Source organism: Microcaecilia unicolor, chromosome 1 (assembly GCF_901765095.1).
Source record: "Microcaecilia unicolor chromosome 1, aMicUni1.1, whole genome shotgun sequence".
Classification (NCBI taxonomy): domain Eukaryota; kingdom Metazoa; phylum Chordata; class Amphibia; order Gymnophiona; family Siphonopidae; genus Microcaecilia; species Microcaecilia unicolor.
In genome coordinates this window covers 438731143-438999260 of record NC_044031.1, presented here as the reverse complement: position 1 = coordinate 438999260, position 268118 = coordinate 438731143, and the positions used below count along the sequence as shown (strand labels likewise).

At 41.0% G+C, this 268118-nt stretch overlaps 1 protein-coding gene across 1 annotated transcript; it reads left to right on the top strand.

The window, feature by feature from the left end:
- The first annotated feature begins 24842 nt into the window (after window positions 1–24842).
- On the top strand, window positions 24843–250576 carry CDH19 (cadherin 19). Its single transcript, XM_030212600.1, is given in 13 exon segments — window positions 24843–25212; window positions 32569–32863; window positions 92765–92884; window positions 107707–107871; window positions 115608–115789; window positions 131736–131989; window positions 142494–142630; window positions 173128–173147; window positions 173149–173236; window positions 183188–183201; window positions 212043–212160; window positions 226519–226770; window positions 247512–250576. Coding segments are annotated over 13 exon segments (2337 nt in total). The 5' UTR covers window positions 24843–25014; the 3' UTR covers window positions 248006–250576.
- The last annotated feature ends 17542 nt before the right edge of the window (window positions 250577–268118 follow it).

Genomic DNA, 268118 nt, shown 5'->3' with positions numbered 1-268118 from the left:
CTCTGCAATCATTTGTTCATCATTATTGCTTAAGTATACAAATCATGCAGAAAGCAGTGCTTGGTGCAGGTGTACTGCAGGCAGGAGTATCTGTTCCTTCCTCGAATTAGGTAATGCTTTTTTATTTCCTTGATGCCATCCAGTCCAGGCCAGAACCTACCCTTTCTAGATGTGCTTTTGTAAATTCCTTTTGATAGAGGGCACTTTTGTTTGATAGAAAGATTGTTTTGGCCATACATGGCTGTCTAGATTTTTAGATATTTTTTTCTTTGGTATAGGAGTTTAATTTTTGTCTCAGAGTTAAGTGTTGAACTCTAGTGCTTGTTAGGTAATACTAAGGTTAGTCTGTTAATCTGCTTTGTGTAGAAATAATGGTTGGTGGAGGGCTGCACAGGACCCTTATAGGGTGATGTAATCAAGCCAACTGATCTTAGGCTCCATTTGCTGGCAGGAGAGTGTAAACCCAGGTTAGTGAATTAGAAAGACTCAACAAATGAAAAATGACAGGTAAGCTCTAAATTCACTCTTTTTAAAAAGGCCAGAAGTGTACTTCTCAATTCAAGTACCTGTTTTCCCAGATCTATTGATACTTACAGATCAGTAAAAAATAATAATAATAAAATAAAATAAATAGCACTAAAGAATACATTCTCTGTGATTAGGTGGGTCTACTGAACAGTGTTTCCTTTGTAAGCAAGGCACATTTGGATATCAAAGTTGTCATTTGGAAATGCTGAATTCTTGCATACATAAATATTAATATGAGGCACACTATAGCAACAATGCCAGATTAATATTATGAGGAAAACCTTTCTCTACATAGAGGCACTTTTAGGGAAAATATATCCTATCACTTGATTTTCTATTAGTTACTGTACTATGTACATACATTTCTCCATAGAAGAACATACACCATGAATGAAAACATTTATATGCATATGAAGCAAATGAGAAAGCAATTAATTGACCTTTGAATGAGATATCTTGCACCATTTGCCTAGTCCTTCCATTAATCCCCACTCTTGCAGAGATATATCTTGTCTACCAGGAAGAAATATATTATTTTTGGACTGTGACAATTTCATCCTGTTAAAAAAAAAGCATGATCGTTTTTAATGACCACTGTGAAAGCATAGAAAAGCTGGTGTAGTTGCCTGGCAACCAACATGAGGCATGTCAAGAGAGCAGAAGCAAAGAAAATGAATGAACAGAAGTATCAACATTAGTCAGTTTCAGGCAGGTGAGAGGGTCACTCTTCTCAGTCAAGCTTCCTTGCTCAGATTATTTAATGATAAATTTAGCAGCAATGAAATAGTGACAGCATGGAAGACTTACTGGAAGTATGCATGATGTGGTCTCAGTTTTCATTGCTTTACAGCAGAGAAGCCTTAATTTGGTGAGAATATGTTGAGAGAGTGCCGTCAGATTCATTCAAGCTATCTTTCTGATCAGTAGTACTGCAAACTTATAGATAAAGAAATAAATATACAGGGTGAGACAAAAAAAAAAAGTAACTCCCTACGTTCTTTTGTCATTTTCTCAGCAACAGTGAGAAATAGTAGTACTTATTTAGTCATAATACTTGTGTATTACCATTAAACATTTAATTATCTTAAGCTATGTTGATGTTACTGACATTTTAGCATTACTCCATAGCGATTTTTGCACGTTAAAAATGTTTGAGCTAAAATACAGTAAAATAACATAATTAAAACGATACAATTAACAATGTGTGAGAATTTCACAGTCATTGTGAATGATCAAAGTGTCCACTCCACACCCTGCTTTAAACACAGGACTTCAGTTACTTTGGGAACTTCTTAACAGCCTTGTCAATTGGCCCTTGTGACAGGCTGTCCCAGATCATCTGCAGCACTTGAGTTTCAGCGATTGTTTGAAACTTTGGGTGGAGCTTGTGATAGGCCTCCAGCATTGCTCCCCAGACAAAAGTCTACGTCGCTGTGACATCATTAACAGTAAGCTGGTACATAAGAACATAAGAGTAGCCATACTGGGTCATACCAATGGTCCATCTAGCCCAGTATCCTGTTTCCAACATTTGTCAAGCCAGGTCACAAGTACCTGGCAAAAACCCAAATCGTGGCAAAATTCCATTCTACCAATCAAAAGACTGTAAAATTTGAAATTCCTAGCAGTTGCTAAGAAACAGCAAAACAACTCTGTGGCATTACTTTTTTATACCTTACATTATATGTTTGTTGAAAATCCATGAACACAAAGAAGAAACAAACCTTTGCACCAAGCAAACAAGGATAAAAAACAACAAAGATGACAAGAAAGTTGCAAAACAGACAATGTGGAACAAAAAACTTTATTGTTGGCAAACAGGACTCTACACAATACAATAGGAGTCTATAAATAAAACATATATTTTAACCCGAGGGGTTAATAAAATAAATAAAATTACCCAAGTTGTCCCAGAGTTCCATTGTGGCCAGCAGTGCAAGTCTTTAGAATTAGCTGAGAGCTGAGCTTCTGTTGGCTTAGCAACAGCTTTGCTGACTGTTACAGAGAGGCTCTCTTGCTGGCAGTTGGAAGAGAGAGGCTGCAATGCTGCAGGAGAAAGGTTGTGTTTTTGCATGCTCTGTGCAAGAGAGTGAGGGTATGGTGTTAAAGTTATTTTGAAAAGTTTGGGGTGAACGTAAATGAATGGGAACTAGTTTAGGGGTGATTTGAAGGTGAGTATGACTGAGGGAAGGGAAGGGTATGAAAAATAAGTGAGGGTGCCTGGGGTGAGAGAGGAATAGAGTTGTGGATGATTTTGGAAGAAAAGGTGATAGTGGGTTTTAATGGAAAAACAGCTACAAATCCTGGTTGTGAGCGGAATGAGGGGTTTATACTGGGTGAGTATCTGAAGGTTGGAATGTGGTGTGAGAGTCTGAATCTGACCGGATTGTGGGTGAATTCAGTGCAGACGCTCTCTCCAGCTCTCTAGAATAGGGACTGTTCAGTGAGAAGTAGATTTGAAAGTATAGAAGTATTCTAATTAATTTTGTTTTTGTTAGCTATATGGGCCCAGTCTAATGTAACGTCCCTAAAATCCCCAATCAGGATTGGAAGAGAAAGGAAGTCAGGGTTTTGCTCCCAATTTGGTTTAATTATTAGAGAGGTTTAGGAAGAAGTGACGTACTGTGCAGAGGAACCGAGAGGAACCGATGGAAATCCCGGACCAGCAACAAAAGGGCCCCCACGCTAGAAAGACAAGTTGCAAAACCTGCTTCCAACGGCAGAATTGTACTCAGCTAAGTGATTCTTTCTGGGTAGCTCCACAAGTGATAAAGTCTGCGTTTACCTAATTGCTCTGAAAACAAATATCAACTGAAGCAAAGTGGATAAGGAAAAAAAAACAGAAAGAGAAACATACTTACCTGAAAGTTTGATCTGAGTATTTTGACTCCTGAAAAGGGGTTAACCTGTAAGACAAGAAGTTTGAACAAAGAATCAAATTATTTATAGGAAACCTATAGCATGAAACAAATACCAAGTAGAAATAAAACAAGTGACTCATTTAGTGAAGAAATATGAGAGTGTAGAGCACGTATAGAACACTTATCTGATAGAGGTTCAGGGATGAGTTTTGTCCTGTGGGGAGAAAAAAACCAAACAAAAGTAAATGTGGGTTTTATAATTTGACTGTTCACAATATTATTCTGTATATTGTTAGGCCCTAAGTAGAAACATGGTTGTTTAGTCACTGGTACAGACTTAAAAGCTTATAAGGTATAACTGTTAGTACTTGTTATATGAAGTTACATATCTTACTATTAAACATTTTTCTATTCAACTGGAAAGAAATCTGTGTCCCTTCCAGAATCAGGGAAAATCCCTACAATTAGTTTATTTTCCTCTCGTGTCCTTTGAGGGCACGAGACGTGGTCAGTGTATTTGTTCTCCTTCCACTTCTGGGAGCTGGGTTCTGGAGCCACGACTACATTCAATGGGCGAAACAGAACCCAGAGGTTAACGCACATCTCAACCAGAAGTGAGGGGGAGTAACAATATACATTAAAAAATATATCAAACAAATATATAAAAAGTTTGCATAAATAAATGTGTTCAAGGGTTTGATGAAACATCTAAAAATGAACATCATATACATCAATAACTAAATGTGAACTTAAAAGATAAGGGGCCCTGTTTAGTAAGCCACGCGGTAGGTGCGCTAACATTTTAGTACAGATATTCCTTTGGGTGTCTCTAGGTTAGTGCACGCTAATTTTTAGTGCGCACTAAAAAGTTAGCGTGCCTACAGCGCGACTTAGTAAACAGGGCCCAAGAAGTATGTCATCAATATTTAAAAACTAAAGGAGAGAATGAAAAATGTATACCATAAAAGTACTAAAAGAACATCAGAGTAGGAAAATATAAATAATTTAAACAAATACATTTATACACACGAAAATAAAGAACTACATAAGGAGATTGCACAAGTTGTCTCTATAACACACAAAGCAGGATATATTACTACCAAAGAGCAAGATTTTCTGATAGTTCCAAATCTAGTAAATCCAACTATATATGTTCAATTCTTTCAGGTAATGGTTCTGTTCTAGATTCTCTATCACATATGTGAATTTGATGAGGACTCAATGTTATTTTGGTCATCATGGACACTTACACTCTTTATACCAACATATCCAATTGGAAACTGTGTCTAACATAGAAGATACTTTCAAAAACAGGAAAATAACACCACATAGCCTCAAATGTTTCATTATCACCTTAGCAGCCATAGCCTTGACTCAGAATTATTTCTGTTTTCAGAAGAAGTTTTATCAACAGATTACAGGCACAGCTATGGGCTCAGTGATGGTGCCTGACATTGCTAATCTCTATGTCACTGACTTTGAAGAAAAATTCCTGAAAAAAAATCCATTCATGACAGAAGCTATCTTCTACAAACAGTATATAAACAACATCTTTCTATTATGGAGAGGGAGTGAAGACAGATGATCAGAAATCCAGACTTGGTTGAATGGATGTGACCAGAATCTGAAATTCAAAATACAGTATGACTCTGCACAGATATCATTTCTAGACATTCTAATTAAGAAGAATAGATTCACCATCACTGTCTACCTGAAACCGTCAAACAAGAATACATTCCTTCACTTTAAGAGTTTCCACAATGGGAGTTTGAAGACCAACCTCCCATTCCCACAATTTCTGTGATTACGCAGACTTTGTCTAGATCTAGATGAGTTTGAAACACAAGCAGAATTGATGTCACAATGTTTTGCAAACAGAGGACATCCTATCAATTGTATACAGAAGAGTGTCAATAGAGCACGGATACAATTCAGGGAAGATCTTCTACATGGCAAGAGAAACAATCCGAACCCTGAACTTGACAATACCCTTAGATTCTCTCAGTTTTCTACAGATATCCATAAAATCTTAAAGAAAAATTGGCATATACTTGAAACATGAGTGCTTCAAAGGTTAAAATGTTTATGGTGGCATTGCACTAGTTTTGGCATGTGAAATTGTCATACGCTGGTTCATTTGTTTTACCAGAGGTGGAAAAAGGCTTTCTATGATGAACTTTTTTTGTGTGTGGATGGTTTGCCTCCTTGGTCTACACAAGCTTTGATTAATTTTTACTTCTTTTAGATTCACTGAAATGTGTTTTGGGTTTATTCTAGGTTATTAATTTCTGAGTGTCTTTGCACAATCTTTTTCACTTTCTCTATATTTTTTTTGTGTGCTGTCTAAGTTTCTTTTTTGTGCTGTTTAAGGGCCTTTTTTTACAAAGCCACGCTACCAATTCTTGGTGCGGCATATGAGAGGAAGCCCATTCAATTGCTATGGGCGTCCTCTCATTTGCTGCATGGAAATTGCTAGCATTGCTTTGTAAAAGAGGCCCTAAGTTTCTTTTTCTCTTTTTGCAGTACTTTTTTTCTGTGGTTTGTCTCTTTTAGAATGTCATTTTTAGGTTATTTCATTCATAGTGCTACATGTTTTCTCTATAGTTTGTCTTTTTTTGAATGTCCATTCAGGTTCTTCTTTTCTTTTTTTCTTTCATCTTTTAAAATGGCGCATGTTTTCTTTACTATATGCCATGTGTATTTCATTTTCCCCATAGCACTGCCCTATATGTTATTATTATCATGCCTATATTTAGGACCTTGTTAGTTGATTAAACATTTGTTGGAAACAGGTTTTTTTATGCATTTTTATATGGTTTATATGGTGCACCAATCAACTTCTTTATTTTATTATTATTATTTGTAGCATTTGTATCCCACATTTTCCCACCAATTTGCAGGCTCAATTTGGCTTACATTTGCCGTAATGGCGGATGCCATTTCAAGTAGTAGAATTGCAAAGGTTATTGTGTATGGTGCCTACATACATGATAACATACATGGAACATAACTTATATGGAACAGATCATGGTAGAGGAGAGTAAATATGGTATTGTCTGAAGGTTTCAGGGTGATACATTGCATTATAATCTACATTAGGTCATCGACCATAGAGAGATCTTGTTTTCAAAAGTGTACAAATGTGTTTGTTTTAATTATGTATATTTTCTCTACTCTGAAGTTCTTTCATTTTTATGGTATGCATTTTGTATGAGATATGTCTTATCCTTTAAGTTCACATTTGCCTTCCCCCCCCCCCCCCCCCCCATTTACTAAGCCGCATTAGTGGCTGTCATGCACTAATGTGCTACCGTAGCAGCCCGAAGGTACTTCCCATCCCCAGTGTGCCGTCATATCTGGTGCTACAAAAATATATTTATTTTTATAGTGCTGGTGTGTACCCAGCGGTAATTGGGTAGTGCTATGTGATGCCCAGTTATGACTAGGTTAGTGCAGGTGCCCTTACCGCCACCTCAATGGGTGGTAGTAAGGGCTCCCTGCTCCCTCCCTGAAATGGCCACGCGGCAATTGCTTTACTTGCCACGTGGCCATTTCCTACAGAAAAGCAAGACCTATCTTTGGCACGCATCAAAAACATACATCGATGCCAGTGCAAGACCCCTTTTGCCACAGCTTGGTAAAAGGGACCCTTATTGAATAATGTTGACTTCATGCATTTTTTTTTCATTGGCCATGTACTAATGCTAACTTAGCACATAGGCTGAAAATGATATAATTGAAAAAAGCTGAATTTATGGCTGCACTAAAAATGGGATAAGCACACAGGAAAGTCCCACCTTAGGAAGTGCTAAGTCCATTTACTAGTGCAGTTTATTAAAAGGGCCCCTTATTGCATCAGGTCATTGGATTGGGAAAGAACCAAAAGAATGAAGCACCGGGTATTCCTTAAGTTATGAATAAAGAGGAGTGGAAATTGGTCAAAGTTTAAAGGCCAGGTAGAGATTATCTTTGTGACATGAACATAAGTTTTGGCTAGGCAGAAGTCACTGGATATTTGTCAGGACGGTTTTATTGGAATTAACAGTGCAAAAGCTAGACTGGAAGAAAATAAGTACAGAGTAAGCAAGAAGGAAGGTGAAACTACAAGGACATATGGCAATTTAAAAGAATTTGTAGACAACTAGGAGGAAGGGATTGGATCAATGGGTAATTTTCAGCATGGAGCAGAATGTTTCATTTTTTAAGGTAGTTGACAAAAAGATAAGACTACAGAAATAAAGAGAGGAGGAAAGTGAAGTGGATTGAAACAACTCAAGGAGAATGAAAACATCAGTTCAGAAAACAAATTAATCCTCATGATTCACCAACCACATCTCATCTTTCCAAACTCATTTGGATTCAATATAGACAAGCTATTTTATACCCAAGATTTGCAGTAAATTTGTTCTAGAAAACAGTGGTTGGAAGACCAGAGTGGAAATTGTTATCTCTATGTACACAAGCTATATCCAAGCAACATAGGCGGTCGGTGGCCCAACTGTTTAGGGAGGCTAAAGAGGGTGGGGTACAGGGCCAGGGTGGGGCTTATATCCATAACTGTCTGACAACATGCAGAAAGAAAGGTCAGTAAGGGGGTCTTTTACTAAAGCGTAGCTGAAGTTATCTGCAGCAGGGCTTATTTTATTCCTATGCACCCTGCTGTAGATAACGCGATCTAAGCTTTAGTAAAAGACCCTCTAAAATAGGTAATACCTATTAAATTTATGTATTAGATATGTATCAAATGTCAAAGAATAAAGTGGCAAGAACATTAAACAGTGGAAATTTCAGCGCATATAATATAAATATATAGGTCCATTAGAAAACTAAATTAAAGTGGACTGAAAAAAGTGTTTGTAGATGATGCCTGCACCTCCATAGACATCTACAGCTAGTCTACCCCTCCCTCACATAAACCCCACTTGCCCACAGTCTGCCACCCCCCCTCTCTCTCTCTCCCCATCTCTCATTCAATCCAGCATATTTCCTTGTCTCTTCTCCTCCCCCAGTCCAGCATATCTTTCTCCCTTCCCATAGCAGACCCACATCTATAACTCCCCTCCCCCCCCCCAGAGTCCTGCATCTTTTCCTGTCTGACTGTTCATAGGTTCCCCACCCAAGACCATCAAAGCAGCACCTTCACCTCCCTCTCCCACCACCCGGCAGGTCTAGTATATAGAAAAGATATAAATGATAAAATTCATTCTTCTCCCAGCAAACTATCCTTGTGATCTTGGACACATCTGTTTCCTCAAGCACCCTTTAAATAGGGCTGCATTCCAGAAACAGTGAACTTAGCCTCTGAATTCAGAGTGCAGGCCAGCAGCAAATATTATCTATACTCTTCCTTCAGTCATTTCTGTGCAGCATCCTTCTCCCAACCTGAAGAAAACAGCCAAAATATGTTTTGAAGCTTTGCTCACAGATGAACAAGATTGGAATCACCAGCATGGAGGTTTAACATTTTAGAGATAAACCAAGCAAGCAGTATGTTCACCAGTGCTGCTGATTAAAGCCATTCAGCAGCTAACTACTCATTCCAGCCAGAACATCTAATCTAATCTAACCTAATCATGGCATTTATTACTCACTTAACCAGCAGTTCCAGGTGGGTTACATAAGAAGCTAAAAATATACAACTTTACATGTAAGTTTATCACAAATTACAAAAATAATATTAAAATATTAAATTAATATTATAGTAGCATTAAAATAAAATTTATATTTAAAATATTTATGACATAACCAGGTTTTTACTCATATTGGGGCTCATTTTCAAAAGAGAAACACAACTTTAAAATGGCATAAAGTGGCATTTGCCCATTTTTCTCTGACAAATGTACACATTGCGATTTTCAAAACTCAGATTTGAGATGTTTTTCTCTGTAGTCCATGCAAATCATATGGGGGCATGCTAGGGGTGGGTTTTGACGTTCCCAAAACTTGGAATTTTTTTTTTTGCCATAGTGGATCAAAGTGAAAACATCCAGGGGTAAAAGTCAGATGTTTTGGTCTAGACCTGTTTCAGTCATGACCAAGATACCCTAAATGACCAGATGACAACTGAGGGGATTAAGACATAACACTTTTACTGCCCCAGTGATCACTGACCCCTTCCCACCCCCCAACGATGTGAAAGAAACAGTACATGCCAGCATCTAAGACAACATCGAATGTAATGGCCAGTCCTATTACAGCAGCAAGCAGGTCCCTGGAGTAGACTAGGTACACATCAGCGCTACAAAACTAAATATATATTTGTAGCGCCGGATATGATGGAGGCCTGGGGTGGGAAGTACCACCGGGCTGCTGAGGTAGCCCGGACTTACTTCTTTTTTAGCAAGCGATAAGTCCACATGGGGCTTACCGCCGCTTTGAAAAAGGGGCCCTAAGTAAGGAGGAGTTGTGAACTACAGGCCAGTCAGTCTGTCCTCTGTGGTAAGTAAATTAATGGTAACACTTCTAAAACATAGAATAGAAAGGATTCTGGAATCCAAAGGATTTCAGGCCCCACAGCAGCATGGTTTTACTAGAAGCAGGTCTTGTCAGACAAATCTGATTAATTTCTTTGACAGGGTGACCAGAGAGTTGGATCAAGGTAAAGCACTAGATATGGTATGCTTAGATTTTAGTATAGCCTCTTAGTAGAAGGGCTGTCTAGTAAGATTTGCCTGTTGGCGAACGATACCACAATCTACAGTAGAGTAGACACCCTGTTGGAGTGGATAACATGAGGAGAGACCTAGCAAAGCTTGAAGAATGGTCCAGAATTTGGAAGCCAATATTTAATGCTGAAAAATGCAGGGTTATATATTTGGGCTACAAAAACCCAAAGGGACAGTACAGTATAGGGGGTGAAATACTTCTGTATACTAAAGAGGCGTGGTAATTGAACGTGATCATATGTGATGTCCCTTTAGGTGACCAAATAGGTAGAAAAGGAGACAGTAAAAACCAGAAGGATTCTTAGGTGCATAGGGAGAGAAATGGCCAGCAGGGAAAAAAGGCAGTGATTATGCCTCTGCATAAATCTCTGGTGAGACCTGATTTAGAGTTCTGTGTACAGTTCTGGAGATTGCACCTTCAGAAATATATAAGCAGGATGGAGTTGGTGCATAGGGCACAATCTTTCAGAAACAGTATGCCCTGGAGTGGAGGAGTAGCCTAGTGGTTAGTACAGTGGACTTTGATCTTAGGAAGCTGAGTTTGATTCCCACTGCAGCCCTTTGTGACTCTGGACAAGTCACTTAACCCTCCATTGCCCCTGGTACAAAATAAGTACCTGAATATATGTAAAGTGCTTTGAATGTAGTTGCAAAAACCTCAGAAAGGTGATATATCAAGTCACCTTTCCCTTTCCCTCTTTGCACATAGTACACCCTCTTTCAAAAGACAGCACACTCATCAATGCTGCTGCTCCCATGATGAAAAAAACGAGCTAATGAAAACAAATAAAATGAACACTCCTGGAAACAAAATGGGGACGATATGAAATGAAACTTTTCTGGCTGCCCACCTCTAGCCAGCACTGCAATACATGTGGTGTCTGAAAACAAGGGTGCTCACTCACTATCTGGCATTACAAGTGATGTGGTGCCTCTTTGGTAACCTTCTGCCCTGTGCAGTAAATGCAGGCTAATGTCTGCTGGCATATATTAAGTTTAGTAAAAGGACCCCTAAGTTTGCATGTGAGAAAGAGAAATGGGACTTGATATACCACCTTCCTGTGGTTTTTGCAACTACATTTGAGACACTTTACATGGCATATACAGGTACTTATTTGTACCTGGGGCAATGGAGGGTTAAGTGGCTTGCCTAGAGTTACAAGCAGCTGCAGTGGGAACTGAACCCAGTTCCCTAGTATCAAAGGCCACTGCAGTAACCACTAGTCTACTCCTCTAAGATAGCTGTTATTACTCAGCCAATACACCTTATTTCAAACTCACATCTTGTCAATATAAAATCCACTCAAAAGAGAAAATAATATGCACTTTGTGAAATGACTTGCTATAGAAAACAATATTTTGTGCTATAAATTAAATTGGTTTTGAATCTCAGAGATTTCTGTGCTATATTTTTTTTCTTTTATATGTTAAAATTCAAACAAAATGTGGCAGAGCACTCAGTTTAGCTGCTTTCTATTACTGATCTAGTTTCTGTAGCTGTTTTAAATGGAGACTGTATGTAAGAGGAAGAAGTCTCAGGGGAAAAACATTCATGCCTTAATTTCTGTCATTGATCAACAGTATGGCAAGACAATACAAGACTATCTCCTATGACCACAGCTATAGATAGCACTAAGTATACTGAAAAAAACATTGTATAAAGAAAAAAAGTGCTGTAATATTTATTTTTGGATCTTCAGTTGAATGGCACAGCCTTGGTCTGTTTATTTTCCCTGTGATTTGGGTCTTAATCAAATCCATAAACATCATCATTGTGGCTTCACACAGCCTGTCAGATGCACTTGGCTAGGTTTAACACTCTGAATTGTCCTACTTTGGGTTTAGGGGAGTAGTATCGGCCACACTCTGTGCTTGGTCCTGGCGGCCCCTTGGTAGTGCAGGTGTTAGCAATTGTAGTTATAAACCTCAACAAGACATGAGAATGGTACTGTTTAATTCCAGTCACTTATTTATTTATTTATTTATTTATTGTGTATCCCACATTTTCCCACCTATTTGCAGGCTCAATGTGGCTTACAGAGTTCTGATATGACATTGTCATTCCAGGAGACCAGGTACAATTAGTGATATACAAAGATTAAGTAAGGGGAAAAAGAAGAGAGTAGGGTGGGTAGGTAGGTATAGAAGGTAGATTTTCTTGACTGGTTGGGTTGGCGGGGTAGTTTTGTAAGGCTATGGGTTTTCTTTGTAGGCCTTGTTGAAGAGGTATGTCTTCAGGGACTTACGGAAGTTGGTTACTTCTTCAATAGATTTCAAGTCAGTAACTAATGCATTCCACAGCTGCATGCTCATGTAAGCGAAGCTAGTGGCATGTGTTAGTTTGTATTTTAGTCCTCTGCAGCTAGGGAAGTGCAGATTGAGAAATTTGTGGGATGATCTTTTGGCGTTTCTGGGAGGCAGGTCCACGAGGTTTAGCATGTAGGTTGGGGCGTCTGCGTGGATGATTTTGTGAACAATCATACATATCTTGAACGCGATACGTTCCTTAAGTGGGAGCCAGTGAAGTTTCTCTCTTAGGGGTTTTGCACTTTCATATTTGTTTTTTCTGAATATGAGTCTGGCGGCGGTATTCTGGGCTCTTTGGAGTTTTTTGATATTCTGTTCTTTGCAGCCAACGTACAGTGCGTTGCAGTAGTCCAAGTGACTTATTACCATTGATTGTACTAGGGTACGGAAGATGTATCTTGGGAAGAAAGGTTTTACTCTTTTGAGTTTCCACATGGAATAGAACATATTTTTTGTCGTATTCCTCACGTGGGTATCGAGTGTGATATTTCGATCATTGGTAACGCCAAGTATTTTCAGATTTTGTGAGACGGGAAGAGAACAATATGGTGTCGTTATAGAGGTGAAGTTATTTGTGTTGTGTTGTGAAGTGAGTACAAGACATTGTGTTTTTTTCTGCATTAAGTTTTAGCTGGAATGCATCCACCCAGGAGTGCATGATTTGGAGGCTTTGGTTGATCTTGTTGGTGATTTCTTTTAGCTCATGTTTGAATGGGATATAAAATGTGACATTGTCTGCATATATGTAGGGGTTGAGGTTTTGATTGGCTAGTAGTTTGGCTAGAGGTATCATCATTAAGTTAAAGAGGGTTGGTAAGAGGGGGGGATCCTTGGGGAACTCCACATTCGGGTGTCCATGGGGCTGATATGTCCGTGTGCGTTTTTACTTGGTATGATCTTGTGGTCAGGAATCCTCTGAACCAATTGAGAACTGCACCTCCTACTCCGAAGTATTCTAGTATATGTAATAGTATTCCATGGTTAACCATGTCGAAGGCACTGGACATGTCAAATTGTAAGAGGAGTATGTTGTTGCCAGTTGCAATTGCTTGTTTGAATGAGTTCATTGTAGACACTAGAACAGTTTCAGTGCTGTGATTCAATCAAAATCCTGATTGAGATTCGTGTAGAATTGAGTGTTTATTTAGGTATTCAGTGAGTTGTTTCGTCACTATGCCCTCCATGACTTTGGTTATGAATGGGATAGATGCTACTGAGTGATAATTGGTTAGGTCCATTGTGCTTTTCGTGTAAGCTAGTGTCCTTAGGCAGAGGGGTAAGTAAGATGTTTCTTTTATCTTTGGGGAAGAGGCCATTTTGAAGCATGTAGTTTATGCTTCCACAGCATGCAGTTTATATAATAGGTAATAGTTTTTCAGCCAGAATAAAGGCCAGAGGGGCTGACCCACCAGAAACCTCAGTTTAGCTCAGCAGCCAAAGATAGTCCTGCTGAGCTTAGATAGGCTGTCCAGTTTCAGTCCACCAAAAGAAGAAGAAAAGGAAAATCTTAATCAATCCCTGCCCCAGGGAGCTGACCTATTTTAGTTCAGTCCAGCTCAGTAATTGCATCAACTTAGTCCCAGTCTCTTTCCATCCTTTTGTGCTGGACCCTACTTCTTTTCCCTCATTGACTCTTTTACAAAGGCGTAGGATGGCTAATGTGTGGAAAGCACATGCCCAATCAGCATTACCACCGGGGTAGTGTGTGCACCTGTCGGTAATTCTGATTTTGGCACATGCGAATCCTGCAGTAGAAAATATTCTGGTGGTAACCAGCAGAATGCCCATGTTGGTGCACAATGCATGGATATTGTATGGGTAGCGCGTGAACCCTTACCATTAGGTCAATGGGTGGCAGTAAGGGCTCAGGCTGTAAATAGGTGTGCACTAGTTTTAATATTAGGGCAGACCCATTTCCCAGCCCATTAAAAAATAGCCTTTTTCCCAGCCGGGGTAAAAAAATGGCCCAGCACATGCTTAAAAGACGTGCCCACACTACCGCAGGCTACTTTCTACCGCAGCTTTGTAAAAGGACCCCTCAATATTTTTAAACACAGCTTGAAATAAAGTCTCTGTAGTGTAAAGCTGCCCCTAGGGTAAAAATAAAAGCTTCTTGTTCCTTTGGGGCCATGAAACAGGGTTGAGGTGATGGAGGTCTGTACCCTAATCCTTCAATATCAGGACCTTTACCAAGACCTCCTGGACAGACTTTAGGCTCCTTATAACTTCATGGTCATATTCTCTGGCTCAGTTTCAATTAAGGGCTCAAGGACAGGATCAGCATCTCTTTCCATCAGTTCAGGCAGCTCCCTGTTCTGCTTTTCCCTGCCTCCATTTTCAGGGCCGTGCCTAAATTTCTTTAAATCTGGAACACCACCCCTTCCCTCCCTCCTTGGCAAAAGCCTCATAGGGATTTTTCTGCCACTTTGTTCCCAGCCCTATCAGGGCCTGACTTGGCTCCCACAGCTTGCTAGGATTAGTTAACCCTTGATCATTCCTGGAAATCTTCTGACCAGTGTGCTGTGGCAGCCAAAGAATCAAGCAGAATGCTAGGAATTATTAGGAAAGGGATGGTAAATAAGACCAAGAATACTATAATGCCTCTGTATCGCTCCATGGTGCAAACTCACAATGAGCATTGTGTTCAATACTGGTTGCCGTATCTCAAAAAAATATATAGCAGAATTAGAAAGGTTCAAAGAGTGACCAAAATGATAAAGGAGATGGAACTCCTCTTATATAAGGAAGAGGTTAGGGCTTGCCAGCATGGAAAACAGACACATGAGGGGAGATATTATTGAGATCTACATAACATCATTAATGAGTAATTAATAATATGAACAAGCATCATTTTTATATTTGCCATGTGGCCCCACCAGATGAGATGCAAAGGTGAACATCTGGTAGTAAAATCTTTAATTTTATGTTGAAGCCGTTGTCTCTTATTTAAGAGAATCATGTCCAGATCCATATAAAACTTAATGCCCAAATATTTGACTCCCGAGAAGATCCATTGAATATCTGACACATCAGTATACACTCTTGCACAGTTGACATTTAGAGGCAGTAAGATGGACTTCTCCCAGTTCACCTTCTATCCAGATATCTGAAAGTGACTGAACAAAGTCCATAAATGGTGGTAATGAAATAGATATGTTGGAAAGTTATACTACCAAGTCATCTCCATACAAGAAGACTTTGCTCTCAGTATCTTGAATTGTAATACCTGCAATCTGGGTAGCATGTCTTACTGCAATTTCCACTGGTTTTAATGTTATGTCAAACAATATAGACGAGAGAGGACACCCTTGTCGAGTCCCACGGGAAGGATGAAACATTTGCAACATACCAAAGTTGATCCATAATCTCGCTGTGGGAGCCTGATGGAGGAGTGGCCTAGTGGTTAGGGTGGTGGACTTTGGTCCTGAGTAACTGAGTTCAATTCCCACTTCAGGTACAGGCAGCTCCTTGTGACTCTGGGCAAGTCACTTAACCCTCCATTGCCCCAGGTACAAATAAGTACCTGTATACAATATGTAAGCCACATTGAGCCTGCCATGAGTGGGAAAGCACGGGGTACAAATGTAACAAAAATAAATTTTAAAAAATACCCATATCATGTGAAGAAAGGATGCACCAAAAGCAAACCTTCAAGCACGTGAAATAAATAAGACCATTCCATGCAAGTGAAGGCTTTCTCAGCGTCTAAAAAGAACAATGGATGATTACGATTTCTTGGTCCCTTGTAGAATGTGTAACATGATTATAGTATTAGAGTATAAGTGTCTCCCCAGAATGAATCCAGTTTTATCAGGATAGATGATTAAAGTTAAAATGCAATTCAGTCTAGTGGCCCTTACTTTGTCGTAAATCTTTGCTTCAACATTGATAAGTCAGATAGGTCTGTAGTTCTTTGTTTCTGAGGGATTTCTGTCTGGCTTATGAAAGATGACTATCATAGCATACAAAAATGGTAGATCCAGCCGGTGAATATAATTGGTAATACTGAAAAAGTTCTACAAGTTTAGAAGAGACTGCAGAAAGTTTTATAAAAATTCAACTGGATAACCATCCATACCTGGAGCTTTGTTAGAATTTAACATCTTAATAGCTGATTCAATCTCCTGTAGCATAAATGGTTGGTCCAGATAATCTTTGTCTGATGATGAGATTGGATTACTAGGTATAAAAGTTAAAACATTTCTTGTTTCCAAATCTATGTCCATAATTTTGGAGGTATAAAGGTATAAAATGTATGGAATTGGTTAGATGTGTCTTGATCTGAAGTGACCAATGTCTCAGAGGAGGTTTTGATTCCAGGAATATTATTGTGGGAATGCTTAGCTTGGGGATAACCTGCCAGAAGTGTGCCACCTTTTTTACTACTGTCATAGTAGTGAGCAGTTGATTTAAACACTACAGATGTGGCTTTTTCTAAACATAGTTTGTTGTATTCATATTTACAAGAAGTGAGTTGCCATGAAATTGAACAGTCAGAAGCAGAGGCATGAAATAATTCAATCCTTTTAATGTCTGCCTCCAGTGAGGTTAATGATGAGAAACATAGCTGATTATCCAGCTTATTTTCGAGGAGAAGGGTGCCCATCTTTCAACACAAATCGGGAGATGGGTATCCTTCTCCCAGGGTTGGCCAAATCGGCATAATCGAAAGTCGATTTTGGGCACCCTCAACTGCAGGCCATCGCTGGGATGACCAAAGTTCCTGGGGGGCGTGTCAGAAGCTTAGCAAAGGTGGGACTGGGGCTTGCTTAACACATGGGCGTCCTCGGCCGATAATGGGAAAAAAGAAGGGCACTCCTGACGAACACTTGGCTGACTTTACTTGGTCCTTTTTTGTTTCAAAAAGGTGCTCCAACTGATGACCTCCCCTTACTCTCCCAGTGGTCACTAACCCCCCTCCCCACCCTAAAAAACAAACTTTAAAAATATTTTTTGCCAGCCTCAAATGTCATACCCAGCTCCCTGACAGCAGAATGCAGGTCCCTGGAGCAGTTGTAGTGGGTGCAGTGCACTTCAGCCAGGCGGACCTGGGGGGGGGGTTGGGGGCTCAGCATCCAAGGTAAGGGAGTTATGCACCTGGGAGCATTTTGTGAAGTCCACTGCAGTGCTCCTTAGGGTGCCCAGTTGGTGTCCTGGCATGTCAGGGGGACCAGTGCACTATGAATGCTGGCTCCTCCCATGACCAAATGGCTTGGATTTGGCTGTTTTTCAGATGGACGTCTTTGGTTTCCATTATTGGCAAAAATCGAGGTTGCCCATCTCTAAGGGCAGCCATCTCTAAGGTTGACATAAATGGCAAGATTTGGGCGTCCCCAACCATATTATTGAAACAAAAGATGGACGCCCATCTTGTTTCGATAATACAGTCAGGGACGCCCCTTTACGGGGCCGTCCTTAGAGATGGGCGCCCCCGTTCGATTATGCCCCTCCACGTTGCCATGAAGTGTAGCCTTGAAGGCATCCCATAATATGGAGATAGATATATGTGGTGAAACATTCTCCTCATAGAAGGATAGAAAAGTATTCAGAACTACTTGTTTAAAATCCTTGTCTTGAAGAAGACTGGAATTGAAGTGCCATCTAGATGTTAGGAGACCACAGAGGTTGGGACAAGTGACAGACTGATGGCAGCATGTTCAGAGATAACAATGCCATGCATGGAGACATTATTTACATCTTTAAACATACTTTTAGACATTAAAAAAATAATCAAGAATTGTGTCATGAACAGTGTCATGTATGTGTCATGAACAGCAGAACAAAAAGTATAATCCCTTTGATCTGGACTGAGCGTATACCACAGATCAATAAAATTACATTTTTGCATAATGGAATGTAAGATTAATCTAACAGAGGATTTAGAATAACTGGGAATATTTTTTAATCAAGAATTGGGTACAAACAGAGATTATAATCCCTGCAAGAACAACAGGATCTGAATCAGATTTACCCACAAATTGTTTAAAAAATGTGGGATCATCTGTCGAGGGGGCATAAAGTGATATCAGATTAAAGAATCTGCTATTAATCTCTATGTGCAGAGTAATCCATCTGCCTTCATCATCATGTGTAAAACCCAGAATATTGGCTCAAGAATGTTTAGATATGAGAACAGCAACACCATTACACTTATTTGTTGCGGCAGAGAAGTAAACATTTGTAATCCAATTTTTCTTGAGCTTTAAAGATTATATATGATTAAGATGCATTTCCTGGAAAAACATAAATGAGAGACAAAACTTGTCCAGATAAGATAATACCTTTGTATATTTGATTGGCTGATTCAGTCCATTGACATTAAGAGAGACTTTAGTCAATGAACAATATAGAATAATGTTATAATGGTAAAGGTCTGAGTAGGGGGGAAAACGTATGCAGACCTGAGCAAAGATCATCACAATCATTACTCATAATAGGATAAGCATAAATGCTCCCATAGGAAAGAATAACAGGAAACAGAACTTGAAATAAATATGAACAAAAGTAGCTCATCACCTCCCCACAAAATCAACTCTCTGGTGAACTTGGTCCTCCTAGGCGGAGATGCACTCCTCCGCCTGCTGCATGTGTCCAGCCACCGAGTCCTTTAGTTTCTCAAGGGTAGCATGGAGCTTGGCCAGCTTCTTGTCTAACAGACTAGACATATGTCATACAAAATGCTAATATTGTCATCGGGGCATGAGCCTCTGGGGATTCTCATTGTTGAGCTGCCATCTTGCGTACGTCGCTCACAGCCTGTGCTTTCACCACTCGTGTTGACCACGTTGGCTAACAAGGCACTCCCAGCACTATGGCTCCTCGCAAATCAAATTGCTGTCTCTTCAGCCTCACATATAATGTTTTAATCGATACAAATCATTCCGGGGCTTGTAGTACGAGGAGATATTTCCAACGACGTGAGCGGAGCCAAGCTTCTAGGCGTCCGTTCAAGTCTCTGCCATGATGTGCCCCCCAGCATCCCTAGTTTCTGATAACGTTTCTGCATCTGTCTGTTCATCCTGGCCAGGTTGGCGGTAGTACACTCCTATCACTATCCTTTTCCTCTTTGCACATGAAATTTCTATTCATAAGGATTCCGAGATGTGTTTTGTGTCTTGCAGAATGATTAGTCTATTTGATTAAAGGTCATCCATAATGTATAATGCTAGCCCTTCACCAATTTGATCCACCCTATCAATCTTATATAATTTGTATTTTGGTATGATAGTGTCTCATAGGTTATCTTCCTTCTACTAGGTCTCAGAGATGCCACATCTGTCTTTTCATGTTGTATACGATTTTTTAACTCTCCCATTTTTAGGCTTTTGACATTTTCATGCAGACATTTCAAACAATAACAGTTGACAGTGATACTTGCAATCTTTAAAATCTGCTTTATATTTAAAAGTTACCTGGTCTACTATGGTCTCTATTGCAACCTCGCTATCAGGATGCCTTACATTCTCTGTTTGTTGATATCTTTTGAAGATACATTATTCTGAACCATGCACTTTTGAGCGACTGTCGGCCTTCCCCCAGTTTCTAGTTTAAAATCTATGCTGCCTCCTTTTTAAATGTGGATGCCAGCAGCCTAGTTCCACCCTAGTTAAGGTGGAGCCCATTTTCTGTAATAGGCTGCCTCTTCCTCAGAATGTTGCCCAGTTCCTAGCAAATCTAAAACCCTCCTCTATGAACCATTGCCTTATTTTTTTTTGTTACATTTGTACCCCGCACTTTCCCACTCATGGCAGGCTCAATGCGGCTTACATGGGGCAATGGAGGGCTAAGTGACTTGCCCAGAGTCACAAGGAGCTGCCTGTGCCTGAAGTAGGAATCAAACTCAGTTCCTCAGTTCCCCAGGGCCAAAGTCCACCACCCTAACCACTAGGCCACTCCCCCTTGGTGTGTCTATTATTTCTCGGGGTCCATATCCCTTTCTCTTTCTTGTCTTCTTCCCTCCCTCTTTCCCATTGCACAGCTCCTCTCCCTCCCTTCTTTCCACCTCCATCAGCAGCAACACAAACTTGGTGATGAGGAACACCAAACTCTTATTGTGGCTGCTGGAGCTCACTGCCTCAGCCATAGCTTGCATCAGTTGCCCCTCCAGTTCTGCTTGCAAGTCTGCATCTCATTTCTTTCCCTCTCCCTGGGTTTAGCATCTGTCCCCCTCAATCCCCCCCTCCACTGGTGTACCTTAAAAGTGGTCTTCTGTTGGTCCACGGCAGTGGCAGCATTGCACATAGGCTTCTTGTGCCGGAACTTTCCCTCTGGACTGCTCCACCTCCGATGGCACCACTTTATATTTCTACATAGGTGGAGCAAGTCAAAGGTAAAGTTTCAGACCAGGCCACAAGCAGCCTATGTGCAATGTGCTGCTGACAGGGATAAAAAAAGACCATCTTTAAGGTAGTCTAGCAGGGGGAGGGGCGGTGATGCTGAATTACAGATGGGAGAAGGATGTTAGATTGTGTGGAGTACAGGGGTTGAAATTCAAAAATAGAAGATATGTTTGGAGGAGTCAGTAAAACACTGCAGTGTGATTATATTTTTAAATCAAAATTAATCATTAAAGCATTAATCATAGAGGAAGTCTTTTACTAAGGCACACTAGCTTTTTTTAGCACACATTAAAGATTAGGATGCGCTAAACACTAGAGACACTGATAGGAATATATGGGCATCTCTCTCATATAGCATGTGCTAAAAACTCTAGCACTCCTTAAGGACCCCCAGAATTAACTGCGATTATAATGCAGCCGTACTTTTAATAGGTTGATTTTGGCTGCTGAAATACTTAAGGCTTATTTTATTGATGTGTTCCATTTGAGTGGCATTGATTTGCCAATTTATCAAAAGTTTATTCTGTTCTAGTTCAATGAAAGGAGAGTAGAAGGAAATGAGGACAGTGATATTTTGAGCCCTTCTAGAGATCTAAATTTAACTCCTATATTGGAGATATCTGTAGAAGACTCAATAAAGTCACTTTGGTGGCTACTTTTCTCCACTCTTCTAAAATGATTTTTTTTCTTTATAACTTAAATTACAACATTTTTTTTTCACAGGCATGAGGTTAATATCTGTTCTGATTTATCTTCTGCTACTCTTCAAATTAGGAAATAGTTTTTATCTATGAGACAGAGGTTATTGTTCCTTAATTGGGCTGAGTTAAGGAACAGTCTCTTTTGTTTTCTTTTAGCCATCACTATTGAAAGATTTGTTGGACATTAAAGAGCAGAATGTTTAATTATTAGGAACAGTCCTACTTCTCCATGTCTACAAGTTTGTCAAGAGAATTTAATGCAGGTCTATGTGCATCTTTTTATGTATTTTTACTTTTCTTTTCTATCTTTAAACAACTCATACTTGTCCCATTGGTGAATTTGGGGGTTTGCTTTCTTTATTCTATTTTCTGGGTTCAGGAATTTATACTCGTAAAACTTTAAGGTTATCATGATATTTAGAATTTGTGGTCAAAACATACTTTTCCCTGTTCATTTTCTTATTAAGCAGCTATACATTGGAATATTTTGGGACTCATTTTCAAAAGAGAAAAACATCCATACAGTGTCATAAAGCAATATTTGGATGGAATTCTTTTCAAAACGTCCAAATCTGTATTTTTGAAACCTGTTTTGCAGATGTCTTTCTATGCATTTCATCAGCAGTGTGTCCAGAACACAAACGGGCATGTTAGGGGCATTTTGGAGAAACTTTGTTTAAAAGGGAATTCAGTAGAGGCTGTAACCACAGCCAAACTCGATCTCAGTGAGTTTAGCCAAAAATTTGTCTCACTTTAAAAAGCTCTATATATCATTAATACTCCTAATTGTTGTTTCCCTTCATTTTATTTATTTTTTTAGTATCAAACATTTATTTTATATTTTTTTATCAAACCAAGGGCCCTGTTTACTAAGGCACATTAGCGTTTTTAACGTGCCTACAATTAGCACATGCACTAACCTTGTAGGTGCCTATAGGGATATTGTATGTGCATACATGGTTAATGTGTATATATAATTAACGCCCATTAAAGACTCTAATGTGCCAATAACGCGGCTTAGTAAACAGGGCCCCAAGATAGTAAAAAAGTTAACTAGGAATCTGTATAAACAAAATAGCATGATATCCATTGACTGAAAAAAGTTGTCAAAAAAATCTAAATATATGTCCATACACTAAACAAAATAACAGCACCAGTATTTCCAAAAACAGATAGGAGCAAACTTATCTCAGCGCTATGTTCCGTCTCTGGTTAACTAACTGTTAAAGATGTCCAACATTGATCCCCTTTTCAAAAACCCTTCGTCAGGGACGCCAGTGCTACATTAACAAGAGTTCCTAAATTCAGCCACTTTGCTATGCAGGTGCTGGCACTGAATATTGGCTGTCACCTGTGTAACTTAAAAATCCCTCTCAGGCCCTCTGATCCCCCTTCTAACCCCTCCCCAAACAGCAGGCCCTTCCTATCTCTCTTCCCCTAGAAATAACCCCAATTTCAATGCCAATATCCCCACTCCGGTCCAGCATCACCATAAGCCCTACCTGGAACTATCTGGTATCCTTGGTGGTCCAGTGGGAATATTAATGGCAGAAGCAAAGCTCACTCACTCCTGCCCCTAGTGATAGCTTCCAGAAAATAGCTGCCACAAACTCTCATAGCAGCCTTGCAGTACTACCTTAGTCATTAGGCTACTTCTTTTTTCTGGATCATTCTTCCACTCCAGGTAGGGTAAGGTGCTTGGTGGGGGCTTTGAAAGGGGGGGGGGGGGGTCATTCATTTCATAAACTTGACTGGTGCACATGACAGGGGGACTCAAATGAGGGTAGAAACTAGACTAGGGGCTCATAAGGGGGGTATGCTTGAGGGGATGATGCTATGGTCATTCACATTACATCTGAATGGCTGGCCCCGTCAAGATGCAGTGTGGCAGCATCGGGCCACAACTTTACGACTCAATAATGCTAGGTCAGTAACCCTGAATTTTACCTGGTTTTTTTTTTTTTAACTGGATACACCATGGCTTGCAGTGTGCACAACACGAGCCACACAAGCCAAAGTATGCAATTTACATAGTAATGTGCTGCTTTACATGCATTTACATTTTTTGCATTTCATTACTATGTTTCCCACAGTGACTTAAATAAAGGGATCCTTTTTCTAAGGTGAACTAACAGATTTATCACACACTTATGAGTTAGAGTTTGTTGTGTCATGCAGCCCATAGATATACAATGGGATGTGCAGCACTTAGCGCTTAGCACTAAGTCCATTAGAGCACTATAGTAAAATGACCCCAATGCTGTGTTAAGGCAAGATAATCTGCATTAATGCCCTTTAAGTCACATTGAGGGGCAAATAAAGAGTTATTGCCCTAAGGCAGTTTGAAAACTTCCCTCTTTAGTGTTTTATATATAGACATATCTTTGTTTCCTTTCTTTATAATTATTTGCTCTTTAATTTTTTTTTGTATTTTTATCTATTTGATTTTATTTAATTTTATGATGTTTGCAAGTTGATGATTTTTTTAATATTCCATGTATATGTATTTAGTTATTTATTCCACATATATTTTTAAGTTGGTCATTTGCCTATTCTGTACATGTATCAAAGCTGATTGCTATCATAACCATACTATTTACTCTTGTTCCCCTTCTGCTACACTGATGATATTCATATCTGCCATTTATCTGACTCTTCCTCTATCTCACACCTTATGAATTGTTTCACACACGTTTCATCCTGGCTGAAATCCAGTCTCCTCTTCCTGAACACTGCAAAGTGTGAATCTATCTTTTTTTGTCCCCCACCCTTACACCTCCCTGCTTGCTCCACTGATGCTCACACACTCTCATACAAAGATTTCACTGCTGCATGGCAATGCCAACACAGCCCATTCAAAGCTCACCTTGATGCTGCAAATTGACTCTGTTATTCAGTCCTCTGTCTTTACACTACATTGTATTTGTTCTGTTCATTCAAAGGGCATACTATTGAGAAAGGAGGAGACACTGTTCTTATCCTGCTGCTAGCTGCTGAACTGTTTTCATTGCTACATCTACTAACTATTAGATGTTCATGCCCTTTGGGAACCTAATAGTTGCTAATCCCTGTCGCAGCCCCTAGAGAGGCAAAACGTGGCCACGTCGGGTTGCATTTTAATGTGGCCCTAATCAATTAGCTCATAGCAATGTAGGTGCACTAACTGATTAGCGTGGAACACACTCACTCTCAACCCCCAGACATGCCCACAGCATGTACACATGATAAAATTACTGTGAGACGCCTGATTGTGCCCCATGGCAAAACCATTTTTGCTGTGGTAAGCACATGTCAGTACTTAAAGCAGCTTAGTAAAAGGACCCCTTTAAGTGATAGCAAGAAATGACTTCAATAAAATGAATGACCTGTTTTGTTTTTTTAAAACAAGACTATGTATGTATTGCTGATTCTGTTTTTTTACATTTTTTTTTCTAGGAACATGGAAATATTGTGATGTTATATTGCCTGGGAGTGAAAAGGGGAACTACCTGACCATCTGTTAGGATTTTGTTGCTCAAAAGTTGAATTATAGACTGAACTAGTTCCATCTATTTCCTTGGGTTTTTTTTTTTTTTTTTTTTTACTGGACACCCATAGAAACAAAACCAGAATCATGATCTACTCATACTGGCTGCCAGTTTTGCTAGAACTGGTTTGGCATTGGTCTTTCCTCCTCAGCATGGAGAGCCGAAAGCAACACAGTACGAACCAACAACTTCTGAGCCCTCAGAGAGTGAAGCGAAGCTGGGTTTGGAATCAATTTTTTGTCTTGGAGGAACAAACGTTGACAAAGCCTTTGTCAGTTGGACAGGTAAATTGCCATTTTGTTTTGTTTTTTTTCAACAGATTAAGAGTAGTGGTCTCAAAATTCAGTAATAGCCAAGTTATGGGTAAACGTTTCTGATTAGAAATGCAAATGTCAAATTGAAGAGTTCATAGTAATTAATTCTGGGCTTGAGTTTAAAAAAAAAAGGAAAAGAACTAAAATGGAATGAAACATCACTTATCAACATCTGGCTGCTCTACTGGTGCTATTTTTGACACTGCAGTAAATCAGCACTACCAAGCCTAGTGATGTTTACAAATAGCACTTAGCATGATTTTCTCTCACCCTTAAATAGCAGCTGATTCACCCCTCATTAATTTTTAATGAAGCAGATTACTACCAAATCCCCCTCTTTTTTTTTTTTTTTTTGCATTAAAATTCTGCAAGAACCAGCATACTTCATTAGATCTGTGTCATTTTATTACAAGGGGCAATTAGCTTTCCCTGCCTTTGAGAAGCAAAATCATGGATTTTAAGATAATTTTCTTAATGAGACTCAACATCCCCCTGTATGTTGTGGGTTATTTTTTTCATGGTGGTAATTGTTATCAGTAGATCTTGTGCCCTTACTTGCTCTGCCCTTTTTTGCATGAACAAACTAAAATAAGCACAAACTCTAATTGACTAGCACTAAAATTTAATTGGACTCAGGGGGTGAACTGTTCAAAATTCATTAATTGCATTTTCATGATCCTCACTAAAGATCCAGTTGCATCATTCTTGACTTTAAAAAGTTGCTCAAATGTAAGTATTTCTGGGCTCATATCCAGCTTAATAACAATAGTTTCACAAATGCTATGTATGTATTTTGCTTACAGCTATGCTAAAGAGAGTACTGGAACCAATACCAGTTTCTAATAAAAGTCCAAAAATCAAATGCAGACGGATGTGTAATAGTGGATTCACTTGACTTCATTTAGCATTAGCAATTGCTTCTGATATACATATTTGCAAACTGGCTGACTGCAAAGTAAGACATAGGAACAACAGGAAAAAAAATTCACTAAGGGCCCCCAGAGCTGGGATAGCAAATATGAGAACCGGTACAAGCCGTGTTTTGGCATCTACGCCTGTGTCAGGGGTCATGAAGCTCACTAGGTGAAAAGATATCTGAACAACAGGTCCAGAAAATCACTGCATGAAATTAAAAAAAAAAGGAAATTAGCATGACTGCATCAAGATACTGGCCCTTGGTTACATTGCTGCAGTGGCGTTCATAGGGGGGCTGACTCCCGGGGCGGATCGCTGATGCGCCCCGCCCCCCGGGTGCAGCGTGCCCCCCCCAGCGAAAGGACACCCCCCCAGCGAAGGAACCCCCTGGTGCACGTCACTGGGGGGGGGGGGTGCCTAGCGCTTGTCTGCTTTGTTCGTTTCCATGCTCCCTCTGTTCCGGGGCAGAGGGAGCACAGAATGAACGTAGCGGACAGACACACGACACCCCCCCAGCGGCGTGCACCCGGGGCGGACCGCCCCACCCCCCCCCTTTGGTACGCCACTGCATTTCTGCTGAGGCTAACTAGCAAACCATGCCAAAAACAGAGGAAGTTCCCGTGCATGGTATATATAAAAGTAAGACATGCCTATCTTAAAGAGAGGAGACAATCTAAAACTAGTGCACTTTTGCAAGATAACAAATTCTTGTACAACTTATTGTCACTAGAGTGTTTGCAGAGATGGGGATAGGCTTGGGGTTTATCTATTGCAGTGTCACCACTGTAAGCTTTCATTTTCACAAAAGCACATCTGTGACACTTCCAATGCCTCAATAAATTCTTATATGGCAGTCTGACCCCTAGTTGTAAATAAGTACATAAGTATTGTCATACTGGGACAAACCAAAGGTTCATCAAGCCCGTCATCCTGTTTCCAACAGTGGCCAATCCAGGTTACAAGTACCTGGCAAGATCCCAAAACAGTACAATACATTGTATGCTGCTTATTGTAGAAATAAGCAATGGATTTTCCCCAAGTCCATTTCAATAATGGCTTATGGACTTTTCTTTTAGGAAGCTATCCAAACCTTTTTTAAACCTCGCTAAGCTACCTGATATTACCACATTCTCTTGCAATGAATTCCAAAACTTTATTACAAGTTGAATGAAGAAATATTTTCTCTGATTCGTTTTAAATTTACTACTTTGCAGCTTCATTGCGTGCCCCCTAGTCCTTTCATTTTTAGAAAGAGTAAACAAGTTTTTCACATCTACCTGTTCCACTCCACTCAGTATTTCATATATCTCTATAATACCTCTATAATATCTCCTTTCAGCTGTCTTTTTTCTGAGCTGAAGAGCCCTAGCCTTTTTAGCCTTTCCTCATGGGAAGTTGTCCCATCCTCTTTATCATTTTCATCGCCCTTCTCTGTATCTTTTCTGTTTCCACTATATCTTTTTTGAGATGCAGTGACCAGAATTGAACACAATATTCGAGGTGTGGTCACACTATGGAGTGATATAAGACATTATAATGTCCTCATTTTTGTTTTCCATTCCTTTCCTAATAATACCTAACATTCTATTTGTTTTCTTAGCCGCCGCCGCACATTGAGCAGAGGGTTTCAACATATTATCAACAATGAGACCTAGATCCCTTTCCTGGTTGGTCACTTCTAATGTGGAACCTTACATTGTATAGCTGTAGTTCAGGTTCCTCTTTCCCACATGCTTCACTTTGCATTTGCAGTCTCCCAGTCTCGTAAGATCATCTTGTAATTTTTCACAATTGTCTTGCGAATTAACAACTTTGAATAACTTTGTGCCATCAGCAAATTTAATTACCTCACTAGTTAATACCATCCATTTATAAATATGTTAAAAAGCAGCAGTCCCTGGAGAACCCCACTATTTACCCTTCTCTATTGAGAATACTGACCATTTAACCCTACTCTCTGTTTTCTATCTTTTAACCAATATTTAATCCACAATAGAACACTACATCCTATCCCATGACTCTCATGAGGTACTTTGTCAGCTGCCTTTTGAAAATCCAGATACACAATATTGACCGGCTTACCTTTATCCACATGTTTGTTCACTCCTTCAAGGAAATGTAATAGATTGGTGAGGCAAGATTTCCCTTCATTAAATCCATGTTGGCTTTGTTTCATTAATCCAAGCTTTTGAATATGTTCTGTAATTTTGTTCTATATAATAGTCTCATTTTGCCCAGCACCAACATCAGGTTCACCGGGCTGTAATTTTCCGGATCACCTCTGGAACATTTTTTTAAAAATCGGTGTTACATTGGCCACCCTCCAATGTTCCGGTACCATGCTTGATTTTAAAGATAAATTATGTATTACTACTACTACTTATCACTGCAAGTTCATTTTTCAATTCTATCAGTACTTTGGAATGAATACCATCTGGTCTAGGCAATTCGTTATTCTTCAATTTGTCATATTGCACTAATACATCCTGCAGGTTTATCGAGATTTCACTCAGTTTTTCCAACTCGTCAGCTTTGAATACCATTTCTGGCACTGTTACTTCTCCCAAATCTTCCTTGGTGAAGACCAAAGCAAAGAATTAATTTAATCTCTCCGCAATGGCTTTGTCTTTCCTGATTGCCCCTTTTACCCCTCGGTCATCTAGCGGTCCAACTGATTCTTTTGCCAGTTTCCTGCTGCTCTTGTAACTAGCAGATCACAGGAGTGACCAGACAAATTGCATATTTTGTGCAAGTGTACTCAGTACATAGCAGTGAAGGGTAGGGAGGGTTATGAGTGGGGAGGAAAAGTTAAATTGTTGATGATATGATTGTTCTTATGTTCATATTTGGACAATTTGGCTCTGTAACATGCAATTTGTAGAGCTTGTTGCTTATTCACTTTCAATTTCATCAATAAAAAATGTTGAAACATAATATGCCTAAAAATAATTTTACGATTTGTTTTTGCTTCCAACGCAATCTTTTTTCCAAAGTCCCTTTGCCTTCCTTATCAGCGCTTTGCATTTGACTTGCCATTCCTTATGCTGTTTCTTATTATTTTCAGTCAGATCCATTTTCTGAAGGATTTTCTTTTAGCTCTAATAGCTTCCTTCACCTCACTTTTAAACCATGCCAGCTGTCATTTGGTCCTCTTTCCTCCTTTTTAAATACACGGCATATATTAGCCCTGGGCTTACAGGATGGTATTTTTGAACAGCATCCACGCCTGATGTAAAATATTGACCTTCGTAACTGCTCCTCTAAGATTATTTTTCACCATTCTTCTCATTTTATTATAGTCTCCTTTTTGAAATTTAAATACTAACATATTGTATTTCCTGTGTGTACTTACTCAAAAGCTGATATCAAATCTGATCATATTATAATCACTGTTATGAAGTGGCCCCAGCACCATTACCTCCTGCACCAGTTCATGCGCTTAACTAAGGACTAGGTGTAGAATGTTTCCTCCTCTTATTGGCTCTTGTACCAGCTGATCCATGAAGCAGTCCCTGATTATGTCAAGGAATTTTATCTCCGTAGCATGTCTAAACATAAAGGTATCCTGTTCAGAAGGAATGGATCCTAAGGAGCTTAGTCGAGATTGGGTGGCAGTGCCAGCCGGTGGTGGGAGGCGAGGATAGTGCTGGGCAGACTTATACGGTCTGTGCCCTGAAGAGGACAGGTACAAATCAAAGTAGGGTATACACAAAAAGTAGCACATATGAGTTTGTCTTGTTGGGCAGACTGGATGGACCATGCAGGTCTTTTTCTGCCGTCATTTACTATGTTGATGTTACATTTACCCAGTCAATATCAGGGTTATTGAAGTCATCCACTATTATTGTGTTGCACAGTTTGTTAACCTCCCTAATTTCTTATAACATTTCTACATCTCTCTGTTCATCCCGGCCAGGCAAACAGTAGTACATTCCTATCACTATCCTTTTTCCCTTTACACAAGGAATTCCAATCCATACAGATTCCAAGATGTGTTTTGTTTCCTGCAGAGTTTTCAATCTATTTGATTCAAGGAAAGCTTTAACATACAATGCTACCCCTCCACCAATTCGATCCACCCTGTCACTATGATATAATTTGTACCCTGGTATCAGTGGCGTAGCCAGGGGGGGTGCCAGGGGAGCAGCCACTCCCCTAAACGGAGTTCTGCCAGCTCCGGCGCCTATTTTTTCTCAATATGTTGCATTGAAAATGCGCGCCAGTGCCGGCGGAAGTTTGCTCTCACGCCACTCTCGCTCCCCCCACACCGTCAACCTGGCTCCGCTTCTGCCTGGTATGACAGTGTCCCACTGGTTGTCCTCGTTCCACTAGGTCTCAGAGATGCCTATTATATCTAATTTTTCATTTAGTGCAATATATTCTAACTCTCCCATCTTATTTATCAGGCTTCTGTCATTTGCATATAGACATTTCAAACTGTTGTTCCTATTTATATCTTGCTCAGCACTTGACAGTGTTAAGTTGCAATCTTTTGTCTGATTTTTATTTAAAGACACCTGGAGGGGCATAATCGAACGAAAACGTCTATCTCCATGGGCGTTTATCTCCGAGAACGGGTCCGTGAAGGGGCGGACCGAACCGTATTTTCGAAAAAAATAGACGTCCATGTTTTATTCGACAATTTGTGAGCTGGGCGTTTTTGCTTTTCAGCGATAATGGAAAATGAAAGCGCCCAGCTCAAAAACGAATAAATCCAAGGCATTTGTTTGTGGGAGGGGCCAGGATTTGTAATGCACTGGTCCCCCTCACATGCCAGGACACCAACCGGGCACCCTAGGGGGCACTTTTAAAAAAACAAAAAAAAAGGTAAAAGAGCTCCCAGATGCATAGCACCTTTCCCTTGTGTGTTGAGCCCCCCAAATCCCCCTCAAAACCCACTGTCCACAAGTCTACACCATTATTATAGTTCTAAGGGATGAAGGGGGGCACCTACATATGGGTACAGTGGGTTTGGGGGGGGGGGGTTGGACGACTAAGCATTAAGCAGCACAATTGTAACAGGTAGGGGGGATGGGCCTGGGTCCACCTGCCTGAAGTCCACTGCACCCCCTAACAACTGCTCCAGGGACCTGCATACTGCTGCCAGGGAGGTGGGTATGACATTTGAGGGTGAAAATAAAAAGTTGTGAAACATCATTTTTTTGTGGTGGGAGGGGGTTAGTGACCACTGGGGGAGTCAGGGGAGATCATCCCCGATTCCCTCTGGTGGTAATCTGGTCATTTAGGTCACTTTTTGGGGCCTTATTTGTGAAAAAACAGGGTCCATGAAAAGTGCCCTAAATTCTAGCTACAAACGCATACTTGTTTTCCATTATCGGCGAAAGGCACCCATCTCTGTTCGGGTGATAACCATGCCCCAGTCCCGCCTTCACCAAGCCTCCGACACGCCCCCGTCAACTTTGTACGCTTCCTCGATGGAGTGCAGTTGAAAACGTCCAAGTTCGGCTTTCGATTATACCGTGTTATTCGTTTTTGTGAGATAAACGTCCATCTCCCAATTTAGGTCGGAACTTGGGCGTTTTTCTCATTCGATTATAAGCAGGCTGGTCTAAAATGGTCTCTATTGCAACCTCACTATCTGGATACCCTATCTTCTCTGTTTTGGTGATATCTTTGAGAGATACCTTGAGCCGAACCATGTGTTTTTGAACAACTGCCATACTATGAGACTATCACTAGGGGTCACAGTGACCATTTTGAACCATAATCAGCAAAGACAGGCATGGCTCTCCTAAATTCCTACTGCATTGGTAAGCTACAAGAGGAAAATCTGAGAAAATGTGATGGTTAGATACTACTGGACAAAACTTCAATATTTTAACAACTCTAGAGGCACCAATCATATAAGGTAAGATGCAAGCCAAACAATCACACTGCTCTTCATATGATACTATAAAAGCCAATCTCTGTGTACATGTTTAGCATGTTTATCAGACTGCTTCAATACCAGAATTCTATCTGAGAATTTTCCAGTTAATTGCCCAGCTTGCACAATACCAGAAATGGGATGGTTAAATGATTTTCAGTCCCAACTAAAATAAACAAAATACTCAGCAACACAATGTTCATAGCAGCAAGGACACAGACTGTTTTCAGTGAAAATGCTTTAACCTTCCTATTTCTGATATTGTACCCCTGAAGCATCCCATGAGTGAGCAAAACGTGGACCACATCGGGTGATTGTGTTAAGAAAGAGATTTTGTTTTGGAGCAGTACGTCTGGAATCTGTTTTCTTTTGCATCACTTCTGGTACAGATCTGAAGAGCCTCTCCATTGCATAGTTACCAGTCTCGAAACTGAAGCATTAAAAATTCTTTGTAGTCTGTTTTCGCTCTCTACACATTCCTTGGTATTATCCTAAAAATGAATATTTACTGTTTATCTCTACAGCTGAGGTCTGATTCAGACAAACAGGATGGGTCTTACCAATACAGACTGTCAGGTGAAGGAGCTGGAAACATTTTTACAATTGATGAAAATACGGGTACAATTTATGTTGTGAAGAAACTTGATCGAGAAAAGAAATCATCCTATACTCTGAGAGCTCAGGCAATAAACAAGTATACTGGACTTCCCGTGGAGCCTGAATCAGAATTCATCATCAAAGTACAGGATATTAATGACAATAGACCACAGTTCCTTAATGAACCTTATGTAGCCAGCATACCTGAGATGTCTCCAGAAGGTATGTGAAAATATTTGCCATTATAGATACTGTATATGTTGTCATGTGAGTGCTGAAGAGCAAGACATTGGGGTTCTTGTTCCCCTTGGATAACCAGTTAATTTCTTTCCAGAGCTTAGTCCACCTTTTGGATTTTGCTTTCAGAGCATTATGTTTGAGTACTGAATAACTTTCACATTTCTATTCCACAACATTAAATTTAATCAAACTCAAAATAAACATAAATAATATGCAGCCTTCAATTTCAGGGCAACGCTTGGATATCTTTCTTTTGTCACATTATCAGGCATTGGACAACTTCTCAAACCAGACTGGCTTGGCGCTTGAGGCATTTATATACATTCCCAAGAATTCCCATAGTAAACCCCTCAATTAAACAAATCTTTAAACACTATCACCATTCTAGTGGGAAAACAAATTTCCTTCCACTCGGGGATTTGCTGTTGTTCAAGATTGCAGGTAGCAAACATAAGCTTTCAGTTAAAATGTAGCATAAGTCTTACAAAACTACAACAGTTTCCCCAGACCCCTTGCACACAGCTGAGTCAATTATCTCTGGCTGTGAGGTCCATGGCTGCAAGGAAAACCTGGCAATTATTACAGTTTGCTTTCTTCAGAATCTCTGATTTCAGATCTTCAGTTTAAAGAGCAACTTCATCATGATAGCCTCCTAGTATCCAGGCTAAACAAACACCAGGTACCTTTTCCTTTGTCCAATCCACACATGACAACAAAAATCCCGCTCCTGTGCCTGGCGCCTGAACCCTGTGTAGTGTCATGATTGTAACTTTTAGCATTTTTTCCACAAGGTCTGTCAGAAATGTTTGGAGGACAACAGTGGGATGGAAGGGGTGGGGGAAGGGGAGGCCAGTTTTAGGTTACAACCCTGTTGGAGGTGGACAAGCCCATCAAACAGGGTCAATTTATTTCTTACCTCATTCTGTTCAGAAGTGGAGGAATGCTCAATTGTTTGCTCTGACATGTTCGTCATCATGTTTTATGGTGACAGTATATCACTATTTTAACTTTGGTGGAGTGGGAGGGGATGCTGGCTGTGTGGAAGGAGCTAGACTCCCTGCTGGTCCAGAAAGTGAAGTACAGTATTTTGCTTTACAAGTACAAGTTGTACAAATGAGTTAATCGTACTAGAAAGACTGTTGGCTAATTTGGTCTGCCCAAATAGAGTGTGAAAATATATTACCAAACTTAAAGTTGGCTGCACGGTTCTGACGCGGATTTTTACCAGCAGCTTTACACTTGGGAAGCCCCCAACTCATCAGATAGGTAGGATTTCTTTGAGGAGCAGGCTCTCATGCAGCTTTCCTTGGCAGAGAGGGCCCAGAAAGAGGGCCCACCTTGACCGTCCCATTACGGTCATGGAAATCAGGTAAGTCATTGGCAATCTGAAGATGGCTAAGTCCCAGGGCCCACATGGGTTCGGTTGGGGTATTATATGATGATGGTGGAATTGTTGGTGGACCCTCTGCGAGCATTGTTTCAAGAGTTTGTTGATTGGGGTTCTTTAGGCCTGCATCAGAATCATACCCATATGGTCTTGCTTCCTAAGCTGGGCAGGGACCATTAGCAGGTAAGGTTGTACCATCCCATTGCTCTTATTATTCAAGATCTTAAGATGTTGGCATATGTGTTGGCATCCAGGCTGAATGAGACCCTTCACCACCTGATCCATGAGGATTACACTGGGTTTGTTCTGGTCCATTATGCCTTCACTAATGTTCTTCATGCCCTGTTGGCGCTGCTGAGTATGACTGGTGAGGGGGTTGGGGAGCTGTAATCAGCCTGGAAGCTGAAAACACCTTTGATCAAATTTCCTGGGATTTTATGTACTGGGTGCTGGACTGGTATAGGATTGGGGAAACTTTTTGCAGTGGATCCAGGTGCTATGTACCACCCTGGAGGCACGTTTATTGGTAAATGAAGCCCTTATAGAACCATTCTCATGTGTCAGGGCACCCAACAGGGTTGCCCTTTGTCTCCCTTCTGTTCATCTTGACCATAGAACTTCTGTCAATTAAATTACGAGCATATGTTTCCCTTTCTGGCATCCAACTTGGAGATGCAGTACAAGAATTGCATCTTCTTGCTGATGATATGTTTCTTTTTTTGGGTGACCCAGTTCAGGACCTGCAGTGAGTAATGTGCACTATAGATTGTTTTGATAGTTTATCTGGCTTGAAAATCAACTATGATGAAACTAAAATTTTGTGCAAGCTGTTATTTGACAGAAGATGATTGCTGTTTGCCGACTATGCTCCAGTCAGCCCCAGGGGTTATTAAATATCTAGGGATTTTTCTCTGTGCTGATACAAAGTCACTTTATTCAAGATGGTGACCTTGCCCAATCTTCTTGGCTTACTTATAAGGAAGAAGGTTGGTTTAAAAATATTTTACGTCAGTTCTTGTGGCATAGTAAGACAGCAAGGATCAGCCTTTTTAAACATGCACTTCCTCGGGATAAGGGGTTTTGGGTACCCCTGATAGTCACTTGTATAATCTGGCTGTACTCATGTGGTGGGTTCATTTTGGCCATCAGAAATTGTTCCCCTCTAATATACACAGCATTTTAACCGATGGGTGCGATCCATTGACTCTTCTTTACGGGAGGGGTTGGTACTCCCTGATGTTTCTTTTGTTATTGCTTCTCTCCATAAGGAGTAACCTAATGGTTAGTGAAGTGGGCTTTGATCCCGCCAACCTGTGTTCAATACCCACTGCTAGCTGCTTGTGACCTTGGGCAAGCCACTTAGTCCTCCATTGCACCAGGTACAAAAAATTTAGATAGTGAGCCCCCTAGGGACAGAGAAAGTACCTGTATATAATATGTACAATGCTGCATAGTCTAGTAGTGCTATAGAAATGATTAGTAGTAAGGCATGGCTTTGGTGGTTGCACTTTCTGTAGTGCTCTCCTAAACTATCCCCTTTTTTGGCCCTTTCTGGGAACCCTGGCTTTGAGCCGGGCCTTGGTCCAGGTGGTTTTCAAAGTTGGAAATCACGGGGGGGTATGTCCACTTGGGAGACATTCTTAGGTTGGAGTCAGAGACCTCACCCTCTTTTGCTCAATTGGACAATAAAAGGAACCTCCCTAAAACCCATTTTTTCTTATATTTGTAAGTATGTCATTATTTTCATACTCTGAGGAGTAAGCAGGAAAGGGTGGATGACCTTAGAACTGAGAAGGAGGATGAGGACTTTCAGCTTTTGTTCTGCTAGTTTAATACACTTCCAAGGTAGTATGGAGAGGTCAGTTTAATAAGGTGGATACTTTATTGGATGGGGTGGTTCTGGAGTGGTCTGATGATTTGGCCTTGAATATCACTGGGACTGAGTTGGTGAAAGTGTGAGTGACGGGTTCAGTGGTGTGCTGAGAAATTTTTAACAACAGGCTCTGTCTCTCCAGGCATAGCCAGCTCTTCAATTTGGGGTGTCCTAAGGTGGACTAGGGAGCAAAACATTCCTTTTTCTCCTCCCTCCCTGCTCCCCCCATGCGGGCACACTAGGCATACCATTGCTGGCAGGGATTCCGAGCCCTACTAGTCAAATGAATGGATTACCACCACTCTCCACTGCTTGTTTCTGGCTCTGAGCAGCATGCCAGGAATTCTCATACATACTTGCTTGAGAAGTCGTGTCGTGCTGCTCAAAGCCTAAAACATGCTGCGAGAAGCAGCAGCAGTCAATTTATTGACTGGTGGGGCTTTGATATCCCTGCCAGCAAAGGTAAAGGAGTTCAGAGACGCCAAGGGTGGCCCACCTCAAAGCTAGAGATCTACCACTGCTATTCTGAAGATTGAAGGCCAATGAGTGAAGTTTTTATTGTGAGCATTCATACATATATTGCAAAAGTAAACAACAGCTTCTACAGAGTACATCCAAAACTTAATTTTCTCATTTCCATCTTCCAAAATTCCAGACATCAGATGTACAGACCAGAAGGACTCAAAGCAGTCCAAAACAAGCAATGTCAGAAACACAGTTTATACCTAATTATTCAGCCATCCTTAGAATTCACTTTTGATTTCAAAAGGCAAAATCATGTGCATGTAAGAGGACTGGATAAAAGTTTAAACCAAATGCCCTAATATGTAATTATTGGTAGCAATAATGAAATAGTGATGGAATATTTATATAGCCAGCAGCCTGAGCAAACAGATATTTCCATTGAACATAATTATTTTGTATGAACTTGGCAGTTAATAGTGTACTGAACTGGACAATGTTGGCGCATTTAGACTGATTGACTCTATACAGCAAGTCTGCATGAAAGAAGCCCCTTCTCTCAATATGCAATACCTTTCTGTGAAATGGAAGCAATAAAAAAGGCAAGTGCATGTTTATAATATACCACTGCAATCCACAAAACAAAAGGAGCAAGTTCCCACATGCCATATTTTTCTTTTAATGTAGGCACAGGGAAAAAATATGTTAAATGCTCCCAGGTTTCAACCTAATTAATGTGGGTTTTGGAGGGTTTTTTTAATAGTAAGTAGATCTGAATGTTAAGCAACTGATTCTCATAACATTTTTGGTGGCCATCTATTAGGTGAATACTGCAACTTATCAGCACCTCCTTGCCTCTTCATGTTCTGCTGGCCGCCTGCTGCACGATTAATTTTTTTAAAGCAGTGCTGTTATATGTCGGCAGAAACAGGCTGCTTCAGCCAAGTCCCAGGGCCTTCCTTCAGCCTGTCCTACCCCCAAGGGGCTGACGAAGGCCCAGGGATTGGCTGAAGCAGCCTGTTCCTGTCAACGTATACCAGCACTGCTTAAAAAAAAATTAATCGTACTGCGGCTGGAGAACAAGAAGAGGAAAGGAGGTGTGGGGTGGGGGGAAGACAAAAACTGAATGCAGAGAGGTGCTTGGGGGAGGGCAGTGGAGACAGAAGATGCCTGCCTAAGCCACACAGGGAAGGAGGACGCTGACGCTGATGCCAGGAGGGTATCCAAATCCAAATTTTGGGAAGCCGGTTGTTAAAGTAGGTACTTTAACAGCTGGCTCCCCAAATTCTTAAAAATCTAACAAACGGCTCTTGCAAGCCAGTATGAGCCGGCTCCAGTACACCACTGGTCTAACTTTCCAACCTCAGAAATTATCATTAAACTCACTCCAGTTATGAGGTCACTTGTTTAGCTTTAATTAAATTCCATCCTTTTTCTATAGAGTGATCCTCTGTTTTTATCATACACATTCTTGAATTCCACGACTGTTTTCATCTTCACAACCTCCTGTAATAGTGCATTCCATTCATCCACCACCCTTTCTGTGAAAAAGTATTTCCTGACATTGCTCCTAATTCTCCCACTCTGCAACCTCAACTTGTGGCCTCTAGCTCTACCACTTCCCCATCTCTGAAAAAAACGTAGTCTGCATATTAATACTTTAAGTATGTAAACCTATACATCATATCTCCCCTATCCCTCCTTTCCTCTAGGACTATATATTGAGGTCTTGAAGTCTCTTCTCATAGAAGTCTCTAAAATCTTAAGGAGGGGAATAGATAAATATGAATTGATTGTTTACTCTTTCAAAAGTGTACATAGACTAGAGGACATGTCATGAAGTTCTAACAACTTAAACACAAATCAAGGATTTTTTTGTCTCACTCAACACATAGTTAAGGTCTGGAATTAATTTCTGGAGAAAGGAGTAAAATCAGTTAGCATAGCTGGGTTTAAAAAAAAAGTTTAGGCAGGTTCCTGAAGGAACAGGTTGATGTGGGGAAAGTCACTGCTTATCCTGAGGGCAAGCCTTGTAGAATTCAGCTACTTAATGATATCTATCCAGGTAATTGTGAACCGCATTGGCAACTGTTGGAAACAGAATACAGTCTTGTTCTTATCCAGTATGATGTACATAACACACATACCCTTGTGACAATTCAATAGGATTCAGTCCAGAAGTATATATTCATTTTCACATTAAAATTGATGCTAAACTCACTGGTTTTCCATTCATATTTTTCAGTTTACTGAAAAAAGAAAAGGTATTGTATTAATTAAAATCTAAAATATATACTGTAAGCTGATTAGCAGCAACTCAGTTTGGCCCTGAGTGAAAAATAAACTGATATATCGTCTAGCATTAGCCATGTCCTATTAGTCTGTGTAAGGTGAAGTTCAGAATCAGTTATCAAGAGATAGGGCTGTCAACCAATAACTATTTCCAGTTCCTAATTCACAGTCATTCCAGCACTGCTGTGCTAAGATAAGCAGGCCTGTTTATCTACCATGTGCACAAATCTTAAATGAACAAATATTGACCTCATTTAAATAACATATTTCCCATCACATTTGAATAATTTGAGTATTAGTTATGTACTTAAATAAGAGGCTAAGAACAAGTGTACGAACAGCGGCAAACAGAGAGAAAGCAAATTATCCATATTTGCTTGACACTGTTCCAGAAGAATAAAAATTATTATAAGAGAAAAGTGCCAGTAGTTAATTTCTTGTGTTAGCATGCTTAAATAATCTAAATTTATATTCACTCTACATAATAAATATTAATATGCTTTCCAAATGGATAAAATAGAAGTTATCTTGATTAAAATGATATAATCTATAGCAGAATTCCTGTTACTATAAAGGACAATCTCCTTATATGGAAGGATGTCCCTACTGTAGTACAGCAATACTACCACTAGGATTCATGGTGGCCATTTTGTTTTCTGGAGCTGTACAATGTGGGAGAGTACGGGAGACACTCATATTCTAACCAACTAGACTATCAGGGATTATTCTGGTTAAGTTACCGGGGGGTGGTTGATGGGCCTGAGGGGACAAGCTGAGGAAAGGGTATCCTTGATATATTATGGTGGGGCATTGGTTCAAAAGATGGGGTTTATTTGTTAGATCATTTGGGAAGAGTCAGGGGAATTGCAGGAAAATAGGGAGCAGCCCAATAATTAGGTGAACTGAAGGGGGCAGTCTCAGGCAGCAATTTTGAGGGAGCAGCATTTTAGAAAGAGTAAACAAGTGATTAATGTCTACTCGTTCCACTCCACTCATTATTTTATAGACCTCTATCATATCTCCCTTCATCCATCTTTTCCAAGCTGAAGAGCGCTAACCGTTTTAGCCTTTCCTTATAGGGAAGTCATCCCATCCCCTTTATCATTTTTGTCGCCCTTCTCTGTACTTTTTCTAATTCCACTATATCTTTTTTGAGATGCAGAGACCAGAATTGCACACAGTATTCAAAGTGTGGTCGCACTATGAAGCAATACAAAAGCATTATAACATCCTTATTTATGTTTTTCATTCCTTTCCTAATAATACCTAACATTCTATTTGCTTTCATAGCCTCTGTCTCACATTGGGCAGAGGGTATCAACGTACCAACAAGGATGACACCTAGATCCCTTTCCTGATCAGTGACTCCTAATGTTGAATCTTGCATTACATAGCTATATCTTGGGTTCCTCTTGTCCACATGCATCACTTTGCACTTGCTCACGTTAAACATCATCTGTCATTAGATGCCCAGTCTCCCAGTCTTGTAAGGCCCTCTTGTAATTATTGCACAATCTTTTTGTGATTAACAACTTGAATAACTTGTTTTTAGTAAATGTAATTATCTCAATAGTTAATCCCATCTTTAGATAATTTATAAATATGTTAAAAAGCAACTGTCCCACACAGACCCCTGGGGAACCCCACTCTCTACCCTTCTCAATTGAGAATACTAACCATTTAACCCTACTCTTATTTTGCCTGACACCAACATCAGGCCCACTGGTCTATAATTTCCTGGATCACCTCTGGAACCTTTTTTTTGTTTTTTTAAATTGGTGTTACATTGGCACCCTCCAATCATCTGGTACCATGCTTGATGTTAAAGGTAAGTTACATATTACTAACAATAATTCTGCAACTTCATTTTTCAATTCTATCAGTACTGTGGGATGAATACTATCTGGTCCAGGCGGTTTGCTAATTTTCAGTTTATCAAGTTGTGCCATTATATATTCCGGGTTTATAGAGATTTCACTCAATTTCTCTGACTCATCAGCTTTGAATAACATTTCTGGCACCGGTATCTCTCCCAAATCTTCCTTGGTGAAAACCCGAAACAAATAATTCATTTAATCTCTCTGCTAGGCTTTGTCTTCCTTGGGTGCCCTTTTTTACCCCTCGGTCATCTAGTGGTTCAACTGATTCTTTTGTCGACTTCTTGCTTTTAATATACCTAAAGGGAGGGGCATGAGTATGAGAGTTAAAAATGGATGGTAAGGATGAATGAGAGGGAGAGATGGACCAAGAGAGTGAAGAGGGGGTGGAAGGGGGGACACAGAGACAGGCAGGGCAGAGGGGGTAGAAGAGGAAGAAAAAGAGGTGGATTCATTGGAGAACAGATGGGAGCAGAAGGGGGAAGATAGAGATGGGAAAGGGAGAGGGAAACCTAGATAGGGGGGCAAGGGGACCAGAGGAGAAATAGACTCAAGGAGGGTGGATGGGGACAAAAGGTGGAGAGGTAGAGATGTCAGCCTCATGGGGGGCAGAAAGGGGGATAGGGAGAGACAGAATGAGGGGGAGGGAGAGATGGACATGGAGGGAAGAGGAACAGATAGACTTAGGGACAGAAGGAGGAAGAAAAAGATACAATAGTTGTGATACAGATGGGATAACGGGATAGATGTCATACTCATGAGCAGAAGGAAGGGAGGAGAGATGTTGGACTTGGGGAGTGGAAGGGTGGGAAGGAGGAGAATGTTATACTCAGGAGGTGGTAGGAAGGACTGAGATACGTTGGACTCAAGAGAGAGGTGAAACAGAAGGGAGGGAGGAAGTGATTAGGTTTCAAGCATGTCAGTAGGGAAGAAAGAGAGTGAGAGGGAGGAGGATGCTTGGTTATAAGGTTGGGTGAAGGGATAGGATGGATCTATTTAAGAGAGGTTGTCAAGCAGATTAATGAGAAGAGGATAATAAGTGCAGAAGGTAAAAATGTGTAATGGGAAGCGAATGAAAGATAAAAAAGGGGAAATGAGGCTGGGAAATGAACAAGATGGAAATGTGTGAGCTAAGCAGGGCTTTTTTTGAGGGGGTACTTGGGGGTACTGACACCTTTTCCATTGTCTGCTAAAATAGACCCATGGGACCCAAGTTTTAATGATAGACCACAGGGTCTACACACCAATCCTGTCTCATCATAGATTCTGTGACTGGTTGCAGGGGGCCTGGCTATATTGGGGTGGGTCCCTCAGTGATCACCCTACTCTTGAAGGGCGGCCTATCATTTGAGCACCTGCACCTTTTTTGCTAGAAAATACACATTGGAGCTAAGTGACAAGAGAAGGAGATAGAAAGTTGATTCACAAATGAAAAGTTAAAAGGAGAACATCAAGAGGGTGAAATCTGAGTAGAAAGAGAGGCATAAAAGAAAAAAAAAACAGAGGAGAGAGCTTTAAGAGAAAGATCAATATGTCAGAGAGAATGGAACAAGATAGGATGAGAGAGTAAAAATAACAAAAGGACAGTGGCCACTGGAAACAGAATTAGCAGAAGACAGGAAAGAAGAAGATAAACTGGGATCAATGTGATGGAAAAATAAAATGCCCAGACACACAAATATAGAAAATGTGATTATTTCTTTTTTGACATATGGTGACCAGAACTTAATGCAATATATAAGAATATAAGAATAACCATACTGGGTCAGACCAGTGGTCCATCTAGCCCAGTATCCTGTTTCCATTAGTGGTCAATCCATGTCACAAGTACCTGGCAGAACCCCAAATTGTCTCAATAGCAGACTCAAGGTGAGGTTGCACCATGGAATGATACAGAGGCTTTATAATATTCTTGGTCTTATTTTGCATCCCTTTACTAATAATTCATAGCATTCTGTTTTAGCATATTGTCTACAATGACACCTAGACTTTTTTCTTGAGTGCTGACTACCAAGGTGGACCCTAGGATTTGGATTGTTTAATGGTAGATTGTTCCTATTTCTTAGCTGTGTGTTGTTCGCAGGACAGGCGGGTGACAGTATGCACATGTTAGTGCTTACTGCAGCTTTGTAAAAGGGCCACATTGATTGTAAACTGACTTGACTTACTTTGCAAATAAGACAGAATAGCAAGTTTGTTAGGGGCCCTTTAACCAAACAGAAGTGAAAGATGGCCTGCGGTAGGATTGGCACATGGGACTGCCATATACCGAGACTACGTTTTACCACCACAAGTAAATATGTACTTTTTTTTAAAGAGGGAAGTAAATGGCCATGTGGTAATTTAAATATTGCCATGTGGCCATTTACTGTTAGGGCCCTTATTGACTCCTATTTAGGAGGTGGTGAAGGTTCTGGTGGTAATTGGGCAGACTGTAGCACTGCCTGACAACCGCCAGGCATGCCCACTCCCCACCCACTCGTGCTAGAAAATAAAAAAATATATTTTCTAGTGCTGGACATGGTGTGTGGCAGACCCGGAACTATCGCTGGGCTCCTGGGCAAGACTGGCGGTAGGAACGATTTGACATATGTAAACCTGGCAGTAGCCCTACCACCAAATGATAAAAGGGTCCCTTAATAAACCATAAGCATGTTTTTATTTTTGTTCAAATTGTAACCAACTGTTACAATATTCACAAGTATTGAAAGTAATATTTCAAATGTTACCATATGAATTTGGAGTATGTTATATTGCATGTTTGGTATTATATTATTATGCATCTACTTTGTTATCCATGTTGGGAAATTTTGTTTTGGGATTTGCAGAATATAATTATTTTGGAATGAATAAGTAGATAAAATAAATGCACTATTCTGTAATCTGGCATTGTTCAGAATGCTCAAGTGCTGGGTTAATGTTCAAGATAACTTTACAATTAGGTCAGAGAAATGGAACTGTGTTGTTGAGTGGAGTGAAGGAGGAGGAGGTGGGGAAAAAAATGTGAGCTTTTTCCAGCCATAGAGGGAAAACAAAATGCTGTGAAGATAATGATTGAGCAGTACATTAAGAAGTTCCATCAGGATGGGGAAAGCAAGCATGTTTTCCCTTTTATAATTCTTGATATCAATACATAGAGGGTCCCAAGAAAAAAGTGATGCACTGATCATATTGTAGACAATTTTCATGGGATGGAGCAGCAGGGGTGTGACATCCCTGAGTGATTAATGCAATTGGCCTCTTTCCCTTGGCATTCATTACAAGATCACACAATAAATCCATTCTTCCTGAAATAAATAGTGCAGTATGTACAGATCTACATAATAGAGTATAGCTAAAAAAAGAAGAAGGAGTTGAACTAGTTGTACTGCATACTTGCTGTTTGTTGACCCTTACTTACCACCAATATTATGTGGTTACAAGAAGCAATGAAAATACACCATTAAAATAAAAATGCTGTAGGTGAATTCTTGAGTTTTAAGTATTAATAGGCACTCATTTAAAAAAAGCATCAAAACCCTTTGTACACTACGAATGGCTTGTGGACTAAGGTTTTCTATGGAAGTGTTATAGAAAAGAAAAATAACAGTAAACAAAGGGATCCTTTTACAACGCCATGGTAAAGCTACTGCAGCATTGGCATGTGCCAATAGAGCATTACTGCCATCCCACCATGAGTGCTGGTGGTAGTGTCATCCCCACTGTGCACTATTTCCAGTGCGACCAGAAAATATATTTTTTATTTTTACCACTGGGGGCTTACCAGAGGTGCAGCCCAATTATCGTTGAGTTAGTGCAGGAGTTGTTACTGCCTCCTAAATAGGAGGCGATTAGGGCTCCCCCAGGAAATAGCCACATGGCACATTTGTACTTAACTCACATCCATTTCCTTTCAAAAAAACCCTGCTGTGTTAAAGGGCCCTCGGTGGATGGCAAATCCACACGCCAGTGCCACTGGTTTCTGGATAGTGAGGTTGCACAACAGACCGTGGTAGACCAGGTGCCCTTAAATACAACTAAAGATCAGACAAAAGATGTCAAATCAATAGTGTCAGGTACTAAGCATCATGCAAATAAGAACAACAAACATACTCTGAAATGTCTATATGCAAATGCTAGGAGTCTAAGAAATAAGATGGGAGAGTTGGAATATATTGCACTAAACGAAAAATTGGATATAATAGGCATTACTGAGACCTGGTGGAAGGAGGATAACCAGTGGGACACTGTCATACCGGGGTACAAAGTATATGTAGTGATAGGGTGGACCGGACTGGTGGAGGGGTAGCATTGTATATTAACAAGAGCCTTGACTCAGATAGATTACAAATTCAGCAGGACACAAATCACACCTTTGAATCATTGTGGTTTGAAATTCCATGTATAAAAGGGAAAAAAAACGGTGATAGGAGTGTACTACCGTCCGCCTCGCCAGGATGAACAGGTAGACACAGAAATGATAAAAGAAATCAGAGACGTGAACAAAATGGGCAATGTGATAATAATGGGTGACTTCAATTATCCAAATATAGACTGGGTAAATGTAACATCGGGACACGTTACAGAGATACAATTCCTTGATGAAATCAAGAACAGCTTTATGGAGCAACTGGTGCAAGAGCCGATGAGAGAAGGAAAAATTCTAGACTTGGTCCTTAGTGGAGCGCATGATCTGGTGAGGGACGTTATGGTACTGGGGCCGCTTGATAACAGTGACCATAATATGATCAGTTTTGATATCGACCTTGAAGTAACTGTACACAGAAAGTCAAATACGTTAGCGTTTAACTTTAAAAAAGGAGACTATGATAAAATGAGAAGAACGGTAAAAAAAAACTTAGGGGGGCAACTGAGAGAGTAAAAATTGTACAACAGGCGTGGATGCTGTTCAAAAATACCATCCTGGAGGCCCAGGCCATACATATTCCGCGAATTAGGAAAGAAAGACGGAACTCCAAAAGACAGCCGGCCTGGTTGAAAAGTGAGGTGAAGGAAGCTATTAGGGCTAAAAGAAACGCCTTCAGGAAATGGAAGAAGGAACCGTCTGAAAATAACAAGAAGCAGCATAAGGAGTGTCAAAGCAAATGCAAGGCGCAGATAAAGAAGGCCAAGAGGGATTACGAAAAAAAGATAGCATTAGAGGCAAAAAAACATAGTAAAAATCTTTTTCGGTATATTAAAAGCAGGAAGCCGGCAAAAGAATCGGTTGGGCCGCTGGATGACCGAGGGGTAAAAGGGGCAATCAAGGAAGACAAAGACGTAGCGGAGAGACTGAATGAATTCTTTGCTTCGGTCTTCACCGAGGAGGATTTGGGTGGGATACCGGTGTCAGAAATGGTATTTCAAGCGGACAAGTCGAAGAAACTTACTGACTTCACGGTAAACCTGGAGGACGTAATGGGGCAGTTTGGCAAACTGAAGAGTAGCAAATCTCCTGGACCGGATGGTATTCATCCTAGAGTACTGATAGAACTGAAAAATGAGCTTGCAGAGCTACTGCTAGTGATATGCAACTTATCTTTAAAATCGAGCGTGGTACCGGAAGATTGGAGGGTGGCCAATATAACACCCATTTTTAAAAAAGGCTCCAGGGGAGATCCTGGAAATTATAGACCGGTGAGTCTGACGTCGGTGCTGGGGAAAATGGTAGAGGCTATTATTAAAAACAAAATTACAGAGCACATCCGAGGACATGGATTACTGAGACCGAGTCAGCACGGCTTTTGTGTGGGGAAATCTTGCCTGACCAATTTACTTCAATTCTTTGAAGGAGTAAACAAACATGTGGACAAAGGGGAGCCGGTTGATATTGTGTATCTGGATTTCCAAAAGGCGTTTGACAAGGTACCTCATGAAAGGCTACAGAGGAAATTGGAGGGTCATGGGATAGGAGGAAATGTCCTATTGTGGATTAAAAACTGGTTGAAGGATTGGAAACAGAGAGTGGGGTTAAATGGTCAGTTTTCTTAATGGAGAAGGGTAGTTAGTGGGGTTCCTCAGGGGTCTGTGCTAGGACCGCTGCTTTTTAATATATTTATAAATGATTTAGAGATGGGAGTAACTAGCGAGGTAATTAAATTTGCTGATGACACAAAGTTATTCAAAGTCGTTAACTCGCGACAGGATTGTGAAAAATTACAAGAGGACCTTACGAGACTGGGAGACTGGGCGGCTAAATGGCAGATGACGTTTAATGTGAGCAAGTGCAAGGTGATGCATGAGGGAAAAAAGAACCCGAATTATAGCTATGTCATGCAAGGTTCCACGTTAGGAGTTACGGACCAAGAAAGGGATCTGGGTGTCGTCGTCGATAACACGCTGAAACCTTCTGCTCAGTGTGCTGCTGCGGCTAGGAAAGCAAATAGAATGTTGGGTATTATTAGGAATGGTATGGAAAACAGGTGTGAGGATGTTATAATGCCGTTGTATCGCTCCATGGTGCGACCGCACCTTGAGTATTGTGTTCAATTCTGGTCGCCGCATCTCAAGAAAGATATAGTAGAATTGGAAAAGGTGCAGCGAAGGGCGACTAAAATGATAGCGGGGATGGGACGACTTCCCTATGAAGAAAGACTAAGGAGGCTAGGGCTATTCAGCTTGGAGAAGAGACGGCTGAGGGGAGACATGATAGAGGTATATAAAATAATGAGTGGAGTGGAACAGGTGGATGTGAAGCGTCTGTTCACGCTTTCCAAAAATACTAGGACTAGGGGACATGCGATTAAACTACAGTGTAGTACATTTAAAACAAATCGGAGAAAATGTTTCTTCACCCAACGTGTAATTAAACTCTGGAATTCATTGCCGGAAAATGTGGTGAAGGTGGTTAGCTTAGCAGAGTTTAAAAAGGGGTTAGACGGTTTCCTAAAGGACAAGTCCATAAACCGTTACTAAACGGACTTGGAAAAATCCAAAATCCCAGGAATAACATGCATAGAATGTTTGTACGTTTCGGAAGCTTGCCAGGTGCCCTTGGCCTGGATTGGCCGCTGTGGTGGACAAGATGCTGGGCTCGATGGACCCTTGGTCTTTTCCCAGTATGGCATTACTTATATACTTATGTACTTATGTACTGCTGCAGCTTGGTAAAAGGGCCCCTAACTCTTTAGGACAAGCAAATAAAAAGTCTATTTCTAGTCATGTAACATTAGAAGGAAGAAGAACTAGAAAAATAGTCATACAAGGGAATAATAGTCATACCAAGGGGCTCCTTTTGTAAACTGTAGTAAAATTTGCAGTTACCATGGCTTAACACTATTTATTATTTCAGGTCATACATTAACATTTAGATTAATGTGCGGTATCTACTCATGGTTAAGACAGAAGCACTTAGCACCTCCCGCTGAACGCTGGGTTGGCAGTTAGCACGTGCCAGCGCATTAACTGCCAAACACATTCCATGCCTACTCTCCACCCATGCCAAGCTCCTGACACAAAAAGCAAGCTAGATCTGTGCTAACAATGCAGGGTAAACTGGATATTAACCCTCTCATTCTAAAATCTTTCACGCACTTTTCTGCTCTTTGCATACGAAATTGTGCACACACTTTATAAAATAGTGTCCGCTACCCATGTAAGTTAATTGTCTTAGTGTGAATTGACACTACCAATAGTGAGCAATTATTAGTGCTAATTGGCCCTAATTTGCAGTTTCATGTGTAAGTGACCTTTGGCTTGCTTTATAATGTTAGCACTTAAATTCTATAGCATTTATCTGTAAAAGGAGCATGGCCATGGAGGGTCATGGCAACAATTACACACTAAGGCCCTGATACTCAAAAGTAAATGTGGGTGCTAGAGGCCATTAGTGCTCTACTAGTGGCCACATTTACCTGCACATAATATTCAGAGGTCCGAACTGTGACAAGAAATGAGCACGCAGATGAACAGCGCAAGTAGTACTACTATTACTACTACTACTTATCATTTCTATAGCTACAAGGCATACACAGCGCTGTACACCATACACAAAAAGACAGTCCCTGCTCAAAGAGCTTACAATCTAGATAAGACAGGTAAACAGACAGAACAATTAAGGGTAAGGGAATAAAGAGATGAGGACAGGGCAAGTGAGTTAGGAGTCAAAAGCAGTGGTAAAGAGGTGGGCTTTGAGTTTGGACTTGAAAACAGCCAAAGACAGGGCTAGACGTATAGGCTTGAGAAATCTATTCCAGGCTTGAGGTGCAGCAAGATAAAAGGAATGTAGTCTTGAATTAGCAGTACAGGAGAAAGGGACACATAAGAGAGATTTATCTACAGACTGAGTACTCGAGGGGAGGCGTAGGGAGAGACAAGAGTGGAGAGGTACTGGGTAGCAGCAGAGTGAATGCACTTATAGGTCAATAGGAGAAGTTTGAATTGAATACGGAAATGGATAGGGAGCCAGTGAAGTGACTTAAGGAGGGCTGCATGGTTCGGTATGGTGTATCCATGAAGTATACTATTGAATCAGGACATTTAGGGAATCCCAAAAGAGAGGTTTTAAATGTCTGTATACAAATGCAAGAAGCCTAAAACATGACGGGAGAGTTAGAGTATATAGCACTAATTGATGAGGTAGATGTAATAGGGATCTCAGAGACCTGGTGGAAGGAGGACCATCAATGGGACACTATGTTAATATGGTACAAAGTATATCTCAGTGATGGAGTGGATCAAATCAAAGGGGGTTGTGCAATATGTTAAAGAGGAATTGAGTCAAACAAAATAAACATTCTACATGAAACATACAGCAGTGTGGAATCATTATGGATAGAAATTCCATATGTAAAAGGAAGGAGTATTCTAGGGCTGTAATACCATCCACCAGGAAAGAATGAACAGACAGATGAAGAAATGTTTATAAGAGTTAGGAAAGCTGGTAAATTGGGCAACAATAAAATAATGGTTGATTTCAATTACCCCATTGTTAACTGGATAAATGTTATACCAGTGAGCTCTAGGAAGGTAACATTCCTAGACATAGTAAATGAATGCTTCTTGGAACAACTGGTCCAGGAATGACAAGAGGGGGTGCCACTTTAGATCTAGTCCTTCATGGAATGCAGGCAGTGGTGTGCTGGAGCAGGCTCTCACAGGCTCTCAAGAGCCGTTTGTTAAGTTTTTAAGAATTTTGGGAGCCGATTCTCCATGGCTACTTTAACAAATGGATCCCAAAATGTGGGCTTGGGCCCCTCCTGAATTCTCTTTTACTTTGCTGGTGAGAGAGAGCCCCCTGTTAACAATTTACCAGCACACCCCTGAATGCAGGGCATAGTATAAGAGGTAGCAGTGTTGGATCTGTTGGGAAACAATGATCATAACATGATCAAGTCTGAGCTAATATCTGGAGTGAAGCCACAAAGGAAATCTACTGTAAGGATGACTATGATAAAACCCTGCCTGATCACCTAAACCGTGACTTGTTTTATAGACCACCAGGTAACTGGAACAAAAGCCAGTCAAACTTCATGGACTTCATCTCAAACACTTGTATAACCGACTCCAATATACTAGTATTAAGAGACATTAACCTCCACCTAGAAGACCCAAACTCTACCAACGCACGAGAATGCAAGGAATTTCTCCACTTATGGGATCTTAAATGGCCACAAATGCAAGCAACACATATCAAAGGGCACACACTCGACCTCATCTCACACAAACTGTCCACAGAGCACAACCTAATAATAACAGAAATTAAATGGACAGAAACATCATGGACCGACCACTACAATCTGAGGAAAAGGGGAGTAGGAGGAGTAGGCTCTTGAACAACACTAGTAGGCGACGTAGATTAGGAACAATCTCTTTATTTAATTATACACTCGACTCAACACAGCAGTGTTTCGGCGCTACAGACGCCTTCTTCAGGAGTCTTGTGATATATAAATATACGAATATTAAGCTCAAAGAGAATGAAAGCAAGGCTTCTGCTACAATTGTAATCCACTGCCGATGCAGGAAAAAAGCTCAGCGTATTCAATTGCACTTCTGTGAAGTCAAAAGGGGCGTGTTCACAGTAAGTCCGTTTTATAAGAGAAAAAGCCCGCCAAAAGGAGCAATCAGCTGTGCAGGCTTAAAGTATAATGAGTAGCACTCAGTATGACGTATCTTGTGATATATAAATATACAAATATTAAGCTCAAAGAGAATGAAAGCAAGGCTTCTGCTACAATTGTAATCCACTGCTGATGCAGGAAAAAAGCTCAGCGTATTCAATTGCACTTCTGTGAAGTCAAAAAGAGATTGTTCCTAATCTACGTCGCCTACTAGTGTTGCTCAAGAGCCTACTCCTCCTACTCCCTCTTTCCTCAGATTCTACTTTTCGTAGGAATTTGTGTACCTCCACCCTTGTGGTGGTTTGGCTTGCCGACCACTACAATGGCAGAAAAAGGGTTCACACCGTATACAAGAACACACAACCTACAGCACAAGAGGCAAAATAGACTTGGAAACTTTCTGACAACAGATATATAATAACGATTGGACAGCACAAATGGACTCCATATACTACCTCTCAGAATGTGATAAAAGATACAGAAGCATATTGGACAAAATAGCACCCTTTCAAACAAGAACCTCACGTAGGCATAACTCGATACCGTGGTTCAACGAAGAACTGAAAAAAATAAAACACAATCCAGAAAACTCGAACGAGCTTGGACAAAAATAAAGGACGAACACACACTCAACACATGGAAACAATTATAAAGAAAATACAAATAGACAATAAGACAGACCAAAAGGTCATACTACAAAACTAAAATAGGACCAGAGTACAAAGACATGAAGAAATTATATCAATTCATGAACAAACTACTAGACATTACCTTGGTAACCACAACCAATACAGACATCCCTTCTGCAGACAACCTTGCTAAATACTTCAATGAAAAAATTGCAAACCTACGTAACCCGCTACATCAGGACAACACCGATATTAAAAATTTCATCACTGGCTTGGACCCAACCCCTGGTGAATACCCAGTGGACTGAACCTGGTCAAACTTCACTCTCCTCACCGCCGAAACAGTCACCCAGGCGATTAATAAGTTCTCCAACTCTCACTGCAAACTGGATACCTGCCCCAGCTACCTATTAAAATCCGCCCCCCACCACTTCATAGCAGACCTCACATCCCACTTAAACTACATGCTTCAACAAGGTCTCTTCCCTAAGGAAAATGGCAACACCCTACTCACCCCAATACCAAAAGATCCTAAGAAAAAAAAACCAAAATGAAATCACTAACTACTGCCCAGTAGCATCAATCCCACTGGTGGTTAAACTGATGGAAAGCATGGTAACCAAACAACTTACTGATTATATAAACAAATTCACAATACTACATGAATCACAATCAGGATTCCGCCCCCTCCATAGCACTGAAACAATACTAATTACCCTCCTAGTCAAATTCAAGCAGGAAATAGCAACAGGTAAAAGCATACTTCTCCTCCAATTCGACATGTCTAGCATGTTTGACATGGTAAACCATAAGATACAACTAAGACTCCTAGATTACTTCGGGATTGGCGGACACATACTTAATCAGATCAAGGGTTTCCTAACTACTAGAACATATCAAGTGAAATCAAGCTCAAACATATCATCACCGTGGAAAGCAGAATGCGGAGTACCTAAAGGATCACCACTATGGCCGATCCTTTTCAACCTAATGATAACCCCACTAGCCAAGTCTTTATCCAACCAAGGCCTTAACCCTTTCATCTATGCAGATGTTACAATATACATTCCTTACAAACATGATCTGACAGAAATCACCAACGAAATCAAGCTCAGCTTGAATATAATGAACTCATGGGCAAATGTATTTCAGCTAAAACTCAACACAGAAAAAACACATTGTCTCATCCTCTCATCCCAATACAATATGAACAAACCCACAAATATAAACACCCCAGACCATACCCTCCCTATCTCAGACAGCCTGAAAATTCTTGGCGTTACAATCAACCATAAACTCACACTAGAGAACCAAGTGAAATCTACAACAAAGAAAATGTTCCACTCAATGTGGAAACTCAAACGCGTGAAACCATTCTTCCCGAGGGAAACATTTCGCAACTTGATACAATGAATGGTATTAAGCCATGTAGACTACTGCAATGGAATTTATGCAGGATGCAAAGAACAAATTATAAAGAAACTTCAGACTGCTCAAAACACGGCAGCCAGGCTTATAAAATGGAGGAGTAGCCTAGTGGTTAGAGTGGTGGTTAGAGGGGTGGACTTTGGTCCTGGGGAACTGGGTTCAATTCCCACTGCAGGCACAAGCAGCTCCTTGTGACTCTGGGCAAGTCACTTAACCCTCCATTGCCCCAGGTACAAATAAGTACCTGTATATAATATGTAAGCCGCATTGAGCCTGCCATGAGTGGGAAAGCGCGGGGTACAAATGTACTAAAAATAAATAAAAATATTTGGAAAAACACGATTCGAAAGCTCCAAACCCCTCCGTGAAAAACTGCACTGGCATCCAATCAAAGAACATACTGCTTTCAAAATCTGCACCCTGGTTCATAAAATCATCTACGACGAAGCCCCGGGATACAAGACAAACTTCATAGACCTACCAACCAGAAACGCAACAGGATTAACACGAACATACCTAAATCTCCACTACCCAAGCTGCAAAGGACTCAAATACAAATCAAGTTATGCATCCAGCTTTTCCTACATAAGCACACAACTATGGAACGCATTACCAAAAGCCGTGAAAACAACATATGATCACCTAAACTTCCGGAAATCATTAAAAACCAACCTGTTCAAAAAGGCATACCCCACCGACCCAACTTAAATGCCTGTACCTTGCAACACAACGAAACCAAAGCTTGTAATGGACATATAAGAACTCTTCCTCTCTACGATTCTCTTCCTCTCTACGATACCCTAATGTGTCTGTTACACATGAACCTTATTCTACCATAACATTACTGTATTTGTTCATACCGGAATTGGCGAACACCTTTACGGTACTATGTAAGCCACATTGAACCTGCAAATAGGTGGGAAAATGTGGGATACAAATGTAACAAATAAATACATAAATACAGAGGAAATAAAAAAAATGAACCTGGAAGATGTTCTGAGCCAAATTGATAAATTGAAGAGTAGTAAATCACTTGGACAGGATGACATGCATCCGAGGGTACTGAAAGAACTCAAACAAGAAATTGTTGATCTGCAGTTAGTTATGTGTAACCTGTTATTAAAATTGTGGAGGGTGGCCAATATAAGGGCTACTGTAAAGGTGGCCAATTTTTAAAAAGGATTGCAGGGGTGATCCATGAAATTACAGACCAGTAAGCCTAACGTCAGTGCCAGGAAAAAGTGGAAACTATTATAAAGAATAAAATTAAGGAAAACAGATACACATGGTTTAATGGGACAGAGTCAGCATGAATTCAGCCAAGGGAGGTCTTGTCTCAACAATTTTATTTATTTATTAGGATTTATTTACTTCCTTTTTGAAAGAATTCACTCAAGGTGGTATACAGCAAGAATAACTCAAACATAGGCAATAGACAATTACAGCAGTAAAAATATTCAAACAACAATACAAAGTATAACATAGTATGCTACATTACAATGCCAACACAATACAAAATAAAACATTTTAATAGATAGCATTAATAATTTAATTAAATTCATAATTTAATAGACAGCTTCATTTCTTTGAAGGCATGAATAAACATAGCCAGTCGATTAAGTGTATCTAGATTTTCAGAAAGCTTTTTACAAAGTTACTCATGAGAGACTCCTGAGAAAATTGAAGAGTCATGGGATAGGAGGCAAAGTTATGTTCTAGATTAGGAATTGGTTATTGGACAGAAAACAGAAGGTAGGGTTAAATGGCCATTTGTCTCAATGGAGGAGGGTGAATAGTGGAGTGCTACAGGGATCTGTACTGCAACCAGTGTTTTCTAGCATATTTATACATAATGTGGAAATGGGAATGACAAGTAAGATTAAATTTGCAGATTACACAAAATTATTAAAAGTTGTTAAAATATATGCAGACTGTGAAAATTTGCAGGACAACCTTAGGAAACTGGAAGACTGGACATCCAAATGGCAGAAGAAATTTAATGTGGCCATAGCAAAGTGATGCACATTGGGAAGAATAATCTGAATCATAGTTACCTCATGCTATGGTCCACCTGGGGTCAGCACCCAAGAACAAGATCTAGATATCATTGTAGAGAATACACTGAAATCTTCTGCCCAGTGCAGCAGTGGCCAAAAAAGCAAACAGGATGCTTGGAATTATTAGGAAAGGGATGATAATTAAGATAAATAATACTATAATGCCATGTATTGCTCCATGGTGCAACCTCACCTTGAATATTACGTTCAGTTCTGGTCACTGAATCTCAAAAAAGATACAGCGGAATTAGAAAAGGTTCAAAGAAGAACAACCAAAATGATAAAGGGGATTGAACTCCTCTCATGTGAGGAAAGGCTAAAGAGGATAGGGCTCTTCAGCTTGGAAAGGAGGTGGCTGAGGGAAGACATGATTGAGGTCTACAAAATCCTGTGTGGTGTAGAAAGAGTAGAATTTAATCGATATTTACTTTTTCAAAAAGTACAAAGACTAGAGGATACTCAATTAAATTGCATGGAAATACTTTTAAAACAAATAGGAGGACATATTTTTTCACTCAAAATATAGTTAACCTCTGGAACTTATTGCTGTAGGATGTGGAAACAGTGGTTAGAGTATTTGGGTTTAAAAAAGTTTTGGACAAGTGGAGGAAAAGTTCATATTATGTTATTGAGACAGACATGGGAAAGTCACTGCTTTCCCTTGGATTGATAGCCTGGAATTTTGCTATTTGGGTTTCTTCCAGGTGATTATGACCTTGATTAGCCACTGCTAGAAAAAGGACACTGGGCTAGATGGACCATTGCTATGACCCAATATGGCTATTCTTTTGTTCTTATGGAAAACCAAGTATTAGTCAATACAAAATACTTACTTGCACTCTGGTTACAATTATTGAACCCACCAAACAACAAACGCAGACTTTACCTATCTTCCCTTAAATTCTATAAATGGCTCTTAAAATCAGGCATGCAAATTTGGGCACAAATTGTGCAATGAACTGATTACAGCCAACAATTGGGCACTAAATATCAATTATTGTTGCTAATTAGCAATAATTTGGATTTACGTATGTATCTTGCTATGTGATAGTCTATAAAGATGTGTGCATATTTTTTAAATGGTCCTGAAAAGGGGGCATGATCATGGTGGCAGTATGCAGGTCCCTGGGGGGGAGGTATGTGTGTGTCAGCGGAGGCATAATGAGGGCGTGGTCGTCCTTTCAAACATTTTGGATGTCCTCAACTCCGCCCCCCAGAGATGGCTAAATTTCAAGGGAGTGGAGCAGAGTGGAGTGGAGGAGTGGCCTAGTGGTTAAAACACTGGTTTTGCAATCCAGAGGTGGCTGATTCAGATCCCACTGTTGCTACTTGTGATCCAAAATCCAAATAAATAAAGGGGGTGTTGGAGGCATAGTAGGCATGGACGTCCTTCTCACAGAAACATCCAGGCATGGACATCCTTCTCACAACCATCCAACTTCAACTGCAGCCACGGGGACAGAGGCATATCAAAGGACGGAGGCCGTCGCGAAGGACATCCTTCACTCATATTCTTAAAAAAAAAGACTAAAGTTGTTTTTTTTTCGGGGTGGGAGGTGGTTAGTGACCACTGCATGCCTTTTTCCATTGAGTTAGTGATTCAGTTAGTCTACTGCAGTGCCCCCTAGAGTGCCCGGTTGGTGTTCTGGCATGTCAGGGGGACCAGTGCACTATGAATGCTGGCTCTTCCCATGACCAAATGACTTGGATTTGGTCGTTTCTGAGATGGGCATCCTCGGTTTCCATTATCGCTGAAAACCGGGGATGATCATCTTTAAGATCGACCTAAATGTTAAGATTTGGGTGTCCCCAACCATATTATCGAAACAAAAGATGGACGCCCATCTTGTTTAGATAATATGGGTTTCCCTGCCCCTTCACCGGGATGTCCTTAGAGATGGGCGCCCTTAGAGATGGTCGTCCCCATTCGATTATGCCCCTCCACGTCATTCAGAAAAGTGAAACATATTTAATTGCTGTGATTTCCAACTAGGCTTTGGACCAGAAATCTTTGTGGTTCAGAAATAAAACATATTAAGGCTGAAGGACTACAGTGTTTATCACCTCTGCAAAATAGTTTATGGGTTCCATCACTGCTCAAGGGATCCTAGTCAGAGAGGGACCATTTGAAGCTCACTCTCCCTGTCAAGAGTGCCAGCCAACTGTAAATGATAATTAACTGACAACAGCATTGTTAATCAAATTAAGGGAATTGTGCATCTTATCTGCACTGTGAAATGGGAGAAAGAACTTGGAGAACTGTGTTTGACCCTTGCTACCCTCAATAGTAAAATATAGAGTTTATATGCATTAAATACTATTGAAATACGGAAACAAAATACAGAACAGACTTGTATATAATTTTGCTGGTTACTGTTCTGCTTGCCACATGTTGTTTGCTATGCCATTATTATAATTATAAGTTACTTCAAAATACATTTGTATATCTTGGTATCCTGGTTCAGAACAAGTTTTCTGATTTATTTTAAGTGGAAAGTTATAAAAAATCTGAACTACTTACTTGGCTTCTGCCAAATGCCAGCCCCAGCATTGGTCTCAAAATCAATAAAGTTGGTTTTGTACTCAGATCCCTCTCCATGGGGGCAAGTATTAGACACCTGCCTATGCAATTATTCTAACCCAGGGTTACATAATCTGGTGCCTGAACAGGGATTTGAAATAAACAAAAAATTATATATATTTCACTTTCTGAACCAAGAAGCAAAAGGCAAATATTTTGAATCAAGGCATTTGGAGTTTAGAGCACAGCTGTTTAAAGTGGCTACCTGAAATGTTGATTCTGGCAAAGAACAGGTGGACAAACAATTAGCCTGCCTGCAAAATTAATGCCAGTCATCAAGCTGCAATCTTCATATCATCCCAAACACTAATAAATCAAATCATTTTTAGTACTCTCACAGTGTACCCATTAATAACTCCTTCATATTTAAGTAGTCATCAAGCTGCAGCATTTGGAGGAGCTGCTGTGTTTTGGAAGTGTTTCAGATATTTTTCCAGATCTGGAGGGAATCTCCATTCATATTCAAATGCAGAGTAGTTTCACATCAGTGGATGAACAAGGCATGCCTGCTTGGGGACATTGAAGACATACAGGAGAATTTGTGCCTATGCTGTCTGATGCCAGCTTAACATCAAGACATTCAACCTACATTAGATCACTGGAGCATGAGGAGAGGACGGCATATATGAACCATTCCCTAGAGGACCATTAATATTGTGAAGAGGACTCTGAGCAGCCCATGAAGGAGAACCTGAGCAATCTTTGAGGTAAAATAGGCCTCAGTTCACCCTGAGGTCTACTAAACTGAGCCATTTCAGTGCCAGCAGCTATTTATGATCATGCATATCAGGAGGAGTCAGCACCAACAGAGGACCCTGTTCCATACCAAGGTCCACTGAACTATAGCATGGTAATACAGACTTCTGAAGGAGAGATGGAGGATATTGGTGTCTACCAACTGAAAGTTAAACTGGTGTTCATTACAGTGAAAAACCCTTTGCTGCTGTACAGTATTGGAATAATCTTCCTTTGGAATGATGTTATATGAAAGTTATTTTTTTATTTTGAAAAGCTTTGAAAACTTATTCATTTACTAATTTATTTACTATGATTTTGCATTGTATGCTATTCCTTTTGTAATTTCTGATGATTGTGTCAGCCTCTAATATTAATTGATGTAACTCACCTTGAATCTCATTTTGGGACAGTTGGAGAGAGATATGTCACCGATAATATAACATAACACAATATGACACGACAACTGCAAACAGCCTGGGAAACCTAAAGGCCAAGGTTGAGGAGTCAACTGACTGCCAGGGAGTAGAGGTGACCCATCCAGCCCTGTATTGGAGAGTGGCTTCTATTGTCGGGGAGCCTCAGTGCTCACTGCCTTGAAGCATATATAGATGCTGCAATATAACAAATTCTGAATAAATTAATACATGAAATAAATACATTCCACTATATATGATGGCCATGGTAGAAGCCAAAACAGATGCAAGTGTTCATGAGAAAATATTCAGGAAATTGATTCATGACCCTGATTATCAAGCTATCAATTTATGAAGCTATGAAGTGTTGCAACAGATTATGAACTGGAAATTCAGAGAATTATAAAAAGGGATAGTCTCTTATGAAAAATTCTGTCCGTCCAATATTTAAAAGCATTTAACCAGCCAAGAATGGCTCCTGCTATCCAGCAAAATTCAGCGGGAGATTGAAGGTTAGCAGATACCCAGTTATGCCATGCAGTACAACTGGCTATCTGTTAATATTTAGCACATTGCTAGTTACGTTTGGTGGCCAAATTTGGCTACTGAAATAGCAGGCCTATCTTTGGCTAGTTTCAACTTAACTGGTCAGCGCTGAATATCAGCTTGGATAGTCAATGCTGGTCACTGGAAATGGCCAGGCATTGAATGTCCAGGTTCAGCGCTGACAGCGAGAGTCAGCCTGGCTAACCCCTGTGGTTTGAATATTGTGCCCTGTGAGAACAGTAGATTATATGGATGGAGCAACATATTGCTTGGCCTCCGGACTTATAACTGATAGAACCACCATTAAAAAAAAAACACACACCCACAAATCACAAAAACAAAAACCCCAAAACCGTATCCAGTTGTACTGCATCTGAAGATACTGATTGTTATAACAAAATGTACCAGAGACTGTTTCCAGAAGCTGCTACATTTATTAGTATTCTATGCTGAAGTTTTGTATCTTTTCAAATGTTCTACTATGGCACGTGGTTTCTCTGTGCTTGATTTCAGATCCAGAGAGTTTCCGCATGAAGCAAATGAGGCCATCAGAGAGTAATGCTGTTTAAAAATCAAGAGATCCTTTTACTAAACTGCAATGATCACTAGAATGTGATTGCCACAGCTTAAAAGGGCTTACCACAGGACACTAACTGATTAGTGCAGGATTACTACAAAAATCCTTACCACCTTCAAAATAGATGTCATAGTGCAACTGCAGTAATTATTTTAATGACCACTTGCTAATGGCAAGATTAGTGTATGGGCATTAGTGGAACAAACTGGAAATTGTATATGTCACAACAAAGGTTAGAGGGTATTAATACTGTATAACACCACAATTTATCTCATATAATGGCAATCAGTAATTTCATAGGACTAAAGTTCTGTGCAGTGCATTCAAATGTTTAATTTTTACAAGTTTTTTTAAGAAAAAGGGGGAAAAGCTTCTGAAAGAAGCCCAACCACCAACCCAAAAGATTGTTAGTAAAAATGAGGGTTGAGGAAAATCAATGGGCTGTTTTATCTTCACTGGCACCAAAAAAAAACCCCTTACTTCTTTACATATAGATATAAAAATGCTTCACAGAGCTGACTTAGTATGTATCCCCCCAAAAAGTGAAAAATTACTTAGCTTAATTTTCAAATGTAATGAACAACATCACACTTGCACGGACCAACCACTTGCACTTCACAGAGTCCTATGAAAGTACTCATTGCCATTATATGAGAGAAATTGTGGTGTTATACAAATTGAAAATTGGCCATTTTTCAACTGCTGTAAAAATGGCCTTAGTGTGTAGGAAAAAACCATGTAAGGGCACGCTAATGCTAAATTTTAATGCAGCTTGAAAAAGGGATCTCTCTAAAAGACAAACTTATGTGGTGTGCCTGGCTTAACCTGGTCACCTGTTGATAAAAACAAATATATATATATATATATTTCTTTAATTGGTATTTGGATTTTGCACATGGCCATTACAAGTTGAATGCTGTGTTTGTTGCCAATAAAATTACAAAAATAAGAAAAAAGATACAAAATCTTTATAAAAGTATTCTGAATCAACAGTTTATTTACTAATCATTATCAATTTGTTCTTAAGCTCTAATGAGCCTTTGGTATACATGCTTATGATTATTACATCTGGATTTTTGAAAGGGGTTTACCTTTTAATTATTCAAGTTTTCTAGCTTAACCCTCACAGAATAAAGGAGCCCTTTTACAAAGCTGCTCTAAAAAGTGGCCTTCACTATTTGTAGCACCTGGGTTTCCCACCTACTGAGGCCATTTATAGCGTGGTTCCAAAATTGTCACAATTTATTCTTTTTTTTTCTATTAATGGACATGCTCTAATTGGAAAATTAGCTTGTGAACCCATACTACCAGGCAGCATGCAGTGATTTGCCTGCTCTAACCAATTAGCGTACAGCATGTCTACTCTCTGCCCCTACACATGCCCCATGCTAAAAAATACTTAATATTTAATATTATGCCAATCTCAGAACTACCACGGAACACATGAATGCGTCCCATGTTATTGCCTTTTAGCACGCGTTAAGCATGTGTTAGTGCTTACCACCTCTTAGTAAAAGGGCCTCAAAATCTTTCTACTTTTATAACACACCAACTGGTAGTACCAGCTTCCAGATAAATTCAGGAAGTTTATAGCAATGAAGTGAGGGATACAAGAAGGAGGATCATTTTAAGTGCCTTCATGATAAAAGTGGTGGCGTGAAAAAAAAATGTAGACTTTAAATAGTGTGATCTATATTTATTTGAATTGTGAGAATAAAATAGTGGCAAGTAGCCCAGTTTCCAGCCTATATAATGATGTATTGCTTCTTTACACTGGGCCTTTAAGTTAAAAGGAAGACCCACAACATTGTAAATAATGTTAAATGGTAGCTCTAGAAATTATAGGGTAGATGTTAATAATTATTGATAGGGAAGGTCTCTGTCCAGGAGACCAATGTATAGCACATATACTATAAGTGGAGCTCCACTCAGGAAACAATTCTGTATTGAGTCTAAATGTTCAGGTAGAATTTCCAACAAGGAGATAACATAGAAAGATATATTTATGAGGTGTATACTTAAATATGGATTTACCATTTCTATTAGGGTAGATAAAAGTGTTTTACAATGTATATAAAAACATTAAAAAAAAGAGGACCAAGGGACTCTATTAACAAATAGGAAACCTGTATATATTCATACCAGAGAAGGAAATGGAGCAACAGAAAGGACAAAGAAGAGGACAGAGTGGTATGATTCAGTTATAAGTACATAAGTCTTGCCATACTGAGACAGACCAAAGCTCCATCAAGCTCAGCATCCTGTTTCCAGCAGTGGCCAATCCAGGACACAAATACCTGGCAAGATCCTGAAAAAGGTCAATACATTTTATGCTGCTTATCCCAGAAATAAGCAGTGGATTTCCCCCAAGTCAATTTAATAATGGTCCATGGACTTTTCCTTTAGGAAGCCTTCCAGAACTTTTTTTTTTAACCCCACTAAGCTAATTGCCTTTACCATATTCTCTGGTAACAAATTCCGGAGTTTAATTACATGTTTAGTGAAGAAATATTTTCCACTATCCCATGATCACTGCCCTCCAAATTCTTTAGGCTGATGATGTTGGCTTCAAAAGCCTGAACGAAAACATACAATTTCAGCACAACTTTAAATCTAGTATAAGAGATTTTGGATGAATGAATAACAAATTGCTGACTCTGCAACCCTGCCCAACAGAGTAACGGTACCACAAAATCAAATGATACTTCCTGTCCCACTACATGAGATGCCATACATAAGTACATAAGTAGTGCCATACTGGGAAAGACCAAAGGTCCATCTAGCCCAGCATCCTGTCACCGACAGTGGCCAATCCAGGTCAAGGGCACCTGGCACGCTCCCCAAACGTAAAAACATTCCAGACAAGTTATACCTAAAAATGCGGAATTTTTCCAAGTCCATTTAATAGCGGTCTATGGACTTGTCCTTTAGGAATCTATCTAACCCCTTTTTAAACTCCGTCAAGCTAACCGCCCGTACCACGTTCTCCGGCAACGAATTCCAGAGTCTAATTACACGTTGGGTGAAGAAAAATTTTCTCTGATTCGTTTTAAATTTACCACACTGTAGCTTCAACTCATGCCCTCTAGTCCTAGTATTTTTGGATAGCGTGAACAGTCGCTTCACATCCACCCGATCCATTCCACTCATTATTTTATACACTTCTATCATATCTCCCCTCAGCCGTCTCTTCTCCAAGCTGAAAAGCCCTAGCCTTCTCAGCCTCTCTTCATAGGAAAGTCATCCCATCCCCACTATCATTTTCGTCGCCCTTCGCTGTACCTTTTCCAATTCTACTATATCTTTTTTGAGATACGGAGACCAGTACTGAACACAATACTCCAGGTGCGGTCGCACCATGGAGCGATACAACGGCATTATAACATCCGCACACCTGGACTCCATACCCTTCCTAATAACACCCAACATTCTATTCGCTTTCCTAGCCGCAGCAGCACACTGAGCAGAAGGTTTCAGCGTATCATCGACGACGACACCCAGATCCCTTTCTTGATCCGTAACTCCTAACGTGGAACCTTGCAAGACTTAGCTATAATTCGGGTTCCTCTTACCCACATGCATCACTTTGCACTTGTCAACATTGAACTTCATCTGCCACTTGCACGCCCATTCTCCCAGTCTCGCAAGGTCCTCCTGTAATCGTTCACATTCCTCCTGCGACTTGACGACCCTGAATAATTTTGTGTCATCGGCGAATTTAATTACCTCACTAGTTATTCCCATCTCTAGGTCATTTATAAATACATTAAAAAGCAACAGACCCAGCACAGACCCCTGCGGGACCCCACTAACTACCCTCACTCCTTATTTTTCTCCCCCTGCAATCTGTAACTTGCTCATCTTCTCCCACTTCTGACTCTGAATCCAAGGATGACAAAGACTCTGATGAATCAGAAGACTACCAGACTAACTCCAAGGCTAATCCTTTCTGTCTATACTTGTACTTAATTTCATCCACTTCATCACCCCCTTAAACATTTCAAAAATGTCTTATCAAGGGCTTATCATGTTTGTTACTCTGAAAAGATCCTTTCCCACCCAATGAATGGCCACCCAGCCCAATGACCCTTTAATTTGAATGCAGACCTTGCTCCCTAACTTCCTACATCACCTAATCCAGGAGACTAGTAACATCACACCGGACACTAGTAACATCACACCAGCTTCTGAAAGGCCCAATACCAAATGAAGCAGGCATTGCAGCATATTCTTCCATACCAAATCTTCATGCCACCCTCTCTGAACTCATAGAAACTCTTCCTTTTCTCCTATCCCTTGCTCCATGGCTGGCCTGTATACTTTCCCCTGCCAATCTTTGTCCTGTCTCTCTGTCTCTGATTTACTGCTTGCCACTTGATGACTCTCCAGCCATAGCCTATTCAATAAAACATTCTATCCTTATAGGAATCTGGCTCCCAGGGACCCTCCCCTGCCCCACATCATTCTCCCCTCCTCCCAAGCCTCATGTATGGAACTATATCCCTTCCTCCCTCTGTTCTTCAATAATCACCACTATCCCTATCTACACCCTTTGTTTACCCTCCCAAACCTCAGAGAAGTCAATTCCCCTGTATCCCAAAACTAGGGTTACCATATGGCTCCAGAAAAAGGAGGGCGGATTGAGCCAGTCTAAATTTTACTTCCATTGCTTTCAATGAAAGCAAAACCCAAACTGGATCAATGTGGCCTCCTTTTTCTGCAGCCATATGGTAACCCTACCCAAAACCAATTGAGTTATATACTTTAAACCAACTGTAACATTCCTATAAGCAATACCTCCCCTTTATTCCTCATGTAGTTCCTCTCCCCTTCCCCAAAGAACCAACCCCAACTCACAATGTGGTTACTTTCCCTTTAAATCAACCACATCTCATAAAAATAGAGCCATGCACATCCCCTGAGCTGGCCTACCCTTCTCTCACTGACACACACAATTACCACTCCTGAATGGCCTGTGACTTCAGCAGAGCATTGTTCTCACTTCTGAGTCCTAAATTTCTCAGCCTCAACTCCACAAGCTGACCCATTCCCGAAGCTGCTGCCACTACACAACCGACTTTGCCTCAACAAGGCTCACCATGTCCCAGGGGAAACAGTCTCAGCTTTATTATCATCACCACTGAACTACCTATGCTGCCTTGCAACAGACTGAACCCAGGATAAACTAAGCAACACAGCAACAATTCAGAACAAATTTTCCCAAACCTGTCAAAGTAAGCAGCCAAATACCCTCTTAGTAATCACCCTAATGACCTCACCTGAACTACTGCCCTGCCTCCACCTGCACCTATGCCCTCTCTTCTGCTCAGCAAATGCACTGCTCCTTTCACTTTTCCTGCACTCTCATCCTTCCTATTCAAACCCTCCCTTCCCTTATGATCCATCAGCCCCTCATTGCCCCCATGTAGCCTTGGGCTTAGCTATTCTATGGGCCCATATGACTATCTGTTCAGTGGCATAGGGTTTTCATTCTGTTGTCTCCAACTGAGTTCATTTGTGTGTGCATGACATGGTTAATTCACTAAATCCTGTTATGCATCCATGTTGAGACCAGTGACAACAGGAGCCATCTAGGTTATCCCACCTATGACCATTGCAGTGTTCAAGATAGCACGATTTTTGCAGGACTGAAATGTATGAAAGAATCCTTCTTATACTACCTGAGTTCTGGGAATGAATGACAGGTGATATTCTAATTCAGCACTTGTGTGTGATAGATGAGGATGCAATATTCAGTTCTGCCAGTCTTATTAGATTCTGCTTATGTATCTAAGAGGCTGTGAGTTTGTGAGTCGATGCCTTCAGTACAGAGACAGAGGTATATGTGTGTGAAGTAAAGTTGTGAAAAATATCCCTTCATGAAAAAGACAGTTGTGAAAAACATATTATGTAGAATAAAAAAAATAGGTAGATAAGAAACCATGAATATTACATTAGGGCACATACTGGTCTTGCATGCTAAAATTCTTCATCCACGCTGGCTTGCTAGGCATTAATAATTTTTGTTTGACTTAAAAGTGATGTGCCTATAGTGTGTGTGTGTGTGTGTATGTGTGTGCGTGCGTGCATGTGATGGGATTTTCCCCTTCACTTCTTATGGAACCAAGATGAATAAATCTTTCAGCGTATGCAAATGAGCCTATATGAGATTGAAGTTTTGATAGGTGATTTTTTACTTCTTTGACCTTGGTTTGCTTCATCATCATTCCCACTCATACTCAGTGCAGTTTCTTTGACTTTATCTGTAGGAGACTGAGGTCACCCCAATAGCTGTCGGTCTCTGAAAAGAGATAATTAGGACTATAAATAGTGTAATGAAGCTGCAAATGTATTCTAAGGTCAAGAGCTGAGTAGGCCCAAATACTTCATTATCCATTCATTATTGTCCAATTTGCTATTAGCTGGTCTCATGTGCAGTTTCTCTTCCAGCTTTGAATAGTGAGTTTTTATCATCCTCTTCCTGCATAGTTTCTACTAAAGTTTTTTTTTCCCTTAGCCAAGAGCTGAATATATCCTTAGCAAGAACTCCTTTACTCTAGAGTCCAATAGCAGCTTGAGACTAGGGGCATTCATATATTTTTGTTTGTTTGTTTCATTCTTAATTCATTTTTATTGATGGGGGGATTGTGCTTAATTTCTTAAAATGTTTATGTTTCCTTATCAATTACTCAATTTGATATACAGAAAGAAAATATGAATATCTCAAAAAAGTCTGAAACCCAGAAACATTGGTTTAAAACAGCAGAGACCCAAACTGCAAAAAAAAAAACCCTCCTCATTGCTTTCTATAGGAAAATGCTAGATCCATTAGAACTGTTAAATTTTGATCACTGCTTTTTTCTAAAGTCCCTCTCCCTATTCTTCTAGTAATTTGACACAGTAATATCTGCAGGCAGAAATAGGGACAAATTACTGAAGCATTTTCCAAAAGCACAACACCAAAGAGGTAAAGTCATTGCCCAAAATGCACTCTTTCTTAAACACACACACACACACACTCATTCTCAAAATTCCAAAACCACACATACATATAATTCTCTCAAAACTACACATCCATATAATTCTACAACCCACACACTCCTAGTTATACCTGTAAATACCCCACACGTGCCCACACACATATCTCTACATAGAAACCCACAACCCAGATGCTTATCCAGTCACCTCCTCCCACACTTATATCCAGTGCGTTTTTTCTAGCAAAAAAGGTGCCGGTACTCAAATGCAAGGTCACCCTTCAGGGGTGGGGTGATCATTGAGGAACCCACCCCACACCAGCCAGGCCCCCTGCAACCAGTCACAGAATCTATAATAAGGCAGAATTGGTGTGTAGAGCCTTAGTTCTTTCATTAAAAATTGGGGTCTCTGGGTCAATTCTAGCAGACAATGGAAAAGGAGTCAGTACTCAGTACCCCCTCAAAAAAAGCCCTGCTTATTTTATTTTTGTTACATTTGTACCCCATGCTTTCCCACTCATGGCAGGCTCAATGTGGCTTACATATTGTATACAGGTACTTATTTGTACCTGGGGCAATGGAGGGTTAAGTGACTTGCCCAGAGTCACAAGGAGCTGCCTGTGCCTGAAGTGGGAATTGAACTCAGTTCCTCAGGACCAAAGTCCACCACCTTAACCACTAGGCCACTCCTCCACTCCTCATATACACTACGCACAAAATCACACATGCACTTATCCCTACATGTATGCACACACATTGCTCTATAAACAACTTTACTCATCAACACACATAATACACATTCCCCCACTACCAACTTATACTGTCCATAAGCATTCACATTCTTACATCTTCCAAACATACTTTTTGTCTGTAAAACAAAATTATCAACATTCACACCCTACACCCAAACATACCCTTTCTACAAATCTTATGTTGTAAAGAATTCCCAAAGTCATGCCTTTGTATTCTTTTCTTTGCTTATCTTTTATATCATTTTATTTTGCACGATTTTGCAATAGTGCACATAAAAACATTTTAGTTTATATTATTGCCAGTGTACACTACAACTAAAACCAGCACAGATACTGCTTATAGTAGACTGTGATGCCTCTTATACAAGTTAACCTTACCACATATAGCTTTGGAGTTGTTAAATACTAGACAATGAAGGCATCCATCGCTGAAAAGTGATTGTACAGGCCTCTATCTGCCATCATCTACTATGTTAATTTGGGGGTCTTTTACAAAAGCACACTAGCGTTTTTAGTGCTCACTAAGTTTTAGCATGCACTAAACGTTAGAGACACCCATATAGTCCTATGACAGGCTTATTTTCGAAAGAGAAGGGCGCCCATCTTTCAACTCAAATCGGGAGATGGGCGTCCTTCTCTGAAGGTCACCCAAATCGGCATAATCGAAAGCCGATTTTGGGCGTCCCCAACTGCTTTCCATCGCGGGGGCGTGTTGGAGGCGTAGCGAAGGCAGGACTGGGGCATGCCTAACAGATGGGTGTCCTCGAGCAGTAATGGAAAAAAAGAAGGGTGTCCCTGATGAGCACTTGGGTGACATTACTTTGTCCATTTTTTCCTTACAACCAAGCCTCAAAAAGGTGCCCGAACTGACCAGATGACCACCGGAGGGAATCGGGGATGACTTCCTTTGACTTCCCCAGTGGTCACTAACCACCTCCCACCCCAAAAAAAGCAACTTTAAAAACTTTTTTTTGCCAGCCTGAAATGTCATACTCAGGTTCACCGCAGCAGTAGGCAGGTCCCTGGGGGGGGGAGGTATGTGTGTATCAGCGGAGGCATAGCAAAGGCATGGACGTCCTTCATTCAAACATTTTGGACGTCCTGAACTGTCCCCCCCCCCCCCCACAGGGATGGCCAAATTTCAAGGGAGTGGAGTGGCGTCGAGAAGAGAAGTGGCCTCGTGGTTAGAGCACTGGGCTTGCAATCCAGAGGTGGCCAGTTTAAATCCCACTGTTGCTACTTGTGATCCAAAATTCAAATAAATAAAGGGAATGTCAGAGGCATAGCAAAGGCATGGACATTCTTCTCACAAAAACATCCAGGCGTAGACATCCTTCTCACAGAAACATCCACATTTTGGACCTCACACGGAGGCATAGCAAAGGATGTCCTTCACCCATACTCTAAAAAAAAAACCCGTCCCTGACAAGCACTTGGACATTTTCACCTGGACTTGTATTTTTCTAAGGTTGTAGATGGCAATTTATTTAAGGTTGTAGACGGCTATTATACACGCAGCACCATGCATAATGCTTGACTGCTCTGCAATAGCTTTCCCTCCTTATGAAGGAAATCATGTGCAAATGAACTAAGAGTGAGCAGCTCATTTGCATGCAATTTCCTTCATGCATGCCCGTTCCTTTCCCAATCGCTAAGGGATCGGTAAGGGAAGGGCTTTTTCCGTTCAGTTAGTGCATCAGTTAGTTCACTGCAGTGCCCCCTAGGTTGCCCGATTGGTATCCTGGCATGTCAGGGGGACCAGTGCACTACTAATGCTGGTTCCTCCCACGACCAAACGAGTTGTATTTGGTCATTTTTGAGTTGGGCATCCTTGGTTTCCATTATCGCCGAAAACTGGGGACGACCATCTCTAAGGTCGACCATCTCAACATTTATGTCGACCATCTCTAAGGTCGACATAGATGTTAAGATTTGGGCGTCCCCGACCGTATTATCGAAACAAAAGATGGCCGTCCATCTTGTTTCGATAATAAGGGTTTCCCCACCCCTTCGTGGGGACCTGCTGTTAGGACGCCCTCAGGAAAACTTGGGCACCCCGTTTGATTGTGCCCCTCTGAGTGTCTCTAGCGGTTAGCGCATACAAATTTTAGCGTGCACTAAAAACGCTAGCACACTTTTGTAAAAGGACCCAGTGTTACTATGTATTTGTGAGGCTATTTTAGAGGATTTAGATGCATAAAAATGTCATTTATATGTGTAAATTGGCATACACATATAAATACTAATTTTAGAAAATGCATTACTTATATGCTTATGACCACAGCATGCACAGATTCAAAGGGAGAATAGACTGCACCTGGTTTGGGCAAACATTAATGTTATATATGAATTTATTTGTATTGTTAACACATGTATATCGCAAGGCAGACAAAACTGTCATCTATTTGGTTTGACCTGGAACTAGAAGGACTAATTGGGGGAGAGAATTGTGCTTATCTATGTGGTGTAAGCAAAGCAAAACAAAAAGCACCTCAAACATCAAAACAGTTCCATTTTAAGGGTCAAGTCCTTAATTGCCTCCCCCTGCATGTACAATTTTGCAAATTTTCTACTACCTGCACATATAAATGATGGTGTTTACACGTTCAAAGCCCTGAGGAATGTCACTCAGGGCTTTCAACATGTTGGCTGCTTCATCTGTATGTGATACGAACATAACACATTTACTACAACTTTATATGTATTTTATAAAAGGCTATGACAATCATTTTATAAGCACTACTCATGCTTTAAACATTCCAATCCCGACACATTATATGGTTTTGCAGCCAAAATGAATAAGACAGTATTTAAAAAAAGAGCAGGACAAAACATGCAAGCCACTAAAACAAGGGCACAGAGGTATAGATTATAGAGAATACTGCACTGTCATGGACAGTGCAGTATTCTCTATAATCTATCCCCAATTCCACTTCTGTGGGGTGCAAAATGTTTTGCACCTCAAAGCAGTGCTAAACGTTTTATAGTGCTAACTGTTTTGCACACATTATGGAGCCTTTTACTAAACTAACTCATGCCTACCATATGCCAGAAAGCACTGTTGCAGGACATGATGAGGCATCCTGCTGTAAAGTGCCAATCAGCACACGTTAATCCCACACTAAAAACTAGTTTTATTTCTGGCATGGAAAACATGGTTATGGGCGGAGAGTAGCACCGGAGCCCTTACTGCCTAGTAAATAGGTGGTGGTAAGGGCTCCCACTCAAAGTGGCCACAGTGTGTAGAAAACCTGTGTGCTACAAACAGCAGCAGACACTTTTGAGCACAGCTTAGTAAAATGGCACCTATATGTTTTTAAAGATATAAGCTTTGTTAAAATGGCAAATACTATGTTCTCATTTTCGGCAGTGTCCTTCTGGAATTCTCTTCCTCTTGTTTTGAGGAAATATCTAATGTTTAAAAAAAAAACCTTAAAACATGCTTGATAGATTATGATTTTATGGCATGTCTTTGGATCACTTGAATATTTATTTTGACAGATTTATATGTTATTTAATGTTTTGGAGACTGCATTGCACCGTAAGTGGCATAAGCTAAAAACTGCCCAATCAAAGGAAAACTAGAAGAAAAGTATTCACCAATAAATCAGCTTTAAAAATGGCTAGGACACTTCTTACTCTAATCGGTAAAGAACATTCTAATACAAGACAATCATTTCAGATAATTAATTCTCTTATTAAGGTACCTTCTCAAAATAATGATTTATTACCATATCCAAACCAATTAGCTGACTATTTTCAAAATAAGGTCAAAAATCTACAAATAGGATTTTCCAGTCATAAATTTGAATTACAGGATGATCTCTTATTGTTTATTTCTGAAGGGATTCCAGGTGATAGAATTTAGAACGATTTTCTCCCCATCAATTGTAACACTTTTATTAGTCTGTTTCATAAATATAATGCTTCCTATTGTCCTTTGGATAGTTGTCATCCTTACTCAATAAAAGCATCACCACCTTTCTTTCAATTAGCACTATACGATTGGATTCAAGAACAATTGTCCCTAGGCATTTTCCCCAAAACATTAAGTCAAATAATCATTACTCCACTCCTGAAACACTCAAAATCGCCTGCTAACAATAGCTCGAATTATAGACCTGTAGCCTCAATTCCTTTCTTTGCTAAACTGATGGAGGGTCTTGTTGCTCAACAACTTAACACATTACCTAGAAAATAATTCAATTTATGTTTTTCTTAATCGGGATTTTGATCTTTTCATAGTACAGAAATGGTAGTGGGTTCAATGACTGATAAAGTCAGAGGTCTACTGAGTGAAGGAAAGTGTGCAGTATTGCTGCAGTTTGATCTTTCGGCGGCATATGACCTGGTGGACCATGAAATTCCACTGCAGTTACTTGAAAATATTGGAATTGTTGGAAAAGTGCAGATGTGGTTTAGGATTTTTCAATTCGCTCTTATACAGTAAAAACAAAGAATGGACTATCTTTTTCCTGGAGTAATAACTGTGGAGTCCCTCATTTTTCTCCACTGTCTCTGCTGCTTTTCAATATTTTCTTATGATCTTTAGGTTTGTTGTTATATAACAAGAAAACACTGAGAAAACACAATTTATTTGTTTTGACATACATCCAGAAAATATTCCAAAATCTATCACTATTATCCAAATTACCTTTGAATTTTCTGCAGTCAATAAATTGTTAGGAGTGTTTATTGATAGTGCATTAATCATGGAAAAACAGGTCTCCTCATTAACAAAGAAATGTTTTTCTTTCTGATGAAAAAATTGAGATGCGTTCAAAATTATTTTCAACAAGATCAGAATACTAGTTCAGTCTCTCTTAGTTTCTCAATTGGATTATTGTAATCTGGTATATTTAGGATGTAGTAAAAGTTTGTTGAGGAGACTGCAAACAATACAGCAGTTGGAATGATTTTTGGACTGTCTAAATTTGAAAAGATCACTCCAAGTTATTTATCATTACACTGGCTGCCCATCGAGGCTAGAATTTATTTCAGACTGGAGTGTTTTCTCTTTAAACTTTTACATGGCTTGGCACCAGACTAGCTATATCCACATTTTATATTCATTTATGCTTTGAGAACAAGACGTACTGGTACTGTAGGTTATTCTTTTTCATCATCAAAAGATAAACAGAGATTGCATTTCTTTGAATTAGGGTTGGCATTTCAAGCAGCAAGATTATGGACTATGATTTCACCTATATTTAAATCTTCTCTGTCCTATAGTCTTTTTAGGAAAAATTTGAAAACCCTTTTGTTCCAGAAATATGTATCCCACGCTAACCACTGATTTACTATTTTTCTTTTTAATTACTAAATTTATTATTATGTCTCTTCTTCCCAGTTAAATGAAACTAGCTTCTTAAATGTTGTAACCCGCTTAGATCTGCGAGGTAATAGAGGGATAGAAAACCAGTTTAGCATTACCATTACCATTACCTGCCTGCTGATCTAACAAGAATGGGCATCTTATCTGCAGCTGTCATAGACCCTGGTATGTACTGTCACTGTCACATCTTAGGGGGGTGGTAGGGGGCTTGTGACCACTGAGGGAGTAAAGGAGTTATGTCTTAATACCTCTAGTGGTCATTTGATCATTTAAGGCACCTTTTGGCCACTTATTCGTGATTGAAACAGGTCAAGCCAACAAGTCTTAATTTTGGCCCTAGAACTTTTGTTTCATTATTGCAGAAAATATCCATCTTTTGGTGATGGCAATATCCTGCCCATGTCCCCAACATTGCACCTTGAAATTTAGATGAACTGTGGAGAAAAACTTCTAAAACTGAAGTGTTGAAAATCACAATTTAGACATTTTCGAGAGAAAAATGTCAATCTACCAACGTAGGAAGTTTTTTTGGACTTTTTGTTTGGAAATGAGTCCCACAAGCTTCTAAAAATTGTGTGAAGTATTATACTCATTCTACAGAGAAAATACATTGTAGGGGACCATATGCTAAAGACAAGCTTCTTCAGATTATGAGTAAATAATTTCTAGATTTTTTTAAAATTAACTTTCCAATGAGCTAGAGGTAAACATTTTTCTTATTTTCCACATGTATTTTAAATCCATACTGTATCAAACCAAAATAATTTATTAAATCAATTACTCTCCTGTTTATTAAGCCATGCTAGCAGCTGCTGTGAGACAATGCCGACACAGCCCATTCAAAGTGAGTGGGCTGTGCATAAATGCACAGCAGTCACTAATGCAGTTTAGTAAACAGGGGGGTTAGTTTCTTAAAGGCACCAGATCATAAATTCATGTTGGATGGGAAGAGGGTATGAGGTACTCATATACACCAAATAGGGCAGCATTCTCAGGATGATCATATCTGATGATCTGAAGCCTGCAATATAAAGACTCAAAGCAAGAGAAAGAAGAATTATTGGGTATATAAGAGAAATTATGACTATCAGAATACACAAAATGATGGTTCCACTGCACTGATTAATAGTGAAACCTCTTAAAGGATACAGAGAAAGCAGAAACAATTGGAAGAATGGTTACCTCATGAGACATTACCGTTAGGTCAATAGGTCAATGGCTTGCGGTAAGGTCTCAGACCCAAAATGGACGCGCTGCAATTTTCATTTTGCCGCATGTCCATTTTTGGCAAAAAAGACATTTTTGTAGGTGCACTAAAAAATAATTCTGCGCACACCCAAAACACACGTCTACACTACCGCAGGTCATTTTTCAGCCGGCTTAGTAAAAGTGCCCCTTAGAAAGGTGCAATTCCTTAATCAATATGTTACAGTGAATCAGTGTCTGTATGCAGTTACTCAAAACTGAACACTTGAAAAAAAATATATATATATATGAATAGCAGAACTCGAACAGTGACCTCAGCAATGACTCTTTTCACACTGAGACACAACCCAGTGGCCCACTTTATCGTCATTGGTCATCAATCCACTTTTTAAATATTTTTAATATTTTGAACACCTTTAAACTCAAATTAAATTACTTTCTCATAACTATAAAAACACTACTTAACTTTATAGCTGCTTGAACTTTTAAAGAATCAGGTGTGGGTCTGTTGCCGAAAATGGACGGTCGGCAAAATGAAAATTGCCGTGTGTCCATTTTGGGTCTGAGACCTTACTGCCAGCCATAGACCTAGTAGTAAAGAATCTGGGCAGTAATGACCTATGCATGTCAAATGCCACTTGGTGTGCGTCTTTTACACGTGCCAGAAAATAAAAAGTGCATGCCAAAATTGAACTTACCTCAAGGGCCCATATGGTAACCAGGCGGTATCTCCAATTTGGCGCATGTTCGGCACGTGTAGGTGCCTACGTGACCTAGTAAAAGGGGCCCATTGTTTCTATGTTACAGAGGCTGGAACCTTTTGGTTAAGATTTCTGTGCAACAGACGCTAAAACTCCTTCTCTCATAGAATTGCATTTTGGTCTGTTTTGTTGGAAGGAGGTATTGTTTCCAGCTTTCATTGGATTGGAAATTATAAAAGGAAGATCTCAAACAGGAGCTTATAATTTGAGACTTAATGATAGACTGAAGAGTAACTATAAAATATATATATATATTTATTCATAAAATTTTGGTAGGTCAATAAAGTGGAGAGCCATTTTTGATATGATGTCTAAGTCTGTCTTTGGATATCTTACGCTAAACATCCCAAATCCGAATAAAAAATATGAACATTTTTGAAACATCAAAACAACTATCCTTTTTTTATTTTTTTACGAAGATGGCCACATGCAAGATGTTTTCATACTCTGTTCATTTATCTTTTTGGGCTATTAAAAAAAAAAATCCAAGTGAAAAAAATAGAAAATCAAACCATTGGGATGTAGGAGGAGCCAGCAGCATTCTTAGTAGACTGGCCACACAAACATCCCAGGCAAGCAGTGGAGCACCCTAGGCGGCACTGCAGTGGGCTTAATATAAAAACTCCCAGGTACATATCTCACTGTTATCCCCTTATACTGTATGCTGAGCCCTTCAAATCCCATCAAAAACCTACAGTTCTCAACTGTACACCACTACAACAGCCCTTATGGATGATGGTGTCACCTATATGTGGGTATAATAGGTTTTGGAGGAGTGTGGAAGGGCTCATACTTTTCACCACAAGTGTAACAGGTAGAGTGAAATATGGGCCTGGGTCCTCCTCTCTATCGTGCACTCTGTTGACTACTACATTACTTCAGGAACCTACTTGCTGCTCTAATAGACCTGTCTAATCTGAAGCTGTCATAGAGGCTGGTAAGTAACATTTTTAATCACATCTTTGGGGTGGAAGGGGGGGGGGGGTCAGTGACCACTGAGGGAGTAATGAGTGGTCATCCCTAATTTCCTCCAGTGGTCAGCTGTCATTTAGGGCACCTTTTTGTGCCTTATTTGTTCTAAAAACAGGTCTAGACCACAACGTTGAAGTTGTAACCCCAGACATTTTCATTTTGCTCCGTTATGGTTGTAAAATGTTCAAGTGTTAGGAACACTCTATGTCCACTTCTGAAATGCCCCAATATGCCCCCTTGTGATTTGAACACACTGCAGATGAATTGCACAGATAAATGTCTACAAAATAGGTTTTGAAAATAACGATTTGGACGTTTTGAGAAGAAATTCATCCAAATGCTACTTTATGATACTTTTTGAATGATTTTCTCTTTCGAAAATGACTCCCATTGTCTCTCAGCAGAGGCATGAATAAGAGAATCCCTGGTACTGAAGAAATAAAGGGAACGCAGGGATCAATTAGGGTCTATAGAATTGAAGCAGTAAGGAAATTTGGCATACTAGATGGGGCTTGCTGTGCTTATCTGCTGTCATGTTCTATGCTTTTTATTTTTCTATAAGTCAAGGAATGAAAACACAACACACAATAAAGAAAGTAGGATCACAGTGACCTGTATGGAAAGCAGAAGATTAAGGTCATGTTTGCTGCAAACAGTGGAAATAAAACATCAAAGAAACTGAGGAATAGTAGAAGCTGACAAAACATATTTTAGTTCAGAAGTTGAAATACTTATTGCCATGCAGAAATATGAAGTGAAAAAAAAATCAAAGCTTGTAAAATAGAGTGCTGTTTTAATCAACGAAGGTACCTTTTACTAAGCCGTGTAGGTGTCTACTTGCGCCCAACACATGCCAAATTGGAGTTACCCGGTTACACTGTGGCCCTTGCGGTAATTTCAGTTTTGGCATGTGTCCAGTACACACATCTGAAAAATATTTTTATTTTCTAGCACGCGTAGCAGACGCACGCCAAGTGGCATCTGATGCGCGTAGGTCATTATTGCCCAAATTCTTTACTCTTAGGTCTATGGGAGGTGGTAAAGCCTCAGATCCAAAATGGACACGCTCAAGTTTGATTTTGCTGCATGTCCATTTTCTGGGAGAAAAAAGAGGCCTTTTTTACAGGTGTGCTGAAAAATGATTCTGCCCGCGCCTACACTATTGCTGGCCATTTTTCAGCATTCCTTTGTAAAAGAACCCCTGAGTTTCCAAACCAATTATTCAAATTTGAGTGAAATTTGAAAGTGTCCAAGAATTAATACCACATAAAATATCAAGGAAATCTATGGTTGGTGAGGGCATTCTGGAATATTTATGTTCCATTCATTTCGCGGTCCATTTACTAAGGCATGGTAGGCCTTATGTGGGCCTACCACACAGTAAAAGGGTACTACTATGGGGCACGCTGAGGCATCCTGCGGTACTTTGGCTATCAATTCACACTACTCCCGTGGGAAAGATATGTTTTTAATATTTTACCAATGGAGGCATGTCTGGGGTCAGAGAGTATATGTGCCTTCACTAAGCGGATAGATACATTATCTTTCACTATCCAATTAGTGCAGGAGCAGCATAGGAGGCGGTAAGGGCTCCCGGCGGTAATTGTCATGCACTAATGGGGAAGTTAGCAGGTGGCCAAAACAAACATGGCAATTTTACTGCCATGCTAAAAGTGGCCACAGCATACTGCTACTACTTAACATTTCTAAAGCGCTACTAGGGTTACGCAGTGCTGTACAATTTAACATAGAAGGACAGTCCCTGCTCAAAGAGCTTACAATCTGGAAACCCATGCTGATAGCAGCGCTGGCTGTTTTTACAGTGGCTTAGTAAAAGGACCTTTAAATGTTTATTTGTGATAATAGTATTTCTTATAGGGAGGGGAAGATGACCAATGTGAGCAGAGACTTTCCCCAGATGCTATCCAGAGGAGAATTTCTTATCAGATCAGTGGTGAAGAGGCAGGAAGAAAATTTGAACTTGGTGTGATTTGGGAAGGGGAATGATACATTAGGGAGGGGATAAGGAAGCCACAAGGGTGTGCTGTCAAGGTACCTCTCAGGTCTACAACTATGCAACTGGACTGCCAGTAGCTCAGCTTTATCTACCACTTCCTCTTGAGGTGGCAGTAAGTGCAATTACAGTTTCAGCAGTTGTGACAGCTACCGTGCGGTATCACACGCCAGCTGTCACCAATAGCAATTGCTCTGCCTCGTCCCTGTCAAGCCAATTCATTGCATTAAGCAGCTATTATGAATTTTTGATGCACTGTCTGTTTTAATTATGTGTTAGAAGTTAGCAAAGGTGCACGCTAATAACTTATGTAAAGTAAAACCCATGCTGGCTGCTTAATTCAGCTTCATAAAAGGGCTCTTGGGTCTGAGCTTCAAGAACAGATTAAATCTAGTCAAAGAACAGGTAGCAGAAGTAAGAGAATGTTTTAAAGTCTTGAAGTCTACCAAGTGGCTCAAATTAATAATTTATTTGCAACAAGCTGGGGGAGACATTCCAATTTGAGGATTTTGAATATTTCCAAGTATAGAATATTTTCCTTTCAGGAATTATTTGCTAGGCATCTATGATAGATATTAAAGGTCCTATCCAAGGCAGTGACTTAGGACATGTATAATTTGCACAATTATGATCATTAGCCCCCTGATTCTATAAAGGATACCAAAAATTGTGCATGCAAATTTAGGCATAACCCTGATTTGTGTGTGCAATTGAATAGAATAATGAGCCAATTGTTTTTTAACAACAATTATTGGCACTAATTAGATTATATAGGGACTTACACACAAAACGTTAGGTATGGGATCTGCGCCTAAAATATATGCATGGCCAAAAAAAGGGGGTTTGGAAATGGGAGGGTCATGGGTGTTTTGGGATAGGTCATGGGCATGGTTTTGAGTTACATGCCTAATTGTAGAATAATGGTGCTCCACACATAAATTTAGGCATAGGAATTTGCACCACACTTTCATTGGCGCAAATGGCGGTGTCTAAATTTACACATGACCTGTCCGCTTAAGCTTTAATTCTATAAACTGTGTTGAATTTTAGGCATGGCTTATAGAATACAACCTCCTTTTTAACTCTGGGCAAATCACTTAACCCTCCATTGCCCCAGGTACAAAACAAGTACCAGTATATAATATGTCACCTGCTTTGGTTGTAACCATAGAAAGGCAGTATATCAAAATCCCATTCTCTTTATCTCACATCCAGTACTTATTAGAATTTCATATGACAGTAGTATTGTGCAGAATATCTCTCTGAGCCTGATACACATTAAGTAGTACCAAATAACACTGACTGACACTATAGCGTTTGAAAACCTCAAATTCTTTGTGGCTTCAAGCCCTGTGCTGCACTCTTGCTATTTTCATCGACCCATAATGATGATTCATGTGCTTATTTTTACATATAAATACCTTGTTTCTGCAAATGCATACTACTGCAGAATTGCTGAGAAATTCAAAACTATATTTTGTATCCGAAACATTGCAGTGTATTATATTACAACTACAATGAAAGTGAATTTATCTCATTGATGCTACATATTCAATATTATAATTCTTACTATTGTGCCCCTTCATGATAAGAGTATACATAACCAAATCAAAAGGAAAACAATACTATTTTATCTAAATAAACACTCTCCGAACATAATATTGCAACAAGAGACCTACTTAAATAGGACTGAAACTTGTAAACATAACTAATTGGCCCCTTCCTCCAATTTTCCAGCAGAAGGGAAGAAAAACGGTGTTACAACCATTATTAGTAAAAGACAAGACATATTTTTAGTATCATACTCAAATGATACACATGGTAGATGGGTTCAGGTCACCTTAAGCATTAACCAACAAAATCTGACTATCGTTAACACATATGTACCTAGTCAGGACTGCCCTAAATTCTTTCTTGACATAGCTAATCAGTTGACATCTGTTGTTAATTTGCCTTGTATAATTGGAGGCAATTTTAATTTTATATTGAATCCTGACATAGATAGATGATCCAATGTTGCTTATAGGAAAACTAAAGCATGTGATTTCCCAGTTTAATTTGGCTGTCTTCTGGAGAAAGGCTCACACAAAATGATTGTGAATATACTTTTTTCTCTCCACCTCATTTACCATATTCAAGAATTGACTTTTTTTCTAGCAAGCAACTCCATTCATAAGCATGTAACACAGTCTGACATCAGTGACATTTCTATATCAGATTATGCTACTATTGTTCTGAAATTAAGCGGTATCATTAATACCACTAAAAGGAATTCAATTCTGCTCTATTCAAATGTCTATATGTGAATGACAGAAGCCTAAGAAATAAGATGGGAGAGTTAGAATATATTGCACTAAATGAAAAATTAGATATAATAGGCATCTTTGAGACCTGGTTGAAGGAGGATAACCAGTGGGACACTGTCATATAAGGGTACAAATTATATCATAATGATAGGGTGGATCAAATTGGTAGAGGGGTAGCATTGTATGTTAAGGAGGGCCTTGAATCAAATAGATTGAAAATTCTGCAGGAAACAAAACATATCTTGGAATCACTATGGATTGAAATTCCATGTGCAAAGGGGAAAAAGATAGTGATCAGAGTGTACTACTGTCCATAGGCGGTCGGTGGCCCAACTGTTTGGGGAGGCTAAAGGGGGCGGGGTTAGGGGTGGGGCCAGGGGCAGGGCTTACATCCATAATTGTCTGACAACATAGAAAAAAAATAAGTAAAAAATAAGTCACAATTAATACCCTTTATTAAATTTAGATATTAAATATGTATCATATGTCAAAGAATAAAGTGGTTGCTCAAAGCATATACTAACCACAGTCGCTCAACTGCAAAACACTATGCACAAATTTGTGCAAAAACACACTCATAAACCTTACTGTACCATAACACTGGGCAGACCCTAATAAACCAATATACCACCCATACGGAAAATGCAGACCGTCAACAATATGAAACAAGGGATCATAATATCACAATTCTCATGTAGAGCCACAAAACACCCTTTTAGGGTGGAAAGTGTTCACAATTAGCTCATTTTATGAATGACTACACATGTAGATCCTTCAAGAGGTAGTGTGTCATGTTTTAGGCTCTAAAACCCTTTCTGATGATTTGGTGCCACCTCAGTAAGGCCAATACACAAACTCTCCACTGCAAAACACTATACACAAACTTGTGCAAAAGCACACTCATAACCTTACCAAACCATAACAGTACTAATTCCAAGGACAAGACAAGCTACAACCTTATGCATGGAAAGGCAGCACTGTAATTACACCGGGCTCTAAAACGCCAGTGCACAACCTAGTGAAACAAAGAAACCCCAAAAAGGGCTGAAAATACTACACGCTAGCAGAATACTGCACCTTGATCACATGAAAAACACATGACACAACAGATATGAAGGCAAAATACTGAACTGGGAAGTTACCTCAAGAAGCCAGACTCAGCATGCAGCAATACTAGAAAAATTGAAACTTACATGCAAAACATCACAGATGCACATTTCCAAAAGCTGACATATTCCAGTTAATAAATTCTGAATAAAATACTTTTTTCTACCTTTGTTGTCTGATCATTTAGTTTTTCTATTTGCTTTGGTCCCAGTGTCTTCTGTTTTAAGCAGCATCTTCTTTCCATTTGATATTTTTTCTCTCACCATGTCCACCATCCTCCTGTGTCCTTATGCGTCCTGTCTACCATCTGTAGCCCTGTCCCTATCCTTCAGTATCCCGATCCAGCTCTTAAATTAAACAGTTTACCCTCCATCCATATCCAGCATTTCTTCTCACTCGCCTCCATCCATGTCCTGCACCTTCCTTCCTTCTTTCTCTCCTACCCTTCCATCCAGTGTCATCCCTCTTTCTCTCTCTATCCTTCCACCCATTACCCTCTCCCAATCCTTCCGTCCATTGTCTCCCTCTATCTCCCCTTCCTTCTAGACAGTTCTCTCTCTTGACCCTTTTCCACTCAGCATGTCCTCTCTCACCCCATCCTTCCAGTGTCTTTCCTCTTTTCCTCCCAACCAGCATCTTCCCTCATTTGCCCCCTCCTTCCAGCATTTTCCCTCTTTCTCCCTCCTTTTATCCAGCCAGCATTTCTCAGTCTGACAGCTAGGGTCTCCCCCAGTTTCTCCCCAGTAGCTTCTCTCTCTCTCCTGCCCATGTCCCCTCTTTCTCTCCCCATCTCTCTATGGCTCTTCCCTGCTCTTTTCCATGTCCCTGGCTCTCCCCTGTTCTTTTCCATGGCCCCTCTTTCTCTCCCTATCTCTTTCTGGCTCTCCCCTGCTCTTTTCCATGTCCCTGGCTCTCCCCTGCTCTTTTCCATGGCCCCTCTTTCTCTCCCTATCTCTTTCTGGCTCTCCCCTGCTCTTTTCCATGTCCCTGACTCTCCCCTGCTCTTTTCCATGGCCCCTCTTTCTCTCCCCATCTCTTTCTGGCTCTCCCCTGCTTTTTTCCATGTCCCTGGCTCTCCCCTGCTCTTTTCCATAGCCCCTCTTTCTCTCCCCATCTCTTTCTGGCTCTCCCCTGCTTTTTTCCATGTCCCTGGCTCTCCCCTGCTCTTTTCCATGGCCCCTCTTTCTCTCCCCATCTCTTTCTGGCTGTCCCCTGCTTTTTTCCATGTCCCTGGCTCTCCCCTGCTCTTTTCCATAGCCCCTCTTTCTCTCCCCATTTCTTTCTGGCTCTCCCCTGCTTTTTCCATGTCCCTGGCTCTCCCCTACTCTTTTCCATGGCCCCTGTTTCTCTCCCTATCACTCTCTGGCTCTCCACTGCTCTCCCTCTCTCTCCTCCTACGGTTTCCAGCCAGTGGCCATGTTCTCTTCTCTCCCTCCGGCCCGGGACTCTTTGCTGCAGCGCTGACAGAAGAAGAAAAAGAAGCGCGGGGCCGCAGCAGCCTTCAGACATGCTTTGTTGGCCCTGCCGGTCCTCTGCCCCTGGAACGGGAAATTGACGTCACGGGGCAGAGACTGGCAGAGCCGACAGCGCATGTCTGAAGGTTGCTGCGGCCCCGCGCTTCTTTTTCTTCTTATCTTATGCTGGCTGTGGAGAGTAGCGACGGCAGTGGATCGTACGTTTCGTTCCTGGCTGCCGTTGCGCTGCTCAACAGAAGCGACGGCAGCAGAAGATTTCGTCCGGAGTCTTGCCTCGGGCTGCTTTTAGAGAAGGAGGTAGGCGGGGCTGCGGGGAAGGTCACAGCTGGGCTGGGGAGGCTTAGCCTCCCCAAGCCTCTTATACAGGGCGCCTATGCTACTGTCTACCTGGCCAGGATAAACAGACGGATGTAAAAATGTTATCAAAAATTATGGAGGCTAGCAAACTAACCTGCTTATTTTCGAAGGAGAAGGCCGGCCATCTTCTGACACAAATCGGGAGATGGCCGGCCTTTTCCTAAAGTCAGCCAAATCGGTATAATCGAAAGCCGATTTTGGCTGGCTTCAATTGCTTTCCGTCGCAGGGCCGGCCAAAGTTAAAGGGGGCGTTTCGGCAGAGTATGGAAGGTGGGACCGGGGCGTGGTTAGGACATGGCCGGCTTCGGCTGATAATGGAAAAAAGAAGGCTGGCTCTGACGAGAACTTGGCCGGCTTCACTTGGTCCATTTACTTTTAGGACCAAATCTCAAAAAAGTGTCGCAACTGACCAAATGACCACCAGAGGGAATCGGGGATCACCTCCCCTTACTCCCTTAGTGGTCACCAACCCCCTCCCACCCCAATTTTTTTTTAAACATTTTTGTACCAGCTTCTATGCCAGCCTCAAATGTCATACCCAGCTCCATCACAGCACTACGTAGGTGCCTGGAGCAGTTTTTAGTGGGTACTGCAGTGGACTTCAGGCAGGTGGACCCAGGCCCATACCCTCCTACCTGTTACACTTGTGGTGATAAATGTGAGCCCTCCAAAACCCACCACAAACCCACTGTACCCACATGTAGGTGCCCCCCTTCACCCATAAGGGCTATGGTAGCTATGGTAGTGTTGTACAGTTGTGGGTAGTGGGTTTGGGGTTTTTTTTTTGGGGGGGGGGCTCAGCACACAAGATAAGGGAGCTATGCACCTGGCAGCAATTTGTGAAGTCCACTGCAGTGCCCCTTAGGGTGCCTGTTTGGTGTCCTGGCATGTGAGGGGGACCACTGCACTATAAATGCTGGCTCCTCCCACGACCAAATGGCTTGGATTTGGCCGGGTTTGAGATGGCCGCCATTAGTTTCCATTATCGGTGGGAAACCAATGGTGGCGATCTCTAACGCCAGCCATCTCTAACGCCGGCCCAAATGTTGAGATTTGGCTGACCCCGACCATATTATTGAAACGAAAGATGGCTGGCCATCTTATTTCGATAATACGGTCAGGTATGCCGCTTTACAGAGCCAGCCTTAGAGATGGCCGCCCATATAGATGGCCGTCTCCCGTCCGATAATGCCCCTCAGAGTCTCATTGGTTATCCTCCTTCCACCAGGTCTCAGAGATGCCTATTATATCTAATTTTTCATTCTAGTTTAATATATTATAACTCTCCCATCTTATTTCTTAGACTTCTGGCATTTGCATATAGACATTTTGTTTGTTGTTCCTATTTACATCTTGCTCAGCAGTTGACAGTGATAATTTGTAATCTTGAAAATCTATCTGCTTTTTATTTAAAGACACCTGGTCTACTATGTTCTCTATTGCATTCTCACTATCAAGATTCCCTTTCTTCCCTGTTCTGTTTTGAATGACTGTCACCATTTTCCCAGTTTCTAGTTTAAAGCTGCTCTGTCTCCTTTTTTAAATGCCAATGCCAGCAGCCTGGTCCCACCTTGGTTAAGGTGGAACCCATCATTCCCAAATAGGCTCCTATGTCCCCAGAATGTAGCCCAGTTCCTTACAAATCTAAAACCCTCCTCCCTGCTTCATGCATCATCACCTCATCCATGCATTGAGACTATGTTTCTTGGGCCCTGTGTGGGGAATGGGGAGCACTTCTGAAAATGCTACCCTAGATGTTCTGGATTTGTGCTTTCTACCTATGAGCATAAATTTGGCTTCAAGAACCTCCCTCTCACATTTTCCTATGTCATTGGTACCCACATGTACCAAGACAGCCAGCTTCTCCCCAGCACTATCTAAAATTCTATCAAGGTGATGCATGAGGTCCGCCACCTTTGCACCAGGCAGGCAGGTGACCAGGCTATCCTCATGTCCAGCAGCCACCCAGCTATGTACATGCCTAATAATTGAATCACCAAATAAAACAGCCATTCTATGCCTTTCCTCCTGGGCAGAAGCTCTTGAAGGCACATCCTCAGTGTGAGAGGATATTGCATTTCCTGGTGGGCTTGTTCTGGCTACAGGATTTCTTCTAGCTTCTCCAGGGTGATGCTTTCCTTTATAGGAGACCTCACTACTCCAAGGCAGCACAGAGGCTGCCAGACTAGAGGTAGTGTTTCTCTACAATATCCCTGTAAGCCTCCTTTAGGTACCTCTTTGTCTCCCTCAGCTCCTTCAAGTCTGCTAATCTAGCCTCAAGAGAATGGGCTTGTTCTCTGAGAGCTTGGAGCACTTTGCATAGAGCACACACATATAATCTCTCACCAACTGGGAGATAATCATACATATGACACTCAATGGAAAAGACTAGATAGCACCCCTCTTGCTGCTGGACTGCTCTCTGCATCTTAGCATTATAGAGTTGTCTAATTAAAACGTCTTAAGGTACTAGGGATATCAGATAAATGTAAAGAGTCTTAAGATTATATGGTATAATATATAATTTATTTAGTTTGTTTCTCAGAAACTAATTAAATGCCACTAAAGAAATAAAACCATCGGCTCTTTTTCCAAAACCTTGTCACTACTTGTAGGACTATTATAGCTCAAATCCATAATATTTCTATTTTATTATACAATTCACTAAAATTCTACTTAGTATAATTATTGCATGATTACTGGAAATTATGCATCTGGGAAAGGTTTCATCTCCTTATTGTTATTCTATTAATTTAGGGCAGTGGTTCCCAAACCTGATCCTGGAGGCACCCCAGTCAGTCAAGTTTTCAGGATATCCACAATGAATATTCATGAGAGATATTACATGCAGTGGAGGCAGTGCATGCAAATCTCTCTCATGAATATTCATTGTGGATATCCTAGTTTGGTAACCACTGCTTTAGGGATTGTTACCTTGTTCTACTATTCAGACTAATGCACATTATATGAGTCCTTTTACTAAGGTGCGCTAATGGATTTAGCGTGCACTAAATAAGAAGCCCATTAAATTCCTATGGGCATCTTACCATTTAGCACATGCTAATCATTAGCATGTACAAAACCTGTTAGCACACCTTAATAAAAAGGACCATATAGTATGTTGTTTGATATTGATGTACTTTTGTAGTTCTCATTTGAAAGATTTGATAAAATTTGCTGAACCCCCCCAAAACCAGTACTGCACAGCTAATGCTTATCACCCAGGTTCAGAGACTAATGGTCATGAGGTGTATTACCTCAACTGCTCAAATACACAAAAAAGTAGTGTGGACACCAAAAAGGAAGATATCCACAAAAAAGGGAGCTCTACAAAACTGAAATATGTATATATAAAGGTTTGTTGGACATCCTGCCTGTAACCAATGATGCTTTCAAATTCAAAATCAAGAACTGTTCCAATAGAGCAGTGGGCTTTGAACCAAGGGATCCTGTTTCAAAACCCACAGCAGTTCCATGTGATCTTGGGCAAGTCACTAAATCCTCCATTGCCTCAAGTACAAATCTAGATTGTGGCCTGCCAAACAACAGAAAAATGCCTACTATACCTGAATATGCACTACATGTATAGCTTTCAGTAGCAGTTGGTATAGGAGAAATAAAATAAATGAGGTGACCAACCTGCTTATTTTCGAAGATAAGGCCGGCCATCTTCCGACACAAATTGGGAGCAGGGGCGTATCTGCGTGGGGCCTCAGGGGCCTGGGCCCCCGCAGATTTTGCCCTAGACCCCCCCTACCGCCATCAACCCTCCCCCGCTGCCGTTGCTTACTTTTGCTGGCGGGGGACCCCAACCCCCACCAGCCAAGGTCCGCTTCCACCTGCCGCTGCCTTAAAAACTACTTCTTCAGCCGGCGGGGGACCCCAAACCCCCGCCAGCCGCCCCGAGGTGTTTAAAGTTCATCTTCGGCCTCCGTGGCCGTGCTGCTGTTGAATCCACTTCGGAGTCTGACGTCGTTGTACGTTGTAAGCAACGGCAGCGGGGGAGGGTTGGCAGCGGGAGTGGGGTGGAGAGAGTCATTGGTGGCGGTGGGGGCTCTGACAATGGCGGGGGGGGGGCTAAAATGTGCCCCCTCCCTCTGGCTCTGGCCCCCCCTACCACCGGAGTCCAGCTACGCCCCTGATTGGGAGATGGCTGGCTTTCTCCTAATGCCGGCCAAATCGGTATAATCGAAAGCCGATTTTAGCCAGCTTCAACTGGTTTCCGTCGCAGGGCCGGCCAAAGTTCAAAGGGGCGTGTCAGCAGTGTACTGAAGGTGGGATGGGGGCATGGTGAACAGATGGCCGGCCTCGGCCGATAATGGGAAAAAGACGGCTGGCCCTGATGAGCATTTGGCCAACTTTACTTGGTCCCTTTTTGTTCCCGACCAAGCCTCAAAAAGGTGCCTGAACTGACCAGATGACCACCGGAGGGAATCACCAACCCCCTCCCACCCCCCCCCCCAAAACAGTTAAATACATTTTTTCTAGCCTCTATGCCAGCCTCAAATGTCATACCCAGCTCCATGACAGTAGTATGCAGGTCCCTGGAATAGTTTTTAGTGGGTGCAGTGCACTTTAGGCAGGCGAACCCAGGCCTATCCCCGCCCTACCTGTTACACTTGTGTTGGTAAATGGGAGCCCTCCAACCTCCCCCCCCCCAAAACCCACTGTACCCACATGTAGGTGCCACCCTTCACCCCTTAGGGTTATGGTAGTGGTGTACAGTTGTGGGGAGTGGGGTTGGGGGGGGGTTGGGGGCTCAGCACCCAAGGTAATGGAGCTATGCACCTGGGATCATTTTGTGAAGTCCACTGCAGTGCCCCCTAGGGTGCCCGGTTGGCAGGGCCGTGCCAACACGGTAAGCGAGGTAAGCACGGCAGTGGGCGCCACCCGCTGCGGGGCGCCGCCGCACCATGCTCACCTCACTCGCCCTCCCGCTCCCATTGTTCAACTACTGCCCGCCCTCTTCTCCCCCCCCCCCAACATCCCTTTTCTTTTTTTTTCTTTTAAATTTACCTCCGTGGCGGTCCAGCAGCGCAGCGTCAGTGAAGGAGGCGGCGCTCCCGACGTCTCTAGCCTTCCCTTCGCTGTGTTCCGCCTTCTTCTGACATCAAGGAAATGACATCAGAAGAAGGCGGAACACAGCGAAGGGAAGGCTAGAGACGTCGGGAGGCGAGCGCCGCCTCCTTCACTGACGCTGCGCTGCTGGACCGCCACGGAGGTAAATTTAAAAAGAAAAAACAAGAAAAGGGATGTTGGTGGGAGAGAAGAGGGCGGGCAGTAGTTGAATGCGAGGTGGGGGGGTCATGGAAAGGGAGAGAGGGGAATTGCTGGATAGGGATTAATGGAGGGTGACAGAGGAGCATGGATGGGAGGGGCAGGGCTCAGGGAGAGAGGGGAATTGCTGGATAGGGAATTAGGGATGAATGGAGAGCACAGAGGAGCATGGATGGAAGGGCAGGGCTCAGGGAGAGAGGGGAATTGCTGGAAAGGGATGAATGGAGGGGGCAGGGGACAGAGGAGCATGGATGGGCATGGATTGGGAGGGCAGGGCTCAGGGAGAGAGGGGAATTGCTGGATAGGGATGAATGGAGGGGACAGATGGGCATGGATGGATATGGATTGCAGGGCAGGGCTCAGGGAGAGAGGGGAATTGCTGGATAGGGATGAATGGAGGGGGCAGGGGACAGATGGGCATGGATGAATATGGATTGCAGGGCAGGGCTCAGGGAGAGAGGGGAATTGCTAGATAGGGATGAATGGAGGGGCAGGGGACAGAGGAGCATGGATGGGCATGGATGGGAGGGCAGGGCTCAGGGAGAGAGGAGAAATTGCTGGACATAGAGGGGAGGGAAGAGAGATGAAATGAGGGAAAAGGAAGAGAGGAGAAAAACTGCACATGGATGAAGAAAATAGGCAGAAGCTGAGGACCAGAAATGAAGAAGAAAGGAGGAAAGGAAAGAAATAAATGGAAGGGAAGCCCTGGAAACGGAGTTAAGAGGACAGATAGCAGCAGAATCAGATACTGGGCCAGCATGATCAGAAAAAGAAAGTCACCAGACAACAAAGGTAGAAAAAAATCATTTTATTTTCATTTTAGTGTTTGGAATATGTCCACTTTGAGAATTTACATCTGCTATCTTATTTTTTCAATGTATAGCAGTTTGTTTCTAAGAATATTGCTGACAAGTCCTGTCAATGTGGCAAGTGGTGAGCGATCATTTTCACGGGGGGGGGGGGGGGCGCCGCCGCCAACTGATAGTCTGCAGGGGGGGGGGCGCCAACTGATAGTCTGCAGGGGGGCGCCAAAGACCCTAGGCACAGCCCTGCTGGTTGGTGTCCTGGCATGTGAGGGGGACCAGTGCACTACAAATGCTGGCTCCTCCCATGACCAAATGACTTGGATTTGGCTGGGTTTGAGATGGCCACCATTAGTTTTCATTATCAGCGAAAACCAATGGCGGCCATCTCTAACGCCGGTGATCTAATGTTGAGATTTGGCCGGCCCTGACCATATTATCAAAATGAAAGATGGACAGCTATCTTGTTTCGATAATACAGTTGGGTATGCCGCTTAATGGGGGCGTCATTGGAGATGGCCACCCTTATAGATGGCTGGCCCCGTTCGATTATGCCCCTTCACCTGACTGATACCTGCTGTTGTCCCAAGGGATATCAGAAAGATTCTAGTAGCCAAAAGTGCTAGGGCTGTGGTGACCTTCTAGTGCACTGGCAGGGCTTGTCCTCTGAATGCTTTAGGCTCTAGGTCCTCTTCTAGTTGATTGTGCAGGTATGCTATAGTCTACTTATCAAACCTGAACCTCCACATGCACTGCTCCCCTGCCATGTCTAGAAACTGTGTTCAGGGTCTGTATACCCTGTATATGGGGGTTCTCCTTTTACTCTGTTGTCTCTCTCTGCTGCGATCTAGTGCCCACCTTGTTTCTAGCCAGGCTCAAACTCACCTCCAGTTACAACCAGTACACACCACCAGTTTTGACCAACAGTGGCAGATGGACAACACCCAAACTGTTGCACAGAGGGAAGTACTGGAGGGGCTGAGGATGGGCAGGCATTTAGAAAATTTTAGAAAATGATATAAAGAGAAATATGAAACAGAGTGAGTGTTAATGGGGTGACCTAGATTAGTACTGGCCTTGTGCGTACCATGGTAATGAAATATTTAGCACATATGCTAAGTTTGGAAGATAGCATTCCCCATATATAATGACTTACTGTCTAAGCAATTAACAGTATCCTCAAAATGAACCTCATCCATAACCAAACAATGGAAATTACAGTGGATCAATCAGTATGGAATTGCTGTTTTGCAACAATAAATACGAATATAAGAAAAATAAACCTGTCTGAAATGGTACTAGATAGGTATACAGATTTCATTAAAGCAAACAACCAAAGTGTTTTCATCCTTGTACAAAAAATGAAAATAGTTTCTTAAATATATACATAAAAACATATTAGAAATTCTGAAGAGGGCTGAGGCCTTACTTTTAAATGGGGATTAGTTCAAGGTTTAGGGAATAAAGGAAAATCGATGAAGTGGAGGATAGCAGTAGCAATAGAAGCCCCACACAGAATCAAGGAGGAGAAAAAAGGTACACTTACCCCTGCTTGCTCAGCAAGCAAGTGGTATAGGTAACTGTGGGTCTAGATAGGGGATAATATTATACAATTAGGGACTCAATAGAGCTGCTGGAGCACTCGTATTATCAATCACCAAATAGCTCCAGTCTTATTGAATACAAAATATCTTTATTAAACACGTGTGCTTCAAAACCTGCTCACGTGTGTTTAAAACCTTTGTTCACAAACAATGTTCTCTTATATCTTTCATACTCATTCACACCTTATAGTACCTGCATAGAAAATCTATAACAAGGAGGATTTATATATACATGACTTTCTTGAATATCATTACACACTGTGTCAGAGTTCATAACTTCTTGTCTCTCAAAGAGACTTCACAGAGTTAGAAATATGGGACCTTTGCATGTGTCCATTCACTCTGCTCTTCCGGTTTCCGGTTTCACATAAAGTTTCATGAAAGTTCAAGACAAACCCCAACACACTTCTCTGGGGATGAACACCTCCACTTGCAATAGATTTCAGGCACTACATAAGCAGAATGAGACTTTCAATCTCATAACTGCTGTTACTCCAGTCCTTAAGCAAGCATCGGCTCCTCCTCTATTTCTAGATAGGGGAACCAACTTTTTCCTTTTCTGAAAGAAAGGAGGAAGAGGGATGTCTGGTTAGAGCATATGGTACAGAGAGAGGAGAACAGGGAAGGGACGCAGACATTTTGTGTTGGTGGGGTGAAACTTATATTTGTAGTTTGAGAGAAAGGAAGCAAAGATAACGGTGGCTGGGAGGGAGGGAGATTGGGGGTGAGGGAACAGTTTATATAATTTTGGGGGTGGTTGTCAGGAAGGAGGCATATGTGAACCACTGCATATGCAAATACTGTTAGAAAAAAAGTGCACACTCTTCTGAAGGAGTGCACATATAAAGAATTCAATAAATGGTGCCAAAATGTAGGCACTGTAAAAACTTAGCGCTAAATGGTATTCTTGTTCACGTCTTATATAATAGAGTGTTTAGCTCAGATCCCACGCCTAACTTTTGGGCACTGGACTTACACCTGCTGAAACTTGGTCTAAATGCTGGCACCCAAGTTAGGCACGGTTAGACAATATTCTGTAATTCTGAGTGCAACGTTTTGGACCCCCCCTACGAACACACCCGTGGCCATGCCCACTTTTGAGATATGTGTCATGGGAGTTCGGTGCCATGCCTTATAGAATTGCATGCATCCAGATACATATGCAAATTTTAATGAGTGCCAATTAACATCAACAATTGGATGTTAGCACCCAATTATTGATGGTTCAGAGCTCATCATCCAATGTATTTGCATGCACATCTCAGAAGTGGACCTAAAGTTGGGCATGGAACTATGAGTGCCATATATAGAATCTAGGCTGCCATGATGAAAATAAATGGCCAAATGAAAATGATAGAAACAAACATTCCTGGAAATGACATAAAAAGAAAATATTCTGGTTGCCAGCCCCTAATAGCTAATCACTAGTCCCTTTTCAAGAGTGGAGGATTAACCTAACGGATAGGTTAGGAACTGGGAGGCCCAAGTTCAGATCCCTAGGCAACTACTTGTGACCTTGAGCAAGACACCTAACCCTCTGTGCCTCTGAAGATGGCAATGGCAAACATCTCCTGCAGCATTCCTAGAAACTGCAAGGGGGGAACTCTTTCTGTGTCCTCACCAGGAGTCAACCCTGACTCTAAGTGCTGTAACTGTGCCTTGAGAAGTAGCCTAAAGGTTAGAACAGCAGATTAAGAATAAGGATATGAGGGGTTAAATCTTGATGTTCAGTGTTACCTTGTCAAAGTCACTTTACTCTCTACTGCCTTAGATACAACTAAGCTTTTAAGTCCGCTTGGATGGGGATATAACTTGTGATCCTGCTTGTAACTTGCCTTGAACTTGTGCTTTCTATTCTGTACCTGTTTAGTGAAGAAATGGTAGATTTCAGTTGCCAGTGCAATCAAATACATAAATAAATCAATCAAACATTTATGTTTAACATATTTCTAAAATGTAATTGCCGCAATGACAAATACATTTGAAAAATGAAAAATAAAAACATCTGTTCACATTATGTATGTTATCTCTCTTCAGGGACTTCAGTAATACAAGTGACAGCCACAGATTTAGATGATCCTACATATGGAAACAATGCCAGATTAATATACAGTATTCTGCAAGGACAGCCCTACTTTTCTGTGGAGCCAAAGACAGGTACTGCATAGCTATTTTACATAAGTAATATTTTTCTGTGTTTTTGTTTGAATCACTTTGGGGAAAATTTTCAGCTACCAAGTTCTAGGCACATTAACAGGTTCAACCTGCATAATTTGCTCTGAATTTTTCAAATTTGATTGATGCTTATATTAGTACCAAAGTGTCCATAAGCTTTGGTTATTTGTGCAGGCAGTTCAGCATGGGGTAAAAAAGTACAGGCATTTTTGAAACTCTAATGTAGGCATGCTGATTTACTTCCCTGATCTAAAAATGCCCTTGAGAACACTTCTTTTAACCTGGCTAGAAGTATATGAAATAGGAAAGTCTGCATCTACTTTTAGCCAAATGTAGAAAGATAATTTTTGGACCAATTTACTCAAGTAAATGGCTTTGAAAATTGTCTGTTCTATTTCTAAGTACGCTTGTACATTTAGTGGTTGGAACTATAAAGACCTTAGCAGCCACTGTTAGCTGCTGGCCTAAGTGCTTTTGTTTAAATTTTGCAGTCTGTTATTTTGGCCGTATAGGTCACTAGGCAAGTGTATGTTTATGTTTATTAACTCGATCGACTGCCTATCATTAGCAGTACAGAAAAGTTGTATACAGACAAAATAGTGAGTAAGTAAATAAATAAATATCCACATGATTTCAGCTGCTTTGCCCCAAGTATTTTTTAAAGACAGATAGGTATCTAAGTGTTTTTATAAAATAGGCTTCAAATGGTGCTTACTTGGCCTGCACACATGGGCAGCCAGCAATAATATTACCCTCCAGGACAATAACTTTAGGTTAATTGAACAGGAAGTCACCTATTTTTTTTTTTTTTTTTGCTTGTGTTTCAGTGGCATGACCAGAAGGCAATTTCTGGGTGCGCCTAGGATTAGCATGGGTGGACTCATAAATGTAAGGGGTTGGCACATGTATTTTTTTCTGTCACCACTCTCCTTGCCCCTCTTCCTACCAGATATTAAGTATGCCATGTTCCACCATGACTGGCAGGGATCCCAAGACCCACCAGCAGAAGACATCCTCCTTCAGAATCCATGGACAGTCAGAACACTGAGGCTGTCAGCGACTGCCTCCACCAGCACCCCATGCATGCTCAATTCCCACCACCAGCTGCCACAATGTTCTGATGGACCTGGGGTTCTGGTGGAGGATGCCATCAGCTGAAAGGTCTTGGGGATCCCCACCAGCTACACCAATGATGCACCCTGCTGCTGAACCAAATGTCAGTGGCCTACTTGTATCAACACCCCTGCTATGCTGTAAACACATATAGGTTCTCATGCGTCTTTATAATATACTAGCACAAATTCTGCAGAAATCATGTCTAAATTGAAGGCATAGACTTATGTCTGCTCAAGATCAGGTATAAATGTCCATGTGTACAAAGTGCATATAGAGATTGTGATTCTTCCCAGAAAGAGACATGGTTACGTGAATAGAGCAATGGCTTGAAAATCAGCAAAGTTAGGGCCGATGTTGTTGGAATGTAATTGTATTTTACATGCATTGCCTGTCACCTATTATTTCTCTGTGATTACTCTGTGACCTCTGATGTGAATTACTTAGAGAGGTCACACAGCTATGCAACTTCCTGTGGGGGTTAGACACAGCAGATGCAGCAGATGCAGCACATGGAGCACATGGAGCTCATGATCTCTCCTAACCTGAGAGGATCTATGGTGGTGTGAGCATCCATTACCATCTAAGCACATGGAAGGAGCTGATAAGACAAATGTATAGTAATATGTAAATATAAGCCTGTCTGATTATAATCTAACTACAAACTGTGAGTAAACAGATGTTTTGTTACTTCAACTTTAAAGTGACTCAGCAGTGAATTATTCAGGGGTGAATGAGAGAGAGATGAAGAAAGAAATTAACATTTCTAAAGCTGAAGCTGTGTGTACTAAAATCTGCTAATTATTTACTACAAATAATCCAACAAAAGGGTTATGGGCCCAGGGCTCAGGAATTGAAAAAGAAGAGAAATATTACCAGGCAGAAAAAAAGGCCACATTTTTCTCTTAAGTTTTAAAGGAAAGATTCAGTCTGTCTCTCTCTCCCCCCACACAGCAGACAGAAGGCTAAGAAAATGGCTGAGGGAGGAAATTCACCATTGTTCTATTCTCTCAAGGTGCCTAGATTAACTGAGTTTAATTATCAGCAGTGGGAACTAAGATTCATATGTCTCCTTCGAGCAAAAGGATTAAATATATGCTTAGACCAAGACAGAACAGCTGAAAATATGGCTGAATGGGACAATGCAAATTATTATGTGAAGTGCATGCTTTTGGAAGCTCTCTCAGAGAAACAAGCCATATTAGTGGAGGGAAAAGATACACCAAAGGACATTTTATATAAACTGAGAACTATGTATGCAACTACATATGCAAAGCAGCAACCAATTTGGTTGGCAGAGTTGAATGAAACCAAGTTAAGGGATAAAAGTAAATGTAATGATCACATTATGCATCTTATGTCTTCATTTCAAAAGTTAGAACTTTCTGGAATTCCCATGTGTGATGCATTGAAAAGAGCATTTCTTTTTACCTCACTATCAAAGAAGTTTGATGTTTTTAGGTCTGTAAATGAGGCCATTGAAGGGCAATCTTTTGAACAGGCAACATCAAAACTAAGGCAGGAATGCATAATAAATGATTCTGAGGAGATGTGTTCTCAAAGCAAGTCAGAGAGAAATGAAACAAATTTCTTGGCAAAGAACAGAGGAAGGCGGAGCTATGGGAAAACTCCACCCAAGGGCAAGCTGATTTGCTACTCATGTGGAAAGGAGGGACATGTATCTAAATGGTGTAAGGAAACACAAAACACTCCCTCTAGCTCACCTAAGCCAATGGAACTAAAGAATTTTCAAACCAGGAAATGTATGAAGGACAAAGATAAACACAAGGGCTTTCTAATGGCAGAAAAATCTTTGACTATGGTAAATAATAATTCAAATGAAAGTACTTGGATTTTGGATTCAGGGAGCACATGCCATTTAACCAATTGTAAGGATTTCTTTCAGGAAATGTGTCCAGAGGAAGGTATTCTTAAAACTGCAAACGCAGGGACTGCTAAGATCCAAGCAAAAGGTATTGGATTCTTAAAATGCAAAGTGTCTAATGAAGTTAAAGAAATTCCTGTAAGTGATGTCTTGTATATTCCCCAAGCAGTTTGCAATATGCTTAGTGTATCTACATTAGATAAGAAGGGATTTGTGATTCATTTTGAAAACAGTAAGTGCACAATCTCTAAAAATGATGAAGTGTATGCTGAAGCTTTTATGCATAATGATGTTTATAAACTGAGCATTTCAGGTGAAGCCTCACATATGGCGCAAGTAAGGAAGAATGATGGTAAATGTAGTCTGGAAATCTGGCACCGCCGCCTGGGACATCGTAATTCTAAGGTGATCCAGGATCTTTACAGTAAGCAACTGGCCACTGGCATTCAGATAAGTGCAGATGCTGGTAAAATGGAGAAATGCATAGACTGTGTTACTCAAAAAGGTGTGAGACCCTCATTTCCTGCATACACAGGAAATAGGAGTAATAAAGTGCTGGACTTAATACACAGTGACTTATGTGGACCGTTTAATATCCCATCATTGGGAAATAACAGATTTGTGCTGATATTCTTGGATGATTTCTCTAGATATTGTGTGGCCTATTTGCTGAAAGAAAAAAGTCAAGTCACAGACATGCTGAAGAAATACGTAGCCATGGTGAGCAATAAATTTGAAAGAAAACCAAAGGTTCTTCAGACCGACAATGGTGGTGAGTTCACTTCACAAAGCATGCGCACATTTCTAGAACAAGAAGGCATTCAACATATCACAACAGTAGCTTATACACCAGAACAAAATTCTGTTGCAGAGAGAAAATTTAGGTCACTTGTGGAAATGACCAGATGTATGTTGTCAGATAGCAATCTCCCTAAAAGACTATGGGGGGAAGCCATTCTCACAGCAGTGTACCTACAAAACAGAATGCCAACTAAAGGCGCTGAGCGCACACCACATGAGACATGGCATGGTAGGAAGCCAAACCTGTCACACATAAGAACATTTGGAAGTACAGCATATGCTCATGTACCAAAGCAAAGAAGGCATAAGCTGGATTCCACAACAGAAAGGGGCATTTTAGTTGGCTATGCTCCAGGACACAAAGGATATAGAATTTTGAATCTGAAAACTGGCATTGTTGGCATAAGACATGTTACATATTTTGATGAAAACAAAAGGGTTGATAAAGGCTGGATTATCCCAGATGAGCCTTATCATCCAGAATATGAAACTAGAACCATAATAGACATGCCAGTGTATATAAATGCCATACCAAGGCAGATGTCTGAAAGCAACTCACCTGTATCTAACGAGGAACAGGCAGAGGAAGCAGACACAGAAAGGATCATTGAAGAAGACAGTACAGTTGGAGAAGGGGAATCAATTGGAGAAGAACTCTCAGATTTAGAGGATGCGGAAAGGTCAGACCAACCTGTTGTCAGACGCTCATCCAGGGAAAACAAAGGTGTTCCACCCCCAAGACTGTCTTACCTAACAAAGTCAGCAGAAGCTCAAGAGCCCTTAACATGGGATGAGATTGAGAAAATGCCAGCAGAAGAAGCTGCTGAATGGCATAAAGCTGCACAAGAAGAAATTGATGCATTGGATAAAAATAATACTTGGATTCTTACAAAATTACCTCCTGGCAAGAAAGCTATAGGATGCAAATGGGTATTCAAGTTAAAAAGGAATGCACAAGGAAAAGTGGAAAGGTATAAAGCCAGATTAGTGGCAAAGGGATATCTTCAAAAATATGGAGAAGATTTTGATGAAGTGTTTGCACCTGTAGTGAAACACACGACAATCAGAACACTTCTGAGCATTGCAGTCTCAAAAGGCATGCAAGTCAACCACATTGATGTGAAAACAGCGTTTCTTCACGGAGATATAACTGAAGACTTGTACATGGAACAGCCAACAGGTTTCATAAATACAAAACAAAGACAGCTAGTGTGTAAATTAAACAAAGGTCTTTATGGATTAAAGCAAAGTGAAAAATGTTGGAATGAAAAATTGCATGAAATATTGACAAATTTAGGATTTAAGCAAGGTGAAGCAGATAAATGCTTGTACACTAGGTGCACAAATGGACAATATGCATACATTTTAGCTTTTGTTGATGATCTGCTCATTGCAAGCAAAAGTGAGCAAGAGTACAAGGACATTGTAAAATATTTAAACCTCAATGTTGAGATAAAAGAACTTGGAAATGTGTCATACTATCTTGGTATAGAAATTGAGAAACAAAATGATGGTTCTTATCTTCTAAGCCAGAAGCAGAAAATAAATGAGCTTATTGAAAGTTTAGGTATGCAAGATGCCCAAGTTGTAAGCACTCCCATGATCACTGATTTTCTGAAGGATGAAACAGTAAGAGAACCTTTACCAGATAACATCCAATATAGATCAGCCATAGGTAAGCTTTTATATCTAGCTACCACATACAGGGCTGATATAGCAAATGCAGTAGGAATTTTGAGCAGAAGGGTCAGCTCACCTACCAAATCAGATTGGACTGCAGTTAAAAGGATGGTAAGGTATTTAAAAGGTACCATTGATTGTAAATTAAAGGTTTCAGCCAATAGTAATCCAAAACTAATATGTTACTGTGATTCAGATTGGGCAGGGGATCATTCTGATTATAAATCCACAAGTGGATACGTGTTTATGTATGGAAATGTACAAATTTCATGGGCCAGTCATAAACAAAGTATTGTGAGTTTGTCTTCTACAGAAGCTGAATATGTGGCCGTATCGGAAGCGTGCAGAGAACTGATGTGGATTGAAAAACTTTTGCTGGATTTTGGAATAGCTGAAAAGAGACCAATCCAGATAATGGAAGATAATCAGAGCTGCATCCGACTGTCACAGAATGACAAGGTTCAGTCACGCACCAAGCACATCGCAACGAAATACCACAACGTGCGAGAGTTGGCGAAAGAAGGGGTCATCAGTCTACACTATTGTCACACCAGTGAGATGACAGCTGACATCATGACCAAACCGTTACCCAGAGAACATTTTGTGAATCTGCGTATAAAGCTTGGACTTTGTATGAATAAATAATTGCATGACAGTTATGCATGAGAAGGGGTTTGTTGGAATGTAATTGTATTTTACATGCATTGCCTGTCACCTATTATTTCTCTGTGATTACTCTGTGACCTCTGATGTGAATTACTTAGAGAGGTCACACAGCTATGCAACTTCCTGTGGGGGTTAGACACAGCAGATGCAGCAGATGCAGCACATGGAGCACATGGAGCTCATGATCTCTCCTAACCTGAGAGGATCTATGGTGGTGTGAGCATCCATTACCATCTAAGCACATGGAAGGAGCTGATAAGACAAATGTATAGTAATATGTAAATATAAGCCTGTCTGATTATAATCTAACTACAAACTGTGAGTAAACAGATGTTTTGTTACTTCAACTTTAAAGTGACTCAGCAGTGAATTATTCAGGGGTGAATGAGAGAGAGATGAAGAAAGAAATTAACATTTCTAAAGCTGAAGCTGTGTGTACTAAAATCTGCTAATTATTTACTACAAATAATCCAACAGATGTTTCTCAAAATTCAATCGTACGATCCAAGATGGCGGAATGAACCTGACGCTGATCTCCGCGCTCCTCAACTAGTTCTGAGTTGCTTGCTCTCTTTCTTCTTTATGCCGAAACGCAGAGGGAAATTGGCTGCCACTGTTCCCCCAAGCCGATCTACTACTCAGCTTTCGGGTACATTAGATACCTTTTTGCGGAGATCCGGAGTTCAACAGCGGTCAGAGAACAGCACGCTTGCGACGCCTGGAATAGGTGGAAGCTCCGAGACGCCGCTAGTGCATGACATCTCTCTAAGCCCCGACCAGCGTGCTCGCCCCCCGCAACCCCTGGGCGTCTCTCCCCCGGCGTCGGCGTCGTCTCCTCTGCAATCCAGAAGTGTTTTAGCAGCGGAGCAACCAGAGAATACAATAATCTCGCCGGAGGATAAAAGTGTGGAAGGGAGTTTTACCCCTTCTTTAGCCCAGGAGTCTATATCCTTGTTTGTGAGAGTTCCTCTGAGACCAACAGGAATGCAACCTGTAAGTACTTCTGCTGAAGGACAACAGACTTTAAACACTTTTGCGTTTTTAGAAGTTAAACCACCAGAAGTGACCCTGGACAATTTATGGCTTTTGATAGTTAATTTAGGAAAAGCTATATGTCCTCAAGTTCAAGTATTAGAATCTCGAGTAAAAAAACTAGAAGAAACAGTTGTATCCGCGGAAATTGAAAGGAAAGATATATTAAAAAACAAAAAAAATCAACTGGAACTTACAGGAAAAATACAAGAGACACAAACAACTTTAATTAAAGACTGTGTTAATATGAGAAGGAAGATTGAGTCTCTGGAGAACTCCCAAAGGGCTAACAACTTGAGATTTTTAAAAAAATATTTCAAAGACTCTTTGGGGATGCCGGAGGACTCTCTTCCTCCCTTAATTCAAGTATATTATTTACCAACTAAAATGCCTGGAAATACTTCGGATCAATTATTAGATGTTTCCGCAGCATTAGAGGCTCCAACTACTGAATTAGTGTCTCCAGCAACATTATTGGTAACAGTTGCCTTTCCTCCAGACAAAGCTTGGATTATGAGACAATTCTTTAAAGATAAAGAATTTATGGGATTAAAAATACGTATATTTCCTGATGTTTCTAAGGAAACACAAAGAAGACGTAGACAATTTTTGCTTTTAAAACCAGGTGTCCTTCAGCTGGGTGCTACCTTTTACCTACGTTACCCTTGTAAGTGCGTAATCTGTTTCCAGTCAGTGAAGTATGTTTTTTATGAATCCTCACAACTTACAGAATTTCTTGTTGCTAGAAGAGTTTGAGAACTTTATGGAATATAGAGCTATGATTGAAATAGGAACTCTTTGTTTAGCCAGGTTTAATAATTCTTAATATTATATTTCTTTACATTCCACATGTGTAATTCTTGGATCGTAAAATTGAGGACTTGAGTGTACTTAAATCTGGTAATTTTCAATTGTGAATTAAGGATGTATTTGTTTTTTGTTTTCTTTTTTCTTGATGAAGTACCTTTTCTGTTCAAGATGTAAAGCTTGATGAATAATGTAAAATAATTATAAATAAAAAAAAAAAAAAGCAAAGTTAGGGCCCTGTTTACTAAGGTACACTAGAGGTGCGCTAACGTTTTTAGTGTGCGCTAAATATTAGAGTGCGCTAACCATGTAGATGTTCATAATACTCCTATGGGCATCTACACCATTACCCCAGATTCTATATAGCACACCTAAAGTTATGTGCAATTCTGCATGTAAATCTAGGCGTATTCTATAACTATGCATGTAGATTATTTGTTTTCGCAAGCTGTTAAGAACTGTAAATAGCTCTTAACAAGCAATAGCGAGCACCAATTGGCAAAAAAGAGAATGCTGGCTTCGGCCTAACCCCTGATAAGCCTTTCCTCAGCTGAGAGGTGCCAAGCTCTACCACCGGCTGCCTTTCAGGTGCTGTGGAGGACTTGCAGCTCATCTGCATATCCTTACAGCCTTCTCCGGGGTGACACCCAGGTCCACTCTGATCCACTCAGGGCCACCGCTCTAGGTGCCCAGTGCTCCCACCAGGTGCTGTGGAGGACTTGCAGCCCTTCTGCATTTCCTCACAGCTGTATCCGGGGTGACTCTAGTTCCACCCCGATCTTCCAAGGGCCCTCGCTCCAAGTGCACAGAGTTTCCAGGTGCTTTTTGGCTAGGATCAGGCGTCCCTCAGGGGGAGGAATGCTGGCTTCGGCTAACCCCTGGTAAGCCTTTCCTCAGCTGAGAGGTGCCCAGCTCTACCACCGGCTGCCTTTCAGGTGCTGTGGAGGACTTGCAGCTCATCTGCATATTCTTACAGCCTTCTCCAGGGTGACACCCAGGTCCACTCCGATCCACTCAGGGCCTCCGCTCTAGGTGCCGCCCGCCTAACAGTGTGGGGCATTTTTCTCTTTACATCTAATCTTCTTCCCAGTTGCTAAAGTACCTGAGTCATTTATGGCCCCTATTCACATTCTCTTCTTAGCCCTGTCCCTTCCTAATCTTTTCCCTCACCCCCCACCTCTCTCCGTTACAGGAACTCACTGCCCATCCATCGACCTCATCACCTCACCTCACCTTCTCTCCTACCCTCTTCCTCCCTCTTGGCTTTTAATCTCCGCCTCTTTCTTCCCTCCATTTTGCCTTCCCCAATCCACCTAAATACCTCTCGCCTTCGACACCTTCATGGCCACACCTCTCCTACTCTCCTCCGTTCTCTTTTACTCCTTCTCTTACTCTCAGCCAGCGACATCAATCCCAATCCTGGCCCTCCTCACCAACTATTATTCCAGCTGTACAGATCTCACCGCAACCTCTCTAACCTCATCTCTATTCCTCTACTCCCCTCCTCTTCTCTGCCCTTCTCTTGCGCCCTATGGAATGCCCACTCTATCTGTAACAAACTCCCCTATATCCAGGACCTCTTTATCTCGCGTCACCTCCATCTGCTCGCCATAACAGAAACCTGGCTCTGCCCTGATGACTCTGCTTCAGTTGCAGCCCTCTGCCACGGCGGTTATCTTATTTTACATACTCCTCACCCTGCTGGTCGCGGGGGCGGTGTTGGACTACTTCTCTCTCCCTCCTCCAGATTTCAACCCCTTCTTCCACCTCAATCTCACTGTTTTTCCTCCTTTGAAGTCCACTCTATCCGCCTTTTCTCTCCTCTGCTTCTTCGAATAGTGGTCATTTATCGTCCCCCTGATAAGTCCCTTTCATCCTTTCTCAGTGACTTTGATGCCTGGCTTGCCTTCTTCCATGATCCTTCCTCCCCCTCTCTCATCCTTGGTGACTTTAATATTCCTGCTAATGATCCTTCCAACTCTTATATTTCCAAGTTACTCACTTTAACATCCTCCTTTAATCTCCAACTATGCTCAACCTCCCCTACTCATCAAAATGGTCACTGTCTTGATCTCATCTTCTCCTCTTCTACTACTACTACTACTACTACTACTACTACTACTAATTGACATTTCTAAAGTGCTACTAGGGTTACGCAGCGCTGTACAATTTAAACATGAAAGGACAGTCCCTGCTCAAGGAGCTTACAAGCTAAAAGACAGGTGTACAATCTAGAAGACAGGTGTACAATCTAAAGACAAGTGTACAGTCAAAAGACAAGTGAAGAGTCTGTCTGATAGGGCATACTATATTACACAAAAGGTTAGGTGCCGAAAGCAGCATTGAAGAGGTGAGTTTTAAGCAGAGATTTGAAGATGTTCACCCTGTAGTTTCCTTGCTCTGATCTTCCCCTCTCTGATCACCATCTTATAACTTTCACACTTAAATCTCCTCCCTCCCAGTCCCGTCCTAGCTTATCAAATTTATCTAGGAATCTTCAGGTTATTGACCTTTCATCTCTATCCTCCCATGTTTCAAACCTCCTCTCTACTGTGGCACCATCCACGTCTGTCAAAGAGGCTGTTTCTAATTACAACAATACTCTATCCTCTGCCTTAGACACACTTGCACCTTTGATGACCCGCCCTATAAGGCGTACAAAACCCCAACCTTGGCTGACTTCTAATATCCACTACCTACGTTCCTGTACCCGCTCCGCCGAATGCCTCTGGCGGAAATCTCGAGCCCTTGCTGATTTCTTACACTAAGTTCATGCTGACCTCCTTCCAATCTGCTTTTTTACACGCCAAACAGGACTATTATATCCAACTGACCAACTCTCTTGGCTCTAACCTCTCACTTTCCACTGCAACTGTCCCTACTGCCTTTAAACATGCTATGGTCACACCTCTCCTTAAGAAGCCTTCACTTGACCCTACTTGTCCCTCTAATTACCGACCCATCTCCCTCCTCCCTTTTCTCTCCAAATTACTTGAGTGTGCTGTTCACCACCGCTGCCTTGATTTTCTCTCCTCACATGCTATTCTTGACCCACTACAATCTTGTGCTCATCATTTGATATATGGTATATCAAGCAGCTGTAATGAATACAACATATTTCACAATTTATCAAGTTTCCACAATGTTTAAATAGTATCAGAAACAAGGTATTTCCCATTTAGGTTTGTCATTATGTTTCGTAATGCCAGTAGTTACAACCAATGATGTCACTTGCACTCCATTCATTTATAGATCATCAGTTTGTAGCTACAGAGAAATGTGTTTAATGAACATATATTTGTAATCAATGTATAGAACAGAGGAATGATGACTATGGAGTTACTAACTGTAGTGACTTGATAGCTTGGAACACTTGACAGGAAAACATAACAAGATATAGCAACACGTATTCATTAATTTCATAGAATTTGTTTCTCAAAAAAGAAAAAATATTCAACGTAAGGCAGCATACTAAGAAATTTGTATGTGGCATACTCTGCAATCATTGTTAAAATTTTATGAAATGGGAGAAGATCAGCTATCATAAAAACCTATTCATGTTTGTGGCTGTTTATAAGACTTTAAAGGCCCCTTTTACAAAGCAATGGTATGCCCCAAACTAAAAGGAAGTACCACCGGACTACCGCAGCAGCCCAGCAGTAGTTCCCATCCCCAGTGCGCCATCATATCTGGCACTACAAAAATATTTTTACTTTTGCAGAGCCAGTGTGTACCCGGCGGTAATCGGGTAGTGCCACACGCTCCACGGTTACTGCCAGGTTAGTGCGGGAGCCCTTACCACCACCTCAATGGGTGGTGGTAAGGGCTTCCCCCTGAAATGACCGCGTGGCAAGTGCTGCTCTTGCCGCATGGCCATTTCCTAAAAAAAAAAGAAAGACCTACCTTTTACCTGCTGTGGTAAAAGAGGGTCTCGGCTCGCATCAAAAACACATGCCAATGCCAGAGCAGGCCCCCTTTTGCCACAGCTTTTGCTGGGCTCGATGGACCTTTGGTCTTTCCCAGTATGGCAATACTTATGTACTTATGTACTTATTAAATGAGGCATCATCCTCATCTGGAGCTAAGCAGGACATCACTTTGAAAGATGTTTTTGAGTTGGTTTCTAGAATGGACAAGAACTGCCAAGACAATTTATCTTTGTTTAGTCAATTTAAGTCTGCAACTATATTTGGTAAAATTGACTCTAGAATGATGACTTCAGAGTCTAAAATTCAGACGGTGGAATCTCAGATGGAAGCTTGTCAAATGCATCTAGCTACATTTAGTAAAGACAGTTTATCCTTACTTTACAAATGGAGGTGATTGAAAATAATTCCAGGATGTGTAATCTGAGATTATTGAATTTTCTAGTAACTCATTATTTATCAGCAACACATGACCTTCCAAGTTCACAGAATGACATTGTAATAGTTCTTCATCCTTCTCAAGTAACATCAATTCAGTTTTACTATAATTCAGAACTTATTTTCACATATCCATCTCTTTACCTCTATCATACATTTTAGTCAACTCTTCAATCACATGTCCATGCACTGGAAAGAAAAATTGCACATCATCAACATATATCCTGTATTCCACTTGCAAATCCTGAAAAATACATCCCAATGAAGCCATATTGATGTTAAATAATAGAGCAGAAAGGGCAGAACCTTGAGGTGCCCCCCTTAAAAATTGGCTGAACCGTAGAAACTTTTCCCTTACAAACCTGCATTTCAAGTCCCTTCAAAAAAGAAGCAAACCATCTCAACACTGCTCCTGCAAGACCCCAAAGCTTGTTCAATAACTGTGTCAATGCTGAGGACACTTCCAGAGAGACTAAACAAAAAGTGATGCCTCTATCAATACCCTGCTTCATCCAGGGACGATGTTATATTTTCTTTGACCCTTTACAATTAGAACGTTTTCTTTGTAATAAGGTTAGATCTCCAATTTAGTTTATAATTTCAGAATGGTTATTTGTTAGGGTTATAATTTACATTGTCCAAGTCCAGTGGTTATTACCTCTTGGTTATTGCTTTTGAGTTCTCCATGATGTGGACTTGTATGCTATTGATTTATATATATTTTTTTTCTTTTTCCTTGTTAATAGTTTTCTTGCATATTACCTTTATTCTCTATGTATGATAGTTAAACAAATTTCTCAATTAAAAAAATGAAAACCTATTCACTATGACAAAATATTTTATAGTGCTGTATTACAGTTCACTGGTATGTAGCTGTACTAAAACAAGCATTCGAAAGTATAATAAACAACTTTCCTGGAAGAGGATGCAGTTAAGTAATTACAGCAATGGCTTGAGGACCTACAAAGTAAGAGTTCAAGTCCCACTTCTGCTAGTCCTATAGTTTTGAGCAAGTCACAAACTTTTATTGCCTCAGAGACCTACTTAAATACAAACTCTTAGGGATAGGTATATATTACACCTGCATATTTATCATTGTTATACAGCACTGCATACCTCATGTAGTATCATAAAATGACTAATGAAGTTATGTTAATAAGACCCCTTAAGTCCAGATCTAAGGCCATGTATAATAAACAAAAAAAAACATAATAAATGGTTGGAGCTGAATCATGTTTAAATAATTAATACATATCAAATTGTAACACATTAATCACGCTATGACTAAAATTATCCATCTAAGAAAGGAAGGGTGATACTTTTGAGACAGTTCTGTCAGGTGAAGTGGTGTGTCATGGACAGTAGAGACCCTTTCCTTCTCCTATATACCTCCTTTCTCTGTCCTTTGATTTATTGGAGTTCCTTTCTGTTTTCCTTGTGTCTTTGTTTTGTGAACTGCATTGGTTGTCCAAGTGAAAGCCGGTATATCAAGTATAAATAAATGATAAACGATAAAATGTGCTAACCTAATTCTATAAAAGTCACTAAAAATTGCATGCACAAATTTGGGTGTGCACCCAATTTGTGTGTACAATTTAATTGAATAACAATGTAATTAGCATCAATAATTGGCTTTTTAACAAGCAGTTATTGGCACTAAATAAATTTAATTGGGATCTACATATGTAAATCTAGGTGTGGGATCTGCACCTACATTTTACACATTAGTTCAAAAAGGAGGCACAGAAATGGGAGGGTCAGGGGCAGAATGGGTGTAGAGGGAGTGGAGGAACAGCCTAGTGGTTAGTGCAGTGGACCTTGATCCTGGGGAAATGAGTTCAACTCCCACTGCAACTCCCTTCCCCTTCCTAACATTGTAGTTGCAAAAACCTCAGAAAGGCAGTTTATCAAGTCCCATTTCCCTTCTCCTTCCTAACATTGTTATAGAATGAGGGAAAATACATGCATAATGTAGGTGCACACATTTGTACCACATTTCAGTTGGTACAAATGGCCATGCCTAAAGTTAGATGTGATTCCTGGGCATAAGCACAATTCTTTAAACCGTGAGTAACTTTAAGTGCAGATTATAGAACAGCACTTTTTCTGGTGCCATATAGAGAATTCACCCCTAAATGTGCAGCCCTTGAATAAAGTTATTTAGGGCATGCATTGATGCTCCAGGAAGACTCTCTGTTCTGTTCTAGGAAACATGAATGTTTTTTAAAGGCAGGAATTAATTATGTTTACTGGTAGAGAGAATAGTCTATCAAGATGCCAGATTTAGGTAACACAAGTTCCTTATATTTCTGCAGATATCAAAAAGATCTCTAGCGGAACATTGTCTTCACTCTCTCCCTCATCACATAACTAGCATTTTAAATCAAGCTAGGAAGTCTTTTTAATTAAACCTCTTAATTGTTGGAATAGTGCAATTAAACTATTATGTCTTTCAGGAATCATTAGAATGGCTTCCCAAATGGACAGAGAAACTAATGACCAACATCTTGTGGTTGTGCAAGTAAGAGATATGGTTGGACTGACTGGTGAATTTTCAACAACAACGACTGTAACCATTAATTTGTTAGATGTTAATGACAATGTGCCCAAATTTCAATTAAGTAAGTAGAATTCCATGAATCATGTCCCTCATTTCTAAAATAAATTTAAAAAAATAATTAGAAAGCATGTACTATTGATGCATACTCTATGTTATCATAAAGTGAATTAAAAATACTGTCTGAGTCTTGAAGTAAACCTTAAAGTTATAAGGATAGAGAAAAAAGTGTTTTGGTGTTCTTTTTTCTGTTACATATCTTTGTCTATTGGCTTATTTAAAAGTGTAAAAGAATTAGGGAGACATAAGAAAAGCGGAGGAGAGAAGCAGTAAACACTAGAGAGTGACACAGGGACAAAAAATTAATCCCCTTTCCCTCCCTGCAACTAATTTTTTCCCCATCTCCACCTCATCCCTCAGTCAAGCAGATTTTGGTAACTACATCCCCTCACTGCCCCCTCATTCTCCATTTCCGTCCCCTCATCATCCCCACAGTCTTAATTTTCTTCCCCACATCTCCCTGCCTAAAGCAGAAAGGAAGATTTTAATGCAATTTTATGGGCCTAACAAGGATTGTGAATAAACAACTTAGTCCTATAGTTTAAAGGACATATAATATTTAATACTGATAATGAAATACTTGCTGGGTTGGCAGGGCTGGCTTGGCTTGCTGACTAGCTTGCTAGGCAGGCTTGGCTTTGCTGGCTTGACTTGCTGGCAGGCTGGGCTGGCTGAGCTGGCTTTGCTTGTTGGATGGATTACCTGGCTAGCTGACTGGCTTGGCTTGACTTGGATTGGCTGAGCTGGCTTGACTTGCTGGTTGGCTTACTTGCTTGGCTGGCTGGCTGGCTGGCTTGGCTGACTATGCTTGGCTGGCCTCTTCAGGGCAAGAAAGAAGCCCACTCTTCCCTGTCCGCTGCCGCTGCTCTGCCCAGTACTGCCTTGGTGGTCTAGTGGCCTCTTCAACACTCATTTTGAAGAGGCGGCCATATCAGGCACAGCATCAGCAGGGGGCTTATTTCCTGCCCCAAAGAGGTCACTAGACTACTAAGGTGAATTTAGATAGGCTGGGGAGGAAAATGCCGGGACGAGGTGGCCAGACCTTTATCCCCATTACTGCAGGGATAAAGTAATGGTGGTTCCCCCTCCTGTGCATTACTACATAACATATTGCAGATAGCTCAAGCTAAGCTTTAGTAAAAGACTCCCTATGAGAGGTAAAAAAATAAATTTAAGAGAGACAAACAAGATTATAACCAAGGTATGATAATCCTTTGCTAAAGCAAGAACTTACAATAAAGTTAAGAAGTATAGACTAAGATCTACTACATCATTGGTTAGATAAGAACAGGCATCATCTATAGATGTACATGAATTGGTAATTATTTATGTATTATTTAAATCTGTGCTGCCCCTTGAGTTCTTCACCTGCTTCATCTTTATCAAATATGTCTTAAATTCATCATATGCAATAAGTCTACTTCAAGACATTATCTCACACTAGTCTAAAAATATTTTTCCTGTTATTCTGTTATGATTCTGCCAGTTTGGCTGAGGGGGAGGGGGGACGTCTCTTCAGATTGGCTGCCAGGGTTGGGCTGACGTCAGGGGATAGTACTTTAGCCTGCAGCTGACGAGTCCCTCTGCTTTGGCGTTACTTACACTTGGTGGTAACTGGAAAGCTGGATAGTTTTCTCTTAGAACGTGCTCTGGGTTCTGACAGGGATCTGTGTTTGTGTTTTTCTTTTCCTTCCCTCTGGGTTAGCTGCTGCTGCGTGTGTGTGCATAGCTCTGTAATCAGGGCCAGCTGCTCCTTTGCTAGTGGGGGCTGGGCATTGTTCAGCCTCTGGGGCTCTGGGCTGAGTGAGAGCGTTATCTCCATTGTTTGTTTGTTTAAAGGATTTCTGTCCCCCTGTGCAGTGAGTAACCCTTTGTGTTCTGTGTGGGCTGTGTCCCTGTCTCTTTCGATGTGTTGTTTAGTAGGGCTGTGCTTCCCCTCTGCCAGATGACCACTGGAGGGACTTGGGGATCCCCTCCCCTTACTCCACCAAATCACAAAAAAAAATTCCAAATAGCACTTTTAAAAGGAAAAGATAGACTTTTTTGTAGAAAATGACCTTTCCTGTTCTGATTTTGGACGTTTTACAAAAAAAGTCCAAATTCAGACTTAGATGTTGTATCCAAAAATGTCCCTTGTGCATTTGACTTGCCCAAAGTCACAAGGAGCAGCAGTGGGAATTGAAGCCATTTTGCCAGGATCAAAGCCCACTGCACTAATCATTAATCCACTCCTCCTCTGTTTTGGACAGCTTGCATTTGGATATCTTCTGTTTGAAAATGGACCCAAAAAAGGATGTCCAAATCACAGGATGTCCATAGTATTTTCGAACACAAAAGGTAGACATCCATCCATCTTTTTTGAAAATGACCTTCTTAGACGTTTCTTTTGAAAATGCCCCTCCATATGATTCTTTTCAGATGTGTGTTGATCTTTTAAAATTTGTACAGAAAATACAAATTATTCATTCTTTTTCCGGTCAAATTTCTAGACTGATAGAATCAGTTGTAGTAAGGAATCCTTCCAAGTGGATACCCCCTGGTATTACAACTTAACTAAAAAGAACAAAGAAGCTATTGACTCATTAAATACAAACCATAACATTATAAGGCCTGGCAACAAGGGCAGGGGGATTGTCATCATGAATAGGATAGATTATGTCAAAGAAATTGAGTGGCATTTGAGGGATAGGACATATTATTATCCCTTGCCATCTGACCCTACTGAAGATTTAAAGAAAGTAATTGAAGAGATTGTTAGGATTGTCACCACTGATGGTTTCCTTTTACCAAAGGAAAGGGAATTACTTTTAGTCAAATCACCAATAATACCTATCATATATGTATTACCTAAGCTACATAAATCTCTCGAACATCTACCAGGATGCCTCATTTGTTTTGGGCATAGGGTCAGTTTGAGAGACACTTTTGATTTTTGTTGACTTCTTTTTGCATCTATTCATACCGTATATTGACTCCTATGTTAGGGATTCTGGGATTCTACACATTTAGGGCCAAATGAGGCATGTGTTTTGTGTGTGTGTATATATATATATATGTTTTATTATATATTTTTCATTGACATGAAGTGGCATTTTTAGTACCATGTCTAAATCTGATTTTGGATGTTTTGCACAAAGGGCCAGATGCTATAATATGGTGCCTAAAAAATCTGTGTGGAACTCAGTTTTGCCTAAGTGTATTCTGTAAGATTTACACATGGTATACTGAATATGCTTAGTCAACATCATCATGCCTAAATCTGTGCGCGCCCATTTACACAAATTAAAACCTGCTGTAAATCCCTTTTAAACTGCCTCATTTATTCTGAACTGTGTGCTTCACCATTTAGGCACAGTTCATTATAGAATGTGCTTACTGAGTTGTGCACGTAACTTGCAAATGTCCAAAATCCAAATAGGAAAGAAGGTCATTTTTGAAAAATGAAAACATCTATCTTTTTTTTGAAAATACTGTGCTTTGGATGGGTTTTTTTTTTGGTCCATTTTTGAAAAAAATAAACACATGCAAAACGTACAGATTCATGCCATTGGGATGTAGGAGGAACCAGCATTTGTAGTAGACTGGTCTCCCAGGCATCCCAGGAGAGCAATGGGGTACCCTAGAGGGCACTTCCGTGCACTTCATAAAAATTCTCCTAGGTACACATATCACCTTTGCTCCCTTATCTTGTCCCCTGAGCCCTCCAAACCCACCTAAAATCCACTGTCTCCCACCATACACCACTACAATAGCCCTTATGGGTGAAAGGGGCACCTATATGTGGGCACAGTAGAGTTTTGGTGACATTGGGAAACATCCAAGTGTTAGGCATGCCCTAATCCCACCTTCAGAACTCTCCCAACATGCCCTCTTGTGATCTGAATGCACTACTGATGAATTGCATTGATAAATGTCTGCAAAATGGGTTTTGAAAATACTGATTTGGACATTTTGAGAAGAAAATACTGATTTGTATGTGTTTCTCTTTCGAAAATGAGCCCCATGGTATCTTATATTTGCCACACTTCTGCCTCAAGTCTTTTTTATTTACCAAGCCTCGGTTTTTAATTTTAGTTTTCTTTTGTTAGATTTCAAGATAAGTGATGTTTTTAAGCTTTGTTTTAGTAAATGCGTGTGGTAAAAGATGACGTCAATCCTTATAATTATTTTTTTTAATCCATTACGTGTTCTTTCCTTTTTCCACACTTTGAGAGCAACATCTTGGTGTGTTATGTAGTGTTTTGGATCAACTTTTAGTATGCTCATTCAAGATGTTGGTCTCTTATAAATATGCCTTCTTTGTTAGTTTTATTCCGTTCTGCTGAATTACCATCCTATCCAATCTCATTAGTTTGTCTACTCATTATTTTAGCTAGCTTCCTATTAACACAATCTTCTGAAAACTGATCTAGGTCCACCATACATCCATTTCTTATTACTGTATGTCTTCTACAGTCCAGCTCTTGGCTCTTCATCTGTGAACACAGAATAAAAATATTTGTTAAGCAATTCAACTTTATCATCATAAGTTTCTATATATTCCTCCTCTTCACCACTGAGCCTCTAAACACCACTTTTGCAATTTCTCCTATCACTAGCATATCTAAAAAATATTTTGTAACACCCTCCCACTGACATACAGATTATGCTATAATGACTGGTTTTTATTCCTTTTATATCTTTGATTTCCTGACTACTTCATGTGTCTCTTTGCTTTTCCAGATATTACGGATTCTCGTGCTGTTTCTGCAATCTCTTGTAGTATAAGAAAGCTAACTTATTATTCTTTCCTTTTAAGCTACTATTTTTGAGAATCAAAACAGATTTCTTTTCCTCTTAGATTTATCTACTTTCCTAAAAAAAAAAGTGCCTTTAAAATTGCTCCTTTCGGTTTTGCTAAGAATTCAATGAGATGATCCCTTATCTTGCGACAGGGTTGCTTTTTTTTTTTTTCTTACTCTAGAGCAGTGGTTCTCAAACCTGGTCCTGGAGGCACCGCAGCCAGTCAGGTTTTCAGGATATCCATAATGAATATTCATGAGAGAGATTTACATGCATTGTCACCACTGCATGTAAGTCTCTATCATGAAGGTTCATTGTGGATATACTGAAAACCTGACTGACTGGGGTGCCTCCATGACCAGGGTTGGGAACCACTGGTCTAGAGCCTTCACTTTTGAATTAACTCCTTTCATCTGTGTCTTAAGATTGAACTACATCATCTGGTGATCACTGGATGCCAGATGATCACCCATTGTAGCATCAGACACACTCTCCCCGTTTGTATGCACTTGGGACCAGTATGCCTTTTTGTTGTTGGTTGTTGTGTTGGTTTCTGGTTTGTTGTGATGTTGTAGTTAGGTTGTTCCAGTTGATAGTGGGAACTTCGTCTGGCAGAAATACATACCCTGCTATTCATATTGTTATTCTGTAGTAGAGGGACCCATATCTTTATGTTGGCCATTTTGAGGCATCATCTGGACAACTATATATTCATCTAAAGGTTGCAAGGTTCTCTGCTTTGGCCTTTACCCTCAACATGGAAGATTGATGAGGACACCATATATACACCTATCTGTTTCATCCTCTCTCCCAAAGCCATGATGTACCTTTTGATACAATTAGTGGAAAATCTAACAGTAACATTCATGCCAACATTTGGTAATAGCCAGTAGGCTTGATTAATCTTGGTAAAAACTCCTTGATGTCTCCTTGAATTTGGCGCTGGGCAAAAAGTACATTTCCTAGGACATTATGTTTGATTGGCAGATGAACATCTCTGTACCCCTTCAAAGGGAAGCAACACTGCTATCCTTCACTTTCCTAGGGGTCACTAATCCAGCAACGTCAGGGTTTTTGAGTTTTGGTTCCTCCTTTTCCTTGGATATTCTCACTTTCAAAGCTATTTCCAAAGCTATGGAAACCAATTATTGGTATCATTACTGTAGAGAAACACCATCATAAGAAGCATAATTAAATTTTCCACACAAACATTATAGGAAATGATTTACACACACAAGGAGGCTATAATCAAAGCCTCTTTCCTAGGAGGCCAATTCACTAACCTGCAATAATATCATAAGTTAACAGCCAGAGTTTTGCAAATGTTTGTTATGGATGCAAATAAGCTTCTATCTCATCTGCATCTATAGTAAAACTTTCAAAGAAATATTACTGAATGTTGCCACACCTGAGCACAAAATGTGTTCACAATTTTGCCCCCTTGAACAGTTGTGAACATGCTTTAAAGAGACCTCAGAGAGGTAGAAATTCCTTCCCTCCCTCTCCTCTAATGCAAGGTAAAATGAGGGCAGAAGAGTGTTTGCGCACTAACCCCCCCCCCCCCCCATATTCTATGAGCTGCACGTGCAAATCTAGTCATATTCTGAATGTGTGCATGTAACTTACTTAGTTAACAAGCCAATCAGCACTGATAATTGCCACTTAACAAGCAATTATTGACACTAATTGGAATTAATTAGAATTTACATGCAGAACTAAGTGTATTCTATAATGTGATATACGTAAATTCTAAGTTGATTAGTTGAAAAGGGGGCATGGCCACGGGGGTGGAATGGGTGGGTCATTGGCATTTCTCAAATCTATGTGTGTTGTTACAGAACACACCTGGTCTTTACCTAATTTAGGCATCAGGATTTACACCAAGTTTTACTTGGCGTAACTGTCCACGACTAAATTTAGTCATATGGTCAGATGCTCTGTGTATTATATAATCTGTGTGGAAAAGTAGGCTTTTTCTATAAAGTACGCCTAAATTTAGGTATACTTTATAGAATACACCTAGACGTATCTTTTTCAGCATGGATTTTTTAGGCGTGATATATAGCATCTAGTCCTAAACCCCCACACACTTAATATCTCACCCACTTAAAAAAAGAAATCCCAAAAGTTGATGGACCCCCCTGCCCTCCTTCTCTCCCCACAGTCTTACTTCCCAAATGTGTGGATCCTTAAGGAGGCAGAGTCAATACCTTATTGCTCTGGGACCACAAGCTCCATCTTGGAAAATAACACTGGCTATCCCTAGTGGTATGTTGAAAGTAGGGATTATCTGGCAACATTTTCTAAAGTGATGCTGCTGAGGTTGGTGTGACTAAGAATCAAGCCTGCCTCCTCCAGCACTGTAAGTTTATGTTAACATTTCTTGGGGTCAGGGTATGAGAACACTCAACCAGGGTTTTGTACTGCTTTTTCTTGAAGGTGAACATGGCTTTTTATTCTAAAGCAAGGTAGGAGGAGGGAAGGGGCCTGGTTGGTGGCTGTGATCATTTAGCTGTAGGACAGTATACCAAATCAGCTGCAGGGATACAAGAAAAAAAGGATTCTTTTACTGGCTTCTTACTTTTAATATACCTTACTGTACACCGCCGTGAGTGAATTCTTTCAAAAAGACGGTAAATAAATCCTAATAAATAAATAATAATGTGAATTGTTGGCATATGTGCTTACTTATATGCACGCATGTATAAGACAGGTAAAAATCAAAAATTCTATTTTAATTGCAAAAGCCATGGTTTATTGCAAAGTTTGACATAATAATCTTTCTCATATATGAATGCATAATTTTTAAAAACTAGAATGAAGAATTTGAAGACACATTTAAGACAAAAACATGCAATAATATGTTTATAACATACAACAAATGGAATTGGCTATATTGCACAGTTTAGTAGACAGTAGAGAGTATATTTATTTATCTGTTTATTTATTTTCTTGAAGAGCTGTATCATTTGTCTTTTTGGGAAAATACACCAGTAGGTGCTTATATAGGCACTATAATGGCTGATGACAGTGACATAGGAGAAAATGCAGAAATGGACTATATCATTGAAGGAAATCCATCGACATTTGGCATAATTACCAACAACCTCACCCAGGAAGGACTTATTATTTTAAAGCAGGTGAGTATGGAAAGATGCACTCAACAGAATTATAAAATACATAACATATTACACCAGAATTCAAAACTAATTGCTAATTAGGAAGATGTTATTAGTCAAATACAAATGGCATGTTTCTCTAACTTTACTTTTTTGAATGAGTTATACTACACCATTCTCATATTATCAATTGTCAAACAAATTGAGCCACATGTCCTATCTTTCTATACTTCCTGTACAATAACTTTCTTTTCTTTCAAGCACAGCAGTATTGATAGTGGTTATTATTCTACATGTGAGAGCCAGACAAAATAGCACGTCTGTGCCTCTGACATCAAGCTAATAAAAAATACATAAATTTAGGGCTCCTTTTACAAAGCGGCACTGCCAATTAGCGTCCATTGAATGGGAGGAAGCCCATGGGAATTGAATGGACTTCTTCGCATTCAGCATGCCACTAATTGGGAGCTCTACTTTGTAAAAGGAGCCCCTAGTTTGTTACAGCAATAATATATGTTAGGTAGAGCTTTTACTCATCTCTTCAGACTTTCTGCTGCTCCAGATAAGGCATTTTTTTTTTACCAGCAAAGTCTTTGTCCTCTAAAGGATGTTCTTAAGTAGCATTATGCTATCCCAGTATACCTTCAATTCAAAAAAGAAAACATTGACATATTCAGAAGAAACAGTAAGATCTGATTCATTATAAAGGGAATTGTGAAAACAGTCTGTGCTGCTGTAAACCTGCTGGTATTTTAGCTTTGATTTTTGCTTCTGGAAAATTACCCACAAGCATTGGGTCTGCTTCTTCAACTCATAACTTTTCCATCTTCAAAGAACAAGAGTTGTTCAGAGATATCTCTGCTGTTAGTGTAACCCAGTCCTGCTATCCCCGGTTAGAGGGGGCTCCAGAGTCACAGCATGTTATTATCACTTACTCACTCTGGTTCCGTCAGCTCATCCACTCAGGAACCACACAATACTCAGAGGATTAAAAGAACTGGAACGTTTATTAACTCTTAACTGATGGTTTCCACTGAATTGGTCTTCATACAGTTCAATCATAGTTCATAATGCTTTCATAAGCAATACACAATTTCTGGGTTAACACAAGTGCTTAACTCTCATACCTGTCCTGCAGCTCAATTAGAACACAGAGTGGATTTCACACTCCTAATGTACTTCAATACCATTCGGGCCAGGCTTCCAGTAAGTGCATATTCCCTTCAGGCTGCCAGCCCAAAGGTCTCGCTATCATCCAAGGGCTGCCCCTATCGGACCGACCGTTCACTTGTCTATTAGCAGGGCCGGTCTTAGCAAGTGCGGGACCCTATGCAGACCAATTTGATGGGGCCCCACCCTAGCCCCGCCCCCTAGCTCTGCCCCCTCCATAGCTCCAGGGCCGGCCACCCTTCCCTCCAAGCTCCCAGGCCGCTCCCTCCGAGCTCCAAGGCCCCCAGCTCCAGGGCCTCCCTCCCTCCCAGCTCCAAGGCCCCCCTCCCTCCCTCCCAGTCATTTTTTAACATCCCCCTCCAAAATCCAGTACTAGGTATGCCGAGAATACAAAACACTCAGGACCTATAGAGCAATTCTACCATACCATAAGCAGTCATTTCTACTAAATCACACAAAGAAATGAAAAACATCTTACAACACTACAGTGAGCACTAGAGCATCAATTCACCTATTGTAAAATGAAACCAGACAGAATAGTACAGATCGTCGTCGATCCTGCACAGTCAATGCCAAGTGAAAGCCATGTCTTTTTCACAAACACAGATACACCCTAATCCACGATAGAATAAGTAGTAATATTAAAACTTTCTATTTAGACAAAAATTAAACTGAACCCCCAAGATGCCAGACTCTGCATACAATGCAACACCACAGAAACAGAAAATGTCCCCTAGTACTGTGCAAAATATAAAGACAGCAGATGTAAATTTGAAAAAAAAACCTAACAAATACCAATCACCACTTTACAAATTAACAAATAGAAATAAAACAAATATAAAAAATAAAATAATACCATTTTATTGGACTAATAGATTTAGCTTTCAGAGGCCAAAACATCCTTCCTCAGGTCAATATAGTATAGTACTGTTACAGTATCCTATCCTGACCTGAGGAAGGGGGTTTTGTTCTCCGAAAGTTAGACAAAATGTACTAAAATGTATTAAAATTAGTCCAATCAAAAGATTACCTTGTTTACATGTTCTATATTATAAACATTTATTAACACATCTACAATACTACTTTATCCTAAAGCAAAAAAATAAAAAATATATATTTTATTTACAGTTTGTTGTCTCAGGTTTCTCCTTTCCTCATCTTCTTTTCACTGTCTTCCTTCCATCTAGCATCTGTCTTCGGTCTCTCTCTGCCATCCAGTGTCTGCCCTCTCTGCTGTCACCTCCATCCAATGTCTGCTCTCTCTCCCTGCTCCTTCCATCCACATCTGCCCTCTATCTCTGCCCCTTCCATGATCCATCCACCATCTGCCCCTGTCTGCCCTCTCTCTCCCCCCATCCATTCACTGTCTGCCCTTTCTATCCCTTCCATCCACTGTCTGCTCTCTCTCTCTCTGCCCCTTCAATCCACCATTTGCCCTCCCTCTGCCATCCATCCAGGGTTTGCCCTCCCTCTCACTCCCCATCCAGGATATGCCCCTCTCTCCGCCCCTTTTTTTCAGCCCCCAGTTCCAGCCCCACTACCCAACCAGTCCCGAGCTTCAGCCCCCCAACCACTTCTCCCTGTCCCCTTTTCAGCCCCTAGTTTCAGCCTCCAGTCCCAGTACTAGCCCCCTTATCCCACCTACCCTCCTTTTCAGCCCCCAGTTCCAGCCCCCTTTATCCACATGCCTTGTATTAGGGCCCCCTTTTCAGAACCATTCTCCCACATGACCCATGCATGCCCCATTTTCCCACCAGCCCCAGGCCCCATATGGCCTCATCTCAGACCCCAGTGACAGTCCCCTTCTACCATCCAAGGACCCCAGTCCCCTCCCCACCCGTCCCCTTCAACCATCCAAGAACCCCCTCCCTACCCCCTTCTCCCATCCGTGATCCCCTCCCCAACCCCAGTCCCCTTCAACCATCCAAGAACCCCCTCCCCACCCCTTCTCCCATCCGTGAATACCCCTCCCACCTCAGTCCCTTATCCCATTCAAGAACCCCAGTCCCCTCCCCACCCATCCCCTTCTCCCATCCGTGACCCCCTCCCCAACCCCAGTCCCCTTCAACCATCCAATAACCCCCTCCCCACCCCCTTCTCCCATCCGTGAATACCCCTCCCACCTCAGTCTCCTTATCCCATTCAAGAACCCCAGTCCCCTCCCTACTTGTCCTCTTCTCCCATCTGAGAATCCCAACCCCAGTCCCCTTCAACCATCCCCCTCTCCACCCCTTCTCCCATCCGTGAATACCCCTCCCACCTCAGTCCCCTTATCCCATTCAAGAACCCCAGTCCCCTCCCCACCCGTCCCCTTCAACCATCCAAGAACCCCCTCCCCACCCCTTCTCCCATCCGTGAATACCTCTCCCACCTCAGTCCCCTTATCCCATTCAAGAACCCCAGTCCCCTCCCCACCTGTCCTCTTCTCCCATCCGAGAATCCCCTCCCCAACCCCAGTCCCCTTCAACCATCCAAGAACCCCCTCCTCACCCCTTCTCCCATCTGTGAATACCCCTCCCACCTCAGTCCCCTTATCCCATTCAAGAACCCCAGCCCCCTCCCCACCTGTCCTCTGCTCCCATCCGTGACCCCTCCCCAACCCCAGTCCCCTTCAACCATCCAATAACCCCCTCCCCACCCCCTTCTCCCATCCGTGAATACCCCTCCCACTTCAGTCCCCTTATCCCATTCAAGAACCCCAGTCCCCTCCCTACCTGTCCTCTTCTCCCATCTGAGAATCCCAACCCCATTCCCCTTCAACCATCCCCCTCTCCACCCCTTCTCCCATCCATGAATACCCCTCCCACCTCAGTCCCCTTATCCCATTCAAGAACCCCAGTCCCCTCCCCACCCGTCCCCTTCAACCATCCAAGAACCCCCCTCCCCACCCCTTCTCCCATCCGTGAACCCCCTCTCCACCTCCCCATTTGAGAACCCCACCCTACCCTTCCCCCACCTGAGAACACCCGCCCCACCCTTCTCCCATCTGAGTCCCTCCCCCCCCCGACCCACCTACAAGCTGAGCTCCATTCTGCCGCCCACCACCCTCACTGCCTTTAAAAAAACAATTTGGAAACATCAGAGAGACAGTGACAGGCAGTGCCTCGCGTCTGCCCTGCTACTAAAAATCTCTTTGATGTCGTTCGGGCCTTCCCCACATTGAGTCCTGCCCGCCCTCGCGGTAATTGGAAATTACCTCAGAGGAAGGCGGGACTCAATGTGGGAAGGCCCAATGACGTCGAACAGATTTTAGTAGCAGAGTGGGCAGACGCGAGGAGCTGCCTGTCACTGTCTTCGGCGCTTCCAAATTGCATTTTTAAAGGCAGGAGACAGGAGTGACAGGAGAGCAGCGACTCGGAGCACCCCCCCCCACCCGCTGACATCAGGGGGGCGGACCGCCCCCACCACGCCGCCGTCACGCATCGGATTCGTTGGGAGGGAGGATGGAAGGACGGACTGGAGCTCGGGCAGGCGGGGTGACCTGAGGTGCGCGAGGTGCAGCCAGATGCATGTGCAAAGCCAAATTGGTGCCAATTAATGGCAATAATTGGATGTTATCCAATTATTGCTTATTAATGGCTCATTAGTTAATTAAGTTGCATGCACATCTTGGAAGTGTGCCAAAATCTGGACCTCATATATAGAATCCAGCAGATAATGTTAGAAGTGTCTCAAATTGTAGAGGAGAAAATTTTATAAACAATTTTACATGTAAAAGACTGTTTTATGTGGCTAAATGGGATGTTATAAAGTTAGATCATATCTTATACTACTTGTGTTGCAATCCAGCTTGTGCTTGTTTATTAGACATACATGGGGCAGAGTTGGTTGGAGCATAGGCGAAGTCTTAAATTAAAGAAGCATTTAAAAAAATATGAGTATACACTCATAATGTACATGTAAACACTTGCACTTGCTCTCAAGCAGGTATAATGTCTGCTTCTTGAATGGAGGCACTATTGCTGCCAGATTTGTGCTATGATTTTATAAAATCATATAGACTACTATCAGGCTTATTTTCAAAAGAGAAGGGCACCCATCTTTCGACACAAATCGTGAGATGGGCATCCTTCTCACAGGGTCACCCAAATCGGCATAATCGAAAGCCGATTTTGGGCATTATCAACTGCTTTCCATCATGGGGATAACCAAAGTTCATGGGGGCATGTTGGAAGCATAGCGAAGGCGGGACTGGGGCGTGCTTAACACATGGGCGTCCACAGCCGATAATGGAAAAAAGAAGGGCGTCCATGATGAACACTTGGCCGACTTGCTCCTTTTTTTTTACGACCAAGCCACAAAAATGTGCCCTAAATGACCATATGACCACCGGAGGGAATCAAGGATAACTTCCCTTTACACTCCCAGTGGTCACTAACCCCCTCCCAACCTAAAAAAAAATTAAATATTTTTCCAGCCTCTATGCCAGCCTCAAATATCATACCCAGCTCCATGACAGCAGTATGCAGGTCCCTAGAGCGGTTTTAGTGGGTACTGCAGTGCACTTCAGGTAGGCAGACCCAGACCCATTCTCCCGTACCTGTTATACTTCTGGTGGTAAATGTGAGCCCTCCAAAACCCACCACAAACCCACTGTACCCACATGTAGATGCCCCCCTTAATCCCTAAGGGCTATGGTATTGTTGTACAGTTGTGGGGAGTAGGTTTTGAGGGGGTTTGGGGGGCTCAGCCCATAAGGTAAGGGAGCTATGCACCTAGGAGCTTTTTCTGAAATCCACTGCTGTGCCCCCTAGGGTGCCTGGTTGATCTCCTGGTATGTGAGGGGACCAGTGCACTACGAATGCTGGCTCCTCCCATGACCAAATGGCTTGGATTTGGTCGTTTCTGAGATGGGCGTCCTTGGTTTCCATTATCATCGAAAATCGGGGACAACCATCTCTAAGGTCGACCTAAATGTTGAGATTTGGGTGTCCCCGACCGTATTATCGAAACGAAAGATGGCCGCCCATCTTGTTTTGATAATACGGGCTTCCCTGCCCCTTCGCAGGGACATCCTGCGAGAACATCCTCAGGAAAACTTGGGCGCCCCGTTCGATTATTTTCCTCCACGTATCTTTTAAAAGCAGCACAAAAACAGGCTCCTTCCTGTTCACTTAAGACTGAAATCTAAAAACGGCACTGAACAAAAATCTGTGCCGATTAAAAAACACGCTAAGTGCCATTCTATAAATGGCGCTCAGAGTTTAAGGACCATTTATTGAAAAATACCTAAATTTACACCAACTAAACCCTGTAGTAATTGTTACACCTAAATTAGGCGTGGATCCTCCTTATTCTATAACAGTGTGCTTAAATTACAGGAATGCCCTTGATCCACCCATGACCGCCCCATGGCCACACCCCTTTTTGAAGCCACACATAAAAATTACACACAGATCCAGGCACATAAATATGAGTGCTTGAATTTGAAATGATGCCATTTAGCACAGATAATTGATTGTTAGAACCCAATATTCATTGCTATTTGGCCCATTAGTCAATTAAATTGCACACTCAATTTGCAGGCACAATTTTTAGCACCATTTATAGAATTTGAGAGTTAATGTAGTTATAAAATTACCCTCAAGGTGATTGACTCACTCCCATTTTGGAAAGAATATACATATTTCTATTCTGTGTTAGAAAAAGGCTACTGAAAGGAGTAATGCATCTTAGAGAACATATTTAAACCCCAATAATTTATCTATATATACTCACACCTGCTATTGATATGCTGTTATAGAATTAGCGGAAAGCACACAGCATGGAGCACCTAAAGTGAAGTGCAAATTTATAGAATTGCCCCAACAGTATTATTCAGGAGGTGTGGGTTAGTATAAGCATATATAGTAACCAGGTACCTCTAGGTGCAGCCAAGGATAGAACAATCTCCTCCAGCCACAGGCTCCTGGTACAGTCAAGAAATAAATGTCCACCCGCAACTTCAATCTTAAAGACTTTATTGCATGCAGGTTTCTAGTAGACCTGATACACAGTTCCAACAGCAGCATTCACCTTCAATCTTAAGCACATGTAAGCCACCTGAAAGTGTGTGGCAAATAGTCCCCTTTAAGCAGTAGGCTATCAGCACATATCAGGATTCAGTACAGGCTCACAGTCAGCTCCAGTCTGGGCTCTTTATCCAGTGCACAATAAACAGTAGTTCAATTCCAAATAGAAGCAGTTCCTTCAATTCATCATCACAGTTAAATCACAAAGCAGCAGTTTCTACCTTCTACTCTCTTTACCTTCAGGAGAGTTAAATACTTTAGGGACTCCTTATACCCAAGGGATTTTACCCTGCATAAGCTTCACTGGTAAATTCAATACTTTAGGGACCTCCCTTACCCAAGGATTTTCAGCCTGCAAATACTTTTGGGACTTCCTCAAACCCAAGGGATTTCAGCCTGCTTCAGTACTTTAGGGACCTCTCTTACCCAAGGGTTTTCAGCCTGCAGCTGCTTCTCTCCTCTGGGACTCCTTCCCACCTGCCTAATCAATCCCTGGCTTCTGCGCTCACAACCAATCATTCTCCTTCCATTAGCTTCCCCCACACCCATATCAGCTGAGGTTTTTTTGTTACATTTGAACCCCACTCTTTCCCACTCATGGCAGGCTCAATGCGGCTTACATATTGTATACAGGTACTTATTTGTACCTGGGGTAATGGAGGGTTAAGTGACTAGCCCAGAGTCACAAGGAGCTGCCTCTGCCTGAAGTGGGAATCAAACTCAGTTCCTGTCGCGTGACAACCAACAAGATTTGAAATTTACCGCTCCTTTAACTGCCACAGGCAGAATAAGCGAAAAAATGTTGTTAGAGTGTACACTGGGGTCGTCATCGTCTTGGCAGTGGAACTGTAAGACTTTAACACTGGCTGAACGAATAGAAGTTCTTAAAAAATTAGAAAACAAACCAAGTCAAGCATCTATTGCTAAAGAATATGGTGTCAATCCCAATCAAATTTCACGTGTCTTGAAGCAGAAAGACCAGCTTAGGAAGACTGGCAAAACAATACAAATCCACAGCGGAAACAAAAACGGGCGGGAAAAGCTGAGGAGGTAGAAGATGCTCTTCTTCGGTGGTTTTCTCGAGTCAGGAGCAGACAGTTTCCTGCCAGTGGACCACTGCTTATGAAGAAAGCTAACCAGCTAGCTGAAAGTCTTGGACTAACTGAATTCAAAGCCACTGTTGGATGGTTGGAAAGATGGAAGGAGAGGAACAACATAAAATTCAAGAAACAGCATGGTGAGAAACAAGACGCTGATGACTTTGGTGCTGAAATTTGGGTTGTTTCAGTTCTTCCCACTATCTTGAACAAGTTTGCACCTCGTGACATTTTCAATGCTGATGAAAACGGTCTCTACTGGCGAGCGATTCCTCATGGAACACTTGCATTCAAACATGTCGAACTACTGGAGGTAAAACGTCGAAGGACCGACTGACGATCCTCCTTTGCTGCAATATGGATGCGAGTGAGAAGTTGGAACCCCTCATCACTGGAAAGAGCAAACAGCCCCGTTGCTTCAAGAAACTTAAGTGACTTCCTGTGCCATATGAGGCTAACACAAATTCATGGATGACTGGGGAAATTTGGAAGCAGTGGCTAAAGAAGTTAGACACTAGAATGTGGGCACAAAGGCGTCAGATTTTGTTGCTTTGTGATAATTGTGCTGCACACAGGGATGATGTCAGGCTGTCTAACGTCAAGGTGGTCTTCCTGCCACCAAACACTACCTCTCTGATCCAACCTATGGATCAGGGCATAATAGCCAATTTCAAACAACATTATCGGGCTCTTGTGCTACGTCGTCTGATAAGCGTTATGGATGACCAGACTGGCAAGGATAAACGTGCTGTTGAACTTGCTAATAATCTCTCACTGTTGGATTCCCTACATATGCAGAAAGAAGCCTGGAATCATGTTACACAGGCAACCATCCCCCCCCCCCCAAAAAAAAATGGCTGCATGGTAAGTGCTTTACTTGCCACACTGCCATTTCCTGCAGGAAAGAGAGACTTCCCTATTACCTGCTCTGGTAAAAGGGGGCCTCAGTGCACATGAAAAACATGTGCTGACACCAGTGCAGGCCCCCTTTTGCCACAGTTTAGTAACAGGGGCCCTCTATGAGGTATGATCAGAATGCTTTGTCCAACGTGCAGCCCCCATTTCTGCCACACACCTATTTTCTAAGCTGACTCCTAATGATTCATATTGGCATTTCATTTTCTTGTTTGAAAATTCCTAAGGACTGAACTGTATATTTATCAGAACACTGTTTTCTATATATACTATAGATACATAGCCATACCTGTTGCAACAGGATGATAACACAACTGTTGTCAAACTTGAAAATCCATTCTTTGAAATCTATTGACAGTGACTTCTAGTGGTTTGATATCTTTTCACACTTTGTTTTATTTTATTATTGTTTCTAAGCCTACACAATGGGCCCCTTTTACAAAGCAGCAATAAGCTGAACACAGGCTTACCGCTCACTGGAAAGGAAGTACCACCGGGCTATTATAGCAGCCTGGCAGTACTTCCCACCCCCAGTGCTCCGTCATAGCCGGTGCTACAAAAATATTTTTATTTTTGTAGCGCCGATGTGTACCCAGTGGTAATCAGGCAGTGCTGCATGCTGTCCAGTTACTGCTGTGTTAGCGTGGGAGCCCTTACTCCCACCTCAATGAGTGACACTAAGGGCTCACCGCAAAATGGCCATGCAACAAGTGCTTTACTTGCCACATGGCCATTTCCTGCAGAAAAGCAAGATCCACCTTTTACCCACTGAGGTAAAAGGAGACCTCGACGCGTCAAAAGCACGCACAACAGCTTGGTGAAGGGGCCCAATGTTTGGGTACTGTTTCATTCAGACAATTTCTACCCTTCTTCTTCCATGTCACAAACACACAAAGGGACAATACACATACACACCAATACCCACACACATATTGGGATTGGAAAGAATTCTATGAGTCGTGTTCCTCATGCTTCTTCACTTGTCGAGAATAGTGTGTGTTATTCCTGAAACAAAGTGAAATAAAAGTAATGTTTGTTTTCCTCTAGAGTTCGTAAGATGTAATATGAATAGGCAACCTATCCAGGTATGCTTGGAAATTATTTTTTATCAAGTCTGGTCCACCCAAAGACATGGAAATTGTTTTTGTATCTTTCTGCCACATTTTTTTGGTCTCAGATTGCATTCCTTGGTACTTGATGATTTTTTCTTTCTCCACACAGAGTAATCGCTTGAGATTGACATCTCTATGATTAATGTCATTCAGGTGTTTTTAATATTCTTACATGGCTACAATTAATTTGCATTGGAAAATTATAGATCAGGTATTCTTGAGAACTATAACATAAATAAATCGTGTGATCATGATTTCATGGTCTTTGTAGAAAAAACTTGCATGTAGGTGTAATATGTGTGTTTGCTTAAGTTGATTTGAGGATATGAACATGATACAAAATAGGAAGATTATAGGTGATAGTGACAGGCTGGTTACATATGATGTAGGCTTTGCTCAAGCACATTCACTAAGTTGAGTGCCAAGTTCAGCAAAGCAAGAGGTACTCTCTTTAAAATGACTTCAGTCATAAAAGAGAAAACAGGGCTTTCTATACAAAGTAGTAGGATTTTTCAAATTTCTTTCCCATGACATATGATAGCGTACAACAACACCCCATTATGCATTTTCTTTCCTATTTTTTGTCATGGCAAGAAAAATGTCAGAATCAGTCTCATCAACTATAATAAACAGCTTTGAGGCCTTCAGTACACTAACACTGATATATTTCAGTCTCTAGCTGAAATGATCATAATCAAATTCGAGGTCACTTAAAGGTGAATAAAAGACAAGTTATTAACCCTAGCAGTAAATGAATAACGTTACTGGTTATCAACCACACAATCTCCATGATTCGTCTCCCTTGCAACATTGGGCTGCTAACATCTTAAAAGTTTATGGCAGCCATTTTACACTAGCTACTGTGATGGGCAGGAGTCAGTGGCCATCAGGACGGCCTGCTTTAGCCTCATAAAGGCCACTCTGATTAAAACATGCACACTGCACACACAGTCCACCTGCACCTGGACTCACTCACGCTGATTACTGCAACAGTGTATTTTTAGGATGTAAGTTTCTAATATTGAAAAAGCCCCAAACTACCCAAAACACGGCAGCCAGACTTGTTTTCGGCAGGTCAAGATTTAATAGCGCAACACCTCTCAGAGAGAAGCTTCACTGGCTCCCCATCAGAGAAAGAATTAATTTTAAAGTTCACACTATGATTTACAAGATACTACATGGAGAAGCCCCTACCTACATGAATACCCTTATCGACCTCCCAACCAGGAACAGTTTGATATCTTCACATAATTACCTTAATTTGCACCTTCCCAACTGTAACGGTATCAAGTACAAATCCTTCTATGGATCCAACTTTTCCTTTCTGGGTAGCCAGCTTTGGAACGCTCTACCAAGACCAATCTGAACAATCAATGGCATTTTGCCCTTCAGAAAAGCACTGAAGACCCATCTTTTCAAGAAAGCCTACCCTAACAATTCAACTAACTAAAGCGCGCCCACATGATTCTTACCAACGAGTGTTTCTATTGTCCATGTTTTCCTTAATCCTTATTGCTATCCCTAATCTTTTCCTCTTCATCTTCCTACGCCTACCTCCTAACGCCCATTTCCTTCCACACCTAATTTCTCTTATGTTCAAATTAATTCTACACCTAATTCCGCCTATGTTCAATTTACTTATCCGTTAACCCCATTATTATTACATTTACTACAAATTGTATATTTATTGTTACTGTGTAAGCCACATTGAGCCTGCCATGTGTGGGAAAGCGCGGGATACAAATGTAATAAATAACAATAATATGACTCCGTTGGACCACCAGGTATTTACAAATAGAACTTGAGGGGACCTATAGAGGTGGAGGTTGGGGCAGGAATGGGGGCCTTGGGTATCCATTAAATATGTGCAGGGTGGGAGAGAGAAGGAATCAGGATTAAGAGGCAGGGGGACATGGGATTTGTACATGCAGAGGGTATCTTATGTGGGTCCCAGCCAATATTCATCCTGGGGCTACATATCTTATGGGGATCCCTGCTGAATATCATCCAGGACCCACGTAAGCCATGGCAGCTTTCATAAATTTATTTAGACCCTGATATTGAATACTGGTGCCTGGACATTACCCAGCATTGAGTATGTGGAGCTAAATCTGTCCACGGCAGTCAGCATTTAAAAAACCCTGACCTGAATATCAGCTAGTCAGTAACTAGCCTGCCTTCTGGGAAGGAAATAGAGATATCCTTTCAAGAAGGAACTTGTTTAATCTCCTCAAACAGAACCCATCCTATTCCACTCCATGGGGCCTTTGCAGACCTCTGGCTTAGATGATATTGCTGCTGGACTGTGATGGATTTACCAAGAAGGTCAAAGAGTGTTATGATGCATAAAGTAGTAACCTTACCTGATATTGGGACCCTTTTACTAAGCTGTGGTAAAAAAAAAAAACAAGTGGTGTGTGCTATGACAAGCACATGAGTTTCATTATGCTGAGGCCATTTTTTGCACAGCTATAAAATGGCCACATTTCCTATTTCCCCAATTTATGGCTATGTGATAATTTCCCAATTAGCGCATGGTCATTAGGGTGGGATTCCTTACCAACACCTGTTTTCTAGGTGGTAAGGATTCCTGCGCTAACCACATGCTAATCAGTTATCATGCGGTGATGTAGCTATGCAAAGCGATTAGCGCTGGGCATGCCTACTCTTCGTCCAAAAACATGCTTTCAGAACTAAAAAATAAAAAGTATTTTCTAGCACATGGGCTGTGTGCACCAATCCAAAAACTACTGCAAGACACCTGAGGGCACACCGCAAAGTGGATCTTAACCTGCAGTAAGCATGCATTAGTGTTTACTGTAGTTTAGTAAAAGGGACCCATTGTTTCATTTGGAAGTGAACTTCCAGCTCATGAAATAACACTCCTGGATATTTGGAAGGTGGTTAAAAATATTGACCAGTTTTGGCTGATACTGATTTTCAGCTCTGCACATTTACCCATCAGGCTGTTCCTGAGCTGGAAGAGCTTCATAATAAGTTTCCCTTAGATGGGCATGTCCAGAAGATGGAATTAATACTCTCCTTTTTGCAGGCATCAGGTGTTTAAAGTTTCCTCATTCATCATAAATTAAAGCTGTTTGAGAATTCTCTTAGGAGTAAGAATGTACATATGTTACATTTTCCTCAATCAAAGATTGCTCTCAGCAGAATACCATCTGGCTATTTAAAGGAGGTTCTGACTCTCACAAAGAGTGTAGATATACAAGGAGACAGAACAAGATGGTGGATGCAGCTTAGTTTGCTGAGGAGCTTCTCGTTTGCTTTTTACTATTTTCTTTAATTTTCACCTTTCTTACCTTGATTGCGAAAGGGAAAAGAAAAAAATGTTACCAATAAAGCCATTAACTCTTCTGCTTCGGCAAGGACTGTGGGTCCAGTAGAATCCTTAGTTAGTCATGGCTCCTTCAACTTCAGAAAGCAGGCCACTTGGCGTGACTTCGGAGGAGGGATTTCCAAGCTCTCTCCATTGGCTCATGAGTCACCTTAAGCCCCAAATGTAGAAGCCAACCTCTCCACTCAACTACTGTATGGGATGCAGCATTGGAGGGTCATTTGACTCAGATGGTAAAGGGAGAAAACAGCAATCATCCACTGATGGATATGCAAATGCCAAATATTATATCAACCATTGCCATTATGACAGTGGACCTGGAGGTTGGAGGGAATCTTGATTGGAAGAATAAGAACATAAGAATAGCCACAATGAGTCAAACCAATGGTCTATCTAGCCCAGTGTCCTGCTTTCAACAGTGGCCAATCCATGTCACAAGTTTCTGACAGAAATCCAGTTAGTAGCAACAGTCCATGCTACCAACCCCAACGCAAACAGTGGCTTCCCCATGTCTATCACATAAGTACATAAGTATTGCCATACTGGGAAAAACCAAAGGTTCATCAAGCCCAGCATCCTGTTTCCAACAGAGGACAATCCAGGTTACACGTACCTGGCAAGATCCCAATAAAGTACAATAAATTTTATGCTACTGATCCTAGAAATAAGCAGTGGGGTTTCCCTAAGTCCATTTTAATAATGGTCTATGGACTTTTCCTTTAGGATATGGTCCAAACCTTTTTTAAACTCCACTAAGCTAACTGCCTTCACTACATTCTCTGGCAACGAATTCCAGAGATTAATTACACGTTGATTGAAGAAAATGTTTCTCTGATTCATTTTAAATGTACTACTTTGTAGCTTCATTGAATGTCCCCTAGTCCTAGTAATTTTGGAAAGAGTAAACAATTGATTTACATCTACCCATGCCATTCCACTCTTTATTTTATAGACTTCTATAATACCTCCCCTCAGCTGTCTTTTCTCCAAGTTGAAGAGCCCTATCCGTTTTAGCCTTTCCTCATAGGGAAGTCGTCCCAGTCCCTTTATCATTTTAATCGCCCTTCTCTGTACCTTTTCTATTTCCACTATATCTTTTTTGAGATGCGGTGACTAGAATTGAACCCAATATTCGAGGTGTGGTCGCACCATGGAGCAATACAAAGGCATTATAACATCCTCATTTTTGTTTCCCATTCCTTTTCTAATAATACCTAACATTCTGTTTGCTTTTTTAGCCGCCATCACACACTGGAGGTTTCAATATATCATCAACCATGACTCCTAGATCCCTTTCCTGGTCAGTGACTCCTAATGTGGAACCCTCCATACACACACATACACCTACACACACACACACACACACACACACACACACACACAATACAAACCCCCTCAAATGTCTGCAAGTCTCTTGGAACGCCCATGTATCATCCTGGGCATCTCAAACTCTACCCTTTAACAGGAGACCCCTTTACTTCATGCCAGTTCACCAACACTACTATAACAGTGGAACTGTATGCCACAATATATTGAGGTCCACTTTCAAAAGGTTTTGTTGACTGAAAGTTAACTGGACAACTTTATTAAGATTAGCATGTGTGTGTGTTTGCATGCTAGTGACCACCCTGAAAATCTCAGGCATTTTCAGGTGGGGATCACTTATTATTCTGTAGGGACTGATGCAAGAGGGAAAAAGGCACTGATACTATTAGGTACTGGCAAATACTGTCAGAATAAAAGCCTTGAGAGAACCCAAACTCATATAAGTGCAACTGATGTCTCTCTTCCCCTATCTGAAGCTATCTCATAGAAATTCCATGGGTGCTCTGTGTTTGCAAGCATCTCTAAAATTACAATATCCATAGAAGGTATCATAAGTCTGGAGATAGAAGACCAAATGATAGCAGCTATCTTTACGCCACCCTCCAGGAAGAGCACGTTCTTAGCTAATGTACTAAAATGGAAGCTAAGAGCTTTAAACAGCAGTAACATATAAATAGAGGCATGGCCTAATAGTTAGTGCAACAGGCTTTGATCCCAACTTCCTGTTCGATTCCCACTGCAGCTCTTTGGGTAAGTCACTTAAACCTCCATTGCCTCAGGTACAAAAAACAAGATTGGGAGCCCTCTAGGGACAGAGAAAGCACCTGCTTATAGCGTGTGATTGTTCTCTGCAATGAACTTGATGGTTAAGCAGGTTATACATGTCTAAAGTAAATGTATTAAATCTTGCAATAGTTATTGGTCTGTTATTCTTTTTCATATACTGAAAAGGTCTGTTCCAATTTCTTCTTTATTCCTCTTTAGTCTGTGGATTATGAGACTAAGACCATGTATAGCATTCGAGTAAAAGCTATAAATAAGCACATTGATGAGCGTTTCTTGAATCTTGGGCCATTTGAAGACACTACCATCGTCAAGATCAGTGTGGAAGATGTGAATGAACCTCCAGTGTTCCTCTTACCTGAGTATAAAATGGAGGTCCTCGAAGGTGCTACCAGAGGGTCATATGTTGGTGCAGTAAGTGCCAGAGATCCAGATAAAGAAAACATTTCTGTCAGGTAGTATTCCTTAGCAAATCTACTATACAGATTACATAATTAAATCTTGAGTAGAGAGATGTGGTAGCCATGTTAATCCATTTTTAAAGGTAATAATTAGAAATAGAATTAAATAAAGCATAGAAAAGGAAATAAGATGATACCTTTTTTATTAGACTAACTTAATACATATTTTGATTAGCTTGTCAAGGTAGCCCTTCTTCTTCAGATCAGAAATAAGCAATTTTGTTAAGTAACAGCATATATAAGTGAACCATCAAAGTATTTCAGTGACAGTCTGAAGGGATGAGGGAGGGGTGGGCTAGGTTATCTCCCTGTCCCTCATTCTCTCAGCCCTCTCTGTTTCTCACCTAACCCACCCCTCCCTCATCCCTTCAGACTGTCACTGAAATACTTTGATGTTTCACTTATATGTGCTGTTACTTATCAAAATTTGCTTATTCCTGATCTGACGAAGAAGGGCTACCTTCGAAAGCTAATCAAAAATGTATTAAGTTAGTCCAATAAAAAATGTATCATCTTATTTTCTTTTATATCTTTTCTTTTCTTTTATTCTATTTCTATTGATTACCTTAATTAAATCTCAAACTGGCTTTTTACTAAGTTGCTTCAGGTACTAGCACACCTAATACAGCTTAAAATGGTGTTCTCTGGTAAGTGAAAGAAGTCACAGAAGCGGAAGACTGTAGCTCACTACGTGTAAAAGTGCTCACAGCAGGACTAGTGTTGCAAGCAGGGCTCTTCCAAAAACAACAGGAGAATGATTTGAGAGTAAAATACTTTATTCTTCAAATGACCCGACACAGCACTGTGTTTTGGCCAAGTGCCTGCTTCAGGGGTCTTTATATAGTGTCTCAATGGCTTTGGACTTATGCTAGTGAAAAACACACTGTCTAAAAGAGCGATGCTGAAGACGGAGTAGCAAATCCGAACAATTCTTTGCTGCACTTGCACACCATTTTCAGATTTGGATATGGCCATTAATACATAAAATGGAAAACTGGCCATTTTATTGTTGCAGTAAAAATGGCCTTAGCATTCGGGAAAAACCTATGCAAGGATGTGCTAAGGCCAGCTTTTGCAGTATCTTAGTAAAAAAATCTCAAAACAAACTATCATGATCTTTGTATTCTCAATCTGGTCAACTCATGTAGGAGAAGGGAAATATATTTTATTGTAAGATATCAAATTACACACAACGGGTGAATATTTTACAATATAGTTGTATTTAAGCAACAATGCATATAATACTGACAACTATTCAAGTACAAAATTCCTTTATTAAGTTTCAATAAACAAAAATGAATTAAAATTCTATTAAACTCCTAATATATACTCATCCTCACACTCTTACATACAAAACACATCCTTCTCTCACACACGCTTTTTCACCTCTCATGCACAATCACCAATCATTAACCATCTCATCAATATAACATGTGGAGGGGCATAATCAAAAGAGGCACCGAAGTTTTGCTGAGGACATCCTCGCAAAACGTCCCGGTGAAGGGACGAGGAAACCCGTATTATCAAAACAAGATGGGCGGCCATCTTTTTTAATACGGTCGGGGATGCCCAAATCCTGAAATTTAGGCCGTCCCTAGAGATGGTCATCCCTAGACTTGGTTGTTTCTGATTTTCGGTGATAATGGAAAACAAGGACGCCCATCTCAGAAATGACCAAATGCAAGCCCTTTGGTCATGAGAAGAGCCAGCATTCATAGTGCACTGGTCCCCCTGACATGCCAGGACACCAACCGGGCACCCTAGGGGGCACTGCAGTGGACTTCAGAAATTGCTCCCAGGTACATAGCTCCCTTACCTTGTGTGCTGAGTTCCCCAAAACCCACTACCCACAACTGTACATCACTACCATAGCCCTTACAGGTGAAGGGAACACCTAGATGTGGGTACAGTGGGTTTGTGGTGGGGTTTGGAGAGCTCACATTTACCACCACAAGTGTAACAGGTGGAGGGATGGGCCTGGGTCCGTCTGCCTGAAGTGCACTGCACTCACTAAAACTGCTCAAGGGACCTGCATACTGCTGTGATGGACCCGAGCATGACATTTGAGGCTGGCATAGAGGCTGGCACAAAATATTTTTAAAGATATTTTTGGGGATGGAAGGGGCTGGTGACCACTGGGGGAATAAGGGGAGGTGATCCCCGATTCTCACCGGTGGTCATCTTGTCAGTTCGGGCACCTTTTTGTGCATTGGTTGTAACAAAAACAGGACCAGGTAAAGTTGTCCAAGTGCTCGTCAGGGATGCCCTTTTTTTTCCATTATGGGTCGAGGACACCCATGTATTAGGCACGCCGAAGTCCCGCCTTCGCTACACCTCCGACACGCCCCTGTGAACTTTGTCATCCCCCGCGATGGAAAGCAGTTGGGGACACCCAAAATCGGCTTTCAATTATGCTGATTTGGGTGACCCTGTGAGAAGGACACCCATCTTCCAATTTGTGTCGAAAGATGGACGTCCTTCTCTTTCAAAAATGAGCCTGATAGTGTAACCAGGGGCCAACTGAATATACATAATGTTGCATTCAGATTAACATAGTTCAACTTTTGCTGATATTACATAAGTCAGATATATAGCTAACATTTAACTCCAGATATATTAGTTCATCTTCACTAATATTGGTTCAAACCAATGTTTAAAGAGTGAGTGGCTATGTAGGTGGGTGTACCGCCCACCTACATAGTTAATTAGAAAATAACTTTCAACAGTTGAGAAGATCTTTCCAAAACAGACAATATGATGAACTTGATCACCGTCAGCATTACACTTGAAAGACTTGAAAACCGTTGTATTTCAGCAACTTCTCCTTCATCATTGAACCATTGGCACCCACACAGTCACACTCCAAATCTGTCTGTAAAATCCTTTGTCAGCAGCAATACTTCATCCAATACTTTGGACCCAATTTTTCTGAAAAGATGCTAGTGTTGGTAATTTGAGCATCATCAGGGTTCAGCCATACACGGGTCGCTGGGAACTCACATTATCACTCCAATGCTGAACAGCGGACATGTCATAACGATGTCCGCCCCTGCAGGATGTGTCCGCTCTTCAGCTTTGGAGCGAAGTCTTTCAAGTATAATGCTGACGGTGATCAAGTTTGTTGCATTGTCTGTTTTGGAAAGATCTTCTCGACTGTTGAAACTTATTTTCTAATTAACTATGTGGGTGGGCGGTTTAGCACAGCCGTTCACTCTTTTAATATTGGTTTGAACCAATATCAGTGAAGATGAGCTAATATATCTGGAGTTAAATGTTAGCTATACATCTGACTTATGTAATATCAGCAAAAGTTGAACTATGTTAATCTGAATGCCATGTTATGTATATTCAGTTGGCCCCTGGTTACACTAAATGTTATATTGATGATAAGTTTAACAATTGCTGATTGTGCATGAGAGGTGAAAAAGTGTGTGAGAGAAGGATGTGTTTTGTATGTAAGAGTGTGAGGATATATATTAGGAGTTTAATAAAATTTTAATTCATTTTTGTTTATTGAAACTTAATAAAGGAATTTTGTACTTAAATAGTTGTCAGTATTATATGCATTATGGTAAGATCTGAGATAAGACCATTCCTCTTTAATCTGCTTCACTGTATATAACCACTAAAAGTTTGTTTTGTATAGTTTGTTCAAATTTCTCAAGATGGTACCCTTAATACAATAAAACATATCACTCATCATCTATTAACTAAGTAGTCCTATTACTAAGGAGCGCTCAAAAATGGGCTGCGCTAGTGTAGGCGTGTGTTTTGGGTACGCAAATCCATTTTTAGCGCACCTGTTTAAAGGGCCTTTTTAAAATCTTTTGCTAAAAATCGACATGCAGAAAAATAAAAATTGGCACGTGTCCATTTTGGGTCTGAAACCTTACCATCACCCACTGACTTAGTGGTAAGGTCTCACGCAGTAACCATACGGTAATCATCTACATGTGTAGAATGATAATTACCACCCAGTTTCTACCACAAGCAGGAAAATAAGCATTATTTTCTGGTGTGCGTAACGGAAGCATTAAAAAACAAAATAACTGCCTGGGCTACAAGGTAGCCAGACGGTACCTCTAAATTGATGTGCGAAGGACACATGTATGCGCCTACATGGCTTAGTAAAAGGGCCCATTAAGGCTTATTTTACAAAGCTATGCTAGTGATTCCCACATGACAAATGAGAGGAAGCCCATTCAATTCCTATGAGCTTCCTCTCATTTGCCGCGTGGGAATCGCTAGCACAACTTTGCAAAAGAAGCCCTTAGAATATAAATGAATCAGATAACAAAATCTAAGTGTGCAACAATTATATCCTTGCATCAGTATAACAAGGTGTTTGCAAATAGTTCAAGTTCAAATATAATATTTATAATAATAATTGTCATGGTAATTTAATTTCTTATATGCTGGCTGCAAGCCATTGAAGCAGCGTACATTCAGGTACAGCAGATATTTTTCTGTCTCAGGAAGACTCACACTCTAACTCTGTTTACTAAGCCACGCTAATGGCTGCCATGCGCTAATGCCGAGCACAGCCCATTCACTTTGAATGGGCTATGTTGGCATTGCCGCATGGCTTAGTAAACGATGGTGGTGTGTGTGTGTGTGTGTGTGGGGGGGGGGGGGGTAAGTTTATACCAGAGGCAATGGGGATTTATGTCAATTACCAAAGATCACAAGAAACTGCAGAGGACTTTGAACCAGTTTCCCCGGTACTCAGCCTGTAGCTCCAACCATTAGCCTACTCCTCCCCTCCTATACTGTGTTGGATATATTCTATTTAAATTTGATAGTGTGATCATTTCTCCCAAGGAGAAATTGAAAAAAATCAACATAGAGACCACAAAGTTTATTGAATTAGAGGCATATGTGATATCAGTAGTGTGGAAGGCCTATATCAATCTAAAACTAGTTAAAGGCATGTGTCTTCATTTGGTTTAGAAATCATTGCAATTGATGATGGTCACTATAATCATCTCTCATTTATATTACTATGATGGCATGTTGGCTGGGGCACCAAGTTGGATATGTCATAAACCTCAGCTAGTATAGAATACAATGTTGCTAAGGAGATCACATGTGGAGCAAGTGACCCCAGTGCTGAAAACATTACAAATGTACATTTTTTAAAATTGTTGTCCTGAAATTCAGAGGTTTGGGAGAAGCCAAGACCTACTTATCAGGCAAAGAAAAGTACAATGGTATAGACCAGGCGGACAGTCGAGGATGAGTCCAGGATTTTTTAATTCGTGGGTTCCTACAGTTGGGAAAAGTTCAGAGGTGTAAAGGACCATTTTATAAACATGTATATGCCCATTTCATGCATAAACGTTTAGAATACTAGTGTGTGTGTGTGTGTGTGTATGCCAATATGCTGCCCAAGTGCTATTCTATAAATAAGTGACTACGTTGCATAATACATATTTGCATGAAGCAAACATATAGAAAGATCATGGGTAGGTCATAGGCCGGGGCATAGCATATAGTAACATAGTAACATAGTAAATGATGACAGATAAAGACCTGTACGGTCCATCCAGTCTGCCCAACAAGATAAACTCATTTTACATGGTATGTGATACTTTATATTTATACCCAAGTATTTGTCCTTGCCTTTCTCAGGGCACAGACCGTAGAAGTCTGCCCAGTACTGTTCTTGTACTAAATTCTGAAGCTAACATCGAAACCCCTTAAAATTTACACTCCAGCCCATCCCTATCTATTCAGTCACGATCAGGGCGTAGACCATAGAAGTCTGCCCAGCTCCCGTTTTGTTTCCAATTACCAGCGTCACCACCCAATCTCCGCTAAGATTCCACAGAACCATTCTTTCTAAACAGGATTCCTTTGTGTTTATTCCACGCATGTTTGAATTCCATTACCATTTTCATCTCCATCACCTCCCGCGGGAGGGCATTCCACATATCCACCACCCTCTCTGTGAAAAAATACTTCCTGACATTAGTCCTGAGTCTGCCCCCCTTCAACCTCAATTCATGTCCTCTAGTTCTACCACCTTCCCGTCTCTGGAAAAGGTTCATTTGCGGATTAATACCTTTCAAATATTTGAATGTCAGTATCATATCACCCCTGTTTCTCCTTTCCTCCAAGGTATACATGTTCAGGTCAGCAAGTCTGTCCTCGTATGGTTTGCAACACAAATTCCATACCATTTTTGTAGCTTTTCTTTGCACCGCTTCCAGTCTTTTTACATCTTTAGCAAGATATGGCCTCCAAAACTGAACACAATACTCCAAATGGGGCCTCACCAACAACTTATACAGGGGCATCAACACCTCCTTTCTTCTGCTGGTTATGCCCCTCTCTACACAGCCTAGCATCCTTCTGGCCACCGCCGTTGCCTTGTTTCTTCACCTTCAGATCCTCCGACACCAACACCTCAAGGTCTCTCTCCTGAGTCGAGCTTACTAATCTCTCCCCTCCTATCCGGTATCTCTCTTTTGGGTTTCTGCACTGCAAGTGCATCACTCTACACTTCTTGGCATTTAATTTTAACTCTTCTTTTCTAACTGAGGTTTTCAATTTATTACTAGAGTACAAACTCCGAAATTGCTTACACAAAGTACTCTTTACACCATACGTGTATTAAACTTATTTATTATATTACATATGCCTATATTTCTTACCCTAATCCTCGAAACTCACATTCACACGTCACATTCACACATAGCACCCATTTCTCTAGATGTAATAATCATCTATTGTGCATTATCATTTGATACACGACTCAGCTTTTACATTACATTGTATATAGAACATCAGATCCAAGACATATTTCAGTCATTATTTCAAAATAGTTCAATTCAATACATCAAATTCAAGCGCCCTTTTTGAGCGCAGATTGCAATGCTTTGCAGCTATTATAATGATTTAACTGTTCAGTTCGTTTGCATCAAATTCAAACGTCTTTGTTAAGCCCAGATAGCAGTGCTTTAAGGCAATTAGAGAACTGTGTTCCATGCGGAACCCCACAGCGTGAGAAAGGCTAACGAGGAGCGTAATCCACAAACATTCACTCCAGTTGAAAAACCTTTTAAAGCCAGCTGGGTTAATGTGTGAGCCCTTACAACCTTCTAAATAGATGGTAGTAAGGGTTCAGGCAGTACATGGCCATATGTTAATTTTGATATTAGTGCATGGCCATTAATGACTCTAAAAATGCTTTTTTCCTGCAAAAAGTAATTCTGGCTTGTAGCAATTTCATGTGCAAACACTACTACAGGCCACTTTTTACCACCGCTTGGTAAAAGGGCCCCTAAGATATGGATTGTGGGGCAAGGAAGAGAGAGGGGAACCGCAACACATGGGTTGTAGGGCAGGGAAGAGAGAGGATCCACATCACATGGGTTGTGGGGCAGGGAAGAGAGAGGGAAACTGCAGCACATGGGTTGTGGGGCAGTTAGCTTAGCGGGGTTTAAAAAATGTTTGGATGGCTTCGTAAAAGAAAAGTCCATAGACCATTATTAAAATGGGCTTGGGGAAAATTCACTGCTTATTTCTAGGATAAGCAACATGAAATGCACTGTTTTGGATCTTGCCAGGTAATTGTGACCTGGATTGGCCACTGTTGGAAACAGGATGCTGGGCTTGATGGACCTTTGATCTGTCCCAATATGGCAATACTTATGTACTAAGACAACTACAAAGAATTAGACATTATTTTACTTCTGGCCATTTCTTGTTATTAGTACATTCCCTGGTGATTTGCCGGCTAGACTATTGTAATGTACTCTTTGCTGGATGTTCTAAAAGATTAATTCAATGGCTGCAGACATAGAAAAATACGTCTGCCAGATCAATACTTTGTGCAAAGAGATTTAATAAAGCCACACCTTTTTTGACAAATCTCCATTGGTTGCCTATAGATGCTGTTTAAACTTTCCACTATCATTTTTGTGATAGCACATGGTGCAGCTCCCCTACTTTGTATGTCATTGGTTTTGTTCCTATTTGATTATAAATAATCACATCAGAAAAAAATCACTGAAACTTTCTTTACCTTCAGTTTAACATTAAGGGGCCCTTTTACAGAGTGGTGGTAAGCTCAACGCGGGCTTATCGCTCGCTCTTCCGGGACTACTGCCGGCCCAATGCAGTTGCAAGTGGTAGTCCTACCCTGAGCCCGCGCTATTTCTGTGGGGAAAAGAAAACCCAGAGAAATGGCTAGCATGGCAATAACCCAGTGCTAATCGAACATTGCTGCATGTTGCCTGGTTACTGCCGGGTTGGCGCGGGAGCCCTTATTGCCACCTGAATGGGTGGCAGTAAGGGCTCCCCACCGCATGGCCACACAGTAAAAGTTCTCTTACCGCATGGCCATATGTGTCTGGGGGCTTTTTAACCCACTGCAGAAAAAATGGCCCTGGTGTGCAGAAAAAACAGCTCCCTCCACTAGCGCAGTGCCCTTTTTCCTGCGGCTTGGTAAAAGGATCATAAGTTTGTTATAAACAAACTTATAGCCTTTTATTTTCATACCAAGCAGCTTTAATTTGGAATTCACTACCAGTAGATGTTAATTTATAAACAAACTATGGAACATTTATTAATCATAATTGTTTACTAAATATCTTAAGGAATAATTTTAGAATATTTTAATCACTGTAATTATAGCTTCCCAATAATTTATGGTTAATTCATTTGTGATCTGTATTGAATCACCAAGGTGGAATTCTGCAGAATATAAGTGCAATTTCAATTCAATTCAATATGTTTTCTGAAACAATTACTGCTGAATGCTTAAAAAAAAAAGATGTGCGATAAATTCTATTTGCTTATCTATAACATTTGTGGTACTAACTTAAGGCAAAGCATTGGGTCAGCAGTTTTGAAAGTGAATTCTGTGCATACTTTCTTTAGGCAATTTTCAAAGAGAAATAATATTGTTATTTTTCCTTTTTGAAAACGAATGCAATATCTGCCAATAAAAGTAAGAACATAAGAATTGCCATACTTGGTCACACCTAAGGTCTACCTAGCCCAGGAACTCATTTCTAACAAGTGCCAATCCAGTCCACAAGCACCTAGTAGAATTTAAAAAATAGCTTTCCTAGGACTACCATAATAATGATTTATGGACAGTGGTGTGCTGGTAAATGTTGATCAACAGGCTCTCAAAATAAATAAATAATTAAACAACAAATAAATATATAAATCCCATAGATATGTACGTAACTGTATTATACATTCAATTGGTACAAATGATATGCACAGGCAGCAACCAATTTACACACACACACACATCCATCCATCCATCCATCCATCCATCCATCCATGTACAGAAATTCTCCTTTCTCCCCTGCCCTCCCATCCATCTATCCATATCCAGCAATTTTCCTCTCTCCCCAGCCCTCCCCTCCATCCATCCATCCATCCATCCATCCATTCATCCATGTCCAGCAATTCTCCTCTCTTCTGCTCTCATCTCCATCCATGTCCAGCAATTCTCCTCTCTCCCCTGCTGTGCCCTCCCATCCATGTCCAGTGATTCTCCTCTATCCCCTTCCCCCTCCCATCCATGTCCAGCAATTCTCCTCTCTCCCCTGCCCTCCCCTCCCATCCATGTCCAGAAATTTGCCCCAGCCCCCACCTACCCCCTTAGTCCCCTTCTCAGCTGTTGCTGCTAGTTCTAGTTCCAGATCTTGTAAATGCCCCCTTTTTTTTCTTGCCACCCCGTGTCTCTTTTACCTCAAAGCAGCTGCATGACAGCGCCAGATCAAGAAGCAGGCTGCCAGCTTGGGCCTTCCCTCACTGTGTCCTTTCCTCCTCTGATGTAATTTCCTGTTTCAAGTAGGGCAGGGCCTTCCCTCGCTGTGTCCTGCCCTCCTCTGATTTAATTTCCTGTTTCCAAGAGGGCAGGACACAGTGAGGGAAGGCCTGAGTTGGCAGCCTGCTTCTTTCACTGACGCTGTCATGCTGCCACTTTGAGGTAAAAGAGACCCAGGGTGGTAAGAACAAAAAGGGGGCTGTTGCAGGAGCTGAGGGCAGGCAAGTGGGGATGGGGGGCTGAAGCTGGGGCTGGAACTGTGAGCCAACGGTAAGCATGGCTTGTAGCACCCTCCAAAGGTGAGCGCCCCCTTGCCATGCTTGCTGCACTTACCAGTTTGTGCCGGCCCTGGGGCAGGAGCGTAGGATGGGGAATCGCTGCTGCCCCAGCTGATCTGGCAGAACAAACGTATGTAATTCTATATGGATTTGCACCAGTTATTTTGTGGCTATTTTTTCTATGGAAACAATATATGTAGGCATAAAATTATAGTCTATTCATTTTAATTCCTTCACACTATCTAAAGGCAATCCTCGAACTGCCTACATTTTCCATAGCTAAAATGACATCGTTGAACTTGACCTAACTGTATTTTTAGTCATGTAAACTCATGGCAGTTTTCAGTCAATGAGCCTACTTGGCTATATACGATTTCCCTGAGGAATTTTCTTATAATTATTTTCTGTCCTCTGTTCTTTGTTGTAGGTATTCTCTAATTCACAGCAAACATTTAAGCAGATTGTTCAACATAGATGAACACAATGGAACCATTACTGTCATCAAACCTCTGGACCGGGAAGTAATGCCTTGGTGTAATTTAACAGTTAAAGCCACAGAGGCATGTAAGTATTAATTTGTGGAGCACGAGGTTTTGTGTTAGCCAAAATTCACATAATTGTCATGACAACTGTACATTCTTTTGTAAGCTTAATTGACTGACCTAGTACATTTAGAGGAGTGGCCTAGTGGTTGAAGCACCCATCTTGATATCCAGCGGTGGCTGGTTCAAACCCCACTGCTGCTTCTTGTGATCTTGGTTAAGTCACTTAACCCTCCATTGCTTCAGGTACACGCTTAGATTGTGCGCCCTCCAAGGACAGGGAAGTACCCAAGGTACTTGAATGTAACTCACCTTGAGCTACTACTAAGGTGTGTGCAAAATCCAAATAAATATAGCACTGAAAGTTAGGAGTTGGAAAGATCTGCATGGCGCCCCTATTCTATAAAGTGTGCCTGACCTTTATAGAATAATGTTGGGCACTGGATTTACGCCTGTAAGTCCAGTGCCCAAAGTTAAGTACATAGCAGCATTAGTCTATAACTTGACACTTAACTTTTAGGAAAGCCCATGACCCATCTAGATGCCATCCCCTTTTGGGTTTGTTCAAGGATAAAGTTAGATGCCACATTATAGAATAGCAGGTAGGAGAGATCCACATGCAACTTCAATTAAGCACCAATTAAGTGGACAAAGGGTGCCCACTTCCGCATTTTAAGTAGTTATTTAGAAAGGACGCCCAAAGCAGAATTGAGACATCCAGGTCCAACTATCTCAAGTTCTGCTAGTATTTTGGAACAGGATCTATCAACATAGAGCCTGTTCCAAAATACATCCAGGAATAGACATGTATGCACTCCAGCTAATAACTGGTTGTGGTCAGCTCTTTTTCAAATGCTGCCCATTGCCAGATAGATTAGCCCCACATATTCAGTGTCAGGCCATATCAGGGCAGCAGCACTGAAAATCCAGACCTAATTATAAGGGCCCTGGCCACTGGAGCTTATGCAGGTCACTGTCGATATTCAGCCAGGGCCTGCATAAGACAGATGGGTTCCAGCTGAATATTGGACGGGACTCGCATAACCATTTTGTGGCTTTCTAAGCTCCCCTGGTCCCCCTAACAGCCCCTGGAACCTCCCTCCTCCCCCCACCCCAGTCCACACTGTTGGAATGTAATTGTATTTTACATGCATTGCCTGTCACCTATTATTTCTCTGTGATTACTCTGTGACCTCTGATGTGAATTACTTAGAGAGGTCACACAGCTATGCAACTTCCTGTGGGGGTTAGATGCAGCAGATGCAGCACATGGAGCACATGGAGCTCATGTTCTCTCCTAACCTGAGAGGATCTATGGTGGTGTGAGCATCCATTACCATCTAAGCACATGGAAGGAGCTGATAATACAAATGTATAGTAATATGTATATATAAGCCTGTCTGATTATAATCTAACTACAAACTGTGAGTAAACAGATGTTTTGTTACTTCAACTTTAAAGTGACTCAGCAGTGAATTATTCAGGGGTGAATGAGAGAGAGATGAAGAAAGAAATTAACATTTCTAAAGCTGAAGCTGTGTGTACTAAAATCTGCTAATTATTACTACAAATAATCCAACAAAAGGGTTATGGGCCCAGGGCTCAGGAATTGAAAAAGAAGAGAAATATTACCAGGCAGAAAAAAAGGCCACATTTTTCTCTTAAGTTTTAAAGGAAAGATTCAGTCTGTCTCTCTCTCCCCCCCACACAGCAGACAGAAGGCTAAGAAAATGGCTGAGGGAAGAAATTCACCATTGTTCTACTCTCTCAAGGTGCCTAAATTAACTGAGTTTAATTATCAGCAGTGGGAACTAAGATTAATATGTCTCCTTCGAGCAAAAGGATTAAATATATGCTTAGACCAAGACAGAACAGCTGAAAATATGGCTGAATGGGACAATGCAAACTATTATGTGAAGTGCATGCTTTTGGAAGCTCTCTCAGAGAAACAAGCCATATTAGTGGAGGGAAAAGATACACCAAAGGACATTTTATATAAACTGAGAACTATGTATGCAACTACATATGCAAAGCAGCAACCAATTTGGCTGGCAGAGTTGAATGAAACCAAATTAAGGGATAAAAGTAAATGTAATGATCACATTATGCATCTTATGTCTTCATTTCAAAAGCTAGAACTTTCTGGAATTCCCATGTGTGATGCATTGAAAAGAGCATTTCTTTTTACCTCACTATCAAAGAAGTTTGATGTTTTTAGGTCTGTAAATGAGGCCATTGAAGGGCAATCTTTTGAACAGGCAACATCAAAACTAAGGCAGGAATGCATAATAAATGATTCTGAGGAGATGTGTTCTCAGAGTCAGTCAGAGAGAAATGAAACAAATTTCTTGGCAAAGAACAGAGGAAGGCGGAGCTATGGGAAAACTCCACCCAAGGGCAAGCTGATTTGCTACTCATGTGGAAAGGAGGGACATGTATCTAAATGGTGTAAGGAAACACAAAACACTCCCTCTAGCTCACCTAAGCCAATGGAACTAAAGAATTTTCAAACCAGGAAATGTATGAAGGACAAAGATAAACACAAGGGTTTTCTAATGGCAGAAAAATCTTTGACTATGGTAAATAATAATTCAAATGAAAGTACTTGGATTTTGGATTCAGGGAGCACATGCCATTTAACCAATTGTAAAGATTTCTTTCAGGAAATGTGTCCAGAGGAAGGTATTCTTAAAACTGCAAACGCAGGGACTGCTAAGATCCAAGCAAAAGGTATTGGATTCTTAAAATGCAAAGTGTCTAATGAAGTTAAAGAAATTCCTGTAAGTGATGTCTTGTATATTCCCCAAGCAGTTTGTAATATGCTTAGTGTATCTACATTAGATAAGAAGGGATTTGCGATTCATTTTGAAAACAGTAAGTGCACAATCTCTAAAAATGATGAAGTGTATGCTGAAGCTTTTATGCATAATGATGTTTATAAGCTGAACATTTCAGGTGAAGCCTCACATATGGCGCAAGTAAGGAAGAATGATGGTAAATGTAGTCCGGAAATCTGGCACCGCCGCCTGGGACATCGTGATTCTAAGGTGATCCAGGATCTTTACAGTAAGCAACTGGCCACCGGCATTCAGATAAGTGCAGATGCTGGTAAAATGGAGAAATGCATAGACTGTGTTACTCAAAAAGGTGTAAGACCCTCATTTCCTGCATACACAGGAAATAGGAGTAATAAAGTACTGGACTTAATACACAGTGACTTATGTGGACCGTTTAATATCCCATCATTGGGAAATAACAGATTTGTGCTAATATTCTTGGATGATTTCTCTAGATATTGTGTGGCCTATTTGCTGAAAGAAAAAAGTCAAGTCACAGGCATGCTGAAGAAATACGTAGCCATGGTGAGCAATAAATTTGAAAGAAAACCAAAGGTTCTTCAGACCGACAATGGTGGTGAGTTCACTTCACAAAGCATGCGCACATTTCTAGAACAAGAAGGCATTCAGCATATCACAACAGTAGCTTATACACCAGAGCAAAATTCTGTTGCAGAGAGAAAATTTAGGTCACTTGTGGAAATGACCAGATGTATGCTGTCAGATAGCAATCTCCCTAAAAGACTATGGGGGGAAGCCATTCTCACAGCAGTGTACCTACAAAACAGAATGCCAACTAAAGGCGCTGAGCGCACACCACATGAGACATGGCATGGTAGGAAGCCAAACCTGTCACACATAAGAACATTTGGAAGTACAGCATATGCTCATGAACCAAAGCAAAGAAGGCATAAGCTGGATTCCACAACAGAAAGGGGCATTTTAGTTGGCTATACTCCAGGACACAAAGGATATAGAATTTTGAATCTGAAAACTGGCATTGTTGGCATAAGACATGTTACATATTTTGATGAAACAAAAGGGTTGATAAAGGCTGGATTATCCCAGATGAGCCTTATCATCCAGAATATGAAACTAGAACCATAATAGACATGCCAGTGTATATAAATGCCATACCAAGGCAGATGTCTGAAAGCAACTCATCTGTATCTAACGAGGAACAGGCAGAGGAAACAGACACAGAAAGGATCATTGAAGAAGACAGTACAGTTGGAGAAGGGGAATCAATTGGAGAAGAACTCTCAGATTTAGAGGATGCGGAAAGGTCAGACCAACCTGTTGTCAGACGCTCATCCAGGGAAAACAAAGGTGTTCCACCCCCAAGACTGTCTTACCTAACAAAGTCAGCAGAAGCTCAAGAGCCCTTAACATGGGATGAGATTGAGAAAATGCCAGCAGAAGAAGCTGCTGAATGGCATAAAGCTGCACAAGAAGAAATTGATGCATTGGATAAAAATAATACTTGGATTCTTACAAAATTACCTCCTGGCAAGAAAGCTATAGGATGCAAATGGGTATTCAAGTTAAAAAGGAATGCACAAGGAAAAGTGGAAAGGTATAAAGCCAGATTAGTGGCAAAGGGATATCTTCAAAAATATGGAGAAGATTTTGATGAAGTGTTTGCACCTGTAGTGAAACACACGACAATAAGAACACTTCTGAGCATTGCAGTCTCAAAAGGCATGCAAGTCAAACACATTGATGTGAAAACAGCGTTTCTTCACGGAGATATAACTGAAGACTTGTACATGGAACAGCCAACAGGTTTCATAAATACAAAACAAAGACAGCTAGTGTGTAAATTAAACAAAGGTCTTTATGGATTAAAGCAAAGTGCAAAATGTTGGAATGATAAATTGCATGAAATATTGACAAATTTAGGATTTAAGCAAGGTGAAGCAGACAAATGCTTGTACACTAGGTGCAGAAATGGACAATATGCATACATTTTAGCTTTTGTTGATGATCTGCTCATTGCAAGCAAAAGTGAGCAAGAGTACAAGGACATTGTAAAGTGTTTAACCACAATGTTGAGATAAAAGAACTTGGTAATGTGTCATACTATCTTGGTATAGAAATTGAGAAACAAAATGATGGTTCTTATCTTCTAAGCCAGAAGCAGAAATAAATGAGCTTATTGAAAGTTTAGGTATGCAAGATGCCCAAGTTGTAAGCACTCCCATGATCACTGATTTTCTGAAGGATGAAACAGTAAGAGAACCTTTACCAGATAACATCCAATATAGATCAGCCATAGGTAAGCTTTTATATCTAGCTACCACATACAGGGCTGATATAGCAAATGCAGTAGGAATTTTGAGCAGAAGGGTCAGCTCACCTACCAAATCAGATTGGACTGCAGTTAAAAGGATGGTAAGGTATTTAAAGGGTACCATTGATTGTAAATTAAAGATTTCAGCCAATAGTAATCCAAAACTAATATGTTACTGTGATTCAGATGGGCAGGGGATCATTCTGATTATAAATCCACAAGTGGATATGTGTTTATGTATGGAAATGTACAAATTTCATGGGCCAGTCATAAACAAAGTATTGTGAGTCTGTCTTCTACAGAAGCTGAATACGTGGCCGTATCGGAAGCGTGCAGAGAACTGATGTGGATTGAAAAACTTTTGCTGGATTTCGGAATAGCTGAAAAGAGACCAATCCAGATAATGGAAGATAATCAGAGCTGCATCCGACTGTCACAGAATGACAAGGTTCAGTCACGCACCAAGCACATCGCAACGAAATACCACAACGTGCGAGAGTTGGCGAAAGAAGGGGTCATCAGTCTACACTATTGTCACACCAGTGAGATGACAGCTGACATCATGACCAAACCGTTACCCAGAGAACATTTTGTGAATCTGCGTATAAAGCTTGGACTTTGTATGAATAATAATTGCATGACAGTTATGCATGAGAAGGGGTTTGTTGGAATGTAATTGTATTTTACATGCATTGCCTGTCACCTATTATTTCTCTGTGATTACTCTGTGACCTCTGATGTGAATTACTTAGAGAGGTCACACAGCTATGCAACTTCCTGTGGGGGTTAGATGCAGCAGATGCAGCACATGGAGCACATGGAGCTCATGTTCTCTCCTAACCTGAGAGGATCTATGGTGGTGTGAGCATCCATTACCATCTAAGCACATGGAAGGAGCTGATAATACAAATGTATAGTAATATGTATATAAGCCTGTCTGATTATAATCTAACTACAAACTGTGAGTAAACAGATGTTTTGTTACTTCAACTTTAAAGTGACTCAGCAGTGAATTATTCAGGGGTGAATGAGAGAGAGATGAAGAAAGAAATTAACATTTCTAAAGCTGAAGCTGTGTGTACTAAAATCTGCTAATTATTTACTACAAATAATCCAACACACACAAGACACAGCCCACTCATCCCACCTTCCCCCAACCCCTTCCAGACCAGAGAGGCCCCTTTGGGCCTACTTGATATTCCTGGTGGGCCAAGGGGGGGGGGGTGATGAGGGCAAGAGTGAAGCCCACTTGCTCCTGCCCCTTTCAGATGCCATAGGAAAATCATGGCTGCCACAACCTCTCATGTATAGCAGCTCAGATTACTTGCGTAGTACTGCGAGGCTGCATGAGATGTCATGCCATTAAGGGCAGGAGAAAATGGGCTTCACTCCTGTCCCCATCATCTCCACTTGGAACACCAGGGACATCAGGTAGGCCTCGTGGAGTTGGGAGTTGGGGGGGCATTCCAGGAGAGGTGAGTTCTGTCTCGCATGGGCTGGAGAAGGGGGAGGGAAGGCAGGCAGGTTGCTAGGAGGGGGGATGAGAGGGGGATTGGGGAGTCTTAAACCATAACAAAGCTATGCAGGTCCCTGTTGATATTCAGTGCTGGAACCCTGATATCTAACCTGGCCAAGCTAGCTATGCAGATCCTAGCACTGAATATAGCTGGTACAGTAAAACTATTGTCCTAACTTTAGGTGGTGTGTTAGCAAGGCACCCATCTGAATATTGGCCAGTGCCTAGTTAACTTTTGCATCAGCAGAAATACTCAGATACTCAATGCCAGCAGCTGCACATGCCCTGACATAAATATTTGGATTTAGGTCAGCCCTTGACTAGAGTAGACTTCAAGCTGCTTACTGCCGTGGGCTGAATATTGACCCCCCAGGTTAACAGTAATATAACCAATCTAAACAGTAGCACACATTGATAACCCTCCCCCCCCCCCCCCCCCCCCCATGTTGTTGAAGGTGTTACAGAGCCTGGTGTCCTTTGCTGATATCACTTTTAGGAGGGAGGAGGGAAGAAGATGAGGAACATTAAGAAATTAAAGGGACAATGTCCCCTAAACCTTCCAGTGGAACATTGCACAAAAGGAACACTTTTCTGGACCCTAGATGTCCCAGGGAACAGTTTAAATTCCAGTATTGAAGAACTTAGATATAGATGTGCATCCCCCTTTTAAATGAGGACCACGCGTCTATTCCTTTGGTTCACCCAAAATACATCCACACTGTTCCCATCCCTCTTGTTTCATGCACATTTTCAGATTTTAGATGTGTATCTCCTGACTTTGAAAAACTGAAATTTAGATGTCCTGTATCAACATATACATCTAGATGCCGGTTTATGCATATCTGAACCATGCATAGGGTTGTATAAATATGTGTCTTTTTACAGACAGGGATGTTTGACTAGTCTTTTTTCTCTTTTTAATATATTATTTCATATAGTCACAATCTTTTATAAATCACCAATCATTTTTTGTCAATTTAAGTAAATATCATTGTTTTATATTTGTATAAATTGTGACCACAGAGTCTTGTTGAATGATATATATGATTCACATTGATATAGTCCCACTTCTATAAAGGTTAGTCAATCACTGTAAGCATGAGAGAATGCCTTTCAAAATGGTCATCATAGCATTCAACTCTTATGTGCTGACATATTGCCAATGTTGCAGAAGTGGAGGAGTGGCCTAGTGGTTAGGGTGGTGGACTTTGGTCCTGAGGAATTGAGTTTGATTCCTGGCACAGGCAGCTCCTTGTGATTCTGGGCAAGTCACTTAACCCTCCATTGAGCCTGCCATAAGTGGGAGAAAGCACTTAACCCTCCGTTGAGCCTGCCATAAGTGGGAGAAAGCATGGGGTACAAATGTAATAAATATATAAGTTTTTTATTGTTTGTTTGTTTTATGGCTTGAACTTTTTATTGAATAGCATGTTAGTTATTATGATTAAGTGCTTGATGATTTGAAGCAGTTTACATGCAATCAATGGCTTTAGTGGTGTTTTGACCATGTCTACCCTTTGAAACTATTTTAGATAAGCTTGTTTCCAATATTATTTATCCAACATAATATTGTTTTTACTAGTTGAATCAGCTGATATAAGAGTCCATTTACTAAGCTGTGGTTTTGGCATGCCCTTGTGCGAGTGTACAGCGCTGCGTACGTCTAGTAGCGCTATAGAAATGATAAATAGTAGTAGTAGATGCCCATTAGCTTGTGGCCACTATACAATAATTAGCGCACGAGTGCTTATCAACACCTATTTTATAGGTGATAAGGGCTCACGTGCTAATCCTGTGCTAATCAGTTAGCATGCAGTTATCTAGCTGCACTGAGTAGCTCAGTAATTTCCACTCTTAGCCCCCAGACACACCCCCCCCCAACAAAAATATAAAAATATTTTTGGTGCTTGGTTAGCACGCCGATTTGGAACTTACCACACGACACCTGAGCATATCCTGCAGTAAGCCATTTTCAGCTGTAGAAAGCAAGTGCTAGCACATACCATTGCTTAGTAAAAGGGCCTCAAAATTGTATGGGATTTGCGTTGCAAACCATACGAGCTTGCTGACCTGAAAATGTATACCTTGGAGGAAAGGAGAAACAGGGGTGACATGATACAGATGTTCAAATATTTGAAAGGCTGTTCAGATATGAGAGAGGTCTATACAATTCTGAATGGAGTGAAATGGGTAAATATATCTGTATTTTTTGCCCCAAAAAAACATCATTTACATGGCGAAAATATAATCTAAGAATATTTTGTTTATCAAGTTCAAGAGCAAAAGTCACTAACAATGTTGTTCTCTCTGTAATACATTCCAGAGAGGTCTCAAGAAATTCAGTCAAGTTCAAATTTGCTGTAATCTGAGGTTGCTCTTTCAATAATTTCACATTTCCAGTAATATACTGGAGCCGTGTAATAGGTGGAAATCCCTCTTTCAAAATCCCCAGTACTTCACCGAAATATTTTTTAAGCATTTCATCTGCTGATATTAGAGGGGATTTGGGGAAATTCAGCATCCTCAGGTTATTCTTCCGAGTATTATTTTCCAAGTATTCTAATTTTCTTTCCTGGATTTCTTTGTCCTTTACTAAAGTTATAGTTAAATTCTTTAATTTCTCAACCTCATTTTCCATCTGAAAGATCTTTTCCTTGTGCTCTTGGACATTTAGAGATAAATCTTGAACAGTTTGCTTCAATTCACCGATCTCACCTTTAATAGACTTATTCATCTGTAGTAACGTTCCATTGACCTCCTGTATTGCGTCCCACAGACTTTCCATAGTCACCGACATTGGTCTTATTCGTCCTCCATTCTTCTCGGAAGGCAAACCTCGAGTAGCGGGGGTGGCGTCCTGCGTCTGCCCCTGCTTTGTTGTTTCTAAACTCGAGGTTAATCCGGCGGTGGGTCCTCCTACCACTAGCATCGGAGAGCACGCTTCCAACTGCAGTGACCCCACTGCTAACGGTCCACTTCCGGGTTGTGGAGGCGCGGTGAGAACGGGAGGACTCAGCGTTGCTCCCTCTGCGCTGCACTCGTCCCCGGAGGGGTTTGAGACCGTCGAAGTGGATACCAACTCGCCAAGGATCCCGATACCAAAGTTCTCCAAAGTCGATTGCCTAGAGATAGGTGTCGACGTTGGTGCCACGGAGGTAGGTACCAGCGTTTTTCCCTTTCTTTTCCCCATCTAAACTATCGGGGAAAGAAGTTCTCAGGATCAAACAAAGAGAGATCTGAGGAGCTTCGGGATCACACATCCGTTATCGCCGCCATCTTGTCCCTACAGATTTTTCCTGACTTAGCTAGGAATACACAAAAGAGAAGAAAGGAATTTTTACTTTATAAATCTAGAGTTTTGAAATTAGGTGCCACTTTTCTTTTGAAATTCCCATGCAAATGTCATATTATGTTTGGTTCTAATAACTATATATTTTTTTCCCCACAAAAATTATTACAATTTATTTCATCCAAGGAAAATGTTCTAGAACCTAATGTGTTGCTATCCTAAATGCGCTGATACGTCGGCTGTGAATTTCAACTATGCCCTTTCCGTTAAGAATATTTGGCTTATTTTTATAGGCCTCTTTTTTTTTCTTTTTTTTTTTCCTAGTATCCTGTCTCAAATTATTGTGGACTAATATTAATTTGTTAATCCTAACTTAGAACCTATATAGGTAATAAATAACTAAAGTTGTTGTCATTTGAGCATTACTGATATTTCCTGATTTATGTCAAGAGATGTAAATATGAAAATTATAAATAAAGAATTAAAAAAAAAATGGGTAAATATGTATATTTTTTTAATAACATACACATTTACCCATTTCACTCCATTTGGGATTTTAAAGACCTCTATCATATCTGAAGAGCCTTCACTTCTTTATCCTTTCCTCATATAGGAACGTGTAATGTCCAATGGTCAATACAAACTGTCAAGAACAGAAAATATATATCTGAATAAGCCAGAACATCATAACAAGTCAAGAGAACATTAGGTCATCCACCCCCCTGTTATGGTGAACATGACTTCATCATAAACTATGTCAGTGTAAATGTGTATTAATTGTTCACCAAAAAACCACAAAAACTAGGTAACACTCCATAAAATTACAAAGTAGCACATTTAAAACAAATAGAAGAGCATATGTTTTTAAATAATCTATAGTTAAATCTGGAGCACGAGCAAGTGGTCAAACAGTTAATGTAGCTGGGTTTATAAAAGGTTTGGACAAATTGCTGGTGGAAAAGTCTATATACCATTATTAAGGTAGATCTGGGGAAAGCCACTGCTTATCCCTGAGGTTAAGAAATCTGGAATCTTGTTATTTTATTGGACTTTGCCAGGTACTTTGATCTGAACTAGCCACTGTTAGAAACAAGATATTGGGCTAGATGGTCCCTTGCTCTGACCCAGTACGTCAACTCTTATGTTCTAATGCCCAGCAGGGTAGTATAAAGCCTAGTAATATGGAGATATGGCTACTTTCTTGCTCACCCTGCTATGTTTTGCTTTTGATCTTTCCAGTTTTTCCTCATAATCTACATCTTTCACCCTTACAGTCCTGTCTATCTGCTTGTCTCTCCACTCACAAAATAGGTTTAAACCCAGGAAAAACTACTGCTTGCTGGATCTCTGATCCCTCCAACTGCACTACTTTCTTTGTTTGTTATCACCATCACTCCTGTTCAATCTTTTAGGTGTTTGGGTGTCATTATTGATTCAGAACTCTCTTTTAAATCCCATGTTTCTGCTATCATTAAAAAGGGATTCTATTGCTTACGTCGTCTTCGAGCTATTAGACAGTTCTTAGATTTCACTTCACACCCTGATACACGCCTTTGTCAGTCCATATTTTGACTACTGTAACTGTTTTTTTTTAATCTCTTCTGCTTTGTTCTGTGAACTACAAACTTTACATAACTTGGCTGTTCATTTCCTATGTAAGGCATATTACTCCTATTTTTCTTCAGTTACACTGGCTTCCAGTACAGTTTAGATGCTTGTTCAAAACTTTATATCTGACCTACAAAGCTCTTCACCATGACACGCCAGCATACCTTGCCTCTTTTGATACAACATATGCCCTCTCTTGTGCCCTTCAACCATTGGATTCCCACCGTTTGGTTCTTCCGCCTCCCAAGATTGCCCATTACGAGCCCATCCAATCATCTGCTTTACACTTCCTGACCCCTTCACTTTGGAACTCACTCCCTCCTTACATACATTCTGAACTGTCTTTTATAAAGTTTAAGACTTTACTTAAAACCTATTTTATAGAGCTTTTAAACAGCCATAGTGGTGTCCCAGAGTATCATGTTTGTCCCAGAAGCATACCCACATGTGTCTAACCCCCCTTTTGCTCTTCATGATTGTTTCTTCATTGGCTGGTCTTTTCCTTTCCTATTTACCTTTGGCATTCTTTTCATGTTTCACTTTTAACTTGTAATGTTTTTATTGTTAACCACCATGGCCTGCATTCAGAAATGGTGGGGTATCAAGCATTTTAAAAAATATAAACATACAGGGCCCTGTTTACAAAGGTGCTCTAGCATTTTTAGAATGTGCTAAAAATTAGCATATGCTAAACATGTAGTAGTAGTAGATAGACAGAGCAGGCGGGAGATGGGGGAATGTTGGAGTGAGGATGATGGAGTAGGGGTTCTGAACAAGGTGAATGAGGGTTAGGAGTTAAACCCTTGTTCACTTTGTTCGGAGCCCTTGTTTTGTCGTCCTCACTTTGGTATTCCCTTGTCTCTTGTTTGTTCTGTCTGTCTGTCCTAATTTAGATTGTAAGCTCTGTCGAGTAGGGACTGTCTCTTCATGTTCAAGTGTACAGCGCTTCTTCTCTCCTCCTCAAAATGAACTAACTGTTCCTCTGATCCTATTCCTACCCACCTTCTTAACACCATCTCTCCTACTCTCACCCCTTTTATCTGTCATATCCTCAATCTCTCTCTTTCCACTGCAATCGTTCCTGATGCCTTCAAACATGCGGTGGTCACACCGCTCCTGAAGAAGCCTTCACTGGACCCTACCTATCCTTCCAACTATCGACCCATCTCCCTCCTCCCCTTCCTTTCCAAGTTACTTGAACGCGTCGTTCACTGCCGCTGTCTTGACTTTCTCTCATCTCATGCTGTTCTTGACCCACTCCAATCTGGCTTTTGCCCTCTTCATTCAACTGAAACTGCACTCACTAAAGTTTCTAATGATCTGTTCCTGGCCAAATCCAAAGGTCTCTATTCTATCCTCATCCTTCTTGATCTATCCGCCACTTTTGACACTGTTGATCACAGCCTACTCCTTGACACGCTATCTTCATTTGGATTCCGGGGCTCTGTTCTTTCCTGGTTCTCCTCCTACCTCTCGCTTTGCACCTTTAGTGTACACTCTGGTGGATCCTCTTCCACTTCTATCCCTCTACCAATCGGTGTACCTCAAGGTTGTGTTCTTGGTCCTCTCCTGTTCTCCATCTATACTTCTTTCCTTGGCTCTCTGATATCTTCCCATGGCTTTCAATACCATCTCTATGCTGATGACTCCCAAATCTACCTTTCTACCCCCAAAATCTCAACCAGCATCCAGACCAATGTCTCAGCCTGCCTATCTGACATTGCTGCCTGGATGTCTCAATGACACCTGAAACTTAACATGGCCAAAACTGAGCTCCTCATCTTTCCCCCTAAACCTACTTCTCCTCTCCCCCATTTCTCTATTTCGGTGGATGGCACACTCATTATTCCATTCTCATCAGCCAGTAACCTTGAGGTCATCTTTGACTCCTCTCCCTTCTTCTCTGCTCACATTCAGCAGACTGCCAAAACCTGTCGTTTCTTTCTCTATAACAACAGCAAAATCCGTAAGCTTCATCTCTGAGCACTCTACCAAAACCCTTACCCACACTCTTATCACCTTCCGTCTTGATTATTGTGACCTACTACTCACCGGCCTCCCTCTTAGACATCTCTCTCCTCTTCAATCAATTGAAAATTCTGCTGCACGACTTATTTTCCGCCAAAGTCGTTATGCCCACATTAGCCCTCTCCTTAAGTCACTTCACTGGCTCCCTATCCGTTTCCGTATTCTATTCAAACTTCTCCTACTGACCTATAAGTGCATTTACTCTGCTGCTCCCCAGTACTTCTCCACTCTTGTCTCCCCCTACATCCCCCCTAGAGTACTCTGTTCCGTTGATAAATCTCTTATCTATCCCTTTCTCCTCTACTGCTAATTCAAGACTTTTATCTCACTGCACCTCACACCTGGAATAGACTTCCTGAGCCTGTTCGTTTAGCCCCATCTTTAGCCGTTTTCAAGTCCAAACTCAAACCCACCTCTTTACCACTGCTTTTGACTCCTAACTCACTTACACTTACTCACCTCTTTATTCCCTTACCCTTAATTGTCCTGTCTGTTTACCTGTCTTATTTAGATTGTAAGCTCTTTGAGCAGGGACTGTCTTCTGTGAATGGTGTACAGCGCTGTGTATGCCTTGTGGCGCTATAGAAATGATAAGTAGATAGATAGATAGATAGATAGATAGATAGATAGATAGATAGATAGATGCCCATAGGAAAATTATAGACATCTGCACAGTTAGCGTTTGCCAACGTCTTTGTAAACAGGGCCCATAAAAATTCTGCCCCCCCCCCTACCCATTTCCCTGTATGATTTTTCTTTCTCTTTTCTCTCGTACTAGTTTTCTCAGAAATGGTTGCTGCATTTTCTCTTTGACCAGTCAGTAGCATGCATAATCAGTGCCTAATGTGTTATCCAGAGTGGGTGATACGGACCATAACTTGTGGTCTTAATTAGTTTTTATTTGGTAAAAAGGATGATAATTTGTTCAAACTCATTATGCATTAATTTTTACTGTATGATGCCTATTAGCATGTGTCTAAATGTTATAGTTTACCATCTGCTCTCTAAAGCATTAGTAGGTGCCTTAGGACACACCACAGCTCTCTAGTGAATAAAACACTATCATGTACTCTATACTACAGGGCTATCAAACCTTTTGTATTGAGGATACATTGTACCTTTCAGATCATTGAGAAGGCCAAAGACTTTATTGAGCAATGACATGAGAGAGGATGTCCTACTTGGAAATTGCTGACAAATCATCATTGTTGGTTTGATTACTCATTGAGGGTCCCTTTTACAGAGCAGCGGTAAGCCCAATGCAGGCTTACCACTTGCTCTTCCAGGACTACCGCTGGCCCAACGTGGCCACCGGTGGTAGTCCCGCCCCGAGTGCACGCCATTTCTGGAGGAAAAAGAAAACCCTGTTCCGGGGCAGAGAGAGCAGGGAACCAGCGGGGCTGATGCAGCTTCGAGTGAGGTGCACTCGGGGCGGATTGGCCCTCCCGCAGGTAAGAATGCGGTCCGGGGGGGGGGGGTTGTGGTCTGTGGGGGGTGCACCGCAGAGGGGGGGGTCACGCCGTGCTGCACCTGGGGGGGCGGTGCACAGCGGCGACCCGCCCAGGGTGCCATTAGCCCTCGCTACGGCACTGGTTGGGAGTCCCTCTGCTACCCTGAGATACTGCTAGCCCCTCACCCTTGGGTGAAATCACTCAATTGTGCCAGGTAAAGAAGGGCAAAGAAGTACCAATTGTATGATGTGCCAAAGTAGCAAGCACCTCCTTTGTTACACCAATGGAGTGTGACTAAGGAGCTCCTTAGGGCGCTCCTTTGGACAGACTTTGCGGTGATTTGGAGGGAAATTATAGGTTTTTTTGCTTTTTGTTTTATTTTGTGTGATTGAGTTAGTATGACTGCCATTGAAGTGCTGACTGAATGTTGGAAGTATGGGGCTCTGCAGTCTATAACAGAATGCAGGCAGGAAAGTCTGGGAGTAACAAATGCATCCAAATTTGGCCACTATTCTAAAAGGGGTATTCAGAGTTGAGTGCCATTTATAGAATAGTGCTTAGGGTCAGAATCTATACCCAATTCTGGCTGCAAGAATTTACACCAACAGAAAACTAGTGTAAATTCTCATGCGTAAATCAGGCACAGATCATCCAAATTCTAGTGAACGTCCCAACCCACCCACGCTCCTTCAATGGAAACGCCACCTTTTCAATTGCACGCTAAAATATTTGTGTACGCATCTTTATAGAATAGTGCTTAGCAATACCCATGTATAAATCCAAATTGTTGCCAATTAGTGCCAATAATTGATTGCTAGTGCCCAATCATTGCCCTTTAACTGCTCATTTGTCAATTAAGTTGCATGCATAATTATGGAATATGCCCAATGCGTGCCAAATTTGGGAACACAATTATGGGCACCATATATAGAATCCAGGCATTTCTTTGCTTACCTAAAAGAGGCCATATTCATGGCTGTGTCATGAATATGTTGCCATGTGACACATGCAAAGTATAGAATACTATTGGTTGCATTCACTGCTTAATGCACTTAGGTGAACCAACTTACATCAGCCATTGACCTAAGTTTAGACACACCAAAGTGGTTTTGTGCTTCTATTCTATAATGGGTTAGGCATACTATAACATCATTATAGAGTTGGCACTCAGAAGGAGATCCTATATATGGTGCCAACTAAGAAATTCTATAAGCAGAGCCTAGATTTAGGCACGGTATATATTTATATATTTGTTTATTTATTTATTCATGACATTTATATACCACATTAGCCCAAAATAGATTAAAGTTCAATGTGGCTTACATACAAACAATAAAGTGAATAAAACATAGTAATGTACAGAATATAACACAAATTACAATAAGCTCAAGAAGCAAATTAATACATTAATAAGCAACCAGGGATTTAGACTATCTCAAGGACAAACAAATAATTAAGGGTGGGTAGGTGAGAGCATAATTAGGCAGGGCTAGTTAGGAAATGAGATTAAGAAAACCAAAGAGCACAATGGACATAACACAATTCCCCCTCTCTACGATTCCCTATTGTGTCTTGTACACATGAACCTTATTCTACCACTACCTCACTTTGTAATTGTTCATACTAGAATTGGCGATCGCCTTTACGGTACTATGTAAGCCACACTGAGCCTGCAAATAGGTGGGAAAATGTGGGATACAAATGTAACAAATAAATACTAGTTATGAACCTCACCTTTGTGCCAATTTATTTTGGAGATGATCTAAACCTCTCAGATTCTCTGCTGGAGTTCTGAACACTTGCATTATTCCAAACAGAGCCTCCGATTGGAATTCATTAGATGTACATAGATATATACTCAGCTTGTATATTTAAAGTCTAATAAAAAAAATAATATTTAGGAATGAGTGAGAGAGTTATGACATGTTGTAGGCCACATGTTGATTTTAGCTTTGAATTAGTTGCCACTGTAAAACTTCGTTATTCATTCCCGTTTCTTGAGCTCCACCAATGGGTCTGGTTTTGGGAATATCTATTAAGAATATGCATAAGAGAGACTTGTATGTCTACTACCTCCATTGTATGCAAATCTTTCTCATGTATTTTAATTAAGGATATCCTGATAATCTGAACCATTGGTGACTCTTGAGAACTGGGGGGGGGGGGGGGGTAAATGCCACTGCTGTAGAGACCACAGCAGTAAAATGTTCTCTATTAAGTAGATTCCATTGTATTCTACTGTTGAGTCGTAGTTGACAGAAACATCCTTTTCAGTCCACAGTAGGCTTATAGTCATTTGATTGTCTGGAATTTATTTTGAACCATGTTCATGGAAATTAATCTTAGATAGTACATTGTCAAGAAACTTAAATGTGACATGGAAAAATGGGAAGTATCTTTGGTATACCCTTCTAAGAACTGAATGGCTTTGTGGACACACTTAAGAAGACTCATGCTTAGTTTCTAATTTCCTCTAAAACTAAACAATGATGGATGGTAGAACAAATGTTACAACTACAATGGCTAAATGTCTCCCACAGCATGAGAAATGCCAGTGCTTCAGTGTCAAGAACATAAAGTATTTGTTGTATAAATAGTTTCTATCCTACTGATGTGTTTGTTCTCTCATTCTGTATTGATAAGTCAATGACTGCACCCTCCATACAAATATATGAACAAACATATAAATAAACTTTGTTGAAGGTCATTCAGATAGTATGTGCATGGGAACTCACTTTATATTTAATTCATTCCCCCTCTCCATTGAGTTATTTTTCTTATTCTTAATTTGGTCTTTCAGGAATCAACCTGCAATTATCCCTCTCTGATTTAATAACCGGAAAAAAGTGACACAAATAACTTATTATGGATTCAGTTTAACAAACAGACTAAAATTACAAACAATAGGTCATTTATTTTCCTCTGCCTTTCTGTTTTTTTTATGTCACAAGTTTCCATTAGTTTCTTACTTTTCTGGATCACCTTCAACTGTTACTGATGTCTATGCCTTGAAATTCTTTTGGATAGTGTAAGAAAGGAAAGTTACCACTATGTTATCTGAAGCTCATCAAATGATTCACAGGTGCATATCTTCATTTTGAGGGCTACAAATAGGTCTTATTTTCAGGACAAATATTACAAATATTCATTATATCAGCTTATAGGCATTTGGTCTGAGCATCTTGTCAGTTTTCCTAAAGGGCTCTATTTACTAACCTGTATTGATTTTCACCAAAACCACCTTAACAGTTGGCATTAGCACATGTTAGGTGTAAGAGCACTGTGATACCTGGTGGGAGTATCCCTGGCATTTTTCCATTCAGTTAATGAAGAGAAAAGAAATGAAATGCACATTAACTGAACTGCAGATAATATTATGCAGTTGGCTATACCTGTTGAGATTGAGTTAATTACACCACCTTACCTGCTGCATTAAAAAGTTAATTAATATATAACCACCCTCCCTGATATTCAGCACTATTTAATCAGTCAGGAATGACTCCTTGCTGGTTAAATAGCTCTCAACTGGCTATTTGTGAATATTCAGTGGGAGATAGCCAGCTATCTCCCGATGAATATTCCCTGTCAGTGTTTAGTGGCTAACTGGTTATGGAGCTCATTTTCAAAAAAGAAAAAACATCCAAAAAGAGGCATAAATCTGCATTTGGATGTTTTTCTCACAAAAACGTCCACATTGGTATTTTCAAATCCAATTTTTAGACGTTTCTATATGAAGTCCATCAGAAGTGCATTCAAATCACATGGAGGCATGTCAGGGGTGTGTTAAGGGTGGGATCTGGACGTTTTTCAACCATAATGGAACAAAACAAAAGTGTCCAGGACTAAAACTAAATGTTTTGAGCTAGGACATGTTTTTAAAACAAATAAGGCACAAAAGGGTGCCCTGAATGACTGGATGACACTGGAGGGATTCAGGGGACTCCCCCAATACCCCCCCAGTGGTCACTGACCCCCTCCCACCCCCCCATGAATGTGATATGATTTAGCAACCTCTATGACCAGCCTCAGATGTTAGAGACAGCGCCAGTATGCAGGTCCCTGGAGTAGTATAGTGGTCAGTGCAATGCAGTGCCCCATGGAGGGAGGACTCCGGTCCCTATCTCCCTCTACCTGTCACATTTGTGGTGGAAACTGTAAGCGCTCCACAGAAACCCACTGTAGCCACATATAGGTGCCCCTTTCACTCATAAGGGTTATTGTGTACAGTTGTGGGCAGTGGGTTTTGGGGTGCTCAGTAGACAAGATAAGGGATCAACAATGAGATGTGTACCCGGGAGCATGTTTTTGAAGTCCACTGCAGTGCCCCCAAGGGTGCTCTATTTATCCCCTGGGATGTCTGGGAGACCAGTCTACTAAAAATGCTGACCCCTCCTACATCCCAATGGCTTGATTTTCTATATTTTTCACTTGGCCTTTTTTGTTTTTAATGGATCAATAAACAAAACGTCCCAAAGCACAAACAGTGTTTTCAAAAACAAAAGGTAGACATTTTTCTTTTTGGAAAAATAACTTCTTTCTTATTCAGATTTGGATGTTTTTTTTGCAAAACTAAAGTAGGACATAGTGTCATATCGAAAATGCCCCTCTATATCATGCAATATAACTAGCTATCCACTAATATTCAGCGCATTAGGCTAAGTTTGACAGCCCAAATCAGGGCCAATGAAATAGCAGGCCTATCTTTGCTGGTTTTAAACTTAACTGGCCAGCGCTGAACATTGACTTGGCTGGTTAAGTTTAAACTGGCCAAAAATGAACCAGATATTCAATGCCTTCACCAGAAATGGCCCGGCATTGACTATCCGATCTAACACTGACCGTGGGAGTTAGCCAGGCTGCCTTCAGTGGTCTAAATATCATCTCCATAGTAACTATTCCATCATTAACTGCCTTTTTAAAAAAAATATCTTTATTAAGTCATCGGCAATACAGTTATCAAATGCTGCACATAACAAAGCAGGCATACATGGTGAACCTCAAAAACTGTAAAATAATCAATGAACATCAACATACCCACCCGATCCAATAAGATAATAAGAAGATGGTTTTGCAATTTCAGTATAACATTACACCCATGACTCTTTTCCTCCTTGAACAAGTGATCCTCCTGCCCCCCTACCGCCCTCCCCATCCCCCCAACTCCCCACCTTTCTCCCAACCCCCTCCCCCATTGCCTATCCAGAAGTGAATTTAGTAGGGCCATTACACTATCTACCCTCCACAGGGAATGTAGTAACACATCTATTCCAGATATCTCGATAACAATGCTGCTGTAATGAGTAAGGAGCCGGGCAAGTCAAAGCCACCCATTGAGCCATTTCATGCATAAAATTGTGCCACACTGCAAGGGATGGAGGTGACGTGTTGGCCCATGATTGTAGTATACATTTTTTGGCAATCAAAGTGGCCAATAGAATAAACTTACTCTGCACTTCTCCCATGCCCTGGTCAGTGAGCATACGTTTGTTACCCAACAGCACTATAGAATATGTCCAGTCGAATGGACAATGCACTACAGTCTCAATGACCCCCAGGATCTTATGCCAAAAGTCTGAAAGCTTAACACATTCCATAAAATAATGAAGAAACATACCTGGGCCCCCCGCACTTCACGCAATTGCCATCCTCCCAAAGCCCCATTATCCTGCCTCTCTGCCATGTAATATGCCGTGTGATACACACTCATTGCACTCTTCATGTCAGGTTGTTAACGCGAAAATGACTATATGTTAATGCTAAGACACTGCCCCCCCCCCCCCCCCCCCCAATATTCTAAAACTATGTAACCAGCCAGGAATTGCTCCTGGCCTCTTAAATAGAGGTTAAGAATCTAACTGTGGATATTCAGTGGGAGATAACTGATTATCTCCCACTGAATATCCAAGTCAGTGGCTAGCCAATTATTAGGCGATATCGAACACATAGCCGTTAGGCGCAGATATTCAACGGTCAAAATAGACCACTTAACTAACAGGCCTATCTTTGACCGCTAAAAAAGTTAACTGGTGAGCACTGAATATCAGCATAGCTGGTTAACATTTTAGCAGCTAAAATAAGCAGATAATCAATGCCAGTCGCCGGCAATGGCCCAGCATTGAATATCCAGGTGTAATGCCGGTGGCGGACAGCAAAATGCACTGTCTGCCACCGACTGATTATACATTAATAGCTAAGGCAGCGTATTAAATAAGGTGAAAGTATATGATCATAAGCCAGACCTGCTTGAAGGCACTAAGGATTGCAATTGTGCAGTTCTAAGTTAATTCAGATAGGGCAGTTTTTCTACTGTGCACTGTTCCCTCTTAGCTGAGCGGGAATCCTCCATCTATAGTCCTGCCAGTGGGGGGAGCTGTTTCACTATCACATTTTTAATAGTGAGGGACAGGCAAGTTCTGCAGGACTCCAGGGAACTTGCATGTCCCTAGAGATTGAAAACATAATATTGAAGCAGGGTGGTGGATATGTGGAATGCCCTCCCACGAGAGATGGTGGAGATGAAAACGATAATGGAATTCAAACATGCGTGGGATAAACACAAATAATACTGTTTTTAGAAGGAATAGTTACATGGAATCTTAGTGGAGATTGGGCGGTGACGCCAGTAATTAGGAAACAAAATGGGAGCTGGGCAGATTTCTATGGTCTACGCCCTGATCCTGACTGAATAGATAGGAATGGGCTGGAGTGCAAATTTTAAGGGGCTTCGACATTAGCTTCAGAGCTTAGTACAAGAACAGTGCTGGGCAGACTTCCACGGTCTGTGCCCTGAGAAAGACAAGGACAAATCAAACTCAGGTATACATACAGTATAAAGTACCACATACCATGTAAAATGAGTTTATTTTGTTGGGCAGACTGGATGGACCGTACAGGTCTTTATCGGCCATTATTTACTATGTTATTAGTAGCAGGACCCCACTCAAGCTTAGAGGGGAACAGTGGTAGTGTGCATTCAGAACTGCTTAGGTGTGTCACTAAAAGACGTCATCATTGGCTGATGCTGTAGGTCAGACCAGCACTGGAACTCACTATCGGTATCCCAAGCAACAAGAAACACCTTGATGTTGGCTCTTAAGTGTACAAGAGTTCCAATATGAGCATCTGCTTTCTATTCTCTTCCCTGTGGGGTCCAACAAGGGCTTAAGTTTAGCTCCATTCTTTTTAAATATCTATATGGTTCTATTTAAACACAGTCTGTAGGATTCACAGCATTTCTGTATGCTCTTTTGACTTACAGTTCTCCAGAGATTCATAATATTACTGACTCAGTGCACTTGCAAATTGGTTTATAACCAACACACATAAGTTGAATGCTGAGAAAAGAGAAGCAATTTTGTTCTCAAGGAGCAATAATTTGCCTTCTCTTTATCATCTTGGCATTATGGGAGTGACTATTCTTACAGAGGACTCCATTCATATCCTATGTGTCACTCTTGATACTCAATTTACTTTCGGTATTCAGATTTCCTCCATAGTGAAAAAAAAAATGCTTTTTTTGTATTAATGTTGGTTCGTTCAGTCTGTACCATGCTAGATATCAAACCTTTCTGCATCCTTAGTCATGTATTAGTAGTAAGTTGGCAAGGCTATTGAAATATGCTTTCATTAGATTGTCTCTGCTTAGATGCTTACAACTAGGCAAAACAATATAGCCGCAGAATTGATTTATGGTGCAAAAAGTATGATCAAGTTACTCGACTATTAATGGAACAGCACTAGCTACCAATAATCATTAGGATCTTTTTGAAGATGGTTACACTGCCACATAGAAATGTGTATTCTTGGATTCCTATTTTCTTGGCAAATTTATTAATCCCATACACTCTATCATGAACTCTTCATTCTACCCAACAACAGCTTTTGGTCACTGTACCATCTATGAAAGTCAATTTGGTATGAACTAGGCACACCACATTAAGGAGATAATTCTTTAACAGGACATTGACATTTAGGCACAATCTGGCTGATATTCAAAACTATTTAATTGGCCAGGAATGGTTTAGCACCTAACTGTGGATATTCAGTGGGAGATAAGCTGTTATCTTTGTTGAAAATTTGCGGCTAGCAGCTAGCCGGCTATATCTCACAAAATAGCCAGTTAGGTACAGATGTTCAGAGCCAAATCAGCTATGTATAGCAGTTGAAATAGGCTGCCTAAATAGCACACCTTTCTTTAGCCACTAAGGGCCAGATTCTGTAAATGGCATCTTAAAAAATAGGCATGACCAAAAATAGTGCTTAGTACTATTCTATAAACAATGTCTATGGTTTATAGAATAACATATAGGGCCAACAAACGAGCCTACATTTAGGCATAGCCATTTACATTGCTGAAAACCTAGTATACATATCCATGCCTAAATAGACATGTTCCCCCAAATTCTATAACCAGGTGTGTGAATTTGAAGAATGCCCCTGGCATGCTCACACTCCTCCAATGGCAACAACCCCTTTTCATCCACATGCTTTAGAAATTATGCACACCTCTTTTAAGAATATGCCTAAAAAGACACATGTATAAATTACAATCATTGCCAATTAGTGCTGATAATCAGTTGATATTAGTTAATTAGCATCACTGATTGGCTCATTACTCAATGATGGCGTGCATGCAAATTGGCCATATGTACAATTTAACACACACAATTCACAGCACCTTACATAGAATCCGGGGATAAGTACTTAAACGGTTAGCACTGAATATAGGCTTAACTGGTTAAGTTGCTGCGGCAGTGGCGTACCAAGGGGGGGCGGTGGGGGCGGTCCGCCCCGGGTGCACGCCGCTGGGGGGTGCCGCGGCGCACGCCTGTCAGCTGTGAGTTCGAATCGCTACGCAAAATTCTCATGTTCGCTGCAGCGCCCTCCCTCTGCCCGAGGGGGTGTCATTTCACCGAGGGGGGGGCGCTTTGCCGGGGAGGGGGGCTCATCGGCGATCCGCCCCGGGTGTCATCGAGGCTAGGAACGCCACTGTGCTGCGGTCAGAAGTGAAATCAGATAATTAATGCCAACTGAATATTGGGGGATATATTTCTATATGTAGTAAGTCTTTTCTATAAGAACACTTAGGGGGTCTTTTACTAATGTTTAGCTTGAGTTATGTGCAGCAGAGCCCATAGGAATTATATGGTCCCTGCTGCAGGTAACTTGAGTTAATCTTTAATAAAAGACCCCCTTAGGTGCTTAAGATGGGCATTTTTGAAAAAAACATCTAAGTTGGAATTTGGACATCTTTGTAAAACATCCAGATCTGGAGGCAGGGAAAAGCTCATTTTTGAAAAAAGATGGACGTCCATCTTTCATTTCAAAAATACCTAGGATGTCCTTGGATTTGGATGTCCTTAGATTTGGATGTCTTTGACTTTCGGCGATTTTCAATACCAAAGACGTCCAAGTCAAAAACGACCAAATGCAAGCCATTTGGACATTGGGGGAGCCAGCATTTGTAGTGCACTGGTCCCCCTGACATGCCAGGACACCAACCGGGCACCCTAGAGGGCACTGCAGTGGACTTCATAAAATGCTCCAAGGTACATAGCTCCCTTTCCTTGTGTGCTGAACCCCCCCAACCCCCCCCCCCCCAAAACCCACTACCCTCAACTGTACACCACTACCATAGCCCTTACAAGTGAAGGGGGCACCTAGATGTGGGTACAGAGGGTTTCTGTTGGGTTTTGGAGAGCTTGCTGTTTCCTCCACAAATGTAACAGGTAGGGGGGTATGCGCCTGGGTCCACCTGTCTGAAGTGCACTGCACCCACTAAAACTGTTCCAGGGATCTGCATGCACTGTCATGGACCTGAGTATGACATCTGAGGTTTGGCATAGAAGCTGGCAAGTAAAATTTTTAATAATGTTTTTTGAGGGTGGGGGGAGGGGTTAGTGACCACTGAGAGATTAAGGGGAGGTCATCCCTGATTCCCTCAAGTAGTCATCTGGTCATTCCGGGCACCTTTTTGTGCCTTATTCGTAATAAAAACAGGTCTGGGTGAAAACGTCCAAGTTGTAGTCATGGACGTCTCTGCTTTTTTCGATTATGGGTGAAAGACGTTCAAGTCCTAGGCACACTCAAGTCCTGCCTTCACCACGCCTCTGATACACCCCCTTGAAATTTGGACATCCTTGCAACTGACGTCCAAAATCGTGTTTTGATTATACCGATTTGAACGTCTCTGAGAGATTGACATCCAAGTGCCGATTTATGTTGAAAGATGAACGTCCATCTCTTTCAAAAATGAGCCTGTAAGTGTCCTTATAGAATATTAGTGCAAAGCCACACCAAAGTGCCAAAAATTAGGCACACATTTACAACAGCTCTATGTCTTGTGTAAATGTTAGTGCCTAAATGTGACGTTTATCCATGTAACTTACATTATTCTGTAAATTGCACAGGTAGATGCCTGCCCTCTCTATGCCCTGTTTATGTCCCTCCCCTGTGAATAACCTTCTACCCAATTTCACTCTAAGTCATTTTAGGGTATAGTTAAAGAATAGTGCATAGGTCAGAGGTTTTCAACCCAGTCCTAGGGGCACACAGCCACTGTGGGGATAACCTGAAACTCCCAACTGGCTTGGTGTTTTTGTTTCCAAGTTGCATTACATCTGTGTAGCCTGATTTTTCAAAGAGCATATTGGCTTCTTTGACGGTTTTATTTTATTTTTTGTGGTGCACTATGTTTTACAGCTTATGGTTTTATGATAATATGATTGTGTTTTATTGTTTTATGTAATATGATTATTTGAGGAACATAAACAAATTAAATATCATATTTGATAGACAGTATGTTAAATAAATATGAAATATAGTTGACAGGCAGTAGTTAAATAAAAATGAAACATGAAATATATGTGTGTTTACACAAGCCTCACCCCTTCTTAGATACAGAATGTTGAATCTTCATATATGGGAATTAGCAAGTATCATACATAGCTGAATAGCTGGACCTCTTTTGGTAATGCATGCCCTACACTCATCATGTTCTAATCCACATCCTGACCCTTCTAGCCTCCATTGGACTGTCATTGTTTCCTTACCTTTTCATTTGATCATAAGAATCTTTCCCCTGCCCATACTGTCTAATCAGTGTGGAGGTAGGTATACTATACAATGTTCCTTTAATATAGGTGTGTCTTGGGCTTATAAAGATGGGAAAATACTGAATTAAGCGCCTAGGCAATACAACATTGTCAACTAGTGCTTTACTGTGAAACTTGGTACTACATCTTTACTAAGATTGACATAAACACAAACATTTTTAATATCCAAGTTAATCATGGAAGTGCACCCACCTTGTAAACTAGCATGAAGTGAAAACTCCTCCCCCATACACAGAAGAATAAGACTGCAATGTTCTTAAAGACCTTCTCCTTAGCCAATGTCCTCATCTGAAGATCAAGATGGCACATAGCTGAGTTTTCCCTTCCAATACTTTGGCAGTGGTAATAATAACTCTATGAACGTGGAAATGTAAAATATGAGCTCAGACAGCATTGCTTACAAATAATTTGATGGTATGACAGGAAGGCTATTGGCTCTCTCATGTCCCAGTGTTCTCATAATCTATTTTAGAGGCATTTAGAATAAGGGAACATCTGCTGTGCCAGGAGGAGGATGTGGAGAAAGGATAAGGGCTCAAAGACCTCATACTATCTGAGCTTGAAAAGAAGGAAGGGGTTGAGAAAGGTCTTCAAGTGAAAAACCAAACTGGGCAAATGGACAAACCTAAAATTCTGAATACATTAAAGGCCTGATTTATTTATAAAGCAATTCTATAACTTCACGCCTACACTTATGTACAGGGATGTTTTTGAGGGGGTACTTGGGGGTACTGAGTACTGATACCTTTTCCACTGTCTGCTAAAATTGACCTATGGATCCCAAGTTTTAATGAAAGAGCTCAGGCTCTACACACCAATTCTGCCTTGCCATAGATTCTGTGACTGATTGCAAGAGGCCTGGCTATTGTGGGGTGGGTCCCTCAGTAATCACCCCACCCCTGAAGGGTGGCCTGGCATTTGAGTACCGGCACCTTTTTTGCTAGAAAAAACACGCTGCTTATGTGTTAGAGATGCCAAAATTGCCAGTTACAAGTAAGCACACTAGGCCCATTCTATACTGCAGTACCTAAGTACTATACCTCCAGATTCTATACATGGTACCAAAATTCTGGCACAGATCGAAGATGTAAACAACTAGGGCAGAGTTGTTCTCATTTTAGCAGTATACTTTTGAAAATTCAAATGCATGCTTGAAATGTGTGTGTCCCCAAAACAGCAGGTACAAATACAAGTGCATAGTTTTCCTGGGGCATTTATCAAAGTGAATGTAATACCTAAATGAGAAAATTCTATATATGGGGCTGACTATTAGGCACTGATTCTGCACCAGACTTTTAGTGAGGAAAAGCATTGTAATGGATGCAAGGCACCAAAATGGGGCAGAAACAGCAGACTGCTATAAAAACACATGTACCTATTTATTGAATAGCACCTAAGTGTTTCCATGTAGATCTGTAAGTGGGTATGGCCATGGGAGGGGCATGGGTGGGTCAGGAACATTCCCTTAACAGGCTCGCAGTGTTATAGAATAGCACATATCTGCACCCAACTTATGTGTTGGCATTTAAACCTGGTTTCAGTTGGTGTAACTCCTCATGCCCAAAGTTAAGCACAGATCCCGGTGCTACATATTATTCTATAAAGGCACCAATCCCAGATGACCATTTATAGAATACCGTTCAGTGACAATGTTTTTTTGCGCCAAATTCTGAGCGTCATTTACTGAATCCAGCCCACAGTTTCACTTTGAAAGACAGGCTGAGTCTGTACAAAGAAGAATAAGCATAGTATCTGCCCTTGCATTCAATTATATATTACTTCCATATTATAAGACATTCTCTTAAAATAACTATTTAAGAAACACTGTTCCTATTGTTTTCACTTTGACCAACTTGGGGATATCCCATATGTTTTCTCCTTTTTCCTATCTCAGTAAAGATGGTTTCATTGGCAAGAGATTAAATTAAATGAATTTTGCATCCTATGTTTTGTTCCTGGGTAAACCATGCTCTTGAGTGCAAACTTATGCATTGAGATGAACTAAATACACATAGAAGCAGCAGGAGTGAAGATCGTTAAGTAGGGAGGGTAATAAAATCTTCATCATGGGAGGATATCAAAGCAGATTAGATAAACATCTGTCTAGGATAATTTAGATACAATGGATACTGCCTGATGGTAGAGGAACTAGCTGTGTAACCCTTTGAGTTTACTTCTGGCTAATCTCTCACTGATTCTATGAAATATCAATTGTAACAACTTTAGTTTCAGACAAAGCAGGACTCATGTGTGCTTAATGAAGAGAGTGCTAACAGTATGTTTCCTCTGATACAACTGTAGTGAAAAACTAAATTGGATACTGTCAGTGATATAAACTCTAGTGATCCTTATCAGAATAGTAACATAGTAAAAAAAAAGTCACATTTTCTATTCCACCTGTCCAACTACACTTTTTTTTTCCAGATTGCATAGAGAAACAAGTACATTTCTGCACTGAACCCAACACCAGCTGCCCATTCCAAGAATTTTCCATGAACTTTCAACCTTTTCCTCACCTATTAACTAAAGCAGAGGAGCAGCCTATGTTAGAGCCACTGGCTAAGAACCATAGAAGCCCAGTTCAATTCCACTGCAGGTCTTCTGTCCTTGGTCAAGTCACTTAACATTCCATTGCCTCAGGCAGAAATTTAGGGCCTGTTTACTAAGTCGTGCTGTAGGCACACTAGTGTTTTTAGCACACACTAAAAATTAGCACACTCTAACGCTAAAGATACCCTTATATTCCTATAGATGTCTCTAGCATTAGCACAGGCTAAAAATGATAGCACACCTTAGTAAACAGGGTCCTTAGATTGTGATTACTCCAGGGACAGAAAAATACCTATTGCATCTGAATGTATGACACTTTGATAGCTTTTGGGCTTCCAGAAGTATATAAGAAATGCAATTAAAAAAAATTCTAGGAATTCACACATATTAAAACTAGCAAAGTCATTGCACAAATCATCTGGCCTCCATATGGTAATTAAATCTGAATCTTTACCATGGTTATTCATCAAGTTACTCTAGAACAACGATGCACAATTTCAGTCCTTGAGGGCCTCAAAGCGTGTCAAGATTTCAAAATATACCTAATGAGACTGCATCAGAAAGATTTGGAGTACACATGCAGAACTCTCTCCAGTACACATGCAGATGTTTCTCATGTATAATAATTTGGGATATCCTGTTTGTGGCACTGAATTTGTGCACCCCTGCTCTTCAATATATCTTTAGTCCCCTAATATAGGCAGGGCCACCGAGAGACTGGGCCGGACCCGGGGCAAGGCCGCCCTCGCTGCCCCGCCCCCGAGGTTGCCGTCATCGCTCCCCCTGAGATCGTCGCAGCCACTGCCCCCCCCTCCCCCCCCTGAGGTTGTCGCTGCTGCTTCCCCCTCCCCCCCCCCCGAGGTCGCCGCTCCCCCCTCCATTCGCCACTGGGCCAGGCCCCCTGCATTGAAATCACAGTCTCACTCCGTGAAAGCAGCGCTGCAGGCAGCAGGAACGTCTCCCTTCAGCCCTCCTTCCCTCCTTGTGTCCCGCCCTCGCGGAAGTTACATCAGATGAAGGTGGGACACAGGGAGGGAAGGAGGGCCGAAGGGAGGCATTCTGGTGCCTGCAGCATTGCTTTCACGGAGGTGAGACTGCGATTTCAATGCAGGGGGCAGACGGTCGACGATGGAGGGCAGGTGGGACTGCGGTGCCGGGCCCCCCTTGGAGGCCCGGACCCGGGGAATTTTGTACCCCTGCCCACCCCTCTCAGCGGCTATGAAATATAGGTGCCCATTTACTAAGCAATGGTAAACACTAATACATGCTTACTGCAGCAGAATAGTGCTTACCGTGGGAAATGCTGAGGCATCCCATAGAAGATTTTGCAGGCACACGCGCTTCCCATGTGCTAAAAAATAAACTTTTTAGCACTGGGGTGGGTCAGGGGTTGAGAATAGACATGTTCTGTGTGAATTGGTTAGCGTAGCTACATTGCCGTGCTCTAACCAATTAACATGTGGTTAGCACGTGAACCTTACCACCCACAAAATAGGTGTAGTTGAGTGCCCACGTGCTAGTGGGAAATTAACACATGGTCATTAATGCTGGAAGTTGAAAAATCGGCCATTTTACCCACATATTAAAAATGGCCTTTGCACATGGGAATGACACATGTAAACACACACTAAGGCCACTTTTTACCATAGCTTAGTAAAAGGGCCCCATAGGTTGTAAAACAAATGTCTGCATATGCTGAGGAATTCTCTCTAACAACATAAACAAATCAGCATTTTAAGGGTCCTAAGAAATGACCGCTAATTTTAATGATAGCATGCAGATGGTCAAGAGTGATTTCAACCTTTATTGATTCACATTCTTCATTTTGTGCAGCAAACTCGAACCAGGTTTCCAAAGGTGCCTGTTTATATTCAGGTTCTTGATATTAATGACAATGCTCCAGAATTTCCTGAGAACTATAAAACATATGTGTGTGAAACGGGCAGAGGCTGGTCAGGTAAGAAATCAAATCCATACTTGCATAGCTATCAGAAATTAAGTTGTAGAAGTATTTCCTCATTCGAAGTGTTAAACTAAAGAATTTAAGATTTAATCCTTTTTGACACATGGATTAGTAGTCTTTCAACTCATGTTTCCTAACAATCAGTTGTTTTTGCTTTGTTTGTTTGTTTTTAGATTTGTTGCTGAAAATTAGATAAAGAGCATAGTGGAAAACAAGAGAATGTATAGCTTGAAATAAAATGTAATTCAGATTTATGCAATTGTGAGAACCTTAATACACTTGAGGGGGGGGGGGGGGGGGGGAAGAATCAAATGTGTGCACACAACCACTCAATAAAAATGTCTTTTAGGGTGTCCTTTTAATAAGGCGCGCTAACAGATTTAGAGCGCACTAACAGTATGCGCTAAATGCAAATACACCCATTATATTCCTATGGGTGTCTTAGCATTTACCCTGGGATTCTATATATCATGCCTTAATTTCCATGTGGACATTGAAGGATATTCTATAACAGTGTGCATAACTTAATTGGTTAACTAGCTAATCAGCACTTTCAACTGGATGTTGACAAGCAATTGTCAGCACTAATTGGCATTAATATTTACATGCACAACTCTCAGTGCATTCTGTAATGTGGTGCATTTAAATTCTAAGTTGCATAGTTGAAAAGGGAGTATGGTCATGGATGGAGCGTGGACATTTCTAAAATGTATACGCTTTGTTACAGAAAATGCCTGCCCTGCACTTAAATTAGGTGTCAGAATTTACGCTAAATAAAACATGGCATAAATGGCTGTGACTAAATTTGGTGACATGGGGGAGGAGGTGCTTTAATATTCTATATACCATGTGGAAATCTAAGCCTATTCTATAAAATATAGTCATACTTTAGAAAATACACATAGGCATATTTTTTCATGCAGAATTTTTGGTGCCATAGATAGAATTTAGCCCTTAGTGCGTGCTGTTAGCATGCACTAAATCTGCTAGTTCACCTTAGTAAAAGGACACCTTAATTTTTTTCAGGGGACATGTCTGGGGACAAAGAGTGGGTCTTTCTTCTCTAATCAGCTAATGCAGATACTTTTCTGAGAGCTGATTAGTGCAGGAATAGCAAATTAGCCTTTATCGCCTACAAAATGGATGGCAGTAAGTACTACTACTACTACTACTACTACTATTTAGCATTTCTATAGCGCTACAAGGCATACGCAGCGCTGCACAAACATAGAAGAAAGACAGTCCCTGCTCAAAGAGCTTACAATCTAATAGACAAAAAATAAATACAGTAAGCAAATCAAATCAATTAGTGTGAACGGGAAGGAAGAGAGGAGGGTAGGTGGAGGCGAGTGGTTACAAGTGGTTACGAGTCGAAAGCAATGTTAAAGAGGTGGGCTTTCAGTCTAGATTTAAAGGTGGCCAAGGATGGGGCTCAGGAAGTCTATTCCAGGCGTAGGGTGCAGCGAGACAGAAGGCGCGAAGTCTGGAGTTGGCAGTAGTGGAGAAGGGAACAGATAGGAAGGATTTATCCATGGAGCGGAGTGCACGGGAAGGGGTGTAGGGAAGGACGAGTGTGGAGAGATACTGGGGAGCAGCAGAGTGAATACATTTATAGGTTATTAGAAGAAGTTTGAACAGGATGCGAAAACGGATAGGGAGCCAGTGAAGGGTCTTGAGGAGAGGGGTAGTATGAGTAAAGCGACCCTGGCGGAAGACGAGACGGGCAGCAGAGTTTTGAACCGAGTAAGTGCACACAGCCTAACTTTTTTTAATGACTGCATACTAATGGCCCTAATAACAAACAGCTATTACATAATAGCCATTATTACAGCTATTATGTAATAGCTATTATAGAAAAAAGGCCATTTTTACTGCTGCAGTAAAAATGGTTCTACCCTTGGATTCTATATATCATGCATAGTGTTCTGTGATGAAATCCAAGCATATTCTGTAACAATGTGCATAACAATTTGCATAACAAGCTAATCAGTGTTGATAACCACACATAACAAGTACTAATTATTATGATCCTACTGGGACAGGCAGGGTAGTGACTGGAATTCACTCCTGATTAACCATGTCAGGGATTGGGCTGACATCTGAGGCAACTGACATCAGATGCCAGACCCTATTTAAATGTATCTCTGCCTGCATAGGACGCTCTAGTGTTATCGCCTTCAGCTGTGAGCTTACCTTGTCTCCGCTTAGTCTGTGCTTGTGGCATAGGGTGAATTCTCTGTTGTTTGGTTGCTATCCTTTCCCTTGGTCTGTGTTTGTTCTGTGAGTCTGTAGCAGACAGCTTCTTCTCTGATTACTTTACTGCTGTGCAGCTGTGTTCAGCTCCGTTGCTTCTCTGTGCCATACCTTTCCCTTCTCTACTGTGTGGGCTGGCTGAGTCCCTGGTAAGAGTTTACTTTTTTTGGATTTCCATATTAACCCTTTACCTGCTGTATCTGTTGCTTGGTTCTTGTGAGTACGGCTCCTTGTCTGACCTGTGTACCTAGAAGCAGTCTATATCTGTGGTCTGCTTTAACCCTCTACCTGCTGTATCTGTTCCTTAGTTCTTGTGAGCACTGCTCCTCATCTGAGCTGTGTAACTAGAAGCAGTCTTTCTCTATAGTCTGCTTTAACCCTTTACCTTCTATATCTGTTGCTTGATTCTTGTGAGCACTGCTCCTTGTCTGAGCTATATACCTGGAAGCAGTCTCTCTAAAGTCTGCCTTACCCTTTACCTGCTGTTTGCAGACTGTTCCTTATCTATCTGTGTTCCTTTCATTGGTGTCTGTGTGTGGCGCTGTGTGTTCGGCCCAAGTATTAGTCCCTTTAGGCACTTCTGTTATTTTCTCATTCATTGTGCATGTTTGGGTTACAGTTCGGCCTTGTAGCTCGTATGCTTGGTCTTCGTCTCTGTACGTGTGGGTTCCTGTTCAGCCTTGCGGCCTGTAGGAGTGGTCTATTCCCCTTCCTGGTGGTGCTCGCTGGTTGCCCTGAGTATGCTAGGCTTCATGGCCGTTGTTACTGTGTGGCATGAGCTTGGTCTGACCAAGGCCTCGGCCTAGGCACAAGGGCTCACGACCAACCTAACAATAATGAGCACTAATTGGCAATAATTAGAATTTATGCACACAACTTATTAAGGGCCCTGCTTACTAAGGTGCACTAGAATTTTTAACACATGCTACAAATTAGTGTGCGCTAACTGTACAGGCGCCCATAGGAATATAGCAGGTGCCTACACAGTTAGCATGTGCGAATGGTTAGCATGCTAACGTGCCTCTAGCACAGCTTAGTTAACAGGGCCCTAAGTGTATTCTGTAATGCAAAGCGCCTAAATTCTAATGCCAAAAAGACGCATGGTTATAGATGGGGAAATGGGCATTTTGTGGGCATTCCAAAATTTACACGCACTGCTATACAGTATGCCTCTCTGTGCCTAAATCTATACATCAGTATTTATGTCATGTTTTCCTTCCTGTAAATGGATGCACGTAGTTCTAGGCACTGGGATATCAACTAAGTATAATCTATATACTGTGCCTAAATCTAGGTACTGCTTATAGAATACACTTAGGCAGAAATTTGTTCTGCATGATTTTTCAGGTGTCATATTATAGAATTTGGCTTTTAAAGTGTGGGACCCCCTCCCCCTTTATTTTTGTTAACTTCAGCTTAATAGAAGGATCCCTAAGTTTATATTTCTGCTCAGTTTAGTTTACAGTTAGTGGAATGTTTGCCTTGTTGTTGTGAGACTTTAAATTGTAACAGGTATAAGCATGGCTCTTTTCTTCTGCTAAGGCTGTTTCAGGATTTTATAAACTAAGAAACATGATATTGCCATGTATGAGACAGACCATACAAGTCTGCCAGGTATCAGCTCTAGTTCATCACAGCCAGAGTTGCCATCTAAGTGTCACTTGACACATCCACACCATAGGCGTAGTTTGACTGTTTCATTTGGGGGGGCAAAGGATGGGGCGGAGCATATTAGCATATTCATTTGCATATATACATATGCAAATGAATATGCTAATATGGAGGAAGGAAGGAAGGAAAAAAAGCTGGCTTTTTTTGGGAATAACCATAATGAATATGTATGAGATATCAAGCCAGCTCTTTCTCCCTTCCTTCTTTTCCTTCTTCCACTCCAGTAGTATTTCCCCACCCCTTTTCCCATACCATGCCAGTGTTGACCTTAGAAATGCATAAGCTCTGTATGTAGATCCTTCAAGAGGTAGTGTGTCATGATTTAGGCTCTACACCCTTTCTGATGTTTTGGTGCCACCTCAGTAAAGCCAACACACAATCTCTCCACTGCAACACACTATACACAAACTTGTGCAAAAACACACTCATAACCTTACTAAACCATAACAGCACTAATTCCAAGGACAGGACGAGCTGCAACCTTATGCGTGAAAAGGCAGAACTGTAATTACACCAGGCTCTAAAACACCAATACACTACCTCGTGAAAAACACATGACACAACAGACATGACACAAGGAACTAGAAAGCAAAAAATATGAAGGCAAAATACTGAACTGGAAAGTTAACTCAAGAAGTCAGACTCAGCATGCAGCAATACCAGAAAAATTGAAACTTACATGCAAAATTTCACAGAAAGCTGACATATTCCAATTAATAAATTCTGAATAAAATACTTTTTCCTACCTTTGTTGTCTGATCATTTAGTTTTTCTATTCGCTTTGGTCCCAGTGTCTTCTGTTTTATGCAGTGTCGTCTTTCCATTTGATATTCCATTTAATAGATTCAAAATAAAATACTTTTTTGTACCTTTGGACATTTTACTGTTCCATCATGCTGGTTCCAGTTTCCTCTTTTCCTGTCTTTCTGCTAATTCTCCTTCAACTGCTTGCTGTCCATTTATATTTTCTCTTCTCTCCTGTCTTATTCCATTCCTTCACTACACCTACCTTTGACACATTATTTCTTTTTTAGCTGTTTCCTCTCTGTTTTTTTTTTCTTTGCTGCCTCTCTGTTCACTTAAATTTCACCCTCGTCCTCATCCTTCTCCTTTTTAGTTTTCAGCTATCAAATTCCATTTCTTTCTCTCACCCACTAGCTGCCCCATTCCTCTTCTCAGTCCTTCCTCCAACCTTCCATTTCCTTTCATCTTTAATCAACTCTCCATTACCACATTTCTGCCCCCCCCCCATCACTATCATCCTCTCATTTGTTTCCTTCCCACCTCCCCTTTGGCCTCTCCCAAATAGTTCCACCATTTGCAGCATCTTCCTTCCTCCAACCTTCTAGCCCAGCACGCCTGCTCCCTTTCTCCCCTTGTAGCCTAATATCTCCCTGTCCCTTCCACACACACACCCACACCCCAGTATCTTCCAGCCCCCCCCCCCCCTGTGGTCCAGCATTTCTTCCTTTCTCTCTTCCCTCCCTCCAATTGTCCAGCATTTCTCCCTCACTCCCTTCTGTCCCTGGATCCACAATCTCCCTCTTTTTCTCTTTCCCCTCTAGTGTATATCTATCCCTCCCTCTTATCCATCCCCATGTACAACCTCTCTTCCCTCCGTCTTCTCTCTCACTGCCCACATCACTCTCAGTATCTCCCTTCCTTGCACCCTGGGCCCAACATCTATCTCTTTCTTCTCTTCCTTCCCCTTTTAGCATCTCTCCCATCCCCATACAGCATCTCTCTCTGTCTCCCTCCCTCCCACTTCCATGTTCCAACATTTCCCCTTTTCTCTTGCTGTCCCTCCCTCCTCCTCCACATCCAGTATTATTTCTCCCTCTCTCCCCCCCATGCATCTCCCCCCACCAACATTCCCCACCTCTCTTGCTCACTTCTACCTAGCATTACCCCATCACCTCAACAGTGCTCCTGTGACTGTCTCTCCCTGTCTCCCTGCCACCAGCCAGCATGCTGCCTCGCTCTTCCCCACCGGCGCTGCCTCGGTCTCTGACTCCCTGCAGCATTTTTGTCCGTCGCCGTCAGCGCTGCCATTCATTCTCACAGGCAGCCTCGTTCCCGCTCCCCTTTGCTGCGTCCTCCGGCTCTCTCTGATGCACTTCCTGTTTAACAGGAAGTGCATCACAGACAGCCGGTCGGAGGAGTGGACGCGGCAAAGGGGAGCGGGAACGAGGCTGCCTGTGAGAATGAATGGCAGCGCTGACGGCGACGGACAAAAATGCTGCAGGGAGTCAGAGACCGAGGCAGCGCCGGCGGGGAAGACACAATTAAGCCCCGCCAGTTCGACTCGTTTGGGGGGGCAATGCCCCCCCTCGCCCCCCCCCAATCTACGCCCATGATCCACACACATGCAGCCATTTAAGGTTAGCTTTTTATATAACTTTCATTTTCTAATTAGAGATCCTCTGTGTTCATCCCACGCCTTTTTGAACTCCGTCATCATTTGTGACTCTACCACCTCCTTAATGGAAGACTTTCCACATTTATGCTGTTAAAGCAAGGAAGAAGAGGAGGAGGAGGAGACAGCACTCAAATAAATTGGTATTCAGTAGATGAGAGGCTGGTGCAGGTGCAGCTTACACTTCTACGGGAAGCCCACAGAACTGGTTCCATCCCCGTGGGAACCCCGCAGGAACTGCCTCTGTCCCCGCGGGAACCCCGCAGAACTGCTTCCACCCCGCGGGAACCCTGCAGGAACTGCCTCCGTCCCCGCGGGAATCCCGCGGGTTCTGCGGGATTCCCGCGGGGACGGAAGCCGTGCAGCTCTCTAATAGAGACACAGAGGGGCACTACTGGAAAGGGGGGGAGGAAGGAGGTAGGGACACTGAGAGGGCACTACTGGAAAGAGGGGAGTATATAGGGACACAGAGAAGGCACTACTGGAAAGGGGGAGGAAATAGGGACACAGAGGGGCACCACTGGTAGGGGGATATGGGGACAATGGTGAAAAAGGGGTGAGATGGGGACAAAGAGGTAATGCTGGAAAAGGGGGAAGATGGTAACAGGGGTAATGCTGGGAAGATGGGGACACAGGACAATGTTAGAAAAAGGGAGAGGTGGGGACACCAGGATGGCAGATGCTAGAAAGGGGGCGATGGGGACACGGAAAGGGCAGATGCTGAACTTGGTGGTAGGATAGGGACAAAGGACACAGAAGGGAGATGCTGGACAGGACAAATAATGGTGCAGACGAGAAAAGGATGGTGCACTTGGAGACAGATGTAGAGAAGGAAATGAAGAAGACAAGAGGCAAAAGAAGAAATGGAAAGGCCAACCTGGAAAAGAATTTGTAAGGATGACTCATGGAATATGGAAAAAAAGACTGGGACCAGCCAAATTCCCAGATAACAAAGGTAGAAAAAAATGATTTAATACTTTGTAAGGACTGAGATGTACCTGCTTTGTAAAATGTACATTTTTTCTATTTTTATTTTGCAAAGTACAGGAGAAAATGCATTTCTGTCTCCTTTTTTTACCTGTATTGTACTGTTTAGAGTCTGGCTTACTTGGGCGGGGGGGGGGGGGGGGGGGGGTTGTGTCTCTATTTCAATTTTTGTTGTTGTTGGGTTTTTTTGTGTGGCTCCCTAATCTGCATTAGATTGGTAGCATGGAATGTTGTCACAATTTGGGTTTCTGCCAAGTGCTTGTGACCTGGGTTGGCCACATTGGAAACAGGATACTGGGCTAGATGGACCATTGGTCTGACCCAGTATGGCTACTCTTATGTTATATAGATGAGGGTCTGTCCATGTTCTGCATGTGTGACTGAGGTGAAGGATTCTGCCAGCATGTAGTATCTGTGTAGGAATGTGTAACAGTGCAGCTTGTTCCAGTTTCCCAATAGTAGGTATATTGGTGCTCCAGAGCTCAATGTAATATATATAGAACTGTCTTCTGATAGGTGGTTTAGGGCTGTTATGGTGTGGTAAGTTTTGTGTTCTAGGGCAGTCTTCGAGTACCCCCTTACCAGTCAAGTTTTCAAGATACCCACAATAAATATGCATGACATTGATTTGCATATACTGCCTCCATTACATGCAAATCTTTTTCATGCAGATTCATTGTGGATAGCCTGAAAACCTGAATGGCATGGGGATACTCCAGGACTACCTAGGGAAATACTTCTCTAGGTACCACTGTAATATTTATAGCACTGTCTTTTGATAGGTGGGTTAGGGCTGTTATGTTCAGTATAGGTTTTGGGTGTCTTTTTACAGGGGTTTGTGTTATTTCACAAAGTGTCTAGCCCTATTTGAATGTAGACTCTGGGGCAAGGGCCACCTTTGGAGCCCTTGTCACCCAAAATAAAAATACTCAAGACTAGTGTTCTTCACATCCTGTAGAATCACCACGCAAACAAAAGCCCATCTTTATTTAAACAAGGTATCTAGCAGTTGAAGGGCTGGGTGTGCTATTCCTGAGGTGATAGTCATGATTTGAATATTTTTATTTGAAGTTAAGAAGACAGGTTGCCTGCTCTGGCCAGTCCAGGGACCTCTTCTGCATCCTGCCTCCTGATGTAACTTACTGTTTCCTTGTAGGCAGGACGCAACAGAGACAGCCTGTATTAATCATTGCCCGCCACAGACCCTGAGCAACAACACAGACACTGCTATCTAGCTGAAACCAACCGGCGCCTATTTTATAAAAGTCTGCTCCCCCTGAGATCAAAACCTGGCTACACCTCTGCTTCTTTTACTAAGTTGAGGAAAGCATAATGTGCGTCTGCTTACCGCAGCCTAGAAGGAGCATGCTGAGGCATCCCACAGTAAGTTCTGAATGTGTATACAGAAATCACGCGCTAAAAATATATTTTTTAACTTTTTTCTGGGAGGAGGGCGGTTTCTGTGCTAATCAGTTAGCGCATCTACATTACTGCACACTAACTGATTAGTATGGGATTAGCACATGAGCCCTTATTGCCTACAAAATAGGTGGCAGTAAGGGTTGACGTGCTAATTTTTGGTAATGGCCACATGTTAATTGCAAAAGAGAGGGAATGTAGTACAAACTAAAGTCCAAACAAAAAAACAGCACCACGGGCCTTTAAAAATGGAACACAGTTCTTTAATAAATAAGCCTTGATAAAAAGACCTGACACGGGCTGTGTTTCGGTGACTAGCACCTGCGTCAGGGGTGTTGCCCTTGGGTCCTTAGTGAAGAAGACACACTCTCATTTTTTAAAATGTTCTTGAATAAATTTTGCAGAATCCTTTCCCTCTCCCACATCAGCTCCCTTCTAGCCAGCCAGTCCACATGCATGACCCTGAATCACTCCGGGAGACCTGGAGACAGCAGAAGCAGATTCTATCCCCATTCACTCCTGCACTGAAGTGAAGAAGGCAACCATCAGGATTCTGCAAAATTTATTCAAGAACATTTTAAAAAATGAGAGTGTGTCTTCTTCACTAAGGACCCAAGGGCAACACCCCTGATGCAGGTGCTAGTCACCGAAACACGGCACATGTCGGGTCTTTTTGTCAAAGCTTATTTATTAAAGAACTGTGTTCCATTTTTAAAGGCCCGTGGTGCTGTTTTTTTTGTTTGCACATGTTAATTGCAACATTAGTGCAAGGTCATTAATTTGGAAAATGGAATATCGTCCATTTTCCAGCAATAGTTAAAATGGCCTTAGTGTGTGAGAATGACCCGCATAAAAGCGCACTAAGACCACTTTTTACCTAAGTTTTGTGAAAGGACCCCATAGTTTGAAGGGGCAGAATTTTAATATATGGAACTATGAAGAGCTTCTTAGTATAAAATTAGTACACACTAATTCCATACTAATCAGTTAATGTACAGCTAACTGATTAGTGCAGAAACACCTCACCAACTTGCTAAATTTATTTGAAGGTGTGAATAAACATGTGGATAAAGGTGAGCCAGTTGATGTAGTGTACCTAGATTTTCAGAATTGGTTATTGGACAGAAAACAAAGGGTAGGGTTAAATGGCCATTTTTCTCAAAGGAGGAGGGTGGATAGTGGAGTGAAACAGGGATCTGTACTGAGACTGGTGCTAGTTAACATATTTATAAATTATCTGGAAATCAGAACAACAAGTGAGGGGATTAAATTCCCATGTGATATAAAACTATTCAAAGTTGTTAAAACATAAGCAGATTGTGAAAAATTGCAGGAAGACTTTAGTAAATTGGAAGACAGGGAACGCAAATGGTGGATGAAATTTAATGTGGCACACACTAGTTTTAATTTTTGCGCACATCCGTTTCCCGGCCTTTAAAAAATGGCCTTTATCCTAGCTGTGGTAAAACATGGCCCAGCACATGCCCAAAAGACATGTCCACACTATCACAGGTCACTTTTTATTACAGCTTTGTAAAGGATCCCTCATTTAAGTTACATGGAAATACTTTTAAAACAAATAGAAGGAAATATTCTTTCACTGAACAAATAATCTCTGGAATTTATTGCAAGAGAATGTGGTAACAGTGATTAGTGTATCTGGGTTAAAAAAAAAGTTTGGACAAGTGGCTGAAGAAAAGTCCATAATCTGCTATTAATATAGACATGGGGGAAGCCATTGCTGGCCCTAGGTTCAATAGCATGGAATGTTGCTACTATTTGGGTTTTTACCAGGTATGTGTGACCTGGATTAGCCACTGTTAGAAGCAGGATACTGAGCTAAATGGACCATTGGTCTGACCCAGTATGGCTATTCTTATGTTCTTATGAAATCTACAGGGTAAGGTAAAAAAAACTAACCCACTAGAGTTTTTGCCATTTTCTCATCAACTACTTTTAATTTCAATGAGAAATTTTACTTACTTATTTAGTCATCATATTTATATATATTGCTATTAAACAATATTTAGGGCCCTGTTTACTAAGTGATTTTAATTGGGGTTTTATATACCCTAAATCTTATGATTCTACAGGGAAGGCTGTTATCAATTCCACCTGACTCCAATCATTGAACCCTTTGAATTCCATTGAAAACTGATTAACTATGGACCATCCATGTCACCCAGTACAGTAGAAGTTCATAGAGTAAGTTACTATGATCTTCCAACTCTGTCAGGGGTCTTCCTGGAGATGTGCACTTCCCCAGGCAGACCTAGAAGGACTGTCATTTTATTCTAGTTAACCTTTCTCCCTGCTTATATCAAATCACATGTACTGTAACAAATTCCCCATAAGTAAGAAATAGAGAGAATTAGAGACAAGTTCAAGTAAAGGATTTTTTTACTTGAAGCAGGATACTGAGCTAGACCATTGGTCTGACCCAGTATGGCTATTCTTATGTTCTTATGAAATCTACAGGGTAAGGTAAAAAAAAAAAAAAAACCTAACCCACTAGAGGTTTTGCCATTTTCTCATCAACTACTTTTAATTTCAATGAGAAATTTTACTTACTTATTTAGTCATCATATTTATATATATTACTATTAAACAATATTTAGGGCCCTGTTTACTAAGCCAAGCTAGAGGTGCACTAGAGGCACACTATAGTGAGGATTTCTTCAAAGATTGTTTGATCCATAGGTGAAAGCAGTTGAAAACCTGTCTCTTCTCCAAAGACTTTGATGGAAGAAGCAACTAACTAGATAGTTACACACAAGGACTAACAACGAATGCACTTACTGCACCGGGACTTGCTTATGACACATATGTATCAAACTCATGTTACTCTTTCTTTTCTGTTTATATGTTCCTCCTCCATTTGCCACCTGTGCTGTCTATTAAGATGTCTTAATGTGTGCTGTGTTTACACTTGAAGTACCATGCTATGCTATAGTGTGCACTGTTATTTAAATGTTCCTTCCTACTGTAATTGCATATTGCTTATGTCAATGTTATTCTTGCTGCACACCAGTGTGGGTGAATTTCTTCAAAAAATTGGTAAATAAGTCCTAATTAATAAATAAAATAAAACTTTCATGTTTTTGTGGGCTAGCATAGAGTGAAAACAATTTGTATTCCATTTTACCTTAAACAGATCTATTTTATTTTGTTCTTTGCTGCTCAGATAGCTCTTGCTTTTAAATTTACTTCTCACAGCTTTCAGATTAATGAGTCTTGAAATAACACAATTCATGCAATTAAGTTTCGGTCTAATCAATAAGACAGCTGCCAAAACCTTATCAAAGGTTAAACTAACCCTGTTATCTTTGTTTCAACATAAAAACTGTCAACTCTTTAGGCCTTAATTCATATAGAGGTGCCGATATACTGCTTCATGAACACTGTTCACAAAAATGTCCTCCATCAACCCATTTTACTCTTACCATAGGAAACCAGGGTTTACTCTTACACAACCAAGGTCATTTTCATTAATGAAACATGCCCAAACTATTAAACTAGTAATATTAAGTCATACAATGTTCTATATCTGTCTCTCCTAGTTAGTGGTTTGCAAATACAGGCAAGACAATTTTCAAAGACAATTACATAGATATATAAAGCAATTTATCCAAATAAATTGTCTATCTGGAAATTGCTGCCTTCAATCTGGCTAACAGCATGCACAAGGATACACAACATGCATACTTTTAGCTGGTATGGAGGGAAACATTCCCAAGAGGTGGTTTTGAGTACATTATGGAAATGAAGTACTTAGACTGAAGTTACATATTTGAAAAACATCTTCTGACAAAATGTTGTCAATTATTAAAAATACAGATACAAATGTTTGTGGTTGTCAAAGGAAAGTAGCACCTGTGCTCTGCCTTTGAAATTCTGTACAGTCTACAGATAAAATTTACTCATGGGCTGATCATCCAAGGGGGCATTTTGAAAACTGCATCCATCAAGAGCAATTGTATAGAGCTTAATGATGTCATGATGTGCACTGATACAGGGATAGGCACATGACAATTTAGAGAGGTTAGATACATTGGCATAAATTGTAATGTCTTGAGGTCATATTTATTTATTTAACTTTTATTATTTATCATATTATAGTCCACTATTCATGGCACAGATAAGAAGACTCAACACACTTTCATCAAACAACAGCTGCATTAGGAGTCACACAATTCTAAAAACAAAAATACAAATATTGAAAAAGATGAAACAAATACATAAAAATTACATAATTGTGTAGAAATTGACATTCATAATCTAGATAGAAACTCAAAACATATACCAATCCAAACATATAATTATGAATAATACATAAAACTATAAAAAGGAGTAAAACACTAACTGGCTGTATCACAAAAAAGCGAACCTTGGAAAATTGCATAGTTATGAATACTTAGGGGTCCTTTTACTAAGCTGCAGGAAAATGGCCTTGAGGTGCACGTAGAATGTCCCAGGATGGGACCAATGTTAATTGAAGACTCTGGTAAGGTGGGCAGAACCAATTTCTCTTTTAGATTGGTCTTTTTATCTCTAAAACAGTCAAGCGTTTCTAAAATGTGCCAGTGCTTTATGATGCTCTGTTGGATTCCCTGTGCCAAATAAGAGTATCTTAAGGTACAAATAATATCAGGTTTGTCTTTCTCCCGTCTTTCAGTTACAAAGTCTTTACGATTCATGACCCTAGCTTTCACAAAGCCTCCTCTTATACATTTCTTAGGATAACCTCTATTTTCAAACCTTGTAGACATTACAAATGTATTGCTTCTCAAAGTCATCAAAATCAGAACTTAACCTTTTTAATCTAAGAAATTGACAAAAAGGTAAGATTTGCTTCAAGCTCTTAGCATGAAAACTGTTATAGTATAAATATTTGGTTTTATCCGTTGGCATTTTTTATATACTTTAGTACTCAAACTATATTCAGTTTTCTTGATTAAAAATATCCAGAAAAGGAATCTTATTCAAATCATAGTGGGAACCTTTTACAAAGCGGTGGTAAGCCCAATACAGGCTTACTAGTTGCTAAAAAGGAAGTAATGCCAGGCTACTGCAGCAGCCCAGTGGTAGTTCCCACCCTCAGAGTACCATCATATCTGGCGCTACAAATTTTTTTTATTTTTGTAGTGCCGGTGTGTACCTGGTGGTAATCACTGCCCAATTAATGCAAGGTTAGCACAGGAGCCCATACCGCATAAGGGCTTCCTCCAAAATGGCCACACGACAAGTACTTTACTTGCCGCGTGGCCATTTTCTACCCGTTGCAGTAAAAGGGGTTTCAGCGCACATCAAAAACATGCGACGATTGTCAGTGCAGGCCCCCTTTTGCCGCAGCTTGGTAAAGGGGGCCCAGTATATTTTGAGCTTTAATTTCTCATCTCTGGTATTCAACCATTGAGAAAAAAACAATTTATCTAATCCACCTCTCCATAAAATAAAATAAAAATGTCATCAATATATCTTCTATAAAATTGAATATTTCCCAAGAAAGGATGCTTCTTCAAAAAAGCCTCCTCAAAATTTGCAGTGTAAAGGTTTGCGATATCAGATGCCATTGATGCACCCATAGATGTGCCTTTGATCTGTTGAATGAACTTTCTTTGAAAACAAAAATAATCTTTGGTCATAACAATTTTGGCCAACATTACAATAAAACAATTTGGAATTCTCCATAAGTTTCGTTCTTTCTCAAAGTTTTTTTCCTATGATGGCAAGTGCTTCTACCTGTGGTATGTTGGTGTAAAGTGATTCTATATCTAGAGTGAAATGATAAATATCAAACAATTCACTGCCAAATGATTGAAGGAAGTTAATTATGTATGTTGAGTTTCTTACAATATGATGCAATTTTGGGGACAAAGGACCTGAGGAAAAAAAGTCAACAAAGGCAGAGAGTGTCTCTTAAATGAACACATTAGATGAAATAATCAGGCTCCTTGGTGGATTAGTTACTGAGTTATGAACTTTGGTAAGATATAGATGGTAGGGATTACAGGATGTTCAACAATAAGTTACAGTTTCTCTTTTTGTGTAATGCATCATGCCATAAAGGCAAAGATGACAATATGTGCAATTTCTCTTTTCAATTCCTCTGTTTGATCTTTTTCTAAAAGTATATAATATTCATAATCACAGATATGCTTATCTGTTTCCTTAATATACATTGAACTAGTCACGACCACAATTTCTCCTCCATTATCTGCAGGTTTGATAACAATTTTGTGGTTTTGACTCAGAGACTTGGGGAGTCCTTTTACTAGGGCACACTAACATATTTAGCATGTGCTAATGATTAGCATGCACTAAATGATAAGAAGTCCATAGGAATATAGGGCCCTTTTTACTAAACCATGCTAGCGATTTCTGGTGCGGCAGTGCCTACAAAGCCCATTCACTTTCAATTGGCTTTGTCAGCATTGCCGCACAGGAATCACTAGCAGGGTTTGGTAAAGAAACCCATAATTGGTATCTTATCATTTAGAGCATTCCGATCATTAGTGTGTACTAAATCTGTTAGCATGCCTTAGTAAAAGGACCCCTTAATGGCTAATTTCTCTTCTTTCTTAAGGTTGAAGAACCTCTGGTTCTTATTCCTCTCAGATCTCTCAATGTCTTGAAGAATGCACTGGTTGAAGAAATACATTAGTGGATCCATTTGTCCTGGAGGAAGTCATTTGGAATCTATTTTAGCAACAGATTTATCCAAAGATCTAATTTTGTACTGAAAAGAAATGAGCAATCTGCAACTTTCTAATGATTTGAAAAATGTGAGTTCTTGTCTGAAAATGGTTATATCTATTTGTAGAGACATAAGTTAAACCCTTTTTAGGACTTCTAATTCTAATTCAGATAAATCATACTCGGATAAATTGAAAACAGGAATATCTATCTCCACGTGTCCCTGAGATGATATCCTCTCTCTCTCCTTCTGCCTCTCATGGCAATAAATAACCCTGGGAAGGAGTCAGAAAATGTAATTACAAAAATCCCTACCTGAAAAACCAATAACTAAGTCCCTGGGAAGTCCAGTATAAAACAGACAGCTATGAGCCTCGGGGAAGGGGCAGCTACTGGATCACTCAGCAAGGCAGTCAAACCCAACTCAGATGGGGGTGGTCTAGGAATGCTTTGCCCCATATATCAATAGAAGTAGAAAGTACTGGAGCAAGGGATTCAAGATGGTGACTAAGCAGGATGTGTGAGACGGACACTCTCAAAAATGTCTTGAAAAGTTACCTTTTTCTTATAAGATCATGCCGAAAAGGAAGGGTAAGCCAAAGGGACCACCCCTCCCGAAGCAGGCAGCCGTCAATATCCACAACAGAGCATGAGCTTATCCGACGTGCACTTAAATGGAGTGTACTGTATATATATATATATATATATATATATATATATATATATATATATATATATATATATACAGTGGGGGAAATAAGTATTTGATCCCTTGCTGATTTTGTAAGTTTGCCCACTGACAAAGACATGAGCAGCCCATAATTGAAGGGTAGGTTATTGGTAACAGTGAGAGATAGCACATCACAAATTAAATCCGGAAAATCACATTGTGGAAAGTATATGAATTTATTTGCATTCTGCAGAGGGAAATAAGTATTTGATCCCCCACCAACCAGTAAGAGATCTGGCCCCTACAGACCAGGTAGATGCTCCAAATCAACTCGTTACCTGCATGACAGACAGCTGTCGGCAATGGTCACCTGTATGAAAGACACCTGTCCACAGACTCAGTGAATCAGTCAGACTCTAACCTCTACAAAATGGCCAAGAGCAAGGAGCTGTCTAAGGATGTCAGGGACAAGATCATACACCTGCACAAGGCTGGAATGGGCTACAAAACCATCAGTAAGACGCTGGGCGAGAAGGAGACAACTGTTGGTGCCATAGTAAGAAAATGGAAGAAGTACAAAATGACTGTCAATCGACAAAGATCTGGGGCTCCACGCAAAATCTCACCTCGTGGGGTATCCTTGATCATGAGGAAGGTTAGAAATCAGCCTACAACTACAAGGGGGGAACTTGTCAATGATCTCAAGGCAGCTGGGACCACTGTCACCACGAAAACCATTGGTAACACATTACGACATAACGGATTGCAATCCTGCAGTGCCCGCAAGGTCCCCCTGCTCCGGAAGGCACATGTGACGGCCCGTCTGAAGTTTGCCAGTGAACACCTGGATGATGCCGAGAGTGATTGGGAGAAGGTGCTGTGGTCAGATGAGACAAAAATTGAGCTCTTTGGCATGAACTCAACTCGCTGTGTTTGGAGGAAGAGAAATGCTGCCTATGACCCAAAGAACACCGTCCCCACTGTCAAGCATGGAGGTGGAAATGTTATGTTTTGGGGGTGTTTCTCTGCTAAGGGCACAGGACTACTTCACCGCATCAATGGGAGAATGGATGGGGCCATGTACCGTACAATTCTGAGTGACAACCTCCTTCCCTCCGCCAGGGCCTTAAAAATGGGTCGTGGCTGGGTCTTCCAGCACGACAATGACCCAAAACATACAGCCAAGGCAACAAAGGAGTGGCTCAGGAAGAAGCACATTAGGGTCATGGAGTGGCCTAGCCAGTCACCAGACCTTAATCCCATTGAAAACTTATGGAGGGAGCTGAAGCTGCGAGTTGCCAAGCGACAGCCCAGAACTCTTAATGATTTAGAGATGATCTGCAAAGAGGAGTGGACCAAAATTCCTCCTGACATGTGTGCAAACCTCATCATCAACTACAGAAGACGTCTGACCGCTGTGCTTGCCAACAAGGGTTTTGCCACCAAGTATTAGGTCTTGTTTGCCAGAGGGATTAAATACTTATTTCCCTCTGCAGAATGCAAATAAATTCATATACTTTCCACAATGTGATTTTCCGGATTTAATTTGTGATGTGCTATCTCTCACTGTTACCAATAACCTACCCTTCAATTATGGGCTGCTCATGTCTTTGTCAGTGGGCAAACTTACAAAATCAGCAAGGGATCAAATACTTATTTCCCCCACTGTATATATATGACACCTAAAAAAGTGGTGCCAAAAGAAACCCCTATAGATAAAATTCTGTAAGCCACACCTAAAATTTGCAATGGTTTATAGAAATAACACTAAAGTGTAGAGGTCATGCATATATTTAGGCATGACCATTAGCATTAATGAAAACTTGGTGCAAATACCCACACCTAAATATACATGTGGAGCACCATTATTCCACCATTATATGTGTAACTCAAAACCACACTCCCAATTCACACCAAAATGCCTATGTTCCTCCCATTTCTGTGTCCCCTTTTTTTGAACTGTTTGTAAATTGTAAGCGCGAATCCCATGCCTATCTTTACACGGGTAATTCCCAATTATTTTTATTACATTTGTACCCCGCACTTTCCCACTCATGGCAGGCTCAATGCGGCTTACAGATACAGGTACTTATTTGTACCTGGGGCAATGGAGGGTTACGTGACTTGCCCAGAGTCAGAAAGAGCTGCCTGTGCCTGAAGTGGGAATTGAACTCAGTTCCCCAGGACCAGAGTCCACCACCATAACCACTAGGCCACTCCTCCACTTAAATGTAATTAGTGCCAATAATTGCTTATTAAAAAGCCAATTACTTGCACTAATCAACTAATTCTATTACATTGCACCCACAAATTGGGAATCTGCCTAAATTTGCAAGTGTAATTTTGGGCAACCTTTCTAGAAGCAGGGGGATAACTTCTAATAAGTGATACAGGTATCTCTAGCATTCAGGTAAAAAACACATGCCCTATGGCTGATGTAAATGTTCATACCTCAATTATAGGCACATATTTTTGCTGTTATACTAATATCCTATAAAGGAAATAAAGGGGTCCTTTTTCAAAAGGATTGCCGTTTGGCAATAGGCTTTCTGCATGGCAACCCAGAACTACCACCAGCCTAACTGGGCCACCGGAGGTAGTTCTACCTTGAGTGCTTGCCATTTTTGGTGTGCCAGAAAATATTTTTGTTATTTTTGCAGCGGTGCTAACCGGGCAGTATTCAGGCAGCGTCGCACTGCCCGACTACTGCCAGGTTACCACAAGAGCCCTTACCGCCACCTCAATGAGTGGCAGTACATGCTCCCTGCTGCATAGTCACACAGTAATAGTAATCTTACTGCATGGCCATTTTGTTTTTAGGGGCTTTTTACCTGCTGTGGTAAAAAGGGTCCTAGCACGTGGGAAGAATAGCCCTCACTGCTACCGCAGAGCCCTTTTTACTGCAGATTGGTATAAGAACCCCTAGGTGCCTACATTTCTTTATAGAATTGGCTTCTACCAGGTGCCCTCTGGGCACCTAATTATATGCATAGAATTACCTCCAAATGAACTTATTTGTGCTAAAGTTATATTTAGAAGGGCAGGAAAGGGAAAGGAAATGGGACTTGATATACCACCTTTCTATGTTTTTTGCAACTACATTCATAGTGGTTTATATAGTATATACAGGTACTTATTTGTACCTGGGGCAATGGAGGGTTAACTGACTTGCTCTGAGTCACAAAGATCTACAGTAGGAATCGAACCCAGTTCCCCAGGATCAAAGTCTGCTGCACTAACCAATAGGCTACTTGTCCAGGAAATTAAAAACAAAGATCTTTGGAAGTTACACAGAACCTTCCTTTTGAATATTGGCACGAATATATTTTCAAATGGCCGAGGCAAACAAGGAGTAAGAGCATCCAAGAGTTTATTTGCCAAAAATATACTGATACAAAGACCCTACATGGGCCGTGTTTCAGCACAAAGCCTTCCTCAGGGGTCATAGCAGTGCAAATAAAGTAAGCTTCGCAGAGTCTAAGAGCCCACTGTGGTAAAAAGTGACATTTGATTGCCATGCGTTACAGCGCATATGGTTCCAGAGCTCTTAGGGCTTTTTCCCACTCTTTGCACTTCTATGACCTCTGAGGAAGGCTTTGTGCTGAAACACAGCCCATGTAGGGTCTTTGTATCAAGTATATGTTGGCAAATAAACTCTTGGATGCTCATCCTCCTTGTTTGCCTTGGTCATTTTGAACTTCCACTGTTGTTGGTGCTGCTTGACAGTTTGTGGAATTTGTAATGACTGTCCACTTTCTTTGCCCGATTATATTTTATCATAGAACAGCTACACTTGATAAAATTATAGTCACATTTCTTCCTTTCCAACCACCTTTCTTCTTTCTATCCTTATGAACTGGAATCAGTTAAGTTGAGGAAAAGTCTCATGGATGGCCTTAAAAAATGCTCTTCTGATCAGAGCAAGCAAGCCTGCTGATAATTATACACAGAAGCAGTTGATAGAGATTTTATTTGTACATAAACCAAGGTATTCAAAATATTAAAGCTATTTTTATGAAAGATTAAAACAACTTAATCATATATGCATAATTAAGAGGTTTTACCTTGAACAGAATATGAGAAATACACTAATGGACTAGTATGATACACTCTATGTATTAGATACATAGCTGTGAGATACTGAATTATCCTTTCAAGGACAAAATATTCATAATTATCAGTCACAGAAGGGATGGATTGCAGGTTAACATGATTTGTGAAAAGTACCTTTTAATAGCTTTTTTTAAAGCTCCTATGCTAATATTTCAAAGAAGTAACATTGTTAATTTAATTAAATAGCACTTGTATTCAGGAAGATACTACATTATTTATTAATCTGTTAGCTATGATTGCATTATATTGTGAACATTCTACCCTAGAAAAAAATTCAAAGTATGAAAATATTATGCATAGAAGCATATGAAGCCATGCTGAGTAGCCTCAGGATCAGTTTAAGTACCTTTTTCTTTTGCAATTGAGACTTTAACAGAGCTAAATCCTCTATGATCTTGTTTTTATTCTGCTATATAGTGGAAAGGACTGGATGCTGATCTTCCAACATTCTTTCTTTCTTTTTCTATGACTGAGTCAGAATGTAAGAAAGTGTGGGGCAGGCATGTGGGATCCCTTAGGAAAGGAAGAGTTAGTGGTTACTGAGGATGGGCAGACTGGATGGGTCACTTGGCCCTTATCTGCTGTACGTTTCTACAGTGAATATTGGCCGTATTATATTTGATCATTAGAAAGCTACAGTTGAGACAACTAAAGTTACTTATTTATTTCCATTCAGCTACTTTTCTCCTCTTTATCTTCAACAAGAGCAGTGATCCAATGTGGCAAATTCAAGAAAAGTCACCTAAAGTTAGGCACCAAATATTTGAATCCTGAGTGCCGATTATGTAAAGGCAGTTATGAATGCTTGTTTAGAATTGGAACTTGGAGCTGGCATTAGGGTTGTGCTGAGCAGGGGAGGAATAGGGAGCCCTGATCTGTCAAACCTAAGCCAAGGTGGTCTGGTGGACCCCAGACCCTCCACCCCCCCCCCCCCCAAAGATGTAAGAGACTGCTGGTCCGGTGGACCCCAGATCCCTAATTCCCAAAGACAAAACCTGGTGGTTCAGTGGAACTCCAGATCCCCCAACCCCCAAGGATTTACATGCCTACTTGAAGCACCAGTACTTATGCAATGTATGTCCCCTTTGCAGTAGCAAAATATAGCATTTAGGCTCTATCCCCCTGATTCTATAAAAGTCACCAAAAATTGTATGTGTGCAAATTTTAGGCACATTCCCAATTTACGTGCACAATTTAATAGAATAATGAGCCAATTAGTACCAATAATTGGCTTTTTAACAATCAACTATTGACACTAATTAGATTTAATTGGGACTTACCCGTGTAAAGTTAGGCACATGACCTGTGCCTTAAATTTATGCACGGCCTGAATAAAAGGGCATGAAAATGGGAGGATCATGGGCATCTTGGGGCAGATTGGGGGTGTGGTTTTGTTACACGTATAATTACAGAATAACAGTGCTCCACGTATAAATTTAGGCATAGGCGTTTGCACCATGTTTTTGTTGATGCAAATGGCAGTACCTAAATTTACACTTGACCTCTCTGCTTAAGCGTTAATTCTATAAACCACACTGAATTTTAGGTGTGGATTATAGAATACTGCTTATGTGGTGAGCAGAGGGAGGGGAGGTTAGTGCCAATTTTTTAGGTGCGATATATAGATTCTAGCAACATATATAGAATCTAGCCTTATATTTAAAAGCAGGTACACACCTAACTGCAGTACCAAGTAACACGAAGTAATGCCCATTACAGGACATTATTAATACTTCAAGCCAATGAGTGCCTAATTTAACAATTAAGTCAGGCATATATCTGACACTACTATAACCTGCTCACAGAATTTTGCATGCTGATCAAGAAGATGTGCATGCAAGTTTCTAGAATGAGAGTGATAGTGTGTGCTGGCATGAATTATGTTATAAAACTAGAGAAGAAGGTTTCAATAAGTTATGATCTTCCTCCCACCCACAAAGAACTTGGTGGGAGACACATATCTGGGTAGAGCTGCAAGTCACTTATGCTAAGATGGAGGAGGGGAGAGGATGGGAAGGTTGAAGTGGATAGTTTGGGTGTTCAAGTGGGAAGTGTTTGGGTTTTCAATAAAGCTTGATGATGAAGCAAGCTATTTTTTTCGGGAAAACTCAGCCCGAGCTGGTAGAAATATTCTTCCCCTTTCTCCCCACACACACATGCACACACACTGAGTTAATGAGGTGGTTTGTTGCAGTAAGCATTTATTTTTTTAATTGGCATATCTTAATATGTTACACAAGCAGAAACATACAGTATTATGCATAGGAAAAATAAAAGCACAACACCAATTCCAAACAAATAATATAAGCATATCAAGCAGAAAATATGAGGAATGCACACTGCACAAATCAAAAGGCACCCTAAGGAATACTATCAAGCAGTGTATATTATTTATATTTATTTAGTTATTTATTTTAGTACATTTCTATCCCACATTTACCCAAATGAGCAGGCGCAATGTGGCTTACAATAAATCAGGATACAAAACAGGACAATGATGGCCCAGAAACAGAAATTGACAGGAGGGGTAGGAACTGGGGATAACACAGGGTAGATGACAGGGATGAAGCGACGGCAAGTGGGAGAGGCTAAGCATTGGAGTTGCCAGTGGAGTAAGCCTTGACGAATAAGAATATCTTTAAGGACTTCTTGAACAGTTGGTGGTCAGCGAGCTCCTTAAGTTGTTTCGGAAGGATATTCCAATATTTCAGACTGATGTAAGGGAAGGATGATGCAAAAAGAGTCTTGTATTTAACATTCCTGCAGGTTGGAAAATGGAGAATGAGGTAGGACCTTGCAGACAAAATGGCATTTCTTGATGGTAGATCAATGAGATTAAGCATATATTCTGGAGCTTCACAATACACGATCTTGTGTATAATAAATCAAACTCCAATCCTGCCTAAAGAGAGAAAGAAAAACAAATAAGAAAATAAAAAAAGAAGTAATTAAAATTTTCTCTTTTTCTATCAAAAAAGTTTCCAACTGAGTGAAATCAAGAAAAGCAGTATGCATTTTAGAGGCTTGCAAGGGAGAATTCTTGTTACAGCTTTAGGGCAGTACTCAAGAAACAAATTCATGTCTTCTTCCTTTTGAACCCAGATCATCTGGCTATGGAAGGGTCAAGGGGAAGTATATTTAGATGGTTCTGCAACAGTGGCATAGCTACGTGGGGCCAGGGGGGCCTGGGCCCCCATAGATTTGACTCTGGACCCCCTGCCAATGATCCTCTCGACCCCCCTCCCGCCATCACCTGCCTTTACTGGCGGAGGATTCCAACCCCCGCCAGCCGAGGTCCTCTTCTTCTCGCAAAAGGCTTCCTTCTGTTTCAACATCCTGCACGTTGTACGTGCAGGACGTCCGACTCACAGAACGAAGCCTTGCAGATCAGCTGATCTTGAGTGCATGTGCTACACACAATCCTCCCCTTAATTCTCCATAAACTACCTCATGCTCAATGCTATGACTGTGCTTAAATATGCATGTCATTAGCACTGAGCATGAGAGAATTGTTCAGATATGCTGATCAGGCAGTATTTCTCTGGCCGGAGTTTTGAGCATCTGGATCTTTGTGTAATGTTTATTGATCTGTTTAGATGGACCTTGCATCAAGAGAGGCTGGGAAATAATGGGAATTGATTGAAGAGTAGAATACTTGTTCGTTTATCATTTATCATTTATTTATTTACTATACTGTTACTTCTTACATAGCAAATCAGAACAGTTTACATCTTTAAAATATAAATGACATATAATAATAACTTTAAAATACAAATAAAAATACAACAATATTCTAACATAAAAGAAATCCATTTATAATAGGCTAGCTCTAACAAAACTTCCATACCAGAAAAAGCAAACCAATTACTAGGATGTCACCATCTATTTGAAGATTACATACCAATCCAGGGGACATAATATATTATAATCAACCAAGCTTATGCTAATTTTGGAAGTCATTGGAGTTGATAAAACTTGGGCTAAATTTTTACACCAAGATGTATTCGTGGTTTAGTTGATCATTCAGGATAAACAAAAGAATTTTTAGAATAATATCCCTGGAACTGGAGAATTGCTAATGGAAATTAATATAATTCAAAATGTTTCTTCTAGTTCAAGAAACATTATAGGTAACAATACTGAGTAAAATAATTTTACTGTGCTATTTTTTAAAAATTCAATTTTGTATTACATCAGAAATTACAAGTAATACACAGATACTTTAATTTTCAAGCATAAAGGAACGAGGTGACAAACCGCACCAGCACTGTCTAAGGCCACTTGTCTATATCATTTAAGAGAGTAGAAGAGTTTTAGCCTCAAGCTATGCTTTCTGAAACTAATCAAAAGGGCTTTAGGAAATGGATAAAGTTGTCCCTATGAGAATGTCTTCACATAATCCACTGCAGTTTAGAGGATTATTATACAAGCATTGTAGTTTCACATTTGTGTTCTAGTTCAAGAAAGAATATTTGGAAATTGGAAATACGACTTTGGAAATAAGACTTTCATAATTTTTAAAATCTGTGGAGGCAATTCTATAAAGGTCACCCAAATTTGAGTGCTAAAATGCAGGGCACTTAGAATGAATTTTACAATGGCATCTGAGTGCACAGATTACTTTATAGAACAGAGCATACGTCAGCATTTGTGCAGTAATATTTACGTACTATCGGGTTGATTTTCAAAGCAAGTTTAAGTGAATAAGAGAGGCTCCAGCCTGCTAAAATCATCTGTGGATGCCCCCCCCCCCCCCCCCCCATATTTAGTGGCATTAATGCAGGCAATGCTGCTGAATATCACCTCTGACCACCGACAAAAAAAGTCAGCAGCGGTACGGGGTCGGTGTTAGGGAGGAGCCCAGAGTTATATGGGTGCAGGTAATATTCAGTACCGGCACTCACATAGCTAAGCAGCCAAATTTAGGACAGCTCAAAAGCTGTCCTAACTTTGGCCTTCTTAACTATGCGGGTTCCAGCACTGCATATCAGCCTGGACCTGCATAACCTTTAAAAAAAGTTTTCCCCCATGAGTCCCGCCCCCCCCTGAATGAGGCCACCACTTCCCTCCCCCTCTCCTCCAGGCCACAGCCAGTCTCAACTCCCCCTCCCCCTGCCATCATCTATGCAAGTCCCCGGGGCCTACCTGAAGTCCCTGGTGGTCCATGGGAGTCGTTGGGGGCAGAAGCGAAGGCTACTCACTCCTTCCCCTTGAGCCGCTAAAGAAAAATGGCTGCTGCAACCTCTTTAGTTAGTGCATAACGTGCAGTATTCTATAAATTATGCACCTGCTAGTTATATTTTATAAAACTATATGAAATGTTTGGTTTAGGAATGGATCACAATGCTATTTTATGCTGCTTATAATGCTCCATGAAAAAGAACACTATAACAGAAAAAGAAAAGGTTTTAATCTTGGGAATGATTGTGGTTAAATGGTACTCACAAATTATTTACACAATATGACAGTCACATGCTTAGCGTGACCCACCCACCCAAATTAAATCTACTTCTCCTACAACCACATAGCAATAATGAACACTTCCTTCAGAAGGAAAGAGATGCTGAATTGGGTAGCAAAGCTGCAGCGTGCAGGCTCTATATCATTAAACTCAGAAATGTATAGTGAGGACAATTTTCAAAGTCATTTACCTGAAAATATGGGGATTGATATTCAAAAGGGTTTAACAGAGCAGGAAAGGCTCCTGCCCTATCAAACCCCTCTGAGCAAGCTGGCATCTGATATTCAGTGGCAGTTAACCTATTAGTCAACAATCAAGAGTGGAGGAGATGTATACTGAAAATGTCACCAGCTCCAATTGTGACCAATATATATGATTAATTGGAGTGTTGTTGCCTCAAGAAGCCCTCGGCTCTATTTGAACTTGAGCTCACGAGGGCTGGGTGGCTTCATCATTGGCAGCAACACACAGAATGTAGCGATTTCATCTAGCTATTTTAAATTGCATACTTCTTTTTTGTTTGTTTTTTTCTTCTAATTTCAATTTTTAATATATATGTACAATTTTCAACCTGTGGTAAATCGTCTATGAATTTAACATATAACAGCTACTTAGCTTTTTATAGTCCGATCCTTCTTACAACTCGCTGCATAGATAACGCGACCTCGACCAACAGTGGCCAGCGTTTCGTTGCCTGCATCAGGGTCTGACGGTCTGCGTGCAGCTTCGTTGAAGGATCTACCGTCTACAACAGATCTGTTGTAGACGGTAGATCCTTTCAGGCAGGCAGTATCTGGATTTGCCTGTCACTGAAAATTCGGCTCCATAACTGCCTGCAGCATTGAACATTTAAAAAAATACACCAAGGGTCCATTTTACAAAGGCGTGTAGGCGCCTAAGCGTGCCCAACACATGTCAAATTGGCACTACTGCCTGGCTACCGCATGCCCCAGGCAGTAATTCCATTTTTGACGCACACCCAAAACATGCCGTAGAAAATATTTTCTATTTTCTACCGCGTGATAGTTACCTGGCCGTAATTGGCAGTTTGCATGCACTGGCCGCTCACTGCCCAGTGAACACATGAGACCTCACCACTAAGTCAGCGGGTGGTGGTAAGGTCTCAGTCCAAAAATGGACATGCACTGGTTTTAATTTTGCCACAGATCTATTTTCGAGCACAAACAAAGCGCCTTTTTTTCCAAGTGTGCTGAGTAAATGGACCTGCGCGCCTCCAAAACTCTTGCCTACACCAGCTCAGGCCACTTTTAGGTGTGCATTAGTAAAAGGGACCCTATGTATGACAAGATGAATATTGACCCCCATGGTGGTTTACCTTTTTAACTATGTGACAAGTCCAAAAAACACATTTTATGGCTCATTTATAAAGCCAACACAGGTGCTTTGTGTCATTGAAAAAGAGGTACCCAAAAACAGACCCTGTGGTGTACAGATGCTATTTCACAAATGTTCACCTGCTCAGGAGAAGGTATAAATGTGTGAGTCACTCTATTCACCTGATTCTATAAATGGGTATTCACATTTACACATATCTTGCATATGTCAATGCACAGAATAGTAGTGCTTTTGTGGGTAAGTATACACTTACCCGCAAAAGTGCCAGCAGGGCAGCTAAGACCTATTCTGTAAGGGCGTGCACAGGGGTGGCCCAAGGCAATCTGTCACTTGAGGCAGGGATGACATGGCGCTCCAGCTCCCCTGCATTGCGCCCCCCGCGCCAACTCCTTCCCACCCCCTCCAGCCATGGTGTGGCACCTCTCCCCCGAACCTACTTTCTATTTTTGCTGTTGTTTTCAAAAGTTGGAGGTGACAGTGATCACCATATGTCTCCTCTGTACTGTGGCCTATCTCCGAGGAAACAAAAAGTTGTATTAGAAAGGAGGGCCATAGTACAGAGGAGACGCTGGTGCAAGTGGCAAGGCAGCATATGGAGATTGCTGCTTCCCCCAACTTTTGAAATATAAAAAAATAAGGTAGGCTGTGGAGGAGAGTTGAGGAAGGAGGAGTGAAAGATGCCACTCCATAATTATTGTCGCCTGACGCCCCCGCCTCAGTTGACATACTGGTAGGGCCACCACTGGGAGTACATAAATGTCATAGTACCTAACTGTAAAGGGAGCATTTACATGGGTGGGGCTCTTACTCACACAGGTAATTTACAGAATATTAGAAGTTACACATGCCCTTGCCTCATTTAGCCATCCACTGTTATACCAAGCCTATGGCTGATTATGTTCGTATTTTGTAATGGAGTCTGGACACCCAGATGCCATTATAAAATAGATTCTTACCACATGGCTTGGGGTGAAGATGCCTATTTATAGAATAGCCTCCCATGCATTTATATTTTTTTCTCCCAACTCTTTTTAACATACATTCATATTTTATAAAATATATGCATGCATTATAACTCCTTTCAAGCTCCACACATACTAAGTGCCAAAAATTAATATATTTAATCTGCATGAAAATATGTGGTATCGTTCTGTGCAATTACTTTTTCATTTTGGGTATTTGTATGTAATTTTATAAAATCCCTGGGTGTGATAAGTATCTGCCCTGTGCGGGGCAGGTGCTAGATCCATCCCTTGATTCAACCACTTGGGAGGTACATTACTGCACCTTAACTTTTGCAGTTAAGTTGCAGTAAGTACAAAAAACTTATAACAATTTTATAAAAGGTGAAGAACCCCCTTTTTGGCATCATGCTGACAAGGTCAAAACTGTAATCTGCTCCATTGAAACTAAAACTACAATAACACAATTATTACTCTGTTAGGGTAGTGCATGCTATACGCAGAATATTGAGGGAGAATGTACCAGCTGCAATTACAAGCTGTATATGCCAACCTGCTGTTGGCCAGCACCTGCAAAGACATAAACTATGAAAAATGACATCTCTTGTCAGAAATTCATCAAATAAACTCATATTTATAGAACCCAGAATGTAAAAACAAATAAAATAAAGGGGCCTATCTATGACAGACTTTCTACGAATCATACTGATGCTTTTTTGTTTTCCTTACAGAACTTGGAAGTCTCCCAGATATATTATACGATACCTCCATTTAAATAGATCTATTCACATTGTACCACCTCTGCCATGCCAGGTGCTATTAAGACTGAAAAGAACATAATGCAAACTGTAAAGTAAACAAACAGGAGGGAAATAAAGCCCACAGAATGTATCACAGACAAATTAAGAAAATGCCAAATAAATATTATATTCTTGGCAGCTAAATGCAAAAACCAACATCAATATTGTGGTGGACAAAAAACTTTCCTTAAAGACTCCCTTCCTGAAACCCATCCCATCACCAAAATCCTTCTTTCTATAACATAGTAACATAGTAAATGATGGCAGATAAAGACCTGTACGGTCCATCCAGTCTGCCCAAGAAGATAAACTCATTTTACATGGTATGTGATACTTTATATACCTGAGTTTGATTTGTCCTTGCCTGTCTCAGGGCACAGCCCGTAGAAGTCTGCCCAGTACTGTTCTTGTACTAAGTTCTGAAGCTAACATTGAAGCCCTTTAAAATTTACACTCCAGCCCATCCCTATCTATTCAGTCACGATCAGGACGTAGACCATAGAAGTCTGCCCAGCTCCTGTTTTGTTTTCAGTTACCGGCGTCGCCACCCATTCTTCGCTAAGATTCCACAGAACCATTCCTTCTAAACAGGATTCCTTTGTGTTTATTCCAAGCATGTTTGAATTCCAGTACCGTTTTCATCTCCACCACCTCCCGTGGGAGGGCATTCCACATATCCACCACCCTCTCCGTGAAAAAATACTTCCTGACATTAGTCCTGAGTCTGTCCCCCTTCAACCTTAATTCATGTCCTCTAGTTCTACCGCCTTCCCGACTCCGGAAAGGTTTGTTTGCGGATTAATACCTTTCAAATATTTGAACATCTGTATCATATCACCCCTGTTTCTCCTTTCCTCCAAGGTATACATGTTCAGGTCGGTAAGTCTCTCCTCGTACGGTTTGCAATGCAAATCCCATACCATTTTCGTAGTTTTTCTTTGCACAGCTTCAAATCTTTTTACATCTTTAGCAAAATACGGCCTCCAAAACTGAACCCAATACTCCAAGTGGGGCCTCACCATCGACTTATAGAGGGGCATCAACACCTCCTTTCTTCTGTTGGTTATGCCCCTCTCTACGCAGCCTAGCATCCTTCTGGTCACGGCCGTCGCCTTGTCGCATTGTTTCTTCACCTTCAGATCCTCTGACACCAACACCCCAAGGTCTCTCTCCCCTCTTATCCGGTATCCTATCCTATCCAATATAGGCTGTCATAATCCCTGATATCTAGTGGGTTCAGGACAGGAGTGATCCTCAGTTGGTCCTGCCCCTTGCCAGTGCTGGAGACACCTAGCAGTACTACACTCTAAGGTTCAAGGTTCCCTATATGGCAGCTTGATTCCTAGTGGCAGTATTGCAAGACTACTGCTAGGGGTTGCCAGCACCATTTTTAACCCAGTGACAGCAAGGGGCAGGAGCAACTAGGATTCACCACCAGGAATTATTTCAAGTACGCCTGGGGTCCTATGGATGAGTGCTGATTGAGGTGACTTTGGGAGAGGTGATCTTGAAATTGGAGGGATTCAGAAGGAGAGTTATGGATGGAATGAAGCACTGGGAGGGGGGTCTTGAATGCTACTACTACTAGTAGTTATCATTTCTATAGCGCTACTAGACATCTGCAGCACTGTACACTGGACATAAAAAGACAGTCCCTGCTCGACAGAGTTTACAAGCTAATTAGGACAAACAGGACAAATAAGGGATAAGGGAATTACTAAGGTGGGAATGACAAAACATGGGTGCTGAACAAGTGAATAGGGGTTAAGAGTTAAAAGCAGCATCAAAAAGGTGGGCTTTTAGCCTAGATTTGAAGATGGGCAGAGATGGAGCTTGATGTACCAGCTCAGGAAGGAGGACAGCTTATAATCTAATGATGATCTAGTGTCTTTAAGGAGTGCCCAGATCATCAGGTCCCAGCTTTGCTCTCGAATGCTCCTGGGACAGAAAAAAATAAAGCTGCCAGTATTTTTCCAAGCAACATTCATTCATTTGGATTTATTAACCGCCTTTATGAAGAGATTCTCCTAAGGTGGAGTACAGTAGGTACAGTTTAAGGAAAACTTAAAAAAAAAACCTGAAACCTAATAGTAAGACTATCATGAAACAGGATAAAAATATACACATTTAACAGCATTAATGTGTTAACAGCTGTTTTGCACACTTTGTACCTCATTACTACATATCCCACAGTTTGTAAGATTAGCATAAGTTAAGGTACTATACTACACATTAACACCCTTTATTACTGTAACATATCTTAAATACTACCTCCCTAAATTTGAGGTATTGCCCAGGATATGAGTTGATCCAGCAAGCAATGGTCAATTTGTCCATGAATTGGATAAAGAGAGAAGCAATTCCTAAAAGAATTCTGTTAACTTTAATATTTAAATCTTCAAGCATGATCAAAAGACTGTATTTAACAGACAGTTCTAAAATGTAATTGAAGAGAGAAGTACATTTAGCCTCATCAGTGCCTGGAGGATTGTATATAAAGCTGAAGGGAGAAAGCAAGAAAAAGCAACACACATTCCACTAATGAAATTGCATTAGTGTTGATGAGTGACAGGCTTAATCACATAGTAAAGACCACAGCAACCCCCCCCCCCCCCTTTCCAATATGTGCTTTGCTATAACAATCAAAAAACCTCTGGTCTGAATAATCAAGGCTTTATCAAATCTCTCTCCACCAGCCAAGTTCCTGTCACACAAACTAATTCAAGATTGTTATACTGTATCCATTCTTTTAAAACATGGTGCTTGGGGAAGCATGATTTGAAGTTGATATATCCAACAGAGCTGCCTGAGAATATAGGTGAGCAGAAGTTACCTTAAAGGCAGTGATAATTTGCTTAAAGAATGTAGTTTTGAATTTGGTTGTCTAATTATCCAGTAGACTGGGATGTGTATAAGCTTATCACTATTCATATCTATCATCAAACTGAAAATCAAATTGTTCACAATAACAGTTTGATATATAATCTTCATTGAAGGCAAAAAAATAGAAGTGCAATAAGCTTGCCCAAAAGAGATTAGGTATGTATAAAACTTAAAAATTATAATGAGGCCTCAACGCATACCTATCTGTAAACAATGGATCATGCTAAGGGACTCACCAAGGAATGAGGTCCTTTGTTCTTATGACATAATCCATGTTGGCAGAAACAATACTGCTAGGTACCCCTCTGAAAGTATCAAAAGTGACTTCATGGCTCTGAGAGAGAAGGTGAAACAGACAGGTACACAGGTGGTGTTCTTGTTGATCCTCCCTGTTGAGGGTAAAGGCCAAGGCAGAGAAGCACACATCCTGGAGATGAATATGTGGTGTCATCGAGAGCATTTTGGTTTCCTGGATCATGGATGGCTGCCCATATAGATGGCCGGTGCCGTTCGATTATGCCCCTCTATGTTGTGAGATTGAATGAGGCTCAAGAGGGGAACAATGAAAATATTGAAGAGAACTAGGGCCAACAGAGATCCATGTGGGACACCACAAGAGAGTGTATAGGCCTGAAAACAAATGTCTTGCCATAGGACAATACTGGTACAGTTGACAAGGTAGAATATAGAAACCGAACCAAGTAAGGGCCATACCTCCAATCTCAATGTTGTGTAAGTGAGCCAAAAGAAGATCATGATCCACCAGGTCATAGGCATTTGACAAGTCAAGTGAAATAAAGGCCATTGTTCTATTCCGGTCAAGAATATGACATATAAAGGAGATAAGATCAATAAGCTTGACCTCAGTACTATGTGCCCCCCCCTGAAGCCAATCTATTGCAGCTGAAGCACATCTTTTTTTCTTAAGAAAGTCCTTCAGCTAATCCAACACAAAAGATTAGGTGATTTTACCCAGAATGGGAGATTTGTAATAGGATGAAAGTTAGTTACCTGAGATACCCTTATACATGGATCTTTTATTTGGGGGTGAATATAACCACATTTCCAGAGGGAAGGAAGTAAGCCAAGTGTTAGACTGGATTCCACTATTTTATGAATATTTGGAAACAGCAAAGTAATAAATGTTTGATGAAGATGGACTGCATTGGATCGTATGGTGCCGTAGTAAGCTTGACCAAAGCCACTACTTGGGCTATGGCTGCATGGGAAGGGTTTGCCTATTAAAAGCAGTTGTATCATGCATGCTACAGATTTTTTTTATAACATGCATGTGGATGCATAGAGTTCTTAATAGCCCTGTTTTCTAAAATGTTCTAAACAATTAAAGTGGGAATTAGCACGTGATAACTATTCATAATATAAATACATTATAAAAACCCAATGAACGGATTCCAAAAGTTTCTGACTGCAGAATAAGTCCACCAGAGGAGGAGGCAGCAGATAACTGTTGCTTGCTGACTCCTCTTCATGGCTAAAAATAAATTCACAGAGAAAGAGAATAGACAGACCTCTGCAATCACCAGTGGCTCTGTTTTTTTTTTTTTTTTTTGCTAGAAGATAAGCATATTAAATAAAAAATCTGAGATGAATGAAATATTTCCTGAAAAACATTGGTCACTCGATGGACTGAAGAAGCTTCTTCACAAAATTGATATTACAGGCAATTTCAAAAGCTGCCCTGGTAGCAGTTGACCCCAAAGTACACACACCACAGATGTAATTGACAAAGTTGAAGATCTGGTATTAAGTAAGAAGAGTATTCAGCAGACCCACTCCATACAAAGACATTTCAAACATGTGCTTTAAACTGTCAGTGCAAATAACACATTTGTCAAATTTTTGTATGCAAATTGATCTTCAGCATAATGTTCCTAGCATTCACATTTATCATTTCATTTGTCAACATGACGTTTTGAAGTACCTTCATTATGTGGCTTGCAAAGAATATTTATCACTGTTGCTCTCTCTCTCTTGAATCATATCTAATGTTTGCTAGAGGTAGACGTGGGAATGATGTGGCAAACAGAAAGACAAGTAGATAATCTTCTAAGGTCAGTAGCAGCACCTGTAGTGATGGTCAGAGACTTGGATCTCAGAACTCCTGTAGGGCACCAGCCAAGATATATATCTTTTTTTTTTCTAAGAACAGAACACCAGATGCAGGTTCCAGTGAAAATCTGAAATACCACTTGTTTGCCAATATCTCCATACAGGAAATAAAGAAGGCAGAGGCAAAATAAGAGGCAAGCAGGTAAAACCAGCAGAAGGAAGTAGTAAACATACCTTGTTCCGTGCTGAGAATTATATGGGACAGGACTGGGAAAATATAAATTGGATGAATTAATATATGAGGGGAAAAAAGTTTAGTAGCTGAGGATGGTTTAGATAAGCTAGTTGCTAGCACTAGGTAATAAGCTTCTACAGAAGTAGGAATTGATACTGCAAAGACCAAGAGCATATAATGGAAAGTGTGAGGGATGCTGGTGACCTTCCACTTTCTTATCCATCCTCTGCATCTGTTCTGGTGATAGTATTTTCAAAAGAAGAAATATTATTGATTGATTGATTGATTGATTAGGATTTATTTACCACCTTTTTGAAGGAATTTGGTCAAGGCAGTGTATAGTAAGAACAAATCAAACATGAGCAATAAACAATTACAACAGTAAAAATATTCTAATAACAATAAGAAGTATGGCATAGTATACTACTTACAATGTCAACACAATACGTAATAGAACAATTTTAATTGATAGTGAAAGGTAAAAGCAAAAATGGAACATATAGATAGGTAAGAGAATAAGAAGATTTAGAAAGTAAGGCAACTAATTTAAAGAAAGTTGCACATGAGGTCAGACAGATTGTTAATGTATAGATAGGTAAGAGAGTAAGAGGAGTTAAAAAATAAGATGACTAATTTAAGGAAACGTGCATATGAGGTCAGAAAGATTATGCCACAATTGATATGAAGAATCTTCTGGCTGGGGGAAAAGTAGCACTAGCAGGGTTAGGTTAGAGTCAAGCATTTATGTAGAAAATGAGCTTGATTAAAGAGTTCATGGAAAGGGGGGGGGCGTGTCAAGATGGTGATGTGAGTTGGTGGTTAGTGAAACACTGTGCTCTTGCTGGACGATAATATTTGAATTCCTCATTTAATATGCTTCATACAAAGAGAAAAGGGACGGTGAGGTTTCCCCCCCCCCCCCCCCCCCCGCCTACCTCGACTCCCTCTCCAAACCAGCAGAGCCTAGATTGTTTCCTCACCAGGGCCTCTTCAAATCAATTAAGGGCGGCAATTCCCACTGTGGGGGTTACCGAAGGAGCGGATCCTCTGCTGGGACTGGAAACATCTTTATCTCCTCCCTCTGACTCCAACATTCCCCCATGCCCGGCGCTAACAGCGGCGGTGGAAGATAGTTCCCACACTACCAAAAGTGCAGTGGGAGAACTCTCTGGCGAGGGCCCAGCACCACAGCAGAAACGCTTGGAGAATGAGGCCTGTGGTTTAATCGGAGCCTCAGATACATCCACAATGGAGGTTAGTCTTGGAAAAATTTGGTTAAATCTTAATGAAATGGACATAACTCTTCAAAAATCTTCAGGTGAGATATCTGCTTTGTTTCTCAAATTTGAAGATATGGTAAAGATAGTGGAAATAGTGAAGGAAGACCTAACCACTCGGGTTAACTTGATTCAAAATGATATGAAACAAATACAAGAATTTAACTCTACAACGGTTAAAGACAAATTGGCTCTTCACAGAAAAATAGAGCAGATAGAGAACTATAATAGGCATTTGAATCTGTGCCTCCTGAATTTCCCAAAAGTACCAGGGTCTTTGCCTATTGAGTTATTTAAAAAGTATTTGCTTGAAAATTTGAAAATACCTCAAGATGCTATTCCCCCAATCAACAAGATTTATTATCTTCCTAAAAAGCCAGGGAAAAATGAAGGGGACTTCAGAGGTGGGGGAGAAATTATTGACCTGAATAATATAGCTGCTATTTTGGAACAATTGATAGAAAACGCTACAGAGAGCCATGTTACTAGTCTCCTTTGTATTTGAACAAGACCTTAATGCTATTTTAAGACTCTATTTTAAATACTCCAAAGAACTTTTTGGGGGTGGAAAAATTTGGGTTTATCCAGACACTACTAAAACAACTCAAGAAAGGAGAAAGACGTTCTTGTCTATGAAGCATGAAGTATTAGAACTCAGGGGTACATTCTTCCTTGCCTATCCATGTAAATGTTTGATATGATTTGGAGAGACAAAGTATATATTTTACACACCTGAACAATTGAAAGCATTTCTAGATTTGAAAAAGTTAAAATAATGTTGGATAAAGTAAAATTAGAAGCACCACATGTAGCCTTTAAAGCTATTCAATATTTCCTATAATACTCCTATGTTATTTTCTATTTCACGTCCCCCACTGTATGTGGTCTAAGAAAGCTGATGTAACTTAATTTCTGTGATAATAATTTTTTCTTACTGATATTTATCTACAGCTGTGTTTCTGTTAACAAGTGAATGACTTGTAAAAATGTTGTTAAAAACTACAATAAAATAAAGAATTTAAAAAAAAGAGTGCATGGAAAAGTATCTGTCTACATAGGCAGGTTTGCCCAGAATAAATTCAATGCAAGAGAGTATTTCTGTCATGCTGATATGAAGGTATGCCTTAGGGCCACCACTTTGAAAGGGAGACTATAAAGCTGTACTGTCCCCTGTCACCAAGGAGCTACTACTGAACAGCCTCAAATACAGCTCTGAGGAGAATAGTATTATATTATATAGATGAGATGGAATCCCTTTTTGCTGTAGTTTTCCTGTTGTTGCTTCTTGGAGTTCAGGACAGAGACTCCAAATTACTATAAGCAGCTTCTCCTGAAACCAGCTATAATGGGGCAAATATTAGAATGTGAAGGCATTTTACAGTGCTTAAGGATCAGCATTTTGTAGAGTACATTTGCTGTCAGAAGACCATCGGTAGAAGAAAGATAACGGGCCATCTTACAATGGTGTGCTTCATCATTTGCAAACTAGCACCCTGTTTGTGCCTTCTCGCAGTATCTTGGCATCTTCATGCCACTGCTGGTACTCTGTGCTTTTCTTTTTTTATGTGGGGTCTTCATGCCAATCTTGATATCTTGTAGTGTTGTTGGCTTTCTTTCAAATGCTCATCAGCCCCAGTGATACCCAGTAGAACTGGCATCACCAAGATATTATCAGGCTCATTTTCAAAAGAGATGGACGTCCAAAAAGTGACATAAATCGGCACTTGGACATCCTTCTCACAGAGACATTCAAATTGGTATAATCAAAATCTGATTTTGGACGTCTTTCTCAGAAATCCGTCACAAGGATGTCCAAATCTCAAAGGGGCCTATCAGAGGCGTGTTTGAGGCGGGACTTGGGCGTTCCTAAGACTTGGATGTCTTTGAGTCATAATGGAAAAAATCAAAGACGTCCAGGACTAAAGCTTGGACGATTTCACTCAGACCTGTTTTTATTATGAATAAGGCACAAAAAGGTGCCCAAAATGACCAGTTGACCACTGGAGGGAATCAGGGATGACCTCCCCTTACTCCCCTAGTGGTCACTAACCCCCTCCCACCCTCAAAAAACATAATTAAAAATATTTTGTGCCAGCCTCTATGCCAGCCTCAGATGTCATACTCAGGTCCATGACAGTGCATGCAGGTCCCTGGAGTAGTTTAGAAGTAGGTGCAGTGCACTTCAGACAGGTGGACCCAGGCCCACACACCCCCACCTGTTACATTTGTGGAAGAAACAGTGAGCCCTCCAAAACCCACCAGAAACCCTCTGTACCCACATATAGGTGCCCCTCTTCACCTGTAAGGGCTATGGTAGTGGTGTACAGTTGGGGTAGTAGGTTTTGGGGGGAGGGGGTTGGGGGGGCTCAACAGACAAGGTAAGGGAGCTGTATACCTGGGAGCAGTTTATGAAGTCCACTGCAGTGTCCCCTAGGGTGCCTGATTGCTGGCTTGGCATGTCAGGGGGACCAGTGTACTAAAAATGCTGGCTCCTCCCACGTCCAAATGGCTTGAATTTGGATGTTTTAGACTTGGACATCTTTGGTTTCGAAAATGGCTGAAAATCAAAGATGTCCAAATCCAAGGACGTCCAAGGTATTTTCGAACACAAAGATGGATGTCCATCTTTTTTCAAAAATGACCTTTTCCCCTCCTCTGAATTTGGACATTCTACAAAGACGTCCAAATTCAAACTTAGACGTTTCTTTCGAAAATGCCCCTCTATGTGAGTTTGGAACAAAAGTGCAGGATGTCCTGGGAACGTGAAGTATCTATCCCCTGCTTTTAGTAAACCTGGGGTTGCTCTAGGACTGTTGTATTAGCACTCCATTAAAAGTAGCATTCATCCATTTGGGTGAAGCAACTGCCTTTAAAGGCAGCAAAACCTTTCAATGTGATTTCCAAGTGTATGGCTTTTAGTTTGTAAACCATTTTGAACTTTAAGGTATTAACTGCATAGAAATACAACACAATGCAAAGTAATGTAATGTTATGAAACATTAGCACACACTCTGCCAAAAAACAAAACAAAACTGTCTTCAATGTTGTGTTAAATCCGGGCTTAGGGCTTACAAACTGTACCAAATCGGGACTACTACTAGGCTACCACAGGAGCCCAGCTGTATTTCCCACCCTCAGCACGTGCCATTTATGGTGAGTCAAAAATAAAATTTTTACTTTTGTACTGCCGGGTTTGCACGGGAGCCCTTACTGTCATCTCAATAGGTGGTGGTAAGGGATCCCTGAGAAAATAGCCGTACATCAACCCCTGTGATTAGTGCAGGACCATTTCTTTTTTGGTGCTGAAAACAACCTTTTACCCTCTGCAATAAAAGGGGGCCTCAGCACACGGCAAATTCAGATGCTGATGCCACCGCAGGCCCCCTTTTACCACAGCTTGATAAAAGGGGCTTTTAATGTGTTCTAATGCAGGACTTTCCCATGCCCTAAGCCCAGATTTCATCAACCCGTAGTAAAGGGGCCCCTGAATCTTATATCTATTTTGTTTATTTTCAGTTAATTAAAACCATCAGTGCAGTGGACAAAGATAACCCAGTGGAGGGTCACCATTTTTATTTCACTCTGGCTCCAGAAGACATAAATAACTCAAATTTTACTATCAGAGATAACCAAGGTAGGGCAACTATTTTATCATGCTGCAAAATGTTCTGAAATTTCAAGAATGAGGCTTGACTTTTATGCGCTAATTTACTTACGTTCAACTGGCTTTTATGAAGCAGCGCTGCCAATTAGCATGTGCTAAATACGAAGAAGCCTATTCAATTCCCCATGGACTTCTTTGCATTCAGCACATGCTAATCAGTAATGCCACTTCGTAAAAGGAGCTCTTAATATTGATTTTAAACAAACAATATGGATATGCATTTACTAGCGTGAATATTGTTCATTAGCATGCAATCAAACACGTGCTGCATGCATAATAATTTTAATTTCTAATAGCCTATGCATTAGAATATTTATCATTTATTTTACATGTTAAAATAAATTAATTGAATGTTTAAAAGTTTTTTTTTAAATGATTGAAAAAAAAACTGTAAAAATGGCTCAAACAACAAAATCGAGAAATTCAAGAGTTAAATGTTTCAGCTATTATAGAATTTTCGAGTAATGACACAGTTATACCATCAACATGAATTGCTACAGTTGCTCTAACTACAGACAAAAATTGTCTTTATTTTTTAAAAATAAAGAAAAATTATTTTGGGGACAGAGAATCCAAATATTCCCAGATGTTTCCAAAAATAAACAGAGAAGACGTCAACAGTTTTTTCTTTTGAAACCGGGAGTCTTACAATTAGGGGCTACTTTCTTTTTGAGATTTCCGTGTAAATGTGTAGTTAAATATCAGTCAACAAAGTATGGTTTTTTTGAGCCAGCCCAGTTAACAACTTTTCTATCAGCTAAAATTAATAGAGGGGTTAACATCAGTTCTCTTGTTATATAAATATATGAAATAATAGGGTATTCATCGAGCAGATTTCTTAAACAAATTTCCTTTTTGAATGACTATCTCCATTTTGAAACATCTAGCTTTCTATTATGTGGACTTAAGTAAAATTGGTAAATGTTTACTTTTTTTTCATTTGGTGGTGGAAAAATTTGTTTTAGTAGTTTTTTTTTTTTTTTACATGTGCTGAAGCCCCACTTTTATTGCAGCTGGTAAAAGGGCAGTCTTTCTTTTCTGCAGGAAATGGCAGTGCGACAAGTAAAGCACTTGCTGTACGACCATTTCGGGGACAGCCCTTACCGCCACCCATTGAGGTGGCAATAAGGCTCCCACGCTAACCCACCGGTAACCGGGCATTATGTGGCACTGCCTGGTTATCACAGGGTACACCCTGGTGCTGCAAAAATAAATATATTTTTGTAGTGCCGTATATGACACATGCTTGGGGTGGGAAGTAACACCGGCTTCTGTGGTAGCCTGGCAGTACTTCCTGTTTAGCGAGTAGTAAGCCTGCTTTGGGCTTACTGCCTCTTTGTAAAAAGGGCCCTATGAGTGTTAAGTGTTAAGCTATATACGTTATGATTATGGTGTTAAAACAGATATTGTGTAAATGGGGATAAGATACCAGGCATTCATACATTTGATTGTTTAAGGGTGTAAATTTAAATTTTGATTAAAGGAATTTGTCATACCTAATTTTTATATCTTTAATACAACTATTCTTGAAAGGATTTTGTTACTCAGTTACATTAGCCATAAACCTGGTGTGTGTGTGTAGGCATCCAGGTGCAATAGGGATGCATGCAATTTAAAGTATTCTGTAAGTTATGTGTGTAACTGGGAGTCCTGCCCAGGGCCGCCGAGAGGGGGAGACAGGGGGACAAAATTCCCCGGGCCCGAGCCTCCGGGGGGGGGGGGGCCTGGTGCCGCCACCGTAGTCCGGCCCGCCCGCCCTCCATCGCTCCCTGGCATTGAACTTAAGCGCCTCACCTTTGAAACCACAGCAAGCAGCAGCAGACCACTCCTTGCTTCCATGTCCCACCCTCACCTAATGTAACTTCCGCGAGGGCAGAACACGGAAGGAAGGAGTGGTCTGCCGCTGCTTGCTGCGCTTTCGAAGGTGAGGCGCTTAACATCAGTGCAGAGGGCCTGGGGGTGGAGAGAGGGCCTGGTGGTGGGTGGAGGGGGGCCCGGCGACCTCGGGTGGGGGTGGGGCCCGGGGGCGGCCTTGTCCCGGGCCTGGCCCAGTCTCTCGGCGGCTCTGGTCCTGCCCTTGTCCTACTGCTCTGCCCAGGTGAAAGCCTTTAATTGCAAATATGTGCTTTATAAGTTAAGCAGGTATTTGCAGAATAGCTCTTAGGAGCCCTGCTACCACTAAGTGTGCAGCTGCACATGAAAGTAAAGTGCATTCTCTCTATTTACGCAATCAGTATTTGCTATTTCACACATCTGTGGAGGTGTGAATAGAGATTGCAGTTCGCATTCACACCTCTTTGTTTGTGTATTCATGAACACACACAAATCAAAATAGCTTTATTTTGATTTCACTTTTGCGTTTTTGGCATTTGCTTCTGGAAATGGCCACCAAGTGTCTAATCCTAAGAGACAGAAACATATAATCTGTTTTAATGGCAAGATAAGGGGCCCTTTTACCAAAGTACGGTAAGGCTACCACCGGCTCAATGTGTGGCAAATCGGCCCTACTGCTGGCTTACAGTTCCGGTTTTCCCACAAGCCATTTCTGGTGCTAAAAAATACCTTGCATTTTCTAGCACTAGGGGTGTGCCTGGTGGTAATCGGGCAGTGCGTGTGCTGCTTGATTAAATAGGAAGCAGTAAGCGCTCCAGCAGTAAATGGCTGCATGGCTTTAACATATGGCCATTTACTGGCCCTTTAAAAAAAAGGCCTTTTTACCGGTGGTGGTAAAAGGTGTCCGTGGCACAAGGTAATTGCACGCGCTGCTGCCATAGTGGGCCACCTTTTACCACCATTTGGTAAAAGGGCCCGTAAGTGTGTTAGATGAGCTTCATTCTGACATGTCTGTTTCTGCTGTTGGCCACAAGTTTAACCCTGTATTTCCTTTAGGAATAATTATTCACTTTCCGCTGTTTCATAGAAACATAGGTATAGCTGGAACCTAATCCCTATTTTCTCATATGGACTTTACTACTACTACTACTACTATCTAGCATTTCTATAGCGCTACAAGGTGTACGCAGCGCTGCACAAACATAGAAGAAAGACAGTCCCTGCTCAAAGAGCTTACAATCTAATAGACAAAAGTAAGCAAATCAAATCAATTAATATGTAAAGGAAGGAGGAAAGGAGGGTAGGTGGAGGCGAGTGGTTACAAGTGGTTACGAGTCAAAAGCAATGTTAAAGAGGTGGGCTTTCAGTCTAGATTTAAAGGTGGCCAAGGATGGGGCAAGACGTAGGGGCTCAGGAAGTTTATTCCAGGTGTAGGGTGCAGCAAGACAGAAGGCGCGAAGTCTGGAGTTGGCAGTAGTGGAGAAGGGAACAGATAAGAAGGATTTATCCATGGAGTGGAGTGCACGGGAAGGGGTGTAGGGAAGGACGAGTGTGGAGAGATACTGGGGAGCAGCAGAGTGAGTACATTTATAGGTTAGTAGAAGAAGTTTGAACAGGATACGAAAACGGATAGGGAGCCAGTGAAGCGACTTGAGGAGAGGGGTAATATGAGTAAAGTGACCCTCACGGAAGACGAGATGGGCAGCAGAGTTTTGAACCGATTGGAGAGGGGAGAGGTGACTAAGTGGGAGGCCAGCAAGAAGCAGATTGCAGTAGTCTAAACGAGAGGTAACAAGGGTGTGGATGAGGGTTTTGGTAGAGTGCTCGGAAAGAAAGGGGCGGATTTTACGGATGTTGTAAAGAAAGAAACGACAGGTCTTGGCGATCTGCTGGATATGAGCAGAGAAGGAAAGAGAAGAGTCAAAGATGTCCCCAAGGTTTCGAGCTGAGGAGACAGGGAGAATGACAGAGCCATCAACAGAATTAGAAAACGGGGGGAGTGGGGAGGTGGGTTTGGGGGGAAAAATGAGAAGCTCGGTTTTGGTCATGTTTAATTTCAGGTGGCGTTGAGACATCCAGAGAGCAATGTCAGACAAGCATGCTGAAACTTTGGTTTGGATGCAAGGTGAGATATCAGGAGTAGAAAAATAGAAAGGAGTCATCAGCATAGAGATGGTAGGAAAAGCCATGGGATGAGATTCATGAACCAAGGGAAGAAGTGTAGATAGAAAAGAGGAGGGGACCAAGAACAGAACCCTGAGGTACGCCGACAGGCAGAGGGATAGAAGTAGAAGAGGATCCACCAGAGTGAACACTAAAGGTGCGGAGGGAGAGGTAGGAAGAGAACCAGGAAAGGACAGAGCCCTGGAATCCAAGTGAGGACAGGGTATCGAGGAGTATGCTGTGATCGACAGTGTCAAAAGCAGTGGAAAGATCAAGAAGAATGAGGATGGAATAGAGACCTCTGGATTTAGCCAGTAATAGGTAATTGGAGACTTTAGTAAGCGTAGGGTGCAGCGAGACAGAAGGCGCGAAGTCTGGAGTTGGCAGTATTCATGAATTTATGTTTATAAGTACATAAATATTACCACACTGAGATATACCAAAGGCCCAGCAAGCCCAACATCCTGTTTCTAACACTGGCCAATCCAAGTCACAAATACCTGGCAAGATCATGAAAAAGTTCAATACATTTTATGCTGCTTATCCCAGAAATAGCAGTGGATTTTCCCCAAGTCAATTTAATAATGGTCTATGGACTTTTCCTTTAGGAAGCTGTCCAGACCTTTTTTAAACCCCGCTAAGCTAACTGCCTTTACCACGTTCTCTGGCAACGAATTCCAGAGTTTAATTACACATTCAGTGAAGAAAAACTTTCTCCGATTTGTATTAAATTTACTGCTTTGTAACTTCATTGCATGCCCCCTAGTTTTTTATGAGCCGTACCATTGTGAATAGTGAGAATGCACTATACTAATATTCTATACATTTAGGTGTGCAAGGGGTGCATACATTCAGGCACCTAGATTAAAGAATTGTTCTTCACAATAAATCCCAATAAATAAAAATGTACTGTATGACTAGAGAATGAATAGGAAACAGACTATGGTAAGGAAAAACCTATGATGGTTCTTGCTCTGCACCCATCACTTATTTTAAGTTATCATAAGCACATTTTTTGACAATTATTTCTTGACTATAAGTACACCTGAACAATGGATATTAGGTACAGTAGACAGTGGTGTGCCCCCTCCCTCCTAACTCCCCCACCCCCCTAGAAGAGCGTCCATTCCCTCCCAAATACCTCACCACCAGTCTGTAGGTCCCCCCAGACCTACCTTAAGAATGCCTTGTTGGTCTAGGGTAGGGTAGGGTAGCTAGGAGTGATTCCCAGATTCTCCTGTCTGTGTTGGCTCCAGATTCAAATTAGCAGTTGTGACTTCCAGTGGTAGTCTCATGGTACTACCATGGTGCTGGCATAGGCAAGAGCGACTTGAGATTGCTCTTGCTCACCCTATCTTAGACCGTCAGGCAATCCTTAGGGTAGGCCCTGGGGATCTATAATGTTAGGAGAGGAGTATTTCGGAGAAATATGGATGTTCTTGTTGGGGTGGGGGTTATTGGGGAAGGGGAATTATTTTGTTGGGGCTTTTTGGGAGGTAGAATGTTCTTGGGGAGATGGCCTTCAAGGGTTGAATATTATTGGGGGGAGCTTTCGGGAACAGCTGTTTATTTTGTTTTTTGTTTTCAGAACAGAAACTCCCATATAGTCCATTGCTTTGAGGATACATTGTATGTGCTTTTTTTCAACTGCAGATTTTCATTGTTTTTATTTTTATGCTATTTGCCATTTAGCAATCATATACCTTTTTTTGAAAGCAGAATTAAAGTATAATGTAGACTACTGATGACATTAAAATATAAGAAACTGGCACACCCCTACTGAATAACTCATGATGGCACGAGTCAACAAACATACCCATTGACAGATCACAGAAAGCTGGAGGTAGGGTTAGTGGATAATTCTTCTTATTATTATTTGGCTGACATCTTTTCAGTAATAGTTACTTTCAGGTAATTTTTTTTGCCTGGAGGTCTTACATCTAAACTTCTGTTCGAGACAATGACAAAAATAAGTGATTTGCATAAGATGAAAAGACTCATTATTGGTACTGGAATCTTAGATGCTCTGATTTTCATCCCACTGCTCTAACCACTAGGTTATTTCTCCACTTAAAATCAGGAAAGTACATCTCCCATTCTCTTCAGAGCCTCCATGTATCTATTGATAACCATTGTGGTTTAGCTGCCAACCAAAGAAAGAAAGCTGGTTATCATAAAGAGACAAGCTTCTTCCTAGAAACATAGAAACATGACAGCAGATAAGGGCCAAATGGCCCATCCAGTCTGCCCATCCTCAGTAACCACTAACTCCTCCTTTTCCTAAGGGATTCCATGTGCCTGTCCCATGCTTTTTTAAACTCTAACACATTCTTTGTTTAAACCACCTCCACCGGAAGGCCATTCCAGGCGTCCACCATACTTTCCATGAAAAATTATTTTCTTAGATTCCTCCTAAGCCTATTTCCTCTTAACTTCACCCTATGCTCTCTCATTCCAGAGTTTTCCTTCATTTGAAAAAGGCTCTCCTCCTGTATATTAACATCACTGGAGACCACTTACCAATTTTGTAGCCGCCCTCTGGACCAATTCTACCCTGTTTATATCTTTCTGTAGTTGCGGTATCCAGAATTGCATGGAGTACTCTAAATGGGGCCTCACCAGAGACTTATACAAGGGAACTATCACCTCTTTTTTTCCTGCTGTCATCCCTCTCCTTATGTACCTAAGCATCCTTCTGGCTTTGACTGTCGCACTTTCTACCTGTGTAGCCACTTTAAGGTCATTAGACACAGTCACTCCCAAATCTCGTTCTTCTTCTGTACACAGAATCGCTTCACACCCCCTATATTGTACTGTTCCCTTGGATTCTTGTAACCCAAGTGCATGGACCTGCATTTCTTAGCATTAAAATGTAGTTTCCAATTATCTGACCATTATTTAAGCTTCACTAGATCTTTCCTCATGCTAACCACACCTTCCGGGGTTTCCACCCTAATACAAAGTATGGTATCATCCGCAAAGAGGCAAACCTTACCAGACAGCCCTTCCGCAATATCACTCACAAAGATGTTAAAGAGAGTAGGCCTGAAGATCAATCCCTGCAGCACACCACTGATAACATCCCATTCCTCAGAGCAAGTTCCATTTACCATTACCTTATGTCTCTCCCATTTAACCAGTTTTTGACCCAGTCACTTTAGGTCCCATACCGAGGGCACTCAATTTATTTGTTGCCTGTGCAGAACAGTGTCAAAGGCTTTGCTAAAATCCAAGTACACCACATTTAGCACTCCTCCCACGTCCAACTACTTGGTTACCCAGTCAAAGAAATCAATCAGATTTGCCTCACACAACCTGCCTCTAGTGAAGCCATGCTGCCTCGGGTCCTGCAGTCCATTCAATTCGAATAATCTCACCATCCTCCGCTTTAGAAGCGTTTCCATTAGTTTGTTCACCACCGAGGTCAGACTGACAGGCCTGTAGTTCCCAATCTCCTCCTTACTTCCACTCTTGTGCAGAGGGATCACATCTGCCCTTCTCCAGGACTGTTGCAGTATCTAAGGAAGCATTGAAGAGGTCAGACAGTGGAGACGCCAGAACCTCTTTAAGTTCCTTGAGCACACCTCAGATGTGTCCCATTGGGCCCCATCACTTTGTCTACTTTTAGTTTAGCTAGCTTCTCACGAACACAGTCTTCTGTGAATTGGTCCCGGCCTACCATACATCCATCCCCATTTGGATTTGTTTTCTGTGGTCCTTCCCTGGCCTTTTATCCGTGAACACAGAACATAAATTATTGTTAAACAATTAAGCTTTACCCTTATCAGCGTCTACATATTCCTCCCCCTCAGCTTTGAGCATCACAGTGATATTATGGCACTTCCTCCTGTCACTTACATATCTGAAAAAGGTCTTGTCCCCCAATTTTACTGTATCGGCTATCTGTTCTTCCATTTGTCTCTTCACTTTCCTAACAACTTTTCCAGCTTCCCTTAGCTTTTCCAGGTACTTTTGCCTGTCTCCCTCTTTCTGAGTCATTTTATAATGTGAGAAAGTTAACCTTCATTCCCTTACCTTTTCAGCTACAACTTTTGAGAAACATATCGGCATTCATTTCCTCCTACTTTTGTGTAATTTTCTAACATAAAGGTTTGTCGCCTTTAAAATAGCTCCTTTCAGTTGTGCCAACTGTTGATCTACTTCCTTCAACTGTTTCTTGAGAAATTCCCCCATCTCGGCAAAGTTAGGTTTTTTTTTTTAAATTCTCGGACCTTCAATCCTGAGTAAGCCCTGTCTTCCTTTGTTGTAATACTGAACCACACCATTTGGTGATCACTAGATGCCAAATGATCTCCCTACGTAACATCAGAAACATTTTCCCCATTTGTAAGCAGCAGGTCTAGAATAGCTCCATCTCTCTTTGGTTCCGTTACCTGCTGCTGAAACAATTCTTCCTGTAGAGAATTCAAAATCCATTTGCTTCTAGATGACTCCACAGCAGGGACATACCAGTCAACATCTGGCTTATTAAAATCACCTATCAGTAGTACCTCTCTTTTCCTAGCTATCTTGTGGATATCTTAAGTCTCTGTCCATTTCTTCTGATTGTGAAGATGATCTGTATATTACACCAGTGTAAATACATTTTCCTTTTCCTTTTACCGGTTTAACTGCTTCTTTAAGGGAAGCACACCTTCCCTTAAAGAATAAAGAAGGCTTTTAGCAGTGGCGTACCAAGGGGGGCGGGGAGGGGCGGGGAGGGGCGATCTTCCCCCGGGTGTCAGGCAGCCTAGGAATGCCACTGGCTTTTAGCCTAGTAGATTACATTTAAGGCACAGTCAATTCAGGCAACCACCAGCTTGGTAGGCTGCCTTCAATAAACAGATTATGGATTTAAGAAAAGGGAAATAAAAGAAAAAAAAAAAAGGTTCTTTTCTTGCACTATGACTGGAAATTCTTCTTTCCTTGCATGGACCAGCTATAGCACTTGAAAACCTCACAGACCATGTTGAGCCAAATATCATCCTGTGAGCTGTCAGTGTGTCCTATAAAACTCAAGCTGTAGCATAGACTTGCCTTCCCTTTGCAGACAGCTCAGAGGCACCATTAGATGATACAGCTCAAGTGAGAGGCAGTGGAGCTATACAGGAGTGCTACAGTCCTCACTGATCCGAAGCATAATTTGGATGCCTGGAGAGGGTGATATGGGTGTGCATAGAGAATGGGAGCAGCAATTTGAGAAAGTTGCTTCCAAATACCTGTGAGGTATAGAAACTCCTATTTTGTCCCTATGTACAGATGTCTGCAATCACTGCTCCCAATGGAATGGGGGAAAACTTAGATTTGCACTCCTGCACTTCCTCACACTTATGTTACAAGAAGCTCTGTGTTTGGCAGAGCCTTTGTAAGATACAGAGGGTACTGTGCATATCCTGACCTGGATGTTTCATTTCCCCATCTCCACAATCCTTCTAAAATTGGTCCCATCGAGGATCATTCTATAAGAGAACACAGATGATTGGCAATGGCTATGGTGCCTATTTTAAGCATATTTTATAAAGAACAGTAGGAACTTACATTTCTTTACAGAATAGTAGCACAAGTGGCAACCACTTATGTCACCCCTATGGCTTGGGTATATGCCTGTCCCTGGATGAACACACCCGAATTATAATACTCTATGATTTAAACACATATGAAAATAACATAAGAACAAAAGAGTAGCCATACTGGGTCAGAACAATGGTCCATCTAGCCCAGTATCCTGTTTCCAACAGTGGCCAAGCCAGGTCACAAGTACCTGGCAGAAACTGTGCAGAAACGTATCCAAACCTTTTTTAAACTCAGATACACTAACCGTTGTTACTACATCCTCCGGAAAAGTGTCCCAGAACTATTCATTGAGTGAAAAAATATTTCCTACTATTTGTTTTAAATGTATTTCCATGTAACTTCCTCGAGTGTTCCCTAGTCTTTGTACTTTTGGAACGAGTAAAAAGTTGATTTACTTCTACTCATTCTACACCATTCAGGATTTTGTAGACCTTAATCATGTTTCCCCTCATCCTTCTCTTTTCCATACTGAAAAGCCCTAACCTCTTTAACCTTTTCTCATATGAGAGGAGTTCCATCCCTTTTCTCATTTTGGTCGCTCTTCTGTCCTTTTATCTGGGCTTCCAAGATGGTATTTTTAAATAACGTCCATGCCTGATTTAATGCCCAAACCTTTCCTGCCGATCTGTTCAGCTTTTTAACCATTTTCTTTATTTTCTTATAGTCGCCCTTTCAAAAAATAAAAGTAGGTATAGTAGATTTCCTTTGTGCATTCATCCCAGATAATAGCACAAACTTTATCATGCTATAATCATTGTTTCCCAGGGGACCTAACACTGCCACCTGTTGCACTATGTCACCAAGGACCAGATCCAAAATGGCTCTCCCTCTTGTCGGTTCCTGTACCAGTTGCTCCAAGAAGTAGTCATTTTATCTCCCCGGCACTCCCTGATGTAACATTTATCTAGTCAACAATGGGGTAATTCAAATCACCCATTATTGTAATATTGAACAATTTGCCAGCTATCATAATTTCTGTAAATATTTCTTAATCTGTCCATTCTGTTCCAGTAGACGATAGTACAACCAAACAAGAATAATCCAACCCTACATGGAATTTCTATCCATAATGATTCCACGCTGCTATCTATTTCATGTGGAATGTTTATTTTATTCGACTCAATTCCCTTTTTAACATATAGTGCAACCCACCCCCTCCAATTTGATCTATCACTGTGATACAATTTGTACTCTGTTAACACAGTGTCCCATTGATTGTCTTCTTTCCACCAAGTCTCTGAAAAACCTATTATATCTACCTCGTCATTTAGTGCTATGTACTCTAACTCTCTCATCTTATATTTTAGGCTTCTAGCATTTGTATACAGGCACTTCAAATTGTGTTTTTCTTCCATACATGTACACTCTGGCCAAATGCTACCCATACATATGCCGCCAGCAAAAATACAGTCATCAGAGAGCACTGTATACATTTCTGCTTGTTGATATTTTATAGGAGGTCATTAAAGCATGTAAGTACCCACTGACATGCATAAAGGAATAGAGTACCACCATTTATGCAACTTCTAGTTGCTTGAAACTACATGGCTTCTTAGAAAATTAACCCTAAGGAGGAAAATTATATAACTGGACACTTACATTTATGCACCACTTGAAAGTATAAATTGTACAAAATGTTGTAAGTTAGGAGGTCCTTTTACTAAGTTGCGGCAAAAAAAAAAAGTGGTCTTAGTGTGCCCTTATGTTTACTGCAGACATAAAAATGGCATTGCATTGTTTGTATTAATGATCATATGCTGTTGCCATAAAAAATGTACATCTGACCCCCCCCCCCCCTCACCTCAGCAACAAGAAAGAACTGGAACCCCTCTAATGGCCACAGAGTCCTCTCCTGTAACAATCCTCCTATCCTAGCTCTTACTGGGGTCCCATGGTCATTGATGTCTAGTGGGAAAATAAAATGTAGGAGTTGTCATATTGGATCAGACCAAAGATCCATCTAGCCCACTATACTATTTTTAACAGTGATAAATCCATGTAACAAGTACCTGGAAGTACCTGGCAGAATCACATAAAATAGCAAGATTATATGCTACTTACCTCTTGGTATAAGTTTATGGACTAAACCTCCAGAAAGTTGTCCAAACCTTTTCTTTTAAACACAGCTACATTAATCACTAATAATTAAGTTTATATATATATATAATTTCTTTGTTACATTTGTACCCTGTGCTTTCCCACTCATGGCAGGCTCAATGTGGCTTACATGGGGCAATGGAGGGTTAAGTGACTTGCCCAGAGTTACAAGGAGCTGCCTGTGCCTGAAGTGGGAATTGAACTCAGTTCTTCAGGACCAAAGTCCACCACCCTAACCACTAGGCCACTCCTCCACTATATGTATATATATATTTTTTTTCAATTATGTTTTTTAAATGTTCTACTGTGCGACATCATGCTATGTCCTCTAGGGGTCCTTTTACTATGCAGTGTTAAAAAGTGGCCTGCAGTAGTGTGGATGTGTGAAATTGGTGTATGTGGAACCATTTTTTTACCACAGCTGGGAAAATGTTTTTTTTTTTTTTTAAATAGGGGCAGTAAATGGTCGTGCGCTAAAATTAAAAGTAGTGGGCGGCTATTTACTGCCTGAGCACTTTCTGCCACCCATTGACTTGTGGTAAGGGCTCGCACGCTACTCGTTCAGTAATCAGGCAGTGTGCACCAATGTAGCCGCGCTGCTGATTACTGCTGTTAATGCCCTTGTGGTAGAAAATAGAAAAATATTTTCTACCATGGGAAACAGCGTACGCCAACTACAAAACTACCACAGGGCATCCATATTACCCCTGCAGTAGGATTATTTTGGCACATACTACCTGCACATTTGTTGTACTGCTGTTTAGTAAAAAGCCCCCCTAGTTTTTCTACTTTTTAAAAAGTAAACAGTTGATTCACATTTACCCACGGCACTCCATACAGGATTTTGGCAACCTCTCCCCTCAGCAGTCTCTCCTCTAAACTCAAGAGCCATAAATTCATTAGCCTTTTTGTAAATGAGAGGACTTGCAACCCCTTAATTGTTCTGGTCATCCTTCTCTGTATCATTTCTAAATCCACTATATCATTTTTGAGATGTGGGACCAGAATTGTGACACACTATTCATGTTGCCTCTGTCTCACTATGGAGCAATACAGAGGCAATATGATATTTTTGTTTTATTCTCTATTTCTTTTCTAATAATTCTTAACATTCTGGGGCCCTTTAACTAAACTGTGGTAAGCACTAACCACAGCTTAAAAAACACTACCAAGGGGCACGCTCATGCATCCCGTGGTTGTTATAACATAAGAACGTAAGAATACCCATGTTAGGTCAGACTAATGAGCCATCTAGCCAGGTATCCTGCTTCTAACAGTGCCCAATCCGGGTCAGAAGTACCGAGCAGAATCCCAAATAGTGGCAATTTTCCATGCTACCAGTCCCAGGCAAGCAGTGGCTTCCCCGTGTCTATCTCAATAGTTTTGGGATCGGTGCACGCTTCCCAGATGCTAAAATTTATTTCTTAGTGTTGGAGCGGAGAGTAAGAATTGTTCTGTGCTAATCAATTAGCTCAGCCACATTGCAGCACACTAAGGGCGTCTTTTACTAAGGCGCGCTCACATTTTTAGCGTGTGCTAAAATTGCGGGCATATTAAATGTTAGAGATGCCCATAGGAATGCATTGGTGTCTCTAACGTTTAGCATGCCACAATTTTAGTGCAAAGCAAAAACGTAAAAGACCCTCTGATTGATTGGCATGTGAGCCCTTACTGCCTAGAAAATAGGTGTCATAAGTGCTCACGCAAAATGACCACACAATAATGGGGAAATTAGCACAAGGCAATTAATGGGAATCATTACTGCCATGCTAAAAGTGGCCTCAGCGAGTGGGAAAGACCCGCAGTGGGAATAATTTTTTAGCATAGCTTAGAAAATCTCCTCTGTTTGGTTTTCTGGCTGCCGCCTCACACAATCACACCTAGATCCTTTTCCCTGGTGGTGACTCCTAATATGGAACCTAACATTATGCAGCTATTATTTGGGTAATTATTTCCTTTTTGTATAGTTTTTCACTTGTCCAAACTAAATTTCATTTGCCATGTGGATGCCTAGTCTTCCAATCTCCCAAGGTCCTCCTACAATTTCTCACAGACCGCATGTCACCTGCAAATTCACTGCTCCTATTTCTAGATCATTTATAAATATGTTAAAGTGCACCAATCCCAGTAGAGATTGCTGTGTTATGCCACTATTTACTTTCCTCCATTGAGAGAATTGCCCTTTAAATCCTATCAGTCTTTTAACCAGTTCCTAATCCATTTTGATTCTATCTCAGTACATCACGTCTTCTGGTCAATAATTTTGTTTTGTTTTTTGGGTTTTTTTTTTTTTTTGATTGTATTTTTATAATAGTCATGCCTGACATTGACGTCAGGGTTACCAGTCTGCAAATTTCTGGATTGCCCCAGAACCCGTTTTGAAACTTGACATTATTTTGGCTATTTTCCAGTCATGAAGTACTGTTGATGATTTTAACGTTAGTTTACATATTATTAATATTAGATCTGTAATTTCATTTTTCAGTTCTTGCTCCCATATCTTTTCATGGCACTTCTATGATGTATAATATTTCCCATAGTATATAGGAATTAGCTGATTTTTATTTCTGTTCTCCTGGAATATATAATATTTGTACATTTATAAGACACTACACAAAGCAGTTTATATACCTGAGTACTGTTTTTGGTAATTTTTTTCAGATAACACAGCTTCAGTTTTGACAAGAAGAAATGGATTCAGTCAGGAAGAGCAAACTGTCTTTTATCTGCAAATCTTAATTGCAGACAATGGAACTCCATCACTCAGCAGTACCAATACCCTCACCATTGCTGTCTGTAACTGTGACGAGGATGGCAATGCTCAGTCCTGCAAGCATGGAGGCTTCGGTTTTTTTCTGGGTTTCAGCACTGCAGCATCAATTGCTGTTTTGACTTGTTTTTTCATATTACTGGGTAAGAAATGTACAATAATATAGAATAAAAAATATTGAGCCTAATATTCAAAGTATTTGTCTTCTTAGGGCCCTGTTTACTAAGCCATGCTATTTATTTATTTCTTGCATTTGTACCCCACATTATCCCACCTTTTTGCAGGCTCAATGTGGCTTACAGGGTGTTAATATGGTATAGTCATTACATAATCTTAGATACAGTCGGTAATAAACTGGAGGTAGAAGAGGAATTAGTTAGAAGGTGCTATAGGTGTGCTATTGTTTTTAATGCATGCTAGTACTAGAGACATCCATGGGAATATATGGGTGTCTCTAGCATTAGCATGTGCTAAAAAAGCTAGCACACCTTAGTAAACAGGGCCCTTAATCTGAAAGTTGTGCTTCTACATTATCCTCTTTTAAATCTTACTAAAGCTGAATGCCTTTATGGTATACTTAACATTTCACAAAACTCCTAAATTTAGGAGGTTAAAGATTTAGAGCAGGGAAACAAAGGCTATTAGCTTAGCACTGATTTTCAGCATTAACTCTCTAATTCTATAAAAGTTGCCAAATATTGTGTGTGGAAATTTTGTGGGCTGAATATCAGGCCAGTCCGGCCCGCATAACGTTTTGTTCTTCTTTTTTTTCAGAAAATAAAAGCCCTCGAGTGTGGGGGTAAGGGAGGAAGGAAAGAGGAGACATTGGGACAGATTAAAGCTCGGGGACTTTTTAAAAATCTTTTTACACCCAAAAAAAAATTATGCGGATGCCCGCCCGATATTCAGAGCCGACACCCGCATAGCTAAGCGGCCTTTTGGCTTAAATAAAGCCGCTTAGCTATGTGGGTGCTGGCACTGAATACTGTTGGCACCTGCATAACCTGGGGCTTCTCCCCAGTGCCACCCCCCACTGCTTCCCCTGACCTGCCCACTTTTTGTTTAGGTGGTTTCGGGGGATATTCAGTGGCACTGTCCGCTTAAGTTGTCCTTTTACCAAGTTGCGGGAAAAAGGGCCCTGCGCTAGCGGCAGGGGGCTGTTTTCCCAAACACCAGGGACCTTTTTACTGCAGTGGGTAAAAAGACCCCAGACACACATAGCCATGTGGTAAACCATGGTCATGTGATGGGAAGCCATTACCACCACCCATTGAGGTGGCAATAAGTGCTCCCATGCTAACCCAGTAGTAACCAGGCAGCGCACAACAATGCCCGATTACCGCCATGTTATCATTGCACAGGCCATTTCCAGGGGGTTTATGCTTTCCCCAGAAATGGCAAGCCCTCAGGGCTGGACTTTTGCCTGCGGCCATGTTGGGCCAGTAGTAGTCCCAGAAGAGCAAGCGGTAAGGCCACGTTGGACTAACCACTGCTCTGTAAAACAGTTCCTAAGTGCCGCTGAATATCCTCGCTTAGGCACCGAGAAACGATTTAAGCGGGCAGGAGAGGCTCTTGCCTGCTTAAATCACTTTCATTATCGGCCTCATAGAAAATCTTTGGAAATGGGTTAACACACTAAAGAAACAACAAAGAGAGTCCAATTCTCCCGTAAAAAACAACAGAAAAAACAAAAGAACGGAAGAACTCAAAAGAACCAGACTCAAAAATATATGAAAAGCCAAATTTATTGCACAAGACCCTACACGGTCCGTGTTTCGGCCAAAAAGGCCTTCCTCAGGGGTCTAAAAAACAAAACATACAATACATCATAAAACTTAATAAATACTAACATATAAATTTAAAATAAAAGATAAAAGATCAATGATAAACCGCAAAGATGATATATTACTACAATGGTAAGAATATGAACCATAAACGTATAGAGATATCTTATACAAATGGAGGGTAAAGGAAAAATGATAATGCAACCAAAAGACATATATAATAAATTATAATGATGCGACCAAAAGCAATCAGAGTAGATTTACATTAATATGTTTTTAAAAAAATTATTATTGAAAAATAAAATTGTGACATACCTATAAATTGACTTATACAAATATTCATATATACATCCAAAGGTTCATTCGAATTCGGACAAATCTAGACAAAAATATATATATAAATAAATATGCAAATATATGAGAAATAAATATGTAAAAAATATATTAACCACCGCGTTTGGTAAATGGCATGAGCCCTACAGATACGTGAACACAATTCAACTTAACAGTAATGTGTATTATATCCTTAAAGAAAAGCAGAATGAATTGTTACCACAAGCGTTTATGCAAAATGTACTAACTACTAAGAAGGATTGACATCCAAAGAAATGAACGTCTGAGTCGTTTCAGAATTTCCCATTGAAGAAAGGTAATATTCAGAAAATGCTGGTAAAATAAAAAGGTAAATAAAAATAGGTAGAATTAGAAACGTTGCAGACTGAAAGGTTTTATAATAAAGAACTGAGAAGTATATTTTCTCGGAGGATGACACCCTAGTTAAACAATTGTGTTGAACAGTGTACACGTATGTATAAAAACCTTGAAATGCACTATAAGCCACAGGTTACAGCTAAATTTGGTAATGAAAGTCGGTGAAAGTGTATGCTTATATCTAAAATGTATTGTAAAAAAGCGTTACCTACTGGTGCTGCCCGAGCTGATGCATAAACCTTGTGATCGAGATTAAAGTTAATATAAATAAAACGCTATAATTTAGAGTTCAAAACGACGTCCACCATTGATGGCAATATACTTATGTCCAATAAATATAATGAAAGACTTGCCTGCTGATCCAATCCAAGCTGATGCATAAGCCATGTAATCGAGATGAAAACCAGTGTAGAGAAAGCGCTGCAATTTAAAGTTCAAAGCGACGTACGCGCCGTGAGATGACATCTGACGTTAATGAAAGCCAATGGGAATCAAGACCGAGATCGTTTGAAAGAAAACAGGGTAACAGGACGAACTGTCAAAAGTAATCAATGACATGTATAGGCTATACGCTAATCTTAATTGTCCACTTAAATAATGACTTGCATACAATACATTTTAGTGAATTAACAAGTAATATAATGAATAGGGTTGCACCGAGCACAGGGTAACGGGAATATAAGGTAACAAGGCAGCCTGTCAAAAGCAAACATTGTACGGTAATCACAATTGTCCACTTGAATAGTAACCTGTATGCGGTTCGTTTTGATGAATTGTGAGTAAGGCTGCAACTAGCACAAAGCTGGTTATATGTCTTGTATGGTGTGAACAATGAAAACCCAATTGTCAAAAGATAAAAAAAGTGAAACAGAATGCAAGTATATCAGAACTTAAAGATGGACAGTATGGAAAAAGATTTTTATTACAAAAAATGTATTAGTTCTAACTCCTTATTTAAACCGTTTGGGGTTACTGTGTCTAGTTCATAAATAGCACGTTGTTCTGCTCTCAGCAGCATGCTGTCTAAGTTACCACCTCGCCAGCCTTTTTTAAGTGTTTTGAAGATAAAAAATTTTATGTCGTCTAAATTATGTCCAGCCTCTATCCAGTGGTCCACCAAGGGTGCCGTCCTAAGTTGTCTCTTAATACAGCTACGGTGCTCTATAATTCTAACCTTAATCATTCTGTTAGTCTTGCCAACATATATTAGACCACACGGGCATAAAACTATGTATACCACATTTTGTGTTTTGCAATCACTGTTAAAGTTTAATTTGTAATGTTTTTGAGTCTTAGGGTGTATGAACTCTCGAAGGGTCAATGAATGGATGCACACAGAACACGTGTTGCAGGGTTTATGGCCATTTTTCGTTACTGCAGATCTATCCAATGTAGGGAGTGCCGATGGAACTAAATGATCTTTTAAGTTTGGATTTCTGGAAACGGCAAATATGGGTATGATATCCTTGAAACAAGGGAGTGTCTGTATAATGTGCCAATGTTTTTTGATGATATTTTTGAATTGATGGCTATATGAAGAGAACCGAAAATTGCATACAATATCAGGGGCCATCTTCAATTTGCCCCCAGTTTGTAGAAGTTCTTCTCTTGTTATATCGCATGCTCTGTGGAATCCTTTCCTAATGCATGTTTTAGGATATCCTCTCTTAATAAACCTATCTGAAAGAGATTTTGATTGTTGTAAAAAATCTTCTGTATTGGCACATATACGTTTGAGTCTCAAAAATTGACAGAAAGGCAAATTATCTTTCAGAGCACGGTTATGATAACTTGTATAGTGTAAATAGCAATTACGGTCAGTGGGTTTCTTGTACAATGTCGTGGTTAGCCAATATTGATCTTTAATAACCAATACATCCAAAAATGGAATTCTCTCCATATTGTATTGCATCTTAAACTTCAAATTAGTGTTAAGACTATTTAGCCAGCCATGAAACTCATGCAGTAGTTCTATGTCCCCTATCCATAGGATGAAAATGTCATCTATATACCTCTTATATAGTTTAATCTCTTGTTTATATGGATGATCCTCATAGAAGATTCTTTCAAATTTTGCCACATAAAGGTTGGCTATGTCGGGGGCCATGCTGGCCCCCATGGCTGTCCCTTTAATCTGTAAGTAAAAGTTACCATTGAAAGCAAAATAGTTCTTGGTCAAAGCTAGAGTGGCTAAGGTCAGAATGAGCCGGTTGGGAATCCTAGTGTAGGTTTGCCTATCAGAAATGGTTTCTTCAATGATTGCTAACGCTTCTAGTTGAGGGATATTTGTGTATAGTGACTCTATGTCTAGAATGACTAGAACTACACCCTCCAGATCGCCATCATACTCTTCAAGTATATTAATAAAATGTGCTGTATCCCGTATGTAAGATTTAATTAAGGGGATGTATGGTCTCAGAAAAAAATCTGTAAAGATGGACAGCGGCTCTAAAATGGACCCATTGGCCGAAATGATAGACCGTCCTGGGGGATCCTCTATACTCTTGTGAATTTTTGGTAAGATATAAATTGTAGGGATGGTAGGATGTTCATTCACCAGAAATTGTCTCTCTTTGAGTGTTAAATAACCCATCTTGTTGGCATAATCTACAACTTCAATGATATCTCCTTTCAAAGATTCTGTGGGATCTTGTGGTAGACAGACATAAAATTCAGTATCATTTAGCTGCCGCATTATTTCAGCAATATATGAAGATCTGTCCATGACCACTAGACCCCCACCCTTGTCAGCTGGTTTGATAACTATATTATGATTGGATGCAAGGGAGTTCAGGGCCCTATGCTCTTCTTTAGACAAGTTATGATAAGGAGTTCTCGTTCCATTCAACTCTATATCAGTGATATCTCTAAGCACTACTTCGTAAAAGGTTTTAATTATAGGACCCATTGGGCCCGGAGGGATCCATTTAGATGGTTTCTTTACTACAGACATGTCTGTATAAGAGGTGGGACTAGTGGAAAAAAACTGTTTGATTTGTAGTTTTCTCTGAAATTTGAACAAATCAATGCGCGTCTGTAATGCATCATAATTAGATGTGGGAGAAAAGGAAAGACCCTTCCGTAATATCTGATTTTCTAAATTTGTGAGATGATGTTGTGATAAATTAAAAATGGGAATGTCGTCTACCAACCGGGCAGAGGCAGGGGCGGGGGTCCGAAGAGTTTTCAACCTTGCATCCAAAATTTGAAAGAATCTTCTATGAGGATCATCCATATAAACAAGAGATTAAACTATATAAGAGGTATATAGATGACATTTTCATCCTATGGAAAGGGGACATAGAACTACTGCATGAGTTTCATGGCTGGCTAAATAGTCTTAACACTAATTTGAAGTTTAAGATGCAATACAATATGGAGAGAATTCCATTTTTGGATGTATTGGTTATTAAAGATCAATATTGGCTAACCACGACATTGTACAAGAAACCCACTGACCGTAATTGCTATTTACACTATACAAGTTATCATAACCGTGCTCTGAATGATAATTTGCCTTTCTGTCAATTTTTGAGACTCAAACGTATATGTGCCAATACAGAAGATTTTTTACAACAATCAAAATCTCTTTCAGATAGGTTTATTAAGAGAGGATATCCTAAAACATGCATTAGGAAAGGATTCCACAGAGCATGCGATATAACAAGAGAAGAACTTCTACAAACTGGGGGCAAATTGAAGATGGCCCCTGATATTGTATGCAATTTTCGGTTCTCTTCATATAGCCATCAATTCAAAAATATCATCAAAAAACATTGGCACATTATACAGACACTCCCTTGTTTCAAGGATATCATACCCATATTTGCCGTTTCCAGAAATCCAAACTTAAAAGATCATTTAGTTCCATCGGCACTCCCTACATTGGATAGATCTGCAGTAACGAAAAATGGCCATAAACCCTGCAACACGTGTTCTATGTGCATCCATTCATTGACCCTTCGAGAGTTCATACACCCTAAGACTCAAAAACATTACAAATTAAACTTTAACAGTGATTGCAAAACACAAAATGTGGTATACATAGTTTTATGCCCGTGTGGTCTAATATATGTTGGCAAGACTAACAGAATGATTAAGGTTAGAATTATAGAGCACCGTAGCTGTATTAAGAGACAACTTAGGACGGCACCCTTGGTGGACCACTGGATAGAGGCTGGACATAATTTAGACGACATAAAATTTTTATCTTCAAAACACTTAAAAAAGGCTGGCGAGGTGGTAACTTAGACAGCATGCTGCTGAGAGCAGAACAACGTGCTATTTATGAACTAGACACAGTAACCCCAAACGGTTTAAATAAGGAGTTAGAACTAATACATTTTTTGTAATAAAAATCTTTTTCCATACTGTCCATCTTTAAGTTCTGATATACTTGCATTCTGTTTCACTTTTTTATCTTTTGACAATTGGGTTTTCATTGTTCACACCATACAAGACATATAACCAGCTTTGTGCTAGTTGCAGCCTTACTCACAATTCATCAAAACGAACCGCATACAGGTTACTATTCAAGTGGACAATTGTGATTACCGTACAATGTTTGCTTTTGACAGGCTGCCTTGTTACCTTATATTCCCGTTACCCTGTGCTCGGTGCAACCCTATTCATTATATTACTTGTTAATTCACTAAAATGTATTGTATGCAAGTCATTATTTAAGCGGACAATTAAGATTAGCGTATAGCCTATACATGTCATTGATTACTTTTGACAGTTCGTCCTGTTACCCTGTTTTCTTTCAAACGATCTCGGTCTTGATTCCCATTGGCTTTCATTAACGTCAGATGTCATCTCACGGCGCGTACGTCGCTTTGAACTTTAAATTGCAGCGCTTTCTCTACACTGGTTTTCATCTCGATTACATGGCTTATGCATCAGCTTGGATTGGATCAGCAGGCAAGTCTTTCATTATATTTATTGGACATAAGTATATTGCCATCAATGGTGGACGTCGTTTTGAACTCTAAATTATAGCGTTTTATTTATATTAACTTTAATCTCGATCACAAGGTTTATGCATCAGCTCGGGCAGCACCAGTAGGTAACGCTTTTTTACAATACATTTTAGATATAAGCATACACTTTCACCGACTTTCATTACCAAATTTAGCTGTAACCTGTGGCTTATAGTGCATTGCAAGGTTTTTATACATACATGTACACTGTTCAACACTATTGTTTAACTAGGGTGTCATCCTCCGAGAAAATATACTTCTCAGTTCTTTATTATAAAACCTTTCAGTCTGCAACGTTTCTAATTCTACCTATTTTTATTTACCTTTTTATTTTACCAGCATTTTCTGAATATTACCTTTCTTCAATGGGAAATTCTGAAACGACTCAGACGTTCATTTCTTTGGATGTCAATCCTTCTTAGTAGTTAGTACATTTTGCATAAACGCTTGTGGTAACAATTCATTCTGCTTTTCTTTAAGGATATAATACACATTACTGTTAAGTTGAATTGTGTTCACGTATCTGTAGGGCTCATGCCATTTACCAAACGCGGTGGTTAATATATTTTTTACATATTTATTTCTCATATATTTGCATATTTATTTATATATATATTTTTGTCTAGATTTGTCCGAATTCGAATGAACCTTTGGATGTATATATGAATATTTGTATAAGTCAATTTATAGGTATGTCACAATTTTATTTTTCAATAATAATTTTTTTTAAAACATATTAATGTAAATCTACTCTGATTGCTTTTGGTCGCATCATTATAATTTATTATATATGTCTTTTGGTTGCATTATCATTTTTCCTTTACCCTCCATTTGTATAAGAAATCTCTATACGTTTATGGTTCATATTCTTACCATTGTAGTAATATATCATCTTTGCGGTTTATCATTGATCTTTTATCTTTTATTTTAAATTTATATGTTAGTATTTATTAAGTTTTATGATGTATTGTATGTTTTGTTTTTTAGAACCCTGAGGAAGGCCTTTTTGGCCGAAACACGGACCGTGTAGGGTCTTGTGCAATAAATTTGGCTTTTCATATATTTTTGAGTCTGGTTCTTTTGAGTTCTTCCGTTCTTTTGTTTTTTCTCTTAACACACTAAAGGGCAACTTTATAATTGCAATTGCGCATGCTGCTTTCAACTCCTAAGTCCTATCCACTGTCTCTTCACGTTCAACTGTACAGCACTGCATACATCTAGTAGCACTATTGAAATTATAAGTAGTAGTACGTAGATGATATAGGAGGAAAGGTATCAAGCTGTATTAGTGCCATAAGTAGCATTATTTGTCTCTTAACATGGACTCTAACTCTGCTTCTCTTGCCCTACCATGGTGATATGTAGGTCACTGCAGGTTTCACAGTAATTAAATGTAAAACACGGAAATGCCTGTAAAGCAGCTTATTATTATGTAAAAATCAAAACATGACTTGCACTTGGTACTGGGTACATCCCACAAGTTGCATTAGGGGCATAAAATTATGGCAAAAAAAAAAACCCCAGCCAAAAGTTGGAGTTATTTTATTGTGTTATGAGCATTAGCCTCAAAACTGTGACCTGATGCTCCTGGGCCAGACCAGGCAGGGCCTGTGCCATTCCCACTGCCTTGTCAATTACCTCTCCAATCCACTGATTCTTTTTCCCCACCACCCTAATCCTCTCATCCCAGATAATTCCCCCCTCACCCTCTGATGGACAAGCCCCTCCACTCTCCTGATCAAGCACCCCAGCATCTTAGAAGGCCTACCAGCATTTTCTCTGGTGGTCTAGTGGTCTTCAGGTTGGAGCAAACCTCAGTCACTCCTTCCCTGCTGGCACCATCTCAAAATGCTTCCCTTAGTTGTAATTTTTGCTAGTTCCTTATACAGAAACATGAACCTAGTGTTAGTAGTGCAAGACTACTGCTAGGGGTGCCATTTTGGAGATGGTGCCAGCAGGGCAGGAGTGACTGAAAATGATGAAGGGAGAATCTTTGGTGAGGTGAGGGTCTTGATTATGAGTGGGTGGGTGTGATCAGGAGATGGGAGAAGTATACAGGGGTGGGGATGATTAGGTGGTTAGAGAAATGGCACAGATCTTACAGGCTCTGTCCTGGGAGTATTGTGCTATGGCATTGGTTGGGATAAAAGAGAAATTGTAGGTTGATTGATAAAGAGAGTTTGAATTAAAATAGAACAATTTTATTTATTATTTGGTTAGTTTGTTAATTTTTGGAACGACAGACCACCCTCAGGTCAAGGTATAATGGTCTATTACAGTTCCCTACTTTGAAAAAAAGCAAAGTACAAATCTATTCATGCAGCGGGATTTGCTTATAGCTCTGCCTGATGTTGGAACTCCCTTCAGGTCACCTGGAGTTTTGTAAGCTATTAAAAACCTATCTTTCTTTCTTTGTATTTATCTGATGGAGGAGACATTTAATTTTTAAATATCCAACATTTGGGAGTTTTTTAGGGGTTATGCGTATTTAATGTTTGTTTTGGATAATATCACTTCCTAGGGTTAGCTTAGCTTTTTATATTTTGTAATCTGCACTGACCCAAAAGTTGGTATGTAGGAGAATATTAGTTTTACTGTAATTGTAATTAGTTTCCATAGTGTAAAACCCTTTTTCCCATAGTTGCTTTGGTCTTTAAGGAAGAAGATGTATGAGATCTACCTTTACCAGAAATGGTTTTCAAGGGTAACAATATGGCGAAAAATCTTGCTGTACCTGGAAGAAGCACTGAGCGAAAGCGACACATTAAAGAGTGATAAATCACATAGACCAGATGGTATACACCCCAGGGTACTGAAAAAATTCAGACATGATATTTCTGATCTGCTGTTAGTGATCTATAATCTGTCATTAAAATTGTCCATAGTACTTGAAAATTGGATTGTGGCCAATGCAATTGTTATTTATAAAAAGAGTTCTGGTGTGATCTGAGAAATTACACACCAGTAAGCCTGACATGAGTGCTGGGCAAAATAGTGGCAAATATTATAAAGAATAAAATTACAGAACACATAGGTAAACATGGTTTAATGGTACAGAGTCAGCATGGGTTCAGCCAAGGGAAGTCTTGCCTCCCAATTTGCTTCATTTCTTTGAGGGTGTGAAGAAACAAATGGATAAAGTTACGTCGGTTGATGTAATGTATCTAGATTTTCAGAAAGCTTTTGCCAAAGTTCCTCATGAGAGACTCCTGAGAAAATTTTAAAAATCATGGAATAGGAGGCAATATTCTTTAGTGAAATAGAAATTAGGGGTCCTTTTACCAAGCTGCGGGATAAAGGGACCTGTGCTAGTGGTGGGGGCTTTTTTTTCCTGCTTGCCAGGGCCCTTTTTGCCACAGTAGGTAAAAAGCCCTCAGACTCACATGGCCATGTGGTAGGGAGCCATTACCGCCACCCATTGAGGTGGTGATAAGGGCTCCCAAGCTAACTGGAAGTAACCGGGCAGTACACAGTGATGCACGATTACCGCCAGGTTACCGCCGCACAAGCTATTGCCAGGGGTTTTCTTTTTTCCTCAGAAATGGTGCGTGCTTGGGGTGGGACTATTGTCGGTGGCCGTGTTGGACTGGTGGTAGTCCCTGAAAAGCAAGCTGTAAAACCACATTGGGCTTACTGCCGCTCTGTAAAAGGGCCCCTTAGTTATTGGACAGAAAACAGAGGGTAGGGTTAGATGGCCATTTTTCTCAGTGGAGGAGAGTGAATAGTGAAGGGCCACAGGGATCTGTACTGGAACCAGTGCTATTTAACATATTTATAAATGATCTGGAAATCAGAATGATAAGTTATGTGGTTCAACGTGAATGGGCTGTGTTGGCATTCATGCACAGCAGCCACTAGCGCAGCTTAGTATACAGAGGGCTAAATTTGCAGATGACAAAAAAATGATTCAAAGTTGTCAAAACACATACAGACTGTGAAATATTGCAAGAAGATTTTACAAAACTGGAAGACTGAGCATCCAAATGGAAAATGAAATTTAATGTAGAGAAATACAAAGTAATGCACATTGGGAAAAATAATTCAAATCACAGTCGGAATCCAAGAAAAAGATCTAGGTGTTGTGGAGGGGCATAATTGAAAGGGATGTCCTCGTATCGATTTGGACGTCCTTGCAGAATGTCCAGATCCAGGGTCGGGGAAACCCATATTTTCGAAACAAGAAGGACATCCATCTTTTGCTTCGATAATACGGTCAGGGACGTCCAAATCCTTAAATTTGGTTGTCCCTAGATTTGCCCGTCCCTAGACTTGTCGATAATCGAAACCAAGGATGCCCATCTCAGAAACGACCAAATGCAAGCCCTTTGGTCATGGGAGGAGCCAGCATTTGTAGTGCACTGGTCTACCTGACATGCCAGGACACTAACCGGGCACCCTAGGGGGCACTGCAGTGGACTTCAGAAAAAGCATCCAAGTACATAGCTCCCTTACGTTGTGTGCTGAGCCCCCCCAAACCCACTACCCACAACTGTACAACACTACCATAGCCCTTATGGGTGAAGGGGGCACCTACATGTGGGTACAGTGGGTTTCGGGTGGGTTTTGGAGGGCTCACATTTACCACCACAAGTGTAACAGGTAGGGGGGATGGGCCTGGGTCGGCCTGCCTGAAGTCCACTGCAGCACCCACTAAAACTGCTCCAGGGACCTGCATACTGCTGTCTTGGAGCTGGGTATGACATTTGAGGCTGGCATAGAGGCTGGCATAAAAAATGTTTTAAAAATTTTTGGGGCGTGGGAGGGGGTTGGTGACCACTGGGGGAGTAAGGGGAGGTGATCCCTGATTCCGTCCGGTGGTCATCTGCTCAGTTGGGGCACTTTATTGAGGCTTGGTCCTAAAAATAAATGGACCAAGTGAAGCCGGCCAAGTGCTCGTCAGAGCCGGCCTTCTTGTAACCACGCCCCCGCCCCACCTTCCGTACCCTGCTGAAATGCCCCCTTTCACTTTGGCTGGATCTGCGATGGAAAGCAGTTGAAGCCGGCCAAAATCGGCTTTCGATTGTACCGATTTGGCCGGGTTTAGGAGATGGCTGGCCATCTCCCGATTTGTGTCGGAAGATGGACGGCCTTCTCCTTCGAAAATAAGCAGGGTAATAAAATAGTAGATGATGGAAGAGAAAGACCTGTATGGTCCATCCAGTCTGCCCAACAAGATAAACTCATATGTGCTACTTTATGTGTATACCTGACCTTGATTTGTATCTGCCATTTTCAGGGCACAGACCATAGAAGTCTGCCCAGCACTAGCCCCGCCTCCCAACCACTAGCCCCGTCTCCCACCACCAGCTCTGCCTAGTGTGTGGTGGCAGCCAAAAAAGCAAACAGGATGCTAGGAATTATTACAAAAGGGATGGTAAATAAGACCAAGAATATTATAATGTATCTGTAGTGCTCTATACTGTGACCTCACCTAGAATATTGCTTTGAGTTCTGGTTGTCGTACCTCTAAAAGACATATAGCAGAATTAAGGGAAAGGTTCGAACCAGAGCGACTAAAATGATAAAGGGGAAATAACGCCTCTTATATGAGGAAATACTAAAGAGGTTAGAGCTTCTCAGCTTGGAAAAGAGATGACTGAAGGGGGGTATGATTAAGGTCTACAAAATCCTGAGTGGTGTAGGACAGGTAAAAGTGAATTGATTTTTCAATCTTTCAAAAAGTAAAAAGACCAGGGGATATTCAATTAAAATACTTTTAAAACAAACAGGAGGAAATATTTTTTTTCACTCAAAGAATAGTTAAGTTCTGGAACTCATTGCTGGAGGATGTGGTAACAGTGGTTAGTGTATCTGGGTTAAAAAAAAAGGTTTATATACATTCATTGAGGAAAAGTCTATAGTCTGCTATTGAGATAGACATGGGGGAAGCCACTACTTGCCCTGGGATCAATGGAGTGGAATATTGCTGCTATTTGAGTTTCTGCCAGGTACTTATGACCTGGATTGGCCAGTGTTAGAAGTAGGACACTGGGCTAGATGGACCATTGGTCTGACCCAGTATGGCTATTCTTATGTTCGTATGTAATTGGCATCTACGCATGTATCTTGTTAATTGCTGTTTTATAAAGATGTGCATGTCAATTCTTATGTGCTGATCTGAAAAGGGGACATAGCAATGGCAGGGGCATGGGCAGATCATGGGAGTTCCAAGAATTTGTGTACATTGGTTCAAAATACGGCAGATACACTTCTACTTTAGTCACAAGGATTTGTACCAGGTTTCAGTTTTTGCAAATCCTCATGCCTAAAAGTTAGGCGTGGATCCTAACACTGAGCGCTATTCTATAAATGATGCCTAACTTGGAGTGCCATTTATAGAATAGCACTTAGTACTCATTTGGTCCAATATGGGATGTTTATAAGATTCTGCAGATTAGATTATTGTAATGCCCTATATAATGTGATTTGTGCCAGTTATTTGAATCACTTGAAACTGATTAAACAAATATAGGAGTCTTTTTACTAAGATGCGCCGAAAAGTGGCCTGCAGCATAAAATTTATTGAACTTTTTTAGGATCTTGACAGGTATTTGTGACCTGGATTGGCCACTGTTGGAAACAGGATGCTGGCCTTGATGGACCTTTGGCTGTCCCAGTGTGACAATATTTAAGTTCTTATTGGATGCGCATAGGGCCATTTTTCAGCGCACTTGCAAAAAAGGTCTTTTTTTTTGTGGCCGAAAATGGACATGCGGCAAAATGAAAATTGGAATGCATCCATTTTGGGATTGAGACCTTACCACCACCCATTCACTTAGCGGTAAGGTCTCAGGCGTTAATCGTCAACACACGTACAATGCCGATTACCACCTGGTTAGTGCCACACACCAGAAAATAAAATATATTTTCTGGCGTGCGTACCGGACACATGTAAAAAATAAAATTACCACCCGGGCCACGCGGTAGCCGGGCAGTAGTTCCAAATTGGTGCATTTAGGTGCCTACACTGCTTAGTAAAAGGGCCCTTCAATTCTTTAATCATACCAAACCGTAGCTTTTTATGAGTCATTGGCTACCTATAGGCTAAGCATGAAATTTAAATTGTTCTCTGTGGTCCACAAGGTATTGTCATCTGTTTACCCTCTTCCTGTTTTTAATGCTTTAAATACCTCATTCTCTTTCTAGACCTTTATAGAGTGGAGTTGATAGACCCATTGCATCTGGGAGGTTTTATTTTTTAGCACCATCGTTTTATGTCTTCCAAAAACTTTACAACTGGAGATTTTGTTTTCTATTTTTTAAAAATCCTTGAAACCTTTTGGGGAGCAATTTGTGGGTTAGTTCATTGAGAATAGAAAGCAGCTCTCTGAACCTTAGTTTTGTTGTATATTCTGTTTGTTATCATTTTTTATGTGTTTTAAAGAGGGATGTAAACTGTTGAGATATCAATCCTGAAGGATGGTAATAAACAATATGCAAAGCACTTTACTGAACAAAGGTTCTATAAATCTAGTAACATGATACTACATGGATTTTTACTATGTTTATTAAAAAGCTGAACATATTTAATTCTCTTTAGTGTACAAGGAAAAGTTTAATGGCCTATTACATTGCTTAGCAAAACATATCAATATATCCAGCTATTACTCCTATTACCAGGGGGCTGAACCATCTATGAAGGATAGTAGGTTTTGCTTGTTTGTATTGAGACACACAATGGATTTTCAAATTTAGATGATATATGTCTCTCTTGCCTAAGACCAGAAAGGAAAATATGCAAAATATGTATTTAGCAGTAGAGTACTGTTAGGGGTGGAGTCCCAGGTTGAAATACAGAGCCAAGAATGACAGGAGCAACTGAGCATCACTCATGTACCATTACCCCTGGATTGCCAATGATTATTAAAGGTAGGCATGGGGAGGGGCTAGGGTGGGATGGGGTATCTTCAGGGGTAAAGGAGGGACAATGGGGGTGGGGAAAGACTTAACTGTTACAGGCGTTCTCCTTGGAAAGTCAATGCCAGGCCATGCCTGAGCTCCAGCATTGAATTTCTGGGTATACGGAGCTGATGAAAACATAGACACTTAAGTGTGACATTCGGCTCTTAACTTGCTATGAAGAACTACTACTACTACTACTATTTAACATTTCTAAAGCGCTACTAGGGTTATGCAGCGCTGTACAGTTAACAAAGAAGGACAGTCCCTGCTCAAAGGAGCTTACAATCTAATGAATCATATAAAGATAGGACTGCATTTTATGCTAAATACTGACTCCGCCCTGGAATGCCCCCCAAAATAGTTGGTTTCAGCTTCGGTGCTAACCAGGCATTTTCAGTAGTTAAGCTCTGCTGAAAATGCCTGGTTAGCCTCAGACAGGCAATTTAAATAGTCACAAGCCTCTCCTGGATTGGTAGAACTCTTGATTTTTTTTTTTTATTCTGAAGGTTAAAATGTGTCTCTTTAAATTGTTGTTGATTTTTTTACATAAAGCATATAACAAATAAAAACATTAATTTTATTCAGAAGGGCATAGTTCTATCTCACCCTCAAATTCTTGATTGCTTTACCCATGCACCAAATCCTTTTGTGTTAAACCAGTTGCTTAATTTTCTACAAATGCATAATGAAGACTTCTAAGGAAGTGTAACCCAGGTCTCACCGACCAGCTTACTCTACATCTAACCCAGGCCACAACAATATCCAAAACTCTCCTTCTTCAGACCGCATGGTCAATCTTTCTTACTTGAGATTGGGTGCAGGCCAGGGCCGGATAAAAATCCGGAAGGCCGTAGGTTGTTAAGCTGATTACCCTTGAACAGTCTGGGAGTAGGCTCTCTCTCTCTCAAGGAATACTTGTCATACCAAGAAATTGTCTTTTATGCAAACTTTACTGAACTCTGACAACAGGCAGTAAATCTAAACTCCATAATTCCATATGTATGGTCAACATTTGGTTTAAGAGGTTTTCTATCCATCCAACACTATTGGGTTCAGTCTCATCCATTAAATGTTTTTTTTTATAGCAATCCCAAAATATGTACATATCTATAACTCCTCCAGTTCATCACCCATCCCTTTGGGCTGTATAATTCAAGGCTCTACTGATAGCATCTCTTGTCACCAGTGAACTCCTTCAGGACTCAGGGGAAGATGCACTAAAAAATTGTTAGAGCCCTTCCCTTACCGATTCCCTTAGCGAATCGGTAAGGAACGGGCATGCATTAAGGAAAGTGAATGCAAATGAGCTGCTCATTGTAGCTCACTTGCATTCTCTATTCTATCAGTAAACACTCTGCCAGTTGGCCAGTCGAGCTTGCGCAGAGCAACCAACTGTTATGCTGGCTGCTCTGCGCATGCCAAGGATGTCCTTAATGGACATCCTTCACTCAAAAAACAACAAATAAAAACCTCATCCGATCAGTTTCAAAGCATTTCAAACAAGGACACACTCACCCGATCCATTTCAAAGCCTTTCAAAAGTCTCAGAAGCATGGTTAGCTCCCCCCAGGCAGTTGCTCAGACTGCCTGCCTGCCGGGACGAGCTGCAAAGAAAAAAAAAAGAAACATCTCCTCCAACATCTTCGCAGCTCAAACGTCTTTTTTGGCAGTGCTTCACTCAGCTGAGAGACCAGGAGGTCTCTGAGCCAATCATAGCGCGTTTAGCTCGGCTGAACGTGTTGTGATTGGCTCAGGGACTACCAGGTCTCTTAGCTGAGTGAAGCATGGCTAAAAAAGATGTTTTTATTATTCCGGGGTCCAAAAAAAGAGCCTGCAGCATCAGAGCCTGTTTGATTTCTATATATATATATATATATAGAGAGAGAGAGAGAGAGAGAGAGAGTGAAGAACGTCCATAAAGGATGCTCCTGACGAGCACTTGGGCTGTTTTTCAGGTGGAGCACTCCCATAATGGCATCCATGATGAGCACTTGGCCGTTTTTGCCCCCCCCCCCCCAATTTTGTTTTTTACATTTTATGAAGTTTTCCAATTCCGCGCAGACCCAATGAGTGGTACAGACCTCTCGTTAGATTTTCCACCATTTTCCAGCATTAAGGCAATCGGCAAAGGTTAGTGCATCTCATCACAATAGGGGTTTCTACACAATTTGCATTCCGTTTTCGTTAGCTGCTACCGTCGTCGGAAAAAAGTATTTAGTGCATGCCAGGGTTCACTACTTGCTCGTTAATGACTCGTTAAGTGCTCATTAAGGGCTCATTAAGTTTAGTGCATCTGGCCTTCAGACCTTCTAGTCTGTCCTGTCCTCCAGAGAAGGTCCAAAGAAACAAATAGGCAGGCGATCTGCAATATGCAGAATGTAGCTAAAAAGGAGCAGATCACAAGGGTAAAATCCAAAAGGTCCAATTTATTCACCACAAATATATAAATGATAAACTATATAATGAATGAGAGCCTGACAATATCTTGTTTTGCCCTTACCAGGGCTGTGTTAGAGGCTTGAATAACAAAACCTGAAGGTGGTTCCACAAAATATCACCTTTCAGGTAAAAAACAACTTCGCTTCCAGAGAAGCATCACTGGATTTTGTGGTGAACAAATGTGGACCTTTTAGATTTTACTCCGGTGATCTACTCATTTTCTTCTCACCTCTGGAGATGCACTCCGCTCAGCTGCTTCCTTCAGCATTGAACAGGCTCTTTTCTGTTCCTGCTCGTGAGCTGGGCTCCCCTTGTCCATCCAGAACACTCCCCTCATCCAGTTACTGCCTTTGGCTAAGAGTAGCTCCCCCTTGACTCAGCCTTGGGTTATTTTACCATTCCAGGATACCCTACTCCTCATGGGTCCTAGCAAGGGTATAGACTCCCTGCACAGTTAAACAATAATTATTTTAAAATATATCTTTATTGACTCAGAGCAAAAGTAAACAACCAATCACAAGTTGTCTATCAGCAACAGAGTTTGCTACTATAAGTTCAAAAGACCATTTTTTATAAAAATGTTCATGTTCCCAGTAGTTGACATTCTGTATTTTAAACAATAACTTCTATTAGCTTTGAACTCCATCCCTACTGCCATTCAACACTAATCAAACATTTCTCTCTGCAACTTTCACTGTAAACACACCCTTTGGGCTAGGCTTCATTCCCAGCCTGGGACACCTCTCTCCCTCTCCACAGTGACTCCAGGGAAAGGCTAACATCACTTGGTAATCCTTATTAAAATGGGAAATTACAGCAGCTTCACCCTATATAATGGATTAATACTGTTATTTTATAAGGTCCTTATCTTGGAGGTGCCTACATATCAGGATAATGCAAATTCCTTGTGGGAGCAAGATCACCATAAAAAATTTTTTAGATGATCAATGGGAAGCTGTTACTTTGAATCTTAGGAGGACAATTACTTCTGCATTACACCAAAACTCCCAATATAAACTCCTTGGGTGGACTTATATTATTCCTCAGAAACTTATTAGGATCAAAGGGTCTAGATCAGCAGATTGTTGGAGACAGTGCAGAATGAAAGGTCAAAGTTGTAGACTGCAGTATGGGGTTTCACTCAATACATTCCCGGTGTACACGTTGCAAGATTTTATGAGGCAGCTATGCTTCATGTTTGACTCGATGTGCCTCAGATGTTATACTCAGGTCCATTAGAACAGCATGCAGGTCCCTGGAATAGTCTAGTGGTGGGTGCGGTGCAGTGCACTGCAGACAGGTGAACCCAGGCCCTTGTAGAAAACGTGAGCCCTCCCAAAATCTACTGTACTGTACTGGTTCTCCTTTTACCCATAAGGGCTATTGTAGTGGTATACAGTTGGGAGCCGTGGGGTATTTTTGGGGGGAGCTCAGAAAACAAGATAAGGGAGCAATGGTGAGATGTATACCTATGAGCATTTATTTCAAGTCCACTGCAATGACTCTTGGGTGCTCCATTGCTTTCCTGGGATTTATGGGGGACCAGTCTACTAAAAATGCTGGTCCCTCCTACATTCTGATGGCTTGATTTTCTACATTTTTCACTTGGAGATTTTTTTTTAATGGTCAAAAAATGTACAAATCACAAAACTTTGTTTGAAATGGTAAAAAAAACAGGCATGTTCCTATATATATATTTTTTTTTTTTTCAAAAATGGCCTTCTTTCCTATACAGATTGTCCAAATTCGGGCTTAGACCTCATATCAAAAATGCCCCTCCACGTAACTTTGTATGTCTAAATGCTTTGAAAATGAGATCCGTGGAGGGGCATAATCGAACGTCGCCGGCGAAATAGATCGCCGTCAATCTATTTTGGTGGCGGCGCAATAGCTGGCCGGAACCGTGTTATCGAAAAAGATGGCCGGCCATCTTTCTTTTCGATAATACGGTGTGGCCCGGCGAAATGCCTTGGATTTCGCCGGGTTTGAGATCGCCGGGTGTGTTTTTCTGCGATAATGGAAAAAACTGCCGGCGATCTCAAACCCAGCGAAATCCAAGGCATTTGGCTGTGGGAGGAGCCAGCATTTGTAGTGCACTGGTCCCCCTCACATTCCAGGACACCAACCGGGCACCCTAGGGGGCACTTAAAACATCTTTTATAAACAACCAAATTTGCTTCCAGGTGCATAGCACCCTTCCCTTGTGTGCTGAGCCCCCAAATCCCGCCCCCCCAACCCACTGCCCATAAGTGCACACCATTACCCTAGCCCTAAGGGCTGAAGGAGGGCACCTACATGTGGGTACAGTGGGTTTTGGGGGGTTTGGGAGGGCTCAACATTACCCACCACAAGTAGAACCGGTGGGGGGGGATGGGCCTGGGTCTGCCTTTCTGCAGTCCACTGCAACCAACAACAACTGTTCCAGGGACCTGCATACTGCTGTCAGGGTGCTGGGTATGACATTTGAGGCTGGTATACAGGCTGGGAAAAAGGTTTTGTTTTTAATATTTTTAGTGTGGGAGGGGGTTGGTGACCACTGGAGGAGTACAGGGAGGTCATCCCCCATTCCCTCCGGTGGTCATCTGGTCAGTTGGGGCACTTTTTTGAGGCTTGGTCGTGAAAATAAAAGGACAAAGTAAACCCGGCGAAATACTGATTATCGCCGGGTTTTATTTTTCCATTATCGGTGAAAGCCGGCCATCTGGTAGCCACGCCCACACCTGCCCATGTCCCGCCTTCACTTCGCTGCCGACACGCCCCCTTGAACCTTCGCCGGCGAAGCGAAGGGAAAGCGGCGATGCTGTCAGAACAGAAGCTTTTGATTATATGGATTTTGCCGCTTTTGCGAAATCGCCGGCCATCTCCCGATTTATGGCCGGCGATCACTTTCGAAAATAAGCTGGATAGTAACCACGTCACTTTGGAAATTTATGTGCTTTGAAAATGAGCCTCATAATATGTAACTTTGTAAGTCTATGCTTTGAAAATGTTCACCTTGGTTTCAGGTGGGGTAAAATTTTTTTAAAATAAATAAATAATAAAAACAAACTTCATATTCTTTCTCCACAGTCCTTGTTTTGCTTGTTCTGGCTATAAGGAAGAGAAGAAAGTCATCTCTGTTTTCTGAGAAAAAGGAAGATTTCAGAGAAAATATTGTCAGATATGATGATGAAGGAGGTGGGGAAGAAGACACAAAGGCTTTTGATATGGCAGCACTGAGGACCCAAACTGTTTTGAGAAAACACAAACCTCGGAGGGGTATTACAACCCAGATACAGAGCATTTACAGAATGTCTTTGGGGCTTGGTCCTGATGAAGCTGAGTTTAGGAAGTTCATCACAGAAAAACTGAAAGAAGCTAACACAGATCCTTGTGCTCCACCATTTGACTGCCTACAAACGTATGCCTTTGAAGGGACTGGCTCTATAGCATCATCACTTAGTTCTCTGGAGTCAGTCAGCTGTGACATGGATAAGAATTATGCTTATCTCAAGGAGTGGGGGCCATGCTTCAGAAAGCTAGCAAATATGTATGGGTACTCAGAGACTGGTGAGGATCAGTAATCTAAAATATTAAACAGGACAACAAAAAGAGCCTCAGATGACCAGTTATTAGACAGAGTCTTGCATTTGCCAAATATTAAACACCCATCTGAAGTGAGCTTTAATACATATTCAAAGTTTGACTGGTATTACTTTTTGTTTTTACGTATGTATCAGCCAAAGTTTTATATTTTGTATTGTTTATAACATGATTGTATTCATAAGAAATTTAAAAATTATAGCAAGTATATTTATAAATGCTAAAACTACTAAATTGTCAGTTAAGTACTGTCTAATAGTCCATTACCCTGTAGGTCAGTATGCAGTTTACAGCAGGTACCAGCTGCAGAATATTTTTGTTTTATGTTTTCTGGGCCACTAAATGCTTCAGGTTTGGCCATATAAATCATTATATAGCCAAAGTTGTACATTTTTAAATGAGATTTTCTGGGGTGGGAAGATTCAGCTGATTGCTTTCTAACTTATGCATGCAACTCAGTGCAAAAATAGTAGGAATAATTTTACATGGGTAAATACAAATGGCCATGGATTTAATATATTGCCTTTCTGTGATACAACCAAAGTGCTTTACATTTATTAAATGCAGGTAGTTTCTTTGTTCTTAGTGGGCTCACAATCAAAGCTTTTGTATCTGTGATAATGGAAGGTTAAATAGTTTGCTGGGGTCAAAAGGAGCCATAATGGGAATTGCTCTCAGTTCCCCAGGTTCTCAACCCATTGATCTAACCATTAAGCTTCACCTCCACACAAATATGGGAATTCAATAAATGGCATCTAAAGTTAGGTGCTAATTCTGCACCAAAATGTGGGCATGGAAACACATTCCAGTGGATGCAAGGTGCCAAAACGGGGCCGTAATAGCAGATTGATTGGTTAGATGCCCAGTTATAGGATAGCGCCAAAGCACATCATCATAACTGCAAAGGGGGCATTCCCGTAAGAGGGGAATGGGTGAGTCAGGGGCATTCCTGAAAATTGTGCGTAGTATTATACTATACTGTGGATGCATGCCCAACTTGCATGCCGGTATTTACACCTGGTTTCGGTTGGTATAAGTCCTTGTGCTCAAAGTTGGGCATGGAATTCATAAACCAACACTATTCTGTAAAGAGCACACATCCCAGAGTGTTCTTTATAGAATGCACTGAGCACCATTTACTGAATCTAGTCCAAAGTGTCTGCCAACACTTATCCAGATACTGGCTATATTCAGACCAATACCTGGATAACTATCCAGATAACATTTGGACAGTCTTTATTCTGTCCTAACGTTATGCATATAATTTACTCGTTAGTGGACTGACTATTGTCAGTATCTAGGTATCTCTCTGATCCACTTTAGCTCTGCCTCTAGACCATTCCAACAGTACATAGATAGCACCAAGGCAATATGACCAGATATTCAGTAGCAGAATCCAGACAATGCTACTTACAATTCTGGTATGGACCTAGTCAACGGGACTTCAGTAGAAGCCATTGCTATCCAGATAAGTCACACTGAATGTCAACTCCAAACTGTTTAAATTTATGAAAAGTCATTTTAGAAGCATCTAGACATGTAATTGGCAACATTTACAATTCTAGATTGTATACGAATGCAAATAGCAATTTTAGAATGTCGTTATATGCATTCATATAGCCCCCAGGACACAGAGATTTATAGGGGATGTAGCAGTGGGGTTGGCTAGGTAGGCTTCCAAATTAGATGTTTGTATTGGTAAAGCACATCTAAATTTAAAAATATCCATGTTGAATTTCACACTTACCCCATGGCATATACAAGTGCCTGTTCTCAGTTTAGACAGTTGGTCTAAATCTAGGGGCAAGTGCAGAAGCCAATGGCTCTTATTTCTTTGTTTAATCCTTAATAGTAGTTTTGTGAGACCACCACTAAGAAGTCAAAAGCACGGTTTTGAAGTTGGATGCCCACTGAGGCAGGGACATCCAGAAATCACTCCTGCCTCCAACTAGAAACCTAGAAGACCCTTATTAAAAACAGGTAGAATTCTCTGGGGGTTAAGAGGGAAAGATATTGGTGGTGTCCGGGCATTGGAGTATCCATAGGTTAGGGAGTGATCAAGAGGAGGGGAGTTAGGAGATTGGCTCATTTTAGAGAGCAGGTTCAACTTGAGACCTGCTATCTGTATTGCAGTAGGCAGGGACCCATGATGTTCTCAGCTGCAGTGACTCTCATGCAAGAGTTTGAGATGCTTTCTTTATATTCTTTTTTTTTTTTTAATCACAGCAATGACACACACATGTCTGTATGTCCTTATACATATTTTACAAGAGGATCTATATTTGAAAGAGCCTTTTTTAAACACAGATGGAATTGAGCATGTCCCAACCTGGATGTCTCAATTCTGATCTCAACAACCTGCTTTGTTGCCTTACGAAAGGTGGAATATAAAGTACCAAAAAAACCTAAAAACTATCTAATATGGACCTTCATGTGTTCACCACTTGACTGAATATCAGCTTCAGTGGTTTTAATGTTGCAATGACACTGGCACTACAAGATAAAAATATTCAAACTTTTTTTAAATATTATATTTATTTATTGTTATATTATCAAACTAAAATCTGTATGGTAAAAAAAATAAACAATAATAGAAATGTGTAAATTTTGGTCTACTCACTTGATTTTTTTTGTTTTCAGGACATACAGTGAAGAGGTTGTTAGACTCATAAATAATTCTCAGTAATGCCACTTGAAAGACTACAGAGGGAAAAGGGCATATGAAAGCAAGCAAAGGTTCAAATCAATGCTCATTTTCAATACAGCAATCAATTATATTACATACTACAGAAAAGTAAATGCATGTCTGAGCGTTTTCTTCCTACAGAGGATACAGAAAATAACTGACTCCTTTACCCATCTTTTGCTGGTATAGAATCTAAAAAAAACCCTTCAGTACTTGGTTTTACTGTTAAATTATAAAAGACCTTTACAATGCTAATAGAAAGCCAATAGTCATTAAATTTAGAATAACATTTGATGAGATAGTAACGCACATCTTTGTTAATCCAACTGTTTAGAGAATGGCCTTTTTTTATTTCACCAAAGTGAAATTTGAATTCAAAAGCAATATCTCATCTACTGTTGAATTGTAAGTAACTGTGGTAAGATATTTCCCTTTGACGTTCTGGAAATTTCAAACTGCTTTAATGCAGGCCTATATTTCACCTAATGAATAAGAATTAAAACTCCTGAACTGAAAACAATATTTCCCTCTTGCTTTGCTATTGCTACAACAAATTTTAGAAGTCAGTAGGACACAGACATTAATCAGAATGTTCTTAGGGCCCCTTTTACAAAGCAGTGGTAAGCCCAATGAGGGCTTACTGCTCTCTGAAAGGGAAGTACCACTGAAGGGAATTAGGGATGACTTCTCCTTACTTCCCTGGTGCTCACTGATCCCCTCCCATCCCTGAAAAACCACATCAGCCCAGCAGTAGTTCCCACCCCCAGCATTCATGCCACAAAAATATTTTTAGTTTTTGTAGCACTGGTGTGTATCCGGCGGTGATCAGGCAGTGCCTTACGCTGCCTAGTTGCTGCTGGGTTAACACGGGAGCCCTTACTGCCACCTCAATGGGTAATAGTAAGTGCTCCCCCCTCAAATGGCTGTGCGGCAAGTACTTCACTTGCCACATGACTATTTCCAGAAAAAAAAGAAAGACTTGCCTTTAACCGCTGAGGTAAGAGGGGGCCTCTACACGTATCAAAAATGTGCCAATGCCAGCGCAGGACCCCATTCGTCACAGTTTCATAAAAAGGGCCCTTAGAACATAAGGTAGAAGAGCAAAATGCCACATTATACTAACTGCTAATCCATTGCTATAAATTGCTATAAAACCTTCAAAGATGTCCTTATGAAAACAAAATGAAAAGCACTGAGAACCTAAAATGAATTGTGCCATAGAGCAAGAATAGGTAAATTCAATCTGAAATATGATTCTCCTTTCCCAGCTCAACTCGCTCTCCTGATAATAATTTCAGATTTGATGCATGCCCATAATGCCTAGATGAATTATTTTTTTTATTTCCTCCTATGAGCGCCGGTTCAGGTGCTAATCGGCACCTGGTGCACGCTAACTGGTCACCGCATGTGTATTGCATGAACCTTTTACTGCTAGATCAATGGGTGGCATTTAGGGCTCAGGCCAGTTTTGGGCACGTGCTGGTTTCATTTTTACCGTAGGCCCTTTTCCCTTCTCATTAAAAAATCCCATTTTTTGTAGATGCGGTAAAAACTGACCCGATGCATGCCCAATACATGTGCCTATGCTACCACAAGCCACTTTTTACAGTGACTTAGTAAAAGGACCCCTGTATGCAGTTAGAAGCCTGTGGATATGTGACAAGCAGGTGCTAAGGGGAGGGGGGATCAAGACAAGTCAAGTACATATAGCATCTGTTCAAAATTAACCAGTAACTTGAGATCATTTTACAGCTTTAAGTCTCTTTTTTTAATCTAGTCTGTGTATTTTAAAATCTGGGCATATGTAAGGGCTTTGCATTTAATTTCACATTCAAATAGGATTAAATTATGAAGCAAAGTCAAAGCTACACAAAACATTGTAATTAGAAATAAGTCATTGAAAAGCAGCAAAATAACCGATGAGATGGTCTAAAATTGATTCACAGAATTGGAAAAAAGGTTCAACAAGATCCTTATCGCAAGACAGTTACTATTGGGCTCATCTTTGAAAGAGAAGGACCTCCATCTTTCAACATAAATTGGAAAATGGGCGTCCTTCTCTCAGAGACGTACAAATCAGTATAATGGAAACCCAGGTTTGGACGTTTCCAACTGCAGTCTGTCGCAAGGGCATCCAAAGTTCAAGAGGGCGTGTTGGAGGTATAGCGAAGGCGGGACTTAGGCATACCTAACACTTGGACGTCTTTGACCCATAATCAAAAAAACCAAGGACGTCCCTGACGAACACTTGGATGTTTTCACCCAGACGTGTTTTTTTTTAAACGAATAAGGCACAAAAAGGTGCCAGAAATGACCACATGACCACAGGAGAGAATTGGGGTAACCTCCCGTTACTCCCCCAGTGGTCACTAACCCCCTCCCACTCTCAAAAATATATTTCAAAATATGCCATGCCAGCCTCTATGCCAGTCTCAGATGTCATACTCAGGTCCATGACAGCGCATGCAGGTCCCAGGAGCAGTTTTAGTGGGTACTGCAGTGCATTTCAGACAGGCGGACCCAGGCCCATACCCCCCTACCTGTTTCATTTGTGGAGGAAACAGCGAGCTTTCCAAAACCCACCACAAACCCACTGTACCCATATATATGTGCCCCCTTCACCCGTAAGGGCTATGATAGTGGTGTACAGATGGTGGTAGTGGGTTTTAAGGGGGCGTTGGGGGGCTCAGCACACAAGGTAAGGGAGCTATGTTCCCGGGAGCATTTTATGAAGTCCACTGCAGTGTTCCCTAGGGTGCCCGGTTGGTGTCCTGGCATGTCAGGAGGACCAGTGCACTACAAATGCTGGCTCCTCCCATGCCCAAATGGCTTGCATTTGGACGTTTTTGACATGGACGTCTTTGGTTTTGAAAATCACTGAAAGTCAAAGACGTCCATGTCTAGGGACGTCCATATTTAAGGATTTGGACATCTCTGACGGTATTTTCGAAATGAAAGATGGATGTCCTTCTTGTTTTGAAAATACAGGTTTCCCCGCCCCTGGATTTCACCGTTTTGCAAGGACCTCTAAATCACAACTTGGAAGTTTCTTTCGAAAATGCTCCTCTATGTGACTTGAGAATAGTTCAAAATGAAAACAATTGTGCATTTTGTTCACATATTGTTACCAATCACTACTCCAAAAGAGGTAAAAGTACAGGAAAGAAATTTCCAACCCAGCATGTGTGCTGCCATTCCTATGGCTCCTGAAATATTTTTATCTAGAGGATCCTACATCAGATGCGCTTTTCATCCTGAAAACTATTTTATATTATAATTTCTAGAAATTGTACCCAATCTTATCACAAAGTCTCAGAGGTTCTTGACAGAAAAACTATGAAATCATTTTAAAATAATGTACTGTAAGAACAAAATAAAGGATTTTTGCTTGGATCAGATGGCAGACTAAATTTGTCCATTTGAGACCTTCAGGAATATCTGAGTTCTTCTGGAAGGCTTCCTTCATTTGTAGAAGTGAAAGCAATTGTAGCTGCAATACCTGAAGTAACCACATGCCTCTGTGCAGGGGAGACAAAGGCACAGTGGAAGCAGTTCTATAACACGATGCTCCCATTAGGTACCTTGATGCCATTTGCATGTGGGCACCCAGATTTCATTGTAGAATACTAGTGTAACCTGGCATTGACAAGCCTTGAATTTACCTAACTGCAGTGGGTGTAATTGCAGGTGTCTAAATGTGGTGGGGATGCTTGTAACTTATTTTAAATCCTTCAGGCCTGCACTAGCAGTGAGCAGCGACTCATACGTGCTGCTCGTGCTGGAGCTGAGCCTTTCCTCTGACGCAACTTCCTAGTCCCATAAGCAGGAAGTTGCATCAAAGGAAAAGCTCAGGGCCAGTGCAAGTAGTGGGTATGAGTAGCTGCTCACTGCTGGTGAAGAACTTAAGAATTTAAAGGATACTGAGGGGCTGAGGGGATGACGTTAAGAGTCCCTTCATTGCCTAGGGGAGAGGAGGGAGAGATGTTGGGAGTCTTCAGCCGATGGGGCTTGGGAATTCCTGCCAGCCACATTATAACTCTGTTGCTGCTGGGTGGTCCTGAGTTTAAAGTGGGTGGGCCTGTGCCCACCTGGGCTAACCCATGGCTACGGCACAGATGTGCACCCTTACAGAATAGCATTTAGGAGTTTGGCTTGCCACTTATATGCATAAGTGTACACTTATCCACAAAACTGCTGGCATTCTGTATATTTACTTATATAAATAGTGTGTAAATATAGGTGCCTAGTTATAGAATTGTGTTTAATAGGTTCAGTTACCAGGACTGGGCCTCACAATGATATCATCTCTACCTTTCACCTATTCAAAACGGGGCTTAACTAATTGAGATGGGGATGGAGCAAAGAATGGAACAGGAGGAAAAGGTTCCGGAAGAAAGTTAATTACAGAAGTTAGAAGAGGAGGAATTTTGTATAAAGTGACTTGGGGGTGATCATATCTGATGATCTGATGGTGCAAACAGGTAGAAAAGTTGACCGTGAGAGCTAGGAGGATGCTTGAGTGCATAGGGAGAGGAATGGCCAGCAGGAGAAAGGAGGTGATAGCGCCTCTGTGTAAGTCTCTGAAGTGTACACAGTATTTTAAATGACATCTCATCTGGAAACCATACCATTAAAAAAGTGTAACTAGGATAGATTCAGTTCAAATGGTGACCTCTAATAATGGTTAATGGCATTCATCATAAACCATATGGAGACAGACTTAAAGATCTCAATATGTATGCTTTGGAAGAATGAAGGGAGAAGGGAGATATAATAAAAATATGTAATTACTTCTGTGGCATAAATTCACAACAGGTGAGGCTCAGTTGAATGGAAGCTCTGGAATGAGGTGGCATTGGATGAAGGTAAAAGGGGATAGACTTAGGAGTAGTCTAAGGAAATATTTTATAGAAAAGGTCTATGATGCATGGAATGGCCTCCTGGTGGAGGTGGTGAAGATGAAGAAAAAGTAAGACAAGCATGTAGGATCTCTAAGGGATAGGAAGGATTATGGATGGGCAGACTTGATAGGCCATATGATCTTTATCTGCCATCATTTTCTCTGTTTCTGGGACAGCACTTCACAGAACCAGGACACTGTACCAGTGATTTCACAGTGAGAATACTGAAAGGTAACTTTAAAACCATACAAGAACGTAAGACCTTTGAAGTCAGAATGATTGAATATTTTAACACCCAACAGAAAGGACTTAACAAGGACCTGGGGTTCCTAGACCATTATAAACCATAAAACTGTATGTCTCTGTTGATCACCCTCCCCTCACCTATCCATACCCATCCTGTTAGAATATCAATGATATGCTTTGATGTCCCCATGCATACTTCCTACCCACCCTCCTCCTCCCACCCTGTCAGACTGTCATAGTAATGCTTGAATGTTTTCACTTATATACATTGTCAGCTAGCACATTTGCTTATTTCCAATCTGAGGAAGAAGGGCAACCTTCGAAAGCTAATCAAGAAATGTATTAAGTTATGTCCAATAAAAAAGGTATCATCTTATTTTCTTTTCCATGTTTTATTTTGTTTGATTTCTATTGATAACCTTAAGAGTGGACTAACACGGCTACCACACTCCTCTACTTCTATGAAACCATAACCTTCATTTTGATTTATTAATGTCTTTTCTTACTTATTTGGTCTCATTATTTTTGGTGTGTTCTTTGTTATATTTACATTTCAGTTAACTTGTACGCTTCACTAATTATGAAAACATTGTAACACTGTCTAAACCACTTCCTTTCAAATTAATGGGAACTACATAAATACAGAAGTATTCTGACTTCAGCTTACCTCAAACTCAAGCAGGAGTTAATATATTCTTGCCTGAGGGGTTGGCTGCTAGAAGTGCATAAAAGTGCATAGGAATTTAGGAGAATCAATGTTAAGGAGCATGCATGTGGGTGAACTAATTGGGAATGAATGGAATGTCTAAATTGGCTGTTGCTTCTGCATACTCACTCCAAATTTATTCCCCAGTCTCTGATGAAAAAAGATAGATAGCTGGGAGAAAGGGAAATAGGACTTGATATACAGCCTTTCTGTGGTTTTTGCAACTACATTCAAACCGGTTTACATAGTATACACAGGTACTTATTTGTACCTGTGGCAACGGAGGGTTAAGTGACTTGCCCAGCATCACAAGGAGCTGCAGTGGGAATCAAACCCAGTTCCCCAGGATCAAAGTCATGTGTGTGTGTGTAGCTGTTTTTATAACAGTTGCATTTAACCAAACTGGAATTGTTCCCTGCAATCTGAAATTGTTCCCTGCAATTCAAACAGAAATACATCTTGGCAAGTGAAAACCTCTCTGCATACAATGGCCATTTGGGTTTGTAAAATGGTTCCCTTGTCTAGATAAAAATGGAAGCATTTTGCAGTTTGTAAATGCTTAAATATACTGCTCAATACTTTAACTGTACAAAGAAAGGCAACAAAAACAGGACAACACATTCAAGTCACATATACATTTCAAACTACTGCCTTTTCCTTCAGTCTAATTTCTATAAAGAGATCCCATTATTAAAGCTATGAATAAATAATGACATACTTACATATGTTCTTAGTAAACACAGATTTCATATACTTTTTAATGTTATTTTAATTCATTTCAAACAATAACAAGAATATGCGGCAGAGCCTTAAAATGTTCCTCTATTTTAGAGTGAGGAAATTTGTATATTGTCTGCTTCTACTCTATGCTGAGTAAACAAATGATTTCATGAAAGATTGGCTGCAGGATCTGCCATGGTTAGTGGGACTTCACATTCTGTGTTGTGGATGGAACTATTAAAGGTCTTATGCACCAAAGTCTAAAGGAGTTTTATTTGTCAGTATTTGGCTGTAGAATCCTTAGGGTCTCAAGGCTATTGAGAAGCAACAGGAAGCTCTTTTCTTCATGGTTGTTAGAGTTTGAATAGAAAGAGAAAGAAGATCTCCCAGATTAGGGCAAGATGGCATCTGAGTAGGAAGTTTATGTTCATGTTTTTTTTTTTAATTTCTTTGACCTGCCTAAAAGAAGGGGAAAGCAGAGGGCTTACCCTGCTGCTCTTGTTTCTCCCTTGGTGGGATCGATGGATCGCTTTGCGGTCCCAAGCGAAACTTATGGGTTGATGTCTTCGCTGCAGGCTGGAGTGGTGGGAGGTGAACCACTCCCTTCACTTGAAGTGAATACCTCTTTTAGCTCAGAGAATTGGAGTCCCCCAACAATACTGGCAACCTTGCTCTGTGAGGATCCTGGATCAGCGAGACTCATGGAGGGGTCGCATGTTCCACGAACAGGGGCAGTCCAGAGCAATGGAGCACCGAGTGTGGCAGCATGACATCGCGCTGCTCAATTTTCAGAGGGATTGGAGCAGACACAGATGAGTCGGTTGATTCGGGCAGTGAGGGAGCCCAGGCAGAATTTAAATCTTTGCTGCCAGTAAAACCAGAGGTAATTACCTTTGAGACGATTTGGGAAGCCTTGGTGAGTTTGGAAACTATTTTTTCTAATAAGATTTCTTCTTTGGTGATGTCTACACAATTATTTCCTAAAACATTGCTGAACTGGAAACTAAAACACAGCATTTGGAGTTCTTTGAGCAGTCAGCTAAGTGATATTGTTAAACTTCAGGAGGGACAACGTGCATTAATTAAGGAGAATTTATTGATGCAAAGAAAAATAGAAAATTTAGAAAACCAGCAAAGAATGAAGATGTGGAGGGGCATAATCGAACGTGAACGCCAATCTCCATGGGTGTCTATGTCTGAGAACGGGTACGTGAAGGGGTGGGACAGACCGTATTTTCGGAAAAAAATGACTGCCCATCTTTTTTTTCGATAATACAGTTTGTGCCCAGCAAATGCATCGGAGTTGTGCGGATTTGAGCTGGGTGTTTTTGTTTTTTTAGCAATAATGGAAACCGAAGGCGCCCAGCTCAAAAACGAACAAATCCAAGGCATTTGGTCGTGGAAGGGGCCAGGATTCGTAGTGCACTGGTCCCCCTCACATGCCAGGACACCAACCGGGCACCCTAGGGGCAGTGGCATTCCGACCCTAGCTGACACCCGGGGCAGATCGCCGATGCGCCCCCCCCCCCCGGCGAAATGACACCTCTTCCCCCCCCCCCCGGCGAAATGACACCCCCCCGGGTGCACGCCGCTGGGGGGGGGCCGCAGCGTGCGCCTGTTGCCCTGTCTCCGAGTTCGCAATTCGCATGTGTTCACTGCTCCCTCTGAGTCTGCCCCGGAACAGGAAATAATCTGTTCCGGGGCAGACTCAGAGGGAGCAGTGAACACATGCGAATTGTGAACTCGGACTGAGACAGGGCAACAGGCACGTGCCGCGGCACTCCCTCAGTGGCGTGCACCCGGGGCGGACCACCCCCACCGCCCCCCCTTGGTATGCCACTGACTAGGGGGCACTTGTAACAATTAAAAAAAACAAAAATACCTCCCAAGTCCATAGCTCCCTTCTTTTGGGTGCTGAGCCCCTCAACCCCCCCCCCCAAAAAAAAAACAAAAACACTGCCCTCAACTCTACACCATTACCATAGCCCTTATGGCTGAAGAGAGGCACTTACATGTGGGTACAGTGGGTTTTGGGGGCGGTTTGGAGGGCTCCCATTTATCACCACAAGTGTAATAGGTAGGGGGTCTGGGCCTGGGACCACCTGCCTGAAGTCCACTGCACCCACTAACAACTGCTCCAGGGACCTGCATACTGCTGTGATAGAGCTGGGTATGGCATTTGAGGCTGGCATACAGGCTGGAAAACAAAGTTGTTAAAGTTGGGGGGGGGGTTGGTGGGAGGGGGGTTAGTGACCACTGGGGTGGTCATCCCCGATTCCCTCCGGTGGTCATCTGATCATTTAGGGCACTTTTTTGGGACTTGGTCATGAAAAAAAAGGGTCCAAAAAAGTGACTTAAATTCGCGCTAAAAACACATTTCTTTTTTTGATTATTGGCCGAAGGCGCCCATCTCTCCTAAGCCGATAAACACACCCCAGTCTCACCTTCACCACGCCTCTGACATGCCCCCGTCAACTTTGTTCGTTCCCGCGACAGAGTACAGTTGAAGACAGCCAAAATCGGCTTTCGATTATACCGATTTGGGCGTCTTTGCGAGATGGACGCCTATCTCCCGATTTGGGTCAAAATCTGGGCGCCCATCACTTTTAAAAATAAGTCTGATTGTGATTTATTAATTTTTTCTAAATTACCAGTAGTTGCTCCTCTCATTACTTTCAAGAGATACTTATCAAAAATCTTGAAAATACCAGAACAGGCATACCCCCTCCCCCCCCCCCCCCCCCCCCGTTTCTAAAATGTATTATTTGTTAGCTTACACTAAAAAAATCTTATGATCAATTGTTAGTGGTGGGTTCTGAAGTTCCATTTGATGAGTTAAACTTGATGACAATAGAGGATGAAACTATTGTACTTCAAACTACTACTTTAATAGTAGATTTTGTTTTACAACAAGATTGTGATTGGATTTTGAAAACATTCTTTCGTAATAGACAAGAATTATTTTGAATCATAAAATCAGAGTTTTTCCTGATATATCTAGACAGACTCAGCAAAGACATCAATCCTTTTTTAAACTACTTTCAGGTGTTCTCCAGGTTAGGGGAGATCTACTGGCTTAATTTTCCTTGCAAATGTGTGATTAAATTACAGTCAGTTAAATATATATGTTTTGAACTGGATCATTTAATGACCTTCTTGGACTCTAAACAGGTCCCTATCCCTTCCCCCCTGTTATCGGCTCCTGTAACTTCTATTCCATAATTTTGTAATTGCTTGGGGTTGATCTTCCACTATTTTCTCTTAATGTTATTTCTTTGAACTGTGCCTTGCCTTCTTTCACCATGTGGACTTGAGATACAATCATCACTTGTTTTGAATATATAACTAACTATAATTATTTCTTTTGGACTATATAAAGGGGACTGAAGTATTATATAGGTTTTGCTTTTCCTCTTTATGTTTATGAAACCCTTTATTCATTATGTGATATTGTTTTTTTCTGATCAAGAGTTTTCTTGTAAAATGTATTGACATTATCTTAAAATAAATATAATGATCTCCCAGGTTAGCTTGGCCTAACCTGTGCAAGATGATTAGGGAGGTGATACAAACCATAGGTCCCTGTAGATAATTTTTTTGTCATCTAGCTGGGTTTGAGCAGGAACAATCTAGTGCCAGTCCATATTAAGGTCACAGCCATCCTCACCTTTCTTGGTCACTAGCACTTTGCAATCAGCGCTAGCAGTCAATGCAGGCCTCACCCAGCCCACCATCTCCAACTGTCTTTCCCAGTTCCTTGGTGCCTTATTTGCCCACACTTCACAGTATATTACCTTCCCCACTTCCACCCATGCCCACCAGAACAACATTGGCCAGTTCTATGCCATAGACCCCTTCCCCTTGGTCATAGGCACCATCGACTGCACACATGTTGCACTCAGACCCCTCCCCTCGGGCACATGAGGAGACCAATTGTAATAGAAAATCATATGACTCCATGAACATGCAGGTCATATGGGATGCCCAGGGGGAGACTGTGGATGTGTGTGCTCACTACCTAGGGTCCACTCATGATGCCTAAGTACTCCAGCATTCAGGAATCTACTGCAGGTTTGACCAATGGAGGTTTTACCAGTGACTGGCTCCTAGGTAAGCAGTACATTTCATAACCCCAATAACCATCTCCCCACTTACATCATCACTCTCCTTCCCTCTATATGCCCCCAGAACCCACATCCATAACCCACACTCAACGAGGTCCCTATAATAACCAATACATACCTATATCTGTAATTTCTGCTCCCCCCACAGGTGATAGAGGCTACCCCCAGTGAACCTGCTTATGACTCCCATTGTCCACCCCCAAAATGAGGCAGAGGACATAACATAAGAACATAAGAAAAGCCATACTGGGTCAGATCAATGGTCCATCTAGCCCAGTATTCTGTTTCCAGTCCATATCACAAGTACCTGGCAGAAATACAAATAGTTGAGGCAAAGAGAGTCAAGCTATCATGGCATAACAATAACCTAAAGTGGATGTGAATGCATTAGATAAACTTCAAGAGGACAGGCTATTGGATTTCTTATAGATCTAAGCTATTTCAAATCCCAATCCTTCTTATTGTTATCAATCACTTGCATACATCATCCAATGTTACACTTTATTATAATGTGCTTAATACAAATTATAAAACTTATGCCAATCGAATATTCTTGAAAAAATCTGAATCTGAATCTTGAAAATCCAATATAATCAAAGCGACTACTTAGATGTGTTAGCAGACACAGTGCTGTCTTAATCTTGATTGGGCCATATATATAAAAAAAAGTTTATCCCCCCCCCCCATAATGTATATGTGCCTGCTATGTCTGCTAGTGCAGCTAAGTAGTTGCTTTGATTATATTGGGTTTTCAAGATTCCTATTAAGAGTTTTTCATGAATATTTGATTGACATAAGTTTTATAACTGGTATTAAGCACATTATAATAAAGTGTAACATTGGGGGGGGGGGGGGGCTTTACAAAGCGTTGGTAAGCCAAATGCGGGCTTACCATGTGCTAACTCGGAACTACCAAAGCGGCCGCCGATTGTAGTTCTGGATCGAGCGTGTGCCATTTAAGGCATGCCGCAAAATAATTTTTTTTATAGCATGGTGCTAACCTGGTGGTAATCAGGCATCACCACATGCTGCCTAGTTACTGCTAGGTTACCATGGAAGCCCTTACCATCACCTCAATGGGTGGAGGTAAGTGTTCCCCACCACATGGACATACGGTAAGAGTTATCTTGCCACATGACCATTTTTTGGGGGGGCTTTTACCAGCTGTGGTATAAAGAGTTCTGGCACATGGGGTAAAAGGCCCCTGCTGCTACCACAGGGTCCTTTTTTCCCACTGCTTAGTAAAAGGACCCCCTGGATGATGTATGTAAGTGATTGATAACAAGAAGAAGTCTTAGGATTTGAAATATCTTAGTGCTTTAAGAAATCCAATAGCCTGGGCTCTTGAAGTTTATCTGATGCATTCACATCCACTTTAGATTATTGCTATGCCACTATAGCTTGGCTCTCTTTGCCTCAACTATTTGATTTTTAGGAGCAAGCTCAAAACAAACTTTCCCCCTGTTTTTTTTTGTTTTGTTTTAATTACAGAAACCCAAGTAGTTCCAGCATTCCATGCTACCGATCCCATGACAAGCAGTAGCTTTCCCATGTCTGTATCAATAGCAGACTACAAACATTTCCTCCAGGAACTTGTCCAAACCTTTTTTTTAAACTAATATACGATAACTGCTGTTACTACATCTTCCGTCAAGGAGTTCCAGAGCTTAACTATTCGTTGAGTGAAAAAATATTTCCTCCTATTTATTTTAAAAATATTTCTATGTTACTTCCTTGAGTGTCCCCTAGTCTTTGTACATGTATACGTAGTAAGAAATCAATTCATTTCTACTTGTTCTACACCACTCAGGATCTTGTAGACCATAATTATGTCTCCCCTCATTTGTCTCTTTTCCAGGACACAGATTCATACAGAGATTTTTTTGGTAAAGTTAAGTGCAGTATTTATTTGTGCTGATTCCCCTCCCTCCAGGTCCCAACCCCCTCCCCAACACACACATACCTAAACCTCTTCCCCAGCACACACATACCCACATCCCTTCCCCCCAGCACACATCACCACAGCAAGACAATAAGGTGTTTCACAGTCCTACCCCATCTTTACCCTCCCCTTTCCCCTCCACTATCCCCTCTGGGTGCCACCCTCTCCCACTCCTCCCTCTATCTGCTGGGGATGGTGCGGGCCTTTCAGGAGCAAACACAGTGAGAGAGTCCTCCCCTGTGGAGCTCACACTGCCATTAGAGTCCTCAGGAGTTGCAGTTGCCTCTGCTCCTTTGTGGAAATCTGGCCACATGTTTGGCCCTGTGGCTGAGCTGCTGCTGGGCACAGTACCCAGTAAGTCAGTGTGTGTTGCTTCTGAGGGGCATGTCTTCCAGGTTGATCCACTGGCCTTGGGTCATCTGAGTCCCATCCATTCCTGCTTAGATGACAGTTGTTTCTCTGCAACTGGGTGGCATAGGCCTTGATAAACAGGATTTAAACCCGTAGTCTGGTGTGCCTTCTTACCCCCTCCTCCACTTATCTGAGTCCTATCAGACCCCCCCACACTGTTCATGCTTGATGAAGTGAGGGCGAAAAAGAGAGAACACCCAGCATATGTTTAGTCCCCAAATCTTACCTGACTCCCCAACCTGAATGGAGGTGTCCTGTGTTACCAGGCCATGGATACTCTTCTTGGGAAATAGCCTGTGCACCATGTGTTCCATAGGGGTGAGGTTCATGGTGTCCGCATCTGGTGGCTTGTTTCCAGCCTTGCACTTTACCAACCTCTTCAGCTGCCTCCATTTCCTGTTGCAGTCCTTCATATCTTCATTTGCGTGGTAGAGCCTTGTGGCATATTGCCACCCATTTTCTTTACTTGGTATAAGCACAGAATGTTTGCCCCTTTAGAGCAAATAGATTGGCATTCTGTATCATGATTTCCTTCTCCAGGAGCTCAATACCAGCATTGTTGAAGTTGCACTTCCTGCTAGAGGGATTCTTCTTGGATTCCATAGCAAGCGTGGTTTGAAAATCTAGAGATATACAATGTTATAGGGCAATGTAGATGGTTTAGCTACGGGCACTTAGATGTTTTGGGGATAGACTTTTATATATATAAGCCGGCATTTGTGCATCATATCCTTCTTCTCCTTCCGTTTGCCAGTATTTCATTATCTTTTATTTTTCCTTATTTATTTTCAGTATGTGGTACAGCATGTGACTGTGCAAGGATGAGCACAAGTGTACTTCATGTATCATTTTGCAATGAGTCAATTTGCTGGTCACCCAAAAAGCAATCAACTTAAGCTAATTACTACCACTTATGCAGTTATCCCTGCTGTTTTAGCAACTATTTCTGTAACAAATGCTTTCCTACATTGCAGCAGGCACTTTATCCCACTGTTAAAAGCTCTCAAATGTAAATAAAATATTATTCTTTCCCACAGATTTTAAATTATAATATGTCAAGTTTTTTTTTCATTGTTTTAATTAAAACCTTTTAGACATTATATGGGTAATAATATCCCTCCTTAGGAAGTATATACTACTCAAAGAATATTCTGGAATTGTAAGCAGATTTGTACCACTTTGCCTACCGTCCCTTGATAGAGATTCATTTTCTGTGTTACACATTTCAAAACCATGATCAATTCATTGATTTTCAAAGATTACACTAGTGTAATCTAAGCAATATTTAATGAAGAAGAAGAAAAATGCATTACAAAAATTCATATAAAATATCCTTACTTTAGTTTTCACAGGCAAAATTTTAAAGAACACTTTTGCAGCAATATCTACTGTGTTTCCCATACCTTGTACAAAAGGGTAATGTATGGGTAACAAAATTTCCTTTTCTACAAATAACTAGCAAAGGTTTCAATTGCTCATTAGAAGGTCTTTTTACAAAGCTGTAATAGAAAGTGGGCTTAGCACACCCTTGTCTGAATGTTTTCCGTGTTCTAAGCAGGGGCGTAGCCAGACCTTGCCAGGAGGGGGGCCAGAGCCCGAGATGGGGGGGCACTGTTAAGCCGCCTCCCCCCCTCCGGCACCCCCCCTTCCCCCGCTCGATCGCGCCAACACTCTTAAACTCCCCCCCCCTCCCGCCACAACCCTCCCCCACCATCGCCGCCAGCCCCGCTACCGCATGATTTACCTTGATTGCTGGCGGGGATGCCCAAACCCCGCCAGCCAAGAGTGTTCTTCAGCGCTGGAGTTAGTAAACTCCGGCGCCTTCATTCAAGGAAGTTCGTCTGAAGGATCAGCTGGTTTTGACGCATTTACGTCCTGCACGGGGCTACATGCACGGTGCAGGACGTAAATGCGTCAAAACCAGCTGATCCTTCAGACGAACTTCCTTGAATGAAGGTGCCGGAGTTTACTAACTCCAGCGCTGAAGAACACTCTTGGCTGGCGGGGTTTGGGCATCCCCGCCAGCAATCAAGGTAAATCATGCGGTAGCGGGGCTGGCGGCGATGGTGGGGGAGGGTTGGTGGCGGGGGGGGGGGTCGTCGGCAGGGGGCCAGGGGCGAATCTGCGGGGGCCGGGCCCCCTCAGGCCCCACGTAGCTACGCCACTGGTTCTAAGGTCATGTGCACCACAGCAACAAAATGGCCGATTTCCTATTTTCAATATTAATGGCCATGTGCTTATGTCGCTATTAGTGTTCAGCCATTAAAAGCAATTACCACATGAGCACTTACCACCACCAATTTTGTAGGCAGTAAGGGCTCATGTGGTAATTCTTCTCTAATAAGTTTGAGTGTGGTAATGTAGATGCACTAACTGATTAGTGCGTACAGTACATGCCCATTTTCTACCCCTCAGTCATGCTCCTCAACAAAAAAATAAATAAAATATATTCTATCTATGTCTATATCTATCTATCTATCTATCTATCTATCTATCTATCTACAGCATGGCCCATTTTATTCCTATAGTCCCTGCTACAGATAACTCAAGCTAACCTTTAGTAAAAGACCCCCTAGGTGTTTTCATTTTATAGAAAAGTTTTCAAAACTATCAATTGTATTATAAATGGAGTGGATGCATGATTTGGCTGTACAGGCAAGATGATATTTTTTTATCTTTGAGCTCCACCTCACCGTGAGTGTTTGAATAGTGACAAAGTAGTTATAACCTCAAAAAACATATGATTTGGGTTTTGAAATTAGATCCTAATCTGGTTCATCATGTGCACTCTTAAAACTCAACTACAAAAAATGTAAGTGGAGTGTGGATACACAAAATATAATTCAAAACAAAAATGATACGATCCACTCAGTTATACAGAAAAACATCTAATGGATATACATATAGACAAAAAAGATATATGTACTAAGTATTACTGAGTAGGAAGGAAAAGCCTCAAAGAGCTCCAGGTCCAAAAACCTGTAGAGCTATATCAATTATGATTTACTCTTCATCATTGGCTATAATCTTTCCATGATCATAGCAAGTATTTTAAGTGTCCAAATTAACAAAATCATATAGGGGTAGATTCTATATATGGCATCTAAAAAAATCTGCATGAAAAACACTTAGAACTATAAGGGGAGCCTAGATTTAGGCGCTGTATATAAAATATACTTAGTTGATATCCCAGCACTTAAAACTATATGCCTCCATTTACACTAATGAAAACTTGGCATAAATCCCGGTGTGTAGATTTAGGTACACAGGGCTATATTCTATAACTACGTACGTAATATTATGAATGCACATGAAACACCCATTTCCCCACCCATAACCGTGCCCCTTTTTGCCTGCACTTGTTAGAAGTTAGGTGCACTGTGTTACAAAGTTGTGTGCGTAAATTGTAAGTAGTGCTAATTAGCTCTCATTATTGCTTGTTAAGAGATGCTATCGAAGCTGATTAGCTTGTTAAGCTAATTTAGTTATGCGCATTATTATAGAATATGCTTGGATTTTGGCACAGATCTCTAGGTGCGCTATATAGAATTTGGGGGATAGTGTCCAAAAACAAATACTACAACAGTTCGAAGCTTTCACTGAAAGCTGCAAAAAAATGCACTTATCTTAAGAAATTATTCGAGCCAAATTCTTATTCCCAAATGAGATCGCTGGAGCAATGATGGCCAACGTTTTGAACTGCTGATTCAGGGTCCGCAACAACTGGGACTGTCAAAAGAAACAGAAAATAAGGCACTTCTCTTAACAGCACCAATAAATTCAGCTGTCAAAAGAAGGATCTCACAGACTTACAAAATGACACTCCTTTTAATTAGTGGCATCAGTCAGCTTCACAGACTTCATCCAATCAGCAGCTAGACACAAAAACAGATGATTTACATATCAATGACAAAGCAAATAAATGAAATGGCCCCATTCTATTCGAGAATTCAGATCTATTGGTTCTAAAGAATTCAGTAGAAAAATCCATTTTTGCTCCTTTTGAAGTAGAATATTCCTTTGATCACCCCCTCTACATAGTGGTGGGATCCACTGTAAGGCAACACACTGTAATTCATTGATTGAATGAATGCTTAAAACGTATACAGCGTGCTGCTAATGGTAATCCCTTTTTTGGGGGGTTTGTGTAGAGCTATTGTGTTCAATTAGATGAGTGGGCAATTTACATGTAGTCTGTTCAATATATAGTTTCTTACAAGGACAGATAAGGCAGTATATTACAAGATCCAATTTACATGAAGTAGTATTTTTCAAAACGTACTTATTGTTAGTTACCGATCTATACATTTGGTAATCTCATTCATAACATCACATAAAGTGCACTTGCCACATTTTAC